Source organism: Betta splendens, chromosome 4 (assembly GCF_900634795.4).
Source record: "Betta splendens chromosome 4, fBetSpl5.4, whole genome shotgun sequence".
In the NCBI taxonomy this organism is placed as follows: Eukaryota; Metazoa; Chordata; class Actinopteri; order Anabantiformes; family Osphronemidae; genus Betta; species Betta splendens.
In genome coordinates, this window is record NC_040884.2 from 2,826,302 (window position 1) to 3,113,198 (window position 286,897).

The 286,897-nt window shown below is 45.5% G+C and overlaps 8 protein-coding genes, 2 long non-coding RNA genes, 1 other non-coding gene and 2 pseudogenes across 18 annotated transcripts; 6 read left to right on the forward strand and 7 right to left on the reverse strand.

The window, feature by feature from the left end:
- Nucleotides 1-3,293: 3,293 nt before the first annotated feature.
- On the reverse strand, nucleotides 3,294-36,594 carry LOC114854759 (formin-binding protein 1-like; annotated as a pseudogene).
- A 14,699-nt stretch (nucleotides 36,595-51,293) lies between these two features.
- Nucleotides 51,294-55,885, forward strand: LOC114854761 (breast cancer anti-estrogen resistance protein 3 homolog; annotated as a pseudogene).
- A 4,185-nt stretch (nucleotides 55,886-60,070) lies between these two features.
- LOC114853593 (formin-binding protein 1-like) lies at nucleotides 60,071-82,180 on the reverse strand. Its single transcript, XM_055508180.1, has 15 exons — nucleotides 82,021-82,180; nucleotides 67,975-68,090; nucleotides 67,081-67,131; nucleotides 66,795-66,942; nucleotides 65,726-65,788; nucleotides 65,187-65,291; nucleotides 64,950-65,078; nucleotides 64,446-64,592; nucleotides 64,120-64,359; nucleotides 62,032-62,141; nucleotides 61,770-61,902; nucleotides 61,559-61,653; nucleotides 61,233-61,399; nucleotides 61,078-61,133; nucleotides 60,071-60,915 (listed from the first exon to the last, which is right to left on the reverse strand). The coding sequence occupies exons 1-15, from the start codon at nucleotides 82,042-82,044 to the stop codon at nucleotides 60,775-60,777; spliced, it is 1,725 nt and encodes a 574-aa protein (XP_055364155.1). The 5' UTR covers nucleotides 82,045-82,180; the 3' UTR covers nucleotides 60,071-60,774.
- Nucleotides 82,181-82,914: 734 nt separating this feature from the next.
- Nucleotides 82,915-86,930, forward strand: si:ch211-198n5.11 (methylcrotonoyl-coenzyme A carboxylase 2). Its single transcript, XM_029147148.3, has 12 exons — nucleotides 82,915-83,117; nucleotides 83,451-83,615; nucleotides 83,687-83,883; nucleotides 83,970-84,148; nucleotides 84,259-84,339; nucleotides 84,705-84,883; nucleotides 84,969-85,164; nucleotides 85,350-85,441; nucleotides 85,590-85,746; nucleotides 85,842-85,964; nucleotides 86,083-86,316; nucleotides 86,406-86,930. Exons 1-12 carry the CDS (start codon nucleotides 83,089-83,091, stop codon nucleotides 86,490-86,492), a joined length of 1,719 nt encoding a protein of 572 aa, XP_029002981.1. The 5' UTR covers nucleotides 82,915-83,088; the 3' UTR covers nucleotides 86,493-86,930.
- A 207-nt stretch (nucleotides 86,931-87,137) lies between these two features.
- LOC114853594 (retinal Mueller cells isomerohydrolase-like) lies at nucleotides 87,138-90,994 on the reverse strand. Its single transcript, XM_029147150.3, has 14 exons — nucleotides 90,839-90,994; nucleotides 90,306-90,388; nucleotides 89,927-90,077; nucleotides 89,662-89,769; nucleotides 89,319-89,460; nucleotides 89,101-89,248; nucleotides 88,904-88,976; nucleotides 88,669-88,801; nucleotides 88,357-88,499; nucleotides 88,148-88,277; nucleotides 87,903-88,017; nucleotides 87,735-87,829; nucleotides 87,528-87,639; nucleotides 87,138-87,459 (listed from the first exon to the last, which is right to left on the reverse strand). The coding sequence occupies exons 1-14, from the start codon at nucleotides 90,847-90,849 to the stop codon at nucleotides 87,308-87,310; spliced, it is 1,596 nt and encodes a 531-aa protein (XP_029002983.1). The 5' UTR covers nucleotides 90,850-90,994; the 3' UTR covers nucleotides 87,138-87,307.
- A 754-nt stretch (nucleotides 90,995-91,748) lies between these two features.
- depdc1a (DEP domain containing 1a) lies at nucleotides 91,749-97,805 on the reverse strand. 4 transcript variants are annotated; one of them, XR_003785605.3, is made up of 13 exons: nucleotides 97,595-97,805; nucleotides 96,657-96,922; nucleotides 96,427-96,571; nucleotides 96,169-96,293; nucleotides 95,907-96,037; nucleotides 95,756-95,803; nucleotides 95,258-95,395; nucleotides 93,886-94,860; nucleotides 93,344-93,516; nucleotides 93,052-93,228; nucleotides 92,717-92,923; nucleotides 92,382-92,634; nucleotides 91,749-92,290 (listed from the first exon to the last, which is right to left on the reverse strand). XR_003785605.3 is itself a non-coding variant. In XM_029147146.3 (12 exons), the coding sequence occupies exons 1-12, from the start codon at nucleotides 97,640-97,642 to the stop codon at nucleotides 92,509-92,511; spliced, it is 2,538 nt and encodes an 845-aa protein (XP_029002979.1). In that variant the 5' UTR covers nucleotides 97,643-97,805; the 3' UTR covers nucleotides 91,749-92,508. The 4 variants fall into 4 exon arrangements, 3 of the variants coding, with proteins under 3 accessions (XP_029002979.1, XP_029002978.1, XP_029002980.1); XM_029147146.3 differs by having other exon boundaries at nucleotides 91,749-92,634; nucleotides 93,886-94,839; XM_029147145.3 differs by having other exon boundaries at nucleotides 91,749-92,634.
- Nucleotides 97,806-98,879: 1,074 nt separating this feature from the next.
- trnah-gug (transfer RNA histidin (anticodon GUG)) lies at nucleotides 98,880-98,951 on the reverse strand. Its single transcript has one exon. It is a non-coding gene; the product is annotated as a tRNA-His (tRNA).
- A 470-nt stretch (nucleotides 98,952-99,421) lies between these two features.
- On the forward strand, nucleotides 99,422-113,637 carry aspm (assembly factor for spindle microtubules). 2 transcript variants are annotated; one of them, XM_029146222.3, is made up of 26 exons: nucleotides 99,422-99,840; nucleotides 100,244-100,387; nucleotides 100,513-102,010; nucleotides 102,092-102,187; nucleotides 102,324-102,401; nucleotides 102,476-102,625; nucleotides 102,711-102,947; nucleotides 103,036-103,103; nucleotides 103,179-103,320; nucleotides 103,651-103,781; nucleotides 104,096-104,271; nucleotides 104,556-104,701; nucleotides 104,786-104,871; nucleotides 104,952-105,164; nucleotides 105,344-105,548; nucleotides 105,637-105,785; nucleotides 105,935-106,063; nucleotides 106,521-106,715; nucleotides 106,812-110,777; nucleotides 110,872-111,021; nucleotides 111,102-111,293; nucleotides 111,414-111,606; nucleotides 111,884-112,038; nucleotides 112,583-112,759; nucleotides 112,847-113,019; nucleotides 113,103-113,637. In XM_029146222.3, exons 1-26 carry the CDS (start codon nucleotides 99,565-99,567, stop codon nucleotides 113,203-113,205), a joined length of 9,228 nt encoding a protein of 3,075 aa, XP_029002055.1. In that variant the 5' UTR covers nucleotides 99,422-99,564; the 3' UTR covers nucleotides 113,206-113,637. The 2 variants fall into 2 exon arrangements, with proteins under 2 accessions (XP_029002055.1, XP_029002056.1); XM_029146223.3 differs by having other exon boundaries at nucleotides 102,479-102,625.
- A 294-nt stretch (nucleotides 113,638-113,931) lies between these two features.
- Nucleotides 113,932-116,943, forward strand: LOC114853179 (complement factor H-like). Of its 2 annotated transcripts, XM_029146227.3 has the most exons (10): nucleotides 113,932-114,103; nucleotides 114,366-114,471; nucleotides 114,788-114,864; nucleotides 114,928-115,110; nucleotides 115,199-115,381; nucleotides 115,474-115,668; nucleotides 115,763-115,936; nucleotides 116,048-116,221; nucleotides 116,344-116,523; nucleotides 116,698-116,943. In XM_029146227.3, the coding sequence occupies exons 1-10, from the start codon at nucleotides 114,037-114,039 to the stop codon at nucleotides 116,880-116,882; spliced, it is 1,524 nt and encodes a 507-aa protein (XP_029002060.1). In that variant the 5' UTR covers nucleotides 113,932-114,036; the 3' UTR covers nucleotides 116,883-116,943. The 2 variants fall into 2 exon arrangements, with proteins under 2 accessions (XP_029002060.1, XP_055364106.1); XM_055508131.1 differs by lacking the exons at nucleotides 114,366-114,471; nucleotides 114,788-114,864 and having other exon boundaries at nucleotides 113,934-114,103.
- A 1,402-nt stretch (nucleotides 116,944-118,345) lies between these two features.
- LOC114854762 (complement factor H-like) lies at nucleotides 118,346-137,213 on the reverse strand. The gene is made up of 34 exons (XM_055508628.1): nucleotides 137,052-137,213; nucleotides 136,793-136,975; nucleotides 136,572-136,677; nucleotides 136,179-136,255; nucleotides 135,907-136,089; nucleotides 135,637-135,819; nucleotides 135,345-135,539; nucleotides 135,080-135,250; nucleotides 134,653-134,817; nucleotides 133,867-134,040; nucleotides 133,465-133,626; nucleotides 133,058-133,222; nucleotides 132,728-132,913; nucleotides 132,446-132,634; nucleotides 130,396-130,575; nucleotides 130,056-130,235; nucleotides 129,771-129,876; nucleotides 129,504-129,580; nucleotides 129,125-129,316; nucleotides 128,825-129,013; nucleotides 128,488-128,679; nucleotides 128,113-128,304; nucleotides 125,895-126,002; nucleotides 125,541-125,720; nucleotides 125,271-125,450; nucleotides 124,866-125,060; nucleotides 124,160-124,351; nucleotides 123,741-123,931; nucleotides 121,548-121,686; nucleotides 121,081-121,254; nucleotides 120,702-120,887; nucleotides 119,878-120,063; nucleotides 119,482-119,667; nucleotides 118,346-119,404 (listed from the first exon to the last, which is right to left on the reverse strand). Exons 1-34 carry the CDS (start codon nucleotides 137,119-137,121, stop codon nucleotides 119,220-119,222), a joined length of 5,619 nt encoding a protein of 1,872 aa, XP_055364603.1. The 5' UTR covers nucleotides 137,122-137,213; the 3' UTR covers nucleotides 118,346-119,219.
- Nucleotides 137,214-171,277: 34,064 nt separating this feature from the next.
- LOC114854818 (uncharacterized) lies at nucleotides 171,278-175,532 on the reverse strand. Its single transcript, XR_008694614.1, has 2 exons — nucleotides 173,552-175,532; nucleotides 171,278-173,446 (listed from the first exon to the last, which is right to left on the reverse strand). It is a non-coding gene; the product is annotated as an uncharacterized LOC114854818 (long non-coding RNA).
- A 62,583-nt stretch (nucleotides 175,533-238,115) lies between these two features.
- Nucleotides 238,116-241,294, forward strand: LOC114854790 (uncharacterized). Its single transcript, XR_003785818.3, has 4 exons — nucleotides 238,116-238,717; nucleotides 239,043-239,176; nucleotides 239,681-239,847; nucleotides 240,050-241,294. It is a non-coding gene; the product is annotated as an uncharacterized LOC114854790 (long non-coding RNA).
- A 14,423-nt stretch (nucleotides 241,295-255,717) lies between these two features.
- On the forward strand, nucleotides 255,718-264,698 carry b3galt2 (UDP-Gal:betaGlcNAc beta 1,3-galactosyltransferase, polypeptide 2). 3 transcript variants are annotated; one of them, XM_029148239.3, is made up of 3 exons: nucleotides 255,718-256,504; nucleotides 262,317-263,839; nucleotides 263,914-264,698. In XM_029148239.3, coding segments are annotated over exons 2-3 (1,161 nt in total). In that variant the 5' UTR covers nucleotides 255,718-256,504; nucleotides 262,317-262,680; the 3' UTR covers nucleotides 263,916-264,698. The 3 variants fall into 3 exon arrangements, with proteins under 3 accessions (XP_029004072.1, XP_029004071.1, XP_040926392.1); XM_029148238.3 differs by having other exon boundaries at nucleotides 255,721-256,504; nucleotides 262,317-264,698; XM_041070458.2 differs by having other exon boundaries at nucleotides 255,721-255,978; nucleotides 262,317-264,698.
- The last annotated feature ends 22,199 nt before the right edge of the window (nucleotides 264,699-286,897 follow it).

Consider the following 286,897-nt stretch of genomic DNA (forward strand, 5'->3'; position numbering starts at 1 on the left):
ACTGACGTCAGTAGCAGGTTCCTCTGGACACATGTGACGAGTGATGAGGAGTATTGTAGCAGGCGTTTGGATGAACAGCATCACCTCACAGTAGCTTGGTAAGTCACTGAAGACCTGTACAAGAGTCTAAACCTCATAATAAGCATTTAAAAGCTGATCTGTTATGTGTTTTTGCAGATTTGCAGAATGACACCACAGTGGCCTTTATAATACACAGCTCACAGTTTCATAGGTATAATAATAGAAACAGTTATGAGAGATTTGAGCTTTTCTCTTTTAAAGCTGCTGCATGTACTCATCCAGCAGCTCCAATAGGACGGGGCAATCTACAGCTTATATAAAACACCCCTGAAAGGGATTCTGCTGAGTCCATAGATTTATCTTTACCATCAGAGGATCAGCATCCTGCCTGCGAGCACGTAACCATAATGTCAGGAAACATTCAAATGTTTCTTGTCGATTCGGACAGTTGATTTAAGAACCCAGTGAGATCTCGGAAGACATTGTATTTGGCTTCCTCATTAAAGGTGTGGTTCCTTTCTCCTATATTATATACAGGAAATTAATCAAATTAATTTACAAACAAAAGTAAGAAGTTGCAGCAATGATTGCTTCCATGCAGAAAATAGATTAGATTTAAAATGTGTTACAGTGAAACAAGCGCACAAGCTGTAAAAATGGATATGGATGGTTTAACATTTAGATTCCGGATTTTACGGTTAATCCATCTTTGGGTTTTGGACTGTTGACATTTAAGAAATCATTCTGGGCTCTGGAAAATTATAGCAGGCATTTTTCAAAAGACGCCTATATTCTATAAACAATTTAGACTATGTGCAATACTCCTTTGCTGCAATAACCTTTTAAAATACAATGAAAAGTTGCCACAGGGAAAATGTGGACTTCAATGACTGAGAAAAGTTCAACTAACATCTACTACCCATTCTCTTCACTTCACAGCATTACTGAAACACAGACGGCAGTTAAAGGTGGTGACCTGCTGCTTAGAGTGCCTTGAAATGAAAGAATAGCATTTATCTTAGTTTTAAAAGTAAAGGCAAACCTTTGGGTGATTGATCAGCTCACCAGAGAGAGGTTTAAAATGAAACGAATTAATGCAGAGAATCTGGAAAATCATGCTTATAAAATGTATAAAAAGATTCAAGAAGTGAAAATCATGAGCAGTTTGTCACCGCTGCAGTGGTCATTCAGTAAGTTCACACGTCTCTAGGCAGACAAACACACATTCACTTATTCATTTCATTAGATTCAAATGCTGTAGAACTTGAGGGGAAAGTGCATCGGTTCACTTCGAACCTTGTTTTCTCTCATGAGTGTTAACCAAACCTAAAGACAGTCACCATGGAAACACATTCAGCATGACTTAGGTAATGATATTATGTACACATTATTTATTAGAAAGAAAAAAGTCACGTATGTTAAAACGTATGGAAACCAGAAGCAGGTGCACGGGTCCGTGGCCTCACATTCACAAATACAACTGACTACATGGGATAAACCTGTCATAAAGATGCAGGTTGGACTCCAGTGGAGGACAATGGATGAGCCCAGGTGGCTGATGGGAGACGGCAGACACATCCATGATTGTGGGGACAGAATCCCTTCATGGTAAAACATGACATTTTAAGGCAGAGTTGGACCTCGACAACACCAGAGTTCCTCTTTGTGGTGTTAATTCATGTGACCCCGTCCAGCCGGAGCCGAGCAGTGGTTTGGTGAATCAAGGCTGCCATCTGCTGGTCAAGGGGTGGGATTACAACCCACGAGGAACAGAAGTAAAAAGGTGAAAGAAATCCAGGAGAAGAAAGAGGGAGAAGTCCTGTTTTGACCTGATAGTCCTGCTATCTGCCTACCAAAATGCTAAACAAACATAAATAAAAATCATAGTCATGCATATATGAAGTTCACTATGACGAGACAGCATCAAACACAACGCAGCAGGTTACACACGCACAAACACAAAGTTGCTGTTAAAAGCCGGGGAGAAACACAGGATCATATCTGGGAGACAACAATGTCATGTTAAAACATGCGACTGTATGAGGGTGAAGGCAGGCATGAGGACCAGAGTGGCTCAGGCAGGCATCACCAACAGAGCACAGATACCTATGATGACAGGCGTGAGTCGGGTCGGCGCACTGGTAAAGTTAGTGTCAGGAAATCCTGCAAGCGGAACTGACCCTTAAAGGCAACAAACCCTGATAATCAGTCTGAATTCAGCTGGTTTTCTCTGAAGAGGCACTGAACAAACAATCAAAAAAATATAACATGGGCAAAACTGGGGAGATGGCAAGAAAATAGCATTTACAAGCTCTGTGCTTTAGAAAACAGATGTTTAAGTTACATAAAAGGATGAGGGCTTCCTCTGATCAGGAGTCACTAATGTATATCACAAAAGGCAGAGATGATGTTGGGAGAATTTACTTCTTGCTGAGAAGTAAATCAGGAAGGAAGCTGCTGCTGAACTGCTTCATGCAAGAACATCTCAAGCCCAGTCAGCTCCCGTTTCATTTCCTGCCACACCCTGATCAGTGAGGTCACAGGCAGCAGGTGTCGTCACGATAAAAATCACCTTGTACCTCATGATACTGGTGAGAATGTGGCAAACTGCATTTAGAGCCTTTACCCTGATGGATGCACAGTTGGGAACCTGTCTCTCATCTTATTGCCTTTTCATGGTTTTGGATCTCCCCTTTTACCTACAATGCTTCCTTCTTCCTCTAGGAGCCAAAATGCAGACGCACCATGGAAATGTGAGCATGCAGACATGCAAACCGGCCTCTTAGCCCACCTCTCCCTCTCTACCTCTCTCTTCTCCCTGATTACTTTCCTTCTTGCTCACCCCCACCACCAAAAACCAGCGGTCAGCGTGAGCCCTCCACCAGCCAATCAAAGCGCCCAGCCACCCTGCCGCCCTCAGGAACCTGCAGTCACATAGAGGAGAAATCCAGTTACTAAAACACAGTAGGACACGAGCGCACCCATCCACCCACACAGGACAGTTCCCAGAGTAAGTCCTTTAGTCACGTGACGTTAGCCATGAATAAATTTGTGTACCCTGCTTATAAAAGAAAAACATTCATCTTTTTACTGATTTCACACTACATTTCAAATGTTAAATGTGACATCTGTGCTGTGAAGCATTAACAATCCAGCAGCATGAATGAGTGTATGAAAACGTTAAACACAAGCTGCTCATGAGACTAATTTTATAGCTAATTATCCAGGTTTCTCTGGTGTCTGGTTTAGTTGAAATTAAAAACAATACAGGATCGCACTAGCCATTCGTTTTATTTAATATTTAATATCCAACTCTGACCACACCAGGACGAGTTAGTTTTGTACAGTTGGATTCTGTGGGAACTGCTACGTGGAGTTTTCATTCTTTGTGACAGAAAGATAAAAACCCTTCAATTATAAAACCAGACAAATTTCTGTAAGTGTATGTTTACGTTTAGTGTGATGAAACGAAAAGCCCAGAAAAATTGCGCAAACACGCACAGAGTACAATTAAAACGGAATGAAGACCTTTTACTTCAAATGATGCCGACAAATGAACAGAACGCTTAAAATCGTAGTTTTAAAATGTTCCACTTAAGAGAAAGCTTGAAAATAAAAATAAATTGTTATATATTACATAAAACAATCAAATACTTTGATCGATAAACAGCGACGCAGCCTTGACATTGGCTCAAACAGCAGTAAAGACAAGTCACACATACAGACAAATGCCCCACACGCTACAAGCATCATGGGTTCGGACACTCACCTCTGAATCACAGGTTCCACAGATGAGAGGAAGATGAAGATGAATGATTAAAACAGACACAAACGTAAAGATATGGGATGCAAAGGTGAACAGATGAGTGTCCATGCAGGTGTTGGGACGATGTCTCTTTCCTTTGTAGTGTTATGTGAAGAACAAGCGGCACAGACGGGGATTATGACAGACAGGCGGAGGAGAGGACAGTGTGGCTTCAGATGTAGGTGACAGCACCTTTGCAGTTTTTCTCCATGGTGATTTCTACGTAAGACGTGGGAACGTAGCCCTCCTCCCCGCTCTGTTTCCTCGCCCTCGTCCAGCCGTCGCCTTTGTCCTCCTCGATGATGTACAACACCTAGATGCAACAGGAAACAAGGAGGTTTTTCAAATTAATGGCACAAATGTAAATGCTCTGAAATTATGTTATTATAATCCAATAGGTGAATGTTCAAATGATGTAGTTGTGATCTACATCTTCTCAACCAACTCTCAACAAAGTTATGTTTTTAAACAGGACATTCAAGTGGCCATTACCTCGTCTTCTGCCATCACCAGCGTTCCCTCGTTTTGACCTGCAGTCAAACAGTGAGGTCAGAAACACAGCCTCAATCCACTGATCAATGACAACTGTTCTGGCTTCGGTAACAGAGAGACGTGGCACTGGCCTTTACCATCAAAGGAGTACAGCGCCTTGCAGTGTCCTATGACGGGCAGCGGGTCGTCGTCATCGAACTCATCGTCGAACTCGTGGGGGTCGGGGGTCGGCTGTGGGGGACCGGGGCGGCGATGAGGTGTGTGATGCTCCTGATTGGTGTCGTCTGTATAGCTGCCCTCAGGACTGATGGGAAACAGACAGCAGACGTGAACTTGTGTGTGAATGATGAACTGTTAATGATTCTTCTGAAGAAGATTTACTGTGTGTAGCAGACGGTGTACTTTAAAATCATTGTTAGTGGAAGGGAGTTGTGATGCGATTTTCTTGAGTTTGCCTTTTCACCTCTCTCTGCCTTGTGGAGTGTGATGGTGGTTGTCAGCGCTGTGTCTTCTTTCTCCTCTGGAGCTCGGCTTTCCCTCCACCTCCGATAACCAGGTCTGCAGACAGAGTCAGACATTAAGACATGTGATACAATTACATACATTCCATAATCAACAGGAAACTGACTTAAAAAGCTACACTAGTATATACTAGTAATAATTGAATCCTTCACCTCATTCTTGTGGATTTCAGAGCGCAGCTTCTCCATGTTACAAATGGTTTCTGATATTTTGGGCTGCAGGCTGCTGGGGTCTCCCATCTGAGGATTCTTCTCATACACATCCTTCATCTTGTTCAGGGCATCTCTGGCAACAACACACACAAACGTGTACTTGAGCCTAAGCTGTTTATGCAGAGAGTGTTTTCCTGATTAGTGAATTAATCATTCAGTCTGAAGTTTACCCTGGGGTAAGAAATTATTATAGCATCTTACCTTTGATCCATCTCTTTCTGCAGCTCCCTGCCGAGTTCGTCGATCCTTTGCTGCAGCCTCTTCCTCCTCTGCTCTGGAGGCAAGTGACTGTAATCCTCCAAAGACGGTGCCTAGTGGGGAGAAACAGAATTCTACATCAACTGGAGTCTATAAATTAACTTGGTGTCAACACAGACCGACGTGGGAGAATGACCCAGATGTCTGCACCGGTGTGACTCGCATGTATCTCCACTCGTACTTAAATAAATTAATGAATAAATACCTAATCACCTAAATCAGCGGCGTCACAGACGTATAATCCACCAAATATTATAGTAGGTGAAATGTTCAAATGTCATGCCAAAATATTCTAACACCATTTAGGTTTATGTTCACAGAGCTTTTCCATTTATAATTAATATAAATTATGCAAAGTGCTGCACTAGTGTTTGTGAACCTGAGACACCAGGGAGTATTCTTGGGTTTATTACTAGAAAAATGAAGAAGAAACTAGGTGTTTATAACTGTATCTGGAAACTAAACGGAGTCCTACATGGTGACACATGAAAAGATTCCTACACTGCACAGTCTCCTTGAGACTAATCTATACACACAATCAATCACTTACCATCTTTACCGACCACTGGTGCATTAACATTTACAGCAAAGACACAAAGCACACGGGACGGGGTTAGTGGTCAGTAAGTTAAACACGCAGTCCAACGAGCCAGTCGGTCAGCATGAAAACCACTCGGATCAGTACGCCACGATGCATCCAGATGCCAACAGACATCCGGATGCATCTGTGACACTGCACACGACTTCAACTGTCACCGATAAATCTCTCAGGTTTGACAATGTCATAAGCAAAAATCCAGCAGCTGTTGACCTGTCAGTTCATCCATCTGTTCTGTGACAGATGAAAACCACAGATGGTCGTCCCAAAAGCGCCATTAATAAACACCAATGAAAGCGTTGGCCTAACACTGCGACCAGGTGTTATTTACAAGTGTCTGAAAGCACAGAGATCTGCTTCACGACATGATGCGCTGTTAGCAGAGCTGCTCCAACACACCAACACACACCAAACTGAGGCCAACACCTGTTGGCAACACATTTTACAAACTATCATGCTTAAAATGCAAAGAACTCCATCATACAGACTGTGCTGTTTACCATCCGTCACCAGGGATCCTCCATCTTGTGATTGGAGCACAAAACTGCCTCATGAGTGAAAGAAGGGAAAGAAGCACACCGAAAAGAAGGAATGAGGGAAAGGATCAGTGTTCAGTGTCTGCAAAGCTTTCAGTTAAAATAAAAACTAATATCTAAAAGTCTAATTTGCAAGCTTAAAAATTTGAATTATTGGACCATATTTAAAGGTCATTTAGGCACCTTATTTTAATTTCATAGTTGTCTAGAAGCTGCAGACACTGCATAGGTTTGGATAAAGTCACCACATCAACCTGTCTCTACTAAAACACACTACGTTGCGATGCCCTCTCTCACCACTCTCCTCAGGCCTTTCAAATTCTGGTGAATTCTGGGGACAGGAGTCTGTAGACTAATCTCAGACAGATAGTGGCTCACTCTGTCAGAGCTGAACCGGGATGAAGGGAAACGGTGGGAGGTGAACCGGGAACGGGAGGAGGAAGGTGGAGGGGGTGGAGAAGCAGAGGGGCACTAGTAGGAAGCAGGAAGAGGAGACAGAGTTGCTGGTCAGGATGACACAGTAAGAAAAGATTTTGTTGTCAACAAGAACTCAATGGCATGGCCAATGGAATATTTTATATATTATTTGAATGATCAGTTATACCAATAGAGTAAAGAATGGCCCTTTTTTATGAAAACATTATCAATATGTTGAAACCAAGATGATCAATAAGAAACACTATTCAAAAAAACTGGCTCCTGATACTGGGAGGCAGCTGGTGGCGCCAACCTAAACCAGCAGTGATGGATAATGATTAATCAGTCTTTATGAAGAGGGCCAAGGTCCAACAAGGGAAAAAGATTTGAGTGTAGATGTTGCTGAGAATACACTCAGAGAGAAAAAACTAAACTGCTGTGATTAGGTGCAATGATTTCAGGCCACTCTTCTCACGTACCTTTGGTTTCTTCCCAAACAGCCACAGCTTGTTTTTGGTTCTGCTCATGGCGTGTTTTGGGTCTGACCGTGGCACTGAGCCCCCTTCTCGGTCCCGGTCTCGGTCTCTGTCTCCTTTGGGTGTGTTGCTGATGGTCCCATCTGAACCCGTTCTGCTGAGATTCTGACTGAAGTCCTCAAAGGGGAAGTCGCTTGGAGGTTCAAACCCTGACTTGAATGATTCCACGACGATGGCTGAATCCTGGGGCAGACGTGGACACGTGAAAGGTGTGGGACCAAGAAAGAAAACCTCTCTCTCTCTCTCTTCATGGTCACAAAGTTACACACCTTTCGCTCATCCACAGCTTTGGCGGCGGAAACCATCCCTTCTAGACATTTGGAGACAATGGGAATGACTTTCAGCTCCACCTCAGCAAAGGTCCGATACGTCTCACCGAGCTTTACTGTGCGGCGTTCGTCCATGGCCTGAAGGTTCTGTAACAGAACAGATGAGGAAATAAACACTGACTGCAGTGTTAATGGTGACACTTAAACTGGGCTGGTAAACAGCTTGTCCCGGTAAGCAGATCCTTTCCTGGACATCACCAGCCTACTCAATATTTTAGTAATGGTTAACATGGGAGAAGCCACTAAGTTAAACATGCCATCACAGCGAGCCGCACTTTCTCTAAACATGACACTGGTTTAAGGGCCAGTGCCACCAGTAAAAAAAAAATACGTAACCAACAGTCTGTTAGTGTCAAGTCATGTCCAGCCGTTAAAAATGAATGAACGGGTATAAGTGTTAGAAAGAAGCCTCTGCTTACTTTTCAGCCTCGCCTCGTGGCCTACCTTGAAGATGTGTGGTATGGCGTTGTTGAAATGTTTCCATTGCTCTGCGTTGAAGTTCTGTAGTTGTGCAGCATACTCATTCTTGCTCTCATCAGCCGTGTGAGTCCGCAGGTAATACTGGGCTTTGGCCTGAAGAATAAACATCAGTATAACATTAGCCCAGCGGCCCCAGCTACAGTTTTACTATACTGCAGCCTGAAGAACATGTCTGTTGAGGTTGCAGGTGGGAGCTTCTTACCTTCTCCACCTCCGACCTTGGTGGCATTGATGTCGTTATCTAGCCGCTCGTAGGTCAGCTGGGATTTCTCTGCTTCCCTGCACTCTCTCTCAAACTTCCTTTACTCTGAAAGCAGAAACGAAGAAAAAGGAAGTGACAATGTTAAAAATACATCATGCATTGAAGACTAACCTGTTCATCCTCAATTTCCAGTTTTATATATAGATGATGGGAGACAACAAAATGCATAGGGTAAAGCAGAATCAAACAGAGATAGAGACAGAGTTCACTTCCTGCAGCCATCTGGGTTACATTAGCAAATAAAGGACACAGTCCAGACACTCTGTAGTCACTGTTAAAGTCACTGAAAGCTCAGATGAGAAACCAATAATGCTGTAGCACCAACTATATTCTAAGGAAAGATTCCTTATTATCCTAAAGTTATGTTTGTTAGCATCTTTTTTATTTCTCCTGATCACAGGCATGAATTAAAAGTGCAGCTGCTCTGACCCAAACAGAAAATATTACACCACACTTGATTTCACCTCCTCCTCACTTACATTGTCCATCTGTTTCCAGCAATGATCCAAATACTGCTGAGCCTTCCTGCCCTCCTGTAGATGCTGCTCATTTACACACACACACACACACCAGACACACATCAGACACACACACACAAGAAAACAACAGGAAAATACATTTAAATATATAGAGCACATTTGGTTCACAGTCACATGGACAGTAACAGTTCACTCAAAAGCTGAGAGTGGAGAGGGACAGACAACTGAAACGGATAAATGATAAAATCCAGTTCCAGAGAGTTGTTTACAGTTGGTTTGTGTCACATGATCTGCTTCCATGAGCAACAAACACAGCTCTGACAGAAACATGGTTACAATCTCCTGAAAACCAGCAGTCCGACTAAGGACGTTGGCTTTTTTCACAAACTGATTTTCTAAGCAAATAACTTTTCTGCCTCAAATGGTTAGAATATTGCCTATTCAGTGGAAAAAACACTCTGGCAATAATTTTCTCATTTCACAACACATTTGTCATCACACAGAGAATACACTTTATCTAGTCTTTGTCAGAGAGACACAGGATGTTGACAGGGTTCAGATGACATGAATGTTATTACTAAAACCATTACACAGAACCTGTTCCATTCTGCTTCAGTAAGCAAGTCTTAGTCCTTTGCAACGTCTACACAGGAGGGCAAATCAACAGCTCCCACAACAAATCCACACACTTATCACTGCCAGCAAACAAACCAGCAGCATTAATGTGATGAAATCCACAAATGATGGAACAGTAATACACTGTTGCTCATTTTGTTATAAGCTGTGTTGCTTTACATCAGACAACAGGAAGAGGGCGCTGTTCCTCCAGTGGATAAGCAGATGGTGGAGCAAATAAAGGACAGATGGTCAACATCACATCCATACTCCTCCTCTGGGGTAAAGCAAATGCACACGAGGAGTCACAGAGGATACAGTGGGCAGACAGCAACAGCCGTTTCATGGCAGCAACGGACCGGCTTCGTTGGGAATGAGGTCTTAAACGAGCGATGCGTTAAATGTGTCACTAGTATTCACTAAACGGTAGGCTCGTAACTATCAGCATACTCACGTGCTTCCTCTCAGCTTTGAGCTCTTGGCTGTAACGCATCAAGTCTCCCGTACACCCTGTGAGCCATCTCCTCTGCCACCACCTCCCTCTGACCGGCGTAGTCGCTCAGTTCGTTCAGTGTGGAGTAGAACGACAGACATGATGTGAACCTGCACAGCAGAGACGCATCAGTATTACATCAGGGGGTTAATGATCTCATCAAAGCCACTGTTAAACACCAGAAGATACAAACGTCCAGCACGCTAACCCGTGAAATACAGTCCAACGCACCACTCTGCTCCACTCACCTCGGTTCCTCATCTTTAGAACGCTTTGGACAGTAACTTCTTCACCAGGTTCCTGAGATAAGAGACAGAACCAGTAGAGAGACGGGTAAACACACGAGAGTCTGACAGTGCAACGCATTTACGCAACACACGTCATGTGTTATTAAAAATGAATCACAAATTTATACATCAGAGTGAGCCGTTCCTTCCCTCAGGCTCCGACAAAAGACTACAATAAGCAGTGGGTTAATGATTTAGCCACAGAGCAGAGGAATGTATGGGTGAGAGCACATATGTGCACTTTAACGAACAGGGTACAACCTCTGTACCACACAAAAAAAACTATTCACACGCACTTGTACTCTGCACATCACTCCAGGTTTCTGGTATATTTTAAGCCTGTCTAGTAGGTTAGGTCACGACGCATGGACTTGGGTGAGTTTGGAAACTATTTGCTGCTGTTTATATGTACATCCTCCAGTATCATGCCTGCAACTCAACCCACTATACTAATATTAATAACGACCTTCACCACCAAGTGCTGACAGTTCAGTGACCAAATGTTTGCACACGCCACCATTACGGTTTGGTTTTCCACAGGCAACTGTGTGTGTGTGTGTGTGTGTGTGTGTGTAACAACATATCAAAATGTGAAGAAACAGCTGAGCCCCTGGCACTTTGTGGAACGAAGTACGGAAAGTGAAGAAAATCTGATACAGAAGACAATTATTTGTTTTAATAATTGACCATAGACCTAAAAATTCATGAAGCAGCCACATTATCTGAGACAACGGAAAAATCCAGAAGTGAAAAGGTTATTCATGACAGAACAAGGCAGAGACCAGAATAGAGCAGAGGCGTGTCTGTGTGTGTTAGCTGTGTTGTGTTGTGTTGTGCTGTGCGTGTGGGTGCATGTACCGGAGCTGCTTTGCGTAGTTTTGCTCTATGTCCAACCTCTCCTTCACAAACTTTGCATAGCGCTCCAGAAAGTCGATTCCCCACTGTGTGGTGTTTGTCCAGATTCTCAAACTGGTCCTGCAAATGACAAGAGGGGAAAAATGTAATTCATCGGACAGAGGACAGAAACAAACAAACTAAACTCACCAAAACGCACAAATAATTTAAAAGCACTCAACAAACAGTAAAGAAAAAATTCAAAGAATGGATGAACACAGTAATGGAAATGACAGTGTTAAAATTAGAACCATGTGATTGAGCTGCCCATCTGAATTACTCAGCACCTATTCATAAATTACATGTCCCACTGCTAGTGACTCAGGGGTAACCGTGTTTCCTGTCTGCCGCCTGTACAAACACTTGCTGGATTCTACGGCTCAGCAGGTTCTGAACCTATGCAAGTAGCAGGACTAATCCAGAAACCAGTTACAATAAATTCACTATAACACGCTAATTAGAATTACTCATATTCAAGGGCCAAAAAAAGGAAAATTAAACACCCAATATTGAAGCAGTTTTTGCACAATTGATTCTCAAGGAATAATCAAGAAACTATAGTAAGAAGCTAAAAACTAAACAGATTTAAAGCAAAAAACTAAATGAATGTGGTACATGTGCTCTTTGGGGCTCAAACACAGTCTTATCTGCCTGCTCACCTGCAGTTTTCGGGGGTCATTAAGTGCTTTGGTTTGAGGGCAGGTGCTGCTCATTTGCTTCTCCAGGCTCACTGGAGATTGAAGCTTCCCCTTAGAATAGTCCACTTAAGGCAATAAGGATGTGATGCATATGCCTAGTCACTGCGAAACCGAAATGAATGACACAATGTTCTCTCTCAACACAGACAGGAAACCCAGTCCTTCTAACTCCAGATACCAGAGCAGTGATGATCCCATGTGTGTTGTCCTAATTACAACGATGTAGTTCTGGTGTGTCAACACAAACCAAGGCCTGGACCCAAGCAATTATGGGTCACCAAGGGAAATACAAGACTGTGTGAGACGGCTGACCCTCCGCTGCTTATTGGTTATTCTGAGCAGGAGTGAAAGCGTAGACACAAAGACAAAAAGGCAGAAGGCAAATTCAAAAGATTTAGTCTCATATCTCACATTCGTATTGTACTACACATATATGCTTTATATTTAGATTTTCTTCTTCCGTTTTCTAGAGCCAAAACTAAAATCAGTACTAAATCTTTTCATAATCTCTTATTCACTTGAAACCAATGACTAAATAATGTGTCAGATATAAAAATGTTAGTGTTTTTAAATCCAGAAGCAGCCACTAGTTTAGTATCCTGATTAGATTAAACCAGTCGTGGAGTGAAACAAGAGCTGGCAGGATAAGCAGCACCATTCAGCTCAACGAGGCAAACGCCAGTTATTCACCAGTGAGGAAAATATTTAACAAGATCTCAGCAGTGAAATGGTCACAAACGCCACGCTGCCTGCTTCCAAGTGCATTTTGTTGTAGGAAAATGATACAGATGTATAAATAGCAGTATGAGCTCTGCGGACGGTGCACAGAAACCCAATCAGACAGGCCGCGTTGCGTTTGCCCCCGTGAGCGTCTGCATGGCTGCCAGTCCTCCTCTTTTAGCCACCGTCTGCCCGCAGTTGCGTCAGTCTGTGTGACGGTGCCCCTGAATAAGTAATGGAGTATGAGCTCATCCTGTAGTTTGTGGCAAGCTGAGCACAGACTGCTTCACTGGGGAAATGACAACATCTCTGGGCTCCTGGACACTCAGCCCACAGCCAAAGGAGTAGGAGGATGAGGATGATGATGATGCCTAAAGCACAGCTGCCTGAATCTGCACTTAGAAACCTACGCTGCTGCAGCACCTGCTCTGCAGGCGAGAGTCTCCTCAGAGTCCAACACCTGGTTTTCACTAGTCTCTAAAGAACCAAACAGTGGCTGCTGTTACAGTGATTATCAGGTATATTTGTATAAAAATACAGATTACTACAATATTTTGTTTTTTTCCAGCTTCATCCACTACAAGCTTGGTTAACTTGGTTGTCAATACACAATCAACTGTGACCTGAGCACAGAAAGCACATGTATCACTGACAAATGTGTACAGATTAACATACACACAACATTACAAGTTTTGTCCAGCTCCATTTCAACCCTTTTCACTGAACATTGTGTATTAATACTTATAACATAAAATACCAGACTCGTTCAGCTGATCTGATTTAGACACAGAAAGACGCATTAATAACAATATAATCAGCAGCAGCACAACATCCTGTGACATAATCACAGGAAGAAGTGACACAACAATAAGTCTGCGTCTGTTCAGTGTCCTGGCATGAATGTTGACTTACTGTCATAATGTTGGAATTAAATGCGTCTAAAGAACCAGATCAGTCAGAGGTAGCAAGGTCATGATGTAACCAGGTTACTGTAAAAAAACGTGTTGGTCTAAATATTGCCAAAAGCAAACACTGGTGTTTATTAAAAAAAGGGAACCTGGGCAGTCACATTATCCATAGTAAATACTTTCATATCCATTTTCATCCTTCAGAGAATAAAGCATTTAGCTCCCAGGCGTGGGCTCAGCTTGCCCTGTGTGGAGATTCCACTGTGGAATCTGTTGTATACACACGCAGCCAACCAAGGAGCCCGACAGCCTCAGTGCATTCCTTAAAACAGGGCACGGTTAATTAGCATGGAAAATGCTGATAGGACAATAGGCTAATTACACGCTGTGGCATTCCACAACACACATACATGCACACACTGCAGACAGAGAGGCTGGGTGGGAAATGTCAACTTGTCTGAAACACCGGCATCAGCCTGAAGACCCCAGGCTCCGTCTGCACAGCGTGTGCATTTACTGCGTCTACTGGTGTTTATCTTCCTCGAAAAATAACCAGGAAAAGAAGGTCTCTTCCAAGAATGTGAAAGGGGAGAGATGCTTTGTGCGTGAGCGCTCGAGGAGGGAGTGAGAGGGAGGTGGGGGGTGGGGGGGAGACGGAGGTAGGAAAAACAAGGGGAAAGTAAGTAGGAAGAGAGACGGATGGGAACAGGCCGATGGTTTCAGTCTAAAGCTTCATTCTAACTGGATTTACTTTCCTGGGGGAGGTGGGCTGGTTTTTATATTACCTGCCCTGCCAAGCACATTTAATATAGTCCTGTGTGTACATCAACTCCTCATTAATAACCTGAACAACTCAATGGTCTTCATTTAAATTTTATCTGAAGCAGCATCTCTTTGTATTTTTTATGACTTTATCGCATCAACAATCCAATGTATTTATTTATTTTTTACTATGCTTAGCATTTTCAGCTCAGGTTTGCTGAACTAGCGTTAACTGATGTGTTGGACAACCCTTAAATTAGGAGCAAATGTATTTTAGAACATCAGTTCTTGGTAGAATAAGTAAAATATATGCTCAATGTTAATTTTTTCATATTTCCCAATGTAAAGATAATGTTCATTCTATTGGACAATTTAACAAAGGCGTTAATTTTCCAGATTTTGGCTGCTGGTCAGACAAAACAAGCAATATGAGCTGTAGTTGAAGGACCTGACTATATGAGATTAGGCTAGACACAATGGTGCCAGAAAGCCGGCTCGCAGTCTCACACCTATGCATTTTATTTAACTTTTCCTTGCTGACAAGCAAAGATTTGGATTGACTTGGCTTTGTTAATTGAATGTTGTGTAGAAACGTTTCCAACTGCCATCTATGGACAAAACAGACACGAGCGCTGGCAGACTGCTGACTCCATCCCCCTCACAGCTCAGCAGGCAGGAGCATCAGCTGACTCCCAGTTAGTACGTCTGACAGGTTTGATGACTGTAGGACAATAACAGACATATTGGCTGCATAGCCAAGACCAAACACTAAACTATATTCCAGTGGGCGGGGGGGGGCTAGACAGATTAGCAGACACTAACAGACCACCCTCTGTTAGTGGTAACGGACTATGAATCCAGACACTGTGTGAAATCGGTGTGGGTCTGAACAGTCCAATTACACTTGATTGCTGATACTCATCCTAACATGGCCCACTTTTGGAGCAGCGTAGGTAATAGTATCAACACCATCTGAACCCATACACACCTACATTTGCCCATTTTTTCATGTGGAAATAGAAAAAGGTACTAGCTGTAATGTTGCCCCACTCACATATCTATATATATCTATATACAGCAACCTGCAGAGGAAATATGTGACCCATAGCTGTTTAAGTGACAGAAAGAACCAGTCCTGTGGCTCACAGTAAGATCTCATTAAGTGGTGTTTACTGAGGACGCTCACTATGACCATAGTCACATAATACGTTAGGTTGGCGCTGCATCGTGAAATGAGCCAAGTGGGAACCTGTGAACTGTTCAACGGAGTCATGGTGCAACAAATACAAGGACTTGACAAAAGCTCGAAGTGAATGGATGGGCCTTTCGTCCCCTGTGTAATTTGGAGGATTATCTCAGTGCACTCATTTAAACCTTGATAGCAGCTGTGAACTTGTTACTCTGTGTTACCGTGTATCAGAAAAAACCTATACAGCAACTTCTCTTGGCTCCAGTGGAATGTTTGCTTTCACTTTGTTCAATGGTTGAATTGCTCAACCCTTTGTCTAATCTCAGACATATAGATTTATGCACCTGTGTTCATTGTGAGCCTGCAAATACAGTTCAGGTGAAAATATCCAAACTCTTAGCAAATAGGCCCGAATGGAATGCAGAACGTACAATCACTGGACAACTGCTAATAAATAGTTTACACAGCAGCTGCAAAGATATAACAGCTGTTTCCATGAATGGCTAAAAACAGACATGCCAACAACACAAAAATGGGTCCATCATGTGGTCAGTAAAACTTTAAGCCAGAAGAGCCAAGAAAAAAAGCTGCGTCCAGGTAAGAGCTGGCGAGTTAAACATTACCCTTAACGCACAATAGTGGGCCTTCATGCCACTGAAAAACCATTTCACTGAGCCTTTTACCTCTGCAAGAATCATTAGACAAATGTTTCTAGTTTCAAGAGGAACTAACACAACAATGTCATTTTAAGTCAATACCACCATGGGACAAAAGCTCTTCTATGCAAAACTTGACAAAATGGCAAATATGTAACATGAAACTGTTGGGACAACACGCACCCTGTAAATCTATAAACCGTGTGCAGCAACACGGGCTAACGTGGTAGTACTGCACACGGTCATGTGACCGAACGCGTGACAGCTCCACAAGCTAGACAGAGTGACAGGTGCAGAGGCAAACCACACACACTTTGGCAGAAAAACAAGGTTTTTGGGCCATACTTCGATGTAACCACAAGGACACACACACAGCCTTGTGGTTACATCAAAGTGGGGTCTCACCATTGACATAATACATTCCCTGGCCCCTTACCCTCACCACCACTACTACTAACGGCAGAGGCGTAATCCTTGCTGTAATCCTAACCTCACATATGCACACGCAACATCACGTTTCAGACAAGCAGTTATAGCCATTTGCAGTTATATAATTGGACAGGCTGAGTGAAACTAAAGCCATCGAGTACTTGCCATGTCAGAGTTTACATCAAACACTGCTTGAAAAGAAAACAGCTCTCATTGGTCTGTTGCAGCCACCTGCTCATGTCAGTAATATTGCGCTTGAAGCTATGCATTTAAACATGAAAGCTCATACAAAAGGTCTCACTAAAATCACCACACTGATGGAAATCCCGTTTAAGCAGTCAATCACACTTGACCCCACCAAGTACATTATTGCCTTCAGTCAAGTGGAGTTGCAGAAAACACTCACTCATTCCAAAAGCTGAAGGTTTAATTCTAGAACAGTACAGTTATACATAACATAATCTGAGAGTGAAATCATGAAGACACATACACCTGGGCACTCCTATCTGTGGTTAGCCAGCCAGGCTTGGTAGCAACCTAATCCCCACTATTGTCTTGCTCCCCTGCTGGTTCCCATACGCACACACATCCTGACAGACTGGTTAGACAAGCGAGACGGAAAGAGCAAAAAAGTGAAAAATATTAATCACACCTAGAATATGATCATCGCCTACCAAGCATGACTTCACACCTTTTCAGATCAATCACAAGGTTGCCCCAGTGATGACATAACTGCATCAGAGGAAATGTTCACAACAAAAGAAGTAAAGTTGTTCTCCCTGCATGACAAGGGTGAATGCTGTGACTCGTGTTGCTTCCTGCACAAACCAAACAACCAACAGCTACAAAGTCACTGACAGCAGCTTAAGTGCAACTATCGATCTTTAGACTTTATAAATTGGGACTTAAACTAATTTATGATTGTTGTCAAAAAATAAAAAGCCCCAAACCTGCTGTGGACACATACGGACAAACTGTCACGTACAAGTACCCTTGAAAACCACTCCTAGGTCTGACCCTCCTTGTCTCATATACGTGACCAGGACCATTGTTTCTGGGGCGGCTTTCTACTAAAAGGTCACCAAAAGGATTTCCTGGGTCACTATCAGATCCTGACAGTGTGAAACAGAGAACACTGGCTCATTATGGGTTCAGACGTGAGGCTGAGGGTCTGATGTTTTTAGCATAAGTAATGAATGTATGTAGGTACTCTGGCAAATCCAACTGTTACGGTATATAGTTTCATAAAGATAAATGTGGCAAGTCATCTATATATAAATAATCAACAGTTTTTGTTACTTGCAAACAGAACTTACATACATACCTTAATTTATTCTGAGCTTTTCCCTAGTGGCCCAGTTTACAGAAAATTACAGCATTAGGTGAACAAGTAAAAAGTAATAAACTGTCTGGGTAAACAGTTATGTCGTGTTCATTAAGGCGGGTGTGGTTATTTGTTAAATGACATTTTAAGAGTTTGACAGGTTTATTTTACTAATAGTAGGAAAGTGATTGATACAATAGGAATCCATTTAAAAGGTAATTGGTTTTCAGAAGCTAACCCGGCTTCTTGCATGTGTTACTGACTGACTGGGAGCTTATCCAAAGTCAGTGATGAGCACGTGCACAGATGACAGTCGCAGTGGTTGCCCACACATTCAACCAGTGTGTCACAGATGTGAACAGGATGTGATGACTACAGTATCTGTTGAACAATCCACTGAGATGTATCATCAAACCATGTGTGCATTCTCCACGTTTGGGCTCTATTTAAAAGAGAGGAAGCCACAGGATGCCGGATTTATCTAACCACAAGCTCAAGTGCTACAATCACAGTCACGGTTTGGTGTGAGGCTCCCAGCGGTTTGTAGGCCTGCACGGTCTCCTCGCGGTGGCTCGCTCACTTTACGCTGAAGATTTATGCCTCTGTCCTGTCTCTTTAACATGAATGAATGCAAACCTTTCATCAGGCGAGTCTTAACTAAGTGTGTGGGGATTCACAGAATTCCTTTTTTACTTAGTTTAGTTTACAGCATGACGGCATGCATGTGACCTCCTGACAGTGGATCATTGTATAAAAGCAGAGAACACATGCCGGCCAACAGAGCACGCTTCCCTAGTCATGTGTATCATGGATTAGGCATTAACTTCACATCATAAGACAACAGAATGAAAGGTGTTTTATACCTTGTTTTATATTTTAATGAAGGCATTAAAGCAAGTAACTGTAATAAAAGGAAGGTAAGCTGTGGTTGTGTTGTCCTAGGATGTCTCACCACACACCCTGATACCCGACAGAGTTGCTGTTTGCATCTGTGACTTTGTCTAGACAAAGCTAAGGAGAGCTTTGGTATATGAGGGTGAGACACACAGACGGTATAAACTGGTTCACAAATGCAGGAATCCGAGTCAGACTGCAGACTCCTGTCGCCATTTTAATGTGAAAGGGTATAAGCTACGAGTCCCTGGTGGCAAAACAAGTCTCAGGTTGTAGGAGGAGAGAAAAGACTCTAAATATGTCTCCCACTGTTCAAATAAAACGATAACAAATTCCTTTCATTTCTTTGAAAAAGGTAAACATGTGCATGGCTTCAGAAAGCGGCCTGGGCTTGGAGGTGGCCTGCTGCTCCTACTGCGCTGTCTATCTGACATGTTATAGCCTGGGGTACCCGCAGTGACCAGGGGGGTACACCGTGTGATTCCTGGACAGGTTGTCAAGGTAACCAGCAGCTAGTAAGTGATGGTGTGAATGAGCAAAACAGAGCTGATTTTTTATTAGGCCCTGAAACTTAATCAGCCAAATAAACAGCCTGGGAAAACTGCTCTACTGCTGGAAGCGACATTGTTTCCTCGTATACAAACAGACTATACGTCCGACAAGCAGGGGGACAGAAAGGAAAAGCAGGAGACCCGTGGGGGAGGGGATGGTTCTGTCCTAGTCACGCTTCTGCAACCTTTGTCAAGACTATATTTATTGTTTGTACAAATTCCTGTCAAATAAACAGACAACAAGAGAAGAATGTTTACATGCTTACTAATGTGGGTGCAAAGGCTCATCAATTTCATTGATAATTATTAATAATAAAAACTGACATTTCAAAACTCTCAAATTACTGTATATTCCCTCTCATGAATACTACAACTAGTTTAATCAATCAGCAGCTTTTCCCACATGTGGCCCAGAGAGCGGCTACACTTACTGTACTGTCTATTTGAAGCTCTGTGACATTTACCAATTTTAAATTACATCCTATTTTATCTTGTGGGAAACCCCGTATTTGAAAGGGGTCTGTGATAGGGAATGCTGCCTGATCCCGAGGGAGAAGCAGCAGAGCTGGTTCAGGGGGATGGTAGGGAGGAGGAGATGAAGAGGGTTGGTGGAAGGATGGAGGGCCGCAACTGTCAACAGTTTGACCCGAGAAAGACAGCTAATGTTTTACGGTTACATGGCAAACACAAACAAAGGGAGAACATAAAAGGTGCTCGCTTTACTTTCTGTGCTCCAACATTGGTCGCTAAGGGAAGCGTCGGTACAGAGACTCAATGACGTCTCTTGGAAGATGGATCTGAACTAGTAATCTGAGGTCTCAAGTAAACGCGTTTACGTGCTCCTAGTGTCAATCTACAAGTCAGCAGTAGTCGTCTGTAGGCCTTCAAGTCATTCAGCATAGTGTCCATTCACAAAGCAGATAGTATCAGTCCAGCAGATACAGGTTTAGCAGCCAACTCATGTTTAGTACACAACGACTAAAGGGCATCAGCTGGAGGACATCCCCCTTCTGCGTCACTGCATCTGAATGTTGTTGTAGGTTTACCACAGGGGCAACAGCCATGTTGAAAACATAATTACCACTTTAATTGTGGTCAACAGAAACTCGCCAGCTAGCAAAGTAATGATCAACCCGCAAGCAGAGCCCTGCCGCCGCTGAACAGCTCTGTCTCCATCATGTTACACTGGTTCCTTAAGCCTCAGATTTTATCCACTGCCTAATAAAGTAAGTGACTAACAAACAGACAGAAAGACTGAATGCAGCTGCAGCGTGACCAAAGCCCTGCATGTGGACGAGTCACGACTCAGAGGAATGAATCAGTTTCTGTCTCTGATGATTCAGTTTTTACTTCCTGCTAATAAAAATACACAGACTGAATTTGTAAATTTCTGTATCTATACAAAGAGTGTGCAAAGAAGAGTTCAAACAGCGACCACTGCCTTTCTATTTAAGTCATGCCTGTTTTACAGGATTAGTAGCACAAATCAAGAATGACAGCACATATAGTGCATTAATATAATATCTCCTTTTATTGCAAAGAAAAGGATCACAGAGCCATGTGTTAGCAGAGGTTGACCCATTTAACAAGACAGAAAACAAGTCTAACCAGGATTCACTGTGTTGCTTTGAAAGCCGTAAAGGTATGATGTGTCTGAATCCAAGAGAGCCTGACTGCCAAACAGCTGGATGGGTGGATACAGCTGTGACTCCATCCAGAGGGAGGACAGGGAGCAAGTCACTTGGAGGATAAGAGGAAGGAAGCGAGGGAGGGAAAGAGCAGTGGGGACAGAGTCTGAAAAAACGCAAGGCTAAGACTGCAGACTGCACTGTTTGTGTGTTGAACTATAGATGTTCATGGAAATATGGATTTGTCTTTGAAAATCCATTCAACTGACAGCTAATTGTTTTGCTTTTGTACCATTACGTATGACTTAGGGCTGCAATTACAAATTATTCGGATAATAAATCAACATTTGTAAATAAATTATTAGTGGATTGATAAATGCATTGTCTTGTATATAACATCAGAAGTTAATAAATCTAATGTAAAGGCAGCCAGTGGTTTTTACAGGCTCCAGTTCATTACCTAGATACATTACTATCATTTATTTACTTGTGTATAAGGGTGATCTAAGCCACAAACACTTGACATCTCTCTGTGCACAACTGGCCCCTAAGATGTTCTTACAGAAACATAACACAGCATTTAATAACTTGGAGTTCTGTGTATTAGCGCAACCATTCAGGTTTGTTTAGGGTTTTTAATTGGACCTTTGTTCAGTGACATAGAACATGTACATGAGGAATGGATCCGATGTGACTGAGGGACAGGAGCTGTCTGTATATGCCCCTGTCTCACAGCAACAGCCTGTGGTTAAAAAATGCTGCTAAGATGAGCAACGCGTGTTTTCGTGGCACAAACAGGTTCGAGTCTGAGCAACAAAGTCATAAGACAGATGGACACAATATAAAATGTATTTCATTTTATGTAAAATATGTTTTGCACGCAGCGAAGGTGAAGTTGTTTTTTGCCAAAGCATTATGTTTATAGAGAACGCAGAGGACAGATATTATAATAAATGACTGCTACATGTTGCAGTCACCCTGTACATTTTATAGATAAACCTAATCTGTAGTAAAAGCCTTAAAAGCCTTTAAAATGTCTTTTACCTATTCCATCTAATCCATTGCATCTTCTTCAACTCGCCCTTGGCCACAATAAGTAGATGCCCCTCCCTTGTTTTCTCTTCTTCCTCTGTCCCTTCATCATCCTCCCAGTCTCCAGGAGACACGTTAGCACAATTTTGTTAATTAGGAAAGACATCCGCCCTCACACGTACACAAATTGATGTGGGCTTCAGCAATTGTTCTCACACTTCCAGGCTTGAAAACATGTTCTCTCACTCACACGTCCCCACACACTCACACACTCACAATGTGTTGACAGGGTTGGCTACACTGGGCCCAACAGCTTGTCGTGTCTAGGTCAGTGCCCTCAGCTTCGACATGACTTCATCCACACCCACTGTGTCATTAACAGGAACCTTTTCATCCAGAAAATCTTGTTTGAAGCATTATAATAACTGACATTATATGTGCTGCAAAGAAACAATTAATATTAGTGAAAGTATGTTCTCATTATACATTTACTATATAAACAGGACAACACTAATTCCATAGATCCTACCTATTTCTTGATTCTTGATAAAACATCTATAGAGGTCAGAGCCAGAAACTGTAAAAATGCCCTCGTCTGTGCCGGAAAGCCACCTGGTGCCAAGAATACAACAGCTCCTTTTCTTCCAGGATCATATTATTCAGACGTGACTCCAGTTCCCCTGTTCTCCAACATGTCCCACAGGAGAAGTCTGGGAACAATCCACTAGGTCTTTTCAAATCCTCACAGCCCATGAAAAGTAAAACCCCTCTTCTGGAAGAGAGGAAGAAGCAGCGAACTGCCCCGAATAAGCCTTTACAATGGGTCTAAAGTCTCCATGCACTTGACAGCTGACAGGTCTTGAGGTAAAACCAAAAGGTCCAGTCAGGCTTAAACCCTGACCACCTTTCCATCCTCTGCCCACTTATCCTTCTCTTTCAGTTTGCCCGACCCGGGAAGACGGCCGCCTGTCACTCTCTAGTCCTTCACCCAGACCTGGCTCCACCCAGCTGGCCTCCAGCTCACCTCAAGCAGACGGACCAGAGCACAGTGTGGCAGCGTCCTGGCACTTAGCACACATGCGGAAAGCAGACAGAGCTTTAATTCAGACAAACACTTCCCACTTTGTGTGTGTGCGCGTCTCACAGGGCAGGAAGCCAGCATGGTAATAGGATGTTCCTCGCTTGCTCTGTAAAGTCTCAAAGGCCAGAGAGGGAGAACGAAAAAAGCCCGCCAAGCTATATTTAATCACTGCAAGGATACAAATATTGACTAAAATACCTATGTATAGATTTTTTAGCTTAAACAGTTTGTCTATTGATCCAGCCAGGAAGGTGATAAACACTTCAGATGCACAAAGAAAAGTGCACTTTAGTTTTGCCAGACATTCCTCTCACATTAGCGTTTTTCTTCTGATCTACAGGATCAATTTTCTCTGCAGATCTTGGAAGCCGTTCAAATAAAACAGAGGCAGAACCATTTCAGGCCATTTTAAGCAACAGCCGGGAGATGTGGCTTATTATTGATGGCTTCACAGTCCATAATCCTATTTAAGCATATTTAAAGAAAAAATCTTTTTGTTGGATAAACAGACCGTGAAGGCACTAACAAATAATATACTATGAACAGAATATTGGCAGATGATTTAAAGCAACCATCATTATCATATAAGAGACATGCAGTTATCCAGTGCCAGTAGTCACACTGCTTGTATGTGACCATAAATGTGCTGCTGGTTGTTGTGTTTGACATGAGGAACCTTTACTCAGAGCTGCTTTTAAAAAAAAGGGATTGACATTAGAAACCAGTCATGTGTAAAACACCAACCAACCAACCAACAGTTGCACATCTTTTCATACGAAGGATAATCCCTAATCTGACATCAGACAGCCAACAAATTAATCTCATCAGCGGACTCAGGATTATGACGGTCTGTCACTGACTACACTCATCGGATCGTTGGCTGCGTTCTTTCGCTACAGGACTGAAGAAAAGGCTTCACGGTGTTGTTTAAAGTCCTTTATGGGTCTAACTGTGATGAATGTACCTCATTAGGCTTCTTAGTAAGTTAGTTAGGATCTTATAACACCTTGTTTGTGTTTTGTATTCAGAGGTTTGATCCATTTTTAAATATCCCAAAGCTTTTAGGGAATTTTCTGCTGTAACGTAAAGGTAATTCCTAAACTTTAGTGCTTCATGAATAAATGCTCACACTGTGTGACGGAAGCTCGTGCAAACTGTAGAACACCAACCCTCGTAAAGACTCAGCTAAAAGCAATGCAGCGTCTCCAGAAGTGAATGGAAAACGTGAATGCAAGATGCGGCTCTGGAACACACACAAACACTGAAATCCAGACGGACCACATCTGCATTCTTGCGTACACGATTACCCAATATTTATGAATCACAGTGAAGCAAACAGCCGTGGCTCTGAAGCAGCATGTAGAGAGGAGATCAGGAGGTCAGCTGGAGCTGGACGGAGGGGCCAACAGCCCAAAACCCGAGCTCAGCCTAATGTCAATCTAATTAAAACAGTAAGATCACAGTCAGTGCGGTGCTGAAGGACCAGTATCAGCTGTGACGTGTGAGCTAAAGAAGACCACGATGAGTGACTTTAATGATCAAACCTATTGTTTTGGTCGTGGCAGGAGGAAACAAACGATAGGTGGCTATAGATGATTCGCTTAGTTCAAACCAGCATGTGTTCCCATCACATGAAACCAAAGACAAAGAAGCGTCTTATCGCCGAACTTAAGGCTCGTTTCAAAGAGGCCGAACCGGACCCATCTCTCCAACCAGGCTTGTCCCGGTGTCCCCGCCCCGCTACCGGGAGTCCCTGCCAGCCTGTCTGGGTGAAACAGGGTGTGACACGGACCAAAAAAAACAAAAAACAACCGAGACAAGTTGGAAGTTACGCGTCAAACTAAGCCGTCGAGCCTCCGGGAGCGGACGGGTTCGGGGAGCCCCCTCCCGGCAGCGGAGTCCCGGACTGGCGTCCGCGGACCTGCCTATTGTTCCGCCGCTGTCACAGCCGCTGAGGTGAGTTAGCTGCTAGCGGGTTAGCCTTAGCTTTAGCCCGGGCTAGCGCCACCGCTCCACACAAAGCTAAAAGGTAGCGCGGCACCTTCCCTCCACCCGGTTCCGCCAGAACTCTCTCACACACAACGGACACATGTCCACAAACAACGGCTTGAGTAGGTCAACGTACCCACAGCTCCGTTCCCCAACTCATTTCGGATTCCTCCTTGTGAGTTCTCCCGTTCTGGAAGCAGTTTTCCCCGTCGGACGCTCCCAAACTGCCGCTGGGACTCGGGTTCTCCTGACTGACGGTCTGCCGCCGAGCACCGCTCCTCCTCCGCTCCTCCCCCTCCTCCCGCTTCTTCTGCTGAACCCGCAGGGCCGCACACACCGGGGGACCGCGGGGGCCAAAACACGAGAGCGGGCGTGGATCCCAACGTTTTAGACCCTAACGAAGAACCAAGAAAGAGGAAAATTATTTGCAAAAAAGGATCACACAAGAAAACACGTATTGTTATACGTGTTGCATGATACACACAGGATATAGTTATGTTGACCAAGTCTATTCGTTCTAGCAAAAAATAAAACACACACACACACACCAGCATACATACATACATTCATTTTATGAATATTCTATGTTGCGCTGTGTTTCTTTTGAGCATCTATATTAAACAGTTCAATATAATTAGTTAAACCTTTCGGTCTTCACACTCTTTTCTCTTTTGCCTTTACTATAATATATTCAGACTAGAGTCTGTCCTAATTTGCTGCATTTTTCCAGCTATATCATGTACATCCTTTTGTGTTGTGTGCCACAGTAAACTAGCATACTCACGTTTTAACGTCTGTTCAAGGGATATAGCTTTTTGGATTTCTGTTACCATTCGTTTAAATGTGCTATGTTTGTTAGGATATTATATATATATACTATTTCTGCTTTTAAACAATGTACATTAGCTGAAGACGTCTAAAGTTCTTTAATGACTAAATGGGTCCCTCTATGGGCCGAGGTGAGTCATTACAGACGTGCAGACCTTCGTCCTCCGTTACTGTAGGTGGCGCTAACTACACCCAGTCATTACTGGTCGTTGCAGTCAAACAGGCTTCTGGTCTTTGACCGATCTTTGATTTGTTTTGGTTCAGGTTCGTTTCGAATCGAAACAGTTGGGGAGAGGGAGGAGGGGTGAAGTTTGTTTATTATCTAGCCACGCTAGCTGCTGCCGTGACCTAAAAGGAGGATTTCTGCAAAAATATGTATTATATGTATCGGTGCAGCGCACGGTAAGAGCTACAGACATCTCTCCCTTCGTACTTCAACTGAAACCTCAAAGTGAAGCTTTAACTTTAATAAGCTCTGTTTCTGTTTCTTACCACAAGCAACACAACATACTGGAGGTTTTTAAGACGGACTTCCGCTGCGGCTGGCTGTGGGGGGAGCGCTGCGCCTCGTCCAACAATCGGAAACCGCTATAACAAGTTCAACCCTCATCCTCACCCGCGTGGGTCACAGGAAACTGGAGCCGCAAGCTGCCATCTGACGTTCAGCCGAGCACCCGCTCACTTCACGCGCGCAGCAGGGTCCACATGAGCAGCTGCACAAGGAGAAAAAGGAAGGTAACCGACCGCGGCAATCCGTTCAGAAGCTGAGTCGCATCGTTTCCAGAGACCCTTTTATACGTCACATCAATGTACACATAGCCTCTTAGCTTTTTGTTCGCACAGACGCAGGTCTCACTACAAATCACATCATTTTATTTACACATAATCCAAGTGTGTATAATTAATTATATCTGTATTGTGAAAATGAAACCACTCCCCCTAAAGCAAGCTCAGGGATCCTTAGGAAGGACTGATACCTGTTCACTAGAATGGTGGACCCCGCTTGCACTAAACACAAGAATCATCCTCAAGCAGATTCACACGCCCCCAAATCCTCCACAGGCTTCAAGTCCTTCCAAACCTAAAACTTCTGATCCTACAGGTCCGTTTACTGACACCAACCGCACGTCAAGGATGATATCAACCGTCCCCCCGGACCCGCGTCTTGCCAGGGGATAGGAACGCTGCCGTTTCTGAACCAGGAAACCGTGTGTCCCTGACCCCCTGGGCCTGTGGTGTGACAGACAGGGCCTTGTGCGTTAAAACGCAGTAAAGCAGGCTTTCCTTTTGTTCCACTTGCCTTTTTGAAATGACCTGAACAGGCGAACGAGCAAAGTGAAGGCAGACCGTCACTAATGTCTCCTAACACGGTGATGTTAGGTTATTTCTTCTAATCACATCTGAATACTACTGTCATTTCTTTTTTGACGATTTAAAATCCAAAACCTTAGTGAAGACGGGGTTTTTTTTTTGGAACTCACAAGTGAAACCACGTACACGGTGTGTAACGTGTGAGACTAACTTGTAAATAGTTTGTCATGTTTAATAAGTGTAAAAATGAGATAATGATTATTTCCCTGTTTATTATTCTTAACAAAGACTGTGGTAAGATTTATAATAATAGTCATTTGTGTTTAAATAGCTGGGTTGTTTTTCAGTTTTCATTACACTACCTTCTTCCACTTGGGGGGAGTTACTGGAGACTAAGAATGTAATTCCTCTGCCTGTTGTTGATTATTTTAGAAGCCAAAGGTCATTGCTGCTAACTTCTCTGTTGTTAAAGGTTACTCACATTTAAATGTGGCTAAAAACTCATCATCACGTCCCCCTCGATCAGGCGTAAGCACACGAATCAGCCGCCATCAAGCGTGCCGGTCCCTGTGCTGGCTCCTTACCGCCTACTCAACCCTCCCCCACCTGCACTGTGGTATCTGGCAGAACGCAACACGTCTCGAGCAGCAAAGCCTGTTAAGTCTGTGCGTTGTGAGGTTGGAATCTTAGTTGATTGACAGATGGGGAATCTGGAGGCCAGGTCCAACAACATCAACACAGACAAAAAACCAGCTTTCATTGTTGCCTCGTTTATTGAACCATATCTCATAAGGAAAAACACCACGTTTTTGTGTTCACAAATGTCTGACAACATTCAAAGTACAAAGATGTGGCACATATTATGAGAAGAGAAGTAATTAACTGCTATTGGTTTTACACTACGATCTTAAAAACTGTTATTTGGATGCTTGATTAAAACGCTTTATCATGCCCTATAGTTCCACAGCTGGACACATCTGCACACTGCTTCAGTAGCAGGGTTCCTCTGGGACACATGTGACGATGATTTAGGATATTGTAGCAAGGCCGTTTGGATGAACAGCATCACCCTCACGTAGCTTGGTAAAGTCACTGAATACCTTTAAGATTCTAAACCTCATAATAAGCATTTAAAAGCTTCTGTTAGTGTTTTTGCAGATTTGCAGAATGACAGACACACAGTGGCCTTTAATATACACCGCTCACAGTTTCATAATGTATAATATAGAAACGTTATGGAGATTTGAGCTTTCTCTTTAAAGCTGCCTGCATTTACTCATACTCATCCAGCAGCTGCCAATAGGACGGTTGGCAACTAAGCGTATATAAAAACAACCCCTTGAACGTATTCGTGCTGATCCATAGATTTATCTTTACCATCAGGGATCAGCATCCTGCCTTCGAGCACGTCAACGCATAATGTCAAAACATTCAAATGTTTCCTTGTCTATTCGGACAGTTGATTTAAGAACCCACGTGAGATCTCCGAGACATGTAATTTGCTTCCTCATTAAAGGTTTGGTTCCTTTCTGCTATATTATATACGGAAATTAATCAAATATAATTTACAACAAAAGTAAGAAGTTGCAGCACTGATTGCTTTCCATTTCCATGCAGAAAATAGATTGATTTAAAATGTGGTTAACAGTGAAACAATCGCACAAGCTGTTTAAAAATGGATATGGATGCTGGTTTAACATTTAGATTCCGATTTTACGGTAATATCCTCTTGGGTTTTGGACTGTTTTGACATTTAAGAAAATCATTCTGGCTCTGGAAAATTATAGCAAGGCATTTTGCAAAAGACGCCTCTATTCTATAACAATTTAGACTATGTGCAATACCTCCCTTTGCTGCAATAACCCTTTAAAATACCATGAAAGTTCCCACAGGGAAATGTGGACCTTCAATGACTGAAGAAAAGTTCTAAATACATCTACTCCCATTCTCTTCACTTCACAACAGCATTACTGAACGCAGACGGCAGTTAAAGGTGGTGGACCTGCTGCTTAGAGTGCCTTGAAATGAAAAGAAGCATTTAGTCTTAGATTCTTTAATTAAAAGTAAAGGCAAACCTTTGGTGTGATTGATCAGCTCACCAGAGAGATGTTTAAAATGAAACGAATTAATGCCAGAGAATCTGGGAAAAATCATGCTTTAAAATTTATAAAAAGATTCAAGAAGTGAAATCAATGAGCATTTTGTCACCCGCTGGCAGTTGGTCCTTCAGTAATCACACGTCGTCTAGGCAACAAACCCACATTCCTTATTCATTTCATTAGATTCAAATGCGTAGAACTTGAGGGGAAAGTGCATCGGTTCACTTCGACCTTTGTTTCTCTCATGAGTGTTAACCAACCTAAAGAACAGTCACCAGGAAAACACAGTCAGCAATGACTTAGGTAAATGAAAATATTTTACCATTATTTATTAGAAAGAAAAAGTCACTTATGTTAAAACTTATGGAAACCAAAAGCAGGCAGCGGGTCCTTGCCTCAACATCACAAATTCCACTGACTACATGGATAACCTGTCATAAAGAGCAGGGTTGGACTGCCAGTGGGACATGGATGAGCCCAGTGGCTGATGGGAACGGCAGCCACCTCCATGTTGTGGGGAACAGAATCCCTTCATGTAAAACATTACATTTTAAGGCCGAGTGGACCTCGACAAAACCAGAGTTCCTCCTTGTGGTGTTAATTCATGTGACCCCCCCCTTCAGCCGGAGCCGAGCAGTGGTTTGTGAATCCAGGCTGCCATCTCTGGTCAAGGGGTGGTATTAACAAACCCACGATGACAAAGGAAAAAGTTGAAAGAATTCCAGGAGAAGAAAGAGGGAGAGTACCTGTTTTGACCTGATAGTCCCTGCGATCTGCCTACCACATGCTAACACACATAAATAAAAATCATAGTCCTGCATATATGAGTTCACTATGACGATACCGCATCAAACCAACGCAGCATGTTTACAAAACACGCACAAACACAAAGTTGCTGTTAAAAAAAGCCGGGGAGAAACACTGATCAATCTTGGAGACAACATGTCATGTTTAAAACAGATGCGCCTGTATGAGGGGTAAGGCAGGCATGAGGACCAGAAGTGGCTCAGCAGGCATCACCACAAGCACAGATACCTATGATGACAGGCGTGATTTCGGGTCGGCGCACTGGTAATTTAGTGTGCGGAAATCTTCAAGCGGAACTGACCCCTTAAGCAACAAAAAACCTGAGAATCAGTCTGAATTCAGCTGGTTTGCCTCTGAAGATGCAGTGTCTGAAAAAACATCAAAAAATATAACATGGGCAAAACTGGGGAGATGGCAAGAAAATAGCATTTACACAGCTCTGTGCTTTAAAAACAGATGTTTAATTCATAACAGGGGAGGCTTCCTCTGATCAGGAGTCACTAATGTAATAGTCACAAAGGAAGAATGATGTTGGGAGAATTACTTCTGCTGAGGAGTCATCAGGAAGGAAGCTGCTGCTGAACGCTGCTTTCATCAAGAACATCTCAAGCCCAGTCACTCCCGTTTCATTTTCCTGCCACAGCACCGCGTGACAGTGAGGTCACAGGCAGCAGTGTCCGTTCACCGATCAAAATCACCTTGTACCTCATGATACTGGTGAGAATTGGCAACTGCATTTAGAGTCCTTACCCTGATGGATGCCCAGTTGTAACTTCTGTCTCGTCATCTTATTGCCTTTTTATGGTTTTTGGATCTCCCCTTTTACCTACAAATTGCTTCCTTCTTTCCTCTAGGAGCCAAATGCAGACGCACCATAGAAATGTGAGCATGCAGACATGCAAACCGGCCTCTTAGCCCACCTCTCCTCTCTACCTCCTCTCTTCTCCTCTCCTGATTACGTTCCTTCTTGCTCACCCCCACCACCAAAAACCAGCGTCCAGCGTTCTCCCTCCACCAGCCATCAAAGCTCCCAGCCACCCGCCGCCCTCAGGAACCTGCAGTCACATAGAGGAAAATGCCATTTTACTAAAACACAGAGGACACATCGAACCCATCCACCCACACAGACAGTTCCCAAGTAAGTTCCTTTATTCACGTGACGTTAGACATGATTAATTTTTGTACCCCGCCCGGCTTTAAAAGAAAAAAAAAAACATTCCTCTTTTACTGATTTCACACACACTACATTGCAATGTTAACTGTGACAGCTGTGCTGTGGAAGCATTAACAATCCACCGCTTAATGAGTGTATAAAAAAAACGTTAACACAAGCCTCTGCTCATGAGACTAATTGTGAGCTAATTTCCCGGTTTTTCTCTGGTTTTTTTTTGGGGGTCTGGTTTAGTTGAAATTAAAACAATACAGCTGCACTAGCCATTCGTTTATTTAATATTTAATATCCAACTCTGACCACGACCATTGAACGATTTAGTTTTGGTAGCATTTGGATTGTGGGAACTGCTACGTGGAGTTTTTCATTCATTCTTTGTGACACTAAAGTAAAACCCTTCAAATTATAAAACCAGACAAATTTCTTAATTGATATGTTTACGTTTAGTGTGATGAAACGAAAAGCCCTGAAAATTGCCGCAAACCGCACAAGTACATTAAAAACGGAATGAAGACCTTTTACGTCAAATGATGCCGACCAAATGAACAAACGCTTAAAATCGTAGTTTTAAAAAAATGTTTCCCTTAAGAGAAAGCTTGAAACTAAAAATAAATTGTTATATAATTACTAAACATCAAATACTTTGCTCGTAACAGCGACTTCACTCTTGTCAATTGGCTCCAAACAGCATACGAGACAGTCCAGCACAGAACGACCAAATTCCCCCACAAAGGGGTCGTTAAAGATAAAAGAGTATGGGTTAGGAAATGAATAAAAAATATGAAATCAAAGGTTAAAAGATGAGAGGAAGATGAATAATGATTAACGACAAGAAAATAAAGATATTTGATGCAAATGTAACAGATGAGTGTCCATGCAGGTGTTGGGACGATGTCTCCTTTCCCTTGTAGTGTTATGTTAAGAACAAGCGGCACAGACGGGGATTAATTACAGCGCTGAGAGAGGACAGTGTTGCTTCATATTTAGGTGACAGCACCTTTGGCATTTTTCTCCATGGTGATGTGCTACGTAAGACGTGGGAACGTCGCCCTCCTCCCCGCTCTTTTTCCTCGCCCATCGTCCATCCGTCTCTTGTCCTCCTCGATGAATGTACAACACCTATGCAACGGAAACAAGGAGGTTTTCAAATTAATGGCCAAATGTAAATGCTCTGAAATTATGTTATTATAATCCAATAGGTTGGATTTTTCAAATGATGTAGGTTGTGATCTACCTCTTCTCAACCCAACTCTAACACAAGTTATGTTTTTAAACAGGACATTCAAGTGGGCCATTACCCCCTCGTCTTCTGCCATCACCAGCGTTCCCTCCGCGTTTTTACCTGCAGTCAAACAGTTGAAGGGTCAGAAACAACAGCCTCATCCACTGATCAATACAACTGTTCTGCTTCGGTAACAAGAGACGTGGCACTGGCCTTTCCATCAAAGATTACAGCGCCTTGCCAGTGTCCTTTACGGGCAGTCGGGTCTCGTCATCGAACTCCTCGTCGAACTCCGTGGGGGTCGGGGGTGTCGGCTGTGGGGGACTGGGGCGGCGATAGTGTGGTGATGGCTCCTGATTGGTGTCGTCTGTATTAGCTGGGCCCTCAGACTGATGGGAAGCAACAGCAAAGACGTGACTTGTTGTGGTGAATGATGACTGTTAATGATCTTACTAGATATTTACTGTGTGTAGCCAGACGTGTATTTAAAGATCATGTTAGTGGAAGGGGAGTTTGATGGCGATTTTCTTCTTGAGTTTGCCTTTTCAACCGTCTCTCTGCCTTGTGGAGGTGATGGTGGTTGTTCAGCGCGTGCTTCTTTCTCCTCTGGAGCTCGCTTCCCTTCCCTCCACCTCCGATAACCAGGTCCAGACAGAGTCAGACATAAGACATGTGTACAATGTACATACATTCCATAATCACAGGAAAAGGCCTTAAAAAGCTCCCCTAGTATATACTAGTTAATAAGTGAATCCTTCACCTCATTCTTTGGATTTTTTTTTTTCCGAGCGCAGCTTCTTGCCATGTTACCATGGTTTCTGATATTTTGGGCCTGCAGCTGCTGGGGTCTCCCATCTGAGGATTCTCTCAACCATCCGTTCATCTTGTTCAGCTGGCATCTCTGGCAACAACACACACAAACGTGTACTTGAGCCTAAGCTGTTTATGCAGAGAGTTTTTCCTGATTAGTGAATTAATCATCAGTCTGAAGTTACCCTTGGGTCAAGAATTATTATAAGAAGCTCCTTACCTTTTTGATCCATCGCTTGTCTGGCGCTCCCTCCGGTTTCGTGCTCCTTTGCTGCAGCCTCTTCCTCCTCTGCTCTGGAGGCAAGTGACTGTACCTCCAAACGTGCCCTAGTGGGGAAAACAGAATTCTACATCACTGGAGTCTATAAATTTAACTTGGTGTCAACACAGACCGACGTGGAGAATGAACCCAGATGTCTGCACCGGGTGTGACTCGCATGTACATCCACTTTCGTACTTAAATAAATAATTGAATAATACCAATATCCGTAAATCAGGCGGCGTCACAGACGTATATCCACCAATTTATAGTAGGTGAAATGTTTCAAATTTCATGCCAAAAATATTCTAACACCATTTAGTTATGTTCACAGAGCTTTTATTCCATTTCTAATTAATACATTTGCACCAGTGGCTTGCCCTAGTGTTTGTGACCTGAGACAACCAGGGAGTATTCTTGGGTTGTATTACTAGAAAATGAGAGAACTAGGTGTTTCTACTGTATCTGAAACTAAACGGAGTCCTACATGGTGACACATGAAAAGATTCCTACAACTGCCGTCTCCTTGAGACCTAATCTATACACACAATCAATCACTACCATCTTTACCGCCACTGGTGGCATTAACAGTTACATCAAAGACACAAAGCACACGAGGTATGGTTTCAGTAAATTTAAACACGGCCGTCCCAACGAGCAGTCGGATTCATCAATGAAAACCACTCAACCACTCGTATCAGTCGCCACGATGCATCCGATGCCAACAACATCCGGATGCATCTGTGAAACTTGCACACACTTCTCAACTGTCACCCGATAATCTCTCAGGTTTGACAATGTCCTAAGCAAAATCCAGCAGCTGTTTGACCTGTCCAGTTTTCATCCTCTGTTTCTTGACGATGAAACCACAGATGGTCGTCCCAAAAGGCGCCATTAATACACCAATGAAAGCTTTGCCCAACACTGCGACCAGGTGTTATTTACAAGTTCCTGAAATTGCACAGAGACTGCTTCAAACGCATGATGCGGCTGTTAGCAGAGCTGCTCCACTCCACACACCAACACCACCAAACTTAGGCAACACCTGTTTGGCACACACATTTTTAAACAAACTATCATGCTTTAAAATCAAAGAACACGCTCCATCATACAGACTGTCTGTTTACCATACTTCACCATGATCCTCCTCTTGTGACTGGGGAGCAACAAAACTGCCTTCATGGTGAAAGAAGGGAAGAAGCACAAGCCGTAAAGAAGATGAGGGAAGGATCAGTGTTCGTGTCTGCCAGCTTTCAGTTAAAATAAAACCTAATCTCTAAAGTCTATTGGCAAGCTTAAAATTGAATTATTGGACCATATTTACAGTCATTAGGCATCCTTATTTTTAATTCATAGTTTGTCTAGAGCTGGCAGAACACTGCATAGGTTTGGAGAAAGTCAACCACCACATCAACCTGTCTCTAACTAATAAACACACACTTTCTATGCCCTCTCCTCTCATCGTCTGCCCTCTCACCACTCTCCTCAGGCCTTTCAAATTCTGGTGGAATTCTGGGGACTGGAGTCTGTAGGACTAATCTCAGACAGATATTGCTCCCTCCTGTACAGAGCTGGAACCGGGATGAAGGGAAACGGTGGGAGGTAACCGGGAACGGGAGGAGTCTGAAGGTGGAGGGTGGTGGAGAAGCAGAGGGGCCTAGTAGGAAGGCAGGAAGAGGAACAGAGTTGCTGGTCCGGATGACACAGTAGAAAGATTTTGTTGCAACAAGAACTCAATGGCATGGCCAATTGGAATATTTTATATATATTTGAATGATCAGTTATACCATAGAGTAAATAATGTCCCCTTTTTTAAGAACATGTATCAATAGGTTGAAACCAAATGATCAAGAAGAAACACTATTCAAAAACTGGCTCCTGATACTGGGAGTCATCTTGTGGCGCCAACCTAAACCAGCAGGCTGGTATGATTATCAGTCTTTATAAGATTGCCAAGGGTCCAACAGGGAAAAAGATTGAGTGTATATGTTGCCTGAGAAATACACTCAGAGAGAAAAACTAAACTGCTGTGAATTTAGTCAATGATTTCAGGCACTCTTCTCACGACCTTTGGGTTCTCTGCCCAAACTCCATGCTTTTCTTTGGTTCTGCTCATGCTGTTTTTGGGTCTGACCGTGCACGGAGCCCCCTTTCATTCTCGGTCCCCGGTCCGCGGTCTCTGTCTCCTTTGGTGTGTTGCTGATGGTCCCTCTGACCCGTTCTCTGAGATCTGACTGGTCCCTCAAAGGGGAAGTCGCTTGAGGTTTAAGACCTACTTGAATATTCCCCACGAGGCTTCATCCTGGGTAGACCGTGGACACGTGAAAGGTTGTGGGGACCAATAAAGAAAACTCTCTCTTCTCTCTCTCTTCATGGTCACATAAGTTACACACCGTTCGCTCATTCACAGGCTTTGGCGGCGGAACCATCCCTTCTAGACTTTGGCGAAATGGGAATGACTTTTCAGCTCCACCGGTCAGGCAAAGGTCCATACGTCTCACGCTGAGCTTTACGTGTGCTGGCGTTCGTCCTGGCCTGAAGGTCTGTAACCAACATTAGGAAGAAATAAACACTGACTGCAGTGTTAATTGTTGACACTTAAACTGGGCTGGTGACCAGCTTGTCCCGGTACGCGATCCTTTCCTGGACATCACCACCTACTCATATTTTTATAAATGGTTAACATGGGGGGAGAACCACTAAGTTTAACATGCCATCACAGCGAGCCGCACTTTCTCTAAAACAATTGGGACACTGGTTTAAGGGCCTGCCACCGTAAAAAAAAATCCGTAACCAAAAGTCTGTGTAGTGCAGTTCATGGTCCAGGCCTTTAAAAATGAATGAACGGGTATAAGTGTTAAGAAAGAAGCCTCTGCTTACTTTTTCAGCCTCGCCTCGTGGCCTACCTTGAAGATGTGGTGGTAATGTCGTTGGTTGATATGTTTCCATTGCTCTGCGTTGAAGTTTCTGTATTTGTGCAGCATACTCATTCTTGCTCTCATCACCGTGTTAGTCCCGCAGTTAATACTGGGCTTTGCCGAAAGAATAAACATCACAGTATAACAGGTAGCCCACGGCCAGCTACAGTTTTTACTAATAACTGGCAAGCCTGAAGAACATGTTGTTGAGTTGCAGGTTGGAGCTTCTTTCTTACCTTCTCCACCTCCTTTTTTCCGTTCCCACCTCCGACTTGGTGGCATTGATGTCGTTATCTAGCCGCTCGTAGGTCACTTTGGATTTCTCTGCTGCCCTGCACTCTCTCCCTCAAACTTCCTTTTACTCTGAAAGCAGAAACGAAGAAAAAGGAAGTGACAAGTTTAAAAATACAATCATGCAATTGAAGAACTAACCTGTTCATCCTCATTTCCAGTTTTATATATAGATGAATGGGAGACAACAAATGACATAGGTAAAGCAGAAGCAAACAGGATAGAGACGAGTTCACTTCCTGCGCCATCTGGGTTACATTAGCAAGATAAGGACCCAGTCCAGACCTCTGTAGTCACTGTTTCAGTCACTGGAAAGCTCAGAAAATGAGAAACCAATAATCTGTACGCACATCACCAACTATATCTAAGGAAAGATTTCTCCTTATTATTCCTAAAGTTATGTTTGTTAGCATCTTTTGTATTTCTCCTGATCACCGGCATAATTAAAAGTGCAGCAGCTGCTCTGACCCAACAGAAAATATTACACCACAACGTGATTTCCCTCCTCCTCACTTACATTGTCCATCTGTTTCCAGCAATGATCAAATACTGCTGAGGGCCTTCCTGCCCTCCGTAGATGCTGCCATTTACACCACCACCACACCAAACACACCTAGACACACAACCACAAGAAAACAACAGGAACATTACATTAAATTATAGAGCACATTTGGTTCACGTCCAGACCAGTAACGTTCACTCAAAGACGAGAGTGAGAGGGACAGACACGAAACGGATAAAGGATAAATCCAGTTCCAGAGAGTTTGTTTACAGTTTGGTTGTGTCACATGATCTGCTTTCATGATCAACAAACCACACTCTGTACAGAACCATGGTTACGAATCTCCTAAAACCGCAGTCCGACTCAGGACGTTGGCTTTTCACAACTGATTTTCTAAGCAAATAACTTTTCTGCCCAAATGGTTAGAATATTGCCTATTCAGTGAACACCCTCGCAATATTTTCTCATTTCACCAACACATTTGTCAACAACAAATACCCTTTATCTAGTCCTTTGTGTCAGAGAGACACGGATGTTGACAGTGTTTCTAGATTACATGAATGTTTATTACTAAAACCATTAACAACGAACCTGTTCCATTCTGCTTTCCGTAACACGTCCCTTAGTCCTTTGCAACGTCTACACGGAGGGCAAATCACAACAGCGCCCACAACAAATCCACACACTTATCACTGCCACAACAAACCAGCAGCATAATGTGATGAATCCACAAAGGATGGAACATTAAATACAACTGTTTCTCATTTGTTATAAGCTGTGTTTCTTTAGCGATGTCATACACAGGAAGAGGGCTCTGTTCCTCCAGTGGATAAGCAGATGGTGGAGCAAATAATGACAATGGTTCAACATCAGACATCCATACTCTCCTCTGGGGTAAGCAAATGCACACGAGGCTCACAGAGGATACAGTGGTCAACAGCAACAGCCGTTTTCATGTCAGCAATCGGACCGGCGTTCGTTGGGAATGAGTCTTAACGGAGCGATGCTTAATGTGTACTAGTATTCACTACAAACGGTAGCTCGTAACTATCAGCATACTCACGTGCTTCCCTCTCATGCTTTGAGCTCTTGGCTGTAACGCCTCAAGTCCCGTCACCCTGTGAGCCATCTCCCACCCCCCCCCCCCCCCCCTCTGGCCAACACCTCCTCTGACCTGGCGTCAGTCGCTCAGTTCGTTCAGTGTGGAGTAGAACGACAGACATGATGTAACCCTTGCCACAGCAGAGACTCATCAGTATTACATATCAGGGGTTGAAATGATCTCATCAATCCACGGTACACCATAAGATACCAACGTCCAGCACGCTAACGCCGTGAAATACAGTCAACGCACCACTCTGCTCCTGCTCCACTCACCTCGTTCCTCATCTTTAGACCGCTTTGGACAGTACTTCTTCATCACACCAGGTTCCTGAGATAAGAGACAGAACGCCAGTAGGAGAGACGGTAAAACACACGAGAGTCTGACAGTGCACGCATTTACGCAACACACGTCATGTGTTATTAAAATAATCACAAATTTATACATCAGAGTGAGCCGGTTCCTTCCCTCAGGCTCCGACAAAAAAACTACAATAAGCGTGGGTTTAATGATTTAGCCACATAGCAGAGGAATTTATGGGTGAGGAGCACATAGTGCCACTTTAACCACGAACAGGTACAACCTCTGTACCACCCAAAAAAACTATTCACACAACACCGCACGTGTACTCTGCACATCACTCCAGGTTCTGTATATTAAGCTGTCTAGTAGGTTTAGGTCCAGGACGCTGGACTTGGGTGATTTGGAAACTATTTGCTGCTGTTTAAATTAATTATCCTCCCAGTATCAATGCGGCAACTCAACCCACTATCTAATATTAAGAACGACCTTCCCATCCCCCAAGGTGCTGACAGTTCAGTGACCAAATTTTGCACACGCCACCCTTACGGTTTGGTTTTCCACTGCAACTGTGTGTGTGTTGTGTGTGTGGGGTGTTTGTAAACGCACTAATCAAAATGTGAAGAAACACTGAGCCCCTGGCACTTTGTGAACTAAGTCGGAAGTGAAGAAAATTCTGAACAAGACATTAATTTGTTTTAAAATTGACCATACCTAAAAATTCATGAAGCATGCCAACATGATCTGAGCCAACGGAAAAATCCAGAAGGTGAAAGGTTATTCATGCACAGAACAAGGCAAGACCAGAATAGGCAGAGGGCGTGTCTGTGTGTGTTAGCTGTGTTGTGTTTGTGTTTTGCGTGCTGTGGTTGCATGTACGGGAGCTGCTTTGCGTAGTTTTGCTTCTATGTCCAACTCTCCTTCACCACTTGCATAGCGCTCCAGGAAAGGCGATTCCTCCCCCCACTGTTGTGTTTGTTCCAGATCTCACACTGTCCTGCAAATGAACAAGAGGGGAAAATGTAATTCAATCGGCAGAGGACAGGAAACAACAAACAAACTCACAAACGCACAATTAATTTAAAATCACTCAACAAACATACAGAAAAAATTCAAAGAATGGATGAACAAACACAGTAATGGAAATACATTGTTAAAATTATAACATGTGATTGAGCTGCCGCATCTGAATTACTCAGAGCACCTATTCAGAAATTACAGTCCCACTGCTAGTGACTCAGGGGTAACGTGTTTCCTGTCTGCCGCCTGTACCAACACGTGCTGGATTCTACGGCTCATCAGGTTCTGAACCTAGCAAGTAGCAGACTAATCCAGAGCAGTTACAATAATTCACCTATAACACGCGAATTCGAATTACTCTATTCCAAGGGCCAAAAAAAGGAAAATTAAACACCCAAATTGCAGCAGTTTTTGCACAAATTGATTCTCAAGGATAATCAAGAACATAGTAATAAGCTAAAAACTACACAGATTTAAAGCAAAAAAAAAACGAAATGAATGTTGTACATTGTTCTCTTTGGGGCTCAAACAAGGCTATCTGCTGCTCACTGCTTTCGGGGGTCCTTAAGTGCTTTTGTTTGAGGGCATGTCTGCTTCATTTTTCTTCTCCAGGCTCACGGAGTATGTGAGCTTCCCCTTAAGAATAGTCCACTTAAGGCAATAAGGATGTGATTCATATGCTAGGTCACTGCGTAACCGAAAATTGAATGAGACAATGTTCTCGTCTCAACACAGGACAGAGCCCAGTCCTTCTAACGTCCAGATACCAGAGCAGTGATGATCCCATGTGTTGTTGTCCTAATTACCACATGTAGTTCTTGGTGTGTCAAGAACACAAACCAAGGCCTGGACCCAATCATTATGGTCACAAGGAATAACAAGACTGTTGAGACGGCTGACCTCCCTGCTTATTGGTTATTCTGAGCAGGAGTGAAAGCTTCGACACAAAGACCAAAGGCGAAGGCAAATTCACAGATTTAGTCCTCATATCTCACATTCGTATGTCACGAAGCACATATGCTTTAATATTTAGATTTTTCTTCCGTTTTCTAGGCCAAACTAATCATAATAAATCCTTTTCATAATCTCTTTATTCACTCTTGAACCAAATGACTAAATAATTGGGTCAGATATAAACATGTTAGTGTTTTTAAATCCAGAAGCAGCCACTAGTTTAGTATCCTGAATTAGATTAAACCAGTCGTGGATAACAAGAGCTGGCAGGATAGAGCACACCATTCAGCTCAACGCGGCAAAACGCCAGTTTTCACAGTGAGGAAAATATTTAACAAGATCTCGCCGTAAGTATGTCACAAACGCCACGCTGCCTGCTTCCAAGTGCATTTTTGTTGTAGGAAAATGATACGCTGTACTAAATAGCAGTATGAGCTCTGCAGGAACCGGTGCACAGAAACCCAATCAGACAGTCCGCGTTGGCGTTTGCCCCCGTGAGCTTCTGCATGGCTGCCAGTCCTCCTCTTTTATCCACCACGTCTGCCCTCAGTTGCGTCAGTCTGTGTGACGGTGCCCTCGAATAGTAATGGATATAGCTCATCCTTTAGTTTTTGTGTTGGCAAGCGTTTGCATCAGACTGGCTTCCACTGTGGTGAATATGACAACATCTCTGGGCTCCTGGAGGACACTCATGTCCACAGCCAAGAAGGGTAGTGTATTGATGAGGATTATGATGAGCCTTAAAGCACAGCTGCCTGAATCTGCACTTAGAACCTACGCTGCTTCAGCACCTGCTCTGCAGCGAGAGTCCCTCCTCAGAGGTGGCCGGACACCTGGTTTTCACTAGCTCAAAGAACCAACTTGGGCTTGCTTTACAGTAATTTCAGGTATATTTTTATTAAATACAGATTACTACAATATTTTTTTTTTTTCCAGCTTCATCCACTACAAGTCTTGGTTAACTTGGTGGCAATCACATCACTGTGACCTGAGCACAGAAGGCACATGTATCACACTGGGACAAATGTGTACAGATTAACATACACAAACCTTACAAGTTTTGTCCAGCTCCATTTTCACAAACCCTTTTCACTGAACATTGTGTATTAAATACTTAGAACCGAAAATAACCAGACATCGTTACAGCTTGATTCTGATTTAGACACAGAAAGACGGCATTAATAACAATCTAATCAGCAGCAGCACAAATCCTTGACATAATCACAGGAGAGTGACACACACAATAGTCTGCGTCTGTCGTGTCCTGGCATGAATGTTGACCCCTTACTGTCATAATGGTTTTGGAATTTAAATGCTTCTAAAGGAACCAGATCAGTCAGAGGTAGCAAGGTCATGATGTAACCAGGTTTAACGTAAAAAAAAAACTGTTTGGTCTAAATAATTGCCAAATCAAACCACTGGTTGTTTAATTAAAAAAAAAGGAACCTGGGCAGCTCCACAAGGTTCTCCTAGTACTACTTTCTATCCATTTTCATCCTTCAGAGAATAAAGCTTTAGCTCCCAGCGTGGGCTCAGCTTGCCCTGTTTGGAGATTCACTGTGGATCTGGTTTGTATACACACGCAGCCACCAAGGAGCCCGACAGCCTCAGTGCATTGCCCTAAAACAGGGCACGGTTATTAGCCTGGAAAATTCTGATAGGACAAAGGCTAATTACAACCCGCTGTGGCATTCACAACACACATACATGCACACACTACGCAGACAGAGAGCTGGGTGGGAAATGTCAACGGTCTGAAACACCGGCATCAGCCTGAAGACCCCAGGCTCCGCTGCACCGTGTGCATTTTTACTGCGTCTACGGTGTGTATCTTTTCCTCGAAAAATACATGAAAAGAAGTCTCTCTTCCAAGGAATGTGAAAGGGGAGAGCTGCCTTTGTGCGGTCCGCTCGAGGAGGGAGTGAGAGGGCGTGGGGGTGGGGGGCGACGGAGGTGGAAAACAAGGGGAAAGTAAGTAGGAAGAGAGACGGATGGGAACAGGCCCTATGGTTCAGTCTAAAGCTTCATTCTCAACTGGATTTACTTTCCTGGGGGAGGTGGGCTGGTTTTTATATTACCACCTGCCCTGCAAGCACCTTTAATATGTCCTGTGTGTACCTCAACTCCCTCATAGACCCCTGAACAACTCATGTCCTCATTTAAATTTTAATCTAAGCAGCATCTCTTCTGTATTTTTTATGACTTTACGCATCAACAATCCAATGTAATTTATTTATTTTTTACTATGCTTAGCCTTTTCATCTCAGGTTTGCTGAACTACGTAACTGATGTGTTTGGGACAACCCTAAATTAGGAGCAATGTAATTTTAGAACATCAGTTCTTGTAGATAAGTAAATATATGCTCACTGTTAATTTTTTCATATTTCCCAATGTAAAGATAATTTTCATTCATTGAGACATTTAACAAAGGTCGTTAATTTCAGATTTTGGCTGCTGGTCAGACAAACAAGCAATATGAGCTGTATTTGAAGGAGCTGACTATATAGATTAGGCCTATACACAATGGTTCCAGAAGCCGGCTCGCAGTCTCACACCTAATGCATTTTTATTTAACTTTCCTTGCGCCAAGCAAATATTTGGATTGACTTGGGCTTGTTAATTGAAGGTTGTGTATAAACGTTCCACTGCCATCATGGACAAAACAGACACGAGCGCTGGCAGAAATGGCTGACTCCATCCCCCTCACGGATGCTCAGCCGGCAGGATCTCAGCTGACTCCCAGTTAGTACGTCTGACAGGTTGGATGACTGTAGTACAATAACAGACATATTGGCTGCATACCAGACCAAACACTAAACTATATTCCAGTGGGCGGGGGGGGGGCTAGACAGATTTACCAGACACTAACAGACCACTCTGTTAGTGGTAACGTACTAGACTCAGACACTGTGTGAAATCGTGTGGGTCTAACAGTCCATTACACTTGATTGCTGATACTCATCCTAACAGGGCCCACTTTGGAGGGCAGCGTAGGTAATAGTACTCAACACCATCTGAACCATACACACCCTACATTTGCCCATTTTTTTTCAGTAGTGGAAATAGAAAAAGGTACTAGGCTTGTAATGTGCCCCACGCAACTATCTATATATATCTATATACACAACCTGCAAGAGAAATATGTGACCCCATAGCTGTTAAGTGACATAACGAACCATTCCTGTGGCTCACAGTAAGAATCTCATTAGTGTGTTTCACTGAGACCTCCTATGACCATATCACATAATAGTTAGTTTGTCGCTGCCATCGTGAAATAGCCAAGTTGGACCGTGAACTGTTTCAAACGGAGTGATGGTGCAACAAATACCCAGGACTTGACAAAAGCTTGAGTGAATGGTATGGGCCTTCTCCCCTGTGTATTTGGAGGATTATCTCAGTGCACTCATTTAAAAACCTTGAATAGTCATCTGTGAACTTGTTTTACTCTGTGTTAACCATGTCTCAGAAAAAAACCTAGACAACAGCACTTCCTTCTTGTGCTTCCATGGATGTTTGCTTTCACTTTGTTCAATGGTGAATTGCTCACCCTTTGTCTACTCTCAGATCTATAGATTTATGCACCTGTGTTCATTGTGAGCCTGCAAATACAGGTCGTGAAAATTCCACTCTTAGCAAATAGGCCCCTGATGGAATGCAGAACGTACAAATCACTGGACCAACTCTAATAAATGTTTCACCTAGCAGCTGCAAAGATATAAAGCTGTTTCCATGAATGGCCTAAACACAGACATTCCAACACACAAAAAATGGTCCATCTATGTGGTCAGTAAAACTTTAAGCCAAGAAGAGCCAATAAAAAAAGCTGCGTCCAGGTAAGAGCTGGCGAGTTAAAACATTACCCTTAACGCACAATAGTGTGGCCTTCATGCCACGGAAAACCATTTCACTGAAGCCTTTTAACCTCTGCAAGAATCATTATACAATGTTCTAGTTTCAAGAGGGAACTACACAACGAAGTCATTTTCAGTCAATACCTTGACCTATGGAACAAAGCTCTTCTATGCAAACATTGACAAATGGCAATAGTAAACATTAACTGTTGGGACAACACGGCACCCTGTAAATTCTATAACCGTGTTCAGCAACACTGGCTAACGTGGTAAGTACTGCACACAGGTCCATGTGACCGAACGCGTGACACTCCACAAGCTAGACGAGTGACAGGTTCAGAGCACACCACCACAACTTTGGCAGAAAACAAGTTTTTGGGCCATACTTCGATGTAACCACAAAACAAGGACACACACACAGCCTTGTGGTTACATCAATTGGTCTCACCCATGACTAATACAGTCCTGGCCCCTTACCCTCACCACCCCTACTAACTACGGCAGAGGCGTAATCCTGCTGTAATCCTAACTCCACATATTACACGCACATCACGTTGCGACAAGCAGTTTATAGCCATTTGCGTTTATAGTAATTGGACAGGCTGATTGAACCTAAAGCCATCGATAAACTTGCCAATGTCAGAGTTTACATCAAACACTGCTGAAAGAAAACAGCTCTCATTGGTCTGTTGCAGCACCTGCTCATGTCAGTAATATTGCGCTTGAAGCTATTCTTTAAACATGAAAGTCATACAACAGGTCCTCACACCTAAAATCACCACATGATGGAAATCCCTTTTAACATTCAATCACACTTACCCCACCAAGTACTTATTGCTTCAAGTCAAGTGGAGTTGCAGAAAACACTCACTTCAATTCCAAAACGCTGAAGGTTTGAATTAGAACAGTACGTTATACATAAAATAATCTGAGAGTGAATCATGAAGACACTACACCCCGGGCACTCCTATCTGTGTTATCCAGCCAGGCTTGGTAGCACCTAATCCCCACTATTGTCTTGCTCTCCCTGCGGTCCCATACGCCCACACAATCCTGCCAACGGGTTAGCCAAGCGAGACGGAAAGAGCAAAAAAGTGAAAAATATTAACAGCTCCTAAATATGATCACATCGCCTACCAATCATGACTTCACATGACAACCGTACCTTTTCAGATCAATCACACGGTTGCCCCAGTGTGACATAACCTGCATCAGAGGAAATGTTCACAACAAAAGAAGTAAAGTTTGTTCTCGCCTGCATGACAAGGGTGGAGCTGTGGCCCTAAACGGACTTGACTCGTTTGCTTCCTGCACAAACCAACACCAACAGCTACAAAGTCACTCTGACAGCAGCTAAAGTGCAACTATCGCTCTTTAGCTTTATAAATTGGGACCTCTAAACTAATTTAAGATTGTTGTCAAAAAATAAAAAAGCCCCAACCTGCTGTGGACACATACGGACAAACTGCACGTACAAGTACCCTTGAAAACCACCCTATGTCTGACCCTCCTTGTTCTCATATACGTGACCAGGACCATTGTTTTCTGGGGCTGCTTTCTAACTAACAGGACAAAGGTCACCAAAAGGATTTCGTGGGTCACTATCCAGATCTGCAGTGTGAAACAGAGAACACTGGCTCATATGGTTTCATACGTGAGGCTGAGGGTCTGATGTTTTATCATAGTAATGAATGTATGTAGTTACTCTGGCAAATCCAAACTGTTACGGTACTATAGTTTTCCATAAAGATAAATGTGGCAGTCATCTATATATAAATGATCACAGTTTTTTCTTTACTTGCAAACAGAACTTACATACATAACCTTAATGTAATTCTGAGCTTTTCCCTGTGGCCCAGTTTAACAGAAAATTACAAGCATTAGGTGACAAGTAAAAGTAATAAACTGTCTGGTAACATTTTATGTCGGTTCATTAAGCGGGTGTGGTATTTGTTTAACTTAACAGTTTTAAGAGGTTTTTGACAGTTTATTTTACTAATGTAGAAGTGATTGATACAATAGGAATCCATGTAAAAGGTATGGTTTTCAGAAGCTAACCCGGCTTCTTGCAATGTGTTACTGGACTGACTGGGACTTATCCAAAGTCAGTGATGAGCAACGTGCACGATGACAGTCGGCTGGTTGCCCACACATTCAACCAGTGTGGTCACAGATTGAACCGGCTGTGATACTACAGTATCTGTTGAACATCCACTGAGATGTAATCCTCAAACCAGTGTGCATTCTCCCACTTTGCGGGGGGGGGCTCTATTTAAAAGAGAGGGAAGCCACAGGATTCCTGGATTTATCTAACCACAAGCTCAAGTGCTACAATCACAGTCACGTTTGGTGTGGCTCCAGCGTTTGTAGGCCCGCACGTCTCCCTCGTCGGTGGCTCGCTCACTTTCCTCTGAAGATTTATGCTCTGTCCTTCTCTTTAACAATGAAATGAATGCAAACCTTTCATCAGGCGATCTACTAAGTGTGTGGGGATTCACATAATTCCTTTTTACTTAGTTTAGTTTAACAGCATGAACGGCATGCATGTTACCTCCTTACAGTGGATCATTGTATCCAAAGCATAGAACCATGCCGCCAACGAAGCACCTTCCTATTCATGTGTAGCTGGGATTAGGCATTAACTTCACATCATAAGACAACAGAATGAAAGGTGTTTTATACCTTGTTTTATATTTTAAATGAAGGCCTTAAAGCAAGTAACTGTAATAAAAGTGAATGTAAGCTTTGGTTGGTGTTGTCCTAGGATGTCTCACCACACACCCCTGATACCCGACAGAGTTTTGCTGTTTGCATCTGTGCCTTTTGTCAGACAAATGCTAAGTGAGAGCTTTGGTATATGAAGGGGTGGGACCACAGACGGTTAAAAACTGTTTCACAAATGCAAGGAATCCGAGTCAACTGCAATACTTCCTGTCGCCATTTTTATGTGACAGTGTATAATCTTACGAGTCCCTGGTGGCAAACAATTCTCATGTTGTAGGAGAAGAAAGACTCTAAATATGTCCCCCTGTTCAAATACACGATACAAATTCCTTTCATTCATTCTTTGAAAAAGTAAACATGTGCCTGGCTTCAGAAAGCGGGCCTGGGGATGGAGGTGGCCTGCTGCTCCTCGCACTGGGCGTCTGTCCTATCTGACATGTTATAGCTGGGGTACCCCGCAGTGACCAGGGGGGTACACACGTGTGGATTCCCTGGACAGGTTGTCCAGTTAACCAGCATCAGTCAGTGATGGTGTGAATGAGCAAAACATAGCTGATTTTTTATTAGGCCCTGAACTTAATCAGCCCACTAAACAGCCGCCTGTGAAACTGCTCTAACTGCTGGAAGCGACTTGTTTCCCCCCTCGTATACCAACGACTTATACGTCCGACAAAGCATGGGGACAGAAGGAAAAGCAGGAGACCCGTGGTGGAGCGGGCTGTTCTGTCCCTAGTCACCTTCTGCAACCTTGTCAAGACTATATTTATTGTTTGTACAAATTCCTGTCAAATAAACAGACAACAATAGAAGAATGGTTTACATTCTTACTAATGTGGGTGCAAGGCTCAATCACAATTTCATTGATATTATTAATAAGAACAACTGACACTTTCAAAACCTCAAATGACTGTATATATCCCGTCTCATGAATACTACAACTATTTAAAATCATCAGCTCTTTCCCACATGTGGCCCAGAGAGCGGCTACACCTTACTGTACTTGTCTAGTTGAAAGCTCTTCTGACATTTTACCAATTTAAATTAACTCCTAGTTTAATCTGTGGGAACACCGTATTTTAAAGGGGTCTGTGATAGGGAAATGCTGCCTGATCCCGAGGGAGAAGCCTCAGAGCTGGTTCAGGGGGATGTTAGGGACAGGAGGAATGAAGAGGGTTGTGGAAGATTGAGGGCCGCCAACTTTCAACATTTTGACCGATAAAGACAGCTAATGCTTTATTACGGTTACATTGGCAAACACACCAAAGGGGAACATAAAAGGTGCTCGCTGTTTACTTTCTGTGCTCCAACATTGGGTCGCGTAAGGGAAGCTCGTACAGAGACTCAATGAGTCTCTTGGACGATGGATCTGAACTCAGTAATCTGAGGTCCAAGTAAGCGCTTTACGTCTCCTATTGTTCCAATCACATTCAGCAGTAGTCGTTCTGTAGCCTTCCAGTCATTCAGCATAGTGTCCCATTTCACAAAGCAGATAGTATCAGTCCCAGCATATCGGTTTTTAGTGCAGCAAACTCATGTTTAGTACAAGAAACGACTAAAGGGCATCATCTTAGAGGGAATCCCCCTTCTGCGTCACTGCAAATCTGAATGTTGTTTGTAGGTTTACCACAGGGGCAACGAGCCATGTTGAAACATAATTACCACTTAATTGTGTCAACAGAACTCCCTAAGAAACTCGCCAGCATCAAAAGTACTGATCACACGACCGCAAGCAGAAGCCCTGCCGCCGCTGAACAGCTCTGTCCTCCTCATGTTACACTGGTTCCGGTAAGCCCAAGATTTTATCGCACTGCCTAATAGATGAGTAAGTGACCTAACAAACAGACAGAAAGACTGAATCAGTCTTCAGCTGTGACCAAAGACCAAGTCCGACCAAAGCCCCTGCATGTGGTACGAAGTCCACGACTCGAGGAATGATCAGTTTCTGTCTCCTGATGAATTCGTTTTTACTTCCTGCTAATAAAAATACCACCTACTGATTTGTAATAATTTCTGTATCTATACAAAAGATGTGCAAAGAAGAGTTCAAACACGCCACTGCCTTTCTTTAAGTCATCTGCCTGTTTTTTACAGGATTAGTAGCACAAATCAAGAATGACACACTATAGTGTCCTAAGATAAACTCCTTTTATTGCAAAGAAAAGGGTCACAGAGCCATGTGTTGCAGAGTTTTGACCAATTTACCAAGACAGAACACAAGTCCTACCAGGATTCACTGTGTTTGCTTTTGAAAGCCGTAAAGTTATGTGTCTGAATCCAAGAGAGCCTGACTGCCAAACAGCTGGATGTGTGGATACAGCTGTGACTCTCCATCCAGACGTGAGGACAGGGAGCAAGTCACTTGGGAGGATAAGAGGAAGGGAAGCGAGGGAGGGAAAGAGCAGTTGGGGACATAGTCTGAAAAACGCACGGCTAAAGACGTGGGCAGACTGCACTGTTTGTGTTTTGAACTATAATTGTTCAGATCGAAATATGGGATTTGTCCTTGAAAATCCATTCACTGACAAGCTAATTGTTTTGCTTTTGTACCATTACGATGCTTAGGGCTGCAATTACAAATTATTCGGATAATAAATCACATTTTGGAAATAATTATTAGTGGATTGAGTAAATGCATTGTCTTGTATATACAATCAGAAGTTAATAAATCTAATGTAAAGGCATCCAGGGTTTTTTACAGGCTCCATTTCATTACCCTAGATACATTACTACATTTATTATTTACTTGTTGTTATAAGGTGATCTAAGCCACAGACACTTGACATCTCTCTCTGTGCACAACTGCCCCTACTATGTTCTTACAGAAAACTAACACAGCATTTAATCACTGGAAGTTCGTGTATAGCGCAGACATTCAGGTTTTGTTAGGGTTTTTTAATTGGACCTTGTTCAGTGACATAGAACTGTACATGGGGAATGATCTATGTGACTGAGGGACGGAGCCTTGTCTGTCATATGCCCCTGTCCTCAACATGCAAACAGCCTGATGGTTAAAAAATGCTGCTAAGATGATCAACGCGTGTTTTTCGTGGCACAAACAGGTTCGAGCTGAGCACAAAGTCATAAGACCGATGGACACAATATAAAATGTATTTCATTTTATGTAAAATAGGTTTTTGCACCTAGCGAAGGTGAAGTTTTTTTTGCCAAAGCATTAGTATAGATAACGCCGAGGACCAGTATTATCAATAAATGACTGCTACATGTTCAGTCACCCTGTCACTTTTATAGATAAACCTAATCTGTAGTAAAAGAAACAGCCTTAAATCTTTAAAAAATGTCCCTTTTTACTATTCCATCTAATCCATGCCATCTCTTCAACTCGCCCTGGCCACAATAAGTAGATGCGCCCTCCCCTTTGTTTTCCCTCTTTTCCTTCTTCCCCTCTGTCCCTTCAATCACATCCTCCCAGTCTCCCAGGAGACACGTAGCACAATTTTGTTAATTAGGAAGGACATCCGCCCTCCACACATGTACACAAATTGAGGTGGTGCTTGTCAGCAATTGTTCTCCAACTTCCAGGCTTGAAAACATGTTCTCTCATCACACGTCCCCACCATCTCACAATGTTTACAGGGTTTGGCTACACTGGGCCCAACAGCTTGTCGAGCTCAGGTCAGTTCCCTCAGTTTTCGACATGACTTTCATCCCCCCACTGTGTCATAACAGTACCTTTCAAATCCACCGAAAATCTTGTGTGAAGGATTATAATAACTGACATATATGTGCTCAAAGAAACTTATATTAGTGAAAGTATGTTCTCATATACATTTACTATATAAACAGGACAACACTAATTCAATAGATCCTATCCTAAACACATTTCTTGATTCCTTGATAAACATCTATAGAGGTCGAGCCATAAAGTAAAATGAATGCCCTCGTCTGTGCCGGAAAGCCCCTGTTGCCAAGAATACAACAGCTCCTTTTGTTCCAGGATCCATATTATTCAGACGTACTCAAAAAAAGAAAAAAAAAAAAAAACTCCAGTTCCCCTGTTCTCGCAACATGTCCCACAGGAGAGTCTGGGAACAATCCACTAGGTCTTTCAAATCCCACACCCATGAAAAGTAAACCCCTCTTCTTGAAGAGAGGAAGAAGAGCAACTGCCCCCGGAATAAGCCTTACAATGGGTCTAAAGTCTCCATCACTTGACGCTGACAGGTCTTGAGGTAAAACCAAAAGTTCCAGTCAGGCTTAAACCTGACCACCTTTCCAATCCTCTGCCCATTATCCTTCTCTTTCAGTTTGCCCGACCCGGGAAGAACTGTGCCGCCTTCACTCCTAGTCCTTCACCCAGACCTGGCTCCACCCAGCTGGCCTCCAGCTCACCGCCAGACCAGCTCACCTCAACAGACAGCGTGAAGCGTCCTGTCACTAGGCACACATTCGGACAGGCAGACATAGCTTTTACTTCAGACCAAACACGTCCACGTTGTGTGTGTGGCGCGTCTCACACAGGTCAAGGAAGCCAGCATTGTAATTAGTATTTTCCTCGCTTGCTTCTGTAAAGTCTCCAAAGGCCATAGAGGGAGAACGAAAAACGCCCGCCAAGCTATATTTTTAATCACTGCAGGATACAAATATGACTAAAATACCTATGTATAAGATTTTTTAGCTTTAAACAGTGTTGTCTATTGATCCACCATGAAGGGATAACACTTCAAAATGCACAAGACAAGTGCACTTTATTGTTGGCCAGACATTCCTCTCAATAGCGTTTTTGTCATTCTGATCTACAGGATCAATTTTCTCTGCATATCTGAAGCCGTTCAATAAAACAGAGGCAGCACCATTTTCATGCCATTTTAAACACCAGCCGGAGATGTGCGTATTCTTGATGGCTTCACAGTCCCCCTAATCCTATTTTGACGTCTATTTACAGAAAAAATCTTTTTGTGGATCAACATAGCCGTGAAGCAACTAACAATAGATATACTATGAACAGAATATTGGCAGATTGATTTTAAAAAAAGCAACCATCATTATCATATAAGAGACAGCAGTTAGCCAGTGCCAAGTACGTCACAACTGCTGTATGTGACCATAAATGTGCTGCTGGTTGTTGTGTTTGACATGAGGAACCTTTACTCAAGCTGCTTTTAAAAAAAAGGGAGTGACTTAGAAACCAGTCATGTGTAAAACACCAACCACCCAACCCAACAGTTGCAGCCATCTTTTCATACGAAGGATAATCCCTAATCTGACATCAGACAGGAAGCAACAAATTAATCTCATCAGCGGACTAGATTATGACGTCTGTCACTCTTCTCACACCTTCGTTCATTGCTAGTGTCTTGTGCTGCTGATGAATGTGCTCCCCCTTCGCTCAGGCTCAAGGACCGCTGCGGCAGCCAACCTGCGAGTCTGAACCAGTGCAGGAGAGGCGGCGGCCGCTCAAGGCGCACCAGTCGGAGAGCTTCCTGCCTCTGGGTACGTGGAGGCCGGAGCCTGGGTCCGGCTTCAGTGTCTGAAGGCAGAGCTGGACTGGACCGGTTCCCAGTGACTTCAGTTCAAATGCAGTTAGTGCTTAAATGACCCCCTTCATCCAGCACCCATTCCACTCGTGTGTCCAGGCTGCAAAGCTCAGCCACAGGCCCCGGATCCTCTGCTCCCCGGCCCCAAGTCCCCAGTGTTCCGCACAGGCAGCGAACCGGCGCTGAGCCCGTCCGTGACCCGCAGAATAGCAGAACCGCTGCCAGGTCAGTAGCTCGTAAACGTATGGTGTGACTGTGCGGACCGGATCCGGTTCCTTGTTGTTCTGGTGGAAACACGTGAGGGAGTAACACAAGGCGGCTTCAATATTACATAGAGCATAGAGAAACAGGATGTGATGAAGCCTGCGTCCACATCAGGCAAACATCTGCTGCTGTCACTTTAGTCCAACTAAGCAGCTAAACATAAACTCTTCCATTCTAGGAGGTCACACAAACCTACTTAAAGACCTAGTTATTTAAACACGCCTCACGTTTTGCTCACTAACAAGCAGGCCAGGCCATCAGGGGCTCCGACAGCCAGCTGTGCCCGAAGCCGCCGCCCAAACCCAGCAAGGTGCCGCTGGCTCGACTGCCTCGGCCCGTTCCACCGCCCCTCGTCCGGCCTCGCAGCGTCGCCTCTGGACCCGGCGGAACCGCCGGCTCCTCTGTGGAGGAGCGAAGGTAACGAAATCGTCATTCATTGGATCGGGTTGGTGGTGCAGCAGAAGCACGTGACGCCTCCGGTTCTCACCTCCCACAGCTCCCACGGTTCCAGTGAAGCCTCACAAGCTTCACCCGCTGTCCCTCCCCGCAGACCCCCACACCCCCCCCCTGCCGCCCGCGGGCCAGAGTCACAGGCTGGGCTGCACCCCAGCAGCTACGTGGAGCGGCTGAGGAGGGAGGCGGGGGGAGGGGGGGAGGCGGGGGAGGGGAGGGGCCTGGACCGGAGCTCCTACCATCACGCCATCGCAGCCCTGGAGAACACCAGCGAGGAGGAGGAGGAGGAGGAGGAGGAGGAGGGGGGGGAGGGGGCGCAGGAGCGGGCAGACGGGCGCCGCTTCCAGCGGCCGCTGGTGGAGACGCAGTCAGCGTTCAGACCCGCGGACTTCGGGTCGCGACTTCTGCCGGCGGAGAACAAGCCGCTGGAAATGGTGGTTCTGAAGCGCGTGAAGGAGCTGCTGCTGAGCCACGACCACCAGAGCATCGCGCGGCACCTGCTGATGGCCGACTGCCAGGTAGGCGGCGCCGCTGCTGCAGGCACCGACGAGGCGCCGCCGCTCACGGAGCTTCTCCCGCTGTTCAGGTCGCTCGCGTGCTGGGGGTGAGTCCAGAGCTCAGGGCGCAGATGGGCGTGTCCTCTGGGCTGGAGCTGGTGACGCTGCCGCACGGGCGCCAGCTGAGACTGGACCTGATGGAAAGGTAAAGCCCGATTAGACCGGCTTAAACCTGCTGTTCACCTTCAGGTCACAGCCGCAATGTTCTGCTGACCGTGTCCATGCTCCCTCTCCTCCCCTCCGCCTCCAGACACCACACCATGGCGGTGGGCGTGGCTGTGGACATTCTGGGATGCACGGGCAGCGTGGAGGAGCGCGCGTCCACGCTGAACCGCATCATCCTCGTTGCGCTGGAGCTGAAGGACGCGGTGGGCGACCTGTTTGCGTTCACCGCCCTGATGAAAGCGCTGGACCTGCCGCAGGTAACGCGCAGGCCGGTGCCGAGCCGCTCCGGTACCGGAGCCGAGCCTCCGTGTACCGGAGCCTCGGGCGCCCGCAGCCTGGTGCTGTTTTTAATGTCTTTGTGCTGCAGATCAGTCGTCTGGAGGAAACGTGGACCGCTCTGCGGAGGAACTACACGCAGACGGCCATCAGCTACGAGAAGACGCTGAAGCCCTTCTACAAGAACCTGTACGAAGGCGCAGGTACGGAGCCGCGGCCTCTCCGGACGTGAACTAGATCACGGAAGTGCGCGTTAACTGAAGCGTTTGTTCGGCAGCGTCTGCTCCGCCGCCGCTCTGCGTTCCTCTGCTGCTGCCGCTGCTCACGCTGATGGAGCGGCCCGCGGTCACGTGTGAGGGCTCGGAGCTGTGGGAGACCAGCGACCAGGGCTGCGACATCATGCTGCGCCACCTGGAGGACGCGCGGCTCGTAGCCCAGAACACGCACAGCTACACGGCCAACGCGCAGAGTGTCCTGCAAGGTGACAAAGAACAGAGTCTACACTCCTGTGCGTAAACACAGTACGCTAATGAGGTCTGGCTGTGTGTGCAGGTTTCCAGTGTGACGACGAGCTGCTGGAGGTTTTTAAGACGGACTTCCAGCTGCGGCTGCTGTGGGGGAGCCGCGGCGCCTCCGTCAACCAATCGGACCGCTATAACAAGTTCAACCTCATCCTCACCGCGTTGTCACGGAAACTGGAGCCGCAAGCTGCCATCTGACGTTCAGCCGAGCACCCGCTCACGTTCACGGCAGCAGGGTCACAGAGCAGCTGCAACGAAGGAGAGAAAAGGAAGTGAACTCACCGAGGCCATCGTTCAGAAGCTGAGTCGCATCGTTTCCAGAGACGCTCATTTATTACGTCACATCATGGTAAAGCAGAAGCCTCTTAGCTTTTTGTTCAGCACAGACGCAGGTCTCACTAACAAATCACATCACTTTTATTTACACATATATTCCAAGTGTTGTATAATTAATTTATATCTGTAGTTGAAAATGAAACACTCCCCCTAAAGCAGAGCTCAGGGATCCTTAGGACGGATACATGTGCAATAGATGTGGACCCGCTTTGCCTGAACACAAGAATCATCCTCAAGCAGATTCAACACGCCCCCAAATACTCCACCAGGCTTCAAGTCTTCCAAACCTAAACTCTGAGTCCTACAGGTCCGTTTACTGACACCAACATCACGTCAGAGGATGATTATCACCGTCGGACCTCGCGTCTGCCAGGATGAGGAGACGCTGCCGTTTCTGGAACCGGAAACCTGTGTGTCCCTGACACCTGGGCCTGTGGCTGTGACAGACAGGGCTTGTGCTTTAAAACGCAGTAAAGCAGGATTTCCTTTTGTTCACGTGCCTTTTGAAATCGACCTGAACAGGCGAACGAGCAGAAGTGAAGGCAGACCGTCACTAATGTCTCCTAACTGTGATGTTAGAGTTATTTCTTCTAATCAGCATCTGAACTACTGTCAGTTCTTTGACGATTTAAAATCAAACCTTAGTGAAGACGGGTTGGAACTTCACAAGTGAAACCCAACGTACACGGTGTTAACGTGTGAGACTAAGCTGTAAATATTTGTCATGTTAATAAGTGTAAAAATGAGATAATGAATTTCACTGTTTATATTTTACAAAGACTGTGGTAAGATTTAATAAATATTGCATTTGTGTTTAATAGCTGGTGTGTTTTCATCACTACCTTCTCCACTGGAGTTAATGGAGACTAAGAATGTAATTCTGCCTGTTGTTGATTATTTTAGAAGCCAAAGGTCATTGCTGCTAACTTCTCTGTTGTTAAAGGTTACTCAGCAGTTAAATTGTGGCTAAAAACTCATCATCACGTCCCCCGATCAGGCGTAACACAACGATCGCCGGCCTCAAGCGTGCAGGTCCTGTGCTGGCTGCCCTGACCCACGCAGACCCCCCCCACCTGCACTGTGGTATCTGGCACCAACACTCGAGCAGCAAAGCCTTTAAGTCCTGTGCGTGGTGAGGTGAATGCTGAGTGGATTGAACAGATCTGGGGAATCTGGAGGCCAGGTCAACAACATCACACAGACAAACCAGCTTCATTGTTGCTCTTTTTATTAGAACCATATCTCAAAGGAAGAAAAACAACGTTTTTGTTCACAAAGTGTCTGACAACATTCAAAGTAAAAAGATGTGCACAATAGTAATGAGAAGAGAAGTACTGCTATTGGTTATTACAACATATACGAGCTTAACTGTTATTGGATGCTGATTTAAAACGCTTTCATCATGGCCCTATAGTTACACAGCTGGAAACATCTGCACACTGACGTCAGTAGCAGGTTCCTCTGGACACATGTGACGAGTGATGAGGAGTATTGTAGCAGGCGTTTGGATGAACAGCATCACCTCACAGTAGCTTGGTAAGTCACTGAAGACCTGTACAAGAGTCTAAACCTCATAATAAGCATTTAAAAGCTGATCTGTTATGTGTTTTTGCAGATTTGCAGAATGACACCACAGTGGCCTTTATAATACACAGCTCACAGTTTCATAGGTATAATAATAGAAACAGTTATGAGAGATTTGAGCTTTTCTCTTTTAAAGCTGCTGCATGTACTCATCCAGCAGCTCCAATAGGACGGGGCAATCTACAGCTTATATAAAACACCCCTGAAAGGGATTCTGCTGAGTCCATAGATTTATCTTTACCATCAGAGGATCAGCATCCTGCCTGCGAGCACGTAACCATAATGTCAGGAAACATTCAAATGTTTCTTGTCGATTCGGACAGTTGATTAAGAACCCAGTGAGATCTCGGAAGACATTGTATTGGCTTCCTCATTAAAGGTGTGGTTCCTTTCTCCTATATTATATACAGGAAATTAATCAAATTAATTTACAAACAAAAAGTAAGAAGTTGCAGCAATGATTGCCTTCCATGCAGAAAATAGAATTAGATTTAAAATGTGTTACAGTGAAACAAGCGCACAAGCTGTTAAAAATGGATATGGATTGGTTTAACATTTAGATTCCGGATTTTACGGTAATCCATCTTTGGGTTTTGGGACTGTTGACATTTAAGAAATCATTCTGGGCTCTGGAAAATTAGTAGCAGGCATTTTTCAAAAGACGCCTATATTCTATAAACAATTTAGACTATGTTGCAATACTCCCTTTGCTGCAATAACCTTTTTAAAATACAATGAAAAGTTGCCACAGGGAAAATGTGGACTTCAATGACTGAGAAAAGTTCAACTAACATCTACTCCCATTCTCTTCACTTCACAGCATTACTGGAACACAGACGGCAGTTAAAGGTGGTGACCTGCTGCTTAGAGTGCCTTGAAATGAAAGAATAGCATTTATCTTAGTTTTAAAGTAAAGGCAAACCTTTGGGTGATTGATCAGCTCACCAGAGAGAGGTTTAAAATGAAACGAATTAATGCAGAGAATCTGGAAAATCATGCTTATAAATGTATAAAAAGATTCAAGAAGTGAAAATCATGAGCATTTTGTCACCGCTGCAGTGGTCATTCAGTAAGTTCACACGTCTCTAGGCAGACAAACACACATTCACTTATTCATTTCATTAGATTCAAATGCTGTAGAACTTGAGGGGAAAGTGCATCGGTTCACTTCGAACCTTGTTTTCTCTCATGAGTGTTAACCAAACCTAAAGACAGTCACCATGGAAACACATTCAGCATGACTTAGGTAATGATATTATGTACACATTATTTATTAGAAAGAAAAAAGTCACGTATGTTAAAACGTATGGAAACCAGAAGCAGGTGCACGGGTCCGTGGCCTCACATTCACAAATACAACTGACTACATGGATAAACCTGTCATAAAGATGCAGGTTGGACTCCAGTGGAGGACAATGGATGAGCCCAGGTGGCTGATGGGAGACGGCAAGACACATCCATGATTGTGGGGACAGAATCCCTTCATGGTAAAACATGACATTTTAAGGCAGAGTTGGACCTCGACAACACCAGAGTCCTCTTTGTGGTGTTAATTCATGTGACCCCGTCCAGCCGGAGCCGAGCAGTGGTTTGGTGAATCAAGGCTGCCATCTGCTGGTCAAGGGGTGGGATTACAACCCACGAGGAACAGAAGTAAAAAGGTGAAAGAATCCAGGAGAAGAAAGAGGGAGAAGTCCTGTTTTGACCCTGATAGTCCTGCTATCTGCCTACCAAATGCTAACAAACATAAATAAAAATCATAGTCATGCATATATGAAGTTCACTATGACGAGACAGCATCAAACACAACGCAGCAGGTTACACACGCACAAACACAAAGTTGCTGTTAAAAAGCCGGGGAGAAACACAGGATCATTCTGGGAGACAACAATGTCATGTTAAAACATGCGACTGTATGAGGGTGAAGGCAGGCATGAGGACCAGAGTGGCTCAGGCAGGCATCACCAACAGAGCACAGATACCTATGATGACAGGCGTGAGTCGGGTCGGCGCCACTGGTAAAGTTAGTGTCAGGAAATCCTGCAAGCGGAACTGACCCTTAAAGGCAACAAACCCTGATAATCAGTCTGAATTCAGCTGGTTTTCTCTGAAGAGGCACTGAACAAACAATCAAAAAAATATAACATGGGCAAAACTGGGGAGATGGCAAGAAAATAGCATTTACAAGCTCTGTGCTTTAGAAAACAGATGTTTAAGTTACATAAAAGGATGAGGCTTCCTCTGATCAGGAGTCACTAATGTATATCACAAAAGGCAGAGATGATGTTGGGAGAATTTACTTCTTGCTGAGAAGTAAATCAGGAAGGAAGCTGCTGCTGAACTGCTTCATGCAAGAACATCTCAAGCCCAGTCAGCTCCCGTTTCATTTCCTGCCACACCCTGATCAGTGAGGTCACAGGCAGCAGGTGTCGTCACGATAAAAAATCACCTTGTACCTCATGATACTGGTGAGAATGTGGCAAACTGCATTTAGAGCCTTTACCCTGATGGATGCACAGTTGGGAACCTGTCTCTCATCTTATTGCCTTTTCATGGTTTTGGATCTCCCCTTTTACCTACAATGCTTCCTTCTTCCTCTAGGAGCCAAAATGCAGACGCACCATGGAAATGTGAGCATGCAGACATGCAAACCGGCCTCTTAGCCCACCTCTCCCTCTCTACCTCTCTCTTCTCCCCTGATTACTTTCCTTCTTGCTCACCCCCACCACCAAAAACCAGCGGTCAGCGTGAGCCCTCCACCAGCCAATCAAAGCGCCCAGCCACCCTGCCGCCCTCAGGAACCTGCAGTCACATAGAGGAGAAATCCAGTTACTAAAACACAGTAGGACACGAGCGCACCCATCCACCCACACAGGACAGTTCCCAGAGTAAGTCCTTTAGTCACGTGACGTTAGCCATGAATAAATTTGTGTACCCTGCTTATAAAAGAAAAACATTCATCTTTTTACTGATTTCACACTACATTTCAAATGTTAAATGTGACATCTGTGCTGTGAAGCATTAACAATCCAGCAGCATGAATGAGTGTATGAAAACGTTAAACACAAGCTGCTCATGAGACTAATTTTATAGCTAATTATCCAGGTTTCTCTGGTGTCCTGGTTTTAGTTGAAATTAAAAACAATACAGGATCGCACTAGCCATTCGTTTTATTTAATATTTAATATCCAACTCTGACCACACCAGGACGAGTTAGTTTTGTACAGTTGGATTCTGTGGGAACTGCTACGTGGAGTTTTCATTCTTTGTGACAGAAAGATAAAAACCCTTCAATTATAAAACCAGACAAATTTCTGTAAGTGTATGTTTACGTTTAGTGTGATGAAACGAAAAGCCCAGAAAAATTGCGCAAACACGCACAGAGTACAATTAAAACGGAATGAAGACCTTTTACTTCAAATGATGCCGACAATGAACAGAACGCTTAAAATCGTAGTTTTAAAATGTTCCACTTAAGAGAAAGCTTGAAAATAAAAATAAATTGTTATATATTACATAAAACAATCAAATACTTTGATCGATAAACAGCGACGCAGCCTTGACATTGGCTCAAACAGCAGTAAAGACAAGTCACACATACAGACAAATGCCCCCACACGCTACAAGCATCATGGGTTCGGACACTCACCTCTGAATCACAGGTTCCACAGATGAGAGGAAGATGAAGATGAATGATTAAACAGACACAAACGTAAAGATATGGGATGCAAAGGTGAACAGATGAGTGTCCATGCAGGTGTTGGGACGATGTCTCTTTCCTTTGTAGTGTTATGTGAAGAACAAGCGGCACAGACGGGGATTATGACAGACAGGCGGAGGAGAGGACAGTGTGGCTTCAGATGTAGGTGACAGCACCTTTGCAGTTTTTCTCCATGGTGATTTCTACGTAAGACGTGGGAACGTAGCCCTCCTCCCCGCTCTGTTTCCTCGCCCTCGTCCAGCCGTCGCCTTTGTCCTCCTCGATGATGTACAACACCTAGATGCAACAGGAAACAAGGAGGTTTTTCAAATTAATGGCCACAATGTAAATGCTCTGAAATTATGTTATTATAATCCAATAGGTGAATGTTCAAATGATGTAGTTGTGATCTACATCTTCTCAACCAACTCTCAACAAAGTTATGTTTTTAAACAGGACATTCAAGTGGCCATTACCCTCGTCTTCTGCCATCACCAGCGTTCCCTCGTTTTGACCTGCAGTCAAACAGTGAGGTCAGAAACACAGCCTCAATCCACTGATCAATGACAACTGTTCTGGCTTCGGTAACAGAGAGACGTGGCACTGGCCTTTACCATCAAAGGAGTACAGCGCCTTGCAGTGTCCTATGACGGGCAGCGGGTCGTCGTCATCGAACTCATCGTCGAACTCGTGGGGGTCGGGGGTCGGCTGTGGGGGACCGGGGCGGCGATGAGGTGTGTGATGCTCCTGATTGGTGTCGTCTGTATAGCTGCCCTCAGGACTGATGGGAAACAGACAGCAGACGTGAACTTGTGTGTGAATGATGAACTGTTAATGATTCTTCTGAAGAAGATTTACTGTGTGTAGCAGACGGTGTACTTTAAAATCATTGTTAGTGGAAGGGAGTTGTGATGCGATTTTCTTGAGTTTGCCTTTTCACCTCTCTCTGCCTTGTGGAGTGTGATGGTGGTTGTCAGCGCTGTGTCTTCTTTCTCCTCTGGAGCTCGGCTTTCCCTCCACCTCCGATAACCAGGTCTGCAGACAGAGTCAGACATTAAGACATGTGATACAATTACATACATTCCATAATCAACAGGAAACTGACTTAAAAAGCTACACTAGTATATACTAGTAATAATTGAATCCTTCACCTCATTCTTGTGGATTTCAGAGCGCAGCTTCTCCATGTTACAAATGGTTTCTGATATTTTGGGCTGCAGGCTGCTGGGGTCTCCCATCTGAGGATTCTTCTCATACACATCCTTCATCTTGTTCAGGGCATCTCTGGCAACAACACACACAAACGTGTACTTGAGCCTAAGCTGTTTATGCAGAGAGTGTTTTCCCTGATTAGTGAATTAATCATTCAGTCTGAAGTTTACCCTGGGGTAAGAAATTATTATAGCATCTTACCTTTGATCCATCTCTTTCTGCAGCTCCCTGCCGAGTTCGTCGATCCTTTGCTGCAGCCTCTTCCTCCTCTGCTCTGGAGGCAAGTGACTGTAATCCTCCAAAGACGGTGCCTAGTGGGGAGAAACAGAATTCTACATCAACTGGAGTCTATAAATTAACTTGGTGTCAACACAGACCGACGTGGGAGAATGACCCAGATGTCTGCACCGGTGTGACTCGCATGTATCTCCACTCGTACTTAAATAAATTAATGAATAAATACCTAATCACCTAAATCAGCGGCGTCACAGACGTATAATCCACCAAATATTATAGTAGGTGAAATGTTCAAATGTCATGCCAAAATATTCTAACACCATTTAGGTTTATGTTCACAGAGCTTTTCCATTTATAATTAATATAAATTATGCAAAGTGCTGCACTAGTGTTTGTGAACCTGAGACACCAGGGAGTATTCTTGGGTTTATTACTAGAAAAATGAAGAAGAAACTAGGTGTTTATAACTGTATCTGGAAACTAAACGGAGTCCTACATGGTGACACATGAAAAGATTCCTACACTGCACAGTCTCCTTGAGACTAATCTATACACACAATCAATCACTTACCATCTTTACCGACCACTGGTGCATTAACATTTACAGCAAAGACACAAAGCACACGGGACGGGGTTAGTGGTCAGTAAGTTAAACACGCAGTCCAACGAGCCAGTCGGTCAGCATGAAAAACCACTCGGATCAGTACGCCACGATGCATCCAGATGCCAACAGACATCCGGATGCATCTGTGACACTGCACACGACTTCAACTGTCACCGATAAATCTCTCAGGTTTGACAATGTCATAAGCAAAAATCCAGCAGCTGTTGACCTGTCAGTTCATCCATCTGTTCTGTGACAGATGAAAACCACAGATGGTCGTCCCAAAAGCGCCATTAATAAACACCAATGAAAGCGTTGGCCTAACACTGCGACCAGGTGTTATTTACAAGTGTCTGAAAGCACAGAGATCTGCTTCACGACATGATGCGCTGTTAGCAGAGCTGCTCCAACACACCAACACACACCAAACTGAGGCCAACACCTGTTGGCAACACATTTTACAAACTATCATGCTTAAAATGCAAAGAACTCCATCATACAGACTGTGCTGTTTACCATCCGTCACCAGGGATCCTCCATCTTGTGACTGGAGCACAAAACTGCCTCATGAGTGAAAGAAGGGAAAGAAGCACACCGAAAAGAAGGAATGAGGGAAAGGATCAGTGTTCAGTGTCTGCAAAGCTTTCAGTTAAAATAAAAACTAATATCTAAAAGTCTAATTTGCAAGCTTAAAAATTTGAATTATTGGACCATATTTAAAGGTCATTTAGGCACCTTATTTTTAATTTCATAGTTGTCTAGAAGCTGCAGACACTGCATAGGTTTGGATAAAGTCACCACATCAACCTGTCTCTACTAAAACACACTACGTTGCGATGCCCTCTCTCACCACTCTCCTCAGGCCTTTCAAATTCTGGTGAATTCTGGGGACAGGAGTCTGTAGACTAATCTCAGACAGATAGTGGCTCACTCTGTCAGAGCTGAACCGGGATGAAGGGAAACGGTGGGAGGTGAACCGGGAACGGGAGGAGGAAGGTGGAGGGGGTGGAGAAGCAGAGGGGCACTAGTAGGAAGCAGGAAGAGGAGACAGAGTTGCTGGTCAGGATGACACAGTAAGAAAAGATTTTGTTGTCAACAAGAACTCAATGGCATGGCCAATGGAATATTTTATATATTATTTGAATGATCAGTTATACCAATAGAGTAAAGAATGGCCCTTTTTTATGAAAACATTATCAATATGTTGAAACCAAGATGATCAATAAGAAACACTATTCAAAAAACTGGCTCCTGATACTGGGAGGCAGCTGGTGGCGCCAACCTAAACCAGCAGTGATGGATAATGATTAATCAGTCTTTATGAAGAGGGCCAAGGTCCAACAAGGGAAAAAGATTTGAGTGTAGATGTTGCTGAGAATACACTCAGAGAGAAAAAACTAAACTGCTGTGATTAGGTGCAATGATTTCAGGCCACTCTTCTCACGTACCTTTGGTTTCTTCCCAAACAGCCACAGCTTGTTTTTGGTTCTGCTCATGGCGTGTTTTGGGTCTGACCGTGGCACTGAGCCCCCTTCTCGGTCCCGGTCTCGGTCTCTGTCTCCTTTGGGTGTGTTGCTGATGGTCCCATCTGAACCCGTTCTGCTGAGATTCTGACTGAAGTCCTCAAAGGGGAAGTCGCTTGGAGGTTCAAACCCTGACTTGAATGATTCCACGACGATGGCTGAATCCTGGGGCAGACGTGGACACGTGAAAGGTGTGGGACCAAGAAAGAAAACCTCTCTCTCTCTCTCTTCATGGTCACAAAGTTACACACCTTTCGCTCATCCACAGCTTTGGCGGCGGAAACCATCCCTTCTAGACATTTGGAGACAATGGGAATGACTTTCAGCTCCACCTCAGCAAAGGTCCGATACGTCTCACCGAGCTTTACTGTGCGGCGTTCGTCCATGGCCTGAAGGTTCTGTAACAGAACAGATGAGGAAATAAACACTGACTGCAGTGTTAATGGTGACACTTAAACTGGGCTGGTAAACAGCTTGTCCCGGTAAGCAGATCCTTTCCTGGACATCACCAGCCTACTCAATATTTTAGTAATGGTTAACATGGGAGAAGCCACTAAGTTAAACATGCCATCACAGCGAGCCGCACTTTCTCTAAACATGACACTGGTTTAAGGGCCAGTGCCACCAGTAAAAAAAAAATACGTAACCAACAGTCTGTTAGTGTCAAGTCATGTCCAGCCGTTAAAAATGAATGAACGGGTATAAGTGTTAGAAAGAAGCCTCTGCTTACTTTTCAGCCTCGCCTCGTGGCCTACCTTGAAGATGTGTGGTATGGCGTTGTTGAAATGTTTCCATTGCTCTGCGTTGAAGTTCTGTAGTTGTGCAGCATACTCATTCTTGCTCTCATCAGCCGTGTGAGTCCGCAGGTAATACTGGGCTTTGGCCTGAAGAATAAACATCAGTATAACATTAGCCCAGCGGCCCAGCTACAGTTTTACTATACTGCAGCCTGAAGAACATGTCTGTTGAGGTTGCAGGTGGGAGCTTCTTACCTTCTCCACCTCCGACTTGGTGGCATTGATGTCGTTATCTAGCCGCTCGTAGGTCAGCTGGGATTTCTCTGCTTCCCTGCACTCTCTCTCAAACTTCCTTTTACTCTGAAAGCAGAAACGAAGAAAAAGGAAGTGACAATGTTAAAAATACATCATGCATTGAAGACTAACCTGTTCATCCTCAATTTCCAGTTTTATATATAGATGATGGGAGACAACAAAATGCATAGGGTAAAGCAGAATCAAACAGAGATAGAGACAGAGTTCACTTCCTGCAGCCATCTGGGTTACATTAGCAAATAAAGGACACAGTCCAGACACTCTGTAGTCACTGTTAAAGTCACTGAAAGCTCAGATGAGAAACCAATAATGCTGTAGCACCAACTATATTCTAAGGAAAGATTCCTTATTATCCTAAAGTTATGTTTGTTAGCATCTTTTTTATTTCTCCTGATCACAGGCATGAATTAAAAGTGCAGCTGCTCTGACCCAAACAGAAAATATTACACCACACTTGATTTCACCTCCTCCTCACTTACATTGTCCATCTGTTTCCAGCAATGATCCAAATACTGCTGAGCCTTCCTGCCCTCCTGTAGATGCTGCTCATTTACACACACACACACACACCAGACACACATCAGACACACACACACAAGAAAACAACAGGAAAATACATTTAAATATATAGAGCACATTTGGTTCACAGTCACATGGACAGTAACAGTTCACTCAAAGAGCTGAGAGTGGAGAGGGACAGACAACTGAAACGGATAAATGATAAAATCCAGTTCCAGAGAGTTGTTTACAGTTGGTTTGTGTCACATGATCTGCTTCCATGAGCAACAAACACAGCTCTGACAGAAACATGGTTACAATCTCCTGAAAACCAGCAGTCCGACTAAGGACGTTGGCTTTTTCACAAACTGATTTTCTAAGCAAATAACTTTTCTGCCTCAAATGGTTAGAATATTGCCTATTCAGTGGAAAAAACACTCTGGCAATAATTTTCTCATTTCACAACACATTTGTCATCACACAGAGAATACACTTTATCTAGTCTTTGTCAGAGAGACACAGGATGTTGACAGGGTTCAGATGACATGAATGTTATTACTAAAACCATTACACAGAACCTGTTCCATTCTGCTTCAGTAAGCAAGTCTTAGTCCTTTGCAACGTCTACACAGGAGGGCAAATCAACAGCTCCCACAACAAATCCACACACTTATCACTGCCAGCAAACAAACCAGCAGCATTAATGTGATGAAATCCACAAATGATGGAACAGTAAATACACTGTTGCTCATTTTGTTATAAGCTGTGTTGCTTTACATCAGACAACAGGAAGAGGGCGCTGTTCCTCCAGTGGATAAGCAGATGGTGGAGCAAATAAAGGACAGATGGTCAACATCACATCCATACTCCTCCTCTGGGGTAAAGCAAATGCACACGAGGAGTCACAGAGGATACAGTGGGCAGACAGCAACAGCCGTTTCATGGCAGCAACGGACCGGCTTCGTTGGGAATGAGGTCTTAACGAGCGATGCGTTAAATGTGTCACTAGTATTCACTAAACGGTAGGCTCGTAACTATCAGCATACTCACGTGCTTCCTCTCAGCTTTGAGCTCTTGGCTGTAACGCATCAAGTCTCCGTACACCCTGTGAGCCATCTCCTCTGCCACCACCTCCCTCTGACCGGCGTAGTCGCTCAGTTCGTTCAGTGTGGAGTAGAACGACAGACATGATGTGAACCTGCACAGCAGAGACGCATCAGTATTACATCAGGGGGTTAATGATCTCATCAAAGCCACTGTTAAACACCAGAAGATACAAACGTCCAGCACGCTAACCCGTGAAATACAGTCCAACGCACCACTCTGCTCCACTCACCTCGGTTCCTCATCTTTAGAACGCTTTGGACAGTACTTCTTCACCAGGTTCCTGAGATAAGAGACAGAACCAGTAGAGAGACGGGTAAACACACGAGAGTCTGACAGTGCACGCATTTACGCAACACACGTCATGTGTTATTAAAAATGAATCACAAATTTATACATCAGAGTGAGCCGTTCCTTCCCTCAGGCTCCGACAAAAGACTACAATAAGCAGTGGGTTAATGATTTAGCCACAGAGCAGAGGAATGTATGGGTGAGAGCACATATGTGCACTTTAACGAACAGGGTACAACCTCTGTACCACACAAAAAAACTATTCACACGCACTTGTACTCTGCACATCACTCCAGGTTCTGGTATATTTTAAGCCTGTCTAGTAGGTTTAGGTCACGACGCATGGACTTGGGTGAGTTTGGAAACTATTTGCTGCTGTTTATATGTAATCCTCCCAGTATCAATGCTGCAACTCAACCCACTATACTAATATTAATAACGACCTTCACCACCAAGTGCTGACAGTTCAGTGACCAAATGTTTGCACACGCCACCATTACGGTTTGGTTTTCCACAGGCAACTGTGTGTGTGTGTGTGTGTGTGTGTGTGTAACCAACATATCAAAATGTGAAGAAACAGCTGAGCCCCTGGCACTTTGTGGAACGAAGTACGGAAAGTGAAGAAAATCTGATACAGAGACAATTATTTGTTTTAATAATTGACCATAGACCTAAAAATTCATGAAGCAGCCACATTATCTGAGACAACGGAAAAATCCAGAAGTGAAAAGGTTATTCATGACAGAACAAGGCAGAGACCAGAATAGAGCAGAGGCGTGTCTGTGTGTGTTAGCTGTGTTGTGTTGTGTTGTGCTGTGCGTGTGGGTGCATGTACCGGAGCTGCTTTGCGTAGTTTTGCTCTATGTCCAACCTCTCCTTCACAAACTTTGCATAGCGCTCCAGAAAGTCGATTCCCCACTGTGTGTGTTTGTCCAGATTCTCAAACTGGTCCTGCAAATGACAAGAGGGGAAAAATGTAATTCATCGGGACAGAGGACAGAAACAAACAAACTAAACTCACAAAACGCACAAATAATTTAAAAGCACTCAACAAACAGTAAAGAAAAAATTCAAAGAATGGATGAACACAGTAATGGAAATGACAGTGTTAAAATTAGAACCATGTGATTGAGCTGCCCATCTGAATTACTCAGCACCTATTCATAAATTACATGTCCCACTGCTAGTGACTCAGGGGTAACCGTGTTTCCTGTCTGCCGCCTGTACAAACACTTGCTGGATTCTACGGCTCAGCAGGTTCTGAACCTATGCAAGTAGCAGGACTAATCCAGAACCAGTTACAATAAATTCACTATAACACGCTAATTAGAATTACTCATATTCAAAGGGCCAAAAAAAGGAAAATTAAACACCCAATATTGAAGCAGTTTTTGCACAAATTGATTCTCAAGGAATAATCAAGAAACTATAGTAAGAAGCTAAAAACTAAACAGATTTAAAGCAAAAAACTAAATGAATGTGGTACATGTGCTCTTTGGGGCTCAAACACAGTCTTATCTGCTGCTCACTGCAGTTTCGGGGGTCATTAAGTGCTTTGTTTGAGGGCAGGTGCTGCTCATTTGCTTCTCCAGGCTCACTGGAGATTGAAGCTTCCCCTTAGAATAGTCCACTTAAGGCAATAAGGATGTGATGCATATGCTAGTCACTGCGAAACCGAAATGAATGACACAATGTTCTCTCTCAACACAGACAGGAAACCCAGTCCTTCTAACTCCAGATACCAGAGCAGTGATGATCCCATGTGTGTTGTCCTAATTACAACGATGTAGTTCTTGGTGTGTCAACACAAACCAAGGCCTGGACCCAAGCAATTATGGGTCACCAAGGGAAATACAAGACTGTGTGAGACGGCTGACCTCCCTGCTTATTGGTTATTCTGAGCAGGAGTGAAAGCGTAGACACAAAGACAAAAAGGCAGAAGGCAAATTCAAAAGATTTAGTCTCATATCTCACATTCGTATTGTACTACACATATGCTTTATATTTAGATTTTTCTTCCGTTTTCTAGAGCCAAAACTAAAAATCAGTAATAAATCTTTTCATAATCTCTTATTCACTTGAAACCAATGACTAAATAATGTGTCAGATATAAAAATGTTAGTGTTTTTAAATCCAGAAGCAGCCACTAGTTTAGTATCCTGATTAGATTAAACCAGTCGTGGAGTGAAACAAGAGCTGGCAGGATAAGCAGCATCCATTCAGCTCAACGAGGCAAAACGCCAGTTTTCACCAGTGAGGAAAATATTTAACAAGATCTCAGCAGTGAAGATGGTCACAAACGCCACGCTGCCTGCTTCCAAGTGCATTTTGTTGTAGGAAAATGATACAGATGTATAAATAGCAGTATGAGCTCTGCAGGACGGTGCACAGAAACCCAATCAGACAGGCCGCGTTGCGTTTGCCCCCGTGAGCGTCTGCATGGCTGCCAGTCCTCCTCTTTTAGCCACCGTCTGCCCGCAGTTGCGTCAGTCTGTGTGACGGTGCCCCTGAATAAGTAATGGAGTATGAGCTCATCCTGTAGTTTGTGGCAAGCTGAGCACAGACTGCTTCACTGGGGAAATGACAACATCTCTGGGCTCCTGGACACTCAGCCCACAGCCAAAGGAGTAGGAGGATGAGGATGATGATGATGCCTAAAGCACAGCTGCCTGAATCTGCACTTAGAAACCTACGCTGCTGCAGCACCTGCTCTGCAGGCGAGAGTCTCCTCAGAGTCCAACACCTGGTTTTCACTAGTCTCTAAAGAACCAAACAGTGGCTGCTGTTACAGTGATTATCAGGTATATTTGTATAAAAATACAGATTACTACAATATTTTGTTTTTTTCCAGCTTCATCCACTACAAGCTTGGTTAACTTGGTTGTCAATACACAATCAACTGTGACCTGAGCACAGAAAGCACATGTATCACTGACAAATGTGTACAGATTAACATACACACAACATTACAAGTTTTGTCCAGCTCCATTTCAACCCTTTTCACTGAACATTGTGTATTAATACTTATAACATAAAATACCAGACTCGTTCAGCTGATCTGATTTAGACACAGAAAGACGCATTAATAACAATATAATCAGCAGCAGCACAACATCCTGTGACATAATCACAGGAAGAAGTGACACAACAATAAGTCTGCGTCTGTTCAGTGTCCTGGCATGAATGTTGACTTACTGTCATAATGTTGGAATTTAAATGCGTCTAAAGAACCAGATCAGTCAGAGGTAGCAAGGTCATGATGTAACCAGGTTACTGTAAAAAAACGTGTTGGTCTAAATATTGCCAAAAGCAAACACTGGTGTTTATTAAAAAAAGGGAACCTGGGCAGTCACATTATCCATAGTAAATACTTTCATATCCATTTTCATCCTTCAGAGAATAAAGCATTTAGCTCCCAGGCGTGGGCTCAGCTTGCCCTGTGTGGAGATTCCACTGTGGAATCTGTTGTATACACACGCAGCCAACCAAGGAGCCCGACAGCCTCAGTGCATTCCTTAAAACAGGGCACGGTTAATTAGCATGGAAAATGCTGATAGGACAATAGGCTAATTACACGCTGTGGCATTCCACAACACACATACATGCACACACTGCAGACAGAGAGGCTGGGTGGGAAATGTCAACTTGTCTGAAACACCGGCATCAGCCTGAAGACCCCAGGCTCCGTCTGCACAGCGTGTGCATTTACTGCGTCTACTGGTGTTTATCTTCCTCGAAAAATAACCAGGAAAAGAAGGTCTCTTCCAAGAATGTGAAAGGGGAGAGATGCTTTGTGCGTGAGCGCTCGAGGAGGGAGTGAGAGGGAGGTGGGGGGTGGGGGGGAGACGGAGGTAGGAAAAACAAGGGGAAAGTAAGTAGGAAGAGAGACGGATGGGAACAGGCCGATGGTTTCAGTCTAAAGCTTCATTCTAACTGGATTTACTTTCCTGGGGGAGGTGGGCTGGTTTTTATATTACCTGCCCTGCCAAGCACATTTAATATAGTCCTGTGTGTACATCAACTCCTCATTAATAACCTGAACAACTCAATGGTCTTCATTTAAATTTTATCTGAAGCAGCATCTCTTTGTATTTTTTATGACTTTATCGCATCAACAATCCAATGTATTTATTTATTTTTTACTATGCTTAGCATTTTCAGCTCAGGTTTGCTGAACTAGCGTTAACTGATGTGTTGGACAACCCTTAAATTAGGAGCAAATGTATTTTAGAACATCAGTTCTTGGTAGAATAAGTAAAATATATGCTCAATGTTAATTTTTTCATATTTCCCAATGTAAAGATAATGTTCATTCTATTGGACAATTTAACAAAGGCGTTAATTTTCCAGATTTTGGCTGCTGGTCAGACAAAACAAGCAATATGAGCTGTAGTTGAAGGAGCTGACTATATGAGATTAGGCTAGACACAATGGTGCCAGAAAGCCGGCTCGCAGTCTCACACCTATGCATTTTATTTAACTTTTCCTTGCTGACAAGCAAATATTTGGATTGACTTGGCTTTGTTAATTGAAGGTTGTGTAGAAACGTTTCCAACTGCCATCTATGGACAAAACAGACACGAGCGCTGGCAGACTGCTGACTCCATCCCCCTCACAGCTCAGCAGGCAGGAGCATCAGCTGACTCCCAGTTAGTACGTCTGACAGGTTTGATGACTGTAGGACAATAACAGACATATTGGCTGCATAGCCAAGACCAAACACTAAACTATATTCCAGTGGGCGGGGGGGGGGGCTAGACAGATTAGCAGACACTAACAGACCACCCTCTGTTAGTGGTAACGGACTATGAATCCAGACACTGTGTGAAATCGGTGTGGGTCTGAACAGTCCAATTACACTTGATTGCTGATACTCATCCTAACATGGCCCACTTTTGGAGCAGCGTAGGTAATAGTATCAACACCATCTGAACCCATACACACCTACATTTGCCCATTTTTTCATGTGGAAATAGAAAAAGGTACTAGCTGTAATGTTGCCCCACTCACATATCTATATATATCTATATACAGCAACCTGCAGAGGAAATATGTGACCCATAGCTGTTTAAGTGACAGAAAGAACCAGTCCTGTGGCTCACAGTAAGATCTCATTAAGTGGTGTTTACTGAGGACGCTCACTATGACCATAGTCACATAATACGTTAGGTTGGCGCTGCATCGTGAAATGAGCCAAGTGGGAACCTGTGAACTGTTCAACGGAGTCATGGTGCAACAAATACAAGGACTTGACAAAAGCTTGAAGTGAATGGATGGGCCTTTCGTCCCCTGTGTAATTTGGAGGATTATCTCAGTGCACTCATTTAAACCTTGATAGCAGCTGTGAACTTGTTACTCTGTGTTACCATGTATCAGAAAAAACCTATACAGCAACTTCTCTTGGCTCCAGTGGAATGTTTGCTTTCACTTTGTTCAATGGTTGAATTGCTCAACCCTTTGTCTAATCTCAGACATATAGATTTATGCACCTGTGTTCATTGTGAGCCTGCAAATACAGTTCAGGTGAAAATATCCAAACTCTTAGCAAATAGGCCCGAATGGAATGCAGAACGTACAATCACTGGACAACTGCTAATAAATAGTTTACACAGCAGCTGCAAAGATATAACAGCTGTTTCCATGAATGGCTAAAAACAGACATGCCAACAACACAAAAATGGGTCCATCATGTGGTCAGTAAAACTTTAAGCCAGAAGAGCCAAGAAAAAAAGCTGCGTCCAGGTAAGAGCTGGCGAGTTAAACATTACCCTTAACGCACAATAGTGGGCCTTCATGCCACTGAAAAACCATTTCACTGAGCCTTTTACCTCTGCAAGAATCATTAGACAAATGTTTCTAGTTTCAAGAGGAACTAACACAACAATGTCATTTTAAGTCAATACCACCATGGGACAAAAGCTCTTCTATGCAAAACTTGACAAAATGGCAAATATGTAACATGAAACTGTTGGGACAACACGCACCCTGTAAATCTATAAACCGTGTGCAGCAACACGGGCTAACGTGGTAGTACTGCACACGGTCATGTGACCGAACGCGTGACAGCTCCACAAGCTAGACAGAGTGACAGGTGCAGAGGCAAACCACACACACTTTGGCAGAAAAACAAGGTTTTTTGGGCCATACTTCGATGTAACCACAAGGACACACACACAGCCTTGTGGTTACATCAAAGTGGGGTCTCACCATTGACATAATACATTCCCTGGCCCCTTACCCTCACCACCACTACTACTAACGGCAGAGGCGTAATCCTTGCTGTAATCCTAACCTCACATATGCACACGCAACATCACGTTTCAGACAAGCAGTTATAGCCATTTGCAGTTATATAATTGGACAGGCTGAGTGAAACTAAAGCCATCGAGTACTTGCCATGTCAGAGTTTACATCAAACACTGCTTGAAAAGAAAACAGCTCTCATTGGTCTGTTGCAGCCACCTGCTCATGTCAGTAATATTGCGCTTGAAGCTATGCATTTAAACATGAAAGCTCATACAAAAGGTCTCACTAAAATCACCACACTGATGGAAATCCCGTTTAAGCAGTCAATCACACTTGACCCCACCAAGTACATTATTGCCTTCAGTCAAGTGGAGTTGCAGAAAACACTCACTCATTCCAAAAGCTGAAGGTTTAATTCTAGAACAGTACAGTTATACATAACATAATCTGAGAGTGAAATCATGAAGACACATACACCCGGGCACTCCTATCTGTGGTTAGCCAGCCAGGCTTGGTAGCAACCTAATCCCCACTATTGTCTTGCTCCCCTGCTGGTTCCCATACGCACACACATCCTGACAGACTGGTTAGACAAGCGAGACGGAAAGAGCAAAAAAGTGAAAAATATTAATCACACCTAGAATATGATCATCGCCTACCAAGCATGACTTCACACCTTTTCAGATCAATCACAAGGTTGCCCCAGTGATGACATAACTGCATCAGAGGAAATGTTCACAACAAAAGAAGTAAAGTTGTTCTCCCTGCATGACAAGGGTGAATGCTGTGGCCCTAAACGGACTTGACTCGTGTTGCTTCCTGCACAAACCAAACAACCAACAGCTACAAAGTCACTGACAGCAGCTAAAGTGCAACTATCGATCTTTAGACTTTATAAATTGGGACTTAAACTAATTTATGATTGTTGTCAAAAAATAAAAAGCCCCAAACCTGCTGTGGACACATACGGACAAACTGTCACGTACAAGTACCCTTGAAAACCACTCCTAGGTCTGACCCTCCTTGTCTCATATACGTGACCAGGACCATTGTTTCTGGGGCGGCTTTCTACTAAAAGGTCACCAAAAGGATTTCCTGGGTCACTATCAGATCCTGACAGTGTGAAACAGAGAACACTGGCTCATTATGGGTTCAGACGTGAGGCTGAGGGTCTGATGTTTTTAGCATAAGTAATGAATGTATGTAGGTACTCTGGCAAATCCAACTGTTACGGTATATAGTTTCATAAAGATAAATGTGGCAAGTCATCTATATATAAATGATCAACAGTTTTTGTTTACTTGCAAACAGAACTTACATACATACCTTAATTTATTCTGAGCTTTTCCCTAGTGGCCCAGTTTACAGAAAATTACAGCATTAGGTGAACAAGTAAAAAGTAATAAACTGTCTGGGTAAACAGTTATGTCGTGTTCATTAAGGCGGGTGTGGTTATTTGTTAAATGACATTTTAAGAGTTTGACAGGTTTATTTTACTAATAGTAGGAAAGTGATTGATACAATAGGAATCCATTTAAAAGGTAATTGGTTTTCAGAAGCTAACCCGGCTTCTTGCATGTGTTACTGACTGACTGGGAGCTTATCCAAAGTCAGTGATGAGCACGTGCACAGATGACAGTCGCAGTGGTTGCCCACACATTCAACCAGTGTGTCACAGATGTGAACAGGATGTGATGACTACAGTATCTGTTGAACAATCCACTGAGATGTATCATCAAACCATGTGTGCATTCTCCACGTTTGGGCTCTATTTAAAAGAGAGGAAGCCACAGGATGCCGGATTTATCTAACCACAAGCTCAAGTGCTACAATCACAGTCACGGTTTGGTGTGAGGCTCCCAGCGGTTTGTAGGCCCGCACGGTCTCCTCGCGGTGGCTCGCTCACTTTACGCTGAAGATTTATGCCTCTGTCCTGTCTCTTTAACATGAATGAATGCAAACCTTTCATCAGGCGAGTCTTAACTAAGTGTGTGGGGATTCACAGAATTCCTTTTTACTTAGTTTAGTTTACAGCATGACGGCATGCATGTGACCTCCTGACAGTGGATCATTGTATAAAAGCAGAGAACACATGCCGGCCAACAGAGCACGCTTCCCTAGTCATGTGTATCATGGATTAGGCATTAACTTCACATCATAAGACAACAGAATGAAAGGTGTTTTATACCTTGTTTTATATTTTAATGAAGGCATTAAAGCAAGTAACTGTAATAAAAGGAAGGTAAGCTGTGGTTGTGTTGTCCTAGGATGTCTCACCACACACCCTGATACCCGACAGAGTTGCTGTTTGCATCTGTGACTTTGTCTAGACAAAGCTAAGGAGAGCTTTGGTATATGAGGGTGAGACACACAGACGGTATAAACTGGTTCACAAATGCAGGAATCCGAGTCAGACTGCAGACTCCTGTCGCCATTTTAATGTGAAAGGGTATAAGCTACGAGTCCCTGGTGGCAAAACAAGTCTCAGGTTGTAGGAGGAGAGAAAAGACTCTAAATATGTCTCCCACTGTTCAAATAAAACGATAACAAATTCCTTTCATTTCTTTGAAAAAGGTAAACATGTGCATGGCTTCAGAAAGCGGCCTGGGCTTGGAGGTGGCCTGCTGCTCCTACTGCGCTGTCTATCTGACATGTTATAGCCTGGGGTACCCGCAGTGACCAGGGGGGTACACCGTGTGATTCCTGGACAGGTTGTCAAGGTAACCAGCAGCTAGTAAGTGATGGTGTGAATGAGCAAAACAGAGCTGATTTTTTATTAGGCCCTGAAACTTAATCAGCCAAATAAACAGCCTGGGAAAACTGCTCTACTGCTGGAAGCGACATTGTTTCCTCGTATACAAACAGACTATACGTCCGACAAGCAGGGGGACAGAAAGGAAAAGCAGGAGACCCGTGGGGGAGGGGATGGTTCTGTCCTAGTCACGCTTCTGCAACCTTTGTCAAGACTATATTTATTGTTTGTACAAATTCCTGTCAAATAAACAGACAACAAGAGAAGAATGTTTACATGCTTACTAATGTGGGTGCAAAGGCTCATCAATTTCATTGATAATTATTAATAATAAAAACTGACATTTCAAAACTCTCAAATTACTGTATATTCCCTCTCATGAATACTACAACTAGTTTAATCAATCAGCAGCTTTTCCCACATGTGGCCCAGAGAGCGGCTACACTTACTGTACTGTCTATTTGAAGCTCTGTGACATTTACCAATTTTAAATTACATCCTATTTTATCTTGTGGGAAACCCCGTATTTGAAAGGGGTCTGTGATAGGGAATGCTGCCTGATCCCGAGGGAGAAGCAGCAGAGCTGGTTCAGGGGGATGGTAGGGAGGAGGAGATGAAGAGGGTTGGTGGAAGGATGGAGGGCCGCAACTGTCAACAGTTTGACCCGAGAAAGACAGCTAATGTTTTACGGTTACATGGCAAACACAAACAAAGGGAGAACATAAAAGGTGCTCGCTTTACTTTCTGTGCTCCAACATTGGTCGCTAAGGGAAGCGTCGGTACAGAGACTCAATGACGTCTCTTGGAAGATGGATCTGAACTAGTAATCTGAGGTCTCAAGTAAACGCGTTTACGTGCTCCTAGTGTCAATCTACAAGTCAGCAGTAGTCGTCTGTAGGCCTTCAAGTCATTCAGCATAGTGTCCATTCACAAAGCAGATAGTATCAGTCCAGCAGATACAGGTTTAGCAGCCAACTCATGTTTAGTACACAACGACTAAAGGGCATCAGCTGGAGGACATCCCCCTTCTGCGTCACTGCATCTGAATGTTGTTGTAGGTTTACCACAGGGGCAACAGCCATGTTGAAAACATAATTACCACTTTAATTGTGGTCAACAGAAACTCGCCAGCTAGCAAAGTAATGATCAACCCGCAAGCAGAGCCCTGCCGCCGCTGAACAGCTCTGTCTCCATCATGTTACACTGGTTCCTTAAGCCTCAGATTTTATCCACTGCCTAATAAAGTAAGTGACTAACAAACAGACAGAAAGACTGAATGCAGCTGCAGCTGTGACCAAAGCCCTGCATGTGGACGAGTCACGACTCAGAGGAATGAATCAGTTTCTGTCTCTGATGATTCAGTTTTTACTTCCTGCTAATAAAAATACACAGACTGAATTTGTAAATTTCTGTATCTATACAAAGAGTGTGCAAAGAAGAGTTCAAACAGCGACCACTGCCTTTCTATTTAAGTCATGCCTGTTTTACAGGATTAGTAGCACAAATCAAGAATGACAGCACATATAGTGCATTAATATAATATCTCCTTTTATTGCAAAGAAAAGGATCACAGAGCCATGTGTTAGCAGAGGTTGACCCATTTAACAAGACAGAAAACAAGTCTAACCAGGATTCACTGTGTTGCTTTGAAAGCCGTAAAGGTATGATGTGTCTGAATCCAAGAGAGCCTGACTGCCAAACAGCTGGATGGGTGGATACAGCTGTGACTCCATCCAGAGGGAGGACAGGGAGCAAGTCACTTGGAGGATAAGAGGAAGGAAGCGAGGGAGGGAAAGAGCAGTGGGGACAGAGTCTGAAAAAACGCAAGGCTAAGACTGCAGACTGCACTGTTTGTGTGTTGAACTATAGATGTTCATGGAAATATGGATTTGTCTTTGAAAATCCATTCAACTGACAGCTAATTGTTTTGCTTTTGTACCATTACGTATGACTTAGGGCTGCAATTACAAATTATTCGGATAATAAATCAACATTTGTAAATAAATTATTAGTGGATTGATAAATGCATTGTCTTGTATATAACATCAGAAGTTAATAAATCTAATGTAAAGGCAGCCAGTGGTTTTTACAGGCTCCAGTTCATTACCTAGATACATTACTATCATTTATTTACTTGTGTATAAGGGTGATCTAAGCCACAAACACTTGACATCTCTCTGTGCACAACTGGCCCCTAAGATGTTCTTACAGAAACATAACACAGCATTTAATAACTTGGAGTTCTGTGTATTAGCGCAACCATTCAGGTTTGTTTAGGGTTTTTAATTGGACCTTTGTTCAGTGACATAGAACATGTACATGAGGAATGGATCCGATGTGACTGAGGGACAGGAGCTGTCTGTATATGCCCCTGTCTCACAGCAACAGCCTGTGGTTAAAAAATGCTGCTAAGATGAGCAACGCGTGTTTTCGTGGCACAAACAGGTTCGAGTCTGAGCAACAAAGTCATAAGACAGATGGACACAATATAAAATGTATTTCATTTTATGTAAAATATGTTTTGCACGCAGCGAAGGTGAAGTTGTTTTTTGCCAAAGCATTATGTTTATAGAGAACGCAGAGGACAGATATTATAATAAATGACTGCTACATGTTGCAGTCACCCTGTACATTTTATAGATAAACCTAATCTGTAGTAAAAGCCTTAAAAGTCTTTAAAATGTCTTTTACCTATTCCATCTAATCCATTGCATCTTCTTCAACTCGCCCTTGGCCACAATAAGTAGATGCCCCTCCCTTGTTTTCTCTTCTTCCTCTGTCCCTTCATCATCCTCCCAGTCTCCAGGAGACACGTTAGCACAATTTTGTTAATTAGGAAAGACATCCGCCCTCACACTATGTACACAAATTGATGTGGGCTTCAGCAATTGTTCTCACACTTCCAGGCTTGAAAACATGTTCTCTCACTCACACGTCCCCACACACTCACAATGTGTTGACAGGGTTGGCTACACTGGGCCCAACAGCTTGTCGAGTCTAGGTCAGTGCCCTCAGTTTCGACATGACTTCATCCACACCCACTGTGTCATTAACAGGAACCTTTTCATCACCAGAAAATCTTGTTTGAAGCATTATAATAACTGACATTATATGTGCTGCAAAGAAACAATTAATATTAGTGAAAGTATGTTCTCATTATACATTTACTATATAAACAGGACAACACTAATTCCATAGATCCTACACTATTTCTTGATTCTTGATAAAACATCTATAGAGGTCAGAGCCAGAAACTGTAAAAATGCCCTCGTCTGTGCCGGAAAGCCACCTGGTGCCAAGAATACAACAGCTCCTTTTCTTCCAGGATCATATTATTCAGACGTGACTCCAGTTCCCCTGTTCTCCAACATGTCCCACAGGAGAGGTCTGGGAACAATCCACTAGGTCTTTTCAAATCCTCACAGCCCATGAAAAGTAAAACCCCTCTTCTGGAAGAGAGGAAGAAGCAGCGAACTGCCCCGAATAAGCCTTTACAATGGGTCTAAAGTCTCCATGCACTTGACAGCTGACAGGTCTTGAGGTAAAACCAAAAGGTCCAGTCAGGCTTAAACCCTGACCACCTTTCCATCCTCTGCCCACTTATCCTTCTCTTTCAGTTTGCCCGACCCGGGAAGACGGCCGCCTGTCACTCTCTAGTCCTTCACCCAGACCTGGCTCCACCCAGCTGGCCTCCAGCTCACCTCCAGCTCACCTCAAGCAGACAGCGTGCAGCGTCCTGGCACTTAGCACACATGCGGAAAGCAGACAGAGCTTTAATTCAGACAAACACTTCCCACTTTGTGTGTGTGCGCGTCTCACAGGGCAGGAAGCCAGCATGGTAATAGGATGTTCCTCGCTTGCTCTGTAAAGTCTCAAAGGCCAGAGAGGGAGAACGAAAAAAGCCCGCCAAGCTATATTTAATCACTGCAAGGATACAAATATTGACTAAAATACCTATGTATAGATTTTTTAGCTTAAACAGTTTGTCTATTGATCCAGCCAGGAAGGTGATAAACACTTCAGATGCACAAAGAAAAGTGCACTTTAGTTTTGCCAGACATTCCTCTCACATTAGCGTTTTTCTTCTGATCTACAGGATCAATTTTCTCTGCAGATCTTGGAAGCCGTTCAAATAAAACAGAGGCAGAACCATTTCAGGCCATTTTAAGCAACAGCCGGGAGATGTGGCTTATTATTGATGGCTTCACAGTCCATAATCCTATTTAAGCATATTTAAAGAAAAAATCTTTTTGTTGGATAAACAGACCGTGAAGGCACTAACAAATAATATACTATGAACAGAATATTGGCAGATTGATTTAAAGCAACCATCATTATCATATAAGAGACATGCAGTTATCCAGTGCCAGTAGTCACACTGCTTGTATGTGACCATAAATGTGCTGCTGGTTGTTGTGTTTGACATGAGGAACCTTTACTCAGAGCTGCTTTTAAAAAAAAAGGGATTGACATTAGAAACCAGTCATGTGTAAAACACCAACCAACCAACCAACAGTTGCACATCTTTTCATACGAAGGATAATCCCTAATCTGACATCAGACAGCCAACAAATTAATCTCATCAGCGGACTCAGGATTATGACGGTCTGTCACTGACTACACTCATCGGATCGTTGGCTGCGTTCTTTCGCTACAGGACTGAAGAAAAGGCTTCACGGTGTTGTTTAAAGTCCTTTATGGGTCTAACTGTGATGAATGTACCTCATTAGGCTTCTTAGTAAGTTAGTTAGGATCTTATAACACCTTGTTTGTGTTTTGTATTCAGAGGTTTGATCCATTTTTAAATATCCCAAAGCTTTTAGGGAATTTTCTGCTGTAACGTAAAGGTAATTCCTAAACTTTAGTGCTTCATGAATAAATGCTCACACTGTGTGACGGAAGCTCGTGCAAACTGTAGAACACCAACCCTCGTAAAGACTCAGCTAAAAGCAATGCAGCGTCTCCAGAAGTGAATGGAAAACGTGAATGCAAGATGCGGCTCTGGAACACACACAAACACTGAAATCCAGACGGACCACATCTGCATTCTTGCGTACACGATTACCCAATATTTATGAATCACAGTGAAGCAAACAGCCGTGGCTCTGAAGCAGCATGTAGAGAGGAGATCAGGAGGTCAGCTGGAGCTGGACGGAGGGGCCAACAGCCCAAAACCCGAGCTCAGCCTACTGTCAATCTAATTAAAACAGTAAGATCACAGTCAGTGCGGTGCTGAAGGACCAGTATCAGCTGTGACGTGTGAGCTAAAGAAGACCACGATGAGTGACTTTAATGATCAAACCTATTGTTTTGGTCGTGGCAGGAGGAAACAAACGATAGGTGGCTATAGATGATTCGCTTAGTTCAAACCAGCATGTGTTCCCATCACATGAAACCAAAGACAAAGAAGCGTCTTATCGCCGAACTTAAGGCTCGTTTCAAAGAGGCCGAACCGGACCCATCTCTCCAACCAGGCTTGTCCCGGTGTCCCCGCCCCGCTACCGGGAGTCCCTGCCAGCCTGTCTGGGTGAAACAGGGTGTGACACGGACCAAAAAAAACAAAAAACAACCGAGACAAGTTGCAAGTTACGCGTCAAACTAAGCCGTCGAGCCTCCGGGAGCGGACGGGTTCGGGGAGACCCCTCCCGGCAGCGGAGTCCCGGACTGGCGTCCGCGGACCTGCCTATTGTTCCGCCGCTGTCACAGCCGCTGAGGTGAGTTAGCTGCTAGCGGGTTAGCCTTAGCTTTAGCCCGGGCTAGCGCCACCGCTCCACACAAAGCTAAAAGGTAGCGCGGCACCTTCCCTCCACCCGGTTCCGCCAGAACTCTCTCACACACAACGGACACATGTCCACAAACAACGGCTTGAGTAGGTCAACGTACCCACAGCTCCGTTCCCCAACTCATTTCGGATTCCTCCTTGTGAGTTCTCCCGTTCTGGAAGCAGTTTTCCCCGTCGGACGCTCCCAAACTGCCGCTGGGACTCGGGTTCTCCTGACTGACGGTCTGCCGCCGAGCACCGCTCCTCCTCCGCTCCTCCCCCTCCTCCCGCTTCTTCTGCTGAACCCGCAGGGCCGCACACACCGGGGGACCGCGGGGGCCAAAACACGAGAGCGGGCGTGGATCCCAACGTTTTAGACCCTAACGAAGAACAAGGAAAGAGGAAAATTATTTGCAAAAAAGGATCACACAAGAAAACACGTATTGTTATACGTGTTGCATGATACACACAGGATATAGTTATGTTGACCAAGTCTATTCGTTCTAGCAAAAAATAAAACACACACACACACACCAGCATACATACATACATTCATTTTATGAATATTCTATGTTGCGCTGTGTTTCTTTTGAGCATCTATATTAAACAGTTCAATATAATTAGTTAAACCTTTCGGTCTTCACACTCTTTTCTCTTTTGCCTTTACTATAATAATATTCAGACTAGAGTCTGTCCTAATTTGCTGCATTTTTCCAGCTATATCATGTACATCCTTTTGTGTTGTGTGCCACAGTAAACTAGCATACTCACGTTTTAACGTCTGTTCAAGGGATATAGCTTTTTGGATTTCTGTTACCATTCGTTTAAATGTGCTATGTTTGTTAGGATATTATATATATATATACTATTTCTGCTTTTAAACAATGTACATTAGCTGAAGACGTCTAAAGTTCTTTAATGACTAAATGGGTCCCTCTATGGGCCGAGGTGAGTCATTACAGACGTGCAGACCTTCGTCCTCCGTTACTGTAGGTGGCGCTAACTACACCCAGTCATTACTGGTCGTTGCAGTCAAACAGGCTTCTGGTCTTTGACCGATCTTTGATTTGTTTTGGTTCAGGTTCGTTTCGAATCGAAACAGTTGGGGAGAGGGAGGAGGGGTGAAGTTTGTTTATTATCTAGCCACGCTAGCTGCTGCCGTGACCTAAAAGGAGGATTTCTGCAAAAATATGTATTATATGTATCGGTGCAGCGCACGGTAAGAGCTACAGACATCTCTCCCTTCGTACTTCAACTGAAACCTCAAAGTGAAGCTTTAACTTTAATAAGCTCTGTTTCTGTTTCTTACCACAAGCAACACAACATAATCAGAAGTAACTTGCCAAGTAATTAAGGGTTGAGTGATAGAAGCATGTTTTTTTTATTTTGCATTGTGTTATATGTCTCCTCATACTCTGACTAAAATAATCATATCACGAATATGCCAAACTAAAGCTAGTTAGCAATAACTGTACACCACCAGATCAACAACCCGCCCTTGTGTCGTGTTGTGCTCAGGCTTTAAACGTCCAGGGCTGTTTCCGTTTTGCAGAGCGTCTGGGCAGTGGTGGCAGTGTTCGGTCCGTCATTCGAGCTCTGCGTCGAGAAAGACCGGGCGTCCGCGCTGCTCCTTCCCGGTGCTGGAGCAGCCGCTGCGGCCAGTCCTCCGTCACGTGTACGAAGCCAATCTGCTCAACAGCAACGCGTGCCACGAGAAGTACGTTGGTCCGATGACGTGAGTTGTGTGTCAGACGCAGGTCGCTCATCGCGTCTGCCCCGTGTCCTAAGGTTTGTGGAGTTGAGTGAGAGGGCGAGGAAGGGCGGCGGAGAGGCCGCCGTCGCCAGACACACGCTGAGAAACCAGAAGCTGCTGGTCAGAGATCGCCTGCGCCTTCTGCTGGATGACGACGACTTCGTGGAGCTGTCGCCGCTGGCTGGTCTGGGTCTGCCCTACGGAGACGTCCCTTCAGCCGCCGTCCTCACTGGTCAGAAGCCACTTACTGCTGTACTGCAGCTCCGGCACTAACCGTACGACCAGTTCAGCCACTGTTTATTGATATTATACGTGCAGGTATTGGCAGGATCTGTGGTCTCTGGTGTGTGTTTTTTGCCAATGATGCTACTGTGAAAGGTGGCACATCGTATCCAATCACATTGAAGAAGCAACTACGAGCTCAAGAAGTAGCACTTAAAAACCGGCTTCCTTGTGTTTACCTGGTCGACTCCGGAGGAGCCTTTCTGCCGCTGCAGGTTGGCAAACGCAGACGTCTCTGCCTCTGTACTTAAAGGCCAGAGAGCCTCTTTCAGGGGGATCTGAATGTTTTTCATAATTAGAACCCTGTTTGTGTGTAATTACCCAGTCAGAGATCTTTCCTGATAAGAACCATGGAGGAAGGGCATTCTACAATGAAGCCATCATGTCAGCCATGAAGATCTCACAGGTGAGGAGTTTTAAAGAAGCCCGGACACAGCGGGAAAGAATAGCACAGGATAAACAAAACAGGCTGTGTTAACAGGCTTATTATTGTGTGTAAACATCAAACCCTGCGTCACATTTGACACGTGCTACAGAGCTAATCTTCAGATAAGTCCCAAATAGTTCTATATGAAAAAGTATGATGTTGTAAGTAATTCATTGATGTGGGTAGTGATTGATTTAAAAACTCAATAGAGCTACAAACTATGGAAGTCATCTGTCCAAACAGCCACACGGCTGCATTCGACTTTAAAAATGACACGCATTAGTGTTTAAAGTAGCTTTTCATTAATTTGGTAGTTCATATGAAAACGACTGATGATCCTAAAGGTGTCAGTGGTGTGCGGGTCCTGTACAGCGGGTGGGGCGTACATACCCACGATGGCCGAGGAGGCCGTTATGGTGCACCGGATAGGGACGGTGTTCCTGGGTGGACCACCGCTTGTGAAGGCTGCTACAGGAGAGGAAGTGACACCAGAGGACCTGGGAGGAGCCAAGCTTCACACTGAGTACATCCTTAATCCAACCAAACCCCAATCATACAGATTATCAGTAAATATTCTCTTAGTTGACATGTTCACTGTTTGGTTTCAGGGTGAGCGGCTGTGTTGACCATTTCTCCTGGGACGAGCAGGAGGCATACGCCTGCGTCAGAAACATCATATCTACGCTTAACTTTGAACTGCCCGAGGAGGACGAGGGGAGAGCAGAGGAGGAGCCGCTGTACAGTGCAGAGGAGCTTCTGGGCCTGGCGCCACAGAGTTACAACCACAGTGTGGATGTTAAAATGGTAAGGCATGAAAAAATATAGTGTTACAGTCACAAGACAAAGTTGCTATTTTCCAACTCAAAATGAGTCACTTATGAGTCTTCTAGTAACTCTCCAATGTTAAAGTTGTTACACGCAGCTGTCATGTGCTACTGAATTTTTCCCCGTAGTGTTTCCATGATACCTGTTGGTTTTTTTCTGTCCAGGTCATCAGTCGGCTCACAGACGGGAGCCGCTTCCAGGAGTTTAAAGCTCGCTACGGAACCACACTCATCACTGGCTTTGCAAAAATACACGGGTAAAGAACAGGCCCATGCATGTCTTCCTGTGGTTGTGGTGACTTATTGAATACACTAGCAATTATAACTATTGTTATGACCCTGAGTTTGTTGGAGAGCTGTAAGGATTTCTCAGTGGATCTGACATCCATGTCAATCTCTTCTTAGCCACCTGGTGGGGATAGTAGCCAACAACGGGGAGCTGTCGTATCAGGCCACACTGAAAGGAAGTCACTTCATCCAGTTATGTGACCAGAGAGAAGTTCCACTACTCTTCCTCCAGAACACGGCGCCCGCACCCACTTCGGCGGTGTCCTTAACGCAGGTATTTACTGCCAAAAGCTGGTACAGTGTTGCTCAGAAGGTCTATTATCGAACATAGTTCTGTCATCTGTGTATGTGTTTTCTCTTTTTCTCCAGGCTGAGATAAGCAGTAACCGCCTGAATGCTCAGGGTGCGATGATGGCTGCAGTGGCGTGTGCCTCCGTCCCTAAAATCACTGTTGTGATCGGTGGTTGTCATGGCGCTGACAGCTATGCCATGGTGAGGGGCTCAGCTTGTAAATGTTACTGTAGTGAGGGGAAGTTGAGACTGTGCCATATACGACCATGCCGTTGAGCACATGCAGCTCATTTAACTAGAACATTGTTCCCTCCTCCAGTGTGGGCGGGCATTTGACCCTAACTTCCTGTTCCTGTGGCCCAACGCCAGAGTGTCAATAACAGCTCCAGGTCACGCTGGCTCTCTGCTCATCCCTGACAGCAAGCAGGAGGAAAAGCAGAGGAAGGAGCTGGAAGACAAGATGAACAGGAGGTTAGAGGAGGAGAGCTCAGCTTTCTACTCCTCTGCGCGGCTGTGGGATGATGGAGTCATTCTGCCTCAGGACACCAGGAAGGTTAGGCAGCACTTCTTTTGAAGTATCCTGTGCTTCACATAACAACACAAGGTTTGCTAATAGGATCGTCATTCTGTATCTCTGTACAGGTTCTAGGAAAATGCCTAAACATCATCAAACAGCAGCAGTATCAGGTCTCCAGAGACAAGCTGCAATCAGTACTGCTACGTATGTAGACGTTCTTCTGCTCCACAGCTGCTCTGAATGTCCGTGAGATTAACACGCTGCTCCCCAGCAGGCTCACAACAGACCTTCAACGTTAAAATATGCTTAAAATGATCTGTTATTGTTGTGACGTTGAGGCAGCGTTGAAATAACGTTGTATGTATGTATGTATGTATGTATGTATTGTTGACAGCAAGACACTGAAAAATAGGTTACACATTGAAATACTATTTACATTGTAACATAAAACGTTGACGTGCCTGCAGGGTCACGTCTATTGCAGAAGGAAAACATTCAGTGATGCTTGAGTTTATTGCAGTTTAAATATGAATAAATAGCATTTTGCCTTATGTATGTTTGTATATGCACGGACCTCATGAATAAAAGCTTTTAAATGTATTTCACATTCAAAACAAAAACTAACTAAATAATAAACACCACTGACCTCAGGCAACGTCTCCATGCACAGGCATCTTTTACTCCTGCTGTTTAAAATTTAAAGCTTAGTTAAAGTCCCACATGAATGCCTTCTATTTATTCAATAAAACCCTTTGACTAATTCAACTACTAAATCTGACTAATTTGTATATTTGAGTTTATACAGTATATTTTAATGCAAAGCAGCGTTGGAGGATGAGAATAAAAATAAGACAAAATGTATCAAAAGCCTTTATTAAATCAGATGTAAACAAATATTGTACCCTGTGAGGTCAAACTGGTGTGAGTTGGTACTAATAGGCTGTTTGACTTGTTCTGCCTCAGCAGGAGCTTTGGTGGAAGCTAAAGGGTGAGGGATCAGGACCGGTGTTTTTAGGACTGGGTTCGATTAGGGTCGCGGTTTGTACGAGCCATGGAGGGTCACAGGGATGATGGTGTTGACCTCCACTCTGGCCACCTCCGTGAGTTCTACAGCATCCAGAACCAGTAGGAAGCTAGGTCTCTCTGCGCCCGGCTTCACCACGATGCTCAGGAGAACACCTGCAACGCGGAGGAGGTGAACACGCAGCACGTGTGTCACCACCAGAAAAATACAGCTTAATAATTACCATCGTCCTCCTCTGTGGATCCAGGTGTCGGCACAAACAGCGGCTCTGATGGGTAACACTCCTCTTCCTGCCACACCCACGTCTCTTTGGTCTGCACATTGAGCTTGACTATCTACAGCCAGTAAAGTTAAACCAGATTTATTTTATATCACATGCTGTTTGCGTTCCCATATTAGGAGCTGTAGACTTATTGATGGGTGATTCTACCCGGTCAGGGATGAAGTGGTTGAGTCCAAGACCGAAAGCAAATGAGTACTTCCTCCCACAACACTGAGTATAGTTGATCTGAGGAAACTCAAACGCTGAGTGAAAAGAAGAAATGTAAAATACACAGATGGGAAAAAACAGTGCTCATGTGTATATTTACTGTGTTACCTTGTCTTGGCCCAGAAAATAGCACTTCAGGTTCAAGCCAGACGGTGCCGTCGCTCAGAAGAACAGCAGTTGCTGTAGTGTAGGACAGAGAAACCAGATTCTTCCCCTGGTCCTCCTGAAAACACAAAATAGCTGCAAATGAGAGCAGGGAGAAAAAGTGACCTGCGGCAAACTCAGTTCCAGCGACTTGGAAGGCAGAAACTCCCACATGCAAAACACAACAGTCCTCCGGAATATGGACTGACCCTGTGCATGTCCAGCGGCAGCACGTATCGCCTGACCTCTGGCTGAGGAGCGCTCATCGCTGCTCTCTTCACCTCCTCCCACTCCCCCTTCAGCGTGGCCAGATACAGGTAGTTATACACAAAGTCGTGGCTGCAGAGACAGAGGGACAGCGGAGGTGACTGGAGGTGAAGCGCACACAGGTGAGACGCACACGTGGGGTCGCACCGACCCTTTCCACGTGCACAGGTCCACCACCACGAAGCCCTCGTCCTCATAGGCGTTGATGTGGTGGAAGAGGTTGAAGGCTGAGGTTCTGAACTTGTGGCTGCTCAGGTGCGCCGCTGGATCTTTGGTAGCCAGGTGGAACAGTGTCTGCAACACACAAACGCTCACTGCTCACTTTATTAGGTTCACCGGTATCTTCTACTGCAATTCTACCATATTAGGTGTTGCTAACATTTTGGGCATTAAATCTAAACTTTATGATCCTGACCCTGAATCCCTCCTGCCCCCATCTGACCCTGACACTACTCCTTCCTACCCCCATACTGTCGTTGGATTCGAAGCAGTCCATGTACGTGGCCCCTCTGATGCTCCACGATGACAAGAATTTAAGCAGGTTGATCTTCACCGGCTGCTCCACAAACACAAAGTAGTTTTCTGTCAAACCGAAGCTACAGACAGAGACGCAGACAGGGAGACGTGCACATGAGCCACGAAAATGCAAAAACACAGGCATCACATCATCAGAGACAAAGAACGCTTCAACTCGGTACCTGTGCACATAGGACGGTTTCAGCCTCTCGCTGCTGGGCAGCTGAACCACAACCTGTGATTTCTGGAGGGAGTCTGACGGTTACAACACAACAACACACAGAGGTCAGTCAATACAACAACAAATCCGTACACATCCTGTTACTGAATGAATGTCCCTTTTTGCTGTCAGACAAGGTTTAATGTTGATCAAACTCACCTTTATGAGCAGGTGGGATCTTGACAATGTTATAAGCCAGACTCATGTTCTTGCCGAAACAGTTGCCGATGTTATACATAGTGCCGTCAGTGTCAGTGTGGGGGTGGGCAGTCACCCCGTTCACTGACAGGTACTTACACAGATCCACCTGCAAAGACCAAGACAGTGACCGAACACCAGTAGAAACAACAAACACCAGTTAAAGGCTTCTGTCTCACCTTCTCTAAAGTCTCCAGTGAGTCGGGATCAACCTTGGTGATGTAGTTGGTTTCTGTGACAGCGTAGAAGTCTTCACCGATAGGATAGATGTTCACTAAACAGTTATCAGTCACTTCAATGCCCCTGAAGTAAGTAAAGAATCTGAAGAGATGCCGGTCAATGAGATGGTCAGGTACAACTGCTTCCTGCCAGTAAAACTGTAATAATATGTCTAAAGGTTGCTCTAATATAACAGCAGGTTTTAAGTAAAAGTAAAAATATGTTATATATTTGCTTGTGTAAACTGTGTTTAAGTGTCTTTAAGACGACTCTACCGGCCACAGGGTCAAAGGTTGCGTTCACCTGGAGAAGATGTTCCTGCAGGGGTCTGGGTACGCGGCGGTGCCGAACTCAGTGATGACCACCCTCTTCTCTGTCATAGCGCGAACATATGCATCCGTCCTGATAAACCTGAGGAAGCAGAGCGCACACATCACATGCCACATGTTACAATGCAGATGAAACATGTTCTCTGCCCAGAGGAATGGCAGCATTAAAGATCTGGTAGTGGATTGATTTCCAGTGGAGCAGTCAATGATGGGACAGAGGAGAGGTTTTACTTTCTTACTTCCTGTAGTAGGTCGCCCGACCGTTCTTCAGGTCGAACTTGTGCAGGAGAGCCTGTCCATCGAACATGTGGTAGAAAGGTTCGTCTCCCACCTCGAAGAGACCCGGACCCATCCTGAGCAGACTGCCCCCGAGCCACGCAGGCAAAACACCTGCACGCACGTGCACACGCAGGCACAGGCACGCACAGTCACACATGCACAGGCAGGCACAGAAAAACAGACACACACACACACACACACACACACACACACACACACACACACACACACACACACACACACAGGTACACTATCTGTGGGTCTAATAAGATTCCCTCAGTGTCACAGTCCTAAAACATTTTGTCAAATCTTTGAGGGAGAATTGTTTTGTTTTTTTACCGCTGATCTTTGCGGTTATGGGTTCTGTCAGTTCCTCCACTGTCTCAAAGAGCCTTCTGTAACCTGCAGCAGGATGCTCCACACTGGAGAGGAAACAACAAGGGTGAATAAGTGGTAAGGTTCAGCTGATGATTAGAGCTAAGTTGATGATGTGACCCTGTTTCGTCAACTCTGTCATCTGTTCCTCTAATTCTGCTGCTTCTGTTCGTTTCGTATCTTATAAAAGCTGATGCAGACGATACACTGTAAAAAGCCTCAGACGACTAGACTAGAACCAGATCACCGCCCAGAATACCAGCTGAAACTCCTCCTCAATGACTGAGCACAGTCATAAACTTCATGTCCGCTTTAAGTCAACATTAAAATCTAGTTAATACCTCGTGGAACGTTTTCCATGATCTAGAATCTACATAACAGACTCCCATTGAGGCAAAGCACTGAAGGACACATGTGTAAGCAAGCTGGTGCCTCAATAAACAATAAATGAGAGCACATGAAATGAGTATGTACGCTAAAACATGCAGCTTGCTTACCGGCTGACCATGCTGCCTGATGCGTCTCACTCTCTACACACTAGTTGCTGCCAAACTGGACGCTGGGCTGCATTTACACTACAGATTTCCTCTGTGTTCCTCTGCAATGGAAGCTGGGCTCCTCCTCTCTGCCCTCCCCCTCCATCTCCCTTCTCCTCTCCCGTTTTCCCTTCATGCCTTTTGCTTCTTCCACCTCCACTCTTCCTCCTCCTCCTCCTCCCCTGATCCCAACCAGCACTGAACAAGCCGGCTTTGTCTGCGCTCTTTTCAGCCATCTGGCCCTCGGCTCTACGCAGAATGTCCCTCAGCTTCCAGAACAAGCTTTGTGTCAACCTGGGAACCCAAACAGTTACTCAGCTCCCAATGAAGGCACTCAGATTGGAAAAGTCAGCCTGTGCAAGCAGCTTGTCAGTGTTTGCAAACAGGATATGCATGTAGAAAACAACCCTGGCTAATTAGTACCAGACCACTGAGAAACAGTTTAAGCAGGCGGGTTCTGGAGGGAGGAACAGACAACAGGGAAGAATAATAATGAATAGAGGATATAAGAGTGGTGATTCATATGAATTTAATAAACAGCAAAACAGAACAACAATAACATATGTGCTTTATTAAATATCAGATCTCTCGTCTAAATCCCTGTTGTGAAAATGACTTGATAAGTGACCATCACATGAATCTGTTCTGGACTGATGTAACTCCCTATTCGTGTTTCTTTCCAATAACAATTTAAAAAGTCTTCAGTTCATTCAAAACACTGCAGCCAGACTCTGACTGGACTGGAGAGACCAGAGGACACCTTTAACATCTGCTGGAGTCCAAGTGTCATGGTAGCAGAGGGAGACCTACACATAACTAATAATACTGGCTGAACGACCTCTGAATGTGAATGAATGTTGACAGAGCCGTATGAGATTTTAAAAGAACTGAACAAGTTTATTTCCCAGTACTTTGCATAGTAAACAACAGAGTACATGTAACTGGAGGTTCACTCCTCTGCAAGAGTCTAAAAACACTTTGATCTGAGGTATACAGACGTCAAGGAATTAAAACTTCATATAACCCAGGATCAATTTAAAAGGGACTGCAAACCCAAAAATGAGTTATCTAGGAAAAGCTTCAGTTTCAAATGTATTAAATATGTATAAATTAAACTCCCGAGGAGTGACATTAATGTGGGGCCATTTATAATGTCTAAACCAGTGCAAAATATGTCTCTTTTCAGTAAAGAAGGAAGGAATGAGCAACTGATGCTGTAATACAAAGTGTGTATAAAAACTAAAAAACACATCAATCAGAAAACATTAACTCTGCTCCCAATGTCATCATCCATATAATTTAACTTAATCTAAATATTCTTCTAGAGTTCACAGAAATGCCTATTTTTCTCCCAAACTGTGCTGTGAAGCTGCATGTACCAAACCACACACACTATCTCCAGGACAGAATCAGCTGGAAACAGATGAAAAATTGGTTAAAAACGATCTACACAAAAACACAAAATAATGTAAACTGTCTATCCACCGGCTTTCATCATACACACATTTCACCGATGAGCCACCGTAGAAGTCTCCTGACCTGCATTAACTTGCGATCACACAAGTTTCCAATGTAACACAAAGTTCAAACTGAGTTCAAGATTGATGCAGAGACAGTGACAGCTGCTTAGTTTAGTTCCTGATGCTGAAAGCTTTGGTTTTCTTGATACTGAGCAGAGGAGGTTTAATCTTTGGCTTATTGTCCTTTTGTGTAGAGGGGAACCGCCGACTGTAGATGTCTGGGTACTGCTTCTGAAACTAGAGGAAAGACAAACTCATGAGTGTCTCTACCGTATTCAAGACTGTGGCTTCAGGTCCGGTCGACCCAGAGTCTTAGTACCTGCTTTAGTTTCTTGCGTCTGTCCTTCTCACTTATGTTTTGGTCTGTCAGCAGAATCTCCAGGAGCTCTTCCATGGCTTTCTGAGAGGATTCTGTTTTCTGTTGCTCAAACTCAGCACCACTAATCTGACGGCAGAATGCATACATCTGCACTGGAATGCAATGTGCATCGCCGGCATCAGCATTAGGAACACTATCGATCGGAACCTGGGTTGAAAAATAGAAATGATTAAAATACATCAACTAACAGTACAAATAACTCCTTTTACCAGAATCTGCTATTATTTAACACTCAATCTGAACCTGATACACTATCAGGTTATCAAAATGTGTACCTGTACGGTGCGTAGGTACAGTATGTAGTCATTGATGGCGCTAAGCAGATACTTTGGGACCGAGAGAATCTGTTCTTGGTGGTCCATTAGAAATGAGACCAGTCTGGTAGCCAACAACTCATCCAAATCGCCCTCCTCAGCACTGCCCAGAACACAGCCAGAAAAGGTGTGAACCATCTGAAATAAGAATGACAGAAAAACAGACACAGGAAAGAAAATATTAACAAAGAGCCCTTGATGTGTGTATTGGTTGGTTGGTTGTTCACACAGCTTCCTACGGCAGGTTTCTCACCAGCGTTCGCGTGCCGATGGCGGGGTGGAGTCGAGGCAAGTCCACGTTCTGGCTAATGCGTGACATCATCCTCATAAGGAGCTGTAACTTCCTGCGGGAGGCGGGGGGCAGGAGGAGGGTGCAGAGCTGCAGCGCTTCGATAGCTACTCGCTCACAGTGAGGCTGGAGAAGGCCTACATATATATACACACAGTCATTTGGAATTCATTACACATGTGAAGCATCTTTTAGTAGCAGTGGAATCACTCAGGTCCACATTCATCCATCGCTGCTACATCAAGACGGAATGGATGGATGGATGACTGATGAATGAAGATTAATCAACTGACACTACTGTGAATGTGGAGGTTTATGTTACTAAAAGCTCTGCAAACATCATGGCTCAACTGGACATTTTCTGGGAGTCAAACTTCACCTTTTGAGTTCAAGAGCAGCCATAAAGAGCAACCAAAACTTTGCATACTAGTAGTGGTTAGATGGAATTAGTTTCGTTAGACATTCACAAACAAGCAGATAGACAGATAGACAGTAGGAGGTCTTACTGTGCTCAGGTTTTGACTGGGGAGACTGGAAGCTGCTGGTGGGCACACAGACAGGTGCTTTGAACAACGAGACAGGTTGAGACTGCTTGGACACATCCAAAGAGCTGATGCAGCGCCGGACAACAACAGGTGCGTGGAGCGTTGTAATATTAGACGTGCTGCAGGCAGGTCTGGGCCCACTAGGTCCTGAAGCAGCATGAGACCTTTGTGTTTTGGCTAGAGCAGGTGGAGACGACGTAGAGGCTGAATGACAGGAAGAAGGGGAATGCTGGTAGGAAGGAGGCTGTGAAGCTGAGGAGGAGCAAGGCGGGTCTGCAGGAGTGTTCACGTTGAGGCAGCTGCTTGCTCGGCCCTGACGCACAGTGTCTTTAACATCATCTTCTCTGGACTCTATGACAATGTCCAAACAGCTGCCTACGCTTCGTGGACGTGACCTCTGCGATCCCGACAGTCCAGCAATAGAAACAGCAGACAGCTGATTTTTGATTGTCATATTCTGACAAGTAATGGGAGATGTTCTGGACACAGCCGTACAGGCTGAGCCACTTTGTTGTGTTGTGGTGGGAGGGCTGTCATCCTTGCTCATATTCCTAAATGCACCAGATTCTAGGGTGTCAGTGGATGAAAAAAGCTGTTGTTGTGTGAGTGGGACAGAGTCGTCGAGGATTGTTTCCAGCGAGAAACTCCTGGTTTGATGTTTCATTGAAACAACGTTTTTTAGGCTTGAGCAGCTACCTCCGAACTGACCGTCGCCACCTCCCTTCAGTTGCACTAAGCGTGACTGAAGTGTCCGGCTGAGCACTTCTCTCATTGGTGACTCTGTCTCATCACATGTTCCTTGTCTGATCAACGACAGCAAGAGACACTCGGTGGAGCGGAAAGACGTTTTGGCAGGAGGGGGCACTGAGGGGAGATCAGGCTTCTTCCGTTTCCCACGTTGGTGCGCAGTGGGAACTGTAACATAGCCGCAAAACACTGAGAGGCGATGCAGAAAGAGAGAAAGTGGGAGAAGGCAAAGCAGTGCAGGCAGAGTGTCAATGCAAGCAGACAGTAAAGAGGAGGAAGAGGGTTACGTTAGTTCAAACCTTTACCGTACATACAGGACTATCAGTTGGTCAGAGACAAAACACAACAAGCAAACACCAACAAACAGGAAGTACAGCTGCGCAAATTGTTAGGACCCAACAAGTGGCAACAACTAAAACCTGGTAGGAGTCAAAAAGCACTTTAAGAGATCAAAGGTCACAATGACAAGAGACAGACATCAAATCTGTTTGTGCCTCATTTTCCTTCGACAGCTGAATAAATGTAGTCTTTGATTACTGTACTGGCTTAGCTGCCTATTCGTGGTCAGACAAACCCGTCCACCTACCCAGGACGTTGATGAATAGTTCATACAGTTCGTATGTGAGCAACGGCTGTGGAAGGCTGTAGAAGTAATCAGACACCGTTTTGAAGACGTCTCTCTCAAAGCCAGGATAAGATGGCTGCGCGCTGTCGTACTTGGGCCCTGGAAGCATACGGTAGACAAAAGTAGGTTATCACAAGATGAGAGATTGGGTATAGTGAGCTTTAACTTCCTAAAGTCCAACTGTAGGGCCAACACAAACTACATATGAATTTAGGCTTAGAAAGAGCACAAAAAGAACACTGTACAAAATAGTGTCTTTTTAATTTAATACCAGCAACTTCTAATAAAAAAATACAAAATAAGTATAGTGAGTTAATAAATGCATTGATGTCACACTGTTCAAATTGTAAAAGAACTGTGTAAAAAATGTGATTCATGAATTCAAAAAAATCAATTTTCTGTTCGTTACATTTCTACAATGTCCATGTAAAGGTGCCTGAGTAGCTTCTTGTTACTCACAGTTAGCAAGACTCTTCATTGCAGACAACGCCCAATGAGGAAGGTCATCTGGAAGAGGGAGCGAGAGATCAGGTAAATGATTATCATTTTGTGCACCAGGAAATTGAATGAAACACTCATGATGTGAATTTTGAGGCAATAGCAAACATACTGGTCTTGTCGTCCAGCGTGACCACTCCATGCTTGTTGACTTTGGTCATATTATGGATAATATTCTGTGGGTTTACGTAACGGTGATCTAAAACTTCATCAAGAGATGCAACGCCCAGAATCCTCTGCAGGCTAAAACAAAACACACAAGAATCACTCAAATTCCTTCCTTCAAACTTCACTTGTGCTCTACACTTAAGATTTGTTCTTTGCTGTCTTTTTCCCTAAAAACAAAAATAGAAAAGTGCAGTGTGTGTTTATACTGGGTCAGGGTGATGTCTCTCCAGATGTCATGCTCATCCTCCACTGTCAGTTCTCGTCGGGGTGTCTGCTGTTCTTCTTCACACTGACTCTCTCCCTGTGTCTGCAGAGCAGGATCTGCATTCTCCTGAAATAAACAGAAATACGACATAAACAACTGATGAGTTCAAAATGCAAAGAAAGAGGCACTTTATCTCGAAACATACCTAAATGTGCTCAATTACGATTTACATTACCAGACGCATTTCTGTCCAACTCACCAGCATTTCCTTCTCATGCCTTTTGATACTTCTAAACTTGAAGAAACCCTCCTTGTCCCTCAGTGAAGGTCTTTTCTTTAAAGAGCCCAGGCGTGAAGCTGGAGCTGGACAGGGAATAGGCTTCAGAGGAGAAGAGGAAGGGAATCTGAAAGACAGATTGTGGACGCAATAGTCATTAGCCTGTCACTAGCCTGTTTCTACATAATTTAAATGTGTCTGCCTATGCTGACCTGTACAGCGTGTTATTGTCCTCCAGGTCCTCTGTTCCCCAGCGACCCTTTACATCTTCAATCACATGGTTCTTCAGAAACTTCTTGAGGAGCTGCACGGTCTGCTGCCTGGTGACATCAGGGCCAAAGTTGTTGTTGCTACGAAGCAGCTGGTGCAGCCAATCTACGGCTGCAGCGGCTGTGAAGCAGGAGGAGTAGTGCCGGAAGTTTTGGCGATGCTTCCTGAGCGGCATACCGGCCCGAAAGAGACGAGTGACTTCATTCCACTAAAAGAGAACAAAGACTGGGTTTAGTCCACACAAACCTGCCCAGCAAAGCATTTCACTCTAGACTGTACAACTTCAGGAAAATTCCTGAAGGCATCAATATAATGGCCGATAGAGAAATAAGGACAAATTTGTGTAGTTGGGTTAAGATTTACTGTAAAGCGCTTTGTCACACGAAAAGAAGTCAAGTGCCTTTGTCTTTAATGCATTAGAACAAAGAATCTTTACAACAAAGACCAACAAAAGATCACATTTACAAAAGACACGCAAATCATTGTTGTTCAGCTGAAAGTGTGTGTGCTTAGAAATTGAAACTGTCTGCAAAATTCCGTTGTACAATGTCGATAAACGTTATCTTCTCCTATCTGAATATGACTTTAGACCAACATGTCAATTAACTAAAGCTCTGTTAGCTTTAGTCTTGTCTACTGACCTATTGCCCAACATCATATACATAAAATGAGGCGTTTGTTCGTGAAAATGTGTCGTGAATATTTGTTAGAGCCAATGCCATTGCTTCTGAAATTATTTTTAAGTAATACAACTAAACCGCAGACGTAAACGTGCATTAAAGTACATTAAAAATGCCCGGCAGACAAGGGCTTTAGCCTAACACTACCTTAGCTGTTAGCCACCGTTAGCTAATGTGCTCATCAGTTAACGTTAACTCACCAGTTTAGTTGCTCGGTACGGCCCGGGGGTGATGACATGCGAACTCATGTTGATCGTAAAGAACGCAGCGCTTAATCAATTCCCTTCATCCAAAAAGAAGAGAAGCACGAGCAGCCATCGCTCAAAGGAGAATGCGTTGATGTTTCGTTAGCAAACCACACAATCGAGGCTGCTCGCAATCGGTTCAAAATTACGAGCCGTCCTGTTCTGGCACCGGATTGGTCGGCGCCTGGGTCACGTGGGCAACACGGACCTGTGGCGAATCAAAACAAACAAAGTAGTTAAATGTGTATAAGGTTTGACGCTATTTGGACTACTTCTTTGCTTTTTAAATCTCGTTTATAGAAATCACATCAACAACTCTAGGTTAGTTGCTGCTAAATGTTGCACATTTATCCTACATGATGATAACATGCAACAAAATATAATTTCCCAATTTCTTAGGTTAAATTCTATCGCAGTGCTTATTTTTTGCTAAATTATTGCACCAACAGCTCCCTAAAGTTTATAATAATATATAAATATAATAAGAATTCTAAGAGAAGGTCTTTGAGTAATATGTTATTTTGATACATTTTAGCATTAGTTATCAGCTCATAAACTTTTTAGTAGTTTTAGTGCTTCTTCCTTGAGAGCTGGTGAGAACAGGCACAGGAGACGCAGCTCCATTGTATTTCCTGTGAATCTACATTAGCATCTAATAACAGGAGACAAGGTTTAGTGGGCACAAACAAAAGACAAGGGAGGTTAGAGACATTTCGGAGGGATCCATCCTCAGAGGAGGGGTATTAGTCACCCAGGAAATGCTATGGACATGCTAATGAAGAAAGGAAAGCACACTGAAGCACAGCTCACTTACACTGAACTAAAAGGAGGTTCACTCTTGTAACTTGTTAAAATCTACCCTGTTGCAAGATAGTTATACTAGTTGTTGGTACTAACTTCCTTATTTCCACAACAGGCCACACCAGCATGAAACCTGCTTCATTACAGGACTTGCTCAGTTTGATAGTGTCACTCAGTGTGATGCTGCTGCCCCAGCTGTCACAGCAAGAATGCTGGCCACAGTCTATGATATTCCTCCAAAAGTAGAGACTGCTAGGTCATTCTGCTTGTATCACTTGGATACTTGGTATTTTTATTCTAATTAAATATGTATTTTTTAACATTACTATGATTGATGTGCCTATTATATAGCAGCTTATTTTAAAATGTAAGGAATTTATCAAAAGCCAGATCATTTCGTAGTAGTGTGATTTAAAATATCTCCTGCTTTGCATAAAGGTGCCGTGACCCGGATTCGAACCGGGGTTGCTGCGGCCACAACGCAGAGTACTAACCACTATACGATCACGGCATGCTATCTCTGACCCTCCTGAAGAAGTCGCCAGCAGTAGTCATGTGATGCAATAGCGCATCTGGTTTCGTGGCCTATAATGGAAAACTTGTTAAAGCGTGTGCGCAGTAACTCCTAACTCACATACTCAATTTGTCAATCTGTTAATGAAGCAAAGGTATAAAGACTTAGTGGCGTAACTGTGCAATAATAAAAGATCGTGTTAGTTTTGTTAAGGTAAAAAAGTGGTGCGAATTTATTTAGTGATGTCGAAAATTTTACATTAGAGTAAAGCATGGAAGTAGTTCTTGCGTCTGTGATTGTGGGCGTGGTTTATAACAATTTAAACTTGTAGTCGATCACTGATTGGTATATTCACATCCGAAATAATTCGCATATGTTTAACATACCGGGGTTTCCATTGGCGGTGACGTAGGCATCACTCGCTTATGATTGGCTGACTGATCAACACGACCACATTTCAAACTACGCTGCAGTGTTGTTGAAGGAAGCGTGTTTTAACGTCTGCTAGTTGGCTAGTATCACGACAGTATGCGTTAGCTATCAGTCCACGTTAGCAACGAGGAGCTTTTCGTAGCATGTAGCTTACCGTTGAGATATTTGTTATTTTAAAATGGCTGAAATAGAAACTTCAACCCGTAGAGGGTTTCTGGGCTTTAGTCCAGTGAGAAGAGACGACGCCAACAAGGAGAATAATGTCCCAGTGTTAAGCCTGACTATGTTCTCAAAAGCGCCTTTTGTATCACTTGGAACAGTAAAGTTGGGCACCTCGAAGTCGGCTGTTCTTCGAATTGAAAACCCAACAGAAGATTCAGAAGCGGAGGTTATTGTTGAAAAGGTTCCTTCAAGCAAAGGCTTTTCAGTGGATCGACGCACGTTCAATGTCCAGGTAAGATGCTTTTATGTAAAATTACTTTATACTACCATAAAGTCAAACAATAATGTTGAACTGAAATAGCATCAACGTGAGTGGGCTGTGCAGCAGGATCTTGTTCAGTAGTCACCAACAGACATTATCACTAAGATGAAACAAGACGTCTTTTTAAATTGAGCAGTCTCTCGTAATATTTAAGAAAATATTTAAAGGCAAAACCTTCATCGTAACTGCTTCCTTCTGTCAACTGCCTGTCAAACTAAATGTTACCTCTGTGTGTGGCTTTTCTCTGACTGAGGTCATTCTCCTGGGTTGTACATCACCTTTTAAGCCATTATCTGTTAATGATGTTGTTTTGTAAATAATGGTGTGATGCCTCCTGGAATCAATTAAGAGTCTTGTTGCTTTGTTTCTGCAGCCTCAGGGCTCCTTCAGTTTAACCATAACCTGGACCCCTACTGATGAAGGTGGAATCAGAGAGCTCATCAGCTTCAGTGCGAACGGGGTCCTCAAACACCAGGCGGTGCTGCTGGGGAGAGCAGAAGCCCCCAAAAAGAAAAAGGTACGCGTAGGTCCATCCGTCACCGAGTTGTTCATTATGAAGGAATAATGAGCCCAGAATGTTTATGTTGCAGAGCTGAGATTGGCTTATTATAGTTTTTCCTTTAAATGTTTGTTGTGTTTCAGAAAAGCTTATGGGACACAATTAAAAATAAAAGGGAGGGGGAGACAGTGGCAGCCCCCAGGAGCAAGAAATCTGAACCTTCCATGAAGATGTCAGTCAATAAAACTTTTCAAGTCTCCCGAAAGCAGCAGTACAAACGAGACAAACCTCGCAGTCCCCTGGCTTCCCTCAATGACGGCAAAGCTGCGAGAGAGCGGTCCCTCACTAAGCACAGTCCTGCTGGAGAGCATCCTTGGAAATCTCTGGACATGTCAGACCAGGAGAACATCAGCCACACCCACAAGAGCTCGCCACTAGTTCTACTCAATCCAACTGCAAAGATGATGGACTCTAGCAGCGCGTCTGCCAATCCAGGCTTCTTTGCAGAAAACAAAGATCTTTCCAAAGTTCTTAACAGGACTCTGTCTCCTATTGGAACGCCAGAGAGGTTCAAGAGACTCATGCCTCATATTCAGTCAGAGAGTCCAGCTCCTGCATCTCTAAAGTCTGAGTCTAACTTTGACAGCTTGTTAAGCGAGACCTCAGTCCCCTCTTTGAAAGACGCCCTGGCCCTTATCGACTCTGATCTGTGCCATATTAACACCAGCCCCCAGAGCACTAGTTCTGCCTGTGAGTTTTCCGACTCGCTGGAATCCAAGAGTGGGAATCACGATGTCTTCAAAGCGTTACCCAACAGCCCGGAGCTGGTTGAGTCAAACGAGCCAAGGCTGACCTTCTTTGTGAGCAAAAAGGTTTCCGTGAGCGAGGTTGTTTCAGTGGCGGAGTGCGATACAGCCGTGGAAGGAGTCAAAAAGGCTCCTTTTACCTCGGCCACAGTGGTCAAGGGCAAAGCACCAGTTGAGCCAAACTGCGCAAGCGAAAGGAAAATTAGGAAGTCAAGGCGAAGGCTTTTGGAGAAAACCCTGGAGGTGACGGACGGAGACAGGCAGAGGGAGTCTGGACCACGTACTCCGAGGCTTCCAGTTATCGACCTGGACAGCGGAGATGCAAAAAGGCGAAACTCTGAGGCCTCCGGCTCCTGGAGCAATAACAGTTCTCAGGTCCTGGAGTTTACATCCTCCAGTCCGACCCCACGGCTCAGCAGCTCGCCTACACCTGTCACCTTCCCCATCACCTCACCTCCGTCCACAGCTCCCTCTACATTCCTTTTCTCGTGCACTTCCCCACCGCCTGCTCTACCTGATCCCACCACCTTGAACCCTTCAGCCCCCTCACACCCAGCCTCCCCTCCTCACCGCCACCGCTCATCCAGCTGTAATGGGTATGAACAGGCTCCGACTGCTTGCGCACCTCTGTCTGTTCAGGAAGACCTCTTTCCAGTGGTGGCAAACAGCAAAAAGAGGAAGAGCGAGGAGTTTTCCAAAAGAGATGCCAAGGTTGGAGGCGTTGAGAAAACCGACCGGGTCAAAAGGAGCAGGGTGGTGTCTGTAAAGACAGAGCCCAGGCGATCAGTACAGGAGAGGAGGAGCGTGTCACAGAGGCAGCAGCTCCGAGCAGCAGGTGGGCAGATATGATTCTGGAGCTAATGGAGCTAATGTATCAACTTGGTTCCAACTCTGTGTGTCTAATGCGTTGTTCTAGGCTCTGTACGCTCAACCACCACATCCTCTCTAAAGAGCAGCAGAGCTGCCGTTCCAGCCCACACAAAGCAGCCGGGTTCCAAACTCACCTCCCGAGGTAATTGCTCCCTGCGGCTGGTGTCTGCTTTGGCCAGGGATAGCGGAGGGTTACGGTGTTTACCTTCAAAGACGACTGTAGCACTAATGTAATTTGTGGTAAAATTCACAATGTAGGTTAATTATGTTTCTGGTAGGTGCTTCATCTTTGAAGGCAGCCAAGGTCGTTGCTGTGGCACAGTCGAAGCTGACGTTCGTTAAACCTGCTCAAACGGGTATTTGAAAGCAGGAAGCTGTAAAATAAACTGGCCTTTTTTCGATGCACCTCATCTGATCTCTTGATTTGTAGCAGCCATACCAAGACACCCGATGCCGTTTGCTGCACAGAACATGTTTTATGATGAGAGGTGGATTGAGAAGCAGGAGAGGGGCTTCACGTGGTGGATCAACTATGTCCTGACACCCGACGACTTCAAAGTCAACACTGAAGTTGCTAACGGTATCGTCCACATCCTGTCGCTCTCACTGAACGTGTTGTAGAGTTAAAGTGTTAAGCTCTTCCTTTCTGTTTTCCTCCTGAGCAGTGAATGCCGTGTCCCTGGCCATGGGCAGTGCTCACTTCAGTGTCCCTAAAGCTCCCACGAAGGAGGAGATGTCCTTTAGCACCTACACGGCTCGACGGAAGCTGAACCGCCTCCGTCGATCCGCCTGCCAGCTCTTCACTTCTGAGGCCATGGTGAAGGCTATTCAGAGGCTCGAGCTGGAGGTGGAGGCCAAGCGGCTCCTTGTACGGAAAGATCGCCACCTTTGGAAGGACATAGGTAAATGAGGATTCTCCTCTGCTCTGAGGTTCTCGTGAGGCCCCAGAATGAGATCAGAGAGCATCATTAACTTTGCGTTGTGTTTCAGGTGAACGCAAGAAGGTCCTCAACTGGCTGCTGTCTTACAACCCACTGTGGCTGCGGATTGGGCTGGAGGTATTCTAATACAGCTGAAAATAAACAGGGTTTTCTTCTACTGCACACGCTAAACGCAGTGTTGCTTGTTCTCAGACGATCTACGGGGAGTTGATCTCTCTGGAGAGCAACAGCGATGCCCTCGGCCTGGCCGTGTTCATCCTCCAGCGGCTGCTGTGGAACCCCGACATCGCTGCCGCGTTCAGACACGCCAAAGTGCCCCATCTTTACAGAGACGGTAATCTGAGGCATAAACGTAACATTAAAGTCCAGTTGACCTTGACCAACGTGATGAACAGGAATTTGGAATGAGAGCAGTTTATAATGTATTCTATTAGTCAGCATGTTACTTTGATTAAGACATACTTCACATACAATGAATTGCTATAAAAGGTTTTTTATATGTGTTTGTTTTATTGACAGTAGACTTTAAACCAAACCCTTAGAGTGGTTTTACTGACATGTAATAGGATTCCATCTGTGGTTTAACAAATCAAATGTGTTTAGTGTCGTTGCGTGTTGTTGGTCTACACTTTCGGAGTTGGGTTAACGTGTGTTTCTCTGCTAGGCCACGAGGAGGCGCTGTCTCGCTTCACACTGAAGAAGCTGCTGCTGCTGGTGTGTTTCCTGGACAAGGCCAAAGAGTCCCGGCTGATCGAACACGACCCCTGTCTGTTTTGTGTGGATGCAGAGTTCAAGGTGGGACAGATCTTACTCACGTTGTCTTTGGGTTTTTACTTTCTTACACCTACATTAGTCATTGTTTGAGAATCAGCTGGGGTCAGAGTAAAAAACAGTTGTTGCACCAGAACTAGTCCAACTAGGACCAGTGAGGGAGTGAACCGGTACAAACTTTAAAACCATTAGTAACTAAAATCCTCACCTTCCTTGCTCTTATTTCCTTGATTGATCCTTCTGTTCGCAGAATAGAATCCTTCTCATAGTTTAATCAGGTTTCCTCTCATTAGAGCTTCACATTAACGTCTGCCACGCTGTGTCTCGATTCGTTACAGACGAGCAAAGACCTGCTCCTGGCCTTCTCCAGGGACTTCCTAAGCGGAGAGGGGATCCTCCCGCGGCACCTCGGCTACCTCGGGTTGCCCGTCTCCCACGTTCAGACGCCCCTGGACGAGTTCAGCTTTGCTGTGAAGAACCTGGCAGTGGACTTGAAATGCGGCATCCGACTAGTGTGAGTGAGGCATCGTTTTGGGATATCAGCTCTTCTGAGGTCAGGCTCAGTGTCCTCACCAAGCGAAAGAATTTAGTGTTAAGCACTGTTCAGCAGATTCAGATAAAGGGTTTCCTCACTGTTTGTATGTTGTTAAAAAAAACATTCTTTGTCTTCTAAATTATAACAAAGTTGTTCTTTGTTAGTAGATGTTTAAGCATAGACTAATTGGCCACACTGAAGTGTTTGACTTGCAGGAATGAAAACCTAGATGACTATATATAGTTTTTGTGGTTTCTTTGCAGCCGTGTGATGGAGCTCCTCGTTCAGGATTGGAAGTTGTCATCAAAGCTGCGTCTACCTGCCATCAGCCGCCTGCAGAAAGTCCACAACGTCGACGTCGCTCTGCAGGTGCTCAGAAGCAAAGGAGTCGATCTGAAGGATGAACACGGTAATTATGATTGTTCCGCACAAACTGCTCAACCGGAAAGTGTTTCTCTTCGTGTCCTTTTTAACACATTGCTTTGGTTTCTAGGCTCCACTATTGATTCCAGAGATGTTGTGGATGGACACAGAGAAAAGACGCTGAGCCTCCTGTGGAAAATCATCTTTGCTTTTCATGTGTGTATCCATTTCCCTCACAGTTCTGTTTACCGTTGTGTGATTGAAGTGCTAATTTAAATATGACGTCGTCTCTTAAGGTGGAGGTGATTTTGGAGAAGGACCAACTGTGGGAAGAGATTTGCTTCCTGAAGAGAACGTTAAAGACCAAACGGAGGCTTGTGTCCCTAAGGGCCGATCGGGGCCTTCAGCCAAGTCCAGTGCAGAACTGGTCGCCATACGAACACAGCAGCACCAAGATCACCCTGCTGATGGACTGGGTCCGTTCTGTGTGCGACTTCTACAACCTGAAGGTGGGTTTCATTTTACAGTGCTCATTGTTTTTTTTCTTCTGATCTGACCTCACAGTAGAGACTGGTGTGGTTGTTCAGCACATTTTGTAGCTGTAACTAACCATCGGTCACAAGTCCAGTCTTCTTGAAGTGTTGTAGAGAAGAGAGTTCAAAGATGAACTCATTGTCTGTGGATGCAGGTGGAGAACTTCACGGTGGCCTTCTCTGACGGCCGCGTCCTCTGCTACCTGATCCACCACTACCACCCCAGCCTCCTGCCAGAGGAGGCCATCAGTGCCAGCACCACGCAGACTGTGGAGTGCTCAACGAGGGGCCGCCTGGAGCTCAACTGCTCCGCCAGCGACTCAGACAGCTCCTTCGACCTCTCTCCGACGGGCCTGAACGGTAAGTCGCAGCTTTAAAAGAAGGTTAAGCAAGTCCCGGAGGTACAAACAAATTCATGATGATGTCATCTGTGCTGTGTTATGGACAGGCCCTGACTCTCCATCTGTGCAATTTAAACAACTGCTGGAAAATGAGAAAAACAACCTCAGGCTGGTCAACACCGCTGTGTCCTTCCTGGGCGGGGTTCCTGCCATGATCAACCCGGCTGACATGTCCAACACCATCCCCAACGAGAAGGTGAGAGACGGAAGGTGTCTGATTTGCTCCAGGAAACCTCTGTTTTAAATTTTAAATGCAAACTGGTTTGATAATTGTAATCTTATCCATGTATTGGTTTGGTTGATGGCTGCAGCTCTGTTTTTATTCCTCATCTCCTTTGTGTCCAGGTCGTGATGTCGTACCTCTCCTTCCTGTGTGCTCGTCTACTTGACCTGCGGAACGAAACGCGAGCAGCGCGGCTCATACAAGGCGCCTGGAGGAAATACAGACTGAAGAAAGATCTGCAGCTCTACAAGGTGGGTTTTGCTCATCAGGAATCTACGTTTGAAGTTTTATGACTGGATGGTATCAAAGTGCAAAACGCTGCAACGCTCTTCTTCTAGTTCTGCTGCATTCTTTTCTATTTTATTAGGGTTTTATTGTGGTAATAATTTTTTACTATGTCTTTGCCACAATAACAGAGATGAATATTTTGGATCATGTGGTTACATTGTGGACTTGTTATTTATTTATGTATTTTTTAATGTCTCACTGAAATAAAATATTTGCATAAATTACTATGTAATGTTCAATTTAATTTTCCTCCATTGAGTAAATAATAAAAAAAAAAAATACAACAGTACTGACTAAACATTAAATTCATAGACACTAAACAAAACTGCTGGATCTGCATTATCAGAACAGAAAAACTATAAATTCAAGGCAAAACAGAAAATACTTGATAAGAGACTTGTCGTTTTGTTTTTTATGCAGGAGCGGAACATGGCTGCTATGAAAATCCAAGCACTTGTGAGGAGTTTTCTTTTGAAGCGCAGAACCCAGAGGCGGAATCGAGCTGCCGTGGTCATACAGGCAGTCTGGCGAGGTTCTGCTGCCCGCAACAGGTTGAGGTTACAAAGAGAAGCCCAGTGTGTTGCTCTGCAGCATAAAGCAGCAACTGTGATCCAGGTCAGACTGAAAGCTGTGGAGCATGTTAACATGCTTCATGTTTATTAGCTGTTGCTTGTGTGTTCTTTGAATTAACTTCATATCTGGTCCATATAGGCCCGTTGGAGGGGGTTCTCAGACCTGAGGGCATATCAGCGCCTCCGGTACTACACCATAGTCGTCCAAGCACAATGGCGGATGAGGGTGGCGGCCAAGGCTTACGGAAGGATTCGCTGGGCGGCCATAGTCATTCAGAAACATTCTCGAGCACGGGCTCGTGCAAGACTGGATCGGGAGCGCTACCTCCACCTCAAAACAGCAGTGGTGAAAATACAGAGAGGCTACAGGAGATGGAAAGCCCACAAAATGGAGAGAGCAAATGGTGCTGCCAGAGTCATACAAGTCACATTCAAGAAGTGGTACAAGAGGAAAATGACCACAAGATCCTCTGCAGCTGTAACAATTCAGTCCTGGTACAGAATGCAGAGATGTGTCCATCGGTACAGGAAGGCCCAGAAAAGCGCCGTGCTCCTTCAAGCCTGGTACAGGGGTCTGGTTCAGAGACGCTGCCTTCAGACGCTGAAGCTGCAGCACCGTGCAGCCACCGTCATCCAGAGCGCCTTCAGAGGGCGTGCTGTCAGAAAGCAGGCGGCCAAGACAAGACGTGCTGCACTTACGATACAGCGCTGGTTCCGGGCCTCCATCCAAAGGGACATGGACCGGCAAGCGTTTGTGAGGATGAGACGAGCCGCTGTTACAATACAGGCGTCCTATCGTGGGAAAGTGGCTCGAGAGTGGCTGATGAAACGACACCAGGCAGCAACAGTGATCCAGGCAGCCTTTAGGAAGTACCTCACCCACCGTCGCTACCTCGTCCTGAGGAAATCTGCAGTGTTAATACAGCAAAAGTACAGGGCCACGGTGCTGGCTCACAAGACAAGGAAGGATTATGACTCGCTCAAAAAGGCAGCGCTCAGTGTACAAGCGCACTGGAGAGGCAAGGCTGCCAGGAAGAGGCTAGAACAGCAGCATCGCTGTGCAGCAGTGATCCAAGCTCACTACCGTCGGCACAAGGCACAGGCAGAGTACAGGTCAAGGAAGGCGGCAGCCATAGTCCTACAGCGCCAGTACAGAGCTTATGTGGCAGGAAAGGGGATGAGGCGAGCGTATCTGCAGACGAGAGCTGCCTGCGTTGCCCTTCAAGCTGGATTCAGAGGCATGAGAGTTAGGACGGAGATCAGGCAAAAGCATCAGGCAGCAACTCGTATCCAGGCTTCACTCAGGATGGTTTTGTGCAGGAAACGGTATGTTCTTCTGCGGAGTGCGTCAGTCATTATTCAAAGCCGATATCGAGCACTTGTGCTCTGCAGAGCACAGCAGACTGAGTACAGAGCACTAAAGCAGGCCGCCATAAGGATCCAAGCTGTGCACCGCGGGTTCAAAGCAAGGGAGGAGCTGAGGAAAAGGCACGATGCTGCCAGAGCCATCCAAGCTCAGTTCAGGATGCACAGAACGCGCGTGGCTTTCCTTGCTGCCAAATGCGCTGCAGTCATTTTCCAGGAGCGCTACAGAGCCAAAATGCTCCGCGATCAACAGCTGCAGAGTTACAAAGCAATGAAATCTGCTGCGGTGACGCTTCAGGCCGCGTACCGTGGTCACAGAGCCAGGAGGACGATCATGCAGATGCACCGAGCTGCGACCGTGATTCAGCGGGTGTTCCGCACCTACACAGACAGAAGCAGGTTCCTAGCTGTGAGAAAAGCAGCTTTGGTGTGTCAGCAGAGGTGCAGAGCCGTGATCCTGGGCAGGAAAGCACGTCTGGACTACCGGTGGAAGCGCAAGGCAGTGGTTTGTCTGCAAGCCGCGTTCAGAGCACACAAGGTCAGAAAGCAGCTGCGTGTCCAGCATGTAGCAGCTCTAACCGTTCAGGCTCATTTCCGAACATACAGACAGAGAACGTATTACAAGAGGCTCCGCTGGGCGGCTGTGGTGCTACAGCGCCGCTACAGAGCCACCAACGCCATGAGAGCAGAGATGTCCGCGCTCAAAGCCAAAAGAGGTGCAGCTGTTGTCTTACAGGCTGCGTTCCGTGGAAAGAGATCCAGGCACATCCTCAAACAGAAGCATCAGGCCGCCTCCGTCATCCAACGAGCTTACAAGGCCCACTCTGAGCGGAGGCAGTACCTGACCCTGAAATCTGCTGTTCTCACGCTCCAGCTGAGGTGGCGAGCTAACGCAGCAGCGAAGGAACAAAGGAGGCGACACCAGAACACGCGCAGAGCTGCTGTGGTCCTTCAGGCAGCGTTCAGAGGGTGGAAGGTCAGGAGAGACGCGGGTCACCAACACCAGGCCGCCACCGTCATCCAGTCTGCCTTCAGAAAGCACAGAGAGGAGGTCAAGTTCCAGGCTATGCGACTGGCCGCCATTATCATCCAGAGGTCCTATAGGAGCCTCGTTCTCCAGAGGCGAGAAAGAGAACACTTCCTCAGACAGAGACGTTCCGCTGTGGTTCTCCAGGCAGCGTTCAGAGGTCATCGTGTGCGGGCCAGCGTTGCTGAGATGCACAGAGCAGCTGCAGTCATTCAGGCGAACTACAGGAGGCATAAAGAGCAGTTGTCCTTCAGGAGACGGCGCTGGGCAGCCTGTGTGCTACAGCACCGGTTCAGAGCCCAGCGACAGATGAACCTGGAGCTACAACGTTATCAAGAGGTCAGAAAAGCTGCTGTTGTGTTACAGGCTGCGTGTCGGGGAATGAGATCCAGGAGGAGCGTCCACCAAAGCCACCGAGCTGCCGTGGTTCTACAGAGAGCTTACAGAGCGCACTGTGAGCGCAGGGGATATGTGGCATTAAAAGCATCCATCCTCAACATCCAGCGGAGGTATCGTGCTTCTGCTGCAGCTAAGCAGCAGATGCAGAAATACCAAGACATGCGCAGAGCTGCTGTGGTCCTTCAGGCAGCGTTCAGAGGGTGGAAGGTCAGGAGAGACGCGGGTCACCAACACCGAGCTGCCACCGTCATCCAGTCTGCCTTCAGAAAGCACAGAGAGGAGGTCAAGTTCCAGGCTATGCGACTGGCCGCCATTATCATCCAGAGGTCCTATAGGAGCCTCGTTCTCCAGAGGCGAGAAAGAGAACACTTCCTCAGACAGAAACGTTCCGCTGTGGTTCTCCAGGCAGCGTTCAGAGGTCATCGTGTGCGGGCCAGCGTTGCTGAGATGCACAGAGCAGCTGCAGTCATTCAGGCGAACTACAGGAGGCATAAAGAGCAGTTGTCCTTCAGGAGACGGCGCTGGGCAGCCTGTGTGCTACAGCACCGGTTCAGAGCCCAGCGACAGATGAACCTGGAGCTACAACGTTATCAAGAGGTCAGAAAAGCTGCTGTTTCTCTGCAGGCTGCCTTCCGTGGGATGGAGTCCAGGAGAGTCCTTAAGCACAGTCATCGAGCTGCCAGAGTTATCCAGAGAGCGTACAGAGCCCACTCCCAACACGAGCAGTATCTTAAACTAAAATGGTGCGTCGTTGCCATCCAGCAGAAATACCGTGCCACTGTAGCAGCTAAAGCAGAGAGAGGCCGGTACCTGGAGCTGCGCAGGAGCACGGTGGTCCTTCAGGCAGCGTGCAGAGGCCGGCAGGTCAGGAGGGAGGTTGCCTGTCGGCACCAGGCTGCCACCGTGATCCAGGCTGCCTTCAGAAAGCACCGGGTGGAGGTCCGGTACTGGGCCATGCGGCTGTCCGCCGTCGTCATCCAGAGACGCTATCGCTCCTGCGTTCTCCAAAGACGAGAGAGGCAGACGTTCCTGCGAATCAAGCGCTCCGCCGCCGTCCTACAGGCCGCGTGTAGAGGCTGGCGACTCAGGAGGGACGCGAGAAGACGCGAGCAGGCTGCGGTTGCGATCCAGTCGTGGTGGAGATGCTCCGTGCAGAGGCGCATCTTCCTCAACAAACGGGAGGCAGCTGTGACGCTGCAGCGGAGGGTCCGTGCGGAGCAGCTCGGCGCAGCACAGAGGAAGGACTACACCCGGCTGCGTCGGGCTGTCGTCACTCTTCAGGCTCACTGTCGAGCCTGGATGGGAAGAAGACAGGTATAAGTCCTCCTCGTTTTCTATTCCTAACCATTAAGCAGCCTAAAGTGTGTGAGGAACAGGCCCTGACACATCTTTGCATGCCCCGTTTCAGGCTCTGGAGGCAGCCAGGGCAGAGAGGAGGCTCCATTTTACCTCAGCGGCCTTCCATCATCTCAATGCCATAAAGATTCAACGAGCTCTGAGAGCGCACTGGGCTCTGGAGTCGGCTAAAAGACAAATCCACTCTGTTGTCACCATACAGGTGCAGGTTTACACTCTGACTGCTCCTTAAGCCAACTGCTGATGAATGCATGACTGTAAACCAATCTCATGTGGTTTTAGCGATGGTTTAGAGCGAAGCAGCAGAGGAGATGCTATCAGGAGGACAGGAGGAGGGTGGTGAAGGTCCAGAGAGCCGTGAGGCGCTGGTTAGCCTGTCGCCACAAGGCCGCGTCCGTCATCCAGCAGGCCGCTCGCAGATTCCTTCATCTGAGGCGTCAGGAGAGGATTCAGCAGGGAATTGTCAAAGCTCAGGTACTGCAGCACCACCTGTGCTCTGTGTGTTTATTCCCGGTAATCAGTTTAGGGCTATAGCATCTATTAGCACAAACTACTTAGCAAGAACTCCTATGACTGCTGCTGTTTGCCCTGCAGGCGCTGTGGAGAGGACACCGCTCCCGCCGACTGAACGACAACCCCAAGGTGGTGAAGCTGAGACGCCGCTTTCGCCAAGTGTCCGCCAGCGTCCGAGAGGAGGACAAACTGTGCAACAAGACGTCGTCTGCACTGGACTACCTCCTGAGATACAAACAGTTCTCCTACATCCTGGAGGCCCTAAAGAACCTTGGTGAGGATTCCCTGTTTCTTTCAAACTGACTCCTATGCAGTTATAATTGTGTAATAGATCCTGCTCTGTTGTGCACATGTTTCACTCGCTGCTCAGAATTCCTCTTTGTCTTCCTCTTTTGTGTGGCTGTGATTCTGTTATAATAAGAAATGTGCTGAAGTCAGAAGAAGTCAAAGTCAAGAAGTCAAATCTGAGTACCTTACATAAGGAGGCTAGTCTCTGTTCCTGTAATGTAAACAGGAACAGAGACTAGAGACTAAATGTAAACTCTGCACAGACGCTGCCACCAGACTGTCTCCTGAGTGCTGCGTGCGGCTGGTGGAGAGCGGAGCCACCGACGTCATCTTCACACTCATCCGCTGCTGCAACAGAAGCGTTCCCTGCATGGACGTCATCACCTTCTCCATCCAGATCCTCCTCAACCTGTCAAAGGTATCGGTGTTCGTCCTGCATGCCGCTGAACCCACGACACAGTCCCACTGTCTGCCCCCGCTAACACACACACACACACACACACACACACACACACACACACACACACACAGATGGTCAGAGCGTTTCCTCCCCGTCTTTCACTTCATGCGGGAACGCTTCTGTTGCAGCAGCGATTTCTCTTCTGCAAAATACATCATAGTTTTTACTTTAGTGAGTTTCTCTTCCCAATTGTTTGTTTACATTTCATCTCATGTTGCGTCGTCCTGCAAAGTCTGCAGGTTTTATTAATAGGGAGACAAACACAATTCCAGACACACAAACATACACCAATGAAGTACTTTGTTAATAAAAACGTTTTAAATACTAAAGCAAACAGAGACATGTGTACAATTACTCGGATTACAATAACAGGCAGAGTGGAATAAATGTGTCGGGCAGAGGGGGCGCTGTAGCACCGATCTGAAGGAAAGCTGATAACTGGTCAGGTTCGAGTGTATTGATTTTCATCCCATATTTCTTCCTCATTTGTTCCTTCCTTCAGTACCACAAAACGATTGAGGCTGTGTATTCAGTGGAGAACTCTGTAGAGACGCTGCTGGAGCTGCTGCAGAGGTACAGAGAGAAGGCGGGCGACAAAGTGGCCGAGCGGGGGGGCAGCATCTTCACCAAAGCCTGCTTTCTGCTGGCTCTGCTGCTGCAGGACAAGCACCGCGCTGCGGTCGGTGACGCTTCAGACATGTTCATGCCACCGGAAGTACTCGCGCATGAATGTAAACCTTTCCAAATCCAACTTTATTTCCCTCAGGAGGTTATGAAGATGCCAAAGGCTCTGGACAGAATACGCAGCATTTACCGCCTCACTGCTCGGAAGCACAAGATGGATGCCGAACGAACTGTGGTCAGACAGAAGATGAACGCGTCGCTGAACGGGAGCTACTTCGTACCAGTGACGCCGCGCAAACCTCGCCCTGCTCCAAAGTATGTGTTTGTGCCTGTAGCTCACACACAGGAAGTACTCGGTATGTTTACACAAGCAATAACTTGCTGTTGTTGTTTTTCAGATTTGCACCAGACTGGGTTCTAGGAAAAGACAAACTGAAAGATATTGTAGACCCACTTGGAGCAATTCAAATGGTGGCAGACACACTGTCCATCATGTTGTAAATAGACTTTGTATTTTATTCTTCTTGTACTTTTTGCAGTTTTTAATAATGCATTCCTGTGTAAATATTAAAATGGGTTTGTTGCTTAAACACTGTTGTTTTGTGTACACCTTGCTTTCCTGGACTGGATTCATAAGACTGCTGGTGTCCATCACTCCCAGTCCATCAGGGCTGTGGCTGCCAATCTGATGGGATATTCACTACGTTGAACTTGAGTTGAGGGTGTGTGTTGTTGACAACATTGTATTAATCTGCTTTTGACAATTTATTTCACAAACTGGATGAATGCACTGAATAAATCTTGACCAATGTAATTAATATATTCTATCATGACACACAGGTTTCCGTATTGATCGTTAAGTTAAAAGTCAGATTATTTGTTTTGCTATAGTATAATTTTAGTGGTTGAGTTTTATGATGTAGTCAAACCCAATGGGCTGTTAACTAGACCTGATTGGGTTAAAGATGATATTTAGCAATAATATGTTCAGCATAGCTGACATTAGCATTGTGCTACTCCATTGGTTGTGTGTCCTCTCACTCTAGTGGTCTTAAGGGTGAATAGAAAACAATGTGATTTACAAGAACTAAGGAGGCCAAGGGGTCCTTCCCTTTTTAAACATCAAACAAACTGCTCATTTAAATTGGGGCTAATGGATCAATATTCCAGTATTTAGGTCAGTTATCTGGTGTGTGTGTGTGTGTGTGTGTGTGTGTGAGGTAGAGATAAAGGAGGGTCGTAGGACACAGCCTTCAGACTGATCACTCACTCAGCTGCAGCTGCTGTGCTTGGAGGTGTTTTCCTACATGCTCCAGCTCCTGGACCTTCACCATGAGGCTCTTTAATGTTTGGCTTTTTATCCTGTGGATGAATGTGGATGAGTCTTTGCAACAGGGTGGTAAGACTAATTCAACAAGTCCAGTGTTTTTGTAGCTACAATTAGTTTTACTGAATACTAGACTCACAAGCCGACATTAAAATGCTGACTATCAATTAAAGCAAATGTCTGATTTCTGAGTTTTCTATTTAATATTGCAGAAAAAAGTAATTCTCAATAAAATAAAAGATAAGAATAAATAATAAAATAATACAAGTTTAACCTTCAAAAAAGGTTGTGTGTCATGATGTATTTATAAATTTTTTAATCTTTAAAATTTCAGCCATACGGTGTGGTCATCCTGGTGATGCGCAGTTTGCAGATTTCCGGCTGGAGCAGGGAGATGACTTTGTCTTTGGGTCAAAAGTTGTGTACACCTGTCACAAAGGGTATGGATTTCATCATATAATCACAGTCTGCAGTCACCGGCATTAACTCACTGGTCCAGTCCGCACAAATCTGCCTTCTTCTAATGAGGGTTAGGGACTTTGGCATCATGCCAAGTCCTATGTTGCCAGATTTGGTCTTATTCTTCCAGAAATTGTGTTTCAGTGTCCGGACAAGTTGTCTATTGATCTTTATCACAGCAAAGCCAACGTACCTTTGGGTAAATTATATAGTTGAAATCCTCAACTCTGAAAACTATGATGAAAATGAAAGTGGGTCCTGTTACTGTACATTGACTTTGTGTCATATCGTGCTCAGGTATCAAATGATGAGCCGGAGAAACTTCCGGACCTGCATGGCAGATGGCTGGGATGCTGTTGTTCCTGTCTGTGAAGGTGGGGAGCGATGCCACACGCACACACACACACACACACTGTTCATCGTGTTTCTCCTTCCAGCATCCCAGTGCCCGCCGATTCCTGTAGGAAACAATGTTCAGGTGTTCGGGGACACAGACGAAGCCACCTTTGGAAATGTGGTTCGCTTTAGCTGCAAGTCCAGCAGAGAAATCCTGGAAGGGCCAGAGGAGGTTTACTGTGATGAGACTGGACAATGGAGCGGCCAACCCCCAACATGCACAGGTAGAGACGGGGGTCTGCTGGTTCTTTGTGCCTTTTCATCAACAAATGTTGGAAATGTGTTCACGGTTGTTGTCACTTTCTTAAACAGCTGTGAAGTGTAAAGTACCTATGATTCCAAATGGTTTTGTGAGTGAAAATAAACAAAAATACTATGAAGATGAAGTCCTGCCTTTTGAATGTAATGATAAATACAAGCCCAGTGAAGATCGACCATCGAGATGCATGAAAACAGGACAGAGAGTCGACTGGAGCCCCACACCTGGATGTGAACGTAGGCTCAAACCCACTGATGCACTTCTGTTCATTGATTACTGCTACAGATTAACTAACTAATTCATGTGTTTTTATTCCTATTAACTGCAGCAATTAAATGTAAACTGAAATTACCACCACTCGAGGGAACCAGTTATACACCTGAGTACACAAATCTGTTTCTACCTGGTGACAGTGTAACAGTGAGGTGTGGAGACAGGTACGGGATCACTGACCGTCAGGTTGAAACAGCAGACGTCTTATGTAAAAAAGATGGAGAGTGGGAAATACAACCAGTTTGCCGAGGTACAAACATCCATGTGCTTCACACAGATGGGAGGTCACAGTATGTAATTATCAGTGTTTATGGAGATTAAAACAAAGTTCTGTCTTTCTCCAGAGGTTATATGTCTCAAACAAGCTCCACACGTGAGACAATGGTATGACATGTGGAGAAGAGCAGTAATTCACGACATGGTAGATTATTATTGTGAGTCGGGCTACCAGAAACCACATGGCGTCACCAGGGCCACATGCACCAGAGGTGGATGGAGACCAGATCCACTCTGTGAAGGTACATTCTTTAATCTGTCCTGAGCTACAGTCAAAATATTTATAATATACAGACCTATAGTGTAAATAATCACACAGAGATAATAGTATACAAATGAGTGCTGTTTTTCAGAAATCCCCAACACAGGAACATGTCTGTTACGTACTGACCCAGACGCAGTCATTCAGAATTCCAAAGCTGAGTACGGCTACAACGAGCAGATCCACTACGTCTGCAGTGCGGGCAGGGGGCAGTTCTCTCTGACCTGTAGCGAAGACGGTTGGTTTGGGTTTCGAAACGGTTCAGGTAAGACGTTTTGCTCCCAGCAAACCTCAGCAGCATTCCTACAAAACAGCTTATTCTTTATTGCAAATAAATCCAGTAAATTGGATGTGGATGACTTCCACTGCTGGTTTGTTTCCGTTTAGAGCCTACAGACTGTGGGTCCCCACCACCTCTACCAGATGGAGACGTCAGATACACCATGAGAAGCCAATACAAACACTGTGAGCAGGTTGAGTACATGTGTCAGACGTACTACACCATGGAGGGAGAACCGTACAGAACCTGTGTAGATGGTGAATGGACCGGACACATGAGATGCCTCAGTGAGTCTTTACATCGCCCTTCAATTAACATCACATGTTTTAAAAATGTGATCCGGTTAAAAAATGCTCCAGAATCTATTTTATTTATTTGTTTTTAAAATAATGGGATAAAATGTTGCTGCCAGAAATGTAAAATCCATACATTTGTCACGCTCACTTTATTCTCTGTTGCAGAGCCCTGTATTGTAAATGAGGACATATTCAGGCAACATAACATAACTTTACAAACCAACGACAAACCATTCTTCATTCATGATGAAATCCTGGCGTTCAAGTGTGCCAGAGGAAGTCCGTCTGGAAGGGTGGCCATGAGCCAGAGGTGTAGCAGTGGTGAGGTCTTCCTGCCCAGCTGCTCCTAGGACCTTCATCAGCAGGACGCACTCAGAGATGCTGATCATTTTAATAAAACGTACAATATCATCTTCATCTCTGTTTTATTCTGAAGCGTTTTCTAAAATGTGAAATGATCACAGTGCTATGACGACAATGAGGCATATGATACGTCTGCTGCTGCAGCCTGACGGTCAGTGAGCCCATCTTAATCAAAAATAATCAGTAATTAGATAGAGCTAATTTTATCACTGCAGTTAATGGGAATAAAACATATGAATTAAGTAATTAATCTGTAGCAGTAATCAATAATCAGAATCTGAAAAGCTTTATTGCCAGGTCCTGTAGAGCGCACTTTACAGAACGAGGAATTTGGGGCACTTTTCAATACACTGACTGCAGTTGGGATGAAACAGAATGTTTTTGTGGCGTGAGGTCCTGGTCCTGATAGACCGGAGCCTCTTGCCAGAGGGGAGGGGCTGATGTCCTGGGTGGGAGGGTTCGGCCACAGTCCTGGCCGCCCGTCTCGGGTCCTGGAGACGTGCAGCTCCTGGGGAGACGGGAGGCGGCAGCCATCACCTTCTCGCTGAGTGGACGACGGCTGCAGCGTGGCCTCGTCTCTGTCTGTGGCCGCAGCAAACAGACTGTGATGGAGGATAATCAGGGAGAGTGAACAGATGAAGTGCATCAGTGGGTTTGAGCCTACGTTCACATCCAGGTGTGGGGCTCCAGTCGACTCTCTGTCCTGTTTTCATGCATCTCGATGGTCGATCTTCACTGGGCTTGTATTTATTGTTAGAGTCAAAAGACAGGATTTCATCTTTATAGTATCCTTGTGATGAATAAACAGGAGACACTTAATGTGAGACAGGGATAAATACTTGGGCCCATTTTCAAACATCATGTAAAAACCTTGCATTTCCTGTTACTTAATACAAATGTTTCAATATAAAGTTGAAATAGTTAAAAATTCTTTGTGTTAATATTTTTTTTAAATTGGAATTCAGAGATCAGACATTCGCTTTGATTGACACTTTATGGCTAAAACCAGGCTGGAGTCCAGTAAATATTCAGCAAAATAAACAGTAGGTACAAAGAAACTGGACTTGTTGAATTAGAGTCTTATACATCTTAACCCTCAGAAGTGAGGACTCGCCAAAATGTCCTCGTTTTGGGAGGAAAACACACACACACACACACACACACACACACACACACACACACACACACACACACACACACACACACACACACACACACACACACACACACACACACACACACACACACACAAAATGACTTTAACCAAGTCTGATTAACTGAACTACTAAGTTTGATAACATTATAAAGGTCATAAACAATGCCAGATGCTACATTGGCTACAAACACTTTTACTTAAATCCCAATCCCTAAACCTGCTGTGTCTCATGACAGAAAATATTAAACACAGGGTGTTCAAAAAAGGGGAACTTTGAACTTTGAATGGTCCTGTTTTTCTGTGTATTTATCCAGTTTGTAAAATAAATTACCAATGAACATTCATACAGCGTTGTGTGCTCTGCGTCCTCACAGCGCAACCGCAAGTTTATTTAACCCCATTGAACTCAACTGGTGCTTTAAGCTGTAACAGCACAATATTTAAACCATGTTCAACATGAGACGACTGAACAAACATGTAAATCATTAATGAGCGTAAACCTCCAAATGTGCATTTACCGCATTGTGTTTGTCAGCTTTAACAAAATAAACATGTTTGTCCCAAAATCTGTTTTCCCTTATCCTTATTTTGATTCTAATATGAATTTTGAGGTACATGTGATGCTCTTAAATCATCATTCGTGTTCATCAGACGCAACTGGACTTGTTCTGAGTTCTTGGATCCATGTACAATCACCTGGAGTTCAGGTCTCTCCACTGCATTTTATGTAAACGTTTACTCTATATTTCAATGTAAGTCAATTTATATAATAAGTTCAACCAATAGTCCTGTTGCATCACTGGATATTTTAGTGTCTGCACTTAAAGAAAGGACCCGCACACATTAGATGCCTGAGTTTTATGTCTGAGCTGTGTTTTTGTTTTCACATACATTTTAACCGTTCTAAATGACGTTTCTTATCATAATGCACAACGTTCTCCATCAGGCTGTGGATCAGGAGGCCAGAGCGGTGTCCATGAGGTACGGTCTGGGTGGAGCAGGATGCCGAGGCGCCCTTGAGCAGAACGCTGAGGAGTCAGAGCAGCTGCAGGTCAACGCCAGCGTGCGCTCACGGCGCCGGGGACGTAGAACACCTCCACTTTGTTCCCACGGGAGCCGTGAGCTCATGCTTCAGCACGTGCAGCTGGTCTCTGGGGTGATGAAGGTCCTACGAGCAGCTCGGCAGAGAAAGCTCCCCGCTGTTACACCTCTGACGCATCGCCAGCGACCCAGCAGGTTTTCCTGTGGAACACCTGAACTCAACGACGTCATCGTGAAGGAGAAACCGGTTGTAGCTGGATTTTACACTGATGTTATTTTGTCTGATGTCGTCGTCATTCAAGATGCAGGGTTCTGCAGGAGAGGCCAACAGCATCTGGGTCAGAACGATGTGCACTGAAGAATGAAGGGCAAAGATTGCTGTGACTCACTGAGGCATCTCATGTGTCCGGTCCATTCGCCGTCCTCACAGGTTCTGTACGGTTCTCCCTCCATGGTGTAGTACGTCTGACACATGTACTCAACCTGCTCACTGTGGTTGTATTGGCTTCTAATGGAGTATCTGACGTCTCCATCTGGTAGAGGTGGTGGGGACCCACAGTCTGCCCCCTCCAACACTGTAACATTGACAGTTGTTTATGTACAGCACCAGGATCAGCATCACTCTTGCTGTAACTTATGCATCATATGTGCATAAATATGAACTTTGTTATATTTGCCCTCGTATGATTCATGAGAGAATGACTTCATAACGTGTTGACACTGGTCCCTTCCTTCTAGCCTTGTCTCAAGTCATTTGTGGTCCAGAGGCTTTTGCTGGTACGTACGTGTACAGCTTATGTCCTTCTGCTCCCAAACACCATTCTGGCATCGAATCGTTCCGTCTCCCTTCACTTTTAATCCGTGATGACACTGATAAGTAACTTGAGAGCCAGACAAGTAATTCTTTTGATAGGGAGTAGAAATGAAAGCATTTTCAACCTTAGGTGGCGCCGTGCAGGATGTGTCAGCTCCTGTAAGAAAAGACCAGGACAGGTTGATGGTACCTGCTGTGATGTTTTCACATGTAATTTCTAAAAAAAAAACGTGTTTCTGTTAATACTCTTAATCCTTTTATCTAACATCATAGGTCACATTTTATATTATAACAGAATCTCCTCAGGTGACATTTGTCTTATTACTCTGATTTATTTGCTAAGTCTGTAATTGTGCACTGTTTCTTGTTGATCTGCCTATTTACAATTGTTTCACCCATGAAACAAAGGAAACTCTCATTAATAATGATGCTTTAGAATCAGACTGTCCTCTGATTCACTTCACAGGATCTATTTAACGCTGCAGATCACAGGATACCACTGGATTGTGTGTTTAAGGCTTAAGGTTTAAGTGTCTGACTTGTGGAACAAGATGACGTCCAAGCTGCCACAGCTGCTACTTTTTGGTCATTGACAGTTTTTCCTGAGACGTACCAGGTTCAGGATCACTCTTGCTATAACTCATGCATCATAATGTGCATAATCATAAACTGTGATATTTGCCCTCATCTCGTATGATTCATGAGAGAATGACTTCATAACGTGTTGACACTGGTCCCTTCCTTCTAGCTTTGTCTCAAGTCATTTGTGGTCCAGAGGCTTTTGCTGGTACGTACGTGTACAGCTTATGTCCTTCTGCTCCCAAACACCATTCTGGCATCGAATCGTTCCGTCTCCCTTCACTTTTAATCCGTGATGACACTGATAAGTAACTTGAGAGCCAGACAAGTAATTCTTTTGATAGGGAGTAGAAACAAAAGCATTTTCAACCTTAGGTGGCGCCGTGCAGGATGTGTCAGCTCCTGTAAGAAAAGACCAGGACAGGTTGATGGTACCTGCTGTGATGTTTTAGATCTACTTCTGCAACATCCCAACCTCAATCCCAAAGTCAAACCTTGACCACATCTCTAATATAAACATTAGAATTAGATGAAATGATGCCATTAATGATTCACATTTGCAGTGAGTCAAGTCTTTAAAAAAATAATAAAGTACCTTCACAGAGTGGATCTGGGCTCCATCCACCTCTGGTGCATGTGGCCCTGGTGACGCCATGTGGTTTCTTGTAGCCCGACTCACAATAATAATCTACCATGTCGTGAATTACTGCTCTTCTCCACGGTTCAGACCATCGTCTTACGTGTGGAGCTTGTTTGAGACATATAATCTCTGGAGAAAGACAGAACTTTGTTTAATCTGAGCATCAGCAACACTGATAGTCGCATACTGTGGCCTCACATCTGTATAAACCTGTACTCATGTAACAATATAAAGTTGAATTAGCTTAACCTTTTTTGTATTAATATTATTTCAAATAGCAATTTAAAGATCAGACATTTGCTTTGATTGACACTTTATGGCTAAAACCAGGCTGGAGTCAGCATTATAATGTCGTCTAGTAAATATTAAGTAAAATGAACATTAGCTACAGATAAACTGGACTTGTTGAATTAGAGTCTTACCACCCTGTTGCAAAGATTCATCCACATTCAGCCACAGGATAAAAAGCCAAACATTAAAGAGCCTCATCATGAAGATCCAAGAGCTGGTGGATGTAGGAAAACACCTCCAAGCACAGCAGCTGCAGCTGAAGGCTGTGTCCTACAACCATCCCTCCACCTTTATTTCTCTCTCTCTCTCTCTCTCTCTCTTTCTCACACACACACACACACACACACACACACACACACACACACACACACACACACACACACACACACACACACACACACACACACACACACACATAGGCACCCATGCATGCACACTCGCAAATAGAGTGTGCATATAGTCCATTAACCCAAATTTAAATGAGCAGTTTCTTTAAAAAGAAATAATAGAAAAAATATTTATAGAAAGGCAGAACTTCAACCCAATAGAGTTCAATTTACTGCACATTATGTAACTTGGAGCCTAGTACTGAATGATTCAAACCTGCTGTGTACCATGCCGCCATTTTCAACATGAGACGACTGAACACACGTAAATCATTAATGAGAGTAGCCTCCAGATCTGCTGAGATGCATTTACCGTATTGTGTGTTCTTTTTCCCCTTTCCCTATTTTGGTTCTAAAATGAACTTTGAGGTCAAGTTCATGTACAATGAGTCATGTGTACCATCAGATTCTGTGATGACCCTGTTCTTAGACTGGAAGTGATGGACATCAGCAGCCTTATCAGTCCAGTCCAAGAAATCAAAATGAACACAAAACAACGTTGTTTAAGCAACAAACCTATTTTAATATTTACACAGAAATTAAAAACAACTAGAAAAATCATTTCGAGAAGAAATTGCACAGTGAATGCTGTAATGCTGAATGTATTGCTGAAGAATTGCTGAAAGTAGCTGCAGCGTTGAAAACAGCTGAATATATTAAAAGATCTGTTTTTTTAAACAGAGCTAAATCTGCACAATGGAAGCAAATATTTTTGAATTTTAAAATATGCAAAAAAAGAAAAAAAAGTGCATATATATTTATACTTTTATGCAAAACATATAATTTCACTTTTCACATTTTTTTTATTTATCAATCATTGCAAGGATAACCGTTTTGCACACTGTTAGGGTGCATTACCCATATGCATTGTGCATGTCCCCATTCATTCTAATGGGGAAAAAGTGGCTAAAAGCTTAATATTTCAAAAACTATATGGCACAAATAAGAAAATATATAAAAATATATCTACCTACAGCAGCTGCAGCTGAATTAAATATTTACTTTAAGTTGAGGAAAAACAAATCAAGCTATTCAAAACTATGACAAATAGCATGAGCTGGGTTCAATTATCTGGACCTGACACACATGGTGACAGCAGCACCATGTGTGTCATGGATAGATCAACAGAGCCTCATTTCCAGAAACAGCCACAGCTCTTCTACCTGTTTTAACAGTAGCAGTAATCTTGGTAAATCATCGATCTTAGTACATCCAGCTCATGTCCATCACTTCCAGTCAACAGAGTCTTTGACTGTCAAAACGTCTGGGTCACCACTGCATCAGAACACCCACTGGACCCAAGAGTAGAACCAGACACAGTTTACTTTTGGCGCAAACAACCCGAAGTTTTTTGCTATAGGTTTAACCTGAGCCACCATGAACACAGAGCAGGAGTGAAGGGATTGACCGGTTGTGCCGTTAGTAACTGTACCGTAAGTACAGAGATCAGCACAGAAGCTTCCAGTTATGAAGTGTCTGATCCCGAAGTGTTGGTTGTATGAGACAGAATGAGCAAGTTCAGAACTTATTGTTTATTAAGTAATGAATACAGTTTAACATTTACATATTAAAGGTAAATCTACAATTTAAAGGTAAAACTGCATGCCTGAACAAATTCTACATGATCTTTAACGTCATATTGATCATCAATAGTTAAACACAAAGCAAATGACTAAGGTCTATATATCTCTATATATCTATATATATCTTCTAAAAAGACAAAGTGGCCACTGACTGTGTATAGAGCTGTCTAAATAAAACAAGTCATCAGTTTTAATCAGTGTGGTTACTATTCTCCTGATCATCACAACCTGAAGTTCAATTTAGGTTTTCACAAAAAACCTGCTGTTTGCATAAATGAAATAAAGAAGCTCCTGTATGTATGTTTTGTTAACATGGAAGCAAGTCCTAATTCATATTCAGTAATGAAAACCTTTAAATGCAGGTGGGGAGGTTCACCACTCCATCAACACACTGCGGACGCATTTGCAACCTGCCGTCATGTGTTGTGCCATCAAGACACTTGAACGTGATGTGATCAAAATGTGTCATATACAACTTATCATCATCTACCCACTTAATTTTAATTTTGTGTAGGTTCATGGCATCTCTGTTGACGGTGCAGGGTCCTGCAAGACAAAACAGAGACAGTGTTTGAAGTTCTCTGTGTCCCAGCACAAACCATGCAAGTGTGAACATTAGAACCTGAACATATATATTAATGTATCAATGCAGCTCCTGGTTTGGTAACATTGATCTCCTTGTGTTTGCAGGTCTGCTCAGCCTGGGACCCGGTTTATGTCTGTAGCTTCCTGACTTTCAATATGAAATATATAGAAAGGAAACATGTAACTTACGGAGGCATCTCACGGATCCAACCCACCGACCATCCATGCAAGTTTTGACATTTTGATCATTCTCCATTTTGTAGTATGCTGGACAAACGTATGTGACCCTCTCATTAGGAGCATATGAGCGTTTAACCGTGCCCTGGATGTCTCCATCTGCCACATGTGGTGGTGGTGGACAGTGGTGAGGAGGTAGACGATCTAAAATAGCACAAACCAAGAACAAAGATGTTTGTTCCATTTAATCACCTGAAGTAACAGCTCTTTGAAAGTTTACATACAAGATCCCCTGAGTGCTGGTGTCTTGTTCTTCAGTGTGGAATCTTTGTTTTTCTAATCCTGAACTAGCGAGTACCGTTCAGCACAGGAATCAGTCTGCTGGTAACTTTTATCAATATTCAGTGGAACCAAATCTAACCAGCAAAGTCACCTGCACATGTTGGAAAGGCAGCGTTTCACGGTCCTTGTCTTAAAACAGTCACCTCTACATCACCTTTGGTTTGCTGACAGTGCAAACAAACAAATCTTATCTCTGTTCTTTGCTTATTTGTGATGATGCTGGCATTTTGTTCTACTGTTATGAATGCAGTGACTATGCATCTGACCCTTATTAAACCCAAACACACACTGGCCCCAAACCTAAGAAATGAATGTTAAGTGAAATAACTGCTCAACTGAACCCAACTCAACCCTTGTGTACTTTCACATTCTTTACCTTTACACGTAGGGAAGCTACTGCTCCACTGCCCGTCTTTTCCACATATCAGCACTGAGCTGTCTGTCAGCTGTTTCCCATCGTCGCAGCTGAATGTGAGGATGTGATCTGGAAACATGAGCTGATTGTTTCCTGGTAAACCTGTGACTCTGACGCCTCTGTCTTCAGGTGGACGTTCACAGCGCGAGGCTGGACCTAAAACCAACAGGGTCATGGAGGAACAAACAACGTCAGCATTTAATATTTGAACACCAGGTCCAATGAAGATTCACTGTTTTTTCAAATTCTGTAATTCTCATTTTCAGGAAAATGACTAACGTTTTGCAGCGATTCAATGAATAAAATGAAGGTCTGATGACAAAACACTTGAGTCCAGCTTTGCCAACACAGAGTAAATGGACTCACTGTAACACATCTCCTGGTGGACTGGCAGCCAGCCATCACTCAGACATACGTATGTGATGGTCAGACTTGATGTATAACCACTTTCACACGTGAAGTGGATCACGTCTCCCATGTGATACTCAGGTTTATTGGTGGCTTGTGAAACAGAAGCGTGAGGAACACGCGGCAGCGACGCACACGCTAACAACATGGAAACAGGACAACGAGAAAAGAAGTTACACAGAGTTTAATCACACCGTGCAAAACCAGGCACAAGGCCAGTGAACTCACAGTAGCATGATCCTGAGCGGACCTTCAACCAGCCTCCACTGCTGCACACGTATCTGGGCGTTTGATCTGACGTGAAGCCTGATTCACAGGTAAAATGTATCACATGTCCTTCGGGGTACTCGGCTTTCTTACTGCTGTCTGACACTCGGGCGTGAGGAACATCTGGGAGCACTGAACACGCTGAGAGACAAGAAATAACAAAAGAGCAGCAACTCAAAACGGTATTTGTCCACAAGTCCAAAGGCTTCTGGGAGAATGATTACCTCAGCACAGACACGTACTGTACGTCTGTTCATTTAACAAGCCCTCGTATCTATAGCCCATCCTTAGAGTTTAATTTAGGATCTCTCTTACCATTCTGTGACACAGAAAGCTCCACATTCCTGCACAGAAGAAACAGCAGCACAAAGGAAAAGTACATGTTGATTTGACCGCTGTTGGTCAGAACTGCTGTTTGTTTGGCTCAAAGTCTTCAGGACGTATTTATGGTCATCGCTGCAGAGTGATTGCAACACAGGGACATGCGCAGGTTGTGACTGCAAACATTTTAGAGTCTTGTGTTGATTTGGAACAGCGATGGTGAAGGTGAACGTCTATGACTGTACTATTAAAATGAGAAGGTAGGTTTGTGCTGTGAATCTTGTTAAGAGGTAGAAACCACAGGACCAGGGCAGCTTCAAGACGCCAAACGGAACATTACATTATCTTTTGTTAACGTTTACGCTGCCAAAGCCTAAACATTAAGTGGAAAGACTGGATTATTAGACAGCAAAAACAGCTTATTAATTGTGCAGCAGCTCTCATCATCATTTTCCCCATTGAACAATGTTGCAAAGGCATCGCTCCATTCACCATTTCAGACACATTCAACCTCTGTGTTCCCTCGAATAATTTTTTTTCACAAGCAAAAACATTTATTTTGCCTTTCATCTACTGTTGCTGTCAATGGCTGAACTGTAACAATGAAAACAGAATAAATACATTGTCTGTGTGTAGTTACCAACACGATGCTTGGACTGCGGCAGAGCTTTTTTCCACTGTTTCATAAAAGCTAAAAGCACCCGGTGGTGGAAATTTCCCATAAACAAGCAGATGAGAGAGTTGTCTTTTGTGTGATTTTTATTTAAAAAAATAAAGGAAAATAAAATTGATGGGGAAAGCAAATCAAAAACATGGATGTTGATCGTGCACATCAACAAACCAAAAACCAGCTGTGGAGATCAGTGCACACACCACGAAGGTGTGATGCAAAGAGCCACGATCCTCAAGTCGTCTCTGCCTTTTAAGCCCTTTCTCTGGCCTCAGTGGAATGTGGACCAATCAAATTGCTTGTGTCACTTCATCTCGCCGTGAGTGAGAATGTTCTTATTCTCACTTCTGCATCATCGTGTCTTGTTATCAAAAGGAAGGAACTTCAAGCTTCAAAGACGAGATGCATTGGGTTTTACAGCTTTGGGCCTGATGGGGAGTCAGATAATATGGAGCCAGAGACCGGGTGTAAAAGACAAACTCATATCATAAACTATTAGTCAGTCTAACAGAACATCAGATGTTTAAACTTGATGTACGACAGGGCGCAGGAGATTCGTTGTTTGTGTAAGAATGTTTAGTGTTGAACCTAGCCAGTCCACGTATCAGCACCGAGCTGCCAGTCAGAACCTGAGCTGATTGTTACCTGGTAAATGTGACCCTGAGGGCTCTATCTTCACGTTCGCAGCACGAGGCTGGACCACACCCTATTGGGCTGGGGTCTAAATTAAAGCAAACAGTTCCCAAAACCACAAACAACTGACTGAGACATTTGCTATTTACACCCAGTTGTATCATCCACTTCCACAAAGTGTCTGTGTGACTGTGTATGTGTGTGGTGGTCCCGTTTTCCGTCCAGGATCCGTGGATCCGCTGCCTTGGTGGTCTCTTCTGTGGGCCCCCACCAGTTGCCGCCCGGGTGCCAGGGCATATGGTCGGTCAGGCCTTGGGTCGCGACACCTGCCCTCCTGGACCTGAGGGTGCGTGGGCTCCCTGGCTGCTGGGGTTCTCCTCCGCTCGTTGGCTGGTGTAGCGGCCGAGCTCCTCCATCACCCTGGCTTTCACTAGTGGCAGTGTTCACGCACCAACGTCTGCACGCATGCACGCACGCACGCACGCACGCACGTACGCACGCACGCACGCACGCACAAACTCAACCTCTCCACCAACTGAGTGACCTTAGTGACAAAAAAACAGCAATCACCTATACTTAAGACTTAAGCTGCTGCAGTCATTAAATAGGGTGAATAAATTAATAAAAACAAGAATAGACAGATGAACTTTATATGTTTTATTAATATGCCCAGCAGGCATTTCAACGTTGAATCATAGCTGAATCAACGTCACATTAGGATTGAGTGACCTTTGGATTATGTGTTGATTTTGAAAGGTGAATCATCATTATTTCAACCATATTTTAACACTGGAGGTCGGATCTGTGCCTGCTGGGAAGTGTCGCAGCACTGAATCAAACATTGGATCAATAGTGGCTGAAACAGCTCTTTGCATTTGTCCTTTAGCACATATAGCGATGAAAACCTTTAAATGCAGGTGGGGAGGTTCATCACTCCATCAACACACTGCTGACGCATTTCCCCCCTGCCGTCATGTGTTGCTCCATCAAGACAGACGAACGTGATGTGATCAAAAGGAGTGGAATACAACTTATCATCTTCTACCCACTTAAATTTAATTTTGTGTAGGTTCATGGCATCTCTGTTGACGGTGCAGGGTCCTGCAAGACAAAACAGAGACAGTGTTTGAAGTTCTCTGTGTCCCAGCACAACACAACCATGCTGATGATCCCGCTGGTTTGTTAACATTGACCTCCTTGTGTTCGATCAGCCTAAAGTTGGACCAGGTTTGTGTCTGATATGTTATGTTATATGAAATATATAGAAGGAAAGGTGTAACTTACGGAGGCATCTCACGGCTCCTTTCCACTGACCATCGGTGCATGTTTTGACACTTTGGTCATTCTCTATTTTGTAGAATGCTGGACAAACGTATGTGACCCTCTCATTATGAGCATATGAGCGTTTAATCGTGCCCTGGATGTCTCCATCTGTCACATGTGGTGGTGGTGGACACGGACCACGAGGTACAAAAACTGAAATAACGTTAATCAAGGACAAAAGTGTAAAGTTATGTCATATTCATAACGTGGTTACGCTCTTCAGCTATTCTGATCATTTACATTTAAGTTTGCCTTAAAATATTATATTATATGTGTTCCACTGTTCCACTAAACGCACCGTGACAAGTTGGGAAAGGATGGCTCCACTCCCCACTTTCCAAACACTGACTTGTTGCAGAGCCAGAAATTGTGTAGCCTTTGTCACAGGAAAACCCTAGTTTATGCCCAGCTTTTACAGTGTTATTGGCCTCTGGTAGTCCAGTTGCTCTGAGATTAGGAGTCAGAGCATCTACTTTACAAGCAACATCTGAAAGACATCAGAAACACACCACCAAAGGTCAATTCAGACATTTACAGTCATTACAGAATATCCTGACCTGCTTCACAGGCAAAATTATTCAGTGGCTACAGAATTTACCTTCACAACTAGGGAATGGATGATCCCACTGTCCATTATTGCCACACATTAACAGTGCACTGCTGTTCAGACGTTTTCCCTCAACATCACAGCTGAATAAGAGGATTCGACCAGGAGTTATTGGTTCGTCGTTATCCAATAAACCTTTTATCGTAAGTCCCTCTTCTGCTTTTGGTGAATCACAGCTCAAAGCTGAGAAAAGACAGTGTATATAGTTTAATGCATACAGCAAATCAAAGCACCCAAAGCGCAGCCCAGCCCAGTGCTGTAGTGGAAAAGGTGCTCTCCAAAGTCATGTATTGTGTGTTTGCTTGCTTGGATCTTGGATTACATTGAGAAGAAATGTTATACACTTGCTAATGAACACAAAGAGACTCACGTTCACATACTGGAGCACGATTGGACCAGCCGTTCAACATGCAGGTGCGGGTTGTCACCTTGCTCATCATTTGATACCTGCAATGGACACAGTGAAGCCTTTAGTTTGGAAATCAACACATAAAAAAGTTGAAAAAAAATCTGTGCCTCGTTGATTTTAATCCTGATATCACACAACTATTATAATCGGAGACTAAACGATTCTAACATGAATCCTGACATCTGTCGTCTTTGCTAAATGAAGTGAGGTCAAGGTAGATCCACTTACCCCTCTTCACAGTGGTACTGGATAACTGCTCCGAAAACAAACTCATCACCCCTGACAAAATCATAACGGCCATTGGGGATTTCCTCAGGCAGCTGACACAGCTTTACTAGCGACACACACACACACACACACACACACACACACACACACACACACACACACACACACACACACACACACACACACACACACACACACACACACACACACACACACATCACTCATCTTTGTCTCCTAATGAAATGCATCTCTGCAGTCTAACGTTTAACGCGAGGCCACACTTACAGGTGCACTTTCCCTTCCGTATTGCAAACCAGCCCTCGGTGGAGCAAACGTATTTAATGGACGGGCCGGACGTGTAACCTGTCTCACAGCCGTAATAGATCACATCTCCCTGGTGGTACTGAGACTTTTTGGACTCTTCTGTTACGGAGGCATGAGGAATAACTGGTGGCACTGGACAGTCTGATAACCAGAAAAGAAGGGAACACAACACAGTTTTTTCAGCGGTTACAATCACACATGCATTAAAACAAAACTATTAACTGTATCACAGTGTTTACATGTCTCTGGATCCTGTGGCTTTAAAATGAGCATATTCCCATTCCTACAAAGCGGCTCCTACCCTGTTGTGATACAGAAATGGCCAGATTCCCCCAGAGCTGGAGAAGCAGAAGGGTCACAGACGAACGCATCGCAGGCAGCAGCGCCGACAGACCAGCGTCCAACTGAGGCTCTGCTCCTCCACAGACCTGTTTTCTGCGCCGTCCTCCCCAGTCGCAGACCCGAGGAGGCGCCGAGGGTCACAGCTGGGCCTGCCCAGCGCCATTGCACAAGTCTGTGTGAGCAGAGGGCAGATGTCCAAACACAGAGGCCTGATCTGTTGACACGACCTTCACAGCGAGAGCATCTGTTTGCACTGACCATCGATTCATAGGCTTTTTATGAGGGAACATTCAGTATCGGATTACATGAACTCATAACAGGCTGAGGGACAGGAAAGGAACAACATGACTTCTCTAATAAAGTACATTTGACTTGACAGGTTGGTAAGAACTTAAAGCTAAAGCTGATGCCATTCCTATGAAAATCTAATTTATTATTAGTTATTAACTAGTGATCTGATGTGATTTACTTTTGGCTCTTTATAACAAAGTCCAATTGAAAATAATAATTTAGGGCATTTCACAGTCAGTCCTTGTTTGTTTATACATGGCCCTTGCTTATTTGTGCTCTAATGATTTACACTTTGAATTCCATTGAACAAGCAAAGGTCCAACTGTGATCGCCTCCCCTTTAACATGTCACTCCCTTGTTTTCTATCCACCACACTGACCTCACAAGCCCTTGCAACCTACACAAAGGAGAAAAAGCCCATTTGGTAGCGATGGGAAGTTTGGCTCTTTTCTTATCTATGTATCTATAATTAATGTCCTCAGTGAAAGCTGGCATTGAAAAAAGGCCGATGCCTCAGCTTAGATGATCCGATTTCTTCTCTCGATGAGTATCTGCCCTGTTTTTGCGTTGCTGACCAATCAAAACAAAGTTCTGCCTTGAGCAGGAAAAACATCAGCTCTTAGAGCAGATTCTTTTGCTCATGACACATCACTACCATTAAGTCCAGTGCAAACTTTATGTCCAGTAAGTGTGTGTAAGTTAGTTTAACCTTGACACAACTTAGTAATTTATATTGACAAGCCATTTTCCCAAAAGAAACCACAGTTATCAACTGAAATGTCTTGTTTTTACAGCGCATATTTATGTTTACAGTACAGTAAAATGCACCAACCTCCTCAGTTTGGGAGAAACATCTGAACTCAGGCACGTACGAGCCACCAGGACTCCTTTGCTCTCAGTGTGACCATTTAAAACCAATGCACCAACACGTTTATCCTTGGTTGCATTGATTACTTAATTCATTAATTAATTCACAAACACAATGCTCACAGAACAGAGTTCTGTGAGCATTGTGTAGAGTCTGATTATTTGGCCTAGTACGTGTATTAGACTGTTTACAGAAAATGTCTCCTCCACTAAGTTTGGTTTCATCTTAAAAGAATGGACTGGAACTTCGTTTGTCATTGCACAGGTACAACGAAATTACGGGTTCACCCAGCAACAGTTCACAGTACGGTTATAGGTTTTACTATAATGTATGAAAACACCAAACATAGCTTTTGCAGTAACTGTTTTTATTCAATAAGCCAAAGCTTCATAATATCAGATCACATTGCTTTATTAGTTGCTATAGGTTATACAGCACCTTTCAGAATTACATGATATAAACTCAGAGTGAATAATATGCGTAGCAGCGCTGATGCTCTCACAAACGGCAGAACAAACATTTTGTTTTTTATCAGGCATTTTCACTGAGCCGTCATTGAATCATTGCTCTGTGGGACCTGTGGGACTTGTGGGACCTGTGGGACCTGAGGGACCTGTGGGATCTGTGGGACCTGTGGGAGAAAAATCCTGAAGTAAGAACAATTATGACAGACCTAATATTATAGTTTTTACAGTCTTATCTACAGTATTACCTATCGAGTGTCTGTGCCACTGAAACTGTTATATAAAAAGTATTTATTAACCCCATCAGTATATTTTGTTATGGTTAACCTTCTTTCTAAAGCTGGACTAATTTGTGCAATAACTGCTTTTAGAGCCACATTCTGTACCTTTACACTTCATTTTTGTCTCCGGTTCCTTCCACTGTCCATTTTCGCATTCAACTGTGTTCTGTCCTTCCTGCGTATAATCCTTCCGGCACTCATAGGTTATAATGGAGCCAGGCCGGTACTCCTTCACATACGGACCTCGCACAGCCGCGTTTTCCACTCTAGGTGGTGCTTGGCAGAACTTGTTGGCTTTGAAGGATTTGAAAACATCGCTTTTTGGTCAATTAGATGAAATATTTAAATTAGTTTAAATTAGATGAAATGTCACCATGAATGACTCACGTTTGCAGATGTCTTTGAGAATCTTGTTCCATTTTCCGTTTTGACAAGTTAACTCTTTAATCTCAGAGGTGTAATCTGCATCACAAGTGATCCGAATGCGCCTCTTGTCTGCATAGAAACCTGTGACAGGGACTCCAGGTGTCACTTGTGCGTTAGGAATTTCAGGAGGTTGGCAGCCTGTCTTGACTGAAATGGATAAAATAGTATATTTTAATAATTAGTTTTTATTGCTCCAGCACCAGGATAATACAAATGTCTCAGTCAATCTGAGGCAGTTTCACACAGTAGATAATGTCAAAGCATTGAACTGGATGCAGGACATTACGTTACCGATGCACTGATGAAGTCCAACCCACTCTTTTCCGTTGCATTTGGCCTCACCCCACCATCCTCTCCTCAAAGGCTTGAAGCCCTCGTTGCAGCTGTAGTAAACGGTGTCGTTGAAGGGACCGACTACGAACCCGTTGGGAACTTCAGCCTTTGGACATTTTATAGCTATGAACAGAGAAAAGGTTGCGTCCACACTGTTCAAAGATACAACATGTTCATGCTGGTGCGTGAGGCGGCGCTTTGGATCCTCAGATGGAGCCTCCTATCGTTGCTGAAGGTCACAGTGGAAACGATGGCACTGGGTAATAACTGGAACCTAGATGGTTAATTTACATCACTAGAGCCGTTACACCAGTAACAGATGCGTCAGCCTCTACTGTGTCGCATCAGTGTGTTGTGATTCCTACCTGAACACTTTGACTCTCCATCCCAACCGCCTTTTGTGCAGGTTAGAGTGTAACGCTGCCCTCCTTTCTTACAGACATACTCAGCCTGTTCACCATAGTTGTAGGCTGATTTAGGGTTTATAATGTCAGCAGCTGGATCATTATGTCTGTTGCAGGTTGATGCTGGAGAGAAAAACAACAACATAGAACTCTCTTGAATCAGCTTCTCTTAAGTGATGTAAGAAAAAAGTCATTCCATGCTGTTCTAGTGACATGGGTCTATTTTCCTGTTGGGTTTGTACTTATGCTAAATAAAACATGACTAGCATCATACTATGAAAGACATGGATCAACGTTTTATTCCTAATATATAACATTTATACATATTTCACTTCCTGACTGACTGTTATGTGGTGAATGTACCTGGACATGAATGTCCTGAAGTTACGTCCCAACCGTTTTCTCCACAGGTCACAGTGTAACGCTGCTGGTCTTTCTTACAGATATAATGAAGCTGGTCGTTGTGCTTGTACCTTGATCCTAGTTTAGGGCTTTCAATGTCTGCATATGGATCGACTCGATTGTCACATGTAATCTCTAAAAAAAAAATAAAAGATTATTTTTCTGTTGATACTTTTAATCTAGGATCATGGATCATATTTTATAACAGAATGTCTTCCGGTGACATCTGTCGTTCTACTCTACTACTGATTTATTTGTACAGTACATCTGCCCATTTACAAATGTTTCACCCACAGAACAGAACGAGCTCTCATTGATAATGATGCTTTAGAATCAGACCATCCTCCGATTCACTTCACAGGATCTATTTAACGCTGCAGATTATAGGATCCCACTAGATTGTGTGTTTAAAGCCTCAGTGTCTGACATGTAGAACAAGGTGACGTCTAAACTGCCACAGCTGCTACTTCACTGTGTTGTCGACTAGACAGAGCTTAGAAATCAAATACATCTAATAACACAGGACCTCCACTTTCTCACTCATCTTACTCTGAATCTGTTTCTGATGACTGAAGCTACAGGCTGGTTCATCACTGCTGTGCTTCTATTTATGACCCTATACAGACAAACTGATCAAAGTGGTTTTAGTGAGAAGAGAGGCGACTCCAGGAATTGAGCTACCAACCCCACTGTTGCCTGCTGAGCAACAGCCTCTCTAGAAACCATGTGTTTTCCTTCAGGCCTTACCAACACATTGTTTGTTTCCACTCCAGCCATTTTCTGTACAGGTTAAAGAAAACGTTCCCTTAAATCCGTTCTTGCAGACATAATTAGCTCGTTGTCCGTCTGTGTATTGCTGTTGACGGTTGATGAGGTCTGTGTTGGGGATTTCATGTAGGGGACATCTGATTTCTGAAAAACAGCAGCGACACTCATTTGTAAACTGTGTAAGTTCAGTTTTTTCCCACCTTTTCATTTTCACAGCAAGTAAAAGGTTTGTTTTATGAATCACTACTTTTCTTCAAGTGAACCTTTTAACAGCTACATGTATTTGTATTGTAGTAGTTTAACACTGGTACCTGTGTGTTTAATTATCTCTGTGTGATTATTTACACTATAGGTCTGTATATTATAAATATATTTACTGTAGCTCAGGACAGATTAAAGAATGTACCTTCACAGAGTGGATCTGGTCTCCATCCACCTCTGGTGCACGTGGCCCTGGTGAAACCATCTGGTTTCTTGTAGCCGGACTCACAATAATAATTTACCGTGTTATAAATCTGTGCTTTCCAATAGTTGGACCAGGAGTACACGTGTGGAGCTTGTTTGAGACATATAACCTCTGGAGAAAGACAGAACTTTGTTTTAATCTCCATAAACACTGATAATTACATACTGTGACCTCCCATCTGTGTGAAGCACATGGATGTTTGTACCTCGGCAAACTGGTTGTATTTCCCACTCTCCATCTTTTTTACATAAGACGTCTGCTGTTTCAACCTGACGGTCAGTGATCCCGTACCTGTCTCCACACCTCACTGTTACACTGTCACCAGGTAGAAACAGATTTGTGTACTCAGGTGTATAACTGGTTCCCTCGAGTGGTGGTAATTTCAGTTTACATTTTATTACTGTTGTTAATGGGAATAAAAAACACATGAATGAATTAGTTAGTTAATCTGTAGCAGTAATCAATGAACAGAAGTGCATCAGTGGGTTTGAGCCTACGTTCACATCCAGGTGTGGGGCTCCAGTCGGCTCTCTGTCCTGTTTTCAAGCATCTCGATGGTCGATCTTCACTGGGCTTGTATTTATCATTACAATCAAAAGGCAGGACTTCATCTTCATAGTATTCTTGTTTATTTTCACTCACAAAACCATTTGAAATCATAGGTACTTTACACTTCACAGCTGTTTGAGAAAGTGACAGAAGCGTGAACACATTTCCAACATTTGTTGATGAAAAGGCACAAAGAACCAGCAGACCCCCGTCTCTACCTGTGCATGTTGGGGGTTGGCCGCTCCATTGTCCAGTCTCATCACAGTAAACCTCCTTTGGCCCTTCCAGGATTTCTTTGCTGGACTTGCAGCTAAAGCGAACCACATTTCCAAAGGTGGCTTCGTCTGTGTCCCCGAACACCTGAACATTGTTTCCTACAGGAATCGGCGGGCACTGGGATGCTGGAAAGAGAAACACGATGAACAGTGTGTGTGTGTGTGTGTGTGTGTGTGTGTGTGTGTGTGTGTGTGTGTGTGGCATCGCTCCCCACCTTCACAGACAGGAACAACACCATCCCAGCCATCTGCCATGCAGGTCCGGAAGTTTCTCCGGCTGATCATTTGATACCTGAGCACGATATGACACAAAGTCAATGTACAGTAACAGGACCCACTTTCATTTTCATCATAGTTTTCAGAGTTGAGGATTTCAACTATATAATTTGACCAAAGGTACGTTGGCTTTGCTGTGATAAAGATCAATAGACAACTTGTCCAGACACTGAAACACAATTTCTGGAAGAATAAGACCAAATCTGGCAACATAGGACTTGGCATGATGCCAAAGTCCCTAACCCTCATTAGAAGAAGGCAGATTTGTGCGGACTGGACCAGTGAGTTAATGCCGGTGACTGCAGACTGTGATTATATGATGAAATCCATACCCTTTGTGGCAGGTGTACACAACTTTTGACCCAAAGACAAAGTCATCTCCCTGCTCCAGCCGGAAATCTGCAAACTGCGCATCGCCGGGATGACCACACTGTTTGGCTGAAATTTGAAAGATTAACAAATTTAACAGTATAAATACATCATGACACGTACAGCGTGTACACAAGCAGATAAGACAATGTGACAGATTCAGACAAGCGACATTGAAACCTACGTTCACATTTAGTCCCTTTGGGAAGCCAATTTCCCTCGACGCACATGATTCTGAAATAACCACTGTAGCCAATGTTGCAGTTCACCCTTACTAGTTTTCCAGCAGGATACTGGTCGTCCAAGCCGCTGACATCAAAGTTTGAATCATACAAGCTGCTCTTTATAAACTTTTCTCGGGTACATTCTGTGGGAGAGCAAAAAACAGGGGAAGTCTGACTAAAATACCAATGATATAGAGAAACACTGGAGACTGGTCCTACCTTGACTTTTCACAAAGGTCAGTGTACACGTCCACAGAAGCAGGACACAGCTTCCAGTTAGAATGTGCATCTTATCTTCATTACAGTATTCCACCGACGAGAAGCAGGAGCTGGAGGACTGAAACCCTGTTATACACAGGGAGAGCACAAAAACGTGTTGCACAATGATTTACACAACTTTGTTCCAGCCTCCAAAACTAATCTGGGGCTCGCAGGGAACGAAATCCTGAGGAAGTAACCACACACACACACACACACACACACACACACACACACACACACACACACACACACACACACACACACACACACACACACACACACACACACACACACAGGTTCCTCTATTCTTCTACACAAATAAATTTATACTGCTGTAAAAGTTAAACCACAAAATACGAGAATTACAGGAATAAAGAAAAACATCATGAGTTCATTCTCTGCTTTAATGGTTTCATCACCCTGTGCAAATCAGCCGATGCAATGTTTGTCATTCATGATGAATGAAGTGCTTTCCTGTAAAGGTTTATTTGTTTCTTGCTTTCCTGGTAATCATTTGTAGCAATCAGTTATGCAAACAAACAAAGTCCGGTCCGAGTCAGCTGTAATTTGTCTCATTTGCTAAAGCCTGGTGCAGGGCTGCAGCTAAGGCGTGATCAGCTACTGTATAAAAAGGAAAGAAAACGGATAGTTTGACACAGTTTGCTTTAAAAAATTAAAGCTGTTTCCTGTGGAGGCAAAGCAAAAAAAACAAAAACATCTGGGAATCAAACAGTGCAGATTCCAGCTTCAGCTTGGAAGCAGTAACTTAACACTGGCGTTTTCTTCATTCTGCCGTAGTGTGTCTGAAACCTGGCACAAACCCAGAGGACAGACAATTAAAAGCTTTGCACTGACACTGTATGAGAATTTCATGACCTGACAAAAAATAGGATGCCATTTAAACTTGGCTAAATATGTTGAGTTATGTGCTGAGCTTTAATCCATCCCTGAGTTTGTTCAGTGAACAGCAAAGGTTCTGGTTGTTGACTCTGCAGCCTGTGCCTCCACTTTAAACCTTGGCCCTGGCTGCACACCCGACAACCCCCCGTCCAACGGCCTGACCTTAATAAAAGAACTGTGTTAATGTCGGCTTTGTTGCTTCTTGTACTTTGTGCAAGTGCTTAGGAATGAATAAATTACTGATTGAAAGAATCTAACAAACAGCATCAAGTTGTGTAATAGTGAAGGTTTCAATGTGTGAAGCTGCAAAGCACAAGCGCAAGCTGCAAATTCAAATGGTAAATGGTCTGTATTTATATAGCGCCTTATCCACCCCCGCTTTACACTTCACCCATTCACATTCACATTCACACATTCATGCAGCCCAGCTCTTTGCTGATGTCAAGACAAATATCTTGTTGAAACTGTTCTGCATTCCACCTTGTGTGTCACTTATGTCATATGATGAGCAGTACAGACTATAGACTCCAGGACAAACAAGCACTCAATCATATTTATCCACAAGTCACTGACCCCTCACTCAATATCAAAGCTCAGTTAAAGCTCCTGACACGAACAAATGACCAAACACAGCAATATAATTATTGTTGTAACTATTATTATGAAGAGTCAAACTATCTGCCAGTGTTTAATTTCACCCAAACACATCCGAATCTACAATCTGTTCTATGAGTTGCCTGACAGCGCCCTCCTAAGGTTCTGGACTGGCGTTACATTCTAGACTGGGGTTTAGAATGAGCAACATTGAGTTAAGAACACAACACGCTCTAGAAGAAGCAAAACATCTTCAATCTGAAGTCATTGCCTTAAAGAGACGGGAGAGAGTGACATGGTGAACGCATCATTGGATCATGGTCAGCAGGAAAACCATGCACTACTTTGTTTGGTACAGAATGCACCAAGTAACCAAATAAACCTAAGTCTCTAATTTTTGAAGGTTTGCTGAGAATAACTGAGACAGAGCTTTGTATTTTGTTACTAATTTCAAGAATGAACATCTTGAACCTGAGAGACAGTTTTTGACAGCTCTGGTTTGATGAGCCATGTGTTCCATATTTCTCCTCTAGAGAGCAGAAGCGATCCATAAGGGGGCTGGAGGGTGTGTTAGAGAGAGAGAGAGAGAGAGAGAGAGAGAGAGAGAGACAGAGAGAGAGAGAGAGAGAGAGAGACAGACAGACAGAAAGAGAAAGAGACAGACAGACAGAGAGAGAGAGAGAGAGAGAGAGGGAGAGAGAGAGAGAGAGAGAGAGAGAGAGAGAGAGACAGAGAGAGAGAGAGAGACAGACAGACAGAAAGAGAAAGAGACAGACAGACAGAGAGAGAGAGAGAGAGAGAGAGAGAGAGAGAAAGGCGGGGGAGATTTAAAGGCAACTAAATAAAAAAATACAAGAAGCAACCTTAATATTTTAAATTAGAGATTTTCTATTATCCAGACATGGTTGGATGGTAATAAAAATGGAGGCCGGGTTCTTTTATTACTTCCACTAACTCTGTTATCGACCTGATTTTTCCTCTTTGTTGGTTTTGGCTGCATGTTAAGGAGAAAACAATGGCTGCTCACTGACCTTTACAATGTTTGTGCTTTTGATGGAGCAACTCATTTAGGTCCAAATATTCATAGCGACGCTGAGCTCAGGCTGTTGAGCCCGTTTCTGCTGTTGCTGGACCGCTTTTACTAACATAATCTAAACGTCATCTGTGCCAATGAAAGCCTTTGTTTCATAAATGCCTGAACAGATTCTGGGTGCGTTGCATGGATTACGTCTTCATGGGCCTGCAGCCGAAGCCAACGCTGCAATGCTCCCACTGAGCGGAGCATCTTAATGCATGTGTTTAAGGTTGCTGCTGAAGCAGTGAGTGCGTTGTCTTTGGCTGCTCAGATAATCCCAGCCTGTTTATTCAAGAGGATGAGCATGAATGTTTAAGCCCACAGCAAACAAACAGCCGAGCCCTCCCCACGGATTCCAGCTTAATGCTAATGATATACAGTGAGCAGGATTTCTCTTTTCCATGGGTTAATGAACCGGATGTCTTTCAGCTGAGGGATACGTTTCCTTTGCAGCACTGAGGTGTCCAAACGACGCATCGCTGCCATGAGCTCAGTCTTCGCTGTCGTTGGCTTCATGCAGTCCACTCATTCAGGCTCCTCTCCAACTTTGATCCCTGTGATTCTTACAGACTCCTGTTAAAACGCGTGGCTTAATGAATCGAAATGGATTTACCTCCTCTCTAAGGCTTGAAGTGATGCAGCTCAGCTGTTGCTGAACCAAATGAGAAGTGATGACGAGTGATGTAACAGGAGGTTGCTCAGAACCAGAAAGTCTCAGAACCTTGTTTTAAAAAGCCCAAACGTGGCCCATTGAGGCTCAGGGACCCAACAACTGTAAACAATAAGGCGTAAAGAGGCCTAAGCTTCACTGACTCCATTATACATCTGACATTGCAGTATATATGCAATAATAATATGTTGAATTCATTACAAACCCTGCTTTGTAAAACGCATAACGTACTACAGTAACTTAATCAATAGTAATACGTTGTTAGTATTTCCTGCATGCTGCTCTTTTCTGGTTAATATTGTGATTATACTGCAATGATCATTAGTGGCCGGGAATTAGTCTTCATTTTTTTATTCTGTCGCTATAAAGGCAGATGTTTTCCAGTTGTTTGGGAAAAATACATTTCTGTGTATTAGTCGGTAGTGCCTTAACAAAAAAGACATTTACAGCTTGATTTACAACGTTAGGGCAGAAACCAGATGTGTGTGTTGATATAAAGAGAACAACTGTTCCCTTTAAATACAGAAAGCAGCAGTTCAGTGGATTATAGACGATAAAGAGCTGCTGCTGCAGTGGCTGCTTCTGAATAAACCTGCAGGAGAAGCAGTCAAAATGTTAAGAGGTTAAATGTGGTCTAAAAATACTTGAAACGTTTCTACAAAACCTCTAATCAGTCAAAGCAGAGTCGGTATCTGTCTGTGTTTTCTGCTCCGTCAGCAGAGGAGGAGCCGAAAAGCTCGTCGAGCTCCCGGCTCTCAGTCTCCAGAAATGATTCAACGGCGTCCTGCCGCCAGCTGATGTAACCAGATGGAGTGATGCGTTCACGGACGCAAATCCAGCTGCAAACTCCTGAAAAAGGCTCAAAGGTGGCCAGAGGCTGGAGCCTGTAAACGGATGCTGGTTGGTTAAAACCCGGCACCAAAACCTTTTTCTGTGTAAAGACACTAACTACATTTACACAACAGACACAAATATGGAATAAATTATGGACGATAACAATCTCAGTGTCAGTTCTAATCCCCAGGAGGAGGAAGGTTCAGGACCTTTGCAGTCTGAGCTGGGTTTGAGCTGATAGTGGATATAGACACGATCTGCAACGCCATATTTCAATTTGAGGATGCTGACGGCTCCGCATCTCAAACAGCAGACTAATTTAGTTCAAGCCTAAACCTAATCCTCAGTACAGTCAATTAACTTTAATTCCTCAGCGACGGGGTTTTCCTGTGGTCGAATAACCTCCGTAATAGCTCTTCATTAGTTCAGAGAGGACTGAAAGGGAGTGAAAGGGTGGCTGTGTGTGATTCTCCCACAGAGCTTAATAATGTTGCCCCGATTCGTGTGATGAATGCCTCTTACATGTCCGTAAGAAACACTTGTCACTTACTTTAGGACCGCAGCTTTGTCACCGACTTGGGAAATTGCACTCAGTGGATTTATGTGCACAGGAAATTGTGTTTAATGACCGTGGAGTAACGTGCATGCAATATGTGAAATTAGGGGTTCATTTTTTTCTCCCCAGCAGTTAGTTGGTGAAAAAGTGAAGTAAAACGCAGTGAAGCCAATGAAATGCCACTATGCAGACAGACCATCGCTGATCAGTCCAATCAATGAAAATAATCCTGAGGTACAGCTGCTGGAAAAAGCACTTTCATTAGTTATAAATTAACCAAAAACCTTAAATAAAACCATATTCATTGGTTTAAAAATAATGAATATCAAGCTGTGCATTGGCTGCAATGCAGGACAGCAGCTCAACCAGGCTGGTGTCACAGCAGATAAACAATAAGAACTGAGCAGACCAAGCTTCACTATTACACAACCGGCTTTTAGACTCTAATAATTATTAATTGCATTCATTTATTTCTATCTTCATTATTTGCTGTAAATATTGTGCTGAGACCCAGAAATCTGACCACACAGAGGAGACTGATTAGTCACTATTATGACTGATGTGGTCATTAAGGCGCAATGAAAACAAATGGGGCTAAACTCTAAGTGGGCAGAGGGCAACGTAAACACGTCTAATAAGGAAGGAAAACTTATAATTGAATTAAAGCTGCATTAATGTGAGTCCCTCACTGAGGCAGTCATGATTAATGTGGCGCCCGCCTGGCGCCACCACAGACAGCTGAGCTGCCGGTGAGCGAGCGAGGAGTCACTAGCACCGCCCCCCCCCCGAAGGACGAAACGCACGGAGGTGAGAGGAAACGAACGCTGGCAACGCAGGCAGGAGGTGGAGCAGTCACAGCTACGCTACGGCGCAGCCTCGCTTCCCAGACATGATGCTTATTTACTAATTAGCAACAGCAAATGTGTTTGGAAGGAAACATTATTCTGACTGGGTCACATTCTCTATTAGCGAGGAAATGTTGTAAATCAACAGAACAGTGAAGTCACATCAGTGAAATGTTCACAGATAATGTGTTTCCAGTTTAATTTACTTTCAAATGAGTTTTATTTATATGGCGCCAACATCTCAAAGCACCTTACAAAACAAAAAGCTCACAGAGACCTACAGAAATGAATCAATACGCTTTAATTAAAACTTTTAATTTTACCAAATAACTACATTATTATTAGCAAAAGCAAAGAGGAAAAGTCCCACATTAGAGGAAGAAAGAACCAGGCTCAAAGTGGGCGAAAATCTGCCTCGACTGGTAGCGAACAGCAGCCAGAGGCATGAAGACGCAGAGCTCTGGGTCCAGTGTAACCAGTAGAAAAGAACAGCGTGAAGAGAAGAACACAGGGAAGCAATGTTCTGTCAGCAACACCTTTAAGCAAGGCACTCCAGAGCCGGGAGCGTGTGCTGTATTTACTATCAGCAACCAGTGCAGCGCTGTTTGCTGTGATAAGGCTCCGGCTCAGTTTAAGGTGAGCGACAGGTCCAGTTTTACTAAGTGATGGTCCTGTGGCCGGTCGATGGCTCAGATTGAACATCTCTGCTTGGGCACGTCTCAAATTCAGCCCCTGAGCAAAGCCGGAGCGAGCCCAGTGCCGCGCTGTCATAGTTACGGCTCTCGCCCATCTCCAGCCATGCTTCCCTAGCGTAGCGTTGTGCCACAACCTCACATGATGTGGTTTTCTAGCTCACGCTCTCTGCTGTCGGGTCGACTTCACTGTGTGTTAATTGATGTTTTACTTATTTCCGCTCTCGCTCACCTGTCGGCGGTGGGACTAATTCGGTGGCTGTGCTTGCACCGTGTTCCTGTGGCGCATGCAGAGGACGTAAGGCAGGATTAGCATTCATTAGGAGCCGTTTTTCAGGCCACCCTGTGAGTGCGAGTGTGCTGGACTCGCTCCTTTTATTTCTGTTTTGTCTCCATCACCTCCTGAGGGAAATATCTGTCTCTTCAGCTGCTAAATGCTCCGCTGTGTCCACCAGGCTGCCACTGAATGAATGGGATGTTGTTAATATTGTGTATACTTGATACTTGTGTAATTTATGTTTACATGTTTTATTCTTTATCAGGCTGATCGTGGGTTTCAATGTAGAAAACCTGGAATTATGGCTCATGTTTTTACTCTATGAATAATTGATTTTGGTGTCCTGCTTTGACGCAGGCGCCCTCAGCTAACGCTGGCATTCCAGCTTCTGACCTTTGATGCGGTTTTTAATGTTCTTCCTCTTGAAATTTTAAAAAGAAAAAAAGCCCCCGAGCGCTTGTTACCGCCACCTGAACGCATCACGCGCCGTATTGGTGACTGCGCTGTCATTCCGTATCTGCCTTTTCGCTGCTGGTGATCAGCAGCGTTGGGCCGAGCGAGTCGCTGCCAGACCGCATCTCCTGAATGTCGCGCTCGTGCCCCGTCTGCAGAGGCACGAAGGACCTTGTCGTGGCAGTTCGCATCAACAGCTGCTTAAATTGCTCCATGTGATGTGGAAACACAGCCTGGCTGTGGAGCGCATCCCTGGAATTAAAGCTGCAGGTGTTTATTCGACTCTAACGTGAGGGTTGGGTTCCTCTTTTGTCTCCTCTGAACGGGAACTAATTCTGAACACTCACATGTTTACAGAAATCAGCTTTATAAGTAACGCTGGTCTGTCTGATATCTGGAAAGTGCTCCTTTTGCTGGTCATATATATGCTGAAGATTAGCCAACTTAAAATATGTAGGCTATTATAATGGGAAAGAAGAACATATTCAGCTATAATATCTAGTGTCTGGACTTTGACCTGTGTCACCCTCAATAAGCTCAGCCCAGCAGGGAGTCGGGAATAATGAGCTCCAGTCGTCTGCCTGAGCTCACGTGCAGGGCTTTGACGCGAGTCTCGTCTCCTTCAGAAACATCAGTGTGAAAAACAGGGTTTGTACTGAGCAAAGCTCAAGATCAATTTCAAAAAGAATATCCCAGTTACCCAACATAGCGATGAGTCTATTAACTGTTGAGTTCTGGGTAAATGGTGCCAACTGGAGAAATATAGGCTAAGTGTTACGTGTGGGGGCAAACGCGAACTGCTCACCATGAGCGGCCGAACTGGGCTGCTACGGCCTACGAACAAGACTGGACCTAAACCCCCCGTGCACAGAACTAATAATCAACACTAAACAAAAGGAAAGGCAACCTAAGGCGCCGCAGGTGCAGGATACCAAATAACTACACAACTAACACACAGAGCTAAACTGAAAATCACTGTAGTGCAGAAGAAAACTAATCAATAAATCAGAACCTAAAAGCACCCAACAAACATATGGACAAACACACACACACACACACAGCCTGGATAAACCTGGATAAAGAGCATGCAACGAGGCACAAGAACACAACTGGGCTTCGTAACAGTGGACAAGGAACCAACAAAGACTGCACAAACTGAGGCCTTAAATACAGGACAAGACAGGTGAATCACAGGAAATCACAGGACAGAACACAGAAAACTAAAAGGAAGCCGGCGCCCCCTGGTGGCGTGGACGCCGAGTCAGTAAAGTCAAGTAAAACTACTAACTGCAGCATTGAGGTGACTGTATCACACTCCAGCTGTGAGATCCGACTGAACCTGAGTCTGCACAACAAGCCTCCTGCCTTCTGGGAAATATGTCTGATGAAGTGCATCTGTTTGTCATCAGCGCATTGCACCTCTGCCTGAAACATGTGTAGAGTAACGATCACCTGCTTGAAGAGAGAGAGGGGGAAAGAGAAGCGAGAGCATGCACTAAATTCCTCATCCCAGTCTGAACATGTATTGAGCTCTCTATTCCCTGAGCTTTTGATCCCGTCAGCTCTGAGCGGAAGGGTCACCGGATGAACGCTTTGGACCCGGCTCCTCCACTGGGACGGAACCTCGACCTCAAAGGGAAACCCCAACCCCGGGTCCTGAGGGAGCGAGGACAGACTGCCTATCAAGGGCTTATCAAGCCTCAGAGAGTTATATACACAGTCAGGCCTGTGAGGATTGGTATTAAAAGAGGAGAGGTAGGAGCGAGAGCTGGAGCGGAGCGATGGGAGGTGGAGGGAGTGATGGGTCAGGAAGGGGGGCTGGCTCAGAGGGAGAGAATAAAGGGGATTAGTCTTAGATTAGATGAGCTCCATTGTCATACAGCTACACATTTCTTTGTCTCCTTAATCAGCTTCTCGCCCTCGTTTTGAAAACAGAGACTAAGGGAGAATTGTTGGGATAAGTTTTAATTTTATTCCAGGAGTATAAACAACAAAGGGGCCATTGGATTTTCATTAGAGGCCCTGATGCTCATCAACTAATTCAATATGTTTGTGGAGCGTCACAGAGGTTTGGCAGATCACGCCGCCACCTCTGAAAGCCAGACACTTATGGTTGTTGACAGGTCACAACAACAACAACAACAATACAAAGCCTCTCTGGCCACTTCATTAGCTGCAACTGTACAGAGCTGCAAATGAATGAGCTGATGTGAAAAGTCACCTGGAACCGGACCGATGCCTTGGTGGTTTAGACATCCTGCTTACTGTTCTGTCTGGCTTGAATTCCACCTATAGACAGACTTCAGCTGACCCATGAGATCAAACACATGATAATAACCAAAGGGGTGTGTGTGTGTGTGTGTGTGTGTGTTTACTGGTCTAGTAATGAAGAGCAGGACAACCAGCAAAATGCTGCTTATGGGCAGGAGAAGCTTCCAGCTGTGTTTAGCAGCTACTCTAAACGATGTCTGATGATGTCTGTTGTAGATACCGTCATGTGGTGCCTTCCACCTGTGGGGTCCACTCCTGGTTCCTAATGGCCACAGTCATGCTTGTTACAGTATGCAACCATCATAATCTTAGCTGCTGCTTACGCTAAATAGTAGCATGAGGAATAAATGGATAGTGAAAGGAAGTTTGGAAACCATTCACACACAGATCGACCCTGAAGCTACATTACATCCTTTTAACTGCCTGTTTATTATGTTGGAGCTGGAAACTAAGGATTCTGTTTTTTCATGTAGAAGCATTTAAAGTCTTACTTGCATATTTTTGGGAAGCTTCTGTAACTTTAGATTGCACTTTCATGATGACACACAAACTTGTTTCCCTGTGTGACCATGAAAAAAGAGGTGCAGCCAAAGAACACGGATGCACAGGAAGCTCCCTTTCATCCAGCACAAAGAACATCCGGCTGGTCCAAAAGACGCAATCAGAACTGTATTCTGGCCTATTATATCATCGCTCCAGAAGGGAAATAGAAGAGACCAGCCGGAGAAAAAAAGATGCCTTACAGATACACAGATGTGAACATCAAATTGCATCAGTATCAAGGCTGGAGGAGTGGAGGCCTGCGAGTCCCGTGGGGATTTAAAGAGACTGTTTTAGTAGCAAAGGGAAAACAAACATTCTCCTTGTGAATAAGGGAGCGCACCGAGCTCAAAATAGCCACATCAGCGCTCGTCTCTTCTCTCCAACACGAGAAGGATCCTGCTGGGGCTCTGGATCGTCTCTGCAAACTGATCCGAGCTTTGAATGTTTTAATGAGGCAGCAAATCAAAGTTGACCAAAAAGTGTCAAACGCGTCTTTGGCAGTTACAACAATAGCCTGTCCCAGCGTGTTTCCGCTGGCTTGCTGGAGGGTTCGGGGTCTTCCAGAGCTCGCTGAGCTTAATCCAATGCTAACCGAGGCAGTCACACCAGAAAACCTTATACGCCTACACTGCAGCTTTATTCCTGAAAAGCCTTTTATACTTGAAGAGTCTGTCTTGCGTATTTGTGTAGTTTATCCTTCAGGCCACATTCTTTGTCGTTGGTTTATGGTTTATCGTAAATAGATTGTCAAATACTGTATGAATGGGAAAAAAGGCTTTAAAATCCACACGATAAAGGCAGTTAGACACACTGTTAAATTACAAATAACAGAAAGTGATTATTGATGAATATTATCATTATTTCATTAGTCTGCTTCAACAAGAGATGGACACCTGCAGCTTAATGTTTCCAAGACAGACTCCTCCCAGCATCACCACCAAAATTCAATTTAAAACAAATTCTCCCCTCACACGGTTTAAAAATACCCATTTTTAAAGATTATATATCTTCACAGGTGAACAACAAATACATGCTGTTTGGTAGAGGTGGTGTTTAAGCAATTTATTTAAATGAATAATTACAAGGCAACATTTTGACAAAACACAAGCACTCACACTAATAATTTCACACTGTGTCACGTTTATCTCTTATTAGTGGTTAATTGATACCTGCTGCAAACGTAATCAGCAGAAGAAGAAAGCAACACAAACTGTCAGATGTCAGGAATAATAAATACATTACTTCTTGTTTACTTCAAAAAGTTTCATTAAACTATTGCAGCCTTGGAGTTGGCTTAAAATGAAAACACAGTGCTGAAAAGCAGGTGGACATGGCTGGAATGAGGATTTGAAATATTTACAGACCAAAGGTGCAGACGGGCGCTAAAGGTCTGTTCTGACGCAAGTAAGTAATTTAAATTAATATAAAACATCAAATCACATTCCCATCATCAATAATACTTTGTCCATCAGTCAGTCTTCCATTTGGAGGCCTTGCAGAAACTCAATCACATTAAACGCTGGTAAAACTGCGTGTTTCAATTTTAAAAGTGCCCGTTGCAAAGAATGAACTTGACCAAAGGTCCGAGTGAGCGAGCTGTTAATACGCACAGGACGGTCGGGCGTGACGGGGCCACTGCACCCAGTCCGACTTCAGCACCTCAGCTCCTCCTCTACAGAGACGGCAGAGCTAATGGGAGCCAATATGGGCCAATGCTTAATGCATGAGGGACGCTACTCTAAACTAATGGCTTCTGCAAAGTGCAAAAAAGCAGGCCAGACGAGGAGAAAGAGCAGTACGAGGCAGCAGCGAGGGAGACGGGGGGGGCGAGAGAGAAAAAGAGCAGTCGGAAGCAGCGTGAGTACAGGTGGTGAGTGAGGACGTGGAGTAACCACATATCTGTTCTGATAAATAGCTGCTATTTGGAATTTCAGACTCGGTTGTCGAGAACCTTTCACAGATGATGATGATCGGCTCATATTTGGCTCCAGTCGCTTTGCATCCGCAGCAGTTGGTTTCTCGCCTCTTTGAAATCATGTTGTTTGTCTGGCTGTTTCTACCTAGAACATCACCTTCGGTTGCGTCAGGGAGGTCTACAGGTTGCCACACGCCCCCCCCGCCCCCCCCACCTTCTTAGTGATGCATCTCCACAACAATCCCCTGTTCTGCCCATATCTGAAGGTCTCAGGCTTCTCAGAGGTGAAGGTTGACGCCGTGTGCATGTCTGTGTCGCATCTCTAGTGGAAGAGTAAAGAGTAAAGAGTAAAGAGTGGGCGTCTGACAGATTACCCGGGTTAGAACCCTCGTCGCTGGCGCCGAGCCAGAGAAAGCGACGGTTCTGGCTGCGCTGGGGGCCCAGAGGAGGTGCGGGACACGTTCATGACTCAAACTAAATGACTTTAAGGAAACCTTTTTACACAGCAGCATTCATCAAGTGTTAATGAACAGCTGAAAGGGTACAAATGCAAATGCAGCGTCTGGGAATGGAGGGAGAGAGACACACGAAGGGATGGAGAGAGAGAGAGAGAGAGAGAGAGAGAGAGAGCGAGAGACAGAGCGGAGTGGGGGAAAAGGAAACCATCATCGCAGAGATGAATGAGGGCGGTGGCAGCAGCCCTCCGGCGGCCACTCAGTCACTCAGACAGGCTTCTGTGGCCCTAACTTCATTATCATGACACAGTCACATCAACACAGTCCTTCAGATAAGAGCATGGCAGACTCGGCTTTAGAAAGGATCAGTTTAACTGGTCGGGGCTCAGTGGCTCGTCACAGATAGAGGGGAATGCTTCATGTCCACCCAGGCTTTACAAACCTGTCAAGACTTCCGGTTCGCTGTGTGGAAATTTTGACATAGTGCATGTCAGGGTTATGGAGAGTGGCTGCAAAGAATAAAAAGCAACAGTCAGGTCCTAAGAAATACCGACTTTAAGCCGTTTTATAGTCTGTAAATGCTGCATGGGAAATAGACAGGTACAGTGGGGACGAAGCATGCGGTTAATGCCAGTGAGACGGGTCCGTCCAGCAGAACCGACCCGGCAGGACGTGGCTGGAGGTGAGAACTGAACAATCATCCTACATGAGCTTTGTTCTCACAAGGAAACTGCCTCGTTCACAGATATTAAACAGGTTAGAAAGTGGTTTGTGGAGACGTCGTTAAAGCAAACTTTTTAGATTTAGAGGATACAGAAATGTAGAACCTACTTTACAGGTGGGACAGAAAAGCCCCCTTCTTGGTTTGGGTAAACCCATTTCAATGTGCTGTCGATGCTGCCCCCTCTTCGGAGTGTGTGCAACACACGTTTTCAGTATTTGTCTCAGATCCACCTGGCATCCTTCAAAGAACGTGGTGCCAACAAACATGGCCTCGAGCCTCGAGCTGTGCTATTTATCATAATTTAAATTCATATCCAATTGTGTATCTTTGTCGATTTTGTCCCTTGGCTAATTTTGCTTTACATTGATTCCTACGCTCGTGGGCAATTTGCTGCAATCAGCGTTGGACCCCGTGCCCAGTTTTGATGGATGAGGTGCTGTGGCCTCCTGCGCGTTTGGCCCTAACAGGTGATGCTGCAACACGTGAAAGCACCTCCGAACGGCGACCACTCATCTCAGCAGCAATGGGCTGTGAAGTGGGCTTAATGCGGTCAACAGGGAGGTTTTCAAAAAGGTTAATCAACAGGAAATACAGCCGCACCGTTGCTTTGTGTTGCACATTTTTATGGAAGGATAACAAACATGAAGCTAATGAGGGGAAATAGTTGCAGTGCTGATAGCAAAGCTATAAAATGTGAGGCCAAAGATACATTTTGCAGTTAATTGAAATGTGGGAGGTGGGAATATAAAAAAGGTTCATATCAAATATTTATGCTGCAAATTAGCCTCCTCTCAAATGTGAATGAGAACAGTGAATAAAATATGCATGAGAGGAAAAGGTCATTAGGAAACAACATACATCATTTTAGCGCACGGGGAGAGAGTCGTGGACATTCACCGAATATATTACAAGTAACGACTGTGGAGCATTAAAGTAAATAAAACATTAAATGTGCAGAAGCCACAGACGCAGTGGAGAGGATGCAGAGAGAACCCATACACGTTAGTTATCAAAGTGACCTTTACTAATACCAGAAATGGGGGATTGTGACGAAGCTACCGCTCAAATTAGTGAGGCGAGCATGAAGCCAGAAAAGGTTATCTCAGAAGATGGAGCCGCCCTGGAGCTGGTGAGCGCGTGCTGATTACAGCTGCTTACAGTGATGCTGGGCCTCTCTCTTCACCCCTTTGCTGATGGCTTTGCTTTTGCTGCTCATGTTAGGAGACGCCGCGGCGGCGCGGGGCTTAGGAGGCTTATGCTGAAGTTCCAGTTCTTACCGTGACTCATGGTGACGCTCCTTAGCGACGTACGCTATCACGCACGTTTCCTGTCATGACAGAGTGACTCAAAGATGCTCAGTTGTAGCGCTGTTCAACAAGCCCGGCTTCACATGCGCCGGTGGTCAAAAGGGAAAGGGACTCAGGGATGAGTCATTGAGTCATTGCTTTGCTGCTTAAATGCTATCACTTTGGGTTCTGTTGTGTGCTTTAGAGTCTTAGAGTTTTTTTGTCGCATATTTCATATATTGTTCATGAATTTCTGCATAAAATCTGAGCTGCTAAGAGATTTCATCCAAACCTCACACAACATCGCTCCTCAGACACCAGTTGGCTCCTGGCACTTTTTTTGGGGCTGCAGACAATGAGCTCATGGGCTGAATCTAAGCTGAGCAATCTCTCCAATCCTGGTCTTAGTTGCCCTTAGCTTTGGTGAAACCTGCACATCTGCTAATACTCTCAAAAGATTTACTATTGTGCTTAATCTCATATTTATATCGCAGGCTGGTAAATAAGTGTTACATAAAAGGAAGGATTTTAAGCTCAGAATGAATTCCTTGGCCCAGGGAGGGATTTATTGTAATTGTGGCTTGTTCACAATTTGACCTCAGAACCACTACATCAGGTCAAACATCAGTCAAGTGTGTTTGAGGCTTTGGTAGAAAATACCTGGAGCAGAGGCAGAAAGTGGTGAGTATTTAAAATTCACTTGACTTAAACACCTTGTGACCTTTAGCTGAAACATTTGCACTGTTAAAAGCAGACAATGAAAGACTCAGAACATGCTGAAATCAGACCCAGCACAGTAAATGTCATTGTTTAGTAGAGGGCCTCACTCTCTGTAACAGTAGGTTTGATTGTTGAAGACCACAGAGCAGTACTTAATCCTGCCAAGATGTCCTGACTTTCATATTAGAACCATTCATATTAAATATTCACAGGACAGTAAAAAGGCCTAAAACACTAGAATCTGAGACTTAAAGCCAAGTCCATATACCTTTAATGCTATAGGACTATGCAGGTCTCACGTCACCTTTCTGGCTGACGAATAACTGGAAAATATTCAAACACATGCAGGTTCAGTCCCGTTACGCATCAGAAAGCGGCTGGTTGTCACGTCCATGAGCTTCTGACAGCTCAGATGAGCTGTGTTTTTTTGTGTCACAAAAAAAGTCAAATCTTCTGAAGCAGTAAGACGAGCTGATCCTCTAATCAGCGATTACTGCAAGGCTGAGGGACAGAAGGAAGAGAAGCTCTGCAGCGTGTCACAAAGCATTTACATACACAAACCAGACCCTGAGTATCCCCTCACGCCAGAAAGAGCCAGCACATCGGAGGGAATCACCTAAAGGGCATTTGCTTTTTGGGAATTATTAGAAATTGATGTTTTGAAAACTACAGTATTTATCCAGAGACATAACTGGTCCTTGTCCTGGTTCCTGTCAATCACTCGCTGACTTGTTGTGCTCGATATAAAACCTGTCTCTATCCTTTAACACATTTGTCCTTGTTTTGGAAAAACATGGTAATAGTCTCTGCAGTCTATATCCAGATTCCAGCTAACTAATGACACTTTGTGATCCCAGATGTAAAATGACACATTCTTGCAGTCAGACATGACAACAACAGCATAAATGAGGCACAGCCTCCACAGAGACTCCAAGAAAAAAGCCCAGGCAACAACATCAACAAAAAGAAGGAGAGCTTCCCCAAAGGACAGGGCTGGCGACGCTCGTCCTGTCACTCACAGCTACTGTACTTACCGACGGGAAGAGAACCAGCGTGGGGGAAACAGTATCCAACTAGTACAGAGGTGCCGGTGCACACCAAGGGCGAGTGGCCCATCACACATTTACTGTCAACAGGCAGTAAGGGGGAGGCTTAGTAATGAACCTTGAGGACCGTTCAATGCTTTTTGTTCACTTTGCTTTTATGCGAAAAACAGTGTTAAATGTCAGAATTAATTGTGGCATTGACTTAAGGTGAGTTTTACCTATAAACGAGCCACTGGAAATGATTAGTCTAAGTGGAGCCTCCACGTCACGTAAGCCCCAATTATACTGTTGTAAAAGCTGCTCATGCTTCTTTATCTGAAGTGCAGATCAACAGCTGGGCTGCTGAAACAAAGTCAGTTGGTCGTTTATTCAGCGCATGAAGCTACGAGGATGATCCGTTGTTATGAATCTAGGGAGGAGCCATCACCTAAAGAATTCATCCCTACTTAAAGTATGTGAAGCAAAACTAAAAGGCAGAAAAAGCAGAATACCGTCAATCACCAACACAAAAGTAAAACTTAGAACTTTATTATTGATTAATAAAAAAATAAATCTGAAGAATAAAAAAAAAATCCCACCCCCCATGAGTTATGATTTGTGTACAGCCGCAAAACCTCAGCCACACAAGCTGCATTGCATTGCTTTTATAAATGCAAACATCATGACCCATCTTGCAAAAGCAGTTCTCTACCTGTCCTCTGCCCTTATAAACTCAAAAGTGGGTGTTAGTTCCTGAGACTTACAGTACAGTACATGTTATATGAGTCAAGCTTTTAATTTAGTCGCCTCAAACTGCCTGTAATGATTAATGATTACTAACAGGAGAACATATGTTTAAATATTGTAAATAGCTTCTTGAGATAATTAAATCCCACTAAACAACCCAAAAAAGTATCAAATAAAGCATCATTTGAAACCCTGAGCAGCACTAAAGTGGCTTGGCAGCAGACAACTTTAATAGGAATATGGCTTACTGCTACATGAATGTCATTTGAATACCGATGCAAAACAACAACAACAACAGGAGCAGAACACATGCACTGCTACACAATGGAAGCAACCTGCAGCCCACTGCGCCAGAAATGGCATCAAAGAAGAAGAAGCAGACACGACAGAATAACAGACAGATCTCCTGTAAAGCTGCTCCGCTTCCGCACGTCATTATTAAAGCGCCGGGTTTGTTTCCCGAGCTTTATCCAGTCATGCACCATGTGTTATGTGAATCAATAAGCAGAGAGAACAATGACATCAGCGTTGGGGGTTTATTGAAGATTCACGTTTCCTTAACTGTAATAAAATAATCACATCCTAATGCACCAGTCAAGGAGCCAAAAAGTCACTGCTCCAGACTGATATATATTTTACACCAGTGGCCGCTGAGGCAGAACAGTCAGAGATCATCGCTGCCGACCCAGCACGAGGACACCTCTGCAGCGTGTCCTCAGCTGATCTCACTGCAGAAGCAACGTCCCCGCTGAGATCAGCGACCATGAATGGACCCTCGAGTCAGACCCTGACCTGTGGGGCCACAGCCCAACGATTCTCATCGCTGAGGTTTGTGACACGAATTCTGATCAGACATAGACGCCGAGCTGCTGCAGAGACACAGAAGGCCTGCGATACACAAGAACATTTCCAGAAAGGTTTATTTCCATGTAAAATATACGATGAGGGCTTTGTAAACACACATTTACCATGAACCACTCTACTGTGGTGTAAACAACCAAATCAAATCAAATGTAGTTACAACAGCAAACATGTCTTCAATCTACAAATTCACATTTGCCAATGCTGATGAAACCTGAAGGAGAGGCTGAGGGAGTTTCAGGCTGCGAAGCTCTGAGGGAGGACACCAGCTTGCTACAGCACAGCGATGCCAGTTTAAAGGAGGCTGATGCTGTGTCAGGTAAACAGGAGCCATTTATATGATGAAAAGAAAGCAGCCCTTTCCATCTTCCCCTCATTAAATTGAAGAGTGGGACCGCGCTCTGTCACAAAGCTGCCAGAGACAAACAGAAAGGGCCACTGGGAAAGTGCTGAGGCGCTGGCGTGGACACGGCCGCCTGGGGCAGAGCAGGGCGGGTCCACTGCTGCCTCTGGAGGCCTCACATCTGCCAGAATTAGAACGAGATACGACTGCCCTGAATGGGGGATTTATTCTGAATGTCTGGCTGCTCACAGGTGTTATTCTGTCATTTCTAAAAGATTTAAATAATTGAACAGAACTGTCAGGCTTTTAAGCATTTCATGCATTTGCTGCCTCTGCAGAGCAGAGAATCTAAGCAGATTTTCCCAGGCTCTCATAATCATGAGCTGCCGTTTGTGGACACAGCTTACAGCAAAATCACGGGAAAGAAACGACTTTCTACCATCTGAAATATTAAAATATTTATAATAATAAACTGCATTGGACGTAAACACTGAAGACATCCAAACCAAAGACAGTGTGAAATGACACTGTGAGCCAAGCAGACTGAAGGCCATCTGTGCTGTGTTCAGGGACAATCGAGCGTGTGGGTCCTCCATGACTCGAAGTTTTCATACTGATACAATACAACACTACATTACAACAGAAAAGGTCTAATTAGTTTAATAATAATTAGCTTCTTTATAATGTTTTACTTTACTGAATCCGATTTTATTCAGTAAACTAAGCTCTACCTTCAGCTTGTTTCCACTTAGTTTTATTAGGAAGGTCGACCAGAACTGCTGCATTTACAGTTCTCTATGATTTTATTTTAACAAGAAAATTTGTGTTTACATATTTGCTCCTGTGATCTTTAGTCCAAGCCCAGCTCATCGTAAATGTCAATACTGATGCTCAACAGGTGCCGAGAAGCTGCTTAATGAGCACTCCAGGGTCAAGAGTTAACAATAAATAAGCCTTCACGTTGATCCGTCATGAAGCGAAAGCTCATTAACAAACAGTAATGGACACTATCATCTAATTCCTCTTGATCTTTCTCACTTTGGCGTGTGTGATTGGGTTTTTTAAAGGGAATTGATGAGAAGTCCTGAAGGGCAGGTGGAGTTTGGGAGGCTCTCTTTGGTAGCAGGACCGCATCTTTGAAGTGAGCCTTTTAACAGAATGCCCCGAGGCCTGCACCCGTTCATTAAAGGTAAGGAACATCTATTTTTAATGTTACCAGAACTCTGTCAACAAAGAATCCTTTTGATGTGCATTAAAGCAGCCAGGCCTTGATTCCCAAAATATAAATGGGCCGAGGAGCCGCTGCCTTCGCTATATTACATCATTACACATGAAGAAGCAGTTTTATGCAGCCATACGGTCATTTTCATAAATTCATGCACAGGCGTTTCTTTTTTTACTATTTTGAGATGAAAGTGATTTTAAAACGAACAGGCAGAAATAAAAGAACTCACCAAAAATCATCATTTATTGAAAACATTTGCTTCACTAAAGAACACTGTCTTCCGGTCTCTCAGAATCAACAGTGTGGAGGCTCGGCCCCCACTTCGGTCCGGTGTTACATATTTCAACAGCTGTTGCAGGGGTTGCCTGTTTCTTATAGTTGGTGCCACAGTCGGGTTCCTCTGAGGATAAACTAAACTAAATATATTCGGTGATAGCTTCATCACCAGGCTGATACAGTACTTTATAATCCCAATTACTGTAAAACTCAGTTCTCATCCACGTCAGCTGTACTCTTAGAGGTAATCAGCCAGCTTCAGTGTGGATGGGACATAATGAACAGGCTGCCTGGCCACTCCTCAGTTGACTGTAACATTATTAATCATTATCTTGGAGTATAATCAAGGCTTAAGATGTCACACATGGTAAACATCGGCCTGTTAGCGTTGTCATTGCCAGAGTTTTCCTATGCTAATGTCAGGATTTACTTTAAGCAGTGCTGTGCCTGAGCACATTCGAGCTGCAGGCACAGACTCACTTCGTTCTTGTCACTGGGTCGAGGAACATTAAGATGCATGATGTGATCAGACAGTAGCACCTGGTTGTGGTTAAGCTGCTGCGAGGTGTCAGTGACTGTGGGTAACCTGGATAACCTGTGATGTCAGTAGCAGAAGGTGCACAGTGGCTAAAATATGAAATACAACCTCCAGTTCTGTTGCATTTGTAAAGGCTTTATTTAAAAATGACTAACGAGAGGTCCACATACTGAAACCTCATTCTGCTCTCCTGGTGCTAGAGTGTGAAGAGAACTGAAGGAAGGATATGTCCTGTAATTGTATTGTATTATAGTATATGAGGTGTTTATCATTTTCATTCTAATATAAGGAAGTGACAAGTCTCCTAAAAACTGAAAAAAATCCATAATACACAACCAGCTATTATTCAGTTTTGCCTAAAATAAAAATAAAAAAAGAGAGTTGTGGATAATATTCTTAATTCCCTTCCTTTGTTCTACGCATATAATTTCCTTTTTAGAATTCCCACAATGCTAAGTTCATTTCTAGCTGAAACACCCTCTGAATAGCATGAGTGAAAGACTCAGTGACGGACAATGAGGAGACGTGCGGCAGGACGGCAGCAGGGATATTCTTTTGTGGCTGCCTTTATTACAGAGCAGATAAGCCTCAGTCTGTCAGACAGCGTGGAAGCGGCAAGGTTACGCAGAGGTTCCCCCTGAAAACGTTCGCTCAGATACCATTTCAAAGCCCCTCCTGTAAGTAATCCATGAAATAAGCAAGATCCAGACAATATCCTAACTGAGAGGCGTTGGAAGCTTTGAGGAAGGAACACATTTTCACACCTTCACGCGATCGATCTCCGGCACGAGGCGGCAGCAGCCAACAGCTGGATTTGTCACTGATGCCATGGCTCTTGATTACATGACACCTCAAGTGTGCTCTAGTCACTTTGGAGCCAGACTAAGACTAAACTCTGAGCAACAAGCTCCTAATACCAAGCACACCTAAACAAAGCACAGATCTGGAGAAAGTCAGAACGAACTGAGCATTTCAGAGCTAAAGAGACAGCGTTTTGTTTCAATAACACGACTCGAGGGCTCAGTGCTAATGATGTTTAATGTGCACTGGATGTTTATGATGTTTGCTAAAACATCAGGTAATTTACTACATGTTTCATTAACAAAAGAGAGGTGTGGGAAGTAAAGAAAACACAGCATATTTACTTCTCATGTGGCATAAAGCCAAACAAAAGTCCTACTTCACCAACTAGCATCAACCCCACAGCCCTGCACTGTGTACCACACAAAACATTAGCTGCGTGGAGCACACGTGCAGGATCTAGTCCCACCTCTAACGAAGCGCAGGACGAGGCCCAGGCAGAGGCTCACACGCAGGCAGCAGGCCAAGGAGCTGGGCCTTGGCAGAGCATCGGCCCCCGGCAATCAGCACGACTGAGCGGAGCGGTGGGGTTTGACTGGGCCGATCAGTGGAGGCAGAAGAAACCAGGGGACGGAGGAACACAGGGTTGCTACATATCTCACTCAACCAGGAGCTTCCTTCTGCTCCAGCGCTGCCTGGTGCAGCCAAGTGTGGCGCTAGAGTCATTGTTGTGTTCACCTGCTGCCCTGTGTTTGAACCTGTGGCTGATAAGCAGCACCTACAGCTGCAGGTCTATCTATGTAGGATTGTGTAAACCAATGCAGCCACATGTAGGGCGACGTTTGAACCTCTTCAGATGTGGCCGGTCTTTTTCTTTTTTTACTATTTCCATCCAGTTTCATCACTTTACTGCAGTTGTGTCCGTGCAGGTCAGTTCAGGTCAGAAGAAGGTCTCTCTTTAGTGGTAGCGTTTGACTAGGACATGTCATTGCGTTTGCAAGGGGATTTTTTTGGACTGGGAGAGTGAGAGGTGGAATAGGAAGAGAGAGGGAGATCAGAAGAATAATTTATACAGAAAAAACTGGCTGGTGGGGGTGATGGTTCTAGAGAATAGGTAGATTCATAGATATGCTGCGTACAAGCACTGTTCAGATGCTTTAATAGAAACAGAACACAGAGGCTTTTAGCCAGATTGGTGCATGGCTGGCTATGTTGGAGGGTGATGGGTAGCTCCCATCAGAGGCCTGCTGATGTCAGGTCAGTACATCTGGAGCTCACCTTGTGCCGACTCCTGTGCTGCGGCTGTCGCTGTCTAAGGTGCTGAACCTATAGTGACTCTGATCCTGACAATGAGAAGCTTCACTGCGCTCACCAAACCCAAGCAGTTCTTCTTTATGTAATGCTTGTTTGTCTTCATCCAAATGTGTTTCACATTCATTTATTTAATCTAATTTGTTTTAGTCAAACTTGATGTTTACAGAAAGAAAAACTGTCTCTAGAGTTGATGAGTGTCCTAACGCTTCTGAACAATGTTTTCTTCCTCGTGTTGATTTTGGCTCAGTTGCCTTCACAACGTTTTTTTTCCACTCGGCCTTATCATTCCAACTTAAACACATGTTTTAGGGCCATTGCTCACAGTCCTTCTTTTACCTTGTGTCTGGATGCTTTTTAATGCATGATGCGTAAATGAGATTCCTTTGTTCATGTTGACTAAAGACTCATATTCATGACAGTGAAAACTGTCTTTAGAATATTCTGCCAATGTTAAGAGGACATTATGAAAATGTGACAGCAACCCACAGCAGAGGGGAAGCTGGAAGTCTCTCTGCTGGATCTCATTTTGAGTGGCATCTGCTGGCTTTCCGGCGAGAGCTCGGCCGTCCCACGCAGGCGGTAATTTCTGCAATAAATGCAAGGGCTTCATCTCTCACTGGGCTTTGTGAAGTTCAAGAGGTCCCGATAATTTTCCCTTTCTTTGCAGAGACTTGTAGCCCATAAGCACTCGCACCAGCGCCGGGATGGGAGAGCGCAGCGATGCCTCGAGCAGACGTCTGTACTCTGGAGAACGGTGCACAGCTGTTAATTACTAATGAAGGACACGTGGGGATTCCAGACTCAAGGTCGATCAAATGAGAGAAAGGAACACAAACAGGACAAAATGAAGTCCTGGTGGATGTATTAGCATGCAATTAAACCAGACATAATGAAGGTAATAGTATTGATTTAATTAAGATAAAGTTAAATGACACAGGGCCTGTGAACAGTAGCGCCGTGTAAGGACACATTCTTAAAAAATAACTTTTATTAACCTTGCTCAAACTGAAACTAATTCACTTAACGCAAGGAAACGGTTATGTTTGAAAGCCTTAGTCTTTAATGCTGTTTAGTCATGTGGTTTATATGGAGCCTGTCATGAGCAGTGTGACACCAAGCACAGTTTGCTGTGAATCTATGCGTTTAAACTAGTTTAAGGCCATCGTCTGTTTTGGCAAACGTGCAAACTAACATTTGTTATGTGGAGACAATTAAATTATAATTTACTACACAGCATATCCAGTTCTTCAAAACGATACGTTCACTAGAGTGATGTTTCAGAGTGGAGAGGACGGGGAACACGGAATCATACTGATAGTGATAAATTCATATATATTCATATTTCACCTTTTGACAGGAGCTCAATGTGTCTTGTAATTTCTCCTCTATATACATCACAGTGTTGCCTTTCTGAGCTGTGGTGCTTGAGGGGATCAGACAGACTCCATGTCAGGAATTACTGAGGAACAGACAGATACCTGTGCGATCTCTTATGACCTCACCTGGACAGGCTGTAACCTAATACATGCTCACTAATAAACACCACAGATCAATTCTAATAGATTTCTTGAAGTGTGTGAGTAAATAATAAAGGAATAACAGGCTTTACTCCTCATGCCTGTCTGAGGTCTTCGTGTGACCACTGTTCTTTTGCTAGTTTTCTAAGTAAAACTTTTTCTAGCACTGCTGGAGAAAACTGGGCGCACAGAAAACACATAAAGCTTCAGTGATTTTCTAAAGGCCTAAGTCATGTCTCCTCTCGCTGACTGAGGCGTCTCCCATTTCAAGTTTCCTGCTGCAGGCTTTGCTTTCAGGTCACCTTAAATTAATTTCCCACTGCCTTGTTTTTATTAGTTTTCTATGTGCAGTAGAATTGCATAATTTGATTCAAATTCTTTCATACACCCCAAGGGAGTGAAAAAGCGCAGCCTCATTAGAGTGACAGATAAACCGCAAATGCTAGGGCAGTTGATAAAGGGCTTGCAGAGAGAAATTTAATTATCTACAAAAAATGGGAAAAACAACAACTGCACTCCCAGGAAAGCCATCACAATGGCCTGACTTCCTGAACAGCACTGTGCCATCACACTGGCAGCGCGAGGCAGAGCGGCGGCAAAGCATTACTAAAACTGCACAATTAGATTTTCCTTATGCCAACTTGGTAAAGCCACAGCGCGACTCTGTGAAGCAGAGTGGTGCAAGGCTGAGTTGCTAATGAGGGATGATGGAAAAGGCAATCTGAGGGGGGTTGTCCGCTGTCTGTTTGATTTGCACTCATTACTGTGCGACAGTTGTTGACATCAGATGGGATGATCTGGAATCTGCCTGTTCGCGGCGCCGTTGTCAAGGTGCTTCCCGGCACACGTTGGCAAAGTGAGGCCCGACTGGTGGGACAGACATCATGTGGCTGCATCTTCCCAAAAACCTGGTCATTAAACTCAATTTACTTCTGCTCGCTGTTCATGCGAGTCTTCTATGTTTAATAGATGAACCAGTGGCAGATCTGAACCTTCGAACCTTTTAGGAAGCAGTCTCGTTTTGTCCTTCAGGAAAAATCATAACATAGAATTTGAATGAAAAAAGAAACAAATATTTATATCAGTCTTTTGAATACGAATGCTCACGTGCCGCCGGCTGAAATGCTGGTTTTGTGCCTCATGAAGACGCCCATGAAAGCCTGTGAAAAGCCAGTGGTGGCGCTGAGTGTTTCACTGCAATTACAACGACTAAAACAGCGATATATTGAGAATTTGATGACAGAATGTACGTGGTGTCATCAGAGGTGTGAGGCATTTTAAAGACGTGACGCATCCTCACAGGCCACAGCTGATGATGAATGAGTGACAGCACATTTGCATACACACAAGCTTGTTGTACCTAAGAATATGCATGAAAGTGTGAGTTCATCCACTGCTTCTGCAAAGAGACGTCTTCCATAAGACTGTTCAAACAGTTGTAGTCACGTTGCCAGACGTGTGATGAAGGAGAATAATAGTAGAAGCATGGATGTACAGTTACAGTAGCAGCACGTTGGAGTCTGGGCCTGTGCAAACAGGAGACAAAAAGCCAAAGAAGCAGAAGTCAATATTTACTTTAGATCTGGCAAATATTTAAAATATAAGAAAATGAGGTGTGGGATTTATGCCAAGAGCTCTGACCCTGGGTTGTAACAGGTTGTGTACTTGGAGACATTGTTAAGATGTAGCCATGGTTCTATTAATAGTCCATCTAAAGAGTCATGTATAGGTTTCGTGTTTAATAAAGTAGATATCACCCGGACGTGCGCTTTTAAACGCGCTGTTACTGTGAGCAGTTGTGGGATCATTAGCGACTTTGTGGATTTTACCTCTGACTAAGCTGCAGCTTTTCAGGCCCAACCACTCCCTTATTTATACCGCGGCCTCGCGTTGCAGCTCATTCCGTCGCCCTGTGGACTGGTTCTCATTTTGCTGCAGCCTTGTGAACTCTCAGAAATCACTCCGGTGAGTAAACGATCAGCACAGCTTCAGCGGCGAGAGGCAATTACACGTGTATGGAGACATCCAGGCCATCAACACGGCACCAGCAGCAGTAATGTTATGAATATGGACAGACCTATTGCACATTTGAAGCAACTAATCTGTTTCCTTTAGACCTGGAGCGATAATCACTCACTTTAAACACAACAGAATAATGTCAGCAATCATCCTCATCCTCAGAAATGTTGAATGCGCAGGACTTCCACGACGGCTCTGGCTTCACTTTCAGCCTCCACTTTCACAGCTTTTCTTTTTTCCCTACTTGGGGATGATGTGGAGATTATGTGAAAGCTGTCAGATGGAATCAGGTTAGTCACCAGTGAGCGCGCCGTTCGGAGCAGTGGCCGCGTCGCCTGCACTGCACCACCGCAGCAGATCCCCCGATCACGCTGGATCACAACATAAAGCACAGCGGGTCAGCTGAGCGACGGCATGTGGATGTATGGACCTGGAGGACGTCTCACTTACAGTACGGCATCATCAGCGTAAAGAAGGACGCAGCGCAGCACATACCGCACTATGACCCTACTGAAAGACTGAAGACTGGAGTAAAAGCGGCTCTAAATGGAGCTCATGCTGTGAGTGAAAGGTGTGAAGTAGCAGCGTGTCTTCTGAGCCGCCGCTGAACAGGTGGGAAGCAAATGAAGCGTTCTTGCTCTTTACATTCCGCGTAAAATCTGAGGCCTGACCAGCGAAGCGTTGAGCGTCCGTCGAAAACCCACTTCATTAATCTGATGAAACAATATTGATAATGTGGAGGGCAGAGCGGCGCAGTCGGCCCGTCACGCCACGCAGGCACTGCTTCGCAATTAAAGTCTTATACCGTGGTGCTGAGTCAACAGTCATGACTGGAGCCATCCATCCAGTAATAAGCCCCGGGTGCATAACAAATGAGTCCACATTAAAGGGAGAATGTTGGGTTCGACACACGGAGGAGTGTCTCGCTGTTTCTCAGGACTAATTGCGTCTCATTAGTATGAGGATCTTGACATAATGTGTTTGATGCAGCGCGGTGTGGACGAGCGCTTTACATGTGGAAGCTTTTGTTTTTTATTCTAAACACGTTTGAGCAGCGTGTGATTTGATTCATGGGAAAAATTCAAACCTTTTGCATTTGAAGAGGAAAAATGCTGATGTTGAGTCGCTTCAAAACATAGTTGGGCTGTTTTACAGTGTCGTTGACCTTCTCTCCACTTCACCCAACATCTGGAGTCAAGCTGGCGACGGAGCAGCATCTGTACGTCAGAAGGACGAGGTCCGGCGCCGTTAGCAGATTCCTGAATCCACCCACTCCAGCCTCATGTTCTGCAGCTGAGGCCGACCTTCGACCTCCCTGTGGAGATTCTTGTGCTCGTTCGTTCTCTTGCTGTGAGGATCAACACAACGTCAGGACCAAAATACTTTCGCACTTCACACACGCTGTAGCTGAGGTTTGCATGCTTTTGAAAATATGTTTAAAGGAAATCAAATGTGACAGCAGCAGAGTCAAAGGAGCGGATGCACCAGAAGGAGAAAGACAAACCAATCAGAGGAGGGATCTTTATACCGGACGAGCAACGTCCTCTCACAGGGAAAGGCTCGATTTACAGCAGAGGTTCAAGTCTTTGGTTCACTGTTAGCATGTGAAGCCAGACTTTGTCCCAAGGTCACTGCTTTGTGCTTCCTTAGTTATGAGTTCAACCTTTTCCCAGAATGATGATCCTCTGCAGCTAAACCACAAACACGACTCAATTTGTCACTGTAGCTAATTGAATCACACTCTCATCTAGTGAAGAAGCACTGAAGGTTGACTTTGACTCCAGGCTCCAGACTCTGGAGGAACCTGTTACCCATCTGTTCACTCAGACCAGGTTTCCATCTACCTGTGCAGTGCGACTGTGCAAACCCGGTCGATCGCTCCACGTTAATGCTGCTCTGACTCGTGCAGCCAGTGTTTAAACACTGGAAGGCAGCTACCACATTACTGTGATGCTGCACCCGCAGTGGAACATTAAAATGCATAAACACTGTGTATCTTCCTCCACACTGGAAGCCATGAGAATCTTTGTAGTTCATAAACATGAATAATTCTGAATAAATATGTATTTTGCCCGGTAGCACGCATCCTGGGTATCTATTAATTTGACACTGCTGATTGGCTCGTTTCTGACCTTTGCTAACCTCATGTGTGTTCTATGGCAAATAATTAAACTATGACAAAACGCAAACACGAGGTCACCTCCCACAAGGACCAGGAATTAGTCAAGAATTCAATTAAAGGAAATGAAGTCGATTTTCTGCTGCAACAGAGAATCTAGAACCATATGAAGTGATATTATTGGAGCTGTTTGCAGCCCTGTGTTCTGTAAATAACCCTCCACAGCATCATATCGCCCTTATTTTGCCTTGTTTAGCGCTATCTGATAAAGCTCAAGGCAGCGTTAATAATCCTGTGTGAATAAAATATTTACCAGTTGTAATCTTGTACCGTAGATTATTCTGATAGCATCTCACAGTCTTTATCGCGCCCCGTTCTACCACTGGCATTAAATCTTGCTTTTGCGATCCGACGCGCACACAAATACACTTAAAGAAGTCGACGAGTCGGGCGAAGAAAGAATGTGGCAAAGTTCTATCTAAGTGCGCTGCTGATGAGCTTGACATGAATAAATGAACAGGTTTGAAGCGAGCTTCATTTTGGTCTCGGAGTTCTTCCACAACATCAATTTAACAGGCCCCAGTTGCAGCTTCAAACAGGGTCATGGCTAATTACTATTCACTTTGACTAGAACTAAATAATAAATAAGCTTTACTCTTATATAACCAGCAGTGGGGGAGGTGTGTGTGTGTGTGTGGGTGGGGGGGGTGGGGGGGGGGGTGTATACCAGCAACCCAAAGCATCCTGCTGCACGCTAACGTGACATTACACATCCAAATATCCTAAAAAATACTTTTTCATTACCACAATGCAAAATAAAGGAGAAAATAACGTGTCCTCAGCCTGAGATGCAATTTCCATTTCAAGTAAAAGCTGTTGACCTGCCTGATGAACTCCACTGCTTGAAGTTTTGCACTTAGTAACGCGATACACAAATTAGTGTGTCTGTTTTTCTCCAGCTCACCTTGAACACACACACACACACACACACACACACACACACACACACACACACACACACACACACACACACACACACACGCCACTCTCAGAGGGGTAATTGCAGCAATCTGACCACCCACAGCACACGACGTACAGGCAGAATACCAATACGTGCCTTTATTTGCAGGACTAATTATGAGAAGTTTAGTCTGCTGCGGCACAACATTTGCATTTTGCGCTGCATAATCAGCTTTCCTTCTGAAACGCGATGGCTTGAATCCACGAATTTTCTCTTTTTCTAGTTTCATTAAGGCAACATTCACTTTCATTTTGCACACGGAGCTGCTGTAGCTAATTAGGGACTTGATGTCATATCTGCTCTTCATGCGAACACGGCCCTCCGTTGGTTTTACACAGAAACGGGAGTATTTGGGTGATAACGAGTTGCAGGGTCCAACTACGAAGCAACAGCTGGTTTAGCACCATTCAGCCACCAGAGCCAACACGAGACACGGTGACCTCGTTTTACATACAATCCTGTGTTTTGCAAAGACCTTTGGCCGTTCAGGCAAAGCTGGGCTGAGCTTGTCTCCTCTTTATCTCATGCTGTTTTTCATTGTCCTTGGATTTAAGGACTAATATGACAATAAAGGCGCTTCTATTTACAGTGAACTGATTTGGTGTATGTTAATTTAAGCACAAGGAAAGAACCATCAACCCAGATGCGTAATCCCTGCATTAGTCATGCAGGCGACAGCAGAACGAACGCAGCACTGTTTGTTCTGAGCTGCGACAAAACCCAAAGCACCTTGAAATGTTTTTCCTCTGAGACGCATCTGACGCAGGTTTTGGTCTGCCCCTCTCAGAGCGCAGCTGTCACTCATGGCTGGTGCTAGATGTGACTACTGCCTCATTCCTCCTGTGTCTGAATAAAGCAGAGCTGAGGCATCACTGTGCTAACTGTGGCTTCAGTCACTCCTCTGTCCCCCGGTTTCTTAAATGCTGGGATTATGAGTGTAAAACAGCACATTTTTTACGTGGTGTTGCTCTAAAAGCACATGAACGCGAGCTTTTGGTTGTAACAATGGAAACCATATATCCAGTACGTGTCCTCGCTGATGGCTTCCTCACGCGCCCTCCTCCTCTGCAGACGACAGAGCACAAACCAGCCCAGGCATCTGCAGAGCTGATCTCTGCAGCGAGAGGCTGAGATGGCATCTAGAGATGGTATCTGCGGTCACCTTGGACAGATGGCGCTGTGCTGATCTGTGTCACTCTGTACCTGTGGTGAAACAACACAACCACGCACACGCTCCCACACAGGCTCCTGCAGCTGCAGCGCTCGGCGCCCGAGGCCGTCAACATACTGTAAATTACAGGAGTCACCTCAACACAACAAACAAACCCTGTCTCATTTGTCTTTAATGTCCCCTGGCCTCACACACACACACACACACACACACACACACACACACACACACACACACACACACACACACACACACACACACACACACACTATGACTCATCGCTGCTTTGCCATGAGGCTCACAAATTTAATGTGACAAGAACGCGAGTGCACATCCATGTTTGCACCTGTAGCTCGGTGACACATCAAACTCACACAGAGCGTTCGACCTGTACTGATACTGAAGAGAGCAGTGGTTCATCACACGCGGCAGCGTTCTGGACCAAATACACCTTTTATCTACAGGTATTATAGTCACTATGGCGTCTGTGGCGCTGGTCGTTCCCGTTCCCATGACAACGGGTGGTGGGTTCTCCGGGTTCTGGACGGAGCAGCTGCTGGGTCGCCTCCTTCATGACTCCTCTTGTTCATGGACACCTGAGCCTCATTTGATGGCGTTCTTCATGTGTTTGCTCCTGGACAGGCCATCGGAGAGGAACACGACCAGCTGCTGCTCTAAACATGGCAATCACCCGGCTCTTTCCCTCCGAGTCGCCTTTGTTTCCGAGGAATAAACCTGCAAGTTACATTTCAGAACCGCCGGAGCCATTTCATGACACACTTGCGACCTGTATTTAGAGACTTGACGTTTTCACTTTGGATGTTACGCAGATTTTAAATATCAAACCTGCTTTGTTGAACCTTCAAGCGCTACTTTCAGTTTGTTCCTGATTTCAAAAGGAGCCGTATTTATTTCACCCGTTCCCTCCAGAAATTCAAAAAAGAAAAAAAGAACCTCTCAGCTACAGTATTTAGTTAAAAACAGCTTGAGTCTGTTTCTCCGGGCTTTTACTCTTTGCCTCTGGTTCCGTCTAAAGGAAAGCTGGGTCCAACCGGGTCATGATGGACAAGAGGAACGGCACTGCACTGCAGGACCACTGAGAGGAAGAGAATTTCTTGCCATGAAAAACATGAAAGGCTTCTATATTTCTCCAACAGAGGAATGAAAGTGCAAACAGTCAATGCTACGATGTGATTATGCTACAAGATTTATTAATGAAACATAGCTGCAAGAAGGCGGGTGGGAAGGACGTCTGCCCTATGTTTGAATGTATAGCAGAGTTTCTTGGGCAGGTGTCTGCAGGAAAACCAATTTGTACGAGGTCAGAGATAATGTAGATGGTGGATTTGTTTATGAATAAACAAACACATTTGTCTGAAATCAGCATTAGGTTTAAACCAGGCCTCGGACATCTGAGGCTGTAATCACAACCACGAGAAATGATTATCAGGCTCCCAACTTCACCCAGAACACGTTTGAGTGGCAGCTTAGTTGTACAGAAGCACAACAACGCGCACATCGACGCTCGGGGAGGTCGACGCAACGCACAATCCGCTTTTCTCCGGCGAATAATGGGTTCAGCTAAACTACTATGCAAAACATCAATTCTGCAAGGACTCGTGAGTCATTTGGAGAATAACAACTTGAGGAGACCAGGAGGAAATGAGAGAAGACGCCCATGTCGTCTGCTTCACGCCTGAGTAAACACAAGCGGGAGACGAGATGAAATATGGCGTCCACATTTATTAATGGGACTTTGGAACAACTGTCGGCACATGGAAAATCAGCTTTCACCTTAACTCTCTGACCTTCGCCACCGCACACAATCAACGCGCGAGCTGCAGCCGTCACAGGAAGTGATGTCACCTTCCTACCTTCAGAACGCGAGGCTCTAAATGATGCCTCAAGTTTCTAAGCTGTGCAGCGTCCCACAATGTGATTTGATGGGAAAACACGGAAAACATGGCTCTATTTTGGTAATGGGGTGAAGCGCCCGCAGCAATGTCACGACGACAGCTTGTTTGCCGCATATGTGTCCTCGTTCATCACCGCACGCGCTGAATATGTGATTCTCCTGCATCAATGCAGGTTCACTGTGCACATGGAGGAGAAGGATGTTGTCTAGGAAGCCAGTTTGTGTGTGTGTGTGTGTGTGTGCGTGTGTGTGTGTGTGTGTGTGTGTGCGTGCGTGCATGCGTGCGTGTGTGTGTGTGTGTGTGGGTGGGGGGGGGTATAATTATCTGCTCCAGCGCATTAGCCTTTAGAAAGTGACACATGCAGGGAGGAGCGTAATGTGAAAGACTGAGGTGGAAGGAAGAGCAGTGGGCGGAAGACGGAGAGACTGAGGAGAAGTCCATCGAAGCTACTGATATTTCATTTCAAACCAAACCACATTACTGTGCATGAAACACTTCGCCAGCGGAGAGACTGCACCATAACTTTATTATGGCATTCAAGGACGTGAGCTCGTAGGAATTCCTTGCTCACACGACTGGAGGATGGACGTGATGCTCTGCTGCTCATATCCATTTTTACGGACTGTCTTGCAGTTCTTCCTACGGGAAAGGTCATTGAGAGTGAAGCCAACAAAGCCTAATGCTCCCCTCCAGACCCTGAACGCAGCATTAGGCTGAACTGAATGTTAACTACGCAGCCAGAATGCTTTTTCCTCTGACCCAGTGAGAGCGCAGCCGTTTGACCAGTCGTAATAGTTGCTCTCTGCTTCGAGCAAACAAAGGAGGCAAATCAATAGAAACACACAAAAAAACGGATGCAAAATTGCTTTTTAATTCGTGTCCAAGCAGGCGGCGTCGATCACAGCAGCTGCTGATGGGCGTCCAGCGACAACAGTGACGTCAGGTTCTAATGAACCGTCCAATCACAGCCACACGTGACTCAACGAGGCCGCGTACGCGTACGCGGAGCCGTTACGGAGCCAGCCTGGAAGGCAGTCGCAGCCTGGAGCTAAAGATAGCGCCATTCTGCACAGATGAAATGAGGTTTGGAGGAAAAAGGAATGAGTGGAAATCCAAATGGCCTGGAGATAAAGCTGTGTGTGTGTGTTGTTCACCCAAATGGCAGAAATGAGGCCGGGGAGAAGAAAAGGACGGAGAAAACAGTGACGCGGCGCCGCTACCTGCACTGCAGCCGCTTATATTTATCACTAATGAGATAAATAATGCAGCCATTTGTCCACAGCTTAGCCCCGGAGAAGCACATCAGTTGAGAGAAATGAGAATTCTTCTGTGGAACGGCAAAAACAACACTGGGCCCTGGACGGACACAAAGGAGGAGCTCAGCTCCAGACGCAGCCAGATGCGCCTCAATCATCCCAGCAGCTGTCGCTCATCGCGACTGTGGCATGTGATCGAATCAATATCAAACAGAGACAAATATGGAGGCCCATCCATCAGCGGGGACTCCGGGGCTTTAACCAGAGTTCCAGTTAAGGCTTGTTTTCCTCCAGTGCCGCCACGGGAGCAATACTTCCAGAAAATTTGAGCAGACACGCAAAGATGCTGACAGATGTCAGATGGAATTGTGGGTAGGGATGCATTTTTCTTGGTGGAGTTCCGAGCGCAGGAGGCAGGAGAGCAGCCAATACACAGGTAATTAAAGTCGGCTCCTAATTTCCCCCGAATGAACGTGAATGTGGGTAGAAGTTTGTTGTTGCGAGCACGTGTTGCTGCTGCGATAACAATAAGCAGCTCATGCAGAATGAGCGAGCGCGGCCGAGCCCCCGTGACCTTTCAGAGGCAGCCGCTCCCAATTTGCTGGCAGACACCAGGTCTGGAAAACACAATTAGCTGCCGAGGCTCCGGCCGCGGACAGACCTGGTTCTGCTCACACACACACACACACACACACACACACACACACACACACACACACACACACACACACACACACACACACACACACACACAGACCCGGCGCCTCCACAGCCCAGGTCCCCTCTGTTTATCTGTGCCCCGCTCACCTGCAGCAGGCGCTGCTCATGCATGTCATTACGCTCCGCCTGTGGTTCCGTGGCCCACGGGGGAGGGGCCGTGCGGTGTGTGCGTGCACAGGAAGAACATCCATTTTTAAAAGGCGACCCTGAGCACGCTGCTGTCCTGTTCCCTTTCCTGCAGATTAGCCAAGGATGTGGAGGATTATCAGGGCCGGGGGCCGCGGCTACACAAACGCGTGGTGGGGCTTTTTTCCTTTGGAACATTTTGATGAGCGTGCGGAGCAGGGGACATGCGTGCCTGCAGCAAAACCTTCGGCCACGGACTCAGAGCTGGAAAAACATGTGGTGACTCACAAATGAAGGACTGGACTGTGAAGTGCCAGAGCCGCAGTGTGTCCGCGGTTCAAAGCAGGGGATGTTACTGTAACTGTGATTCACTAACAGATCATTGCTCGCCATAGTTTATTATCCACTACTGATGAACTAGATGACAGATTGAATGAATTGAAGGTGATGGGCTCAATAAGACTAAGACGGTGTCACGTGCAGTCGTGGACCAATCAGGATTTTAGCAGCATTTACACATTAAAACAACTTATTGAACCCCAGTATATTTAAACATGTATGAACGGGATGTTGGATTTTAGGCCATCATTTCCATTGGATGTAGTGGAGAGGAATCTGTAGCTCCCAGCGAGCAGCGGCTCCTTGCTGTTCCTCTGCTGGCCACTAGTGGGCGCACTGTGTGGAGAGTCCTGCAGCTTGTGGCAGATACAGTGGGACTTTAGCTGCCCTGTTCACCTCCTTGGGGATGTTTTAGAAAGTAGAATCATAAGTTATGAACTCCCTGTAGTTAAAGAGTGTTTGTTGCTGACTTTCCCCTCATGATTTACTGCCCCCTACCGATTTTGTAATAAATCCTCAAATCGCACAAACACGCAGACAATTAATAACATTTGTAGCAAACTGCACCGCAGCCAGACAACGTCCGGCCTTCACGTGGCATCGATGGCATAAATCGCCCCTTGGGTGAATGTGTGTTGGATCGCAGGCACACTGGAGGAAGCGGAGCCCATCCGTCGTGCGGCCGAGACGAGCGGAGCTGCTGCATTTTCCTCCTCTTCCAGATTCAGGCCTCTCAGTGATTTCAGTCAATGCGGATTTGATCAAACGCGTGATGCCGCCGCTGCTCCAATTAATCTTTGCCACCTTTTCCTGGTCGCCGCTTTCCGCCCACTCGCATCCACGAGGCCCTATGAGGCCAACCGACTGACAGCAACATAAGTCACAGGGCTGCATTAAAAACACATTAGGCCAGCGGAAGGAATTAAGGTTGCGCTTATCTGACGGAGAGTACCTGCTCCGGAATGAACTGAGGACCGGCGTCCTCATGCATCACTATCGCCTCTCTGACAATGTTTTGACTTATGGACTCTGCGAATGCACTCCCAAGCACTTTGAGTCGGGGAAATATGAATACATTGAATTTATGAGATCTCAAAGGATGGCTGCACTTTCTATTTCTCCACTTCTACAGAGGAAAAGAACAGAAATCCAGACGGGGCAGAGCCGGAGGGTGAGGCCTTGGGTCGGATACATCTCACCCTTGGTGCCTAATTGCAAACTCCCTGACAGAGTCGAGGGGTGATAGATAGATCTTATTTGCGTCATGGATGGATGAATAAATTGACTTGCTGGGTAAAATCAATCAGACACACACAAGGAGAAAAGAAACGACTTTGAAGGGATGCAAAATGCAACAAGGGGTCATAAAATAACCTAAATGGCCACAACGAAATGAAAAATGACAAAAAGATGATGAATGATCGAAAGAAACACAGTGAAACAAGTGAAAGTGAAGGAAAACTGCAAAAAACACGTGGAATGACTGTAGAAGGGCACAGATTTCATCAAAGAGACAAACAACAAGCACAAAACCAGCACCTGAGGACAGAGAGACGAGGCGTCAAGCATTCGTAGCTTCCACTTTGGGAGTTTGGCTCCTGTGAGGTTGTTACATAGTTCATCTCCGGCTGCGGGCCATTAAACGTTACAAACACTCTTAGCATTATTTACTGTACGCACAGCCCCCCCTCAGTTTGCAGCCCAGACGCCCCCAATGGAAGTAGCAAAGTCACATCCAGCAAACGCAGGAGGAGGAGGAGGGGGAGGAGGAGGAGGAGGAGGACGAGAAGGAGGAGGAGGAGGAGGAGGAGGAGCACGGCAGCAGGAGAGGGATTCAGAGCGTCACCTTGACGTCACGCGGCTTCGCAGCAGCCGCTGTGACGCTGCTGGAGAGCGACGGGACGTGTTCAGGGTGGACGAGCACATCTGCACACGGGCTTCAGTACACGTCCACCTCTGTTATTCATTAGTCACATAGAACAGATGAATAAATGGTTGCACTGAAACCAACATCTTATTTACCTGTAAAAAATGTTCATGGAAATTGAATTTCCAAATCACTTAACGAAAATATTTCCTCCTCCATGAAGCCTTTCTGAACTAATTTGAAGCTTGATGTATGTTTAATTATTGTCTTTATTCTACCAGGTGTTGCTTCCTGCTTCGTGTTGTGGTGCCTGTTGTTGGCAGACATGCTGCAGTTTGAAAGCTGCGGGGAGGAGAAGGAAAAATAACCAATTAGGACATTTATTGGGACGAGAATCACAACAAAGCTAAAATACAATTGTGAAGAAAACGATCCAAGAAAGCCCACCTGACAGCGGAGAACAGAGGCTCCAGCAGACTGCAGCGGACTCAAGGGCGGCCATCTGCCTCCGCTGCTGGAAGTGAAGCAGTGCTTTTCTTACAATCCAGAGAATGTGACCATTTAATAAAAGTGGGATACTACTGCAAATATACTTTACTTTGAGTGTGGCAGGCGCTGCTCCCCTGAAGCCGGGCATCGATTCCCAACCCAAACTGTAAGCTTTAATCATCCTGCTGCTGATTAGCCTCCTTGAATAAATAGTGCTGTCACATTTGGAGCAGATAAGCGCAGGACAGGTTACAGACTTCCTGCATCCATTAGGAGGTATTGACTTTGTCTCGGTGAGTGCCATAAGCTGTGATTGCAAATGACACGTAACATAGGCTGTGTTCTAAGATGTCAAGTGTAATTCTGCTGCGCGCTATTTATTCACCCAAACAAAAGGCTAATGAGGATATGATACACAAACATAGCAAACAGACCATATAATTAGGACACGACTTCATGCGGCCATAACCTGATCAGCGAGACAAAGCGAGGCTGTCGGTCCTGCCTGAACCAGCGCACACACATACTGTAATCCCACCAGCAAACAGGCGGCTCCATTACGGGACCGCTTCATTATCCTGCGTAAACGTTCCAACCTTGAGGGAAACTCTCCATCGGCAACATCTGTTGTCTGTGAGCCGAGGCTGAATTACAGTATGTGATCGCAGGGCCGCGTGCACCTCCACTCCCCCCGCGAGGATGGGAAACGGCCAGAACGCTTCTAAACGGGCCCAGCAGGCGCCGGAGACGCTTCCTCCCTCAGAATCACATTTATTCAGGGAATGACGACGCGTGATGGGGAATTAGCGCCGCGTTGCTCTGAATTATGTGTCTTTCCGATTTGACCTATCTCCCCCTCGCTCTCATTGCTCAACATTTCCATCTTCTCTAATCAGAGCTTTGGCTTGTACTGTACATGTTCACATATTCCTGCCATGACCCGTCAGTGTATTAACTGATTAGAATAGATTGATTTCCTGCCAGCAAATGTAGCCGCGGCAGGCTAAAACTTTGCCTATGATAAATGGGTTTTGGAGTTATCAGGCTGGATGAGTCGATGTGCCGATCAATGCCCAAACTCTACAAGGTCATTCCCGTTGAAGATAAAGCATTTGTTATGCAGATTCGTCCAAAGGGCCCACACAGCGAGCTCCATCTGATGGGTGAAGCTTATCACACGGAGGAACGCTGGAAACAGCACACACCAAAGTGCTCCTACCGAAGTTCTGTAATTATGACCTATTTGTACTATATCAGAGTATTTCCAGTAAATTGTAATTTGAACAGACATTGGTTCAAAGCCACATTAGGCGTTGGCTGCTAACTGTTAGCTGTTGTTAGCTTGGGTGTTTCAGCAGCTCATTTAATAAAACCTGCCGCTCTTGACGCTCATGACAAACATCCTGCACTGTGCAATCAGGAGGTGTGTGCTCTGAGGCCTGCAGTGGCATTTTATATAGGACATATATGATTATGATATTTATAACACGAGCACCAGCGTGATGAATTATGCATGCAAAAACAGAACTGCTGGTAATTTAAAGCCAGGATTAGCCTACTTCATATCAATCGTCTTACACTGCAATGGTATCAATGAGAAATAGGTGTTTTAATTCCAGATCACTCTGTTGGGTTTGACGTGGATTAATAGAGTACAAGAGATTATTTTCTATCAAAAGGATCTGTAACAGCAAGAAAAAAAAAACAACCAATAAAAACAGCACAGCCATAAAACAACCTGAACCTGAACAGCCTCTTGATTCGTCCTGGTTTGAATATATGGCACAGAAATGAGGTCAATATGTTTTATCAGCCGTGTCAGGAGGTAGGTCTGACCTCTGCAGAGAAGAAACCGCTGGGATGTTTGTTTTTTACCTGTAAAGAGAAAACAAGGGAGATAATGGGTACGTGGACGAGTCAGAGCCAAAAATAGGGAAGATTGATTTAGATACAAGAGATCGATCACTGGTTATTTCTCTGCAGAAGGTACATTGAGTAAATTAGAGCAGCCATTAGGACAAAACAGTGTCTCTGCCCCAGCATGCGCATGTCAGCATGGTGACCAGTGTAGAGCAGATGTTCAACAGCAGTCACCTCATCGCCTGCGGGAGTAGAGGTGAAAATGGTGGATCCAGCATCCGTCGTATCATACGCCATAATGAGAAACGTGCCGGTAAACAGTAAATATGAGCACGACGAAGGAAGGATCGATGTGACCAGTACGTTTGCCTCACGCGTTACACTCGTAGGAAGCATTACACACTCAGACGAGATGAAACATCCCGAGCAGCAGTGCAGCTGTCAGAGCTGCGTGGTCTGAGCCGCTCTTGAGAGCATCTTAATAAGGTTTGTATCCTAACTAGGTTTTTGCACTGGTCCACCTTCTGATGTGCAAAAAGAGCCCAGTGAGTTCATGCCAAAGTATCAGAGATCTGACCTTGGAGGGAGTTATGAAAGTAGAACAGTTTATCGCGCTGCTTTCCTGCTGCTTAGTGCAGCGCAAAAACCTTCTTTCACGTCCAAAAGCTCTGCCAAAAAACAAAACTCACCCCCAACTCGCTAAATTATTTCTGAGTTGATTTCACACAAGCCAAATTCTTCAAAGGCAGATGCCCAGGCAGCGCGCGCGTCGATGCCAGAGCAGAAACGAAGCCCATCGTTCAAAGAAGGAGCGGAGACAAAGAGCGCGGCAGAGAACAGAGCGCGATCACAGACTGAACGATAACGAGGGCGTCAAGATGGCGCACAGAAGGTGGGATCTCAGTGCACGCAGCTCCACCAGAGACCGTGCAGAAGAAAGACTGAAAGTAAACACGGTGGATGTGATGGGAACAAACCAGCTCCAGGTGTGTGAAGCTCACTGCAGCTTTTCAATCTGGATGTCAATATCACATATCAGTTCAAAGGGAAGCTCAGAGCCGTGATTCTACCAGTACCGCTGACTGGAATTAGCATTGGGAGAGATGAGGTTGACTGATCCTGGTGCCGAGCATCAGAACCAGAGGCTGTGGAATATGCCGCTGTGCAGCGCTGTGTCGGCTACGACGCGATGCAGAAGCAAAGTTTAAGCACTCTTTAGTTTCATGCCTTCACTGAGCTCTGGTTCCCGTCGCGGCAGCTTTAGCCTCGGCCGTCCTGCTCCTGCAGCTGTGGGTCACACCTGCACATCATCACGGAGGTAGGTGGATTCTTCCTGGCATTCTTCTCCTTGTTGCTCCGTTCAAGTCTCATACTGTACATGTGGACCGGGCCCTGATGCAACAATGCTAATCAGTTCCCGCACCCGACCTCATGGCTGGATGATGTCATGGCTGGATGATGTCATGGCTGGACGATGTCATGGCTGGATGATGTCATGGCTGGACGATGTCATGGCTGGACGATGTCATGGCTGGATGATGTCATGGCTGGATGATGTCATGGCTGGTTGATGTCATGGCTGGATGATGTCATGGCTGGATGATGTCATGGCCATGTGCTTGTTGTCGCCTCTTCCAGCTTCATGTAAATCACCCGTGCTTGATTGGAGATGCGCTGGAAGCTCTTCTTGGTGGGACATAAGCATAAGCATCTTCTTGTACACAGCTCCAGGCTCCAGATGTGCTAACACCTGGCTCCATTCACTTGGTTTTAAGGCTTTCGTCATACAGTTGAAGTCCGTCAGGGATTTAGAGCTCAGAACTGGGCCTTTGTGTCTTTGTGACAGCTCTGTCTTTGCTTTGCTTCCTCTTAAGGTCGTCTCTTTGTGTCGCTCACTAAATGCGGCGCTGCTTCACCTCCCTCTCTCCCTGAGCCTCTGCAGCTGCTCGTCATTCACAATCAGCCCCAGTTTATATATAGAGGTCAGTTCTCAGCTGTGTTTCTTGCCACATGCTTCCAAGTAGTTGTACAATGGTTCGTGATTTCTGGGCCTCGTCTGCCTCTGCCAGTGAGAGACCTGCTTTCCAAACTCAGACTCTTTGAATTTGTTTGCCTAATCTTGGGTCAAACCTTAAACTTCTCTGTTGAGTTTTTGGCCCAGTCGCAGTCTCACAGTTTGAATCTTTCCCCACCTTCAAATCTCATCAGGTGATTTCAGATTCACGCAGCAAATAGACAACATTTGTTCTTGTGAAAGACTCAGAGCAGTTTGAAAAACTCTGCTAACTTTAGTTCAGATTCTGGTCTTGTCTCCAAGACACACGGCAGCTGCTGTGCTCCCTCTGGGACGGCGAATCATCCACCCGCCAACTCATTCACACAGTGACACAATTAAAACTTTATCGCTGAATATCCACTTTAGTGGACACTGGGGCTTAATGACAGGATGTAAAGGAACAAATAAGCCCTCTGGAAACAGAGCGACTCTGGAGCAGCTCGGACAGTAGTCAGTTTGTTTACACTGACGTTGACACAGACCTCAGAATGTACAGTCTGTCATTCTTTATGCTCATCTTGAGGCAAAATAAAACACATTAGCTACGACAATTTATTTCATAATTTAAAAGACAACTCTTACACAGATCTGCTGGTCAGAAGTATAATAATAATAGGACACGAGCACTGGTGAATTAGAAAGTGTCGGCCATTTCCACTTTCTTGTTCTTTCCATCCTTTAACTTTAGGGAAGTTCGTTCACATCGTCTCAGACCAACAAAGTGGGAAGGTCGAGACATCGTCGTCGTTCCAAATGGTATTTACTCCAGTTTTCACTCAGTTTGTTTGCACTCACAATGCAGCATCAGATCAATAGAGAATCACTGAGAATAATACTGAAACACTTCTTGGCATGGATGAGTGGTCAACACAGATTAGATTTAGCAAATGGAGACGGCCCCAAGCAGAGTTAACCCAAACCGTGAGCCGTCCTTCACTGTCCTTCCTCTCTCTCAGCTTAAACATGTTTGGCAGCGATTGACACCCAAAACTCAGCAGCAGAATGTACAGTAAGAACATGCTGAACATTCACAGCTCGGTGCAGGAGCCTCTCTTTAAACCTGGAAGGACACCAGGACCTTGCAAATAGAGCGAAACTCTATTCCCATGCACACAAAATACTTCAGCAACCTCACCCAGACTTTACAAAAGCTACCAATGCTCCATGAATCTCAATAAAGCAGCTACTTACATCTATTTGTCAGATGTGCTCATGCCATTATGCGAGTCACAACTCGAGGTCTCTGCAGTTAATACCTCACCCTCCCCTCCGTCTATTAAAGCGAATGCTAAGCAGGCAGAAAATGCAGCTGTCTGTGGTCAAATATTGGCACACGGCTCTTTTTGGGACGCTGACTGGTAAATTGCATTTTCACACTATAAATACTTTCTCTGCAGCATTGGGGTGGATAGAGAGACATTACATTATTGACCCGTGCAAAAAAAAGGTTACAATATTTTCAACTGTACTCAGTCGACTGCGGCGCCATAGTTGTTCATCACATTAGACACACATTGACATTAGAAAAAGGACAGCTGGACACCTGTTAATGGCTTTTCAGCCGACTCGACGTGTCTGTAATATCAGTGCAAACCATCAAAAGCTCACAATCAGAAGCATTAGAAAAGTGAAACCAAACCAACTTTGGTTTACGTTCCTGTATGCATTTGACTACAGGCTACTGCCACCTGCTGGTGTGGAGAATTATGTCCTCATGCAGGTGCAGAAATGCGTTTGCTGAACTCTTTCTCCCAGAGGGAGAGGCTGGAGCTCGACTGGTGTGTGGCGGCGGCGCTCCTTCTTTATCACCTGTAGGTAAATCTACTGCTGTGCTCCGAAAACATCCTCACAGACACAGAGCACGTTCTGTTACTTCCACAGCCTGAGCAGACTGAGCTCTGCCTGCGCCAGCAGCCGCACACTCGCACTCTTAAATATTTTATACAATAACTGCAGCACAACAGTGACAGTGATTGCTGGTTTGGGCGTGTGTTCAGCAGGCTAATAATGAAAACAGCGAGAAGCTTTCAGCTGAGAGTCCCATCACATGTCACTTCAGCCGGCCGCGTGTCAGATGTCCTCAGGTCTTCCAGTACCACCACTGAGTGTCCCTCTTGTACTGGAGAACATGAAACGCATTCACTCCACGCTCTTGTTTGTCACCTCTGCAGACGTGCATAGAGTTGTCGCCACTGAAAGGCAATTTGTGATTTTACTTTGGGGGCGGGCTTCATCCTGCGGTGATAATTTTACCCTTTAAGCACCGTGTTGAGGTGCTTCTTTGAGAGGGAGGTCAGATAATAGCTCTCACTTTGGAGCACTCCTACCCACTCCACATGGGACCTGCAGCAGACACCTCATGATTACTGCTACTAGGGCTCTAGAGGTCCATTCTTCACTCAGCTGTCCAGCTCAATTACACACTGTGCAGTGGAGAAATGCAAGGAAGCGTTGTGCCCTTAGTCATACAAACAGAAGTCAGGGTCACAGTCTGAGACTCACATCTCTGCTCAATAAGCACATAAGTGTTGTTGTTATTGATAAAGCTAGATTAGATAAATGCTGTAGAACCCTTATATGTTTATATGTTTTACTGTGTGCATTTGACAGTAATTTGCAATAGTCATCTATAAAATACAAACATATTATTCCAGATTTCGTTAAATGTGGACCCTCACAGCCAGTTTCCTTGGAGGTGAAGAGGTCTAGGATTTCTCGCATCTTGCTGGATGCTGGCAGTTTATGCGAACAGAGTAGAATAACATTCCGTGGAGCTAAATAAGCTGACAATCACAGCTAGAGAGAAAGGGCTGAATAGCATGAGTGGGTCCAGGGGGGCTCGCCATTCTCAGGCTTGCCAGCTCAAACTCCATTATAAGCATTATTAATTTGTGCGCAATATAGAAGGAGCTCAGCATAACCTCAAACAAGACCTCAACATCTCAGCTAGTGTGTAGTATTCCTGAGTCAGGCTGCATTGATCTCCTCCTGCCACGCAGACCTCCTGGGAGTCTGACTTCACTGACTGATGTAGTCGGCCAGATAAACGTGTTGTCGTTAACGCAAAACAAGTAGATGCCGTTTTGAGGCGGGTGAGTCATGCAGAGTGTTAACAAGCTCTGATGGCACCTTGAATCCATAGGCCAGAGTTCCCTTCTATTTATATGCTGAGGGAGACTTTGGGTTCTCTGTCCTGAAAGGTCAGTCTCATTAAACTCTGGCTTCCCACACAAAGTAACACGGTGGACTCTGATTCTTTTAAAGAAATGAGCTACATACGACTGCACATATAAATTGTTTCATTAAACCCATTTAGTGAAAGCAGTGGCTTCTGCAGTATCTAAATTCAATGCAAATGTTGAAACGAGGAAACGGGGAGCTAAGTTATCATGTTATTAGTCTGTCTGTTCGTCCATCCATCCATCCATCCGTCCGTCCGTCCGCCCGTCCGTCCGTCCGTCCGTCCGTCCGTCCGTCCGTCCGTCCGTCCGTCCATCCATCCATCCATCCATCCATCCATCCATCCATCCATCCATCCACCCGTCCATCCATCCGTCCGTCCGTCTGTCTGTCCATCCATCCTCTTCGTCCACCTCTTCCAGAGGGATCTCATGCGTTATCATGCAGATGTTCCAGCAGCACGTCCTGGGTTATTTGCTACATAAAAAAGTTAAAGTTGTCGACCTCTTCTACATAACATTGCCACTGTGCGTCTCTACTGCCTCAGGAACCATAACCCTGCAGAATGTTACTTCCTTGTTACTGAATCACACCAGGCGATACCTTCTAATCAGTTGTAAAACTGTTCAAATCTTTCAGAGACGCAGCTCTACGAAGGACTGTTTGCTTCTTGGTTCATTTTCACAACATGGTCAACGGCACCAGGAACACGGAAAGTGAGGAGGAATGAAATGAGGTCATTAATAATAAATAGGAGTTTGTAATTGGCCCGAGGAGAAGCCGGGCCGTCATCAGTTTCCTAAGCGAGCGGGGCCTGGCAGTACGTTGCATTGATCAGTGGGGTGTACACAATCAATTAGGTTATCGACACAAATATTCAGCTGCACTGTGGCGGCTCTTTGTCAAAGCTACGTTCCTTAGTCTTGTTGGGACCACATTTTTACAGTGTGGCCACATTCTCTCCATTTGTTTTTGTAACATGTGGAAATGCTGCAGCATTGGCTCACAGTATCTCTCTCTGGTTCCAGCGTGGTGGCGTTTTTCTGAACATCGTCCTGTTTTCACATAAAAAAATGACACATGGCCCAGATGGAATGTGACGTTCAAACATGTCAAAGCGCTCCATGTGCGCGTCCCACGGGGTTCAGGGGGAAGGTTCTGCTTCATTGTCACAGCCAGACACATCAATTGTCATCTGGCGATGAAGTGGTCCTCAGGTTGAATGATCCCGGGACTTTCTTTTAAAACGTGGAGATATTTAAATATTCCTTCCAAGCCAGTGAGTAGCACTGGAATCCAGGACAACACACGTTTGAGTCATGGCAAATGACAGTTAACAAGGTTTATTGAAATGAATGATTTTGGTGAGGATGGGTTTGTTAATTAACAGATCTGTTCACAGCAGGGGGCTCGGAACAGCAGCACATGTCCTTGATCTGATGTGTAATTGGCTATTTTCTCTTGTTTCTCTTTCTTCACGGGCTGAATGTTACTGTGTGAGTTCTGTGTGCTGGGAAAAAGCATCTTTTAACAGGAACGCTATGAAACCTGAGCCCTCTGTCGAATATAGATGACGAGGATTGAACACATGTAACAATGTTCACTGTTCTCATCAGTGATTTAGCCCCGTGTTTGAGGCAGCAGTTTAACAATCAGGTAATTAAATGTGACTGAAAAACAAAAGGCTTTTTAGACCGCGCCTGCAAATCTGTGGAACAGACAAACTGACCAAGTCATTGTCAGGTCCCTCACATCACACATGGTCAAATGTATAAATGTGCTATTATATTAACATAAACACATGCTTTTAATTCAGCATGAAATTCTAATTGGCTTTGTACAGGAGGAAGCAGAGAGACGTTTAAATGAAGCGCCGTATGTTTTCATGTAAATAAAGCGAAATGTTCCTGCAGCTAAACCACTTCAGTTGTGACGATGTGAAACATCAAAGTGTGGAATACATGAGAACAGCATTTCTTCTCATAATGAAGCTGCTATCAGGATGGAACAGACTGCCTGCTCATACAAAGGTCTGAGACAGCCACACACAGGAAATATCTTAATGACTAATTACATTTTAAGATGTGCAAATGGTTTATACTCAAAGCGGAGACTACACTTTAATCCTGTGAGCAAAGAACAATGTTGTTTTGGATCCGGCTGCTGATGTGGGCCGTGAATTAGCTGCTGCTCGGTTCGTCTGTCGCTCCGCACAGCGGATAAACTCTGCCAACAAAAATGTTCATTATGAGAAGCAGAACATTGGGATTTACTGTGTACATTTACTAAATAAATGAGCACGGCATTGTGACGCTGATGGATTAAATGCAGGCGTTGAGATGTATGATTGAATTACACCGGAAGCTTGTTGCAGCTCCGAGGCTTTCGGAGCCTCCACCACGCGACGCCCAATGTCATGACACATCAAATGAAATTCGCCGCTGTAGAATATATTAGACTGCTTGTCAGGGCGGAAATAATAATGCAGTCATGGTTTATCAGCGCTTTCAAAGGCTTGTCATGAGTGATGAAATATGGTAATTGTATTTTTAATATCAGGATCAAAGCGGGGGCGGTGAATGATGCCGCGTTCTTGGTAAATCTGGGCCTTTGCTAATAAATCACGGAAGTCCTGGTGAACTGCTGGCTCACGGCGGCTAATGTGGAATAACGGATGGCTCTGCCCACAGTCGCAAGCTGTACACGCACATTTAATCACTTCAAGAGCCCCAACTTTTATGCTCCAAACAACTCACAGTAGTAACTTAGGACAGAACTTGGGTTTTTCACAATTGTAAAAAATGGGCTTCAGGTTTCCAGTAAGATGCAAATTGAAAGTAAACGAACGTGAATGACTTTAGATTCAAAAGTAACAGTGGAAGGTTTGTGAGAAAATAAGATGCTACAGGAGCAGTGAACTGATGCTTTCACAGTTGATAGGGACAAGCTGTACTTTCTGCGGAGAGAGATTTTCTCTTATCTTTTATTCCCAATCTCGAGAGAGCGAGAGTCATTATCTCACCTTTCGATGCACTTTAAGCAAAGCTCACAGGTGTGAAGATCAAAGCGATATCATTAGCCGCTGTGTCCTGTCAGGCTGTAATTCAGCTGCTGGAATCCGCTGTCAGAGCAGACAGAGCGCCTCAACCCGGCGTCTTCTTCCCGCGCGCGCGCCCTTCAAGGGCACGAGGGAGAATCCGAAGCCACACTACAAAGGTTCGGTTGCAAATGTTAACTCGCGTGGCTCCTTTAATTAATTACGAGGGTGACTGATCTCTGCCACCGCTACAGAGGAAGGGAGAGGGCAGATGTCACATGATATTATCTGGGAATAGAGGTGGTAATTAATCACCTTGACAGCCCTTGATTTGTAAACAGGGCTAATTTCGGGCGCTTTCTTTTTTTTGTGGGAACCACGCAGGTACGAGGAGCTTCTCACCGGCCGTGACAGCTTTAAATTGCCCTTCAGCAAAAATAGGCAAACAGCCAACGACTGATGCTGTTTGATGCAGATTGAGTTTGGCATCCTGTTTAAGTGAATATGAAATGGGGATCAGCTCAAAATGAGTGGGTTGTTTTAGGAGCCAGTGTTTCTACAAAAAAACATATAAAAAGCACGAACTGTAGCGCTTAAAAGCTGTTTTCAGAGCCGTAATGGACGGATCAGTCGTTATTTAACACTTCTTTGCTGTTCCTGTGCGGAGCCCTGAGGCCTTGTGCTCCACTGCATAGTAACGCTTTGTCCTCATTCGTGACCTTTCGTGTATTTAAACGACAAACATTAGTGACTTTCAGCCCGGATGCAAACAAACAGCCGGACTTGGCTGCCTCCCTCCCTCCCTCCCTCCCTCCACAGAGGCCTGGTTCCGTTCCATGAGATTCACCTACTGTGTCGAGCATCCGAGTCAACACAGCCACAGAAGACAAGGCTTGGCAGAAAGTTAGAGAGATTTGCTTTAGCTGTGGCCTTTGTGCGCTCTATGACTCACGCGCTGTGGGGAGCAGATTCTGGCGACCAGGAGGAAAAAATGAAGACGAGCGGCCGCTGACAGAGAGGCCCGAAGCAAACACGCAGCCGTACGGCTCATGTTATTCAAATCATACACAAGGTAAATGTTATCTGTAATCTGTTTAATTTCACAGAGAGCGAATCTGCTTTTAACAAGGTCGAACGTCAGAGAAACTGCGGCTTCTTTGCCTCCGACGAGGGAGTTTGATGCAGAAGTAAAAGACACAGTCTGGAGTTCAAATTCCCGACGCACAGAGGGGCTTCGTACTGTAAAGACTGAGAACGCGGCCGCTGACCTTGGCTTTTTTCACATAACCACCTGAATACCCTGAATAACTATGCTTTCAGCGAAAGCATTCAAAGCCTAAACTGTGTTGAAACCAAACGGCCCGGAGCAGCGAGCAGCGAGCGTCTGACAGTGATTTTCCTCGGGGACAGACTCGCTGCTGAGACCCTTGAGTACCACCAACCCGAACACTCCAAACGCAGCTGGGTTCTGAGCGGCGCTGCCACAGACCCGCTTCCTGTACGGACTCCACTCCAGGTTGCAGCTGATAAATGCCAGAGAAGCTGCTGGAGAGCTGCAGGTTGAGCAGTTACCTCTGGAAAGCAACGTTTAGCAAAAGGCTTGAGAGGTTTTAATTTGAAAGCATGTTGAGTCAATGATACAATCCTGGTATTTTTCTTAGTATTTGAATGTCATCTTAGGAAATTCTACCTGTTTGACGCCCAATAAAAAGTTGAAGCCGTCGTGAGCACGAGAGAAAATAACATCTCTGCACTCACTGACCTGCACCAGCTGAGCTATCACATCACCCATCACTGCATGAAAAGGTTTTAGGGTTTCTACAGCGATCGATTCGAGCTCCGCTGTCAATCATTCGGGCTCCAGCGCTCGTCTCCTCCGTCTCGTTGGACGCCACCAGCAACAGTGAAATCAAACGAGCCAGCACTGATTTCACTTAGTTAAAGTTCTAGTAGAAATGCTTATTTTGGAGAGGATTTAAGTTTTGATGAGAAAAACACACTTTTTCCAGCGTTTATCCTTCATGAGTTGTCTCCCGGGCTTCATTACACGTATTATGTTGTGTGTGACAAGGTCAGAACCAGGCAGCAGCCAGAGACTGTATCGCCTTTGAAGCTGTGTTCTGACAGCTCCTCACGCGTCCTATCACTGCCTCCACTGAGTCTCCTGATTAGCAGGTTCCTGTCAATCAGCATAAAAACAAGGCATCAAAAGTTTCCTTGTGCGAAGCGTTGTGGATCTGTAATTCAAATGAGCTTTGAGGAGCTAAAATAAATGTGGAGCAGCGTGAATTCATAGGATGCAACTGGGAACATGTAAAGCCATTTACATGTTCCATAGCTTCCACTGCGTGTGTCAGTGAGCTCCACTGATCCCGTGACAACGCTGAAGCGGCTCCGTGCCGGTTCTGGAGCCGCTTCCGTCCCCGGGTCGGACGATGTCAGGAAACAGGATCCGGAGCCGTGTGGTCGGCGCTCAGCCTTCTGCCACAAAGAAGCTGAGTCATACTTACAGTAGAATTAATTTCCTTAAGACGCTGCCACCAGAGCAGCACGATGGCGGCTGTAATGAAATGCTATGGCACCGTCTCATTGGCTGCATGGAAACACAACAAAAACAATTTGATTAGTATTTGAAAATTCAGGCAAAAACTGCGACGCCGCCTGCATCTCCTCTCCTTCCTAAGTGCTAACTGGTGCTAAGTGTGTGATTAGCGCTGGATTTAGAAGTGTGTATAATTGGACCAATTTTTTTCTTCATCATCTGGGAGAACAGTTTATAATTAATTCTAAATACTTCTCAGTTAGCCCTGCAATTAGGGTCGCAATTAGCAGACCTGGCGCCGGCCCAGAGTGAGTAACGTGGGCGACAGCTCGTGCTGCGCTTTGACACGTCACATCAGCAGCTGCAGGTAACTCGAATACAGTTTGCAGCTCATTCATATTACAAAAATGTTATGACATACGAAAACAATTGTTGTGAGGCGAAGGAGGAGCGAGCGCCGCTGCAGTGGAAGCGTGTGGAGGCCGAGCGCGGTTCCTGCCACTGGCGCCGAGCCCCAACACGAGTCCTAAAAACCATAAATAAAAACCCAGGAGCCGCACGCGGGCTCCACTGTGGCAGACGCAGGAAGCGCTTTAACAGCCAGCGTCATCCATCTGGGCCGGAGGTGGAAGCCACGGCTGCAGACGCCCTCCATTCATCACGGGCGACGGGTTCCAGATCAGCTGATCGGTGGAGCAGCGGAGGTGTGTGTGTGTGTGTGTGTGTGTGTGTGTGTGTGTGTGTGTGTGTGTGTGTGTGTGCGTGTGTGCGTGTGTGTGTGTGTGTGTGTGTGTGTGTGTGTGTGTGCGTGTGTGCGTGTGTGCGTGTGTGCGTGTGTGCGTGTGTGCGTGTGTGTGTGTGTGTGTGTGTGTGTGTGTGTGTGTGTGTGTGTGTGTGTGTGTGTGTGTGCGTGTGTGTGTATGTATGTGTGTGTGTGTGTGTGCGTAGGGGGGGTGATGGAGCAGGCCAGGCGGTGCATTCCCCTCCACAGTTGACAGATTCACCCTGCTGTTTGGAGATGCCCGATTTCCTCCACGCGTCGTCTGAACGGTGAGAGTGGATTTGAACCTGGACCGACGCGCCGGCAGACGGGACGACGGGACGCGAAGCGGCACAGACTCTGCTTTTGTTTTAAACGGTGCCCCGTGGCCCCGCGTACTGGTTGATGCTGATGGACTCACCCCCTGCGGTGGAGGAGGCGCATGCCGCTAACAGGAGGCTGACAGGCTGCCATGTGGAGGGAGGCCGGCGGCGCCACTGGGCCTCGGAGTCTGATCAAAGCGCTCCTCTAATGTATTCACGCCCCGCGGTCACTTTGTTCTGCAGCCAATTAGACGGCAGCTAAATGTTTAGTGGATCCGAGGGGAGGGAAGCGGCGGCCTCGGCTCGTACCAGCGCGTGGCTTCATTTCACTTCGCATTAGCCACTATCATATCACTGCAGAGGAGCGGTGCAATTGCTAAATCATCTGCTCATAATCTCTGCCCAACTTGAATTAAGTGACGCGAGCATATGGCGCCGTTTACGATGACAAATGTAATAATTGACAATGAGAGTAATTGAAATGTGCGGCGGCGCAGGGTGTGAAGCGCTTTATTTACTGAGCAGAGGGCTCACTTTATCACATAAAGCTGCAGGAGGTGATGAAGGTGGTCAGCGCTGCCTCCAGTCAAAGCTGCTGGACACAGTTCAGTTTTAATTAATTGATATTAATTATATACATTTATATAATTAATAATAATGAATTTATAGAGGTGTTGTCTTTAATGGAACACCTTCATGATCCATGTTTCCACCCGTTTCCAACTCGCGGAGAAAAGCGAGAGGCTGCGGACGATGACGGATGAAGGAAACATATTGACGAGTGAATGTGTTCATTATGGATTTAATTAAACAGGAGGGAAGGGGGTGTTTTAATATAAATGGATGGGTGGATCAGGCGCTGCAGCACACTTGGACCTGATCAATGCCACAAATCCAGCGTGCTCCCGGCTGCCGGCGCTGAGCTCGCAGCATCTGTCGTGTGGAGCACAGCTGCCGGCTGCAGGCGGAAGTCACCGCCCGGTGAGGCAGAGTCCTGTCTGTCTGGGCCATTGTGCTGATCGCATCAGCCAAGAGGATTAAACTGTGATTTCATGTAATGCTTTTGACCAGGCTCAACGTTTCCCCGTAAAACGCCCACTTTTCTCTGAGTGCAGCGTTAATAACTCACATTTTCTCTCGGGCCATGAACTTTGCAGATGAATAAATGCCCTGAAAGGTTCGGCCACACACTCGTTGTCGCAGTTTCCACAGTTTCGTTCCTTTTCATTGTTGTTGACAGCTGACATTATCTATAATGCACAGATTTATTAATAGTGATTCGGAGCTGAGAGACTGATGGGAAATCTCTTTTTTGTTAACTTTTGGGAGGAGGAGGTTTCTCCATGTCACCGCTGCCGCGCAGTCACAGAGGAGGAGGTGATATTACTGCGATATTATCCGGCACCAGATGGAAGGATAACATATGTTTATTGGAACTGCCAAAGGAGCCACAGCTGCAGAAACGCTCCGAATAACTTTCCAGCAAACGTGACAATGAAAAACGACAACAGACTGACGAAAAAGCCGCCGAGCAAATTTCATTTAAGTGCTTTATTACGTTTGGTAGCGAACCCTATTCATGATGTTCATTTACTGGTTTATACAACACGATAAGGAATCGACTTATTGTTTTTATAATTAAAAGTCAAATGCCAACCATTAGGGAATATGAGCCAATTTAGCTCTGCAGGGCAGAACAATATCTCCAAAGAACAACACCTCGATGTAAACACGTGTATGAAGCACGCAGCAAACGGAACCTTTGAGCCTGCGTTACGGTGATAAACTGCCAACACGGCAGCTGTGTCCCGCAATTATAGTATTATGTGAAGATTTAATCGCTTAATTTTATTTCACAAGACAATTTAAGACAATTTAAGATTGTTAGACACATGTTGCTGTTCAGCGTTGATCTCTCCCACTCACCTGCAGGTCCAGAGCCTCGACTGGTAACTGGGAGCTGGAGCAGGTGGAGCTGGGAGGTTTCCAGTAAAGGCAATCACTCTATGACTGTTACTGAATAATTATGGGTAGAATTAGGTTCTGATTCTACCGTCCAACCTGACGTCGCATAATATTCTGCCTGGGATTTGCTGGCCATGAGGATGAATCTGCGGCCCCTCATGAAGTCATCATAAATGATGAATCATTGATGTTTTCCAACAATCTGAACGGTTTGTTTACACTGAAGCAGTTGTATCTTATCTTTTAAACATGTGGAATTTTATACAAACATTCAATAGTTTCTCTTTTTGTTGCGAGCAAAAATAATTCATACACCACCAGCCTTTTATGTAAGTTACTGGCTGTGAGTTGGAGGCTGGAGGAAAAGTGAGGCAACACATGTTTCTGAAGGAAAAGCAGGAGGGGGTTGAGGTGAAAGGAGGCCGATTATTGACGCTGGCATCGTGAACCACTGACACGGTGGGTTCCGTGTGCTGAAAGGATGGATCTGCACAAGAACATGTTCTGCTCAGGTTTAGAGAAGCATTATAGCTTTGTGTAAACTGTAAGCGTCTGATTTGATTTCCAGAAACCAAGAAATCTGTCTGTTGAAAAAGACTGAGAGAAATAAATATTTTAACTGTATTTAAGTTGTTTAAGTGACACATGTTGAGGACTAGACAGCTAGAGTCTCTCAGAACGTCTCCAATCAGTGAAAAGCACCTCCGCAAACTGTGAAACCCGTTTTACACTAACGTTCTTCAAAGACCATCGGAGAACTAAGGAGGAGGAACCTCCTGCTCGATATCAGCCCTCAGCTTCACAGATTAATCCAGCTGCTTCCATCCAGACGTCGTCTTCTGCAGGTTAATCTGTGTATGAATGATCTGATCCAGAACACTCACCAGGTCTTAACAGACAAACAAAGAACATGCAGAACAGTGAAGCTCCAGACTGATAACGTCTTAGTGTTGCAGACGCTGTCCAGACACAGAAACCTTTAAAAAGCCCCAAACTATGAATAGTGATACCTCAGCAGAGCTTTTTAAAAGTTTCATTCTGTTCTGAAAGGGCAGAGATGACATCGGACCCGCGGGGGAAGTCACTTAGACGCACTGTGACAGAGAGGGGGATTAAAATTTGGCAGAAGGATCGATTTGAATGACAGATAAGTGGAGGAACAAAAGTAACGGCCGCTGTCGGGCAGAGAATATTTAAAAAGGATCAGATTCTGTCAGGAAAGTTTCCCCCAGAGACGTCTGACTGCTCCGACTCCTTTTAAAGCGTGAGGTGGCTCTGCTCCGTCTGCGTTTTGCACATCAAGACGTGTCTTACGGTGGTTCTCCGAGGGTCAACGGCCCCTTTTCACTCAGCGTGCGTCTCTGAGGGGGTTCTATAGAGACTCAGTGTCTGAAGGAAACGTCAGTCATCGGAGCGCTTGACGACGCCTCATGCCGTAACATGTCATTAAAAACTGATATGTGGGTTAAGTGATGTTTAAGATAATTACAGTAATAAAAACGAAGCGTTTCCATGGCAACAGGCTTTAATATTACAAATGAGGAAAATGCAACATACCACAACCAAGCAGAAATGGGAGCTTGTTCATTTGACTCCATATAAAGCAATAATATTCAATTAGCTTTGTGTGTTTTCAACAAACAGGCCAAAGGGGAAAATAATGCGACTGCAGAGACGCTGCTTCTTCCTCTTCATCGCGCTTCTTCCTCTTCATCGCGCTTCTTCCCACATCCTGCGTCGCCGCGGCCCCAAACTTCCTGCGTCGGCTTCTCGTGGAGTTCAGCGGATCAGCCCCCTCCACGACCGGCACTGATGGCAGCAGTCATGGTGATTAGCTCCAATATCAGGCGATGCCGGGGAGCAGATGGACAGAAATCACCGGCTCAATGTTGTGAAACCGAGCAAATGTGGGATTTTGGCAGGAGGACGGCTGTTGTCGCTCCATCGCCGCCGTCCAGACGTTCGCACAGGTTCAGGAGAGAGGACGTCGTTCCTCCTCGTCTAATGAGAGGCGAAGCCCCACGCGGCCTCGTCCACAGCCTAAACTCTTTGTTGAGGAATAATCAGAATGATTAGTTGGAGATGGAAGTGCTGCTCGTCTCATAACCTCCCCCCGGTTCTGCTCAGACCCAATTGTCTCGTAATAACACTGCAGCGTTTTCAATGCGATTGCTCACAATGAGGCTGCGTTGGGTGCTGAGCGAAGGGGAGGAGGTGCTCTTAAGTCCTGTCCAGACGAAGGCCGCCGTCCTCAGCGACAGTCACGCGGCCCCATTCAGACGCTGAGCTCCTCGCGTCTCTCAGGCTAAATTAAAGTCGTGTGTTATTACAGCGCAGGAGACTTGTGAGAAGAATGGAGCGACACATCAAAAGGAAAGCGGCTGTGGAGGCGTCGGGGCTCTGGGGATCCTGAGCAGCAGTTTTAGCCGGAGCCGCAGGGCAAAAGGCCATTTTGACTGTAAGCAGCGAGCTTTGAAGCTCCATTCCATCAGGTCACCCACATATTTACTCATGCATTTTAGCACCTTCACATCCTCAGAGTCCTAAGTGGCAACTGGACTGTTGAGGTTTTGCAGCAGCTTTTAATGGCAGCTTTTAGGCTGATTGAACCTTTGATGACTGGTTGATTGTGTCTCGCGATGCAGGTTTGTTGATCTTGACCTCGTTGACCTTTTTGTGTTGTGAAGTGTTCTCAGCCTCACAGACCAGTTCTGCAGGTGAACCTGTCACAGCATGGGGACCTTCGCTCGGACTCCTCCCAGTTGTGCATCGCAGCAGGAGCTGAAGGATTCAACCGCTGCACCTGTTCGGTGCGACGTCGATGCTGTAAATGCAGCTGATGAGGAGTCTCCTCCGTGGAATAAACAATAGCACATTGTTGTTTGGGCATTTCCACTAACTGCTCCACTGTACAGGAAGTGAGACATCTCTGCTGGCAGCTCAGTGTTCTGCTCTGTGCGTCATGAATTTTTGATTCATTCTCACAATCAATAAGTTTTGGTTACTTAAATTAGACACATTTAACACTGGAGCATGTAGATGTTTGGGTCGATAGTTATTCTCAATAACAGTTCTGCTAAAGTGTCGAATGCTGCAATTTACTGTGCGACGCACTGCATCGCTGTTTCTATGTCCTGCCCTGATAACTCTTATAAAGTAGGGAACATGTTGGCGCTGATATTTTTTCATATAAGCCTTAAATTCTACTGTACATTAAGGACGTATCGACCCTTTAACTCTCCATGACCCTCAGGCATCAGGAGGCATTGATTGCAGACAGACGAGGGCGGATCAATCAAATCTCCTCCTTCTCATGATGAACACACAGAGGAAAGACTCTGTGGACCGTCTCCTACCAACAGCACATATGATTTCAATGATCTATGAGTAAGTGTAAAGAGGAAGGAGACAGAGATAATGGAAGTACTGACCTTGTCGGATGAGACTTCTCTGTGGGTTTCTTGTGATGATGATTGTGTCCAAGCAGCTTCTCTGCAGGCTAACAGTTATTTTCATTACCTGGCATATTTGTCAAAATTATTGTTTTTCAATTGAAAGTCATGTTGTATCTTTGCATCATTGAGGTTTTAATTTATTGTTTTTGTGTCGATTAAAGACACATTTTGTCAAGTTTTTCCACCTTAATGTGACAAGAATGGGAAATTAGGGCTGAATGTGGAAATGTCAAGGCATCCCATTTAACAGGCAGCACAGCAGGGGGCCGCCCCGAGGGCTGCAGCGCGTCTTTGTACTTTCAGAGACATTAAAAGATGCTGTCGATATGTTATTGAGCTGTTTTGCTCGTCTCTTCATTCCAACAATCGTGGAAACTCCTCACAAGCCGACGTTCATCTCCTTCATTACTGTGCCTGGATGCATCTGAGACTGATCCCAGGTTTTCACCTTTGGCTCCAAGATGCTGACGTGGATGAAGGTGTGGGAGGAGCAGAGTGTGTGGATCCCACAGCACACGGGCGTCAGTCCATCAGTGCAGCCATTAGTGGCAGCAGTGATGAGACCTGCGCAGACGTTCCCCGTTCCCACAGGAATCCAGGGCATTCTTTGTGACTGGATGAACTGTCTGGCTCATAATAACATGCCTTTCTACAATGCTTTCATGTTTTCAGCTTTTAGTGAATGTTAAATAGAGCAATTTGTTAAATACAGTTTGTCTATTATATATTTAGGGTTTGTTGTAATAACGTACTTCATATTTCACATTCAGAGTCTGAAGGTAGATCCTGAGAAACAAAAAAAATAGATTAAATAACCAATTCATGAGATTCATAAGACATAATGAATAATTAAGGAAGTGGTCATTACTATGTTTCACGGCTCCTTATGAGCTGATCAAAAGCTGATGATTCAGTAAAACACTATCTCCCAGTGCATCTGCACGTGTCCGCTCATTAATAATTGATTCAGTAGCAGATCGGTCCTTCCTCGTTAGCTCACGTGTTGGAATCTGCGTCGGTTGGTGCAAAGGTACAAGCTGATGATGAAGATGTCATTAAGGGCTAATGGATCTTATGTAAAACGCGTCTGTGATGTGATTGAGTCACGTCACGCGATGACGCTCGCCAGCATCACGCGCAGCGCGGCGGCGCCGGCTCGCTTCGTTGATCCGCGTCCTCGCCGCGAGCTCGTCATCACTTTTAAACGTCTTCGCTGCGTGTGGAGGAGGAAGCTGCTTGTGGGTTTGTGGCTCCGGTGGGAGCTGACGGGACCGGGCCCACGTCAGGCCTGACGCTGGTTGGACCGTGCTCCACAGGCCCACAGCCACAGAAGCCTTTGTACAAGGTACATCAATGCATAATTCATAGCTTCATTTCACACTGTTATGAGTTCGGATTTGATTGAAGTCCACGGAAATGATGAAACAAATCAAACGGCATCGCGGACGTGCAGCTGACTTCATCCAAACACAGAGGCAGGTTTAAACTGGGACTGCTGACGCTTTGCTTTATCTTCAGAAGTTCACTGAACTTGGACAGAGCTTCACTGGATGAAGATGTATTTTCTTATGTCTTCATTATCATACAGGCCGTTGAGTCAGTGCACAGCACTTATCTAAAGATTGCATTTCCAGAGGAGGACTGTGGAGCTTTACATAACATTTTACCCCACAGCAAGAAAACAACAGCAACAACTTTTATCTGTGAGAGGTTTTTGTGGGACGCACAGCAGCGCTTGCAGGGAAAAGCAGCAGATTTGCAGGGCGGCGCTGGTTCTATACGGCAGTTCTCCTGTTTAGCCATGCAAATGAAGACTCAGGGAATGTCTCCAGCGTCGGGCGCTGGCCTAGATAGGATTACAATCAAAGGGAGCCCATGCCCTTTGCTGCAAAAAGAATGAGTAAACGCTCCTCCCTGACTCCTTGTCAAGACAGCACGGTGCTGCTGCGCCCGCTCTCACATGCGAAGGAAGTCAGGCCTAATGCAACGAGAGCGTGGAAAGTCCAGCGCGAGCACAAACTGAAGGCAAAGCGGGTCCGTTTAATGGGAGCCCGGCTCTCGGGCGCTGGACAGATGCCGACCGGGAGCGGGGGAGGCCTCGGACGCTCATCTGTACCTGTCGGCTGCACGTGAGGCGGCGACGGGCAGGAACAGGTGCTCGATGCACTGCCACGCGACGAACGGCGGAGCGCAGACACCGGAACAGACGGCGCTGCAGCTGCAGGCGCCGCGGGAACATTTGCAGCCTGTCAAACCGCGTGGCAACGGGGCGGAGGACGGAGGAGGAAGCGGGTGTGAAGGTGGAGGTGGTGCAGACGCACCGCTCCCTCCGGCGTTCCCGCGGTTCCGCTCCGCGCAGCCACTGCGGCGACAGTAACAGAGTGATGTACTGAACTGCACTCCCGCCTTGTGGGAAACTCACCTCTCTCTATTCGGGAGCGGTGAGAGGCGGCGGCCGACGCCTCGTGACTAATTTGATGCATTGCCAGTCGATTTGCACCACAGTTGTTGCTGTGGCCCGGCTGAAATTCATTTGATAGATGCAGACGTTCGCAGCCACCTGAAGGTTTTCCCCGAATGTCGCTTTTTCCGTTAGCACCACCCTCAGGCTGCCGTTTGTTCTGGTGACGAAAACTATTTGGAGCAGATGTTTCACCCACAATAAAACCTGATGCATTTGGCTTCGTCGTGATTTTAGCTTTTTTTTTGTTCAGGGCTTCGATTAATGACGAAACGAGAGAAAAAAGCCCCCTTCTCACTAGTTCTTCATGCTGACGGTGCCGAGGTCGCAGTGGGAGGAATCATTACCATCACATGTGAGTCTGGCTGTTGACTCTTAGTCTGGATTTATTTAATTTCCCACCGCTGACTAAAATAGGCTAAAAGCTTCCACTTAGGTGCTAAATCAGAGGCTGCTGTTCTGCCCTCGTCTCTTTTGTGTCCTTGTCTTTTTGATTCTTCTATGGAAAAACATTTCCTTAAAAAGCCTAGGTACATAATAGTGTACATATGGTATATCTCGGGTAATTATATTCGTAGAAATATAAATTCAGTGTGATTGTGTTGTTAAGTGCAATTTGTGCCCATCTGCACATGCCGCCTCCTAAAACGTAGCGTAATTATGTAGCGTGTTGCTAATAAACCTGTAACCAAGCCATTTGTTTGTCTTGTCTACAACTAAAACACAGTGTAACATTAATTAATGTAATCTATTTTCATGGGTGCTTGAACAGCCCTAAAAGGGCTTTTAAATCACCGACGCTTGTTACAGTGGCTGGAACCCGTCCGCCAATATCAATCATTTCCATTTCAGACCAGTTTTCGCCCTAATTGTGCGCTTGTCTCTTCAGTAGCTTGTAATTTGTGTAAGCCAATTGGTGCAGCTCATTTGTGCTGGACAGGAAGTAAATAATGGTTACCCGGAGCATAAAAGCAGCAGCTGTTGTGCGACATTTCATACTGGTTCGTCCCCGGGGCCCGGGTTTTTATTTGCTCTGTCTGAGAGGCGCGCGCCTTAAAATAGCATGATGTATGGAGCCCGCGCTGCAATTCCTGGTAGAGTTGATAGTGCATTTGTGTTTTGTTTGCTTTGGATGTGATATACGGTGTCGAGCAGGTAAAGATCTCTCAGGGCATCAACAAACCATCCATCATATGTGCGGAAGTGAAACGCTTTAACGGATGCTGTAAACCGGCCGCGAATCCATGAAATTAGACAGAATCACGCTGATAAGTTGTTAGTTGTAGATAATGTGCTAACGTGCTACAAACCACTACAAAGAAGGGAAGAAGCACAAGAAATGATTATTGCCTCTGTGGTGGAGGCTGTAATTGTATTTTTCTCCACCCAGAGGAAATAGAAGTAAAATCGAGCTCAGGCTAAACCTACAAAAATTGCCGTTATCTGTCACCATTTTAACGCGGCGCTGACACCGATAACTTGATTTCCTCGCTCGCATTTCCCTCAAGCTGTTCTTATGAGGAATCTTTTATTACGAGGAGCCAATTCTGCCACATTGGACCTGATCTCGCTAATGGAACAAGGGCGAGGACTTTAGTTTACATCAGAGGCGTCGGCCGCACGCTGCGGGGGCTGATTAGCTTCCGTTGGCGGCGCCAACGCCGCGGATGCAGCGGGCGGACGCCTCGTTATGACTGTGATGAAGCAGCTGTCCTGCAAATGCATCAGTTTGTAACGCTGACACATTCGACGTGTCCCCGGGCAGCAGCCTGATTGGGCCTTTAGACGGGAACATGAATTAATTACACCTGATAACAGGCAGCAACTCCTTCAACTGTTGGGAAGGAGATGGGCGTTTATTTACTCTGATATCATTAGAGGCGACAGTGGCTCCTTCTTCTCGGTCGAGATGTGGATCTTCCCTATCACTTCATCGTCTCCGCTCCGTCTTCTTTTGTCCTGGAACCCGCATTTGTGCTCCCCCGTCTCGACCCTGACTCATCCTAAGCAGCGTAAAGGGAGGCAGCAGGTTTGTTGAGGACCGTGTGCTCATTAGGCTCCTCCCCCTGTGCCCCGTGCAGAGGGGTGGGGGGCAGAGGGTGGTGGGAGGGGGCCGGCGGGTCATTATGGCTCCGCCGCTGCCCCGGACTTCAAAGCAGCTCGTACAGCTGTCGCCGCTGCTCTGTGCAGCTCGGACAGGGCCGTGACAGCGAAGGGCAGGGGCTGCCGGGCGGGGGGCCGTTGGGGGGGGGGGTTCTGCATCTAATGCCGTAGGGTTCATTAAAGCGGGCGCTTCAGCCTCTCTTCTCGCTGACCCGCTCGTCTCCAGATTTCTCACAGCTGCTTGAAATCTCGTCTCCTCACTCCATCATTTAGTGCTCTTTGTTCTTGCAGCCCACACCACCATCTATCACCGGAGCTGCTGGGACACGAGGGTGTCAAAACCCAACGCGCAGCGTCTCGTTCACTTCCACTCCGGACGACGCCTTCATCTGTCAGAGGTTAATTCTCATTCTTCGTTTTTACCTCTCAGCTTGTCTTCATCTCCTGCGTCTCTTGTTCTTGCACATGCTGCATGTTGTGCGTCAGTCTTTTTCTTTAAATTGACAACAAAGGTTTAAAGTTCAGGTCCCGACGCTGCTTGAAACCAGGCTTCACCTACAGTAAATGAAGTGACAGCACTGAGGCAAATGATTGAGGACACGGTTAGTGAGGTACAAGCTGCTGCCTGAGCTCTAAATGCCTCATGTTGCTTTCAATGTTCTGTGCTCCAACTCAGGAGACGTGACAGTAATTTGCACATCATGCATAAACTGGATTCTGAGCCTGAACGCTGCTGCTTCCAGCCACCTCAGCCGTTATTCTGAGCTGAGTAACAGATGAAGGAGCGATTGTTTTAACGCCCGTGTGCTGCTCAGCGTTGACAGCGCTCGCTCTTCACCTGCATCGGAAACTGGGTTCTCGTGCCGTCGTGTGCGTCGGAGGAGCAGCTGTGCAGGGGTGGGTTCTTCTCACGCATCCAATTTCACCCCCTGGTGTGACATTTCACTCTGATGGTGATTTTTATCACCAGCATTGCTCACTGTAAAGGTGGGAGAGGATTTGAAATGACATAAAAACATTTTATAAATGGGGCACCATGGAAGCCTCTTATGCTGCAACCATAAACATGAGCAAATGAAATGAGGCTCATTCGTAGAACGACTGAAGCAGCTTTAGCAAAAAAATGTAAAGATCGGACCCCTGAAAGGAGCCGAAGGTGACGGTACATTTCCTTACGTCCAGATTCTGGAAGCTTTTGCCAATTCTGGAATCCAGAATCCTTTCCTCCTTGGAGAAAAAATGGGAGGCTACAGTTTGTGAGCCAAATATTCAAATCAGAGTTTGAATCTTATTTGAATAAAAAAAAAAATTCGCAAAAATTTTTAAAGTGATGCATAAAAAACTCAAAATGAAATGAGACAATAAAAGGACTCAGAGGTGTGGCCGGGGGCTAACAATTAAAAAGAACATATAATATACTGACATTCTCAGGTGCTTCTGCTTCTCTGACAAATAGAAATGAATTAATTTGTGAAATTTGCATTTAGTTTTATCCAAGACACAAAAGTCCAACATCTCTGCGTTTCCAACAGGAATGAATGGAATGCGTTCACGCGGCACGGCGTGTGACGTGTGCTTCGGGGACACGGTCCGTAACCACGTCACGCTGGAGCTTGTTCCGGCCACAGGCTAAGTAGGAGGCTCTGGTTTGCGGCGGTGACCTCAGGCACAACAAACGGGAGGCTGCGTTAGGGCATCTATCATCTTCCTCTTATACTGGGACACGGGACGACGCGGGCGGCGCTGCTTCAGCCGCAGCGCTAACCTGATAACCCATGCTTGTGCGGGGGCAGATTATGTAAATGAGCGGCACTTTAAGTCGCGCGAAGGTGAACAAGTCTGACGTGAGATGACTTGAGCATCTTTCGTCGTGTAGGAAGCGTAACAGCGTGACATTCTCCTCCAGATTAGACAAAGCTGAAGACGGGGCGATCATTGATTGACTGTGAGGGTGGTGGAGCTGCTGCGTGTCGTTAGCAGCCGGGCCGCTGCCGCATCGGTCACAGCCCAGATGCAACTAATTCCAATTCTGTGTCTGCAAACTTGGTGATAATGGTGCCTCCATTTATTTAGCAAACAAGCACGTAGACACACTTTGACTTCCTGTGGCGTGAGAGTCTTCGTCTGTTGTTTGGGTTAGAACTTAACACAAATGTCTTCTTTCAGTGTGTTACAACACAGCTATGCATCTACAAACCAAAACATACTGTAAGGCAATGAAATACATAACATACGGATAAACACTAATATAGATACTATGACAACATTAATATTAAAGCATCATTTTAAAGTTGTGTGCTTATCATAATCACCTGATGAACTGACTGGGAGCTTGTTCTGTTTCAGTGTGTTCGACTCAATCACTCAATCAAGTGTTTTGAATGTGCATGTAGGTCCTGAGCCGCCATCCAGTCACGACCGGGGCGATTACAGTAGCTTCGCATTCGCTCCACCGCAACAACTGCCACTGTGATCCGAGCCACTTTCTTCCAGATGCCATGACTCAACTTCACAGTCATCGAGTGGATGAGTGAGAATCTTCACAGACATAAAACGACCCGGTCTAATTTGGCTCTGTGCTCGTGCCAGGCCAGCTGGCTGCCGGCCCCGTGTAACAGACCTGCTCATTCAAACCAGGCCCTGGACCGCGTTCACGCCAGCAGCCCAGAACGAAACACCCCCACAGAACTTAGATTTTTGACAGCATGAAGGAATTACAATGTTTAAGTGTAAACCAAGGCTTTCAGTCATTATCATAACACATTTACAGTCTGGAGATCAACACGGTCACAAACTGACAATAAATCACACTGAATCACAACCAGCGAGACTGGAAGCTGCAGAAATATTCATTTTTAACAATCAGTTAATACACTATGGAGCTTAATTCTTTTCCATAAAGCTCAGTTGCAGGAATCTGGCCACTTATGTGTGACAGGGAAACGCACAAGGGCATTTCATAATGAGCGGCCGAGGTTTCTGACGGCGCACGCTGTCGAAGCCCCGCTTGAATTATTTACGCCGCGCTTCAATCTGCATTCTGGCCGAGACGTTCGCAGCCACTGTTGTCGAATCACCTGAACCCGATTTTAATGAACAGAAAAATTATAAAAAACGAAGATCATGACCTTTACTGCAATTCTGATACAAAATGGCTAAACAGCACTTCTAATCAGGACACATTCTCTATGCAACCTCTTGCAGAAAGGTGATACTCAGCAACTAGTGAGGAGCTCATTACTTCAGCCTGAGTGTTGCTGGGCTCACAGTTGAATAATGAGGCTATTATGGAGATATCCTCCAGGAGAAGCTAGAGAGGGCTCGGGTCTCAGAGCACCGGCACCGGCGAGCCCATATCTCCCAACATAAAATACCTCATGATATTTATATATCTTCATTGAATTGCATCTGGGGACTTTTCAAAATGCGTTTCCTACATGTTATCTGGAAAAATGCGACATCATTACTTGGTCTGTAATGCAATGGAAAACACAAAGTGTACTTTTAGGAAATGCTGAATCCAGTAGAATTAAGCTCAGTAACACTAATACGCTGCAGTATTGTTTTTCTAAATCATGCATTTGCAGGTGGCGGCTGCAGATTTGGGCCGAGCCGCTCCTCCACAGTGGAGCCGCGTCCTTCTCGGTCTCTCCATTCTGATTGCTTTCATTTTCAGGATGAAGAAACGGCGTATTAAAGTCGCAGGCCCAGCTTGACTCCCCGGGGAATTGTGCCTCATTATCTAAGAAGCTGCTTACACTCCACTGCTTAGCTCATTACAGATGGTGGAGCAGAGAGAACGAGAGCAAACAGAGAATGATAGGAGCGTGCGGAGGGTGAGTGTTACAAACGCTACACGCTGCCTGGATTTCACAGTTTCCCAACAGAAACGCTAAGTTGATATAGTTTAATTAGTTTAATGTTCCTTCTAACCATCTGCTTTGTGTGGAGCTTCACTTTCCAACCTGGTGCAACGCACAGAAAAAATAAATAAATGTGCATCTACAGCACCGAGATATTACCCGGTGGGAAACCGGTGGATGTGACTCAGACTCTGTTAGTTTGAGGAAAGAGAAAAGCTGCTGTTGCACAAACTTGTGTACGTACGTCTAGTTTATTTTCCTGCTGTCACATTAAACCAGTGTCGACAGAAACTGAAACACTGTCTATAGTTTGTCCATAGTGTAGAATATAGTACAGTCCTTAAGACTAAGACCACGTTAGACCAGAAAATACCTAGAGAAATATGTTAATGAACGACTGAACTGGACCTGGATCACTGATGTTTACTGATGGCCTGTAAGGACACGATTTCTAAATTTTAGGGGCTAAACTCTCAAGCTGTAAAACCTCATATTAGAGAGTTTCTCAGGATCACACGCTTTAGACCAGACTGAAGGCAAAAAGTCCAACAGACGGCGTCTGTTCAGTCACGTCCATGGTGCTTTAGGTCGTCACAGAGTGATGTATTGTGTATGGAGGGTGCAGATCATGTGGACCTTGGGAAGAGCTCTGCTCGCTCCTCTTCCATTCATTCTTATGATAAGCACAACCACGACCCTGAAATCTGCTGTATCATGTTCCATTCAGGAAAAGGCCACACAAGCCATTTTCCGGTGCTATTTCTCCAAAACGGCCATTTTCTGGCGGTCACGTTGCTACTTTTTCCCCCAAATATTTGTTGGACAGATCTGATAAAGCCGAGCAACCTTAAGGACAGCAGCTTTTAGCTGTTTCACCGAGGCGAACTGTGAAAGCGATAACACCTGGCTTTTATCTGTCACCGTAAAACTGTCCAGCAGACATGACGAAAGCTGAAACAAAGGGATAATCCTCCGGTACGAAGCTTCCTCACTGCGACTGGCAGGTTTTTCCCATTTCCCGCGTTTGCTCAAAGGTCGCGTTAACGTGTCTCCCAACTGTGACAACACCACCAACAGACACCGTGAAGATTAATATCTACAAAGGGTGAAAGCGGCTCAGAGCAGAGGTTATCTGCATCGGGGATTAATAAAACAAACACTGGAACCTCCAAGTGGAGACAACACAGCTCCACGGCCTCCTTTGTATTCACACGCCACCGCTGGTCTGCTGCTACAAGCTCTTTACCTCCAATCCTCCTGCAATTTCCTCCAATGTAACACGTGCAGAATTAGTTTGACCCGCAGCAGAGGGAAAAGGCCCCGCGCTGTCTATAAAGGCAGCGGTGGGAAAGCAGGGGATGGAAGGACAACATTTTAATGTTTAAATCATGATGCCAATCAAAAAGCAGACATGTTTGCTCCAATCTGAGCGCTGTCAATCTTCCTGCTGAGCTCGGCTGCACACGGCGACGCTGCACAGTGTTACTGCTGATTTAGAGGCATTTTGTGGAGGATGGTTCGGTCCAAACCTGGGCGGCTGCATCTGTCGCTGCAGAGAGCAAGATGTAAAAAACACAACTGCTTTGGTGTTTTTGAGAGCATTTCTAATGACCAGGTACTTCTCCTAATACACTGCTGAACTCCATGACACAGAAACGGCTCACGAGGCACCACCCATGTGTCTGATGTGTACAGTAAGTCTGAAACGAGGAGAATGGTGGAAAACGTGTATTAAACAGGGTCAAGACGCTCAGGGTTCACTACTACGAGTGCCAACACCAGCACGGGAGCGTCACATCAGCTGTCGTTCCTCGTGTGCCGTTATAGTTGCTCTCCTGCACAGACGATCTGCAGGAGTGGAGAGCGATGTCTCTCACTAAAGGGCATCCGTCTGCATAAAAGGCACAACTCTTACAGAGGAAGACAAATAGCAATTTGCTCCGGCCATTTCGTTATTACCGATGCATGAGACATGAAACCCAGCACTTTCAGGAAAGTCACGTAATGTTTCAACGTGGCATTTGGATAATTGGCCGGGGAAATCATTTGTTGCAATTAACAAATTAAAGGATTTCTACTGCTGCGTTGACTCTTTCGCTCCCAGGGAGAGTCGATACCGGCGCCGCCGTTCTGCCCCTGCAGCACATCTGCGTCCACGTGATGCTGATGATAACCTTTGCGAGAGTGATGCGTCTGCTTTATTAATACACCTGTGTCGTCACCTCTGGAGATTAGCAATTTTGCAAAAGCCCCAGTGACGAGACCTCGCGTGGGCAAAAGAGAGGGGAACGTCAGGCGCGGAGCTAAATGGCACCTCTGTCGCTGACAATGCTGCAATAACGTATTGATCAGGTGCATGAGCTCAATATAAAGTCTTCTGAAATGCCCTGGAACAGAGGCTACAGAGGAGAATTAAGACACAGGGTGTGTATTCAAATGTCAGCCAGGATTCCTCTAAAACCTTGTGAGCGCAGGCGAGGAATATAAATGGGCTGCAGCTTCAGAGCAGGTTTCTCCCGTTTGGCCACGGAAGGTGCGCAGCTTCTATTTTTAGCTCGGATGCTAAAACGTCCTGCACGACCACGTATGCAAATCATATCACATTAGGCGCCGCATCCCCTTGAAGCCGCGCGATGCATACACTCAATTGCCTCTGAGTGAGGGGTTCAGTGAGAGGAGAGCGGCCGCCCAGGGAGAGCTCACACAGGTCCGTCTGATGAGCTACTTCACGCCACATTTCAGCCCATTGATGGAGCTTATCAGCCTGATGAACGTCTTTAGCCAGAGACTCGAGACCAGTCATTATCTCCTGTTTCTACAAACACAAGCAAAAGCTCTTCCAGCGTTCTGGCGGTTGTTGTCGTGGCTGTGTGACATTTTGCTACTGTACCATGAAGTGTGACGTTCACGTCATAAGCTACTTTTAAATGTAATAATGACATAAAAGCGTTATTTTTTAGTCGACATTTAGTTTCTCACCGTTTTCCACTTCCTCTTCATGCTTGTGGCCCCTGGTTGAGTCTGTCCTCGTTTTGGAGCCCTGTCGGAGAGACCTTGTGATAACAGTCGGCGCCGCAACACGGGAAATTAGAGCTGCAGGGGTTGAAGGGGCACATGAATTGGGCCAAACGCAGGTGTCGCCTCGACGCTCGTTCGCCGGCTCTCGTTTTTCATCAGCGCCGACAAGTACTGGCTTTGTCAATCAGTCACAATCAACTTATGCTGGGCCGGCACCTTGAAATCACGGCACCGCTGGAGGTTAATGAAAATTGCACCTTTGCTTGACATAACATCCGATCCTGTTAGCTGTGTCGAGCAGAATCCTAAGGCGGTGTCAAGTGGATTTCCCCAGAGAGCTGCTGCCACATTGAAAAGGAAATATGTGCTTAATCTTACTTGTCATAACACACAAACCTGCATCTGTGCTGCATGAAACATCAGCCCCAACAATGACGGCAGACAAAGAAGTACAAACCATATCCTCACACAGCTATTACTCAGTATTACAATTAATTCCTTTGATTGAAAGGTAGCATTAAGATAAAGAAAATGTTCTAAACAAACTCTAGTTAGCTTAACAACTAGCGGCTCAGCAGCTAAGCAGCCGATCCAGGCCCCGATCCAGGCTCCAGGTCCAGTGCAGCAGAAACGTCCTGCACGCACAGCAGACGCTGCACATCTGGACGCTGTGCATTTGTGCTTTTCCTGCAAAGGTCGCTTCTTTGAGTCCTTTCAGTTTCTACGCACTGTTTGGCAGCGATGCAAATCCAATCCCCACATTTATTGTTTCTGCAAGAGGACCTGCTGATTGAAGCAGTTCAGTCACTGCATCCCAGATTAAAATCCTGGAGTAGCTGCTCATTTATAGAAAGTAATGGAATAGCTGCAAAAAATGGATACCTGAGTGTAACTGCTTATAAATTGTGCAGTAATTGTGCAGAGCTCTGCCTAATGAGGTAAGAGAAGGAATATACAGTGGTGGGTGTGGGCACACTAACAGCGGAGGCCGCTTCTGTGTCATTAAGTGGCGCCGTAACCGTGCTCATTACGGACAGACTCCGGCATAATCTCCCAGAGGGCTGCAGTCACCACTCCATTCCATCCTCTCGCTCGCGACTCCTAATGACGAACCCCTCGCCGATTCAAAGCCCGGCTCCTCTGACGCGGGGGTTCCGGCTGGAACCGGGCCAACGGCTTCCTCTGAGACAGTCCTGCTTTCAAGCTTACAGTGGGCTACAAGTAGATTAAAGCCCCAGCGCTAATGAACACGTCCACGGCCAGGAGAGAAGTGAGTGGAACAGGTGACAGCCGACTATAGGCAGGATCCCGTGTGGAGGCTTTAAACGGATATATCTGAGACAGGTTAGCCTCAGATCAAACATGACTGCAGCGGGAGATCGGCTGCTCTCCTTCTTTACGATAAATGAGGGGTCGTCCTGGTGAAGTCCTACAGGAAGTAGGTCTGTTATTGACGTGTCTGTCTAATCACTGGATATTATTCTCAAATGGTTTCTTGTACTGTAAGAATCAGAACACAACAATATTGTCACAATGGACATTGTCAAGCTGACTGTCTGTTTATGCTAAGCTAAGCTAAGCAGCTGCTGCCAAGAGATTTATGGGTCAAATGCCATTTGGACCTGAGAGAAAACAAAAGAAAATTGCCCAGATTGTAATGCTTGTATGAAAGTTCTCTGCATAAAGTTTTGTGTAAAGCAGGGACTGAGATGCCAAATGCCACCTTTGCCACCAAGCAAACATCAACATACAGAAAAGCACCTGGCAAATTTACATTTTCATTCAATTTACTTGCAGAATCTGTGTGAAATGAGCATCTGATTTGCTAATGCGACAGCTAATTATGCAATCAGCGACTGGGGTTGCTGTCATAATGTGCAGTTCAGTGGTGGGATTTGCCTGAGCAGATACACGCTCAGGAATGAAACGATTCCCAGCGACCAGACGTCACTTTCAGCCAGGAAATTATGGAAACGCATTTTAACATTCTGGGCTGAAACCAGTTTGTGAGTTTGTTCACGCTTCCCATGTTTCCCACCAAACCAGAAACATGAACGAGCACATCTGCAGCCGCTTCTCAGAAAACTGACCTCTGTGAATGATCCCAGTAAACCCAGCACAAACCACCTTCAGCCAAACGTCATCACATGGTTAAGTGTTGAAAAAGTCTCTGTTTAGTGAATTTGCGTAAAGGCAGAAAAGTGGGAGCATCTTTTGAGCTTCTTCTCCAGCTCCAGTCAGAGACACGAGATAAAGGCTGTTAAACACACGCGTGGTCATTCGTGTCTCAACAGTGAAGGAGAAGCTAAAAATATCACACACGTACGCTGCTGCTCTTTGGTCTCAGCCCGTGATGCGAAGTCGCTAACGACGGATCTTCCCCATGAATAAAGACAGAAAACTGCCTGTGAAGAGGAGACGTCAGTGTGAAGGAGAACCGCGCGTTTGCCGAAACTTGACTGCTTCTGTTTTCGTCAACCTTCGAGCCCTCCGTGAACCTGCGCCGCGCGGCTCAGGACTTGAGACAGCTGCCAGTCGCTGACAACTATGAACATTTCATCTTCCCACCAGCTCCCGCTGGAGCCGCAGTTCAGTTTGCCTTTCAAAAAGCGTCTCTGTGTTTAACCTCAGCCGCTGATCTGCTTCCTCTCGCCGACTGGATTCCATAAGATGTGAGAGGTTGTGATGAAAGGCGGGTCTGAACCTGAGGACATATAGGGGAAGTGGAGGCTTCAGACGAATCCTCCCCCTGGACGCACCTGGAGACAGACGCACTGAGAGGCAGTAATGAGATTAGGGACTGAGTCCGACGAGCAAAAGATTCAGTTTAAACTTGAAACGCTGAGAGGATCATCTTCATGTTCAGCAGCAACCTCTTCCCACTGCAGCGCTGCAGCCACCGGTTTGGTGGAGCACATGTGCAGTAAGACGCCATCTGGACCCAGTTGATGCACACGGTCACAGACTCAGTTTAGGAGCTTCTTGTTCTGACTCCTCCCAAATTATTATCATGCTTCAGCGTTTTTTTTCATCTCACGCATCGATGCCATTTGAGCAACATGCTGCCCCAGAATTAACATGTTATCGAAGTCGGGCCGAGCTGCTTCACGACAGACTCGTAAACAACATTTAGTCTTCCTCTTCTTCTTTCAAAACTTTTCATCAAACAGCCGCCTCAAAAAAAGCCTCTACAATAGCTCTGCTAGCCAAATTGCTTGTTTATCCAATTGGTCAGGGATTTGAATGAGTATTATGAGGACGCAGCATGGAAGCATCATGAAAGCAATCACACACCGCCAAGAAGGACGAGCCCCCATGCACACTCGCAGCCCCGGGTTTGTTATTTATTTTGAGTTATGTTGGGAGAAAAGGCATGGAGTAAAAAAGGAAACAGAATTGCTTCGTGTCTCACTGAGGGAGCGATCAGACAACTGGCAGAATCCTTGGGATCCAGAAACTGCCAGTGCTCGAGAGATGAGAGAGATTGGAAATGGGTCAGGAAGGAAGAGACTGAACTCAGTTTAGGATTCTTGAGGAAATGAAATAATCCTCTTGGTTCAAAACCGGAAACCTCAAAATGCAAAATGAGGAATGAGGAGAGTTTCCGAGTACGGCTGCAGCCGTTTAAGCCGACGTCTCCGACTCGTTGTCGGCAGCTGCTCTTTGTTCTCTCTCTCACTTCAAACAGCACAAAGACCTTTGTGGTGGAGGAAGGTAGAGCTGCGTGCGTGAGGTTTGAAGTAAACGTGTCATTTCTATATTTACACCACTCTGCACATGCTCTGACTACTGTACCACACAATATTCAGGACATGCACAAAGAACTGGCAGGAAACCAGTGGCCCATCTCACATCCTCTCTCCACCACAGACAGACGTACGTCAGGAACCCCCACAACCCTAATCTCCTTCTTGGAGATAAGGCCCTGCTGTGCTGAGGAGTCAGTCATGCACACAGCTGTGTCCAAAGCTATTACCAGGGAGCAGGAACGCTCCCTACCACCAGCCACGGCTCCGTCCGTTCCCCCATACACACTGCTGTTCATTGACCGGAGCAATGTCCAGATCAGCTCCACGCGGCCGTGAGGAGCAAAGGAGGAAACACGCCGTAATAAGAGAGGGAAAGAGCTCATGTTGAAGGGGATGTGGTCTTGGAACGAGTCAAATACAAGCTGTTGTGCTTTGCATTATTCAGCAACAGAAAGAGCAGGTCACAGCGTGAATAACATTGTGGGAGAAAATGCTTTTATTTTTTCAAATATTAATTTAATCAAACAAGTATTTGAGAGAAGCTAATCAGGCAGAAATGAAACATGTGCTGACTGTTTTTCCTAAAGGCCAAATTTAACGCCTGTCATTTGCTTCAAAACCGCCGTCTGAGAATCCCTCTCTGGTTTTTGTATTGATGACACATGTGGGACAGCTCTTATTTGGCTGGGAAGGAAAAAAATGCATGGCGGTGTGACAATATTTCTCCCTGGAGGAGTCCCAAAATGACACCCAGTCACTGGTAGAACATCAGCTCAGCGACTCTCTGCAGACTGAGGGCGCTGATGTGACAACAATCAGCACCATGTCAAACCCAGCGCCCGACATTAATTCGAAACACAAAACTGCAGCGGGTCGTTGCGAGCAGTTGTGTGCATTTTGAGCATTTAATTGCTTTGCTAAGACAGACATCATCAAGGGAGGAGGCATCACTCCAAGCAGCTGCCGTCGCTGTCGGAGACGGTCCTCAAACAGAGACAGCAGGGGAGGAGAGGCAGACAGCCGTGACTGGGGGGGGGGGGCATCACGCTGGCTGGGAGACGCATATGTACTGTGCGCTTCTGGACCGCGTGGGTCAGGACCTCCCGAGGGGTAACGAGACAGATCTGGGCCAATGCAAGATGAATGAAGGTAAAGATACAGTCGCGTTGTTACTGCTCAACAGACGACACCAGTCGTTAGAAGAAGCTTCTGTGTGAATATTTAGATTTGAGTTATTTAAATAGTTTATGAACTGAAACAGTTACAGTTCATGCAGAACTCACCGTATCTGCTGACTACGATCAATCAGGCATCATTAATGCTGAGAGCATGCAGATAAATTAGGACTGAATTAAAGGGACTGGGTTCATTATTGAAGATATGGTGGTTCAGCTGCTTTACACAGCTTTCATCTGGTGTCCTGTTATAAGAACGGGGGTTTATAAGTTTACATATAGTTCTATTTTAGAGAGCGAGATACAAACTAGTACCTGTTTAAAGATCTACTATTTCTGTCACTAATTATTTGACTGTTAGAATACTCAGCTCCCAACTGGTGAAGACGTCCACTAATGTTCACTCCTGTGACTCAGAACCTAAAGTATGAAGCAGTTTAACAAAATGCTGCAACAATCGGCTCTGTTGTCCTTTCATTCAATCAGATTACGGAACCTCAGTAGAACCCAAACAAATCCGCCGGAAACAAATTGAAGTGCTGCCGTTTCAACAGATCATTTATCTTTATGAAAAACAAAAGCCCACTAAAGTGAGCGAGGCCTGCGCTTGGAGCGCAGCCAGACCATAATCTGAAACAACCCTCTAAGTGACTCATCATCAACAACCCGGCGAAGGCCCGCAGATTAAGCAGCGCCGCCGCGGTCGGAGCCGGGTCCCTCCTCCCTCCGCCGCCAGATGTTTTGCTGCAAATCACGGTCCCTGACAGGTTTAGGGGAGCACATGTCAGATTCCTCTGATGAATCGAGGTGCAAGGAAGGCATAATTACACCGTTATTGATTCAGATGAAATCCGTTTTCAGTCAGCAGTGAGTTAAATCTCCTGCGCAGGCCGAGCGTCGCGGCGATTGAGCTCCTGACTGACGTTAGGTACCTTTGCTTATACTGTGATTTAAACTGGAACAACTCATAAGCGCTGCTGCTCCCGGACGTGCGTTATGTTCGCTCGCATTGTTCCCTGATTGGATCCGTGCTGGAAGGCCACAGCAGTCACTAGCTCGACCTGCTACATCTCAATAAATTTCCCTCCCCCGACCTGTCACCTCTGAATCAGCACCGGAGCCGCAGTCAGGTCACTAGATTGATGACCTTAAGGGTGCGAAGCACAACTATGCACATTAAACGTGAGACTTTGGACTTTTCTGCTCTAAATCATGTTTATTCCCTACAGCAAATGAATCAGGTGCAATACATTGTGTTTGCAGCATGAATGTGTATCTGCCTCTGAACTGTGTTCGATATGTGCCTAAAGAGATAATAATAATAATAATAATAATAATAATAATAATAATAATAATAATAATAATAATAATAATAATAATATAATAATAATAATAATAATAATAATAATAATAATAATAATAATAATAATAATAATAATAATAATAATAATAATAATAAAATAACAGGTACCTGTTATGCTGCATTTTCATTTGAATGTCACTCTTCTGTGATGCACATACAATAATATACTGCAGCACTCTTTCCACCAACATGACACATAACATTCCGGCGTCAACAACAGGCAAGTTCAGGTCCCTTTTCATTCTTCTTCCATCACTGTTCAATATTGCATGGACTTTTATTAGCAGCACAAATGATGCACATAGATTTACATACGCTCATAAATGGCCTTTCCAGCAGGCGAAGGCCGGCGGCGCTGACATTTCCTCCCAATCGCTGCCTCTGCGTCGGCAGCTTATCGTCGCCGCCGTCGTGTGAGACGTCACCGTGCAGATCGCTGCAGTAACGCAGACAGCGATAGATGTGCTGAACCTGGGAACCTTCAATAAAGGCAGCGGAGCTACAGCGACAAGGCCGAGAGGCAGGACATGGGATAAATACCACACGTATGATCCCATAATTAAAACGTGAGCCTGTTTCATATTCACTGCAGCTTGTTTGTCTCAGAGCAGATGATCTGACGCTGAAGCTGATGGTTCCTCCGCTAGTGAGGAAGAGTGTCACTCATACCGCAGCGCCTGTCTGCCGTCTCCTGACGTGTGAAAACACCTCTAGGCCGACTCTTCCTCACAATCACAATCACAATATCTGATTTTCTCCTTCTACGTGTGTCACATACAGACGAGCGAGTGCAGCAGCTCTGCAGTCGCTTCCACAGAGCTTCACATGAAAACATATCAAACAGTTCACTTACAGTAGCAGCGAGATGATCGTCTGTTACAGCACAGTGTTGGGTTAATAATCACAAATTTGTTGTCCTGCCTGTGTTTTATTATTTAGACTAATTCAGTGTCAAAAGCTGCCTTTGGAGCTTCATGTAATTAATATGTCAGAATGTGAGAGGGAAAGATTTGAACTGCACCCATTCACCTGCCATGTCAGTAAATGTACAGCAGACATGAAGATGAATGCACACACACACACACACACACACACACACACACACACACACACACACACACACACACACACACACACACACACACACACACACACACACACACACACACACACAGCACTCAGTCCTGTCATGGAAAGCTCTTGTGTATCATTCATAATACAGCAGTAACAGCCTCCAGTGGACTAGACGAGCTGTTTAGGGAGTCAAAGTAAAGTAACAAGAATTTTCTGCCTGTCCTGTTCGCCTGAGAGGACAAGAGTTAGAAGGGAACATTTGACAAGTCCTAAGCATTCTCTTTAAAAAATGTCATACTGTGCTCAGGGTCCCACTTTAGAGGCAGACGCCTTCGCTCCTTTCCTCCTCTTCCTCAGGCTCAAACACAGCTTTGCACTCTCCTCCATTCATCTGTTGTTATTTCCTGCGTGTCAGTGAAGGCTCTCTCCCACGTTGGCTGAGAAAGGAGAGCGAGGCCTTTTGGTCGGATGTCTCTCACAGAAGTGAACTCACTGCTTCCTGAGAAAATTAAAGTCCAGGATTAGGAAGGAGGAGAGAGAGAGAGAGCGAGTGAGCGAGGAGGGAGGACAGATCGGCATCAGGCTGATGGGCTCATCAATAACCCAGCGGTCCAATGAAAAGGCCAAAGGTGACGCTCTTGACATACTCGCACACACACACACACGCACGCACGCACGCACACACACACACACACACACACACACACACACACACACACACACACACACACACACACACACACACACACGCACGCACGCACGCACGCACGCACGCACGCACGCACACAAACGTACACACACGCACGCACGCACACACACACACACACACACACACACACACACACACACACACACACACACACACACACACACGGTTGACAGCACGTTTCAAAACAGTCAAAGACAAATTATCAGGAGGTAAATGAGATACGGCATCTTTAACAAACATCGTAAGAAGTGTGATTCTGATCTGCTCACCCATGCGTCTAAACACAATCTGCCACTCGTCTCTGAGCGAAACTGCCCTGAATAAGTTTTTATAGCTGATGCAGTCGAGCTCTAATGATGCTCTGACCAGGAGTGTGTTGGGTTAAAGATTCAACATGTGGAGTTGGTTTCAGAACAATCTTCAACTAGAATGTATATGAACAGCAGGCTTCTCTGATTGGTTAGAAGGTTCAACACAATGAGTTATTTGAGTCTTGTGCTTTTTTGTTCTGTTAGATATTATTAATTTCATGGCATTACCCACCTTTTCTGTCTGTGGTGTAATTGTCTTTGCTGCTCGGTGACGCATACGTGTCTGAGCTCAGCGTGGAGCTGCTGGGAAGCAAACCAACCAAGCCTCTAACTCCGATGCCCTACTTTGGGTTCTTCTTCCCGGGTGATGTTTTGCTGCGGGCGTCGGTTACCGATGGGAAATCTTGTGCAGATATTATAGTTTAATACCTCGGTGTAGAGATAGTGATGAGGAATAAGGTGGAGATGATGTGTGAAACCCAGAACCAGCGCGCAGCTGCTGCACACGACTTTCTGAAAAACCCTGATATTGCAAAAACAAAGTATTTCTGAAGCTACGTGCTAAAAACACGGTGTCTGGTCCTGTTGCCCATGAGCAATACCGGCCGTGGCACCGGCGCATGCTATTCCAAGCCCCACTCTTTCTATCTTATTGACTGATGGATTTCAAAGACTCGCACAGAAAGTGAGGGTGGGATAAAGCTTATCTGCCGACTCCTCAGCAGCTTGTAAAACAATGCAGGAACAAGTGCAATCTCTGCGGTGATAGATTACAGCCCTGGTGTTAGCTCAGCATTCACGCTAGCCAAGCAAGACAATGAGATTGCTCTCAGGCGTATCATAGATGCCTCGCCCACAAAACGCTCACCTTTTAAATCTGTCTCATAATAACCACAGAGACTATGTGTCTTATTAGGGGAGATAAAAACACCAGATAATGCCTTTGAATTTCATCTTCGGCCACTTTCCCTCCAGCTTCAGCAGTGAAATTTATCTCTCAGAACACTGTTGAGGCCAAAGCTCTATGGTTTTACCGTCCGGGAGAGAAAATCTTTGGAACCCATTATAATTTAAGTAATCTTTGCTCGGCGGTACCAGATGATGCTGACCTTGCTCATGAGCAAGGCCGTCTGGTAAGTGTGGAATCTACAGGGCTAAAACCTTTAACGGCTGATTCTGGCCTCAGCCTGATGCTCTCCACCAGCTTTTCCAGTATAATGAGGAACATGTTTGTTCTCCCCATCATATGATACAGATGTTTTTGATTCAGTCTCTGTTAGAAGGCACTGACTTTGTACCATGCGATTAATTATCTTGCATGTTTCGTGAATGATAATTAATGAGAAGCTGTTCTTTGCGGGGTTACTTTGGTGCATTGATCTGCTGCAGCAGCCACTCTGAATCTCACGCTAATCCCAACATTATCCCCTGCACCGCCAATGCTAAGCTATGTCTGAACAGCACAATATAAACATACCATCGATGGCAAGCAGCATAACTGAGCCGTGTTCTCTGACTTTGGCCTGGCTCACAAGCAGCTGCGAAAAAAATTAAATAAAATTAAACATTTCCCCTATTTATACAGCAGAAATAACAGATCTGGTGCAGAAACAGAGGGGCACCTGCACCAGCGTGATTCTAAAACCCAACACGTTGAGTAAAGAGCTGCTGTAGCTTGTGTTAGCTTATCTTTGCGTTTAGCCTGAAAAATGGGGCGAGTAGCTCGTTCATCTCTGTTGAGCTGTAGCTCCTCTAAATTGCACAAATTAAATCAATCCAAATAAATTCCCCCTGCTCCACCCAGCCTCCCCCTCCCTGCTTGCCCTGCCAGACACACCCCCTCAGGTGTTATCCGACCATTATCCCACCGGTTGTTCTAAGGGTCACGGAGGTGCTGGGGTCCAAACAGAACACAGGTTTTAGGAATTATGAGAACATGATGTAAAGAAACTCATAGGGAAGAAATAATATGCGTGCGATTGGTCAGAACCCATGGAAATGTTCAGTGAGTCTGCTGCTAAGAAACCCTTCACAACATGTCTGCAAATTTTCTCTACACACATCAAATAGTGCTGCTCTAATGTGTAATCAACACAAATAACAGCGTATGATGCTTGTTAAGAGTCTAAAGTAATTCTCTGATTGCTCACCTTTTTACAGCCGCCGCCTTATATCGAACAGCACAAGTAAGGAGCTGGAGCTGATTGCAAAAGCGTGTTTTTTCAGGGCAGTAAAACGGTGAATCTGCTGGAGCTCCCACCACAGAAACATGAATAATGTGCTCATTAAAAAAAGAGAATGCTCTTACATCTCTGTAGTCATTTAGGGCAGAGCAGACGGCACAAGGCTGCTTCTGGAGATGAGAGATACGACTAATGGAGGCCTTGAAAACAAGAGATTAAAGGGGGAAATAATCTGTTTGAATCCTTATTGGAAGGATATTTTATTGAAAAGCTGCCACTGCCCTGTAACAACGTGAACCTCTGGGTGCAGAGAGGAGGATGCTATCAAGTTCAGCCATTATAGATCCTATGGCATTTCACCACTGTCCCACCAGCGATGCAGTGAATTGGTGTTGCACAACCACATGATTAAATATGAGATTATAACCCCACGTAAACTGTGTCATAACCCCTGAAATGCCCTAGTTGAAGTGTTTCTTCACCCCTGATTGCGAGAAACAAGCACACGAGGCCGCGCTGCTTTCCTGACGATCCCGTTCACTCTCAATAATCCAATATGACACAATAACCATTTCTACTTATGTAAACCTCACTCATTGCCTTCCCCTTTTATTGGAGCTGATAGTCCGGGCTGTGCCATGTCTAATCACACGAATTCATTTGGGGGAAAGCCAGGCAGCATTAAACGATCTGAGCTGCCTGAGAGGATCAGATAAATCCCTGTGTTCAATAAACCAAAGCGCCTTTCCTGAATGCAATCATTCTTAACGGGCGCATGAGTACTGATCCTAATCCTGAATATTTGCCAAGCCCAAAGCTAAAAACTCAACCTGGCACACCAGGCGCTAATCTGCTCGGAAAAAAAAGACTGACGCTGCTTTGACTTTAAGGGAAACAATCTGCCCCATTTTTACATAAAATACTGCCTATGTCAGGGTTTAAAGCAAAACTGAGGATTGAGGGTTTCTATAGGAGGAAAAGATAATCTGCAACGTGGGAGAACCGTCATCACCTGAGCTGGAGTTGTGCTTTTACCTCACTTACATAAATGGCCAGTGTCACTGCTCTGGTCCGTTCCTGCAGCAGCTGTTTGCAGCAGTCGCAGTCGCTGCTTCCTCACAGAGCACCTGACAGAAGGCAGAGACAGCAGCCGGGGCCGCCTGGAATCAAGCAGCAACGCTAACGGCGTGCATGAGGTGCCGCCCAGCGCTCGACTACCTGTCAGATGCACTTCCTCAATTTGAACTTCAATTATGCTAAATGGTGTCTCTGCTGTTGGAGAATGAATAACGTAAAACAAAAAATGGAGCTGTTATGTCACAGGCACTAATCTGACTATAATCCCACTGCTTGACAGCCGTGGTTTAAAACCCATTCTTTTTTTGTTGGGAACATAATTGCAACTATTTAACATTTTAACATAACATTTTCTATTAACATAACGACCACGTGGTCACAATTAAAATAAATATCAGGCAAAACTGTATTGAGTGTTCTCCTGCGAAATATGACACCGAAGGTCGATTCTAAGAGCAGCAGTCGTTTTCCTATTGTCCAGCGTTTTAGCGTTATTTCGTCACCACCAGTGTGGCAAAATAGCTGCAGTTTGGACAAATGCCTGTATTTGTTGGGCAGCTGTGGTTTCGCTGGCAGAGCAGGTGCCTATGAAGCGCAGGGTCAGAAGTCAAGTCCCAGTTGCTTCTGACCACATGGAGGCTGCCATCATCCTGCACAGAACTAGAACTGGCCTGAAACAGTTCGAGTGCATTTATGGGAGAGCTGAGAGAAACATGTCGATGAACCGTTACCTGATAAATGCACGAACACGCAGGCAACAGCAAAATGGGATTATGCCTGCGTTGCCACGGCGACTGACTGGACAGAGGTCATTGGATGTCCCTCACCCGCTGGATGAGAATGAGTGTCGGATGCTCAGATCGTCCCCTCCTCCACCCTCGTTAAGAAGTAATTACACCGTCTGTCAACTCATCACTGTGCCGTTATGAAATGTGTCCGAGCAGAGCGTCATGCGTATAACGTTACACCAGATAAATGTTCGTCAAGTCCAGGTGATATTATACAGTTACATACTGTAAGTGGGAGCCTCTCTGGTGCAAATAAACTGCTGCAGAGCTTTTAGCGCAGCGATGCTGGATACTAATGCATTTAGACTTTAATTTAATTTGAAAAACAGTCAGCCATGCTTCAGTAGGGGCTTCATAAAACCATTTATTCACAGCCTTCGCGCTCGGAGTTGGCCCGTTCTGTTTTCAATAACTTGTTATACCCTAAGGAGCAAGCGGTACCTTTTGAACCTGAGCCTTTTTCCCCTAACGCAGCATTTCATATTTCCTGCGCTAAAGTCGGGCTCTCCACGTCTTAGCTCCCATGTGAAAGCCGCGTGTAATGATCCCATCAATCATGTGGCACTTCAAATCTTCCCAACATTAATCTCTGAGGAGTATTGCTATTATATTGGCGCAGTAGAGGAGTTGTTATCTGTTTTAATGTAATTACCACATTGCATTCCCACAGCAATAAGCCCCATTTTCTCATTAGGTTTCCCCTTTGAGTAAAACACAGATTACATTTTGCCTGTTCTTGTCTCTAAATATCCCTTTAATGGTGCAAACATGGTGATTATCGCCGCCGTCTGTGTTGCTGCTATCATTTATGTTTTTATCATCACCGTTAGCACACAAAATTGGTTAAACTAACTGTGATGAAAGTGCCACTTTAACAAAAAATACGACCTAACGAGAGGAAATATTAAAAATAGAGCCCGGAGTTGGAGGCGAGAAGGGGAGCGAGAGGATTTAAGAGGAAACGAGCTGAAGTGAGGAGGAGGAGATTCTCTAAATTAAAAGCCCAGATGCTAATCTCCTGAGAATCCGTGGTCCGACCTCATCTGGGTGACAACGTGTCTGGCGGCCAAACAGATGTTTCTCAGCGAGGACTTCTCTTTAATCATGTCAGGACACTCTGGGCCACTGGCGTCTCCACACACGGACCCGGGCGAGGCTCACGCAGGCCAGCTCTCGTCTGCTAAATGACCTGGGACAACTGTGTCTCAGGGACCCTGCTGCACAATTACACTATTGCATCTGTTCGTTATTTCCTTTGTATGATTTCACCACTGCTTTGTAAACCTTTCCTCCAGGCTTTTCACTTTTGTTGCTAAATTTAGCACAGCGATAATAACATTGACTTTCAGACGGTTGTGCTACATGTCCTGGATAAATTAAGCGAAGGAGATTAGAATACTGCTGTCTGTCTGCTTCAGTGGGTCATTTGTCACCTCATTCAAGTGACTCCCTCGGACAGATTTGATTCATCTTCCAGCTCCGACATCACTCAAACTCTAATACGCTCTCTTTTTCCCCCTCTGGAGGAAATGTGGCCAGTTTCTTCTCTACAAGATGTGAATCCATGTCGTAGGAGGTTATTTCTGGGCCCAGCTAGTCCATCTTCCTGTCGGTTTTCTAATTTTAATGCACCCCTGTGGGAAGCTGGGGTACTTATGGTGATGTGTATGTCGGAGAACTCTGAATACGGAGCGTGTACTAGAACTCTTATCAGCCCCATGCTGATTTAAAGAGATCAGGGCAATAGTTTCAGCGAAAAGGAAGTGAAACCCATTACGGGCCTGTAAACTTCATATACAGCAGCGCGGACCGACAAGGGCAATTTTACTTTATACGTTCCTACAGGAAGCACTTGGCTGGAAACGACAAAGTGCAATTTTGGTTATTATTTTTGAAAGAGGATTCTTTCCTTTGCTTCTGGATGTGGTTCCGGCATAATTGCCCCCAAGAGAGACGAGCATTCACTCAGCCAGCAACAGCGCATGACGATGAAGTATGGCAACCTTACAGGAACTGGGTCAAACAAACAGAATTAGAAACATAGCGTGTTAAAGAAGACCATGTCTACTCAGCATTTGCCTGGTGTCTTCCCAGAATCGAGGCGTCGGTAATGCAAAACTAACTGGAAGGTTTCTTTTACATCTGCTGGAAATGGATGCTGTCTTTTAATTGTCCAAAACACAATTAGTGCTTCCCAGATTTAATTAAGTTAAAATACACTTACTACGGAGCCTTTAAACAGCTGCCAAGGTTCTCACTGGAGCGACGAATCATTTCTAGCTCTGGTTCTTAAAGGTACTCCTAAATATTGGATGACTGTTTCAAACAAAACCTTGTCCTTCCAAACAAACCCAGATTTATTGGCCTCATAAATTAAATCCATATCCCAGCTGAGGCCAGCCCCAGTTAAGGGCCTCTGTAACGAAGGATTAGTCGGAAGACACAGCCACCTCATTTTTCATCAATTTTGGGTTTATAAAGTTAAAATTGACATGCCCATTTGGACTGCAATGGGGTCTCAGAGCGTGGCTGGGGGGCATCGGAGAGCTTCATCATCCTGACAGGAACTGACACCTCGGGCGTTCGTCAGGCCACCAGCCTCTCTGCGTCCTCCCTGGGTGAGCAATTATGTGTGAATAGCCAGCTTTGTGTCATTCCTTGCGGCTCTAATACCCCTTCCTTCTCATTGAACATCTGAAAGGGGGAGCTGCAGCAGCAACATCGACTGCCTGGGAGCTCTATTTTAATTAGCGGAGTCTCCCAATTACAAACCAGAGGAACAAAACTCTGGATGTGTCCACTGACATTCCCACTTCTACCAATTTTCCCTTTCTATTGATTCACAGTGTTGGGTAATGCGTGTAAATTTGTTATGAAGGTGACTCAGATAGCTTTTCTAATTGAAATGAGGAGAGCATGACTTGCTGCAATGGAGATAATATCAATCAACTGGGCAAGATTGCTTCTTATCTTTTTTTAATACCTTGTCCTGGATGTTGTTGGCCCCCCACAACGACGAGCTGCATTTCAGAATACCCACAGAGCAACAGCACAGACACCAATTTGTACCTGTTTAATGAAGATATTGTTGGAAGGCATGCAAATTTTCATTTAACATCCTTTGGCTTCTAAGAATAGTAATTAATTAGAAACTGTTTGTAGTTTTTTTTGCATGTGTGTGGGAGAAAGAGGAAACACTTTTGCGGGTTTTGTATGGCAGTAGAATTAGAATTATTATTAAGACATACAAGTAAGACACACAACAAGTACAAGCTTTTTCTGGCAAGGATTAAAATGCGCTGGGTTTCTCTGAAGTATTGGACTATTGGACTCATCCTGGGAAAGTCTGGGAAGACAAGATTACTGCCATTTGCAGATGATAGTGTCCTTCTTCTGGAGGAGGCTGTGGTTCACGACAGTGAGCCTAATGTGAGTTAGAGAGAAAGTAGCCCTGACTGGACAAAGTTACGGTGCCACAAGTCACATTTTGAGCACAATTATAGCTGAAGTATAAGGGGAAGTATTATTTTAATATGGTGCATGCAGAGGCTCTGATTGTCAGCTGTGATTAGAACATGTGGAAACATTTACTCTGTGCAGTTCAGGGATGTTAAGAGGGGGAGAGTGAGGCCATAGGATGGACTCTAAAAGCCCACTACGTCGGTCAAATGTTACCAAAACCGAATACACCCCACTTGATGTACATTTGCTGAGACGACGATGGAAATGTTCCCCTTTCTCTCCCTGTAGTTAAGTGCACTCTCATCTGTTGTGCCACACAAAGTGAAGCTCAATCTATTTTCAGGTCCCTCTGAAGGCGAGCACTCAATTGATTGGACGATGGAGAAGAGGCTGCTTGAGTGATGTTTACTTTATGCTGTCTTTATGTTGTCTTCCAGATTGGCTCATGGCGGGAGCTCAACGTCACCCATTGAAGGAGTAAGTATAGGGGAATCTCAGGTCCTGAGCAGCTGGAGTCCTCAGTGCATGGCAGGCGGCCCAGCCTCTCTTCCAAAACACCTATTTCAGCACTGTGTGATTACAAAGTCTAACATTTAATTTTCCCTGGGTTTATTTTTAACCTATGAATTGCTGTGATTTGCTTGAAGAGCCACCAGACTCCAATATTGAATTTAGTTCATCTATGTGCCTTGAAGGCACCCTTTCATTTCTTATTCAATTGATTTAGTTGAGGGTTTTAGCAGACAGCGCTTTGCTCATGCAATATACCGGCAACATTTATTAGCGATGGAATCAATACCTGCAAAAGGAATCGAATTTCACCTTAGCTGATGGATTTGCAGGGATACCTGAGCATATCGTTATCGGACAGAAAGAAACTGCTCCACAAGACACTACCATGGATCCTAAAGATAACCTCCGCCTTCCAGCACAAGTATAGATTTGAGAGCAGAGATAAGTTTATAATAAGTCTAAACTGGCCAGCAGTGAAATCTCACTGCTGTATAAAATACATAAAGGGAGCTGAGGTGAAGATGAGAAAATGCAAACGCAACATCACATTTTTTTTTAACTAGAAGCATGTTGGTATTTTTACTAGCAACATTTTTACCAGCTTACAAAATTAGGTCTAGAGCAGCTCATAAAGGCTAAACGCTTGAATGCATCGGCTTTACAAAGGTGTTTTACAGAATTTGCAATAACTTACAATGAATCAGATTTAGATCAGTCCTCACTGGTACAAGGTGCTGGGTTGGATGTAGGTCAGATGTATGAAACATCTTCCATACAGTTCCACTGTCTCTTCAGGAGGATCAGATCCTTGGAAGGAGAAAAAAATCAGCCTCATTCCTTGATGCACATTCTAACCTGTCTAACTCTATACTTAATGTTGTAGTAGTACATTTACAGTATTTAAAACATGAAGCACTCCACTGCTGCCAAGTTTTACTGCAGTGTAATAATAAAGATAGATACTTTATTTCCATTTCCAAAGATGATGGACGTTTTATTATATCCACATAAAATTGTTGCCCTTTCTTAAAAGCACCTGTGTGTGCTTTTGTGCTGGGACAAAGATGACCCCAGCTGTGCTCCAATCCATTTTCTTTTATACTGCACTCACCAAAGTGCTGAAAAGCTTTCGCAAAGAAACTGTGAAGTGAACCTTTGGGGCCATGTGTGTAGTTGTGTCGGGGAGACTATCGATTTCATCGCCAGGCAAGAATTGGTGGTGTAGCTTGGTGTGCGTTCGTTAGTGTTTTCCAGCGTTCAGTGTCCAGTCAGTGCTCAGAGCTGCTGCACACAGCCATGAGGAATACACCAATAAATTGTTGTGCTTTATGGCTTTAGGCTTAAGGCTCCAGCAATTCTGTGCTTCCCTGGCAACAAGTGCGTCAACAACAGTTTCTGATGATTAATTCATGGGGTCTGCACCTTTAGGTGAGATGGTTTAATTACACCCAACCACAGGAGAAACTAAGGCTGCTGGGGGTTTGCGTGGCGTTGCTGCTTTTGTGCCGCGTTATCTCATCCATCGGTTATGAATGGAGTCAAAATGTGAACTCAGCGTTTGCTGACGGAACCAATGCCCGAACACCAGAAAGCGATTCATTCTTAGAGCAGCTCCTACAGGAAACTAATATTGTTGGAATCGCTGTTGGTGCTTGACCAGCAGAAAAAAGAGAGAAATGTTTTGAACACGGACAAAAATGCTACGAGGTGGAAAAGAAGCACGGCCCAAATGCTGAAATGATGTACAGTCAGCAGTGTCACCTTCTGCGCCCCCCCCCACACTCCACCACAGAGCATTTGTTCAGCAAACAGAGCGACTGTCGGAGCTGACAGTCAAAAGAGATGAATTCTGACTGCAGTTTTTCTCCCCTTCTACTGTGAGACAGACGGACGGACGGACGGAGAGAAAGCAGGAAACCACAGCACATTTCCACACCTCAGGCACTGATGGAAACCTGCGGGCTGCTTGGAGACGGGAGCATGCGCGGCCTCTGGTTGCCATGGGAACCGAGGTACATGGCGCGGCGAACGGACACAGACGTCTTTGCCTCTGCCCAGGTCTGAACGCTGGCGGATCGATATGTCAGCGTGCCCGAAAGGCAGGAAACCTTCCCCGCCTGCATCCTTCAGCGCTTTTGTTAAGCAAAACACGACGCTTCTACCTCCAGGGAGCGCGCGTCCGCGGGAGAAAGACGCCAAGGGAGGAAGTGTTTAAAAAGGCACAGGTGCGGAAGCGGAAGAGAGGTTAAGACGATGTGCAGATAATTATTCCCTGATCTTAAGTACGTTTCCTGTTTCAAAGCTGCGTTATCGTCATATTATCATTCAGGAAACAATGTTTTGGCTGCGTGAGCCGACACCGGCATCGACCGCCTCCCGTTTGCCACTGTCTCTCAGCTTTGTGGGTAACATCAGCGTTCTCGCTGCCAGCGCAGCTAACGAAGGCTGGGATCAATATTTGAGTGGAGTCTAGATGAAGACGGCCGTGACAGAGAGAGTCTGAAGAAAAAACACAGAGGTGGGAGCCTGCAGACAGCAGCCAGTGATGCGGCCTGTCGTTCCGATTTATCGAACGCTGCGCTCAGGCTTCCTGATGCAGAGGAAGCCAGGTGAAAAGTACACCGTGTTTTTATGACCTTTTCAGCCGTCGCTCTCGTGGGCTGCAGAAAAAGAGCTGGCTGTGGCTGCCGGTGGGGTTCAGTATTCAGCACGGTGGCATCTGCTATCAGAAGTAAAAGAAACACTGGGGAATAAAATAGATGCAGCAAATTAAAAGCCTAATTAAAGTTTCTCAGATTATGTAGACTAATAACATTTAAACATTAAGTGTTTTCACCCACTTAATCTGAGAAATGTTTGTTTTGGATCTGATGCATCAATTACTAAAGGTTTCTTGAAATTTTACTCTACAAATTAATTTCTTAAAGACGAATGAAAGACACGCAACACAATGGTTTCGCAAAGTGAAGGTGTTAAATGCGGGACTGCACATAAAACAGCGAACAGCATGTTTACTCTGATGATTTAACGTTGGCTTTAGATTCAATCACAACAGGTCACAGATGACAATGACGATGACGAAGCCCTGTTTATTCAGGAATGATTGCATGCCGCATGCGACGCGTGAGATGAACCGACGGAAGTGTTGCCTCAAATCAACCATTTCCCTTCATTACAACAATGGCAGCGCAGCGGCTCCGCGCTCCTCTGGGTCTGCTTATGAACCAATCCACAGTTTTAATATCCTTGAATGTCTTGTGCTCCCAGCTGGGGAAACTAATAACCATGTGCATGTGTAAACAAATGCCCTTGCTCGGAGAGACGCATAAACGCGCCCTCAGGCAATAAAGGAGATGCAGAATTTCATGTGTGACAACAGCCTTTTTCCTGCTGCCAGGAGCCCCAGAACAACAACAGTAACAGTAATATCAGAAGGAAAACAGCTGAAGCGTGATTCTGGCCTCCTTCTTGTTGCCGTGTGCTTGTAAAAGCGTTCGTGTGTTTGGTTTGCTGACGTTATTGCTTGAAGACAAACAGCTCGAGCCACTCGGCCCACAGACACGCCGTGTCACAGCAGGGGGCATTTCGCTCCGGGAGAATGAAGGGTTACTGGAATCACGGGCCGGCCCACCTTCTGTCAGGGGCCACCTGTCGCTGCTCACGACTCACAAAACACCAGGGGAGAGGAGGGGAAAAACAGAGAGCTTCTGAGGGAGTGATGAGAACGAAGCGCGTGGGAGACACTGGGAGGAGAGCGGATGCTGCTGTAACAGGCGACGACGCGGAGCCCGATGGGTGCCGGGCTGGAGGCTCAAAGACGCAGGCCGTGCAGGCGCTGCCGCTTCGTCCCGACGCTCCCGGAGCCTCGTCCCCACGCTTCCTTCCGTCCCCCAGCAGAGCACGACAAACCACCGCTCAGACAACGGGACGGAGCCGCAGCGAAAGCCAACAACAAACGGCCGCTCTAATAGAATTACATTCCGCTGATGTCAGCAAAGCCTGCATCATTTTTATGAGTCAGCAGCAGCAGAACCTGAGGTTGGACTTAATGCGGCTCGGCCATAGATTTCCCATGAGGCCGGTTGAGGAGGAGGCCAATAAGGTGAGGAGTCACCATGCTGATGTGTGCTCGCGCTGACCTGGTTAAAGGCAGCAGAAAAAGCCCAAGTAAAGAGCTCGCTTCCTTCCTCATTGCAGAAGTCATATCCATCAAACACACAGGTATCTGATCCAGTCCATTCAGCAGTTTAACAGAGACCTTTCACTTCGGGTTTAAAAATCTCAAGCTGCTGCAAAGTAGTGATAATGAGATTAAAAACCAACACGTGAGCGCTTGTTCAGCAGCTACACGAGAAGATGATTCTCAACAATCTGTACGGATGGTTCAGTGCTCTACAGGCTAAATGCTAAATGCTAAATGCTACGCTCTGATGACGTTGTGTTGAAAAGTGCTTTCATTCACGCTCATTCCACGTGTGACTGACAGGTTCAGCTGCGTCGCTCCCTGTTGGAGCCGCTCAGTCGCTCCATCCACATTCAGACTTCGTCTCTGGAGGTCCATCAGCTTTGTTCTTTCCTCCTCAGCCCGGATGCCATTCATTCCCGTCCCGTTTGCAGAGGGAGCAGGGCTCAGACCCACACCTCAGACCACCGAGCTGCTTTTAATGCACCGCTGAAACACATTAGGAACCATTTACATAATAACAAGACTTAAAGAGTGGGGAAAAATCAATTTGCATCACCGGTGTCAGACTATGGAGACACATTTAACTGATGCCCACCATACAGTCTGAAGCTAATGACATATTACCAGACTTAATAAAAAGAGGCTAATTACATTATGGGCAAGTGAAGAATGAACATGGTTAATTTGCTTTTGCATTAGACTCGTATGAACTCATCAAATGTGAATTAACGCCTGAGTTGGATTAAGTAGTCGGTGAGTAACCATCAGGAATAAGAAAGCTTACATGCACATTACCTAATCTAATTAGCGCAACCAGAGAACAATTACACGTTTTAGTAACCAGGGATCCGCTGATTGGAGCGCACACCTCCAGAGGCCGGATGAGGAGCTGGAGGAGCTTCAGTTCCCACCATAAAACCCCTCACCTTGAATCAAGGGCACAGGGCTCCTGGGCTGCGTTTTGGCCTCTTCGTGGGCTGCTCGCACTGACACGAGCATTAACGCACACGCTGCCGTTATTACTGGGCTCCGAGGCCCCGCGCTGAGGCAGAGGAGGCCCCTCCCTGTGATCTGATCCGGTCCCCTGCAAAATAAGTGGCAGCCTGGGCTCCGAATCTTAAGTGGGATTTGAGTGCAACTGTTTATTGGTGTTTTGAGGCAGAGGTGAAGGAGCCCAGGAGTGCGGCTTAAACCTCATAGGAGGAAAGAGCGAAGAGAGAGAAATGAGGGATGACGACACGCGTCCCTCCGTCCGTCCGGAGGCTGCTGAACAGGACATGATCTCTAAGTGCTTATTAAGCGGATGGAGCACAGGAAGTGGGGGCGTTAATAAGCCATTCTCAGTGTCCATCATCGCTGCCATAAACACAGTAGAGGGACGTGGAAAACAGGGGTTTGATGCGACTCCGCTCTTGTGCGTGTCAGTCAGAGCTACAAGCCGACAAGACGGGATCACGTAACCAGAGGAGACAGGGTGTAAATGCCAACATCCCTCATTTACATCCACCAAGAGCAGTGTGAGACACGTAACCATGGTGAGAGCGGCCGCTCCGGTAGCAGCTCACATGAGCCACCTGTCAAAAAGAATTAGAAATAATACAGAAATGAAGCGCTGATTCAACGGTCACCGTGGTGCAGTAGGAGTGATTGAACAGTGAGACCGACGCCCGTTTGTCCACAGCACAATCACGCAAACGAGTTCCAGCGTTTCTAATTAGCCAGCTGCAGCCATCATGGTCACGCTGGGCCTGAACACGCAGCATTCTGATGGCTGAAACAATCAAACGCTGGGTTCCTTAGAAAAGAAAGCCAGCGAGGCCTGGAGGTCCATCAGAGGCTGGTTGATGAGCAGCCAAGTGCAGCAATTACTATTCAAAGAGGGTCCAGTGACGTCTCTGGCGTCACTTTATCTTTTCTGATGCATCGGCCGCTCACGACGCATAAATCCTCACCTCGCGCTCCAGACGAGCGGTGGCATTTTCAGTTAATTATCGATCCGCCTGTCGCTCTCTCGGCCCAGAGTCGTCCCGCTCGTCGGCGCCGTGCGCGATCCGGCCGCGCTGGTGGCACAGCTCCAGAAACATCGCGCTGCCCTCTGGTCCGCTTCCACCTGGAAGCATCCGTCTGGCGCGAGTCCTGCTCCGCGCCCAAAGCCCAGTGGAGCAAACGGAGTCAGTGATCCGAGATTCATTCAACATTGATCGGTTTCTATGTCAGTGGAGAGATAACATAGTTTACAGCGGAGCTTTCCTTTTGACTTCCCATTTTCTTCACTAGAGACTGAAGCTTTTCCAGTAATGGAGCCTGATGTGCCTCCTGGCCGGTCCCTGGTCCTCAGGGAACAGTGAGGAGGGGTGAACCTCGTACATACATGTTTTCCTTTAGATTATGTTTTATTCAATTTCTTCCTCATTGTTTCGAGCCGAAGATGGTTTTTACAGGGTCTGCGTTAGAAAACTACATTTTTATATATTACATGTGGAGCGTAACGCAGGGTGTTTGCTAAAATTAGGAAGAATTGGATAAAATTGCTAAATGGAGTTAGCAGCAGTGATAAATGACATGAAATCAGCTGCGACTGGCAACGCGGGAGCCCATGGGGTGATCTGGCAACATTTAGCCACTGTACCACTTCCAATACAATCAGTCACTTCCTCTCTGCACGCATTTAGTGTAGAAATGACAACATCTCTGTCCAAGTGTTACATCATTTCAGAGATGAAAGATTAAGCCTCTGGAGTCTGTTCAGATGCAATTAAGGAAGTTGGATTCACGTCACAGTTGTTTGTCTTCACTGAAGGAGAAAACAAATCACAAATATTGTTATGATGCCTGAAAAAGGGGAAAAAGCACCGGCGCCGTCAGAGAACAGACTCCTGCGATGCCGAACGTCACCGTGGCTTCATTCACTCGGCGCTTTTGTTGCTGCTGTCAAATCAGACTTGATCATGTTTATTTCACTCAGGCTCATTAGAGCCGGCGTTGCTTTTCTGGAAACTCTGTCTTTGCCACTGTGTCATTTCTTTTTTTCTCGCACTTTATGATTTTCTTGTGTTTTGAGCTTCAGCTGCTTTGTAAAAATCGGCTTTTTCTGAAACAGAGACACGATCGCTCGGATCCTTCTCCATCACTGGAACGTGATCGTGGAAATGAACATAAGCCAGCATCCATTAAAGTCAAATAATGATAAAAATAGCTTGATTAGTCACGGACGAAGTCAGACTCTGTGATGAAAGGACCTTTACCCATTTGTTGCAATAATTCTCTGTATTACTCAATAACTTTAAAGAAAGAAGCCTGAAAAACAGCTTTCTGATGAAATTGCCTGATAGACTGGACCTGGTGCACGAAGGCGACTGTGCCACATCATCAGCATCGTGTGCTTCCTCCCGAAGAAGGTTTTAAAGGAGAACTGATTATAATCCAGTATCAGCCTTCAACACATATGCATACAATAACAAACATATTAGACGTTGAAACACAAACATCAGTTCACTTCTCAGTCCAGCTCATCTCCGTTTCCATCTGCTGATAAAGGGAGGTGTGTTTGCTTCGCTGCTGTCGTCAAGCGCTTTGTGTTTCAACAACAAGGAAAAATCAATTCAGAAAGTGTCCCTTCCTTCCACACCAAAGGACGAGAGTACACTCCTCTGACATGTCGACGGCTCAATTGCTGGAGTGAATTAGTGGACGGGGAGTTGAGGAGTGGGAGGATGTAGTCAATTAAGACTTCCTGTTTTGTCTTTCAGGAGCGCAGACTCCCTGCTGAGCTCGTCCAGTCCAACGAGCCTGCACACACTCACACGCAGACGTGTTCAATCAGCAAATCTTCACATACAGTACACAAATGGCTGCAGCGACTTAACCCCCCCTAATCCCCCTCTGCAGAATGAAGCCGGACCAATAAATTGCTTTCCAGAGAATCGTACAGTGCTCCTCCCTCGCTACACTGCACCAGATTGCTCACTCGTGGAATAGTGTGGTGATTAATAACCCGGCGATTTCCAGTCAGTTTCCAAGCGCTTCCAAAATCAAATATGCACATTCTTTCCTCTTGTTTATTCTCGTACAGCCGGAGCAGGTGCAGGATTCAAGTCCCATTAAAGCGGGCGGCCGCTGCATGTCCATTAGTCCATTAGTGCTCCGCGCATTCATCACCATAAATTTAATGGATAAGAACTACAGCACCTACAACACCACACAAAGCAACTTAGCATTTCTTAAGAAGCAACGATCTAAAACTAATCAGTTTCATCGTCACGCCTGCTGTGGGAAAATCTATTAAATATGAAGCCTCAAACTTTCATATTAGATTAAAAATCATATAGTGGAAACATGATCGTGTGTCACAAATCCTGATTTAGATCATTATCGTTGATAATTTGGTTCCATTATTTAGTGATTGGTGTGTCACAGTTTTATTTATGATGCATTGCTACAGTATATTAACACTTAGTAAATTACATTGTTAAAAGTCAAACAAACACAAATTAATGGACAATGGGTGAGAGTGTTTTTGCATTTATTGGCCTCTTAAACTTAACATAATAAACTGGTTTCAGTCTGATCAGCGATTCTGTGTCGTGACAAATTCCCAGTCCTGCAGTTTGAGCATCAACATAATCAACATTAGAGCCAAACAATGCTGCCAGTGCTCCACCATCGCTCCACCATCGCTCCACCATCGCTCCACCATCGTTCCACCATCGCTCCACCATCGCTCCACCATCGCTCCACCATCGTTCCACCATCGCTCCACCATCGCTCCATCATCGCTCCACCATCGCTCCACCATCGTTCCACCATCGCTCCACCCGCCGACTGTGCCGGGCACGGCAGAGCTCCACACCTGTCAAAGCCAAACACAGGCATCTCGTCACAGCAGAGGACCCACAACCATTAAATCTTAATAGTGCGTCTGTCAGAGACGCGCGATCAGATCAGCGCTGACACAGTGACGGACGGTTTGTGCTGCGTGGAGATGACACTAAAAGCACCTTTCCAAATCACAGCGCCTCTTGAATAATACGTTACGTGGTCAAGAGGACGACTGTCACTGAGACGCGAGGGTGCGATGGAGAATCTCCCAGCAGCACCGGCGGCAGGTGCTGAGCGGAGGTCTGCTTTAAAACAAGGCAGAGACAGTTCCACAGGTCACGTCGTCATCGCATGTTCCACCAACACAACACTGGATGAGACAAAAATGGCTGCTGCATCGTCCATCATAGATTTTGTTTTTCTTTCTCAACTGTTCCTCCTCCTTCGGACCAAACCAGTCAGTATTTCTGGCACCAGGAGGTCCCACTTTTTACTGTAATCTGCCGCTGGCTTAATCATAACTCATAAACATATTAATCCCTCAGCACCACCTCATCACTGGCTTTTAGATTCTAGCTTTGAAATTACAAATGAAACTATTACTATCAGACAAATAGAGATTTTCTTTTTTATTTTCATAGTATTAAAAAACATACAAACAAACTGGTTTTAAATGTCAACCTGTTGCGGAAACACAATTTAAATGACAGGAGCCGACAACGCGAGCACAGACCGGTGTAAATAAGATGGAGTCTGGGGCCCAGCAGCAGGTGTTGCCACTGACACTTCATCATGAAATCACTCTTAGCAATCAGGGCCCGCGGCTCGCCTGTCTTTTGCTGCCAGCTCGCTCTCCTGGGAAATGTTGTTGCTAGGGGCTCTCTGCTCGCACACGACCGCAGCCTTTTCATGGCGGTCATCCTGCCAAGCGCGTGATCCTCCTCTAGTGTAACACAATCTCTGCTCTGAATAACAATTCTTCCCACACACTCATTTACCACGGGGGAAATGCTCATTAGACTCAGTACAGCTCCTCAAATTGTGCCGGTACGACGGGGGAAAAGGAAACAACGAGTCTATTAAGCGCACCTGAACAATTAGATGAAACCCAGGTACAGCAGCAATGCAGCGAATCAGGCTTCACGCTGTGTTTCTCCAAGAATGAGTCATCAACCTCAGGGATGCACCACTCACACGTGATGCGACTCAGAGGCTGAGGCTCCGGTGATGGAGTGGTCCCACACCAGTCAAACAGCTGACGGACCGGAGTCTGGCTTCCCACATGTATGTAGGTGCTGGTGGCTTGTGACCTGCAGCTCAGCCACCAGTGGTGAGAATGAACCCCACTCACGCTGCCTCGTATAGATACTGTATTATTAGGGTCTGTCATTATCTACGTACGATAAGGTCCAGGTTGAGAGGAACCTTTGTTTCCCTGTTAACGGCACACATGCAGATTCCTGTTTGATCTGTGAGGAGCCCAGAACCCTCTGTCCTCCACAGCGCCATGATGAAATCCTGCAGACTGATGTGCCAGTCGCTGCCAAGCCCTTCTACCAGCCTTTAATATTGACAGAAAGGAGTCTAATCTACTCCCCAAGTGAAGGAACCCTCGCATTGCCCCCAGATTCACCTCTCCGTGACTAAGTGAACTCTCATTTTTCCATTTGGAGAAAAGCTCTTAACAGATCCGCCATTAACAGCTGAAGTAGAATGTGGAGAATTCTGAAAGTTAATACAAATCTTACTCCTCACTTCGTCTCTTGTTTCCTTTGGGCATGAAATTCAATTTCATTTTATTTTTTCTTACTAGAACTTGCTCAGTGGTACAATGAGAGAATTGTCACATACTGAACTTTCCTCCATGGATGATGTTTGAATCATGTGAAGCCCAGTTATTATGGATCTTATAAGATACAGAACGACGTTCAAAGCTAATCACAGCAAATGTTTTTGCGCTGATGAGCTTTGTTAGTTTTAATTTCCCAAAGATTTCCATTTGTTGCATTTTATATAAAGTCATAATGTGGGATAATTGCATTAAAACAGCCTAAGGGCAAGATTATATTCAAAGATGCACAAACTCTGAGGAAAATAACGTCATCTAAATACTGTAAAGACACTCTGCAGTGCAGGTACAGAGTAATAAGATAAAATGTCCCTAATCCAATAACCCAAATAAAGTTGCAGCAGAGAAATGAATCACTTAGAGACACAAGGGAGAATTCCATTTAATTTAGTCTAATTTTAAAGCGACTAAAGTTTGGATTCATTCGATGTAATGGAGACCTTGGTCCCATCTGTGAGCAGCAAAGCAGCTTCAGGGAGTTTCAGTGTGTTTGGTTCAGGACGCTTCCAGACGACTGACTCCAACGGAGCGTCTTCAGAATCACAACGTGTTTTAGCTCTTTGCTTTCATCCTCAGCTAAACACAGACACAACCTGACTCCATCGTCCCTGCGTCTGAAGCAGAACACGTGGAGGCGCGAGGGAGCAACTGTGACATCGCTGTAGAAGCTGAATGGATCCACTCCCACTGAGACGGGACCCAGCAGTCGCCCTCGTGTGCGTCCGATGACGGACAGAGCTGCGCATGACGGAAGATGGAGGCTGATGCGTGCGCGGCCCTCGCCGCTAAATGAGCCGGCGAACGCTGGAATAAAGGCTCACGTGGATGCGCTTCGCAGGAGGCTTTTAGAAATGAAGTACGCTGCATCTGCGATTATGTGCGGTCATCACCTACAATAGCAGAGAACTCAAATACAAAACCAGTCTGAGATTCAGGTATAAAGTGTCTGGGCACAGGTTAAAAGACTCCTCATCCACTTTGCATTTGACTCACCACTTCATTAAAAGCACCTGTAGGGTCTGATTCAGTCCAATACAGCAGCTTTATTAATTCTGCTCAGACTAAGTAATAATTTCTCACTTCTGGAGTTGAAGCTGTCAGAAAGGTGATATTTCTTCTTTATGTTTCTCATGGAGGTCACAGTGTGGATAAGGAGAACGAGGGGGAACGTCCAGTGTCATGACTTTTCTACAGACACGGAGCTTCCTCAGTTTGATGATGGACTCGCTGCGGTGTCTGTCCTCAGTTGATCACGTTGGAAAGCGTTCAGGATCCAGAACCTCCACAGTCTCATTCACAGTGTGAGGTCCTTATAGAGCGTTGCATTAGAGACGTGCTGTCTGGCTCTGATCACGGCTCCTCAGGCTGTTTTCAGTGGTCGTTGTCCTCACATGGAGATAAACCGTCCCAGAACGGAGGGGGTGACTTTAATGGAGGCGCCCATAGAATCCGCCGTCATCTCGTCGTGTTGCACGGACGCACGCCGTTGTCCTTTCTAACGTAAAGGACAGAAAGGAAAGCAGAGACCTAGACGTGTCTACGGCGGCTCCGGCTGCAGCCTGTCAGTCAGGACCTCTGCAGCTGCTCCGCGGGGCTGAAGTCGCCGTGCGTGGTCGTTATCCTGCAGGACGACTGACAGCCTCAGCACCGATTGTGAATACTGCACACGGGAGTCCGTCTCCAGCTCCAGAGGCAGAATCCTCTGAAAGCACCGCCTGTCAGACCTGTCAATCTTCCTCTGGGGAGCGTTAGGGCAGAAGGCGAGAGGAAATCCCTGAGACTTACACTTCAGGTCATGTCAGTGACGGGGAGCTACGTCTGGCTTCACAGCACTGCTCCGCGCTGGGCAGTTCTGGCACTTTATGACTGGCTGAAGCAAAATGCTGAACATTTTCTTTTAACATTGATCTTGTTTCCAAACTTTCATTTGGACAAACAACTAGTAGCTGCAGCAGGAGGCTATAAATGATGCCTTGAGTGAGATTTTACAGTGCACACGACACATTTCAGGAGGCACCCTGAGTGGTGGAGCGGCTGCGGCTCCAGGAGCCTCACAGCTCAGCGTGGCTCCGCACTGGCTGCTTCACACACGCGCCGATGCTCTGCACCCGTCTGAGCCCTCAAACACGTGGGATTGTGTTTGATGAGGGCTCATCTTTGATAACACACGTCGCTGCTCAGTCTGTCTTTTCTTGCAGAGAAGCTTAAGCATCAGTAGCAGCAGAAGCCGGCGTCTGTCGGCCATTTTCCCGAGCGCCGGGTGGGAAACGGGCCCCTGAGTCTGCAGCCAGTAATGCAAAGAGCTGGTCTCACCGTGCGTCAGTCAAATCACACACGCTGGAATTGAACGCAGAACCGGGTCGGGTACAGAGGGTTCTGACCAACCCGCTGGGCCTCTACAGTCGCTACAGCGAGAACGTGGACGCTGCACTTCATTATGGAGCTCAGCAGATGATGACAGTAAACAAGGTTGGAGAGGGCAGCGGCGCAGGCAGACAGAACCAGAACCAGAACCAACGAGCCGGAGCCACCAGACCAACGCGCGGAGCCAAGGTTCACTGCCTCATCACCTCAGTGCGTCTGTGGAACTCCTCCGCTGCTCTGCTCAATAACACAGTCCAAAGTTACAGTTAACTGGACTCGTGCAATAACTACACATACAATGCTTTGCAGCCTGTGTTTGTGCATCCCAACATTCAGGGACCGAATAAAAAAAGACTATTTAGAATATTTCACGCTGCAGCCGACGTTTATTACTGAATTACGGTGAAAACACAACCTCCATCGCTACTAATCCACGTTGAACTCCATTAACTCACAAAGTCACGTGAGCAGCAGGAGGCTTCGTCTCAGCATAAACACATTTGTTCTGAGCTCAGCACGGAGCAATAATATAATTAACCCTTAAAAGTCCTTCCTGTATTATAACACACGGGTTTCATGAAATTAGCTTGGAGCGCTTCTAACCATATTCACCTCATTTACATGTACAGTATGTGCACGTCTTCCTTTAATATCACTGTAGCAGTGAAACAAGGCTCGTGCCTAAACTGAGCCGTTAGTGTTACACAGAAATAGATCAGATAGAACGAATTAACCTGTGAATCGGTAAATTAGCCGTGATTGAAAACTGTCCCCAGGAGCGATGACAATGATCGTTCTTTTCAGCAGACGCCAAATATTAACAGATGTTTGCATTCAAGTAATTGAAACCCAGTGAGGACGTAAACCCTGGATGTTTGAGGAACACGTCACATAAATGTGATATGAACCCAGACGTGACGACAGCTTCACTACAGTGAGTGGAGCCACATTTGAACTCATACATAAAAGCATCCAGTGAAGCTGCTCGACCGAGAGACGGACAAACTGTTCCTAAACCTGCAGCTCCGGGCCTCGGATGAGCGTTCGCTCCTCATCATCGCTGTGTCTGGATGTGAGCGTTTTCAGCGAGGCTAATCGCAGCCGGAGATGAGTCACAGACCTCTGGTTCGCTGATCGACACCTCCGCCGGAGCCCCGTGGCACAGCTTGACACGCGTGCCCACCGCGCGGGGCGGGTGAGGCGCGCGGGGCGCGTGAGGCGCGCGGGGCGGGTGAGGCGCGTGGGGGAGCGACTGCAGCCGCGCTCAGCGAGGACGCGTCACCGTCCGGATGCTTGAAGCTCCCCGTCTGGACACGTGTGCACAGAAGCGGAGGAGCGGGCGGTTACATGGACTTATTAGCGCCGTTTAACGTCGTGTTGACGCAGCCACGTCATCTCACAACGTGACGCTCGACTGAAAAAGCAGCTGAGCGTCGGCGGACGGCCTCGTCGCGGCGTCCGATCTGCTCCAAACGCGTCTGGATCCGTCCCCTCTCTGTTCAAGGAGCTCTGGACCCGGTTTGTGCGCGTCGCACCGATGTGGGACAATAGAGATGAAGAGGTTTCTAAAAGCATGTGCTCGTGCAGACGCCGATGGAGCGCCTGCAGCGGCTCCACCCACGCGCACCTGCGCTGCGTTCCAGGCAAGTATGGAAGGCCAATCAGTCCGTATCAAACTATTCATGCGCTTGATCTGGGCATAAGCATGCGCAAAAAGCATGCGTAAGACACACAGAACGCCCGTAAATTACGCGCGATTACATTAACGGGTGCAAAATACGCATGTAATGTAATAAAGGCAAGCGTAAAAAACAGGTGTCTCGTTGCTGTCTCAAAGCATGCGTAATTTACGTTTGCTTGGCAGGACATTGCAGGCGTAAAATACGCCCGTTCGGCTGCAAAAAAAGCAGGCGTAAAATACGCCCGTTCGGCTGCAAAACAGCATGCGTAAAAACGCTTGTTAGGTTGGACTAAGTTGCGTTTACTCGAAATCGGAGAAACTACGGTCCCGCCGCAATACACTGAGGATTGAGTGCTTCTTCAAGTCATTTGCGGTACATCCACAAACTATTGTACCAGGACTATTGCGAAGACAACACGCAAAGTACAACTAGTTTAATAGGATTTTTGTTTTGTACATTTTGATTGGCGAAGGTGGTTTTTCCCTCAGTTATTTGAGGTCAGTAAAGTACCTCCAGACTCGAGCTACGGGATGACTCGGAAACCAGAGAAACCCTCGTACCTGCGTTGAATGCGACATACATTAGGCTCATTCACCAAAACAGTTCGTTTCACAGTCTAAAACGAACATTCACAGATTTATTGGGTAATTAATTATGAAATATCCACAACCAGACTCATACATTCCCAGAGCAAACAGTGATTATTATTGGTAAAACAGTGATTATTGGAATTTAAATCCAAGCTACTATGTTTTTTTATTGTTGGTATCCATCACTCAAATCTAAGTCAAAAATCTAAATCAAATCCTTCTAACTGCACTTTTGCTTTCACTGGTTTTTCCAAAGACCACTAAATTATTTTTATTCCGCTATGTGCTGTCATAACATCTAGCACTTGTGTCCTAATCGCAATTATTTCACTCAGAAAAGTTTGTTATACAGCTTTTGTAGCTGTTTTACAGCCTCTCATCCACAGTGTTGCCTGTTCGAGTCCTCATCCTGCAAATAGTTTGTAGGTTGACTAGGAACAACGAAAAAAAATTTAGAACGTTTTACCAGGACCATGAGTAAGACGTGTCATGTCAGCAATAATGTCTCAATTATCATACACAATTCTATCAAAGGCAAAAAACCAAAAGGCCACCCCCCTCCAGTCCACCATCTCCAGCCTGACTGAATACAGGACTACAGGCCTGTCGCCCTGACGTCTGTGGTCATGAAGACGAACAGGATCCTATTTTTGTATTTTAGCTCACTCCTGGAATATTCCACCACAAACTGACCCGCTCACCGTCCCCAAACCCACGTGCCAGTGGATCAGGAGCTTCCTGACTGACAGGAGGCAGCAGGTGAGGCTGGGCAGCATTCGCACCATCAGCACTGGCGCACGACAGGGATGTGTCCTCTCCCCACTGCTCTTCTCCCTCTATGTGCTGTCATAACATCCAGCACTTGTGTCCTATTGGCAATTATTTCACTCAAAAAAGGTCTGTCATCCAGCTTTTGTAACCGTTTCATAGCCTCTCATCCACAGCTGACACGATAGCTGAACTTTGACCTTTGACAACTCCTATTCCTCAAAATGTTACATCACTTTTCCTTCACAGTTCTACTTACTGCTTCATGAACGACTACCACAGCAAATATCAAATATATTTACTGTATAGTTTTGGAGCAAAAGTGTCTGACCATCTATAACTCTACTTAATACCTCATGGACTCCTACCACAGCAAATATCAACTTATTTTACTGTATAGCTTTGAAGTAATATATAAATAAACTAGTGTACAGTAAATTCAATTGACATCAATAGCTGAAATTTGACCTTCCATAAAATGAGTTCCTCACATTGGTACATCATCATTACTTTACAGTTCTACTAAGTACTTCATGGTCTACTACCAAAGCAAATATCAACCTATTTTGCATTCATAAACTATTGTACAGTAATTAGCATTACAACCAATAGCTGATCCTCTTTGCCTCACTATCACCTTCTCCCCACAATATGATGTAGTTTCACACAAGAAAAGTGGTACGTTGCACAGAGTTTACAGTAAAATTAGTTATTACCCATTGGCAAGACACTAATCTACTACCCCAGTAGATTATATATTACTAATCTAATAATTTTAGTAACATGATTTATTCAAAATCAAAGTTTCTTAATTGGTTGTCTGTTTACGTACCATGTGACAGTGGATCGATACTTTACTCTTAAAATGTACAGTGAAATGAGCTTATACTTTGTGTAGTAGTATATGAAGTACTAAGTAGAACTATGAGGCAACTTCGATGGAATCCAGTCTCTAAATTGGCAGAATTTATTTAATTAAAGGGTCAAGTTTGGTCATTGACTTAAATTTATTTAACTATACGAAAACTTAGTAATGTATTACTCCAAAAATATACAGTAAAAGTAACGGATATTTGCTGTAGTAGAACAGGAGTTATCAAAGGGCAAAGTTCAGCTACTGGTGTCAGTTGAACTTACTGAATGATACTTTATGCATTATTTAAAAACTATGCAGTAAAATAAGTTGATATTTCCTGTGGTAGTAGTCTATAAAGTACTAGTTAGTGATGTCCCGATTTGAGTAATTTATTCAAATCCAAGATTTAGAAAAGAGGCAAATTGCCTCTTTATATTTTCCATTAGTGAATATATTTAGACATTCACTGTAAATTCTGTAATTTCTTAAATGTAATTCATTTCCTTGCAACATTTATCTTAATATCGCCCCAGATGCTCCTAAAAGTGAGAGTCTCGGCTTTTCTCAGTGATCGCAACAGTTACCGTAACTATAGCACGAATCGCGCACCTTGAATATAGCGACGGCTCATTTGACCACGGAAAAGTAAACGGCGGTTCATTTGACCGTGGTGACACACCGGAGCAAACGGCAACTGTAGCTTGTTTGATCCTTTCGGTAATTAATCGTACTGCATCTACTGTATTTATGACAATGAGTAGCACATGTGTACAGCGAGCGGCGCTACAATAAGTATAGTGAATTTTACTGTCTTGTCGTCTGCGTTAGATTAAAGATTATGACACAATAAAAAAGTGCTACCACTAGCATCATAATGGCTCAGAGAACTTTCCTTTTACGATGCAAACAAATCGTTAATAAGTGTACTCGACTTCTACAAGGGGACAGTCCACCAGATGACGCATTTCAAACAGTTCTAACAAGGTAAGAAAGTCCTAGGCTATTCTGTTCATTATCATTATCATGCACTAACTGTGGTCAAGCTAGCACGCTATTCGCAGATTCGCTACTGGGTGCACAAAAATGTACTCAGATTTTTACAGTACTACTGCAGAAGCGTTGCATACATGCATACATTAACAATTTATTAATAGTTATAAGTTCTTAAAGTGGTATTGTCATGTCAGTAGTTATAGCATGCTTTGCAACAAAAAAGAACAAACATATATACAGTATATATGTTAACTGTATATGTATGATAAGGGTAAATCCGTCCTGTTTAATATATACATTTTTTCACATATTTCAGAATGGAAACCCTTAAACGCTGCCTGGAGTGCTCAAGAGGGAGGTTGATGGATGCAACAGCAGTACAAGACATCCTAGAAAACATTGAGAAATATATTCAGGAGGTCAAGGAAATGCAACAGGGGGCTCAACAAGGTACTAACTGCAGACTGACAAGTGAAATCTTGTTTTTCAGGCCTTTATAATTACAAAGACTAACTGCATACTACATGCTAATTCATTACCTATTTGTTTAATTATGTGGGAATTACACTCATCAACACATGGAGGTGTGTGTTTACGCAGAACTGTTATGAAGGTGTCGTTATGTAAGTTTTGCTTTGTTCAGCAGCTGTTTGGTTGCTTTATCAATAATTGTTAAAACGTCTATGCCTCTGCTCTTTAGGGGACTAATGTTTTAGCTAGCTAGCTGCGCTAATACAGCGTGACAGTACGGTCACTTAGAACTTTTCAGCGGACCTAATTTAGTTCCCGTTTTCTTTGCCACCCTGTATATGAAGAAGTAATTGAACTTTAGTGAGCAGAGCGAGGTATATGTTGAAACCTGTTACGCTCTGTTGCTGTTTAGTGTACTGTAATATGTATTTTGAGACTTAAAACTATTTCAGTAATTTCATGTCGTTTGTTTTATTTCCACAGTGCTTATAGACACAAGCTGTTACGGCGATAAAGAGGCACGTGATGGCTGGACTGTCATGCGAGGTGGTGTCAGCAAAAGTAAAACTCACAAGTCATAGAGTCAATTGACTCTCTGCATATTCGTTGAGCCGAGGGCTGCTTGAAGTGCTGTTTCTGTTGTAATAGAGGTGAGGTCAGGAAAATAACTTTTCTTAAATATGACATATATAGATGCTTCAGTCGAACAAGTCTGTCACAAACAAGTAATTCCTTTTCCAAGAGATGTGTTTTGATCATTTATCATTATCAAACATGTGATCACATGACTTTTACTGGCTAATGAATTATGCCTTCTACATTAAACAATTACTGTCTTTTTGTCCTCTACAGATTAACGTGCACATGCATCATAGACCAGAAGCACAAGTGGCCATTGGTTTTAATGCTGTCAACTAGGGCTCAAGCATGCATTAAAGAGTCCATTACCTAAGATGATGTGGTTGTTATTGCTCCTGATACAAAGTTTTCGGTGTGTACACTTAATGTCACTTTTCACAAAGACAAATTCTGTAACATCTGTTGTCTCTGTTTGATTATAGCAGGTAATGTTTATATTAGTGTTTAGAAAGATAAAAGAAGGTACAGTACTGGGTTGTATAGCACCGACGCCTGTGTGGTCACGTGTAACACTTGACTGAAGTATTTCAAATAGATTTCAGTATTCCCCAGTAAATAAAAAAAACTCTACAAATGTCCACAGTTACGTCTGTATTTTACAGTAGAGGTACATGATCTGTTTCATCTTTTGCATGGTAGAATGTGACACATTATGTAATTGGGGTGTAACATTTCTAAACAATGTGAGATTAGACCTTGTCATGGTGTTGGTATAATCAGGACATATAATATCCAGCATATAATATTAGAGACCAGGAAGATCATCAGTGCTGATGAAGATCGGGTGAACAGCGCTGGGGACTAAGCAGGTAAGCAAGGTTTCGGCTACATCTTCCCGAAGATCAAGGGAAAATTCACCTCCCAAATGATATCTGAATGAAGCATAGCCTCTGGTGGAAGAAGCGTGTCTATGTGTGGGGACCACTTCAGGTCCAAGGAGCTTGTGGACCCTAGGAACTCCTCTTAAAGTCCACCGTAATCTTCATAGTCTAGAGCGTGTTGAGCTCCAACTGGTTCTTTTGTGTAGAGGAAGAACAGTGGGGAGAGGACACATCCCTGTGGTGCGCCTGTGCTGATGGAAAGCTGTATAACAAACTTTTCTGAGTGAAATAATTGCCATTAGGACACAAGTGCTAGATGTTATGACAGCACATAGCGGAATAAAAATAATTTAGTGGTCTTTGGAAAAAACAGTGAAAGCAAAAGTGCAGTTAGAAGGATTTGATTTAGATTTTTGACTTAGATTTGAGTGATGGATACCAACAATAGAAAAACATACAGTAGCTTGGATTTAAATTCCAATAATCACTGTTTTACCAATAATAATCACTGTTTGCTTTGGGAATGTATGAGTCTGGTTGTGGATATTTCATAATTAATTACACAATAAATCTGTGAATGTTCGTTTTAGACTGTGAAACGAACTGTTTTGGTGAATGAGCCTAATGTATGTCGCATTCAACGCAGGTACGAGGGTTTCTCTGGTTTCCGAGTCATCCCGTAGCTCGAGTCTGGAGGTACTTTACTGACCTCAAATAATTGAGGGAAAACCAGCTTCGCCAATCAAATGTACAAAACAAAAATCCTATTAAACTAGTTGTACTTTGCGTGTTGTCTTCGCAATAGTCCTGGTACAATAGTTTGTGGATGTACCGCAAATGACTTGAAGAAGCACTTAATCCTCAGTGTATTGCGGCGGGACCGTAGTTTCTCCGATTTCGTGTAAACGCAACTTAGTCCAACCGAGCAAGCGTTTTTTACGCATGCTGTTTTGCAGCCGAACGGGCGTATTTTACGCCTGCTTTTTTTGCAGCCGAACGGGCGTATTTTACGCCTGCTTTTTTTGCAGCCGAACGGGCGTATTTTACGCCTGCTTTTTTTGCAGCCGAACGGGCGTATTTTACGCCTGCTTCTTTTGCAGCCGAACGGGCGTATTTTACGCCTGCAATGTCCAGCCAAGCAAGCGTAAATTACGCATGCTTTGAGACAGCAACGAGACACCTGTTTTTTACGCTTGCCTTTATTACATTACATGCGTATTTTGCACCCGTTAATGTAATCGCGCGTAATTTACGGGCGTTCTGTGTGTCTTACGCATGCTTTTTGCGCATGCTTATGCCCAGATCAAGCGCATGAATAGTTTGATACGGACTGATTGGCCTTCCATAGGCAAGCGGCCAATGAGGTCGAGCCCCGCTCACCTTTCTTCCCTGTCATCTGAGCCTCTGTGACTAATTCCTACGGTTCTGCTTCCTCATCGCTGCACACATGTTTGGACCACTGTCTATTAATCTGGACGATGACCTACATTTACTCATTACACTCATGTCTCTGTTGCCCCTTTTGACTCATTTACTAGTGTTAGTGCTGGGTCAGACATGTGCCGGCCTTGTGTTCAGTGATTCATCTGCTGATTGTGGAGACAAACAAAGGAAGGAGGAATTATTAGCATATTTAAATGACTTTGAAGTGATTTTATTGCGACCATCCTTCACTATTGTGAGATTACGATAACCGCTCTTTCAAAGCGTCCAGGGAGAAGCTGCTGTTGTTTTTTGTCCTTTTCTGAGCTGCGACAGAGCAGACGTGGAGCTCAGTGCAGCACACGGACAATCTGAGGACAGACCTGCCCTGTAATTGGCAGAACAGGTGTAGAGTCGATCCTCAGTGCCACGAAAGTCACTGCACCGACTGCACATGTTCCATCACTAATGGCATGAAGCCCGTAACTGACAGGACCACAACTAATTTAAAATAATGACCAGCCGGAGGCCAGTTAGACACGTATTGCAGACATTTCTATTTCTTTTATCTCTTTTTTCAGTCATCAATAAGGAAGCGTGAGCTGCAGCGGCTGCAGAGTGCAACCTTGAAACATGCATGTGTGTCTGTGTGGAGCTGAGGGCGTTTAAAAGCCACTGTATTTGCTTGCAGCTGTATATTCACACTCACAGAACAAATAAGAGAAAACACAGTACAAACTTTGCCACGATGCAAAAATCATACAGTACAAGAGGCAAAGTGAAGACAAGACGAGAAGACAGGTGAGATCTGAGCCCCAGGGGAAACCGCCACACCGCTCCGACTTATGAGAAAAAGACGGTTATCAAAATAATAAATGTGCACGTTTTTATCACATTCAATAAAGCAACATACTGTACATCTTTGCTTTTTGTCTTTCATCTTGCAAAAGTGATGATGTTTTGGCTGTCGTTGCACCACAGGTTTCATTTCATTAGATTATTTTAGATGTGAATATACGCTTTATGGAACGAATCCCAAAGTTCAGCTCCTGGCAGGACTCTGATCTCGTCACTGCTTTGATTTCAGTTCAAGGCTGTTTCCTCTGATTGCCACAGAAATGCTTTGGTGACCTGATAAAACCAGATTCATTTTAGAGATTTGAGACATTTGAAGCACTTTCCTCTTCCAATTTCCAGCGCTGCTTTCATCAGCTGCATCACATTTCAAAACCCAGCAGTCCAGGTCTTGGGAAAGATTCAATAATGTTTAATATCTCCTGCTCAGTCAGTCAGACGCGGCCGGACGGCGAGCTGGAGCGCTCCATCGCTGCTTAAAGTGACACAGTTTAGGATTTGTTCATCGACTCGCCCTGTTGTCGCTTGTTGATAAGAAATGAGGCAAACACTTCTTATTTCCCCCCTTAGTGGGCTTCATTTCCTTACTGATGTGTTTTCAGGGGGATAAGAGGCCATGAATATGCTGCGTATCCTCGAGGAAATGCGGGAGGAAACCAAGGAGTTCATTCGGTTAAGCATGAGTGGCTCCTTTCACTATTTTGCCGTGTATGTGAGATGCTTTGAAAATGAGCCATGAAAACTGTAGGTGCAGTCAACAGAGGATCTGAAGCCAAATAAAACGTTATATACTCCAGACGGACAGACCAGCTTCATCTGAGCGCTCTACAATAGATTTATTAGGATTAATGAATATTTGTAAAGGCACCTTTTATTTGCTTACAATGAATATTACATGTTGTATAAATGGCTGAGGAGCAGCTTTTGGGTGAAGGTTTGACCACAACATCAATAGATCTGATCTTATGCGATCATTATCATTAATGCATTATTTATTGAAATCATCTCTGTCTGACCTGCTCTACAGACAAGAGGCAGCAGAGTAAGACGGTCTCACAAACAGATGTTGCACCTGTGTCTGATCCATTTTAGCAGATTGGATCTCAAATTCATGAAGTGGCTCAGTGTTGAAGGAAACCTGAGACTCTTCTTCTCATTCTTCTCATTTTCTTTTGGGGCTAAGCAATATTTCTCTATATCCTCCTTTCCACCTTCAGTGCTGGATTAGTGAACTGTACTGTGGAACTCACCTCCTCTGGTTCACTCTGCGCTTTTTCAGGAGACTTGAATACTTGAGTGAAGCTAAGAAATTCATGAAAACCTGAGCTGTTCATGAAAGCCTTTCTCCTATCGCTGCTGCTCCTTGGTGAAATTCAGCATTGTTGCTGTCTAGAGATTAATGTTTGTGCTGCTCGAGAGCCTAGTGTCAAAAAACGACGCTCCAAAAGAACGGAGTCCGTTCACACAATTTCCCATAATTCATCAATTGTGTGGCGGATGTGTAGGCGGCTCCACCCGACCTCTCCGAGCCTTTCCTGGCACAAATCATGTTACCAAACACCATTCTTTGGGGAATTTCCATGCAGCCTCGCTTGCTGTTAGACTGCTCCCACCATTCAGGCCTTGGAGGAGTATGTGGAAAATGGAAGCTCGCTCAGAAAATAGATCACAGCAAACACTGGGCTGAAGATGCATCTCTCTAACGTAACCGTGCAGCTAGATTCTGATCCTTTAAAACCAGCGTGGCTCCACCTGTATTAAAGCTTTGTAGATTAGAAGGCGCCTGGGTCGCGCTGGTTGTTGGTGCTAGGATCGGGCGGTACAAGGTTCTGGCTCCGACCCACCGGTCTCCTACCGCCCCGCGGCCCTGCTGATGAGGTGAAGTACCTCCATTTATCTCATCCAGTTCCTCAAACTCTGACCAGGATCAGAAATCATATTTGTGCTGGTGCCAGAACTCACAGTGCTGCCTCCTTAAATTAACGGCTGCAGGAACACCTCACTCCTCCCTCCAGGTGACAGCTCACAGCTTCCATTTCATCTCAGGAAACACGGGAACAAGAAGGGCTGAGAAAACGCATAAAGGGAGGAGGGAGGCCGACGCAGAGACGAAACAGGAGGAGGTTCAATGTGCCGGGTCGATGGTGCCATTCTCTGCGCGCTGCCCTCAGGCTTTATGTTTGAGAAATGTTGCATTCAAACCAAACAGGGATAACTAATTGTACATTTCAAATGCAAAGCCTGCCTACAGGCTAGTTTGGCAGGATCGCGTGTAAAAGGATTTATGTGTCTGCTCCACAAAGGGAAGCCAGCACATGTGCATGCCAAACGGCACGCGCTTTGGAGGGAGACGGAGGTGAGACATAACAATCAAAGCCGAGCCCTGCGTTCTGCTCTGCACGGCGTCGCTGGGCTGAGGAGGAGGTGCCGCCGCTTCCCAGCCCCAGGAAGCAGCGCCGCTAATTCTTCTTGGCCCCGAAGCGAGGACGGATCTCGGCATCGTAGCGCGAGCAAACAGCCGACGTCCAAGTGCTTTTCCTCACGTGCTGCAGGACAAAGCAGAGAAAAACCTGGACGTGCTGGCGTCTCTGCAGCGTGTGTTGGATCTGGATGACTCGAATGTTGAAACGCAGTAAGGCTTTGTTGTCAATCTTAGACGAATACAAGGCAAAAAGATCGCTATCAGTCTGAGTGACAGCACAAGTAAAGCCTGTCTGGGTCCAACTGTTGAACAGGATGTGCAATTAAAAAACCTGTAAGACAGTGTAAGAAAATCCCATATATCCTCTTTGAGCCCAAAAACAAACTCCTCCATCAAAAGGTAAGTTTGTTAATTACCTGTTGATTCATTACTTTAAAACAATGTACAAATGTTAAACAGAGCAGTTTTGTAGATCAAAGTGCTGTTTTTCTCTGATTAGTGTCTCTCATCTTCAGATGTGACCAAAAACGTATCTTTCATTATTTAAACCCACATTAGAGTTAAGCTTCTTTTATGTACTGCAGCTGTTGCTGTAGTTTCCCATATTAAAAAGAACAAGAGGGAAAAAAGAGACGTTGTGAACGGAGGAAGAAATGAGGGGGATTAAAGTATGTCTCCCTTTGATGGTGATCATTTTCTTTTGATATTAAAAAACAAGAAATCCAGTCAGGGCACCCACCGAATTCAAACAGCAGACCTGCATTTCAAAGCCAATGTAAATTGATTAATGTATTCTCTTTGAAGGTTGGTAACATGGCCAATTTGTGCCCAGATACAAGCCCCGTATCATAAAAGCATCATCATGCAAATTGAATGAGCAAGCACATGCAATGACATCAAATACGTGCACGAGCTAAAAATACCTGCCTGAAAAGAACAGTAGTGCCGCTGAAGTAATGGAATGAGGGGCGTAATATATGAAAAGCAGATGGTGTGTTTCTCTGATATAAATTGGTTCTTGTGAAGCCCCAAGGGCTAATTTCCAGGAGAAGCCTGATCAGATGTCAGATCCATATGGGGAGGCAGAGCTCACGTATGCAGCATCCGAGCATCTTCGCTGCGTTGGAAGAAACACCTGGATGTTTGCCTCCAGCGCTAACGAGGAGTCAGTGCCTCACCTCAGATCAGAGATCAGATCCATAGACTGCTTAGGGAACAACGGTGCGGTCGGTCATGGTCGTGTGGACGTCAGCTGATTTGCAGAAAATTAAAAAGCATCAATCAATTTTTATTAAAGTATTCATTTCCAGCATTTGTGCCGACCTCCAGACAGTTGGACAGTTTGCTCTGTTTAAACTGTACCTGTGTTATAACAAAAACAAGGGAAAGACCCAGCACAGTGTTAGAGTAATTGTTGTCATTGTTGTAAATGTAAAAGTAATTATTGCTTTACGTTAATCTGAAAAAGCATAAAACCACATCTTCTTCTAAAACACCACTTTCTAACAAGGACTCTTAAGTTCAACAGTCCCATCATGTTCAACACAAGGTCAAGCAGGAGCCAGAATCAGACCGCAGGCCTCGAGCACTGTTGAACTTTGTTAGAGTCCGTGACAGCACAATTAGAAGATGGGTCTCAAGCCTGAACGAGCTCGGCTCGTTTGGAAGAGTCGTCACGAGAAAACCTCTTCTGACTAAAAAGAAAATCAAAGCTCCACAGAGGTTCATAGAAGCTGATGGCAGCGCTGGTTCTGTAGCAGCCGTAGAACCTGGCCCCGGTACAGCGGCCTGCAGCCACGGCCCGAGCGGTTCCTCTCTGCTCCAGAACCAAAGGCTGAAGCCTGCTCTCAACTGGACCAAGCACCAGGACACATTAACATCAGAATGAACGTGATCAACAAACACAGAATGGAACAACGTAACATGACTTTAATAGTCTGCCGCCATCGTGGGAGAGCTGTGATTGTGGGGCTTTAAGTCAATGGGGTCATTCATCACCCATTAATGTGCTCACACTCACGCTGTAGATTACAACAGGCGCATTTCATAACCAACATCGCCTGCTAATTGGCTCCATCTTCAGTTACAGTCATGCTCATAATGTGAGGCTCGTTCTGGAGGTCACGAGTTCCACTCATGACGCTGTTCCTCCACAGTCAGTGATAATAACCCTGGTCACCGTAAAGGGGAGGAGCCACGCCCGATGGATCAGAAACCTGATGCTGTGGTGCTGGAGTCGACCTCACACTAAATGGGCTGATGAAGGATCCGCGAGCTCTCTAGAACAGTTGCTGAAAGGAAATCCTCAGTTTCTTTGCTACAAAGAGGCTCTGAGCAGCTAATAAGTCTAATAAAAGGCTCTTTCTGCCAAATTAAAAGCATCGACCAAACTTCATCTATCCTTCGCAGACGCCTCGCAGCTCCGTTTTATTAAACGCCCCTTCTTTTGCTCATAATGTGATTCATGCTTTTCCCCCACAACTCACAAAGCCTGTAATAAACGCTGTGGGTAATTTGGCACCAGTGGTGAGTTGAGATCATAGGAGAATCACAAGTCTGCCGCATTTCCTTTTGTGCCTGATTACCTGGCCTTCAAAGACCCCCTCAATCCCATTTGTCGCTCGCTGAGGTTGTTTCATAACGACAGACTGTAAGACGAGGCGGCAGCGCTGCTCATGTGTGAACACACCTCTGACAGTCGTCGCAATTCAGGCACTTTTGAAAACAGCCCATAAACAACAGTCGATGGTAAAAGATGCTTGCGAGGCAGGAAGCGTAGTCGAAGGCAGGAGCCGGAGTTGCTGGAGGAAGCAGCAGTCCGTTGAGGAGAGTCCCAGGCTTTATGTTGATTCATTACTCTATTAGGCCTCGTGACAGAGATAAGGACCAGCATGTTTCAAAGTGATAGCTGACCTCTGCGTTTTACCCGTCCCGCTCCCGACACGGCCACAGCGGATGCCGTTTTTCTAACACGAGAGCTTACACACAAACACACACGCACACACGCATGCACGCACACACGCACATGCACATGCACGCACACACACACATGCACGCACGCACAAACACACATGCACACACGCAAACGCACACACACATGCACACAAACACACACACACGCACACACGCACGCACACACGCATGCACGCACGTACAACCACACATGCACGCACGCACGCACGCACGCACGCACATACACGCATGCACACACGCAAACGCACACACACATGCACACAAACACACACACACACACGCGTGCACGCATGCACAAACACACATGCGCGCACGCACACACACACACACACACATGCACACAAACATGCACACACGCATGCACGCACGTAAACATGCACATGCATGCACACATATGCACACACACACGCACAAACACACATACATCCACGCACACACACACACAAACACACACGCACGCACACACGTGCACACAAACACGCACACATGCATGCATGCGCACACACATGCATGCTGCTACACACACATACACACATGCATGCGCGCACACACACACACACATGCATGCACGCACACGTATACGCACACTAACTGAAGCTGGAATGCAAGCGAAGATGTGCTCCTCACATACACAAAATAAAAGAAAAGAAGAAAACCTTATTGACACAAACTATTGCGTGTATTGTGTGATCTGGATATAAACCCCAGCTTTCAGGTGTGACTGGTTTAAAAAAAATGTGGACGAGTCAACAAAAAAAGCATGGATGAGCAAAAGCTTTGTTATTTTTGTAGGAGTCCTGCACCAAAGGACGTTGGTCCCCATCGAAATGTGACGTTTGCTGAGGACAAACTGTGGCTGAAAACGTTCCTCCCAAATTATTCAGGTTCCGTCTGCTATCGCTTGGTTCCAAGTGGACTCAGCAAAGTGCGCTGCTCTGACTGTAATAATGAAGAATAAACTCAATCAGGGCTCCATCATCTTCTCTTCCCGTCCTTAAACAGAGGAGACAAGATAAAGTGTGTGGCAAAGTATTCCACAGAGTTGTGCCACATTATTAATCATGGGAATTTTCCATTAGCGAAACCATAAAGAACAAACAATCAAACCGAGGCTGTTTTCTCTGAGAGACAGCTGTGAATTCACACACGGATCGTGTGCGTTGATCTGAAACTTCAAAGTGAAGGCGCAGCCGTGGCTGCACATGTTCTGGGCGTTTGCATAGTAATTAGATTCACTAATACTGATGGACTCTTGTGTTCTACAGGTGGGGATCACGCATATGTTCCCCGTCCTGGTTCCTTAGTGCCTTGTTTCTGCTCTTGACCTCCTATTTGCTGCTCTGCCTCGCTGGACTCTGACTTTGAATATTTGCATTGGATTATATTTTTGATTCATGGGCGATCATTTATTCTTTTACTAGGTTTTACTAACCTCTTCTTTGTCCTGGGTTCAGTCTTCCAATTGCCACCTACCAACCAGGTAGTATAACATTTATCTAAAAAAACGTTTAGGATTCAGCATCAGTAAAAAGTTTAATATAAGTTTAATAAGAGACATGTTCCCTCTTGCATCAAACATGAGGTACAGCAGCTTTCTGAAAATGGGAAAATATGCTTCTTTGTAGCTTATTTGCAATCATGAACAAAGTTCAGTAGAATATAATTGAAACCAGATTATGTTTCCTATTAACATAATGAGAATATGTTCATAATTAACATAAATGATTAGTACCCTACAAAACCCAGTCTCTGTGACTACAGCGGCATATAACTTAATTAAGATCAGACTGGAGCAACAGAAGAAAAGTCAGCAGCAAAAACAAATGCAGCGTTTGTAGATAAACTAAGTTTGACGCTTTGTTTTTGTAATATTTTTACATGATGCTTTACTTTCTGCTTCCATCTACTGTAAGTGTGGAGGTTTCTTGTCTGTGACGGTACAGAAAATGAACGGTGAGAGAATCAATAGCAGCTTGTCTCTCCCCGTGGAGCCACAGACCTGAGGGTAAACAGCTTCACAGGGAGTTAAGAAACGGCCAGAAGTCCATGAACGCTGCTGACGGCCTGATGTGTGGACGCTCCGGACCAACGCCGGGCCGGTGGAGAGATGCGACTCGGACCCATCACCACCCTGAAGACCTGAAGCGTAATTACTTTAACCACTGTATTTATGCATATAACAAACCTTGAGCTTCTTCAACCCGTAACATCTCACTGACATTATGTAGCTTCAGACTTCCTGTTACTGCTTTGCTGTGTTGTGCCAGTGGTTTCTATTGGTTTTCAGGCAGAATTTCAACAGCTGTTCCAATACAAGTCCTTTACCTTTGTATTGTATTCTAATCTACTGTAAATAACTGCACTATCAAATTTTCCATTTGTGAACAAACACCATCAAGCTGTTTTCCCCGACTTATTGCTAGACCTGATGCAGCATCAGACAGATCCACCGATGGAGCCGCCTTGTTCACATTTGGGTTCAACAGGACATTTGCTAATGCTTCAAGGAAGAAGGAAACAATTAGAGCAGGTGTTGACAGATGTGGCATCATCAGAACCACAGGGCCCGGTCTCCGTCTGGGACAAGCTCTGTGGTCGTCGCACACCTCTGCACTGTCATGGGCTACAAGCTGGAATCACAGCATCGCTGCTGATGCACAGACTCCACTAAATTGGAGCCCAGCGCCAGCGTCGCGGTCGTCATTATCGCTGCTGCGGCGCCGGGTTCAGTTCACTGTGCAAACGGGCAGGAACTGCTGTGTCTGTGAGCCTGATGTGCTCATGCAGGTGTGTGACAGCAGCCAAATAACCTCACTCGCTCGTGTTGTTGTGAAAAGTGGATCTAGTTTTCATCTGCTCCGCTTGTTTTTGTAAAAATGGGAAAATGGGAATAAACACTTTCTGCTGGATATTAAATGAATAATAGGAAATGTTCTTCCTGAGGCTTTTATTTCATTCATTTAAGTACTTGCTCCCGTCACAGAGAAACGTATGGGAGTGTGTGTGTGTTGGCGGGTGCCTGGTGAACAAATGCTGAGTAGTTCCAGTTGCCAATGTTTTGCGAAGGCTCTACCAAAACACTGGCAGTGGTTCCACCTGATTATTTTCTGTTTCCACCCACCGGCTGATTTCTGCCAAACCTCAGCGCTGATTCTGTAGCTGCCGCTGCATCGCTGAGCGCCGTGAACCTTGGTGCGTGTGCTGTTGTTGTTGTTCTGAGAGGAGCCACGCCGTCTCAGTGGCTCCATGTCACTTCTCCCTGTGTAATTACGTAGCTTGATGACTGCTAATAGGAACGGAGCCTGAAGCCGAAGGGAAACGCGTCCCACTTCTCTGCTGCAGATGCTGATCATCGGTTCTACTGGTGGCGCCTTTGATGGTTCTGCAGAACGTTCTGCAGGAACGTATTAATTCCTCCATGCTGAGGCCGGAGGTCGTCTCTCTTGGCTGAAGGCATTTGGTGCAGGTGTCTGGAGGCCTGGATCTGGATGATGGACAGGCGCGCTAATGACTCTGCCTCCCTGACTTCCTCCCACACCCACGTCTCGCTAGCGCATTAACATGGATCTAATTGGGTAATGGTATAGCGCATATTATAATCCACAACATGTGATTATGTGATGTATAATCACCCATTCCTGTGTGTTAAGCGCATTTATGTCCTGTTAATTGTTTATCTCATTGATTCTATTGTATTATCTCTCAGTATAATGTTCATAACTAGTCTGTTTGATGGAAACATCAGCACATTTGAATGTGTTTTCTAATAAGTGAACGGTGCTGTGCATGGAAGCATCTTCTCCGTCTTCGGCCCATGGTTTCACCGTGTTCCCGTCCGGTCCTGAACGATGCGGCCGCGCGTGCGACTCGTGGTCTAACGCTGGATCCTCCTCGCTGCCAACTGTATTTTGCTGCCTTTGAATGTTGACGCTAAACGCGGTGCCATTTGTTGTCCATCTGCAGGCATCCAGACGATGCGCTCTGACAAGCGTGCCACCAACACGCCGACTGCCAGCGCTTTAAAACCCATGCTGCTCCTAATCGGATCCGCTCACGGAAATGTATTTTTCAATAAGCATGTGGCATATGTTCCATTCTCATTTTGTCATTAATTCTGGCGTGTCTCACCCTGGTGGACGTGTTTACTGTTATCATTTTGGTGGATTCCCTGGCTGATGTGAGGACTATTACTTTTCACACACTTAATAATGAAAACATGCTCAGAGGTGTGTTACTGTAACTTTTGTTGCATCCATGGAGCAGGACAGTCATGCAATTTAGAGCAAAAAAAATCTTACAAAATCATAAAAAAGGAATAGAAACTAGTCTGTTTATGTAAAACTAAGAGGAACTGGAAGAAATTGCAAAACTTCAACTCATTTGCTGGAGTTTAGTTTTTAGGACCTGACTTCACATCAGAGCTGGACATGTGAGTTGTAATCAACTCACTTGGACTCAAACATGCTGAACTTCCATCGGTTCAGCTTGTGATGACTTGCTTTGACTTTTGCCTCAGGTTGGCATGAAAACAGCCATGCAGCATCCAGACTCGCGCTGAGACCAAACGGGCTCGCATTGTTCTGCTGAAAGACACAAAGACGTTGGTTCTCGTTCCTTGTTCCAAAAGCTTTATCGTGTTTCAGCATCAACAGCGCCGTCGCTGGCTCTGCTGCCTGCTCTAATCCGGTCCAGACCCACTTTTGTGCTGGTTCTGGTCTTTGCCTTTTTCAGTCCAATGGAAGCAGCAACCATGATTTTTGCATTTTGGAGGTGGAGCGCAGGACTCTTTCTACTCGGCCTCTGTCCTGCTCACATCAGCTCTCGTAAACTGTCCCACTGTAAGTGACTGATGCTTTTCCGTGTTCTCTAACATGTCAGTGCTTCTGAGCCCACGCTGTGGTTCAGATCATAAAGATCCAAAAAGACCAACGCTGAAGCATTTCTAATTTGTCCTCAGAGCTGATCTCTAATTTCTGGCCTTCGACTGTGAGCTTGAGTCACACTGAGGCGAACGCGTTCCCGTCTGTCTCTGCCACAGGATATTGTGACGCCGCTCCTTAAGAGAAGCAATAACAGCTTGCATTTGGTCGGAGCCTGCATGTCTTTAAAGGCAGAGCGTGGAGATAAGCGACCTTTTCATTTTTCCTTCCCCCACAAGGTTCTAGATGAAGGAAAAGACAAAGCAGAGCACAGAAACATGAGGAAACGGGGCCCCAGAGACGCTGGAACCAAACCAGGGCCTCCGATGGGTCCGACGGTCTAGACGCGTTGCCATTAAGTCTCTTTTCTCTCACACATTTGCCCAAAGTATGAACTGACAATGACTGAAAGCATAGAAATGAGAAATTATTCAAATCTGGAAGAGTTTCCAAATGTTATGCAAATAGTGGAACATTTGTTCTTGAAATCGCTTCTGAAACTGTGACTGTGCTTTTACACATTTCCCGCTGTTTAGAGCGGTCGGAAACAGAAAAGGCAAAAGTCCGGTCCGGTTGAACGCGTGCTGTCATGACTCAGCACTTTCGCGGCGCAGGTGCGTCGTGTCGCGTGAGGCCGCCTGGGGTCGCGTGCGCCGCGGAGCCGAGGTTCAAGGAGTTCGAACGGCCGAGACGAGGAGGCGAGCGAGTCGACCACGTCAAAGGTGTCACATGATATTAATGCACAGAGGCGCTGCTTCGGACCCGGCACCGCAGGGAGTCAATCACCGCGCCGGCATTGCTTTCCTTTGACAAATGCGCTCTCGCCGGCCTGCTAGCACAGCTAATGGCCTCCAAAGCACTTCTGTCAAAGACCCGGCGCCTATTAATTATTCAGTCACCTGTGCTCCTGCGCCGCGGTGCTACCTTACAATATTTACAGTGCAAGAGGCCGCTCTCCCGCCGGCGAACTGTCCCTGAAGCCGTGAGCGGCTTTCGCACCAGCTATAATTCCATCTGCTCCACTTCTGCTGCGAGAGGAAAAGGAGACGAGCCGCTTTCATCACTTACCAGGGAACTTGGGAGCCGCAGAGTGTAAACATGACTGAAGGCTGATGAAGGGTCTGCATTGTGTTTAAGTAATTAATGAGGCCGGTGGAGTTCCATTATGATGCCGTAGTGGAAGCAGCCAGTCGGCGCTGGGCAAAGCGTGTGGCGCTTTCTGCTTTTGTCAGATGTGAGACTATGCTAAATATAGTTGCTAATCGTGTCTACATAATGGTGCATCACTAATGTGGCAAGCAGGGCAAAATATATATATAAATGTAATTTGGGTGTATTTTTAAATTTTTTTTCGATGTGATGCTGAGGCCATCAGAGTTAAACAAAGAGCACAATGGTGAGAAATCCAGCTGTTGCCAGAGAACCACTGGCCACCAGGCTTTTACTGAGCTAAATCCCCTTTTTTCCACCCACAGAGGGGAAGCAGGGTGGTGGTGGTCTAGGGGGGAGGAGGAGAGGAAGTAGAGAAAGTGATGGTGCATTTAGAGGATGTGGGAAAAGTCGGAAAAATGGGTTTCCTACACAAATACCATTCGTTATTTTTTTTTTATATCGGATTTTTTATATTCATTTTTTGAACTACTGCTCAGAAAGTGCAATTAGAAATTGTATTTACTGCCTTTGTGTTTGCCCTCACTAGTGACAATGATTCGACCTATTTGCTTTGTTCTATGAACAATAGGAAGGGACAATCTACACAACGGACCTATATTGTATTGAAAAATATTGGTTCCCAAGCATGAATAAAATTCAGTATTTCACATAAAATCTCTTAATTTTAATTATGAATGCTACCTGGTTTTACTCAGGCTCCATGAATCTGTACACGTGTGAACCCTCAGCAGTAACACCTTCATACTGTAGGATCCTTTACCACAGTAGTGTATTTCCCAACAAAGGGCCATTCCTGTGGTTTCAAACCCCTTTGTTTTGGACTCTGGCCACAGGAATTCGCCCGTTCTGACACAAAGCATTAGTGAGTGCGGCACCGGCCTGGTTCATGGCACAGCCACACGACCGTCAAGCCAATCTGCAGAGAATGGAAGGAAACACACGCTTCGTGTCCACGACTGAATCATATCCCAATGTGATAAACAGCCACATTTGGCTGCTGTCCTCTGGTTGTGTATCTGTGACAGTCTCCTAATTTGATCATTTAGTTTAGAATCTTGGCGCTGAACGCTTTTTTTTTTTTACAAAATAGCAGAATTAAGATTTTTAAACGTTAATAAAGCGTTCCTACAAATAGGCGAATTAATAACCAGGAACCAGTCTGCACCCGAGTACGTTTTAATTCTGACGATGGGGGAAACGCGCTTAATGCTGGCGCGCGTTTAAGGGCGCGCGTGCGCGTCTCTGTCCCCCACACCCTGTGAACGCAGCATCAACGGCTCACTCGGTCACGTGAGTCGCTCGCCTAAGAATCCTGTGACGTGGTGGAGCTCCGTCAGTGAAGCGGTGTCTGACAGAGCAGCCTGCCGGGCCAGTAGCTGCCGTGCCCGGCAGAGGAATCCAGCAGGGCTCGGTCCAGGGCGGAGCAGGGAAGAACCGGGAGGAGGAAAACACAAAGGCGCAGCCTGACGAGCAGGCGGAGGCTGAACGTAGACGAGTTGCTGCGTTCGCGTTGCCTTCGGGACGCGGGGAACATGTCTTTGCATTGATTGGACTCAGGTGAGAGAGGATAAATAGTGTATTTCGCGTTGTCCGCCGCGTTCACTGCGCTTCTACTGCACATCAGCCGCCGCGCAGAGTGAAGGAGCAGCCGCTCCTCCGCCGCTCCTCCGCCGCTGCTCCATCCTGCGTTCGGCGCGCGGATGCTGGGGCTTTCCCCCCGCGTTGCCGCCTCTGGAGGGGGCACGTGAACTTGGATGGGATGGGAATGCACGGAAAACAGAGAATGTAAAGTGGAGATCGGCGGATAACGGACACGAGCAGCAGAAGCGGCCGGAGCCGGAGAGGAGGAGCCGCGGCGGGGAGAAAAACCCCCAAACCCGCAGGTCCGTTGAGCCCGTGGGGATGAAGACGAGGAGGGACGTCGTTTATCCAAGGTGTCAGCGTGATTAGAGGAGGAGCAGGTCGAGGAGAGCGTTTCCCGTCCACGGAGCGGAGGAGGCGATGGCGGGTGCAGGCACCGGGGTCGTCACACTCCCGCCGACCGCAGACCTGTCCGCCGCCGCGGGAGCAGCGTGAGGAGGAGGTACGCAGCGCGTCTCGTCGCTCCCGCTCGTCCCCATTATTCATTTAGCTCCCCGCCCTCCTCTCCCTGGCGTTGCATCCACCTTTCCTGACTTGTATCCATCCATCCATCCATCCATCCATCCATCCATCCATCCATCCCCGTGTCCTTCCTCCGCGTCCCAGCATCCTGCATCCTCTCCCTCGGGCGCCGCTCGGCCCTTTGTCCGCCAGGTATGAAGGCAGGTGCATTCCTGCAAAAATGTTCAGGGATTTTTAGCAGATATTCAATCCTTTCCTGCCCACGGCCGTGTTCTTTCCTTTTCTAGAGTCTTGAAAGGGCCGAGGTACAATAGTTTTTTTTTTGTTTTTTTACATAGATCCAAGTTTAGGAAATCCCCTCTTTGGACCTGCCAACAGGCAGGGACAGGGAACTTCCATCGACCCATTTCAATTACCAGTGTTTTTATCCACTTCATCGCAGCTGCTTGAGATGTTTGGCCTGAAAACGATACAGGCTCAGAGCTACTGCACGCGCTGGATGGACATTAAAAACAATCAATCAGTCGTTCAGTTCCTGAACGATTCGTCTGGAAGTTCACGAGTCTATGAAGCTTTAATAGAGCCGAATTTTCCTGCCACTAAATGATTGTGCAGGGGTTTCTGGGCTGTCAGTGCTGGAGCGAGGAGAAGACAGACGGCCTTTATTAACAAAATAAAACAGAAATACAACGAGTGGTAAAGTTGGCAGTGACACAGTGAGGACTGGATATCACTCACTGAGTGGAAGAAAATCACTGTCATAATATATTTACTGCGGCTATAGTGGCTCAGTGGTGCCAAGGCGTTATTTCCCAGAGGTGTTGTATTTTCTAGTTGAGTCTTAAAAGGCGGATGGATCCTTTATTAAAGCTTCTTTTCCCCTCAAAGTGACACATCAGTCTTCAAATGTTGCACTGGAGCCGATTATATAACTTATATTAAAGGGTCGCACACATTTGTTCTAATACAGTGCTGAAAACGACAATCTTGGTAAATATAGGGCTGTAGCTGTTACATAATTATGAAGTATTTTGCCTGTTTGTAATTATTTTGTGATAAATAAAATGCCAGAAAAGAACTAAACATTTCGTTCCTAGTTTCTTGGAACCTGTGGTGATATTTTAAAAATGTTTTCTCGTGAAGCGCCTCACTTCACTTCAACCATCAAACGAAGCTGCATTCTTTGATTTAACTGATGAACAGCCTGTAATCAGATGTCCGGTTTACACGAATAGTTTTCACTCCAAGTTTCTGTCAAGACAGAACATTTGTTTTTGCCATGTGTTGTTCATGGTGAACTTGGTTTCTCTCGAACCAGGTCGCCATGATGCCACCAGAGATGTTCTCTGTGATTTGGGGAACTGACCCTTTAAGCATCAGACATGGTCGTGGAGGCCTGGCCCAGATCTGACCAGTCTCTAGCGATTTAAAAATAAACACAGCCGCTCATCCTCCGTCACTCATCTGCTTTGAAACCACCGCCACCTCCCACTGGAGCCATCCTAGTTGAGTCAGACACACAAACCTCGTCTAATGGTCAGTTTATTCAAAACAAACACCCAGATGTGTGCGAGAGGTATTTGCAGACCACATTCCAGTGACAGAACTGTAGCAGAATGTCACATTTCTGTGGTTTCTTGTCATCAGCTACCAAAGACAGTCACCCAGTACAGACGTGGAGGTGTTTACTCAGCTCAGGGGAGGGACACAAACAGGAGGGCAGTGCTGCTATGCTGTAAAATACTGTACAGCTTTGTTCTGGCTTGTTAAACGGAGCCATGACTCCACTGAGTCAACTAGACTTTAACCTCTTAGCTCCGGATGCTAAGGACGTGAACTTTACAAGGTGCATCGGTGCAACTTATTTTGTGAGTTTGTGTTTTTATGTCATTTCTTTTTTGACTCTCTTTGTTCAGAGATGTGTTTCACATGGTTCATTTAGTTTGGTCCATCTCCCACATTAAGAGGAAACAGTTCTGGGCTCTTATGGGTGAACAGGCTGTAACCAGATATAAAGTGCAGTAGTTGTTGCTGAATGTTGTTTCCATAGTTAGTTATAATTCAGTTATAAATTCCGAATCGAATGGTGAAGGGAGCTGAGCTGGACACGCCCTAGTGTGAAACTGATCAGTTCACCTTTACAGTTGTCTATGGAAGAATTCAGTAACTAGGTTTAATATGAAAGCAAATAAAAAACATTCTTCCCTTGTTTGTTCAGTAAATATCACAGCTGATCAAATACCTCTACCTCAGTCAGATGGAGAGCAACTATGTTAGAGGTGAGACAAGATCAGTCTTTATTCCTCACTTGATTTCTGGTCAATCGGTGTCTGATTCCCTGCAATCAGCCGGTAAACAGCAGGCAGGTGATGACTGGCTGTTGAGCTGGAGTGGAACTGAACAGGATTCAGCAAAGTGACCAGAGGGAAGATCAGAGCACGGCAGCGAGTGGATGGGTGTTTGTTTTTCAGGCGTCTGCTGTGGGAGAAAGTTCACCGTATCAACAATGACCTCAGGATGTGATCTTAAAGTATCACGTTCAGGCCAGTTACTGGATAAGTCGTAGAAGCTGCTAATGTGCAGTAAACAACAACTGGTCTGTTAGTTCCTTAATGGACAGAACAAGAGCGTTTACTTCCCTGGAAAGCTTTTACTCGGCCGTCGCTCAGATAAGATGTTACGATTTCCAAATTAGCAGCATCGCTTCTCGTCTGACTCTCTGCTCTGATTGGTCAGTTTGGGGACGTCTTCTTCTTGACATTTGGTCGAACGGTCCAGGCTGAAACCTGGACATCCAGCCTGCACACACACTCTAATAGTTTCCGAGCGTCTAACTTCCTGTAGGAGGAACCAGCAGCCTTTATGTAACGGAGCGCCTCCGTTCTGTGCTGCTCTGATGACACGTCGCCGACAGATGTGCTGGCACCGTTTTCTAGTTGTGTCGTGTCCTCTAATGCGATGCATCCACTGACTCAGCTTAAAGCGCTTATGCTGTTGGACAGTGATTCCTTTCAGCAGACTACAATCTTTGAAGCATGCTTTATTTATTTCATTTTGCTAAACAGAAATGCGTTGACAAAACAAGGATGTAAAATCAAAATCAATAAAGGTTTTATTTACCAGGACCTCACATGTTCCCCTCAAGGGGCTCGAAAATCTGCACGACGGCTCGTTCCCGTGGGGATGAATTCAGTCTTTGTCATTACAGTAGCATTAGGTCATGTTACCTTCACCAGGGGAACTCCTTCCCATGAAGGCCATGAGCCATAGTGCAACTTGAGCATTAAAATAAATCATAACTGGAGTGGTTGAATAATGAGGGCTGGTGCTTTAAGGCGGCGTTATTAAATGAAACCAGAGCTTCAGTCAGCCGTATAATCGCTCAAACCTGTTTCAATAAAGCAGAATTTAACCTCTAACTCCACTGAACAGCCTCTCTAAACAGCTCACAACTGGGAGCTGTACTTTTCCTCAGGAAAATGTGTCGCTATCACAAAGTGCAACTGCATCGCTGAATGAAGGTCACATGCTCATTGACATTAGCGGAGCTTGTTTTGCATTAAACGCTTTGTGGGGGGAGAGCTGTGAAAACCAAGACGGCTCTGAGGAGAGTGCATGTGCGTCACGGGGAAGGTGTCTTTCGTACTTCTTCCATGGTTTGTGGTGATTTGAAGCTGGAGACAGAGACAAGGTTATAATGTATGCCTGCTATGTCACCGCTGTGTCACTCCCCCAGCCTTCGCTCTGTTTCCCGATCGCTGCGGAATCGCTGGGGCTTTAATTAGTGCTAGTGTAACTAATTGGCTTGCATAGAATTGACATTGATGGGAGGCAAGAAAATGAATTAATGAGAAGAGGCATTGGCAGATTAAATGCAACTGCTAAAAAGTAAAGAGTGCCTGCGGAGTAGACGTTCACATTTACATGGAGAACAACAGGCGCAGTCATTCAGCGTGTGCGTGTCAATGCAGGTGGGTGGACGTGGGAGCGTGTGGGCTCCCGTCATGGGCGTGCGCACGTGTGTGTGCGCACTTCATCAGCAGCCGCGTAACTAGATGTTCATTTAGCTGACAGCAGAAATCTCTCCAGCGCTGGATGTGCTTCGATGTAAAGTATGTTAACCTTTAAAACAAAGGCGGCCGCGGCCCTTCTCATTTCCCTGTAATTGCTCGCGCTGGGTAAGCACGCTCGCCTGGAAAGGTTATCGTGTTCCTTGCCAGTTGTCACGATAAATGAGCAAACAAAGCGGGAAATGAAAATTGGAAGTTTGGGAAACCCACCTCACAGGAAGCTGCACAAAAATAACTGTATCGTCAAAAGACTAAAAAGCAATTAAATGATCAGACGCTGTGAGGAGTCCAAGACTGGCCCTGCCGCCAGGTTAGCACAGGTGCTAACCGCGCCTCCTAGCAATGGCTGCTACTGTGTCCCTGAACATGCTCAGCAACAAGGATGTATGTATGTGTAACTGGTTCATGTATGTCTGACGTCTGCGGATATGAATCATTCTCATCTGCATTTTGCTTTGTTGCCGTCATTAAAATGAATGTTTGTGCACGTGCACAGAGCCAAGGCGCCGCTGTGCAGGACTTGGCGTGCGTCTAATTATGTGCAAAGCGGTGCATTGTGTGCCTGTGCAAACGGATGGTGTGCCTTGGTGAATCACACACCCAGTGTGCGCATATGTGATCGCCGCTGTGCCTCCCCTGCCGCTCAGCTCCCTGTGGGCAACAGATGCAGCCGCTCGCGTCACGGCGCCGCCCGCCGCTGCTCGTTTGTGTGCTCGTTTATGCGTCTGTTTGCCTGTTTGCGTCAGGGGGGGGCGCGGCCCGGGTGGTCTCAGCTAGACAGTAAGCAGCATTGATAAGATGGAGGTGGAAGGTGAATGGCGGGTGAAGGCTGTTATCGCTAGCGCCCGCCTCAGACTCCGGCACCACCGCCTGCTGGACCCTGAAAACTCGTTTTGACAGATGCATCTCCTCCCTAGCTGTCGACGCGCAGCGGGGGGCTGATGACACTCGCTCGCCCGAGCGGCTCAGAGTAGAGTTAGCCGGCATCACGTCGAGCAAACCTGCAATTTATACTTTTTGCCTCGGGCGTTAAGCTGAATAATGACATGCACGAGTCAACCACCATCTCACCAGGCCTGTGCCAGCTCATCGTTTCCACACTAACTTTACAGAATATTGTTTTTTTTTTGCTTTTTCCATATTTCCAAATGGGTTTAACTGTGAGATGAGGTTATAATGATCTATGCAGCAATGGGAAGATATGCTCGTCTCATGGAGTTGATTTATTCTGTAAATGTGTTTTATGCTACAGCGTCTAGTGGTGTGTTGGACGCACAGTAATTACCGCAGCTCTGGGCTTCCCTCCTGTCACAGACACGCTCGCAACAGACAACAGTGTTTGTTAAATGTCCTGTTTCTATTTTTTTTAACTCAAAACAGGCAGATCCCCAGAGCCTGATGTGTTCTGCGAGCCGGGCCAATCAAAAACACCACAATGCTGCAGTATCGATTCGACTTCTCATTTTTAAATGTTAAGTCAGCTTCTCAAAAGACCCATGAATCACACAAATCACAGTATCAACAAAAAATGGGATTGGAGCTTTTGCATGGGGAGGAAATTTATATTATTTCGGTGATAAACCCGACCAAAGTAAAGCGATTAGAAATAAGTTCAGTTCCCACGAGAAGTGATACTAAAAAACACGATTGAAATTGTCTGCTACTGTAACTGATGGGAGCTTTTTGGGTTCCTGACAGGACTGTGTCTCATTTCGTTCACAGATCAGAGAGAGCAAACACACAGGAGGTGACCCTTATTATATCCTGAAGGAGCCAAGACACAGAGCATGACCCTGTCTCCGTCTGCTGTGCCAAAGGACAGCCAGGGAGAAGCCTCCGCGGCCAGAGAACCGTCGGCCTTCTAGCTCCACCAGGAGCCCTTTGAACCCCGCTCCAAGCTGCACCGGGGGACCCGAACGTTCCCCCGACTCCACCAGGAGGCTCGCTCCGACCCGTCTGCCAACTCAGATAACCCTCTGATCGTTGGCCACCACATGTTTGAGGTGACTGTAGGTGACCGCCGCCGCCCATTCTCGAGCAGCAGCAGCAGCAGAAGCAGCACCCTCCCGGGACCTCGGTCTGCACCATGCAGTGGAGACGGCGGCATTACTGCCCCATCAAGATGACCTGGACCGTCAAGCGTTCGCTTTTCCGAACCCACGTGACCGGCCTCCTGTCGCTGGCTCTGCTCTTCACCCTCTTCTTGTTTTTCAGTCATCAGGACTGGCTGCCGGGGCGCAGCGGGCCGCGGGAAAACCCGCTGACCTACACGATAAGGGGTTTCCGCAGCCCCAAGGGAGAAGCCAATCAGAACAGCTCCCTGAGAAGCCTGTGGAAGGAAGCAGGGTATGCAGCGCCAAAGCCACTGCTCAACCTGAGCTCTCAACAAGCAGAGGGGGCAGCGGGGGAGGCAGGAGGAGGGGGCGGCGGCGGGGCCAGGATGGGCGTGATGGGGCTCGGGGATTCCATGAGCACCAACAACAGTTTACAGAAGGAGATGGGAGTGGGTGGGAGGCTGAACGCTCAGCCTTACCGCTACATCCTCAACGAGCCCTTCAAGTGCAGGGACAGCGCGCCGTTCCTCGTCCTCCTCATCGCCGCAGAGCCCGGACAGCCCGACGCGCGCAACGCCATCCGCCAGACGTGGGGCAACGAGAGCGTGGCCATGGGCCTGGGGTTCGTCCGCCTTTTCCTGCTCGGTGCTGGGAAAAGCTCGGACGCCTTCCTCCAGAGCAGCATTGAAGAAGAGAGCCGGGCTCACCATGACATCATCCAACAGGACTACCAGGACACCTACTACAACCTGACTGTCAAAACCCTGATGGGCATGAACTGGGTGGCCACCTACTGCCCACACGCCTCCTACGTGATGAAGACCGATAGCGACATGTTTGTCAACACCGAGTATCTCATCCAAAAGCTGCTGAAGCCCGAGCTGCCTCCCAAGCAGAGGTACTTCACCGGCTACCTGATGCGGGGCTATGCACCAAACCGGAACAAGGACAGTAAGTGGTACATGCCACCAGAACTGTATCCAAGCGAGCGCTACCCGATATTCTGCTCAGGCACCGGGTACGTGTTCTCAGGGGACATGGCTGAGCTGATCTACCAGGCCTCGCTCAGCATCCGCCGGCTGCACCTGGAGGACGTGTACGTGGGGATCTGCCTGGCCAAGCTGCGCATCGACCCGGCGCCGCCGCCCAACGAGTTCCTCTTCAACCACTGGCGAGTGTCTTACTCCAGTTGTAAGTACAGCCACCTGATCACGTCACATCAGTTCCAGCCTAGCGAACTCATCAAATACTGGAACCACTTACAGAGCAACAAGCACAACGCCTGCATCAACGTGACCAAGGAGAAGAACGGCAGGTACCGGCACCGAAGGTTTCACGGGGAGAGGCCTCCGTGACCCACCTGTGACTGTGGGAACATGGGCACGTCGTACCTGCAGCCGGTGCCGGCATGTTGGACTCAGCACTAAACACTGTATGGGAAAAAAGCACATTGATTTTGGTATTGTGTACAGTCGATGATACAAACTATTTTTTTAATTTGAGAGCAGATGTTCCGTATTGTAAACTTGTTGAGGTATTTGACAAAGGAAGAACTGAGGACACGTGGTTGTGATGCGTAGCGCGCTACAGCTCAGAGGTGGTGTTTATGATAATTCAGGTGCCAATGGAAAGGTGGTAATTTAAGCTACAGTTAATAGGAGGGTTCTCCTCTAAAGCATAGTAACGTTTGTCACACTCGAATCTAAAAAAATAAAAAAAGACAAGAAGTTGTGTTTACGCAAATAAAGGGAAATGTACATGTATTCTGTTGAAAGTTACACTACCTAAATATGAATGAAAGTATCTTTAACGTTGACCAGTTATGCTGCCCTGTTTCTCAGCGTTTACAGATTTATCAAATACCATGAGTCCAAACACTACGGCAGGAGAAGAGAAGGTTTATCCGTCACGAACTGTATTTTATTTTTAAAGGATTAACTCGCAGCCACTCAGAATCACCCCAGAGATGACTGAGATTGTATTTTTTAAAGCTTTACATTGAGTATGACTCTGCACTTGAATCAATTAACAATTAAATGTGCTGAATTCATTTTGTTTGTGGTTGGTGTGTTTTTCTTCAGTTTTTCAGTTATTGCCAACATATTTATTGTATGTTTATAAGGGAAGTGGATTTCATCTGTTTGCAGTTCAGGCTGTGCTGAACTTTAATCCCAGAGCATCACATTCACACTCGACGGCCACTTTGTCAGCTTCACCTGTAAAGGCCAGTTCAATAATGGCAACTCCGCTTCCACAAGGTCATACTGTAATTTCCATTTTTTTAAGTCGAAGCTGTCAGAAAGCAAACAATTCCACAATAGGTTGATTATGATTGATTGCTGAGGTCCTGGATTCACAGAATGAAGAAACAATATCATCTAACTTTAATATTAGTTTAATATTAGTTATTATAAGAAACAACAAATTCTTGTATGTGACTTTTAACACATGGCTCGTTTTGCTACACTTCCTGTTTTTAGAACTAGTTTGACAGCTGGATTTCTTTTTCAAGCTGTTAATAAGCTACATATCATAGACATATTGCAAATCTACACAAGCCTTGACGCTAATCAATAAATAGCTGCAGTGCTGGATGTTTAACGTGCTTGACATTTGCCTCGAAAGTTGTTGTCAGATCTTCACACCTTTATTTTGTAGAACACACCGTTATCATACCATTTATAAGACCATTCTGAATAATGTACATTCCCTACAAACAAAACCACTGATAGCTAATAAAAGGTAATGTTGCATTCAATGGACCTTAGAGAAATGCATTAACTCCAGAATAGAAAAGTAAGACATTCAGCTGAGATAGAAAAGACTGAAAAGACAAGCAATCTCAAGGCTGACTGATGAGGAATGAATTAAACATCGCCAAACGCCAGCGTCCACGGGGAATGTGAAATACTCTGCAGCAGTACCTAACTTTAGATTTTAATTAAAAATGAATGCACATGCTTTTGAAAGGCTGCCAGTGTTACTCCAGATGGAACTGAACCTGCAACCTGTGCTGCCGGTGTGGGTATTTATGGGTGTGTGTGCGCACGCGGGTGATAAATACCCACCGTAGCGCTCTGGGCCACCAAAACAAAGCACGTATAATTGGGTGATGACTTGAAATAGCCTATATCAGATTAACGTAATGTAATTAAACTAATGGAGAGCAGGAGCAGACTCCACATCTGTCACTTGTGTTTTTAATCACATACTGTAGACGTTTGAGTGACTGTGTTTAGGGAGCTGTAAAATAGGTGATGTTAACACAGTGGTGCATTTTAAGCTGCTAATCGCTGAGCAAAAACATCTTAAGGGAGGAGAGAGCTGAAATGGTGAAGACGCTTTATCTGAGATGTTTGTCTCAGATAGTGACAGGGAATTATTGGATGCTGGTGCCACAGGCAAAGGCACAACAGCTTCATTTCTGCACTTTGTTCTCACTCATGTTAGCATTTATGCAATAACATCAGCCTCATTTCAGTTATGGTGGCGTCTATTAGCAGACTGGCAGCTCCGTCTCCTTATGCAAACAGCAGCTTTCCCCCACATTTAGAAGTGCAGGATCTATATATTATGTATGTCTGCACGCTGTTTCTTGGTGACATGATCTTCAGCAACTCTCAGCTCTTAAGGCGAGAATATTATTCTGTAAATGTCAAAAACATCCTTGAAAGGATTCCCTGGAGTTTGGGTATATAGTCTCTGCCGGTCCCACGTAGAGCGGTGTGACGGCGCGGAACTGCCGCGGTTCACATTCGAAATCAAATAAATAAAAAGCAGAGACGCAGCAGAAGCTCGCTGTCAGTGTGGAAGAAGCGCACTTTTCACCGACGCCTCCTGAAGCCCCAGGAGCGTGTACCGTCTGATTAACTGTGACGGCGAAGCCTCTATTCTGACAGTCAGGCACAAGCGTTTGCCAATTAAGTGGCGGCTGGAGACGTCTGCTGCGGTTGAGGAAGGTGCTGCTGCTCGGACGGCTCTGAATCCGGGGATTAGTTGTGGCGTTGGCAGCGTTCATCTGTGGCGCCGGCGCCGTCTGCTGAGCACCGACGTTCACGACGCTCAGTCTGTCATTGAGGTTGCTCTTCATGCAGCACCAGCTGTTTTAGGCCGAACGTGTGGTCCAATCGAAAAGAGGCTCTTATTAGGAAACTTAAATTTGCTCTTAATGACCATTAGGTAAAACCAGCCATTCATTCACTCCACGGGGTCCATAGTTCAACGAAATGGTGTTTATTCAGCCTTCAGCCTTTTTCCTCTTTTATGAACCTACACTGTTCGCTCCCATATTTAAATGAACCCGTGATGAATGTCTGTGACATTATACGTCTTGATAAACCCAAGCTGACATTAAACCATCCCATCAATTAAGGCACTGTGGATGCTGTTGCTGCTGTGGCCTTCAGATACAGTAGCTGGATGCGCTTGGCCTTCGTCTGCAGTATAAATGACGCTGCTTTAAAGGCTTTATGCAAAAGCATTTTGCTTAACGGAGAAACTCTGCAAAGATTCAGGTCCAGGTTCTAGGCACCACAGCTACATCACTGCAGACTGAGCCAAAATAAAAGAAAAAGTACGTAACACTGTTTATGCTACTTTGCAAAGTAATTACACAAACACTGGTCACTATACAAAAGTGATACATCTCCTTCCCAAAGCACCTGCTACGACACTTTGAGCAATTCGTGGAACCCTCAGTTGTTCCCAGATACTCATCGCCCTCCATTAGTAATGATTAAAGTCATGACTCAAAGTGAGAGGATATTGGGAACAAGGTTTGGTATCATTCATGCATGTCCTATGCAATCAGCCCAGGAGATTACCAGCATCCGGCCGCACTCAACCCTTCAACAAATGATGAAAACGAAGGAGGGCGGGGGAGGAAAGCAGAGTGGGGGAAAGTGAGGCAAAACACAGGAGAGGGAGAGCGGAGGCGGAGATAGATGGACTGGTCGGCTCCCGAGGAGACGAAGAAGCATCGCGGGATGAAGTGGACGAGGAGAAGCAGGCGGCTACGCAGGTGAAGGCGAAAAGGATGAGGTGCGAAGGAAGAAACAGCAGGAAGGAGGGCGTGATGAATGAAGAGAAAAGGAGCAATGACTGATCAGTATTGAAAAGCTGTGCTGCTGTAAATGTGGTATAAGAGGCTAACAGTGGAAACGGATTGAGATGTCTGCCGTGATGGAGTGGACGCTGTGGCCCAGCTTAGCATCACAGCTCACTGTTCCTCAGGAGCCGGAGAAGAGAAAATACACTTGAGCGAGAGACAAATGTTCTGACCTTTCCGTACCTGCCAGGCCTGTAACCTGACTAATACCCTTGTGCGAGCATAACTGATGAATACTAATGGAAGCGGTAGTTGACTGAATGTGATGCAGAAAATGGGAAATGTCAGCGGCTCAAAAACCATCAGCTTATTTATAGAGAAGCGGAAAAGAGGCATTAGGTATAATATTTAACAACAGGGCAAAATCTGATTTTGTTTGTATTGATGAAGCATTTCTATCCAAAGTGAAGCGAGGGATGATTGATGTTAGCAGCGACGTGTCTTTTCTAGTCTGGGTTACTGCTACTGACTGCCCCCGTCCCCTTCTCTTCCCTGGAATTAAACACGGTGAGAGGATTTCTATGAACCCATATCTTTCCTATTTAATTTAATATTTCACAAAACTGATTAGCTTAGTAGCATGAAAACCGCTACGTTCACTAATCTTAGCTGAGCCACGCAATCTATTTTCCAAAATGCCAATCATTTATTTATTTAGACATGAATCAACTGTAACAAACATCATCGTCGAGCAATAATCCCTGATCTGCGATCAAAACTATTTTAACAAATCAACACAAGCAGGAAAGACGCATACATACATACATACATAGATTACGAAGGTGTCGCGCTACAGGCCGACGTAGTCAAATGTAAAAGGCGTCTTACTGTGGAGCCGTGAACCGGGCCGCGCTCACTCCCAGCAGCGTCTCTCACAAACAGCCTCGCATCCTGGATAATTAAAGAAGCAGCTCCAGATTCCCTCCCAGTCATTTCTTAGGAGGCAGGCTGCTTCTTCGCTGCCCTCTCCCTAACGCTTTCAGACAGATGGCAGATTCCAGCCAAGACTCAAGGACTCAATGATGGGGCGGTGCCAGCGTTGAGCCCCGATCTATTTATAAATGTAATTTGACAGTGACACTCCACAGTGCAGGAGAACTGCTGGACATCCAACCTGCCAGCGCTCACATAAACAAATCCAGGCCTGTTGGCGCTTTGAAGGGCCCCTGATGATGCTGCTCGCTGCCTGTGTGGCACTCTGGCCTCCAGCCACACACAATGTGGCCCTGGTTGTATAATGTAGGACCTGTGTTCAGCGCGAGGTTCAATAGGAGCACATAATGCAAAACATCACCGTGAGGCAGAGGCCCAGCAGTGCAGAGCAGCGATGGGCACACAGACAAACTAGACTCAAGTAGAGTCCAACAGCTCAACACCAGCAAAATATCATATTATTTGGGAATTATTTGGACGCAAACAACGGAGAAGTTCTCGACTGTCCAAGTTCCTCCTCTGATCTCATTGAGATGAATCATCGAGAACCTGAGGCAGGTGCTGTGGAACTGCACGCGTCTCTGCTGTAGGAGCTGCTGGTGATATATGTACGTGGGTGGAGACTTCACACATGCTCAAAACGTATGACACCTAATATTAATTATGAATGTCTTTAAAGCATCTATAGATTCTAAATCTGTCTGCACTTTACGTAACCTTCCAGTTTGTGCTGTGAATGCATTTGCATCTTTGAGACTTACTGCAGCTCGTTTATAATGAGAGTGACAGTTCTCATAACATTCATCTGATGCAACTGGAAATGCAAAAAATTGAATGGTTAAAATTAAAGTTTCCTTTTTAATCTACTGGAGTTTGGAGTTTTTGAAACAAATCACAAAATATTAGGATCCTTTAACGATTTCTTCTGTGTTTATTATGTACAGTGACAGGTCTTTGTGGTATTTATGTTAAAAATAAACACAACTCTTTAGAATAGTGATGCAAAATGAACTGAGCTTCATCAAAATCTGGGAAAAGTGGAGGAGCCGCTTTGATTGACAGGTGACTTCTGTGGAGGAGCAGCACAGCAGTGCCTGATTCGCAGCACAGATGGTGTCAGGAAGCGACGAGTCGAGCGCTGGCGCCGCGGACGCTGCACTCACCCGTTCATCCGAGCTCCTGCCCGGTTCCTTGGCGTTTTCTAGCACGCGCCTGCGTTCATTCGTCCTCGGCGATCGATGAGGTCGGCGCTCCCATCCGTCCTGCGTCCGGCCCGCCCTCGCCGTTAGCGGGGGCGGAGGAGGGCAGCAGCAGCACCTCCACCTCTGCCAGGCTCATGTTTCATTGCGGTGTTTACTCTCACGCACGCCGCGATGACAAACGAGAGCAAATGGCATTAGAGGGGTTAAAGGACTGTGCTGCGGAATGTGAGCCCGAAGGCTGCCTTCAGGAGACGCTCAGAGGCCTCGTCGGCTCAGTGAAAACACAATTCCTGCTACCGCACAAACGTCCCTTCCTGATGCTGAGAACTGAAAGTGTGCAGGCAGCTTCTAACTGGACCCGTGTCCTCATCGGGGCTCTAATTTTACAGTTAATGACTGTAATACAGTGTTTTTTCATTAATGAATGGCATTACATCGACTGAACACATCATGTTTGTTGCTGTCACAGGATAAATTATAGCTGGGACTCTGTTTTCCTGCAACCAGACATGGTTCTGACTGTGTGTGCACTCAGTTTGCTCTTGCTCTTTGCTGGCTTTTGTTTTGGTAGTTTGTCTTACTTCTTAATCAACTGGAATCTCTCCCAAAGGATGAAACGTGCGCAGGAAGCAGGCGATGGCCTCGTAAAGCACAGCCGATGAGTCAGATCGCTCTTAAAGCAACACAAATACAAAATGTGAACCCAAAGCCCCGTTTCTCTTCTCTGCGTTCTTGTCCTTCACTTAGGACCTTCAGTCCAGCAGCATTAAAGGGTGATAATACTAAAAAACAGGAGCATAGCTTAAAATTACTGTGACTTATCCCTTGTTTGATGAGTTCACTGGAATGTTTGTTTGACATATTTCAACAGATTATGAAACAGAACGGTTGCTGAGGCAACGCTGATGTGACACCAGCCATGATGTGCTGTTCCATTATGGGATGGCAGCCCTGACGCTAGTTGCTATACTAAGCTAATCGTGTCATCAAGCAGGCATTTTCTCATCCTAACTTTTGACAAGTGGGCCGCTGATCAGGAGCGCTGTCTGCTGGTGACTGCTGACTCAATCCTCATTTGCTCTCACATTTCATCTGGAACAACCCACTGCAGATTTGGTGCCGTCTCCTTCTTCAGACCTTCATGAAACCTTGTTAGTGGACACCGACAGCTGGCTGGAACACAGCAGAGAATGCAGCCATTTGCTGGAGGTTAGATGTATGGCTGACAGAAGAGAATATGACAAGGCCCTTTACAGATGGCAGGCAGGTCTGACAGTCTTACACCGGGCTCATATTTGCTCCATGACCTTGGTTAACGGCAGCAAAGGAGAAAAGGAAGCAGGAACAGAGCTGCCAGGGACAAATACACCAGAAAGTACACTGACAGCTCAAATTAACAGCTCCGATTTTGCAACAGTATCAACTACACAGCTGATTTAAATATGCAGAATAACTAGATGGAGGGCAGTTAGATTTCTGAAGTTACATTATGTGAAATATCCCATCTACACAGAGACGAGGGAAGGGATGCGAAGGCTGGAAGCAAAGCTCCCACTTGCCTAATTGAGGTGATTGATGCTGGCCACTAACTCGGAACATCCAGCGTTCCATTAAAACAAAATGCAGGAATCAAGACAGCAGCGCAGGAGGCCTAAACAAAAGTGGCAGCGTTGAAATTGCAGCCGTAACAAGTCCCAGCTCTCGATTTCTGAAATGGAAAAATTTGATACACGCAACATGTCCCAGGCCTTTGACGCAATCTGTTTTTAATTAGTTCAGTGTCATCTGTGACGGAGCAAAAGTCACATTTGCTTTCAGTGGAAGCTTCAAAAAGACTGGGCTGATTCGACTGTGACCACAGGAAGGATGTCAAGTGTTTGTGTTGGTAAAAAAATAATCTTCTGTTTCACCTTCGACTGAACGTTATTGTCACAATTTGAAGCATCTAAAACAGTTTTTCGAGATCTGCAATAAATGTGTTTTTACAGTCGTGAGCTCCTCACCCACTGCCTTTGTATGAAACCATGTTGTGGCCCTCGCAGCCTTCAGCATCCAGCACCAAGTTTTCAGTTTTCATTGCCCTCCTTCTGGGAATGTGGTCAAAGTTTGCCCCACATTCGGATGAAAAGCACAGACAAGCGGCACTAAGTGGATCATCATGTATTCGCTACACCTGTTCCGTGTCAAACGTTCTCGGTAAGTGAGGCTCCTGAAAGGTCCGCTCTCCTCGGACTACAGTAAGACGGAATCCTCGGGACATAATTGAGATTGATTAAGCCTGAGCACGAGCAGATTGAGGTCAGAACTCACACAGGAACAAATATTTTGAAAGGGGTCCGGGGAGTGCAGCATGCAAATAAAGGAGGAAGCTGACAAAGCCCTGCACCGCCGCGTGTTGGCTAAATAAACACACATTTGGACAAGCTGTTAGATTAGTGGACCGCATGGGAGCTGCTGGAGAAACGGAGGTGTTACTGTGCATTAAAGGGTTTAAACACATAGACAGGTGTCAGAGCCAAACCAGTCGAACGGATGAAGCAGCTGATAAAAGGCTCAAAATGAAAAAGAATAGAAATAAACAAATGACTTTTAACTGGTCACGTGTGCATTTAGTGACATAGTGACACAGTGATAATTGTCACGGAACGGCAGATAAAGGACCCACATGCACAGCACCGAGGCAAGATGAATATTAAACGCAGGTTTATTTCTCAAGGCAGGGTCGGGCAGTCCAGGTCGTACACGGAAGAGTTCAGTAAGCAGAAAACAAGGGAGCAGGCAATCTCTGATACAATGTCCAGGCAGGGTTCGGTACACAAGTGGGCTCAGCGAAAGTACAGGCAGGGATAAAGCAAAACTCACAGTCAGTAGTTAGTCCAGGGTCAGGCAGGATACACAAGGCAAAACCAGAACAAAACACGAGGAACAAGGAACACGAACGACGATCTGGCAGGGAACTAAGGACACAGGAGCTGACTAAATACACAGGTGAGTGATTAACTGATTACAGACAGGTGTGGGTAATGAGCTAGGGAGAACAGAACTGATAACAGGAAGTAAAGCAGAAACAGAAACAGAAACCGGGAGTGCTACCACAATAAAACCGGAAATGGAACCTGGAACCAAAATAAGACGAGGAAACAACAAGAAACAAAACCCAGATCGTGACAGTACCCCCCCCCTATGGCGCCTTCCACGGCGCCCACAGAAGCCCCCCCCCCCAAACCAGGGCGGGCGGAGGGTGGTCCCAGGCGGAGGGACCGAATCCCTACCCCTCAAGGCACACGAGCAGGGTGGGCGGAGGGAGGACCGGAGGAGGGCCAAAACAAGAGTCCACATAAGTCCATGAACGGGGAAGACATGAAGATCAGGGATTCCTTCACGGAGGGTGAAGGCGCGGCGAGATCCTGCTCAGCCGCCGCTGAGCCAGGGTGGCACTCTTAGTGCCCTTGAGCTGGGCCGATGTCCCCGGGGACCACCCCGCATGGCGACGTCCTCCAGGTGGACGCTGATCCAAGAGACTGAGGAGTCGAGGCGGGCGTCGCCGCAGGAGGCAGCGCCATCCAGGCGGCAGGAGGCGTCGAGGGCGAGGCCACCAGTCCGGCAGCAGAGACAGAGACGAGGCAGGGACCAGAGACGAAGACAGACGTGGGGACGTCCTCCTTGGACCACCGCGACGAGACACAGGTACAGACGCGGCCGGAGCCGGGCCGCCAGGAACCGGTGCAGGTGCGGCCGGGCCGCCAGGAACCGGTGCAGGTGCGGCCGGGCCGCCAGGAACCGGTGCAGGTGCGGCCGGGCCGCCAGGAACCGGTGCAGGTGCGGCCGGGCCGCCAGGAACCGGTGCAGGTGCGGCCGGGCCGCCAGGAACCGGTGCAGGTGCGGCCGGGCCGCCAGGAACCGGTGCAGGTGCGGCCGGGCCGCCAGGAACCGGTGCAGGTGCGGCCGGGCCGCCAGGAACCGGTGCAGGTGCGGCCGGGCCGCCAGGAACCGATGCAGGTGCGGCCGGGCCGCCAGGAACCGATGCAGGTGCGGCCGGGCCGCCAGGAACCGATGCAGGTGCGGCCGGGACTGCGGCTGGCGCGACCCCCTCCTGGAGGTCCGCCGGGACTGCGGCTGGCGCGACCCCCTCCTGGAGGTCCGCCGGGACTGCGGCTGGCGCGACCCCCTCCTGGAGGTCCGCCGGGACTGCGGCTGGCGCGACCCCCTCCTGGAGGTCCGCCGGGACTGCGGCTGGCGCGACCCCCTCCTGGAGGTCCGCCGGGACTGCGGCTGGCGCGACCCCCTCCTGGAGGTCCGCAGGAACTGCAGCTGGCGCGACCTCCTCCTGGAGGTGGGCAGGAACTGCAGCTGGCGCGACCTCCTCCTGGAGGTGGGCAGGAACTGCAGCTGGCGCGACCTCCTCCTGGAGGTGGGCAGGAACTGCAGCTGGCGCGACCTCCTCCTGGAGGTGGGCAGGAACTGCAGCTGGCGCGACCTCCTCCTGAAGGTGCGCAGGAACTGCAGCTGGCGCGACCTCCTCCTGAAGGTGCGCAGGAACTGCAGCTGGCGCGACCTCCTCCTGAAGGTGCGCAGGAACTGCAGCTGGCGCGACCTCCTCCTGAAGGTGCGCAGGAACTGCAGCTGGCGCGACCTCCTCCTGGAGGTGAGCAGGAACTGCAGCTGGCGCGACCTCCTCCTGGAGGTGCGCAGGAACTGCAGCTGGCGCGACCTCCTCCTGGAGGTGCGCAGGAACTGCAGCAGGCGCTGCCTCCTCCTGGAGGCCAGCGGGCGCTGCGGCTGTGGTGGAAATTTTCCATAATAAAGCAGATGAGAGAGTTGTCCTTTTGTGCGATTTATTAAAATAATAAAGGAAGGATAAAAAAATAAAAATAATGGGGAAAGCAAATAAAAACATGGATGTTGATCGTGCACATCAACAAACCAAAAACCAGCTGGGGAGATCAGTGCACACACCACGAAGGTGTGATGCAAAGAGCCCACGATCCTCAAGTTGCTTCTGCCTTTTAACCCCTTTCTCTGGCTGGAATGTCTCTCTGCAGCAATGGAATTGTTTGCGCCACCTTATCTCGCTGTGAGTGAGAATGTTTGCTTTCTCACTTCTGCATCGTCATGTCTTGTTATTCAAAGGAAGGAACACCGAGCTTCCAAGACAAGATGCATTTGCTTTAACAGCCTTGGGTCTGGTGGGGAGTCAGATAGGATGGAGCCAGAGTCCGGGTGTAAAAGACAAACATATATCAGAAATTATTAGTCAGTCAAATGGAACATCAGATGTTTAGACTTGATGTACGTCAGGGCACAAGAGATTATTTGTTTGTGTAAGAATGTTCAGTATTGCACCTAACCAGCACATGACGAGTGTGTTGGATAAGAAACAGCACAAGGCAAAATTTTTCCATTACATTCCCCCCTTTTGATTACACATTAATCAAACACTAAAATAATAAATTTTTTCAAACATTGCATTTTGTAGTAACAACCCTTACAAATGAAACAGTAAGTGTATTAAGTCAAAATTCAAAAATACACCTTCACATAAAAATGCAAGTAACTTAGGGATAAAAGGTTGGGAGCTGTTTTGGTGGGTAGTTAAACAAGAATAACCTCTGTATGAGCATGTGAAGAAAATAAGTCCATAATCATATTTGTACCAGATTATATTTTGTGATCAGATAGCCATCGTCAAAGTCATTACGTGAATTAGAGTTGGGGTTTTTGAACATAGTTCATTGTGTCATTTGATACGAGAGTGTTGCTGAGGTCGCGTGCATGATGAGACCTCTAACCAGTGGGATAACGCAAAAGCCAAACAAGAGAATCACAGCCATCTCAATTATAAAGGAAACAGCTGTGGACATGAGAACAGATTTCCATTTTCCAGACATTTCGTCTAGCCAATTTCCAAGGGAAAGAACCTATACCAGAGTTAGCTGAGATTCTGAAGGCCGTGTAGCGCCTTCGCCACAATACCATTAGAATCAGTGTTGTTCAGGATGAAGTACAACATGCGTCTCCAAACATAACACAAACGTCTCTTTTCTCTGCTAACAACGTGTCTACGGCCATTCAATTGTAATGTAATAAATACAATTAATGTATGATAGCCATAGGTTTCCGGTGGGGTTCTGTTTCATATAATCTTAAGATAGATTTAATGCTTTCGAATCTTTAATTGTACATTTGCGTCTAGAATGAATACGAGATCCAGGGATTTAACCAGAATGATGATGCATATTTCCGCTTGTGTTGTCTTTCATCTGTAGATGAAAGGATAAAAAGTCTTTGTAGCAGTGAATAAAGTGATTGTGAGCAAATTAAACACCAAGTCAACTTCAGGATATTTAAACTCAGTGTTGTGAAATTTTCTTCTTCAAAAGTAGTGTGTGAAGTTACATGGAAACATCATATGATAAAGGCAATATTCAGAGTAACATAAAATGTCTAACGCAACGAGGTTACAATTGATGTCTCGTAACAATCTGCTTCGTCCTGTTGAACAGTAGCGTTAGATTGTTTCCAACCTGTGTGTTGAAGTATTGATTGTTCGTTGGGGTTCTTCAGGTTGTGATCAGCTGATCACAGAGACACTTGGGATTCGTTATCACCGCCAGGTTTCCTCCCAATGTCGTCTGAGTCACTGTCACTCCCGTGATGTGAAGAGTCTACACGTCGTCCAGCGTCGGCAACTCAAGGCTGCTCGTGTGTGTGTTTTCTCAGGAACGTGTGTGTAGATGTATGGTCTGATAGTGTGATTCACCGGCGCAGCTTCAGGCGGCGCTTGGCTCACACCTTTAGCTGAACGGTCAACGCAGCCTCGCCTCAGTGCGTGTGTGAGCACAGCGAGGGTCGTTCTTCTCAATTCTTTTCGTCAGTGGTGGTTTTCTTGTGTGGTGTAGATGCAGATGGAGGGTCGTCTGTTGGATCCGGGACCTTCTTGCAGTGGAGTTGATCCAAGTCGCTCTTTCTGCGATATTCACAGTCGTGTTGGTCGTCAGAAGGACCTGGAAGGGGCTTCGCCACCGTTTGGAGTCCCAGCGCTTCCTCCTGAACTCCTTAACGATCGCCAGTCCCCTCGTTGGATGGTGTAATGGTCCTGTCGCCTGTTTTCACCTGTTGGGAAATCTGAATTGTGGGGAAAAAGGTGTTTGGGCGGCACGGCTGCCATCAGGCCCAAACCAGACTCCATGGCTACAGGTGGAACCATTCGTCAGCCAGAGTCTGCGTTCCTGCGAGGTAGAAAATGTTTAAAGCACAGGGAGAGAGGAAGAAAGGAAGGAAAGGATAGAGAGAGTTGGAGAGAGGGAACAAGGATGAGGAGAGGAAACGAGGATCAGGAGAGGGAGGGGTTGTCGTCCTTCGCAGCAGCGTCTGCAGCTGCATGTCGGCAGAAACAAAGTCGTCACTGATGATGTAAAAACAGCATTAGCTGTAGGTGGCAGGACAGCGTCCAGCAAAGCAGAACCTAATCATGATGTGAGATAGGTTTGCAATTAGACTTCAAAAAAGCTTCCTATGCTTCCACAGAGCGTCTGTGGAGTCCGTGTAGATGGTAACAGACTCTCCTTCTGCTCGTTTACTAGCTTCAGTCAATGTGATCAACTCTGCAGCCTGAGCAGAGTAGTGTCTTAGCAAAGTGCCAGACTTCAAGACGACCTCTTGATAGTAATGTTCAGCATGTTGAGTAAAGTGGTGTTGCATCTAAGCCATCGGGCTGTAGAAAGATGTGATCTATTCCAAAAGAATCAAAGACACAGTATGAGGACAAAGAACAGAAGTCGTACAACCTGATTTCTCATCCACTGTTTGAGTGAAAGGTCGCGTAGGGTCAGATCAGGAAGACCCAAAGTAGGAGCCTGAAGAGCAAGCATGAGGTCAGTGAACGTTGTTCAGCCTCAGACGTCCACGTGAGACAAGAAGTGGACGATGAAGATGTCTGCATCAGAACCCTGAGTGGGGCCTCAAAGACAGTAAAGTTAGGACTGAAGGTCCTACAATAAGAACAAAGACCTAGAAAAGACATCAGCTGTTTTTACGTGCACGGTTTAGGCAGGTTTCAAATTGCTTTAACTCTGTTGGGTGAGATGGATTTGCCATCAGCTGTAATTACAATGACCCAGAAAAATGACCTTTGTCTGAACAAACTGTAATTTAGACAGGCTCTCTTTGTGGCCTCTAGCATCCAATGTTTCAGTAGCTTAGTGGTGTCTGCAGTAACGCCATCTATGGCTCCTTTAAGAGGGTGTTGTTGTTTACATGGTCTGTGGTCAGATTTAGGTGTGATGACCACTGGTTCACATCCTCTGATCAAACCTACATCATGTCTGTGTGTGAGCCACAGGGAAGCAGGGCTTCCTGTAAGGCTGAGTGTTGGGTCAGAGCGTCCTCTGAAAAATGAAAATAAAAACAAAAGCGTGTAATGTGTGTCATTAGAATGTGGAGGTACCCAGTTTACTGTTTGCTGCACATGACAGGCAGAATAAAAAAAAGTTTTCTAAAGTATGCAAAGTAGGTAAATACGTCACATGGGGTCAGAAGTCGTTCACCAGTCTCCACCCCGTTGACATCTGTTCACGAAAGGACCCACGTCCTGTCATCTGTCTCCATCATGTTTTCACAGAGGGACGTGTGGAACTGTAGAATAAACATCAAAAATCTTTTTGTTCGTTAGTAAAAGAAATCGCAAGCGCAGACCTGTGTTCATCCCAAAAGAGGGAAGTTGAGGTCAGTTTGAGTGTGTGTGTGAAATCATAAACAAGCTGTGAAGCAGCCTGTGTGAGGGCCTCAGTTACAGCCCCCCCCTCAGCAGCCAATGATAAGAGCACAGCTGAGCTGAAGTTAACACCAGCAAAAGAGGGATTATTTAGAATGTCTGTAGACGTAACCTGCACTCCGTCTGGAGTGGAAATCAATCAAATACCTAAACTACACATGAGATCTCTTCCTAAAAATTTAAACTGGGCATAAGTTTGAAAGCAACAATTAATGTTAAGGTGTCTTTCTGTCAGATGTTGCACAAGACAGTGAAACAATAAGTTTTCTTTAATAGTCTGGTACGTACAGTCATTATTATTACTTCTCTCTAATAGTCGTCTTCCCTTTAATAGTCATTAATAGTCTGTTTCAGTCGGTTTCAGTCTTCCTATAGTCTGTTTTTTGTTTTTTCTACAGTCTGTTTTGTTTTTCTACAGTCTGGCCAGACAAACCTATATTGTGCACAAGTATTTTTAGAAACATGGAGGATTTTATTACTGAATTTGTTGCAAATTGAAATAGTTTAAACCCATCAGACTGTAAAGTCATGCAGCAGTTGTCATTTAGCTGTTTGTCATATTTTTAAAATCACTCTGTGGGATTTTTTTAAGCAAAAAGCGATTCTTCATTGCGAGCAGATAAGCATGAACATGAATTTGAGCGTGTATCAGCTGTAAGCGTGTTTCTTCATTGCGTGTATGAATGTGTGTGTGTGTTTGCGGTACCGTCTTGTACGTCACGTGAAAAGGAACCGTCACCTTCCTCCTTCCCCAACCATCAGTCTGATGTGAGCGCCAGCGGGTGAAGCATTTCAATGGGACAGTTGTTCCTCGATGACAGACCTTTCCTGGATCCTCGCATGCAGCTCTATTGGGCCGATCACGTCTGAAGCCTCTCCTGTTGTTTCAACCAGTGTCTGTGTCAGAGCACGTCTTCTCTGCTGTTGCTCTGTCCTTGTTTTCCTTTGCTGATTGTCATAAGCAGGTGTCTGTCAGACACACACGCTTGTAAGACAGTTTCCTCTGAAGCTTCAGACACAGTCCTTTCATGCTGGTGCAGGGTCTGTAGTAGCTGGTTCATCTGATGAGCCCAGAACGTGATGGCTGCAGACGTTGTGGAGTCAGTGAGGCGTCCATGCTGTGGTCTGTGTCCTCCAGCTGCTGTGGTGTCAGAGCTTCCACCCTGTTCTGGTTGTTGGTCGGCGCTTCTTCTCCTTCGGTTCTTCTGCTGATGGTGGGAAAGGAGTCCAGATCCGGATTTACCCTCATCGCGCTCAGTTCTGCATTAGGATAGAGAGCAGAAACAATGGGAGCATTTGCTCTTGGCATGATATGTGTGTGTGTGGTGTGTGTGTGTGGTGTGTGTGTGTGGCAGAGTGCAAACAATTCTTCCCCAGAGTTGTTATCTCCTTTTTTCCTGTTACTCTCATCTTTTGTTTCTTTTAGGGCTTTAGTTTTGATAGTTTTGCTTTTTCAAGTATTTTCTTTTGTCTCTAATTTTTCTTTTAAGGTGCGTATGTCCTTACACAAAGCGATTCTCCTTTTGAACCCATAACCAGTTTCCCACTCATGGAAACATGAAACGCACTAAAAACCATATTTACTTTTTACTTTACTTTTTACTAATTACTTTTAATCTTGTAATGCTGCAGTCTGGTGGTGGAGACTTAGATCGCCCCGAACCCATCTTTCAGAGTCCCGGCGGTTTTCTGCCTTAGATTTTTATGTGTTCCGGCCGGAACCTTCCCAAAATGCCTTTTTATCGGACGTCTCCGTAAAAAGGGAACCAACCCGATCTGGCGACAGAGTCTTTCACGAAGTACTTCCTCAACGTTAGGCCCCTCTAGGCCCGGGGCCCTCGTCTCTTGAAAATACTTCACTCTGCAAACGCACTCCCTCTTTCAGAAGCCGTCTTTTATACTCAGTCCCCCACGTGTGGACCACGCACAGATCAGAAAAACATGTCTGTATCCTCAGTACAGACGGAAGCTCGGTTCCACGAGCCAACCCTTAGCAACCACCGTCTCGACCACCAGGGCACACTTTGACCTAATTAATTTTACCCGAATATTAAGTTTTTTTAATTAAAAAAAATTGTTTGGTCCTAATTATTATATTTTAGATGTTTTCAGCCACATAGTCGTTTTAGAAATATTATCTCTTTTCCTAGTTATATTTTCTTTTTGTTTTTTCCCAAATTAAAAGGAATCTCTCTCACCGAGCTGAGCCAAATTAGGATTTGAGTTTGAATCTGAGTTCGTGGATCTCGTCAGAGGCGATCCAGACGGGTGAGCAGTCCTCCCAGCTCTGAATGTCTGTAGAGGTTCGGAGGCTGAGCGACCCTAGTCCTCAGGACTATCGTCCCTGGTCACACCGTCCAGACGACCTGCTGCGGGATCCTGTTCGTAGACGCCAATTTCTGTGGTGGAAATTTTCCATAATAAAGCAGATGAGAGAGTTGTCCTTTTGTGCGATTTATTAAAATAATAAAGGAAGGATAAAAAAATAAAAATAATGGGGAAAGCAAATAAAAACATGGATGTTGATCGTGCACATCAACAAACCAAAAACCAGCTGGGGAGATCAGTGCACACACCACGAAGGTGTGATGCAAAGAGCCCACGATCCTCAAGTTGCTTCTGCCTTTTAACCCCTTTCTCTGGCTGGAATGTCTCTCTGCAGCAATGGAATTGTTTGCGCCACCTTATCTCGCTGTGAGTGAGAATGTTTGCTTTCTCACTTCTGCATCGTCATGTCTTGTTATTCAAAGGAAGGAACACCGAGCTTCCAAGACAAGATGCATTTGCTTTAACAGCCTTGGGTCTGGTGGGGAGTCAGATAGGATGGAGCCAGAGTCCGGGTGTAAAAGACAAACATATATCAGAAATTATTAGTCAGTCAAATGGAACATCAGATGTTTAGACTTGATGTACGTCAGGGCACAAGAGATTATTTGTTTGTGTAAGAATGTTCAGTATTGCACCTAACCAGCACATGACGAGTGTGTTGGATAAGAAACAGCACAAGGCAAAATTTTTCCATTACAGCGGCTCCGAGGGTGACAGGGACTGGAACGACCGCTACAGGGCCGACAGGAACGGGGCCTGGGGCGACCTCTACTTGGCCGACGGGAACGGGACCAGAGACAGGAACGGCCGCAACATGGCCGACGGGGACAGGAACAGGAAATGGAACGGCCGCAACATGGCCGACGGGGACAGGAACAGGAAATGGAACGGCCGCAACATGGCCGACGGGGACAGGAACAGGAAATGGAACGGCCGCAACATGGCCGACAGGGACTGGAACGACCTCTACTTGGCCGACAGGAACAGGAACGACCTCTACTTGGCCGACAGGAACAGGAACGACCTCTACTTGGCCGACAGGAACAGGAACGGGGACAGGAACGGCCGCAACACGGCCGACAGGAACGGCCGCTACACGGCCGACAGGAACGGCCGCAACACGGCCGACAGGAACGGCCGCAACATGGCCGACAGGAACGGCCGCAACATGGCCGACAGGAACTGGGACGGCGTCTCCTCCGGAGCCGGCATGCCTGCTTACAGCTGCCGAGCTCGACGGAGGAGACGTCGGGCCTGATCGGGTGTGCACAGCACCCGTTCGACAGGTGGAGTCCTCTGACTGGGATAAGGCCTGCGCGTGACTGGACTGAACTGGGACAGGAGCGTGACTGGACTGAACTGGGACAGAGCTCGACTGTACTGGGCTCGACTGGACAGGGCTCGACTGGACTGGAACCGGGACTGGGCTCGACTGAACTGGAACCGGGACTGGGCTCGACTGAACTGGAACCGGGACTGGGCTCGACTGGACTGGGCTCGACTGGACTGGAACCGGGACTGGGCTCGACTGAACCGGAGACTGAACAGCTCGCGGCTGGACTGGAGACTGAACTGGGCTCGACTGAACTGGAACCGGGACTGGGCTCGACTGAACTGGAACCGGGGCTGGGCTCGACTGAACTGGAACCGGGGCTGGGCTCGACTGAACTGGAACCGGGGCTGGGCTCGACTGAACTGGAACCGGGGCTGGGCTCGACTGAACGGGAACCGGGGCTGGGCTCGACTGAACGGGAACCGGGGCTGGGCTCGACTGAACGGGAACCGGGGCTGGGCTCGACTGAACCGGAGACTGAACAGCTCGCGGCTGGACTGGAGACTGAACAGCTCGCGGCTGGACTGGAGACTGAACTGGGCTCGACTGGGCTGGAGACTGAACTGGGCTCGACTGGGCTGGAGACTGAACTGGGCTCGACTGGGCTGGAGACTGAACTGGGCTCGACTGGGCTGGGGACTGAACTGGGCTCGACTGGGCTGGGGACTGAACTGGGCTCGACTGGGCTGGGGACTGAACTGGGCTCGACTGAACTGGGACCTGAACTGGGCTCGACTGAACTGGGACCTGAACTGGGCTCGACTGAACTGGGACCTGAACTGGGCTCGACTGAACTGGGACCTGAACTGGGCTCGACTGAACTGGGACCTGAACTGGGCTCGACTGAACTGGGACCTGAACTGGGCTCGACTGAACTGGGACCTGAACTGGGCTCGACTGGACTGGGCTCGACTGGACTGGGGCTGGAACCTGAACGTGACAGGGCTGCACTAGAGCGTGAGCGTGGCGAGGCTGAACGGCGACTGGAGCCTGAGCGGAGCATGACTGAACTGGGGACTGGGCAAAACACGACTGAGCTGGGGACTGGGCAAAACACGACTGAGCTGGAAACTGAACAGCTCGCGTCTGAACTGGAGACGGGGGACCGCATGAATGCAGGGAATCCTCCCAGCGGAACACACATGGAGCTGGGCAGGTTGGTGCAGACACAACGGTCCGACGGGGCGGGGAGAAGGAAACCGAAACCTTCGGCGGTGCGACCGGCACTGGCGTGGTGCGGAGCGCGTCGCTTAGTTCATCAGACCTAGCGCACAGTCGCTCATAGAGGCGACGAACACTGGGACGCTCTAACACACTGTCATCGTCCTCCAGCGTCAATATCGCCACCTCCACGGCGCTGCGCTGGTTCTTCGGGGTAACCGCCCGTCGGTAATCCTCCGCGAGGATCTTAAAATAAACTCGTAGCTCGCTAGGTAGCTCGGCACAGGTGAACTCCATGCTCCCTCGGGTGGATTATACTCGCCGTTAAAAAAAGGAGCGAGAAAAACAGTTACTGACCTGACCGGAGGCTGAGTGCTGGCTGGGTCCAAGTCTGGCCAGATCGTTCTGTCACGGAACGGCAGATAAAGGACCCACATGCACAGCACCGAGGCAAGATGAATATTAAACGCAGGTTTATTTCTCAAGGCAGGGTCGGGCAGTCCAGGTCGTACACGGAAGAGTTCAGTAAGCAGAAAACAAGGGAGCAGGCAATCTCTGATACAATGTCCAGGCAGGGTTCGGTACACAAGTGGGCTCAGCGAAAGTACAGGCAGGGATAAAGCAAAACTCACAGTCAGTAGTTAGTCCAGGGTCAGGCAGGATACACAAGGCAAAACCAGAACAAAACACGAGGAACAAGGAACACGAACGACGATCTGGCAGGGAACTAAGGACACAGGAGCTGACTAAATACACAGGTGAGTGATTAACTGATTACAGACAGGTGTGGGTAATGAGCTAGGGAGAACAGAACTGATAACAGGAAGTAAAGCAGAAACAGAAACAGAAACCGGGAGTGCTACCACAATAAAACCGGAAATGGAACCTGGAACCAAAATAAGACGAGGAAACAACAAGAAACAAAACCCAGATCGTGACAGATAATGTGCAACTCTGGGCAAAACACTGTTTAAACGGCATCAATATTATTATTAGTTATTAGTTGTTTTGATGTGTTTTTGCCGCTTTCTCCCAAAAACAGTTTTATTCCACTGGCATTATTTATGGTCCAGTAGCTCTGAGCTGAGGTTTCAAATGTTTATTTATAAAATGCAAAACCAGGACTTCTGAGCATCCTGTACAGAGCTGCCCTGGGCCAGGTTCTGCTCGTGGTACTGGCCGGGTCCAGCGTGGAGCCGCTGCACTGGGACCTTCCCAAAACCTGGGTCCGGTTTGTTGTTCGCTTCTCCCTGTGATGAGCTTTTCTCCCAACCAAGCCAAAACTGGACCCACTTAACACTGTTCAGAGATGGTTGGAAGCTGCTCTAATGACCACAATAAAAGACTGCATCAATGCGGTAGACGGCAGGAGCTCATTCTTCTGCCTCGGATTTCCATTAAGGTTTAAAAGAACGCTAAATATTCACCACTCAAACCTGCTGCCTCATGAGGGTGAAGCGGTTCAGAAGCCAAGCGAGTGTGTGATGCTCATTTTACTAGACGCCACTGAGTCACATATAGTAACAAACTTCCCCTTTTTATTTATAATCTCCTGCATTGTAAAGATCTTAGGTTACATATGAACTTGCTGATACAGATGTAAATACAAATCCTCATAAAATGCAGTACAAATGTAGTTAACTGAGTGTTTCCTAGTGGTGACGCGTGGTACTGCAACAGACAAATCCTCCTGTGGCCAAAACAGCGAGTTTTCTGCATCGATCAAAGAGACGTGTAAAACAGGAAGCTGCCAACTACATGTTACTTCATCCATAGGAGAAAAAAGACCAAATATTCTCCCCGCACTGCGACGTGTGCTTTAAATGTACAAGAGGCAGACTATTTCTATTCAACCACAAGGTCTTACATTTCTGATTATCAGTCCTCAAAGTGACGGCTGCAGCAGTAAGTAAGTCTCAGTTTCCTCTGAACTCTGTAACTCCGCTCTCAGCTCTCTGCGATTTCCCCGTAGCTGCTCATATCGAATTCGGGCCCTGGTGCTAATGGAAGTGTAACCTTGTATTGTCCAGCGTTCACAGTCCAACACTGCAGCCTTTTCTCTGGGAGCTCCTCCACCCGCACCCCCCCGCGTCCTGGCCTGCTTTAAAGAGGCAGCGGCCTGTCGTCATGGCTAACTAACCTAAGGAGTCAGAGGTGGGCTAATTGCTGTTGTGACAGTAAATAATATTAATGACAACCTGCTCCTTCTAAACATAGCGCGGCACAACGTGTGCACGTGTTATTTTGCTATAATCAGCCATCACAGACCAGCTGCTTTGATAATTATCTGTGTGCAGTTTACTGACATCACCTCACATCATTTCTGGGTAATGAGGATGAAAATGTCTTAGCAGCGTCCTCCGGATGCCATTTTGGAATTCAAATTGGTGGTGTGACTGTAACTGACTGTAAGCTGCAAACGAGACCTCAGTCTCGTCCGGCTTCTTTTCATTTAGCTGATGAGGTGATTTACAGGAAAGGCCTGTTGGTTCAGACTTTACCTTAAAGACGCCGTGGGATTTTGACTGCATTCGTTCTGCTCGTCCCCATAAAACACATCAACCCGCTGCCTCTGGATCGCTCTTCTTCCTGGATCCTGTCGATCTTCCTGACCGGCGATCCCTTCTCCGGTCGAGGCAGATGGCCACTCCCCCTGAGCCTGTTTAAATAATTAAAATCATTTTCTTTTCTAATAGCAATGTCTAAATATGTGGAAGAACAGAACGTCAGTCGTGGGATTAGTTGTGTGAGATGTGAGCGTATGTTCAAAGACGATCAGGATTTATCAGATTCTTTCTCATGTCTTCTTACTAGATGGGACCTTCAGTTTATCCTGCAGATCCTGTTTGTTTATTGTCTCATGAAATAATTGAATTTCCTCACTAATCGTTATCGCTAGCTCCATGCAGCGACGTCCTCATGTAACGGGTTGAGTGAAAAACCATGGTTGTGGATGAAAGCGCTCATGGACCTTAAGGAAGGAAGGTCAGAATAAATGTTCTGGGTCCAGTCAGAACAAATCAAGATCCTGGTCACGATCCACTGATGCGAAGATGATTTAAACCTACGGTTGTGTCTTTGTGGTGAGCACCTATTGTAAATGTGTGCGTCCAGGTTGTTGTTGTGTTGCTCTTGTCCAGACACGTGTGGAGTTAAGAGACTCCACGCTTTGTGCTCGCTGGCTGTGAGTTTGGGGGAGTTTGATGTGCTGGTGAACAGGCTGCTCAGCCTCTAAAGACTCTTTATTCAGTACATCCTTCACTGACTATCCATCCACTGTAACATTTTATGAAGTGCAGCTGCTGCCGCTGCTGCTGCTGCTTCACCAAAGGCACAACTTTCAGAAGTGATGCAGGAATTCAAGGTTGGCTGCTTCCTGGTCTGGCTGATATTAGCCTCTGGAGGAAGGGTG

Excerpts from the sequence above, each read along its gene's own strand:
- LOC114853593 (XM_055508180.1), bottom strand. The coding sequence starts at position 82,044 with ATGAGTTGGGGAACGGAGCTGTGG. Across the intron at positions 65,079-65,186 it reads CCAAGTCGGAGGTGGAGAAG|GCCAAAGCCCAGTATTACCT; the intron begins GTAAGAAGCTCC and ends TTTATTCTTCAG. Across the intron at positions 61,134-61,232 it reads GGCGCTGTACTCCTTTGATG|GTCAAAACGAGGGAACGCTG; the intron begins GTAAAGGCCAGT and ends GTTTGACTGCAG.
- si:ch211-198n5.11 (XM_029147148.3), top strand. The coding sequence starts at position 83,089 with ATGTATTATATGTATCGGTGCAGCGCACG. Across the intron at positions 84,340-84,704 it reads CAGCCATGAAGATCTCACAG|GTGTCAGTGGTGTGCGGGTC; the intron begins GTGAGGAGTTTT and ends ATGATCCTAAAG. Across the intron at positions 85,965-86,082 it reads GCGCTGACAGCTATGCCATG|TGTGGGCGGGCATTTGACCC; the intron begins GTGAGGGGCTCA and ends TCCCTCCTCCAG.
- LOC114853594 (XM_029147150.3), bottom strand. Across the intron at positions 89,461-89,661 it reads TGCAGGAACATCTTCTCCAG|ATTCTTTACTTACTTCAGGG; the intron begins GTGAACGCAACC and ends GCATCTCTTCAG. Across the intron at positions 88,018-88,147 it reads TGCCGCTGGACATGCACAGG|GAGGACCAGGGGAAGAATCT; the intron begins GTCAGTCCATAT and ends TTGTGTTTTCAG.
- depdc1a (XM_029147145.3), bottom strand. The coding sequence starts at position 97,642 with ATGAGTTCGCATGTCATCACCCCCGGGCCGTACCGAGCAACTAAACTG. Across the intron at positions 96,294-96,426 it reads GGCATGAGAAGGAAATGCTG|GAGAATGCAGATCCTGCTCT; the intron begins GTGAGTTGGACA and ends TGTTTATTTCAG. Across the intron at positions 94,861-95,257 it reads ACTATTCATCAACGTCCTGG|TGTTTTGCGGCTATGTTACA; the intron begins GTAGGTGGACGG and ends ATCGCCTCTCAG.
- aspm (XM_029146222.3), top strand. The coding sequence starts at position 99,565 with ATGGCTGAAATAGAAACTTCAACCCGTAGAGGGTTTCTGGGCTTTAGT. Across the intron at positions 105,549-105,636 it reads CTCTCCGACGGGCCTGAACG|GCCCTGACTCTCCATCTGTG; the intron begins GTAAGTCGCAGC and ends TGTTATGGACAG. Across the intron at positions 110,778-110,871 it reads CCTGGATGGGAAGAAGACAG|GCTCTGGAGGCAGCCAGGGC; the intron begins GTATAAGTCCTC and ends GCCCCGTTTCAG.
- LOC114853179 (XM_029146227.3), top strand. The coding sequence starts at position 114,037 with ATGAGGCTCTTTAATGTTTGGCTTTTTATCCTGTGGATGAATGTGGAT. Across the intron at positions 114,104-114,365 it reads TGAGTCTTTGCAACAGGGTG|CCATACGGTGTGGTCATCCT; the intron begins GTAAGACTAATT and ends TTAAAATTTCAG. Across the intron at positions 115,669-115,762 it reads AATACAACCAGTTTGCCGAG|AGGTTATATGTCTCAAACAA; the intron begins GTACAAACATCC and ends GTCTTTCTCCAG.
- LOC114854762 (XM_055508628.1), bottom strand. The coding sequence starts at position 137,121 with ATGCACATTCTAACTGGAAGCTGTGTCCTGCTTCTGTGGACGTGTACA. Across the intron at positions 125,451-125,540 it reads CCGCTCAGGATCATGCTACT|CGTGTGCGTCGCTGCCGCGT; the intron begins GTGAGTTCACTG and ends CCATGTTGTTAG. Across the intron at positions 124,352-124,865 it reads TAGCTTCCCTACGTGTAAAG|ATCGTCTACCTCCTCACCAC; the intron begins GTAAAGAATGTG and ends GTGCTATTTTAG.
- b3galt2 (XM_029148238.3), top strand. The coding sequence starts at position 262,681 with ATGCAGTGGAGACGGCGGCATTACTGCCCCATCAAGATGACCTGGACC.